This window comes from Lepisosteus platostomus, chromosome 1, assembly GCF_059453375.1.
Source record: "Lepisosteus platostomus isolate fLepPlt1 chromosome 1, fLepPlt1.hap1, whole genome shotgun sequence".
NCBI lineage: Eukaryota > Metazoa > Chordata > Actinopteri > Semionotiformes > Lepisosteidae > Lepisosteus > Lepisosteus platostomus.
The window spans coordinates 844912-1114491 of record NC_142611.1 but is presented as its reverse complement, the minus strand read 5'-3'; the positions used below and the strand labels follow the sequence as shown (position 1 = coordinate 1114491).

At 49.4% G+C, this 269580-nt stretch overlaps 9 protein-coding genes and 1 long non-coding RNA gene across 45 annotated transcripts; 7 read left to right on the top strand and 3 right to left on the bottom strand.

The window, feature by feature from the left end:
• Positions 1 to 872: 872 nt before the first annotated feature.
• On the top strand, positions 873 to 60599 carry clocka (clock circadian regulator a). 11 transcript variants are annotated; one of them, XM_088633182.1, is made up of 26 exons: positions 874 to 1042; positions 9384 to 9481; positions 9803 to 9890; positions 11007 to 11213; positions 17501 to 17608; positions 35115 to 35302; positions 35656 to 35747; positions 38508 to 38567; positions 39047 to 39195; positions 39292 to 39383; positions 39896 to 39985; positions 40465 to 40585; positions 40809 to 40922; positions 42560 to 42678; positions 43000 to 43082; positions 43446 to 43552; positions 46593 to 46740; positions 47067 to 47142; positions 47617 to 47761; positions 48664 to 48767; positions 49551 to 49646; positions 49895 to 50053; positions 51310 to 51507; positions 51682 to 51887; positions 53330 to 53579; positions 54352 to 60599. In XM_088633182.1, the coding sequence occupies exons 7-26, from the start codon at positions 35728 to 35730 to the stop codon at positions 54538 to 54540; spliced, it is 2526 nt and encodes an 841-aa protein (XP_088489308.1). In that variant the 5' UTR covers positions 874 to 1042; positions 9384 to 9481; positions 9803 to 9890; positions 11007 to 11213; positions 17501 to 17608; positions 35115 to 35302; positions 35656 to 35727; the 3' UTR covers positions 54541 to 60599. The 11 variants fall into 11 exon arrangements, with proteins under 11 accessions (XP_088489380.1, XP_088489363.1, XP_088489354.1 ...); XM_088633191.1 differs by lacking the exon at positions 9803 to 9890; XM_088633174.1 differs by lacking the exon at positions 11007 to 11213.
• Positions 60600 to 60835: 236 nt separating this feature from the next.
• tmem165 (transmembrane protein 165) lies at positions 60836 to 67328 on the bottom strand. Of its 3 annotated transcripts, none has more exons than XM_088633333.1 (6): positions 66957 to 67326; positions 66367 to 66598; positions 63836 to 64011; positions 63351 to 63533; positions 62406 to 62511; positions 60836 to 61989 (listed from the first exon to the last, which is right to left on the bottom strand). In XM_088633333.1, exons 1-6 carry the CDS (start codon positions 67095 to 67097, stop codon positions 61913 to 61915), a joined length of 915 nt encoding a protein of 304 aa, XP_088489459.1. In that variant the 5' UTR covers positions 67098 to 67326; the 3' UTR covers positions 60836 to 61912. The 3 variants fall into 3 exon arrangements, with proteins under 3 accessions (XP_088489459.1, XP_088489469.1, XP_088489478.1); XM_088633343.1 differs by having other exon boundaries at positions 66367 to 66592; XM_088633352.1 differs by lacking the exon at positions 62406 to 62511 and having other exon boundaries at positions 66957 to 67328.
• A 1631-nt stretch (positions 67329 to 68959) lies between these two features.
• Positions 68960 to 72795, bottom strand: srd5a3 (steroid 5 alpha-reductase 3). 2 transcript variants are annotated; one of them, XM_088633311.1, is made up of 5 exons: positions 72389 to 72791; positions 71734 to 71885; positions 70660 to 70851; positions 70096 to 70227; positions 68960 to 69310 (listed from the first exon to the last, which is right to left on the bottom strand). In XM_088633311.1, exons 1-5 carry the CDS (start codon positions 72586 to 72588, stop codon positions 69051 to 69053), a joined length of 936 nt encoding a protein of 311 aa, XP_088489437.1. In that variant the 5' UTR covers positions 72589 to 72791; the 3' UTR covers positions 68960 to 69050. The 2 variants fall into 2 exon arrangements, with proteins under 2 accessions (XP_088489437.1, XP_088489445.1); XM_088633319.1 differs by lacking the exon at positions 70660 to 70851 and having other exon boundaries at positions 72389 to 72795.
• An 829-nt stretch (positions 72796 to 73624) lies between these two features.
• On the top strand, positions 73625 to 89463 carry anapc4 (anaphase promoting complex subunit 4). Of its 2 annotated transcripts, none has more exons than XM_088633277.1 (29): positions 73625 to 73771; positions 74738 to 74853; positions 75506 to 75611; positions 76125 to 76257; positions 76578 to 76649; positions 76934 to 76960; positions 77041 to 77085; positions 77812 to 77896; positions 78475 to 78582; positions 78777 to 78860; positions 78966 to 79052; positions 79477 to 79541; positions 79964 to 80006; positions 80349 to 80425; positions 80693 to 80793; positions 81378 to 81429; positions 81775 to 81830; positions 82540 to 82586; positions 82772 to 82828; positions 82926 to 82982; positions 83785 to 83878; positions 84062 to 84159; positions 85749 to 85810; positions 86247 to 86285; positions 86391 to 86492; positions 86922 to 86999; positions 87313 to 87480; positions 88275 to 88398; positions 88947 to 89463. In XM_088633277.1, exons 2-29 carry the CDS (start codon positions 74746 to 74748, stop codon positions 89163 to 89165), a joined length of 2394 nt encoding a protein of 797 aa, XP_088489403.1. In that variant the 5' UTR covers positions 73625 to 73771; positions 74738 to 74745; the 3' UTR covers positions 89166 to 89463. The 2 variants fall into 2 exon arrangements, with proteins under 2 accessions (XP_088489403.1, XP_088489392.1); XM_088633266.1 differs by having other exon boundaries at positions 73639 to 73767.
• A 968-nt stretch (positions 89464 to 90431) lies between these two features.
• slain2 (SLAIN family member 2) lies at positions 90432 to 118472 on the top strand. 2 transcript variants are annotated; one of them, XM_088633291.1, is made up of 9 exons: positions 90432 to 91247; positions 96939 to 97087; positions 104082 to 104222; positions 104360 to 104521; positions 104814 to 105173; positions 107948 to 108088; positions 110730 to 110807; positions 113089 to 113338; positions 114472 to 118472. In XM_088633291.1, the coding sequence occupies exons 1-9, from the start codon at positions 90844 to 90846 to the stop codon at positions 114536 to 114538; spliced, it is 1752 nt and encodes a 583-aa protein (XP_088489417.1). In that variant the 5' UTR covers positions 90432 to 90843; the 3' UTR covers positions 114539 to 118472. The 2 variants fall into 2 exon arrangements, with proteins under 2 accessions (XP_088489417.1, XP_088489425.1); XM_088633299.1 differs by lacking the exon at positions 110730 to 110807 and having other exon boundaries at positions 90487 to 91247.
• A 3868-nt stretch (positions 118473 to 122340) lies between these two features.
• On the top strand, positions 122341 to 128498 carry slc10a4 (solute carrier family 10 member 4). Of its 3 annotated transcripts, none has more exons than XR_015937272.1 (4): positions 122341 to 123868; positions 124725 to 124935; positions 126131 to 126810; positions 128457 to 128498. XR_015937272.1 is itself a non-coding variant. In XM_088633071.1 (3 exons), the coding sequence occupies exons 1-3, from the start codon at positions 123300 to 123302 to the stop codon at positions 126659 to 126661; spliced, it is 1311 nt and encodes a 436-aa protein (XP_088489197.1). In that variant the 5' UTR covers positions 122341 to 123299; the 3' UTR covers positions 126662 to 128186. The 3 variants fall into 3 exon arrangements, 1 of the variants encoding a protein (XP_088489197.1); XR_015937219.1 differs by lacking the exon at positions 128457 to 128498 and adding an exon at positions 127993 to 128186; XM_088633071.1 differs by lacking the exon at positions 128457 to 128498 and having other exon boundaries at positions 126131 to 128186.
• zar1 (zygote arrest 1) lies at positions 128241 to 130923 on the top strand. Of its 3 annotated transcripts, XM_088633122.1 has the most exons (5): positions 128241 to 128778; positions 128848 to 129156; positions 129810 to 129902; positions 129984 to 130058; positions 130454 to 130923. In XM_088633122.1, exons 1-5 carry the CDS (start codon positions 128389 to 128391, stop codon positions 130595 to 130597), a joined length of 1011 nt encoding a protein of 336 aa, XP_088489248.1. In that variant the 5' UTR covers positions 128241 to 128388; the 3' UTR covers positions 130598 to 130923. The 3 variants fall into 3 exon arrangements, with proteins under 3 accessions (XP_088489248.1, XP_088489240.1, XP_088489255.1); XM_088633114.1 differs by having other exon boundaries at positions 128241 to 129156; XM_088633129.1 differs by lacking the exon at positions 129810 to 129902 and having other exon boundaries at positions 128241 to 129156.
• Positions 130924 to 132909: 1986 nt separating this feature from the next.
• On the bottom strand, positions 132910 to 260646 carry fryl (furry homolog, like). 17 transcript variants are annotated; one of them, XM_088632088.1, is made up of 66 exons: positions 259724 to 260466; positions 256601 to 256687; positions 244757 to 244902; positions 228342 to 229010; positions 199470 to 199669; positions 197754 to 197807; positions 192634 to 192773; positions 192111 to 192207; positions 189146 to 189225; positions 188628 to 188708; positions 187881 to 188049; positions 185393 to 185485; positions 184902 to 185000; positions 184639 to 184740; positions 183388 to 183432; positions 181230 to 181333; positions 180499 to 180607; positions 180182 to 180268; positions 179589 to 179760; positions 178684 to 178816; positions 178450 to 178557; positions 177759 to 177996; positions 176990 to 177178; positions 176424 to 176510; positions 175887 to 176155; positions 174541 to 174733; positions 173596 to 173720; positions 173052 to 173109; positions 172631 to 172722; positions 171915 to 172087; positions 170115 to 170275; positions 169391 to 169501; positions 167548 to 167702; positions 167304 to 167403; positions 166854 to 167022; positions 165633 to 165904; positions 164967 to 165107; positions 163899 to 164067; positions 163221 to 163308; positions 162609 to 162721; positions 161609 to 161759; positions 161414 to 161517; positions 160833 to 161018; positions 159915 to 160116; positions 159168 to 159289; positions 158009 to 158196; positions 157086 to 157180; positions 155980 to 156569; positions 155221 to 155318; positions 154493 to 154663; positions 153785 to 153925; positions 152027 to 152227; positions 151579 to 151740; positions 151237 to 151311; positions 150917 to 151093; positions 148985 to 149185; positions 147421 to 147594; positions 144865 to 145154; positions 143622 to 143829; positions 142940 to 143089; positions 141922 to 142020; positions 140343 to 140411; positions 138310 to 138327; positions 137370 to 137480; positions 136433 to 136617; positions 132910 to 135576 (listed from the first exon to the last, which is right to left on the bottom strand). In XM_088632088.1, the coding sequence occupies exons 4-66, from the start codon at positions 228535 to 228537 to the stop codon at positions 135339 to 135341; spliced, it is 9378 nt and encodes a 3125-aa protein (XP_088488214.1). In that variant the 5' UTR covers positions 228538 to 229010; positions 244757 to 244902; positions 256601 to 256687; positions 259724 to 260466; the 3' UTR covers positions 132910 to 135338. The 17 variants fall into 17 exon arrangements, with proteins under 17 accessions (XP_088488214.1, XP_088488450.1, XP_088488643.1 ...); XM_088632324.1 differs by lacking the exons at positions 228342 to 229010; positions 256601 to 256687 and adding exons at positions 224702 to 224818; positions 225122 to 225584; XM_088632517.1 differs by lacking the exons at positions 228342 to 229010; positions 256601 to 256687 and adding exons at positions 224702 to 224815; positions 225122 to 225584.
• Positions 232713 to 236731, top strand: LOC148677450 (uncharacterized). The gene is made up of 2 exons (XR_015937877.1): positions 232713 to 234045; positions 236255 to 236731. It is a non-coding gene; the product is annotated as an uncharacterized LOC148677450 (long non-coding RNA).
• A 25-nt stretch (positions 260647 to 260671) lies between the features above and the next one.
• On the top strand, positions 260672 to 266975 carry ociad1 (OCIA domain containing 1). Its single transcript, XM_088633141.1, has 8 exons — positions 260672 to 260924; positions 262138 to 262222; positions 263592 to 263645; positions 263742 to 263789; positions 264133 to 264262; positions 264922 to 265130; positions 265675 to 265830; positions 266575 to 266975. Exons 1-8 carry the CDS (start codon positions 260676 to 260678, stop codon positions 266610 to 266612), a joined length of 969 nt encoding a protein of 322 aa, XP_088489267.1. The 5' UTR covers positions 260672 to 260675; the 3' UTR covers positions 266613 to 266975.
• The last annotated feature ends 2605 nt before the right edge of the window (positions 266976 to 269580 follow it).

Here is a 269580-nt window from a genome sequence, read left to right as displayed (position 1 = left end):
ATAATAAGAGCTCAGACAGGTACTGAGGTGCCGAGCCATGCAGAGCCTTGTAGGTGAGCAGGAGGATTTTGACGTCGACACAGAACCTGACAGGAAGCCAGTGCAGGGACTCCAGGACAGGAGTAATGTGATCACTCGCACTAGACCTGGGCAGGATTCTGGCTGCCGAATTCTGGACATACTGGAGTTTGTTCGGTGTGGATTTAGACACCCCAGCGAGGAGAATGTTACCCCAGTCAAGACGAGAACAAAACCAGAGCTGTTGCCCAGCTTGTCATCAACAGTTAGTGATAACACAGGACGCAGCCTGGCGATATTTCTGAGGTGAACGAATGATATTTTGACAACATGTTGCACATGTGGGTCAGATGTCAAGCCTGGATTAAATATCACACCCACGTTCTTCAATTTTGATTGAAACTCAAGTACAGTACCATCCACAGATAGGGTTACAGCACTGGCTTTATGTAGCCAGACTTCAGTCGTGTCGCAGGTCAGATGAAGGAAAGTGTGAGTCATCCACGTTTTTTAATGTCAGAGATGCAATTAAGCAGAGCAGAGACTGTAGATCTGAGTATCGTCAGCATAGAAATGAAAATTTAGACCGTGCAATCTGAGGTTCAATGAGCATCGTAGTTGATTGGAATATTTTTAGCAACTACAGCATTGCACACAGCCAATAACTTTGTGGGTGTCTTGTGTCAGGGGGGTGTACCATTGTGGTGCGTATGAATCCCACATTCTTGTCTTTTACTGTACCAGAAGGCTACACAGCGACAAACCCAGAAACCCCCCCCCGCCGGCGGAACTCCTTACGCGCCCACGTGAAGGGATTGCCCGTGCACGCGCTTCGAGAGGGGCGGGCGCCTCCCAGCGCTCGCCCGCGCTGCGCGCTCCCGGCGCCGGCGCGCATGCGCTCCGCGGAGCCCCAGGCAGGCCTGCTGTTTGTGTGACTCCGGCTCAGCCCGGCGCGGCCATCTGAACCAAAACAACAAGCAGGAGGGGAGAGCCGGAGAGCCGCGGAGCCGCGGAGCGCAAGCGGGTAAGGCGGCCGGTCCGAGGCGGGGGAGCGCGGGCCGCTGCGGGGCGGGAGGGCAGGTGGTGGGGGGGGGCCGCCGGGGCTGCTCGGGCAGCGGGGGGCGCCGGGGCCTGGTGACCCACATTCGTGCTGCCGAGCGAGGGGGCTGGCTGCGCGGCGGCCCGGCGCGGAGACGAGCCGGCTGGGTTTTGGACCACATTTTGTTTGGTTGTCGTGGTGGTGTTGTCCCTCCCCCCGATTCTCCTTTTCCGTACCCCCTTTAACGCTACACTCCCCTGCCCCCCCCGCAGCCCGACCAGCCCGACCCGCCGGGAGCCGGGAGCCGGGGCTGAGTGCTGTCAGGGGCAGCTCTGCGCACACACGGCCGCCGCTCTCTCCTCCTCCGTTTTTATAACACGGGGGGGCGGCCGGCTGTGCACCTGTGACCCTCGCCTGTCCGCGTATTTATTTCTCCTCCCGGCGTGCCGGGTGTCAGGCGGGGGTGGTGTGACTGTGCCACCTGTGGCTGGGCTCGAACCCGAGTGCGCTGGGCTGGGGTGGGTGTGTGCGGCTTGTGTGCCTTCCCTGTTGGAATGCCGGACGGGCAGCGTTTCGCCCGGCCTGTCGTCGGATGGGAGCCGTGCCCCCCCCCTGGTGTCGTGAGTCCTGACCTCGTCCTGATCCCGGGGCCGGTTTGAGCTCCTGCGGAGGTCAGTCTCTTCGCACGGAAGGGGGCAGGAACTGGCCAGCGGGGAATGGGGGTCAGTAGGTCGGGTTTCACCTGCGCGGGTGGACCGCAGCCGTACTGGGCCAGAGGCGAGGTCAACGTCAGATTGGCCACAGATGGGCAGTTTTCAGCCCCCCCCAAAAGAACATCTCGTTTTTTTTTTGTTTTTCCATTCTAGTTGCATTCCTGGAGATAAAAAGGCCCCTCTTCGCTCGCCTCTTGTTTGCGTTTGCTGAACGCATCAGCATTAGCCTGTGGTGCTCCTGGCGTCAGGAGGAGGGGTGTCTTATCCAGCGGAAGGCTTTCGCTGGGTCTCGGTGGTCGACCACCTTCTGGCACGAGCATCCTAGCAGGAATTATACTTCTTTAACGGAGCATGGTAATTTAAGTCTTCGTGTGTGCACCTACTCGAGTGTTCAGAGTGCTAAGGCAAGAAATAGAGGAAAATTTGATCATTTTGCCTCCCTTAAGATGAAATAGCTGGTGATGGCTCTCATCAATGATGAGAATAATAATATTTAAGTGTGTTTTCCAGAAAAGCACTATATAAAGCACGTTACAGGTAATGGGGATCCCCTCCACCACCAGTGTGCAGCCCCACCTGGATGATGCGACAGCAGCCAGAGTGCACCAGTATGCTCACCACACATCAGCTCTCACTGGGGAGGAGAAGAGAGGGTTTGAGGCCAGTTCAGAGACAGGGATTATGAGGAGGCTGTGGGGTAAAGGCCAGAGGGAGAATTTGGCCTGGACGCCGGGGTTACACCCCTACTCTTTTCGAGAAACGCCCTGGAATTTTTAATGACCACAGAGAGTCAGAACCTCAGTTTTACGTCTCATCCGAAGGACGGCACCTCTTTACAATACAGTGTCTCCATCACTATACTGGGGCATTAGGACCCACACAGACCACAGGGTGAGCGCCCCCTGCTGGCCCCACTAACACCTGTTTCAGCAGCAACCTTAGTTTTTCCCAGGAGTCTCCCCTCCAGGTCCTGACCAGGCTCACACTGCTGGGCTCCAGTGGGCGGCCAGCTGGAAGCTTCAGGGGGATACAGCTGCTGGGGTGGTGGTGGGGTCAGGCATGGCCTCAGTTTGAGGGGTGCAGGGTGCAGCAGATGGACCAGAGATTGTCAGGTACCCCCGGGTCAAGTCCTATGACCCGCATCACGCTGAGGGTGACATTTCAAGGGCAGCTGCAGTCCTGATTTCTCAGACCGCTTATTAAGTCTCGGTTACGTCATTGAAAATACGTTCACAGTCGTTCTAGAAAAAAAATGACAACTTCCGAATTAAACACAAAATCATGGACTTTCTGAAAGTACTGTAAATCGCCATGTTGTCTCAAACTCTTGTGGCCGTTCCTGCTCGGTGCTCACTGTGATGACTGATGCACTGTGATGCACAAGCGAATAAGTACTGTTTGTGCAGCAGACACTTCACTGCAGAGATGTTCCAACGTGATCTGCATGCAGAGTTAACAAATAAGTAGTATTTGTCGGCAAAACCGTCTGGAAGTCAAGAGCAGTATTTCTGTTGGATTAAAGAGACGTATTCACAAGCCTGTTTGATTACAATGTCATAGGTCTGCTATCACCGGAAGTTTTGTTGCCTTGTTTTGAATCTCAGGACGTGGCACTGTGCCGAAATTTTGTCTAGTTTGTGATGTAAACTCGAGATTTTACAAGTTACTGTGTACATTTTAATTTCATTGCAGCTTGAAATACACTCATCAACGCAGATTCTTTCTAACCCCGAAGAATGAAAATAGCTGTTCCCCTTTAAGGCCTCTAAATGCCTTAAAACTAACTTTACAAGGTTATGTCAGTGGACACAAAAACATGTTTGTGTCACGCTGACTGAAATATTCAGAGTAGCACCAATACCGAAGTGCTCAGATCCAGTGCCGTGTCCAATGTAAATAAAGCATGAATATCCCCCGGTTTGGTGTATATTTGGGATGCCATCTGTCCTCTGTGTTGAATACACAGCCTTAGGGGACAGTTCACAGGGCCACTTGATCTGTGACCCCAGTGTGACACTCACAAGGAGATGCTGACAGCAGTTTGAGATGACAGGAGCGATCAGTGTGATAAGAAGCTGGTGCCTCCTTCTGGGCTGCTCCAGGCGTATGATTGGTGGGTGGCTCCACAGGGGGCGGGCCTGTAGGCGGGGCTCCTCAAGGCAGCCTCTGCTTTGCCCCGCCCTCCCTCGGCATCCTGGTGCAGGTGTGCAGGGTACAGCACTGGAGCAGGGTCGCCCTGTCCAGGAGCGGCACGGAACCACGGGCTTCCAGGGGTCCTGGCCAGCTGCGGAAATCCAGCCCACTGTGCTGCATCTGTGTAGCCTGAGGTCATGACGAGTGGGATTCGGACATGGAGATGGGCCCTGGGTGGGGTGTCAGGCTGTCATGCATGCTGGGACGGGTTGGATGGGGGAGCACTGCCCCAGCTGGAGGATGAGAAGAGCAAGACAGTCAGATACAGAACTGCGCTGCTGCGGCCCGGTCTTCTCTGGCACAGGTCTTAGTCTGGACAGAAACTGCAGCTGGGCGCAGGTGGGTGAGAAATTAAAAGCTTTCAACACGGACCTCAGTGTTCACCTCTGGCCTTGGACCTTACCCAGTAAAATAGTAAAATTATCCATTGTAAAAAGTTGAAAAGCATTGCCATTGGGTTAGTTATGTCATATACTCAGGCACCTCAGCTGGAATATGGGACTGCACATTGTTCGTGGATCGATTCTTTAGCATTTATCTGCAGTGTCGTGTGTTGTTTTGTGTCCCCGTCCAGCCTGGAATGGCCACCTGTAGGCCTGGCCCACTGGTAATCACCTTCACCAGTTGAGCCTCTCAGAATATTAGTTGGCTTCCGCAGAAAAATCAAATTAAATGTATATGTACAATATCTATACAATATCTATTATAATGACTTTTGAAGCATGTTTAAACTCACTTTATTTTGGTTTATTTCCTCAAACCGGGATTTTTCCGATGCCCCAGACTGGTTAGTTGTCACGTGAGTTTGCCCTATATTCCGGTCCGAAAGTGTTTCTGCTGTTCTGAGGGCAGTGGATCTCGGCACAGTCAGTCCTGAAACACGATGTTCATCTGTTGCTGTTGCGCCAGTAATCAGATCATTTTTACTGTGTTGTCCCTTTATGTTAAAACCGAGGAGGGAAATAGAAAGCAACTATCATGGTTCAGAAAGTCCAGACATTCAGGCAAAGATAAAAAAAATAAATGCATTTTTCCTGTTAGCGGGGAAAAAAAAAAACTTTTCTGGAATGTAAACCTTGCCAAATAGTGGTTGCTCAGAACATGCTTAGCTTCTCTTCGTCTGTCCTATCCCTTATCCCTTCTGTCCTCTCTTCTCGTGGAAAATAACTTTTAAGGTTGTGTAGCATCTTCCTCCCTTTTGCTTTTGGCTTCTCGTTCGTTTTTGAGCAGCTTTTCCCCTCTCGTCCTGGACTCGCCACTGGACTGGTTGTGGGTTCGAGTCCCGGGCACCGCACTGCTGTGGTGCCCCTGAGCAAAGCGCTTCACCCTTCGAAATACCTGGCTGGCCCATGGGGTGCAAACGTCAAGCCGCCCGTTAAAGAAGCATCAGTAACTCGTGGTACGCTCGCACCTGCTCCAGCGTTCCTGTGCCCAAGGTGCTTGCTTAGGAGCAAGTAAAGGTTTATTCCTGCTGAAATAGAAGAAACGCAGCGTTTCGGCTGGAGCACTTGGGGTTCAGGGCCTTGCTCAGCAGCCCAATGGAGTTGGATTGCTCTTCCGGCTGCGGGATTTGAACCGGCAGCCTTCCAGCCACAGAGCCACCGCTCCACCCCTAGTCTCCCTAGCTAGTCTCGTAGCACGCGTTCCTATATCACACAGAATGGGACTACACAGTAGCCCTTGTGTCCAGCGTTCTTCCAATCCATTTCAAACCAGTTCTGTATGGTTATAAAATACCTTATAAAATACTGCAGAAAAGTTGTGTGCAAAGTTCACAGAGACCCTCTGAGCACACACATACTCTCGGTTACTCTGGCAGCTTGGTGACTTCAGCAGATCAAAAGCTGGCTACCCCCTTGAAGAATACGGTGCAGCAGCTGGGCCGCAGGGATGGCTTCTGTCTACAGCTCTTCCTCTAGACGTGTTTGAAATCTGCAGGACTTATGACCGATGCACTTCAAGAAGTGTCTCCTCGTGTGCCTGCCCACGTGCGGGTTGAAGCTGTTGTGTCGGTGTCCTGCGTGGGTGTGCCGATTCCGAGTCCTGATCCGCTCCCGGCTCTGCCGCGGGGATTAGCGGCGGGCGGTCTGACGCGGAGTCGCGGGCGGCTGCATGAATCCGCCGTGATGTAGGTGACCCACATCACGGGGCCAGTGCGCTGGGTCGCCTCTCCCTGCCTCTCCCCCGGATTCCCGCACCTCGCTCGCCATCTGCTCCGGCTCAGCTGCTGCTCGGGGCTGCTGCTGTCAGACTTGGCTAGATAAGGACTCCGGCGTGCGCTTCTCCTTTTTTGCTGGCGCGCGCTCTTGACGAATGACGATTCTTCTGATTTTAGATCTTTGACGCTTATGCTGTTTTTTTTTTGTCACGTCCTGGGAGCCGCCAGGTGAAAGCTCTGGGTGGGCAGATAGGTCCCCTGCCCCTGGATGGGGTCAAACAGGGGGTTTAACCGCTGCAAGAGCGAGGAGCCCGGCGTGAGCTAGGACGTCCGAGCTGCCCTCCGGCGGGTCGGGGAAGGGGTCGTGACCTCGGGCGGCTGTGCGAGAGGCTGGCAGCCACGCCCCCCCCGTCAGCCTCTAAGCCTCTCTCACGCCGCCGTTGGCATGCGACCCGTCTCCTTAAATCCAGATGCTCTGCCCAAACTTGCCACTGGAACGAGCTTCGGGATTTTGAACCGGCAAACAGAGAAAACTAACCTAACGTCACACCTAGAGAATGAGGCGCAGCTGTTTTATCACTTTCAGGCATGTTGGGAAAACACGCCGGGTTTTTCTCTCCGTCTGCTCGAGTAATGTTTTATTCCCCAGTGGAGGAGGAGAAGTCCTATTGGGAATTCTGCAGAGTAGATTTTATGATGGACCCGAGCATGCATTTGGGTCTAAGATGGAGTGTTGCTCGGGTGTGTGAATCGGGCTCCTTTACCTCAGTCAGGGGTTCTCAGTCAGGCAGGACAAGAAGTGACGATCCTGTAGAACGGATGGGAAGAATCCCACCCTTCCTGAGTGGACTGTGAGGCTCAAGCCAAATTTAAAGGCATTGCAGACGAATTGGCACCTCCAGAAGAGAACCAGCAGGTCCGGTTCAGTAAAAAGTTCTCATTAACGAGTCCGCGTGCTTAGCGTTTTGGCCATGGAACGTTGTTTTGGGATCCATCACTGCCGAGCTCCAGTGTCCTGCTCGGCAGGGGAGGAATGGAGTGGGCCGGTCAGGATAAGTTCTCTAAACTTTTCCGAGAAGAGAAGTTTAATTGGCATGGAAATGCCAGCCACACACAGGCTAGCAATTAGTTATACATCTGGTGAGGCTGCTGCTGGTGCTGTAATCGGTCTGGGCTTGAACGATATAAACTCTGAGTAATTAGGTAGCAGAAACACTGCTGCCACAGGCCATCCTCAGGAGTCTCCTTGGTATTGCAGGAGACTAAAAAGTCTGGGAGAGATTGAAAACTATAATCTCTTCTTCAAGAGATGAGGGTATTTTCTGAGATTCTTACCGTCCGTGGGCAGTGATAGATGCAGTAAGCATTATGATCTGTCGTTCCTGTATTCAGAGCCACTACATGTATATCCCTGCCCTGCCCTGTGTCCGGCTGCTCTTCTCTGGCCTGATTCCTGAGCAGCAGTATCTTCTCTGCAACACCGTGGCAAACTCTGTGCACAGTGTTTTCTAGATTAGGCTTAACCAGTGCGTTATACAGCTAATTAGAAATTAATACGTAGAATTTTTACAAATATTAGTAGAAGTGATAGTAAAATTAAGGCATAGCAGATCTGCGGGCGTTTTTGTTTCCTGTAAGTGAATGTAAAAAATGTTCAATGTAGGTTATTTGGTAAATATATTAAAAATAGAGAGTTGCATTCATTTGTTTCTTTGGTTGTTTAATTCAAGTGAATTAAATGATATCTCATCAGTACAAATTCAGCTGCTGATACTTGGTTTTGTGTGAAGGTTTTTCTGGTACTTTTAATAATCCTTCATTAAAAAAAGTAACGAGAAAGAAGTTACCTTTGTATCTTTGTAGTAATCCATTGCATTTCATGAAAAGAATGAGGCATTTATAGGTTACTGACGAACGTAATCCGATTGCAGTCACTAGGTCATATAAATATTCCTGAGCACTTTTATAATAAAGGAGCAAAATCAAGGGGGAAAAATGGAAGCACTGCATGAACGTTTACAGGGGCGTTTCAGACCAGGTCAGGTCCGTCATGCCCCCTGAAAGGTAGAATACAGTAGGAGCCAGAAGTGGTTGGTTTGTTAGGAAAAACAAATGCCCACGACAGCGCAGGGGCTTATTCAGCATCGCTTAATGCTTCCTAGCAAGACTCGTCTAACCATGAAGATGCAGCCGGTGAGACAGCGGGAGAAGTTGTGGCTCCTTGCAGATGTGGAGGGGAGGAGTGAGACGCTGATTAAAAACAGGCGTGCCTGTCCTCTCCACGAGGGCGTGACGGTGGCCGGAGTGCGCTGGCCTCGGGTCTGTTCCCCCCTTGTCGCCCGATGGCAGGAGTCTGCTGCTCTCGTAGTAAAAGCAGATGGTTTGAATGTGAGATCTCTTCGTCCCAGAGGGCTGGTGGGGTGGCGCTTGAGTTTTGTGCGTTTTTTTAACGCGAGTAAGGTAACAAGAAATGCCTTTTGTTAAACGTCCCGTCCGTTCGGCTCCGAAATCGCGTTCGTGGTCCTTGGCCCATCGCTTAATAACGGCGAGTGGGCTGCAGGACCGGCCTGTGCATCGCACAGCCGGCGTGCGCGCGCGGGAGGGGAGCGTGTGAGCAGGCGGAGGGGGGGCTGTTCTCAAGCGGTCTCATGTGAAACTGGGGCACTTCATGTTGATCATGAAAGGATGATTCGATAACCTGACCTCCACATTCAGACTTCTTTCTTTCCGTGTGCTGTGAGCGGCTTTCTGCCAAAAGTTCTTCCTGTCAGATATCATTTTGGTTGGTCAGCTTTTAGATTCGTCAGCCAGTGAGCGTTCAGACCACGGTGCTGTTTCATCTTAAAACTGCCCGCAGGATCCTGGCAGGCGCTCCTCGCGGGAGGAGAGTCTGGCTGTGCATGACTGTAAAGAAATAGGTCAGCTTAACTGCTGATCAGATCTGCTGTAATTACATTCTGGAAATGAGCGTTTGAATCGAGGAACTTAATTCTTGTCTACATGCCTTTTCTGTCCTAAACCGTTTTCCCCCTCTTTGTTTTACATTCTTTGTCCTTCCATTCTTCACGTTGAGAAAGCAGAGAGCTTTCTCTCTGTATTTCCACTGGTGTGGAACCTGTCCCCTGGCGTGGGCTGCGTGTTGGTCTGAATGGAGCAGTTTTCCGTCGGCTCGCGTGGAACACGCGGAGGTTGACACGCAATAAACTTGTGCGCTTGCCTGCTCCGTCCTCCACTAAAGCGCGACTCTGGTTTACTTCTGCAGCTGAAACACATTTGTTCGCGGTGCAGGAAGAGGCAGCATCAGGGGATCTCCACAGTGCCGGGCGGAGACGAGGAAGTCCTGCCGTTCATTTTGTGCAGGTAAGGATTTTCCATTTTAGACCCCGGTGTAAGTAGTTTCGTCACTGAGTCGGCATTAAAGGAATCACAGGTTTAAGAAACACAAGGCAGTGTTACAGCTCAGGAGAACTCAGGATTGTCCCTTCAGAGCAGGCATCCACGGGCTCTATAGTCCTTATCCACACAGACGCAGCTGGAGCAGAGTGACTGATCATAGCTCAGGCCCAAAAGAAATGGACAGTAGTGCTACTTAGCTTTCCTCACCGACACGGGTGAGTGGCAAACAAATCATTTACTGCGTCATTATTACATACAAATTTTACTTATCAAATTCCTCCCCAGGTGGGGCTGCACATTGGTGCTGGTGGAGGGGATCCCCATTACCTGTAAAGCGCTTTGAGTGGAGAGTTCAGAAAAGCGCTATATAAGTGTAAGGAATTATTATTATTATTATTATTATTATTATTATTATTATTATTATTATACTTGCATCTGTCTCCTTCCACTGCTGTGGAGCATCAGTGTGATGGTAAATAGACGAACTCTTACTGTAAAACCTACTAATGCTTGTTTCTGAATCCATCTGAAGGCCACAGTTCTTCAAACCATTTCACTCACATAAAAATATTACCTGGGCTACCGAAAAAATGTCCTGGTGAGGTTCCGGTCCTCCTCCTGCCAGAACTGCTCAGGAACTGTGCACATGGCTAATCTGAATGCCAGTCCCCTGCCTTCTCTCTTATTTGCATGATGGAACTCGGCCATTTTCATTTGGCTCATGCAAAACAGCTTGGAAACTCCCTTTTTATCCCAGTTGGGAAAAATGTGTCATGCATCACAGCAAATTAGTTCTGTTTTGTTCTCCAAATTAGACAATATGTAGCAGCAGAGGTCCGGCTTTTTAAAAACACAAGCCTCGGAAAGGGTCCCTGCAGAATTGGTAATCAATGGCTAGCCTTAAAATGTTCAGGGAGCTATCCCTGTAAACGCTCAGGATGGGAAGATTATTATTAGTGATGTGTGTTTGCTTCTTGCTACGTGGTGTTACACAGTTATCCAGTTTAAGTACTGTATGTAGCACAGCTCTCTAAATGCATGACAGCGTCACGATATGCAGATTTAAGGATGTTGCAGGTAGTAAAAATTGCTACCGGATTGTTACGTTCCCCCCCCCAAACCCCAAGTACAACACATGGATACTTTTCTGTAGTGATGCACGTTTTAAACAAAGATTTATCATGTGATGTGTTCTTACACACCCTTGCTGAGGTAAAAACATGGAGGAAAAAGCTTATCTGCCCCATCTACTCCAGTGACGACGTTAAAAGCCCGCCGTGATGAGTCCCAGTTTCAGCTGGGCCGCCCGTCACTCGAGTGTTGGGGCATCATTGGGAACGCGGGCTGTGTGTCTGCCCTGCAGCCCAGTGGCACAAGGCGTCAGGCGGAGAAGTGGGACATGCCGACTCTGTCAGGAAGTGTCATGGGATCTGACCCAAGTAGTCAGGACCTCGGCCTGCCATCTCACCTGAGGGCCGCCTTCCTCCAGGTTTGGAAATGTGCTTTGGAAAACATGGAAGACGGGCGTCTGTAGTTTCTGGTTCAGAGGGAAGAGTGGCCCGTACTGGTCGCCCACACTGTCTACTGAGACTCAGCCCAGCGCTGAGCAGGCCCTGCTGTGTTGAGCTCCCGGGATCTGAGAGAGCAGGCGTGCAAGGTGGCAGCGCTGCTGTAGTGAGCGAGTAATTGGAGGAGGGTAAGTGTGACTAATCATTGATGAAGGAGGGACTGGACTGCGGTGTCTGTTCTTGTGTGCTGCTCTCCCCTCTCCCTTCGCCCCATTCCAGAGCTCTTTGATATCCGTCAGGTGCTCATTGCAAAACAGCTGGGGAGCCTCGTCTATTTTTCTTGATCCCTGTAGCAGATGGAAACAGCTTATACTTCTTCTTCTGACGGTTCACTTTTTTTTCTCCTGAAGATGATGAAACTTTCCAGGAACTTTGATGACTGTTGGAGAGTTCTTTGTGGGATTTGCGAACATCTGTTTGTGTTCAGCTGGTCTGGGAAGCTCTGTTACGCTTGAAATGATGAAGGCATGTTTGTTTTTTTGTGGAAATGGTTGAGAGGTATGCTCTGAATTAAAATGTGTGCATTACTGGACACAGATAACGTGCAGTTCAGTAAACCATGTTGTCTGGAGAGAGGTGATGGTATAGGAGTGGAAATAACACTTAACGGAATTTTCCTGCATCTGCAAGTCACGCAGGCACTGCTCTCCTTGTGCTGAGCCTTTTTGAGCATCGTGCTTGTGGAGCTCTGCACCTGGGTGAGCTTAATGTGGCCTTTCACTCCATCCATTAACATGCTGTACAGACGCAGGTGGAATTTGCAGTGAAAAACACTGTAATTCCTAGAAACCTTTTCAGTCTTGTGAGATTGAGATGCGTTACAATGTTAATCCGCTGAACACTTTGTTTTGTTTTCATTCAGCCGTGTTTTATAGTAAGTAGTTTTGAAAGCTCCTTTCTATGGGTTTTTTCTTCATACATAAAAACATTAAAACACAAACAATGATCAGCATATGATTTTATGCATGAGTGACAAGCTTAAGCAGCCATGAAAACAGTTCAGTACAGTGTTTGTGGGTCCTTTTAACATGTTTTTAAATTGTCTTATAATTCTCAGACCAAACTTTTTTTTGAACATAGTCATTATTCAGTACTGTGATATCCCGTCTGTTCTTCTCGGATACATAAGGTGCTACATCTTCCCAAAGATCTGTATTTCTCAGGACAGATAAGTTATCTCTTCATCTGCCAGTCGTCATGCCTCAGTGTGCCTGAGCGAGCCACAGCCCGCAGGAACATAGATCACCACGGTGCTGACAGCCTCTTTCTTTCTGTAACGCAGTCAATTGCATCTGTCTCCTTACAGGTGCTTCTCCGCTTGAGAGTGGGGCTAAAAGCCACCAATTTTTGTTTCACCTTCACTGTGGGAAGGCTTGTGTTTGGTTCTGGTCAATAAAAAAAAAAAACAGACTTCCCATGCAGTGTGTTCATCCCACTTCTTGTCATTCCATTGAGATGAGCTTGGCAACTGCTGACGTGATAGAGGATCGGTGATCCTGACTGCTGCAAGGACTCGTGGGAACCTGTGGTCTCGCCAGTAGCAAGCAACCAGGCGCCGTTAATGCAGAAAGGCTGCGCTGATGGAAAATGGGCACTGCCTGCACGCCTTCCGAATCTTTCTGAACAAACTGCCTTGTGAATTGTGTCTTTCATATTAAAAGCCAGTGACGTGAAACGGTATGTGCCACTTCGCTTCTGTGCTGGGTTTTAATTATGGTCCCTTTGTCTGACAGGATTTCATCATGGAGAGTTGATATTACAGTTCCACTTACCGGTGGCTTTCTTACAGAATTAATTTGACACATTCATTTAGCTTAAAACTACTGGCACAAAAAAATAATGTGCATTGTTGGCTCTAGTTGTTTCTTGAGCTCCTGTCCTGCCTTGATCGGAAAGTGACGACCGCACGTGAGCCGTCTCTGGAAAGTGCGTCAGTTGCACCAGATTGCAAGTCGGTAACAGGTTGTTTCCTGGTGTCCCTTTGCCTGCGACGGGCTTCTGCCCATTTAATATGGCTCGTTGTCTGCAGCAGTCAAGTTTGAACTCAGACCTTTGGCCTTGGGTAAAGTTTCAGAAAGGCAGAAAATGATGAGCAGTGCAACATGTCTCAAAGTCCACACCTGCCATGCTTGCTTATGCTCTGGTTGAAGACTCTTTTAGATTATTCCCTTGTGTAGAGTTTTGGTCACCGGAGATACTGCTGCTCTGGAATCAGTCCAGATACGGTCTGGGGCTTGAGGGAATGAACTACACTGACAGGCTGAAGGAGCTGGACCAGGAACCGAACAAGGTTGAGGAATGGAACAGAGCTCGTCATGGCATTGTAATGCTCTTGGAGTAGAGTGTCCCGCGTGCTGTCAGGATTCATTGAAGGTATGTGGCGATTACTGGTAACACGTCTGCCTCCGATTAAGAGACTACACAGTCAGTTTGCTTTGGAAGTCAGATGAGTCAGTAGTGCAAGTCCTTCCTGCAGTCGTCTCTTCTAGATTTATAAATGAAGAGTACCCGCCACACTCTTACATGTGTGATCGGGGCCTGGCCTCTGAGAAAAGTGGCTTGGGGAATCGGAAGTCCTGCTTCAGCAGACTGGTCCAGAGAGATTGGGGTAACCAAATCTGTGGAGGACAGGCCGTGTCCTAGAAGGCAGAAGCCCAGCATGGACCCAGCACCGTCACACCCTGCCTCATCCGTTTGTGTAATTCTTTTCAGATTGCCGGAGCTACAGCATGAGAAATTCTAGGACAAAATAAGACGATGTTATTGGCAGAATGTAGCTTTCAGTCTGCAGGAAAGCTCAGAAGCTATTCAGGGCTGACCTCTTCAGAGACAGCCCATATCTTCTTTGGACCACAAAATGCCTGAGCTTTCCAAAATGAAATTTATTTTTCACCAGGAAGTGCTGTTTTGCTTTTGACAGACCATACAGATGGCAACGTGTAGAGACGCTATAGTGAGCTTAATGCTTAAAATGTTGTTGTTGAAGCCAGCCAGTGGAGCAGTAGAAGTGTGATGATGTGAGAAGGAATCTCCTTGAGCACAAGAGCCTCACTGGTGCAGATTAAGGGCAACTGTACTGCTCACCAATGCATTGATCCTTGATCTAAGGGGACCTCCGTTCCTGCCAGCCCATCAGGAAGTGTCAGTTTCCCAGCATGACAATGCGAGGTGCCACCAAGCCAGGACTACAGCGGCACAAGTTCAGGAAATTAGTGTAGCAGATCAACAGGACACTTTTGGGATTTCTTTGTGTTTTAATTGTGATGAGGTGCAGTTCTGACCCGTGTGTGGGGATGAGCTGTCTACCCATACAGCCACTCTTTACAGCTCTGTATTGGTCCAAATCCAGATGTGTGAAAGGAGAATGTCTTCTGTACGGAGACGTACAGTTTGAGATAGAACAGCTTCAATGATCTCCCTCAGCCCTGTCTGTCTTTGGCTTAAATTCATTTTTTTGCTGGATAGAATAATTGTAAGTGTTTCAACGATTTTACTTCTGCTTTTTTCTCACTTAGAATGAGCAGTATACAAGTTAAAGATGGAATCATCTGGAAAATATCACTAATATTTGGGAGGATTTTATAGTTTTCCATCTTAGATGATCTGTATATGATTTTGCTCGGGCTCTAAAGGCATGACATAAATATTTAAATAGATTTGAACGTGTAACAAAAAAATGGTGTAAGTTGCAGTCCTTTGGTCAATGGTAGCCTTAAAGCCCATATATAAATTGTCGTTCAGATAAAATCCTCTTAGTTCACCGAGGGTTGCCTGACGTATGTTCACAGGGCGTGGCATCTTCAGGACTGAACCTCAGCTATCATGGGTCAGTCCCTGAGCCTCAGAAGCTGACCCGCAGTTGTGCTGTTTCTTTTACCCTCGGGTGTGGTTCTGTTCAGCTCTCTCGATTTCTCGGGGTCCCTAGTCAGGGGGGCTGGGAAGCCACTGGGAAGTGTCTTGAACCCGAGGTGTCCTTTAAGAGGGTTGGCTCTGGTGTCATGTGTCTGGCTGCGCCCTGCGTTGTTAAGCCGTTGTCCTGTATCGTGTGTCCTGCTTCCACAGAACTGCCCCTGTGTGCGTGATACTGAGTCGACACCCCAGCTTCTGACTTTAATTCATTCGTTTCGTCCCGCGCGTCCTGGGTTTGTCAGGTTCCACCTGTCGAGCGAGTGAAGGTCCGAATCTCTCCTGGAGCCCAGCGGCGAGGTGACTCAGGGAAAAAAACCTGACCCTGGCGTCAACAAGCACAGCACTTGTCAGAAGGAGACCCCATGTTCACAAGCACGCCGTTGTTTTTCTCTTGTTTTTAAACACAGGCAGAAGGCTTCAGAACCTAACTGTTCTTAGAGAAAATGTTTTACTGTGTTCAGAAGTAAAGATAACCCTTGAGTTTTGAGCAGAATGCAAGACCAGGCAGCTTCATATCTGAGGCTTCCTCTTTCCTAGTGATGTATTTTGCGATAAAATGCGGTGCGCCTTGTAGGGCTTCAGTTTTGAAAACTTCCCAGAGCCAAGAACTTGTTGGTATTGCACTGTGCCAGAGAACTCAAATACTTCATATTTAAAGGGAAAATTTCTGAATGTTTGAAAGCCACTGTAAGTGTGTGACTGACCTGCAATCTTTCTCAGCACCGAGGAAATGTGTTTCAGGTCTTGTCACACTAATCCAAGGAGGTGTAATTGCAGAAGTAGGTCAAGGCGTTACGAGTGTTTGGGGTGTCGAGTGGGAGCTCTGTGAGGGTTGGGAGTGAGGTTGGACTTAACATAATGAATGAGAACATGGTGCAACACAGCAATTACTGTTGCTAGCTGTTAATGATTTATTTTGTTGACACTTTTATCCCCAAAAGTGTCAGCAAACAGTTGTCCCCTTTTGCACGGCTGGGTGCAAGTGAACTACCTTGCTCAAGGGTACAACACTAGTGTCTCGTCTGGGATTCGAACCTGCAACCTCCCTGTCACGAGTCCACAGCCGTGCTGCGGTAACAGGCATGTTCCTGATGTCCACGCAGGGCTTCGCATGCCAGACCTCGAATGACGACCCACTCGCCAGAAGCCATGAGTTCTTTCTTTTATAAAACACTTTGATGTATTTTTATCAACAATGGGGAAGCCGTAACCAAAAATTAGAGCAAAACGACACCAACCCTCCTAATCCCCCGACTGTAGAAGTCGGCAGCAGCGTGTTTGTCAGACAGCTGCCGCGCAGACCGAGGCACAGCGCAGCCCCGCAGTTTCTCACTGGGTTCAGAAGTTTGGCTCGTTAGGACCACCTTTTTTCCCTAAGGGTGTGATTAAGGGAGATGAAACAGCGGATGATTGCATCTGAGATGCAGACAGATTCCAACATCTGGGTCAGGCAGGGTTGCACTGCACAGGGGCGCACTGCTTGCTCAGACTCCTGCCTCGCGTGGTATGGCTGCTGGAGCAGTTGTCCAGCGGACGGTCTGCTCTGTCCTGTGCTGGGCGTTTGCTCTGTTCATGTGCAAAAAATTAATCTATAGCCGACTTTAAACATTCGTCCTTTATTGAAAGATTCTGCAAGGAAGAAAAAAAATCATTGCTCATTTTCAGCTAAGACTGAGACTGTTCTGCATCCCCACTCCTGGGCAGCTTCCATATCCTGGCTTGCATTCCGGCTGGGCTCCGAGTGACTTATTCGGATCAATTAGGTGCTTAATTAGGAGGGATTCACATGCATGCAGGCCATATACGAACACCTTCTGGACGGTGACTCTCCGGGACTGAGGTTGGAGACCCCAGGTTTAAACACTGAGAGTGCAAACTGTAAGGGAAGTGTCTTGCACAGAGCAAAAACATCCCACACACCTGTGAAGGAATAAAGAACACACTTTCAGCCGCTGGAAGAATGCTGCTTGCTGCAGTGTAGCTGGCTTTTGATTCCGAGGAAGAACAAGCACAGCTCCTGTCTGCGGGCGAGCCTGTGCAGATGGCAGTGTGGAACCGTCTCCTGGAGTTGCTCTGCTTTGCTGTCCCCTGGGCATGTTAGCAGGTAAAATGCCCGATTAGTGACTGGGTGCTAAGGGGGACGAGATTTTAATTTCATTTAGATGAGGGAAAGAACTATGGTATTACTCAGTCCTGATTTATTTGTGCTGCTTTCCTGTAGCATTAGAAACGCTTTGAACTTCTGGCACGTTCGCTAATCCCCTGGACTCTTTGGCAAGCCAGGGCAGTCTTGGCAAGCTCAGCCTAGCTCCGTGTTGCCGCGGTCCCTATCCAGCACTCATTCATGAGCTCGTCTCGGCGCGGAGGAATGGCAGTGCTGGGCTGAGCAGAAACCTCGCTCCGGGCTTATCGGGCGCCTCGGTGTGCTGTGCCGGGGATTTTCGTGGTGGTGAAAGTCGAAAAGCTAGGGTCACGTCAGGATAATCCTCTCTTGTCCTTTTTCCAGGGAGCCACCTTCTCTATCGTGTTGTCCGCCGTCCGCCGTGGATTTGAGTCGCCCGCGACCGCTGGAGCACCGCGCGTTTGTCCCTTTGGAAAATACCTGCTCCTCGGGGTGAGTATGCCAGAGCACAAAAGGGTTTACTCATGAGAGAAGCCATTTCATGTGGATTGTCATGCCTGGTTCATGTGGGAGTTAATCGCTCATTGATCTCTTCACCAGCGCTGGCTGGGCACCTCGCTCCACACCCCCGCGGGTTAATCATGGCGTGAACGCTGCAAGTGCTCGCCGTGGCCGATTAGTTTGGGCGAAGAGGGTAGTTTTAGATTTGAAAACGTGAACGCGGGCCGTTTCAGAATTACGGTGTTTGCTGCAATTCCATTTTAGAATGGGATGTCGTTACAGTGACATGAAATGTCTTGAGTTTCCACAGTGCCAGCTGCTTTGATCCATGGTCGAACCCAGCTTAGTCTTACGCCAGCATGGCTCTGAATGTTCACTCTTAACAAAGCTTGGGCTACCGTAAAATACCCAGAGAGGACGTACTCATTTAGCAGTTCCTGCCAACAGGAAGGAGCCCGAGTGCTGCCCTGTCTTCTCGTTTGCTCGTTCCGAATGAGACATGGTACACGAGAGACACGCCCTGTGTGAGCATGGTGGAACTGTCTGCAAGCCTTTTCATCGTACAGGAATGAGATGTATTTTGCTTTCCCACTATGTTTCGTTATAAGGAGAGATGCTCCCCTCCATCCCTCTCCACAATACCAGCGCTTGTGGCGCCCAGAAGAAAAGTGAGATCAATCGGCAAACCTGTCATTGTCTGGAATCACGGCAGATTGTCTCACACACACACAAAAACTCATCACGCCTGACTCATACCCTCGTCACTTTAATTTTTCCGCCCGGCTCAGTCTTTCCTAGTGCTTCTCTCCTGGTAACAGTGCAGTAGCATCACGATGGTGGAAATGAATTCATTTATCCTTCTGAGTGTTAATATCCTCGTCGGGGACAGAAGACAGATGGCAACTGTTTGCCAGCCTTGTTTTTTTTCTGTTCAGTTGCTTGCGAGCCCTGTAACACCGCGTTCAGCAGTGGGCCTTGTGATATTGATTTTCACAGCAGGGTCTCGAAGTGCTGATTCCAGTTTTATTGTTCAGCTGGCACTGTTGTGTACCAGGGCAATGATATCCACCTGCTGCGCACGGGTCAATAATAATACTGCTTTTCTGCCAGCATTACAAACCGCGAGGCAGCCGGTGCTTCGATTAGGACCTGCTGGGGTGGTCTGGTAGTTTCCTGAACCAGGTTTCTTCTCAGGTCAGCAGCAAATCGGAACACTTTCTTCTTTCTTCATTTATGCTAAAAAAGAAACACCTCTTCAACTGCATCCAAACAACATCTCTTAGTGCACGACAGTTCTCAGTGCAGGGTGTGCAAATAGAGACTATGATGTTGTTGTCCAAAATCCAGTTTTTGAACTGGAACATTAGATTGTAGGGTTTTTCTGCGGATTATTGTTTGTGTGTTATTTAGGATGAAAGGAGAGTTGATCTTGCACATTCCTAGCCAGATCCGAGCTTTAAAGCCGTTGCTTGGAGAGGTTTTTAAAAAGCTTGTTTTTTCCTTATGAAAATGCCTCATAATCTGCTTCGGATGTACTGGATTTTGAATAGGCATTGTGAATACCATGAGTTCCGTGCTGTTCCAGGGCTAATGTAGAAAGAAGAAGAGTATTACATATTCAGAGGGCAATGACAAGTGACTGAATTTGTACTCTAAGAACCAATACTTAGTTGTGATTTTATTTACCTGGATGAAAGAGTACAGTGGAAGGACGTAGAGGGCACAGCTAGCAGAATACACAGCTGTAGCTGGACTAACGAAGTTCCTGGTCTCTGTGGACTGAATTGACATTTGTGCTTGTGAGTTGGAGATCAAGGTCGTCATGTTGCATTAGGTTGGGCCTGTTCTCAGGACAGGAGGATGTCTTTGAAACCAGCTGCTAGGAGGTTTAAGATGCTATAGAGTGGAGTGATATGATGAGATTATCTCATATAGCCACATGGTTTTTCTTGACGATATTACCATAGTGGGGATATTGCAGTATGATCAAAGTCTTTCAGTGATGCCTGATTTTTTTTTCTTGTTTAAATTGTATTAACATCAGTGCACACCTCTGGGTGACAAGTTCTGTCTGGCTTGTCTTTTCCTGTTTCACTATAACCATTGTGTTACTTGTTGAAAATCCTTCTCAATGGTCACTACCAATTTCTGAATTTTATTTAGAAAGGACAGCAATGGCCGCACTTTAGTCTTTCTAATCCTTGTATGCAAGGTCAGGGAGAAAGGAAGCATTGTGAAGCAAACTGTAGCACAACAAAGCCTGAAACGGATCAGGGGAAACCAGGATTCCCTTGCTGGCTGCGGCCGCCCTGCTGTAGTCTGACCATCTGCTGGCTTCCCTGGCTCAGCCTGGCCCCGCCGGGGGGGCTGAGAGTGGGGTTTCATGGGCACTAGCTAGCTGCAGGCCCAGAGAGTGGAGTCTCAGCCCTGAGCAGCTCACTCCCACTTCGCCAGGTGAGACGTGGGCTGAAGACTCCGTCTTGAAGGAGGCTGGGTTCAAACGAGACCAGTGACCAAGCTGTCACTTTCTGGTTTGTGCTATTATGCTCCATATTAACTTGGGGAAGAAAAGTTTCACTCCTGAGACTCATAACCTACGTGCAAGAAGAAAATGGTAAATGTTGGTGATATAAAATATTTTATGATCGAGTCAAAAGCTACTGTGATAGCAGCATTCGAACTTAGAAATGTTCCAGCATGTTTTGCATCCTAGCAGTTCCGAGAAGGCAGGCAGGAAGATGTTATTGCCTTTCCTGAATATGTATTTGCGGAGCACCGTAATGCTGGCCAGGACAGTTAGAAGGTGAAGAGTTGCCATCATGAATTCCTCAGGGAACACTTAGGAACAGTTTGATCTCAACAGCCATTGTTTCTGTTCCTAAAGTTCATGCCTTGGGCCCCGTAATTAGATTTTTTTCCCCCGTTGGGAACGTACTAGTACTTCAGGAGAAGTCAGTTGCTTTGGCCAGACTGCAGTCGTGCTTGTTAATTTCAGATGACTGAGTGCTGCGGTCTTCATTCCCTCAGATAAAATGCGGTATGAAAGCTTCGTTACGGTATAAATTTGTTCGGATGGTGCCACACTTGTCCTAAAGGTTGGCAAAGCTGGTGGGGTTCTGCAGCGAAAGAGCCCGAAGCCCGAGACTTAATCTCAACACCTGCTTAATAAAATACGTGGTATGTGTTTTAATAAATTTGAAAAACATCATCATTAAGAGTCGACTCCAGCGAGCGTAACTGATCGCATTCCGTCAGCCCTGGAACCAATCCGTTCTGTCATGAAAGGATCCCTTAAACAGTGTTCGCATTTTTAAAGGCGTGAAGCAGCAGACAGCGTGAAACGGTCTGGTTTTCAAGGCGATGGTAAGTTGTAAGTTGCCGTCTGTGCTTGACGTAAGCCTGTTTGTACTCCTGATCCCTCGTTGATAACATGCAAATACATTTGCCTGCCGGCACATGCTGGAGTCTCTTGACTTTTGATTCATGTCAGTGCTGATATGATCTTCCTGAATGTCTGCACAGTCTGCTTGATGTACCATTTTCAAGGAGTTTTGCGAGAATCACTTGTAGGCGGAGATATTCAGCTTTCTATGAACGTTTATTGTCATATATGCTTTGCCAGACGAAAAAAATGCGCTTGGTTTTTGGTTTTGAAAATAAAAGTAAAGCATGTGTGGACTGTAGATGCGTCTGATCTGTTTCCCAGGCAGGGCGGGAGCTGGTATGTAGATACTACAGCATACATCGCTGCACGAGTTCTCACTGCTGTGTTTTTCAGCAGTGCAGCTTTTGAGATCACTTGCCAGAGGCTGTTCGTTGTCTGTTACACTTCGCATTTCAGGGTTCCCAAGATGTTCAGAAATTTATTTCAAAACTTAATCAAGGCTTATAAACCGTTTTTTCCCCCTTATTAGTTTGTATTACAAATGCAAATGTTTTTTTTTTTGTTGTGCATGGATGCTGATTTTGATGCGTCTAAAGCCTTTTCTGTACATCATTTACTGTGAAGGTGTTGACGATCCAGATGTTTACTGGCAGGTTCTCCCTGGGTTATATTTAACTCACTTCTCCAGGGAACCAGTAGGGATGTCTCGGGCGGCTGAATCAGAGGCAGCAGTCGGCTTGTAGTAGAGAGAAGAGTAAAATATTTGAGTAGTTCTGGATGTGCAGCTGCAGAAATCAGCTGACTCTTGTAGCTCTTGCAGAGGGAGTAGGTACCGTCCTGAAATATCAGAGCGCTGTAGTAGGCTGGCAGATGTCTAAGAGCTGCAGCAGCAGGTCAGCTGGCCGTCCCGGATGTAGTTCACAAGCAGGAACTCCAAGGGAAAGGTTTCCAAAAGGCTGCTCCAGATCCAGGGGCTCGGCTGCTTGGACAGGAAGCACGACCTTCTAGGCGGTGGGCGGCAGGTTTTAATCCAGACTGTGCTACTTTAGGCCATTACGACGGGCGTCGCGGCGGTTTTCTGGTGCTGTGTGAGGCTGGCTGGTCTCGCTCGGCCGCAGGAGCCCTGCCCCCTGCCGTGGAGCCAGGCTGTGTCCTCCGAGAGGCGTCCTGAGCTCCTGGTTTTGTGTGCTGTTGTAGGAGAGGATGGAAATGGGGAAAGGACATGCCAGCTCTGAGAGAACGAGGGACTGTCGAAGTACGGTTTGCGGAAGAGTGGTGCTGTCAAGTAGCACGTGGTGTATATCATCGGCCCTTGTTTGCCTACAGCATGTAATGTGAGAGTTTCTTACTGGAAAGTTGCGCAGTTTTAAGTCTTCTTGTTAAGCCGCGTTACTTGCCTCGGAATCTTAGAAGCAGTGGAAACTCTTTCTGGCTCTGGCAGTGAGCGTTGCTGGCGTGTCGGGGGCAGAGCGATGGGGTCGGGTCCACTGCGTCTCAGCTCGGGGCCCCGCGGGCTGGCAGTGAGGCTCAGCAGGCTGTGGAGCAGAGGGACGGGCAGCCTGGCGCAGGGGTGGTGCAGAGCCTTTGGTATGCACAAACTAGATCTTCAGTTTTAACAAACCCGCCTGACCTACTTGGCAGGGTGCGAGGCGCTTGGCAAACTCCTGCTTCCTTTGAACTTGTGCAGCGGCTCTTTATTTAGAGCAGACACATTCTCTGGCAGCTGCTGTGCCTTTCAGGCTGCTCGCAAGTGGAAACCTCTGGTTTCACACTGAAGCGTGTTTTTTGGGAGGGTGCTGTGCCTGAACCAGAACTGTCCTGCTTGCTGGGCCTCTGTGGTTCTGTCCGTGTGCGAGCGAGGTCATGTTGCACCTGAACCAGAACTGTCCTTCCTGCTGGGCCTCTGTGGTTCTGTCCGTGTGCGAGCGAGTTCATGTTGCACCTGAACCAGAACTGTCCTTCCTGCTGGGCCTCTGTGGTTCTGTCTGTGTGCGAGCGAGTTCATGTTGCACCTGAACCAGAACTGTCCTGCTTCCGTCTGCGCGCAGTCATGCCCATGTTGCAGCTCCGGCTCGTCCTCACCTCCTGAGCCAAGGTCACACTGACCCACTGCTGACTGCTTCTTCCGCTTGGTCACCCAAGCATGTGCTAAGCATGTGCTCAGTTTAAAATGATCACTCGATGTCAGCAGGATGCCTTTTTTTTCCCTGTCCTTGAGGCTTGATGTTTGTGGAGTTGCTGAGTTGATGACCAGCCTGTCTCTCTTCTCATATGTAACAGTTTTTATATATCAATGTATTTATTATTGCATTGACACAAGTTGCTTTGATAAAATAGTGTCCAGTTACTGAAATAAAAACTTTCAAGTGCCTTTGGAAGATGTTAGGTGGTGAAATAGTCCTCTCTCTGATCTTGTCCCCCTCTCATTTTTTAGCCTTAGAAAAAACAGCCACTGTACAGTATGTATATAAAACACAAGAACGTTAAGTTTAACCAGCCCAGCACCCAGTATGACATCACTCCACACAGAATTCAGACATCGGCAATAAATCTGTTGCTTCCCATGCTCTGTGTGGGCTGGAAGCCCTGGTGCGGCTTTGAACAGCACACCCTGTCTTCTGACTTGGCTTGTCCCACGTTGGCTCTTCCATGCTGCTAGAATATGGACGTTCCCAGGCTGCTTCACGGCTCCTCGCCTGCCGGGGGTGGGCAGCCTCTGCTTCTAGCTGAGCCGCCTTCAGCTGAAGCCGCTCCTTGTACCTGAAGCAGTGCGTGCAGCTTTCAGGTGCACTGAGCAATGGCACCAGTAATACTGGTATTCTTATGTGAGTGAAGGAGAGCCACTCCTAGGGTTCAGGAGTGTGGGGATCTCGAGTGGCATCTCCGGCTCACAGCCCCCACTCCGATCACTGGTCCAGGAGGGGGCAGGTACCGTCAGGTCTCAGGTCAGTCAGGGTACGAGCCCAGCCTCCTGGCCGCGGAGGGCAGCGCGGGCAGCTCAGTGGCAACATCGCTGGGCTTCTCGCAGTAAGGGCCAGTGGGTTTCAGTTGAGCAGCTGGACACGCCACGGCTCTGTGGGAGGTGAAAAGCACAGTTGGTGCAAAAAGATGATTCCAAGTTTTTGCACGCCCAGACAGAGCTAGAACAAGCACACGGGCACCACGGACAGAGCCAGGAGCCTGCAGGAGCCTGGAAGACGAATGATGAAAGTCTTTTCCCAGCAGGCAGTGGAGGGCACAGCCTGCCGCCCGCCGTGGCCACACACCCACACAGGAGGCTGTAAGTGAATTGGAGTCGGTGCATTTCTTCCACACAGACTGTCAGAAAAGCAGTTGAGCAAAGCAGTTCCCTGGTCAATCTGACGGTTGTAGAGGGGCAGCGCTGCGCAGCCTGTTGGCAGGGAGAGTTGCCGAGGGAACTTGTGTAAGTTTTCCAGACATGACCTCTTACTCTTACTCGGAAAACAAAAACGGCAGCGTGAATGGCAAATCTCAAACCCTGGCTGGAGTGTCTGACGGGGATCGTCTGACGTGGCCGCCAGTGGGGTGACCAGAGACCACAGTCCCGGCCGGCGCGCTGCCACTTTCCGGTGGCTGGGCCCGAGCCAGCCTGGTGGCTTGATGGGGAGACGCACAGTCCAGAGACATGCCGGGAGGCTTCTGGGAAAACTGGCCCTGCTGGGAGTGCATGCGTGTTTGTGTCTGTGCGTCTGCCCTGAGATGGACTGGCGTCCCGCCCAGGGCGTACACTGCCTTGTGCCCGTTGCCTGCTGGGATAGGCTCCCGAATTGGAAAAAACAGAGGATGGATGGATGGATGGATGGATGGATGGGAAGATGCAGCATTCACGATTCCGCGTTTAGCAGAGAAATGCAAGCAAAGCAAGGAGGTGCTGATGTATCCGGAGTGCCTGGTTGTTAGGGGATCATGGCTGACACTGGTCACAGAAAGTGGCAGAGATGCTAAGGGAATGGGGGCCCCGGTTGCGCAGTGTGACAAGTCAGGGCGACCTAGCACGGTGGCGTGCTCACGGTAAAATCGTTGTTCCGTAAGTGTATCGTAGCCGTGCTGCATGACGTGGCAGGGCTGGGCTCACGCTTGTAACCTGCAGTGTGCAGAAATGGGGGTCAGGTCGAGTGCAGCGGTTCAGGGACCCTAAGATGTGCTCGGGAAGTAACAGTGCAGCTACTTCTAGAGGAAAGAAGGGTTGGTGGGGTAATATTTCAGGAGTAGGAGGGAAGAGGATATTTTTATGTAGAGCTGTGAAGTCTGTTGCTATGCCATCCTTGATTAATTCAGTTTTCATGTTGATGTTTCTGTGCATGCAGTAAACTGCATAATTAGCTCTTAGGTGGATCCAAAGAATGAGTCACATCCTTTAAAGCTAAGCTGACCTACATTTAAGGGACGAAAGTCAATAGACGCCTCTCTCCTGGGTGTTAGCTGCCACTCTTCACAGTGTGTGTCTCACGCTCTGTTGTTGCCAAAACATTCCTTTCCTGGTTTGGTTGTGCGAAGTGGCTGACACTGATTGGCCTTGCTGAGAGGTGATGTCGTTCTCGCCAGTGATTCATGCGTGCGTGCTGAAAGTCAGCCTAACAGGACTGGCTTTTTCAAGCGCGCAGCAGCTGCTGCCCTGGTGATCTCCTTTGCCAGTGTCTCCACTGTGCCCGGTGTCGACTGGTGCGTATCGTGTATGCACCAGGTCCGTATCTTGCTGTGACTGAGGTGCTGCCTGAATCACAGCAGAGAGGCACTTGTCTTCTGACCTTTGCCAGGTCTGTGGTTCGCCGGTCTGACAGGGTCTGCTCGTCCAGTTTGTGTGTGGCTGGCCTGGCCCAGCCTCCTCTGCTGTTTGTGCAGACTGTAGGTCAGTGTGTTACCTACAGAAACTGGGGCCCTCCCCCCCACACACACATGCCCGCCCCACCTCTTTCCATTCCTCCCACTGTGTGACTTTTCACTCCCGTAAGTTCCCACGGCGGTATCGGGAGCAGGGAGGGAGCGCCCCAGGCCGCTCGCAGACGCGCAGCAGGAGTCCAGGTGGAGTCCCGGGCAGGACCGGCCTGTCAGCTGGCGCGGAGAGGACCACGTGTAAGAGGTTCAGTCCTGCGTGTAAGTGGGATCACGCCTGCATTCTTGAGGTGAAGGAGAGCCAGACTGCTTGGAACAGGTGTAGACGAAGGCGCGGATTTAGCCGATCGATCAGCGACTCCATCAATACGGCATTTAGCCGGATTACAGCCCTGTGAATGATCTTAAAGGTCCCAGGTGAAACGGCTCTGTGTCTGTCCAGTCCATTTGTATATTGGGGTGTAAATAACTAGTAATCCTACAAATATGCATCTTTTGCAGTTCAGATGTCCTGATACATTCTGCTGGGGCCGTGGTTTTCAGTGGGGGGTTCACAGACAACAGGCTAGAGAGCCGTCTAAATGATCTCAAGTACTCTAATATGTTATGTATTGAACACAAAACAGCTACGATAATCTTTTAAACTCAGATATAACTCAGTTAAGTCCTTCATTGCTGAATTACATCCATTTCATGTTTCATTTTGACGTGTTTCTTTTTTAGAGAATAAAATAACAAGTACGTCAGCCTTTTAAAAAAATATAAGGAAAGCTCTGTTTTGTTGCCACGGCAACAAAAGAAGGAAAAAGAAAAAAAAATCAGTTGAAAGAAAGCTTGCATACAGAACAGGTTCCTTAAGACTAGATTTCCAGGTGCTTGTTCTTCAAAACCTAAAGGAAGTTTTGAAAAGACAACAACAAACAAGTGGATGTCATAGTACATTTGCAGCAGTTGTTGCATCTCAAAGTTTGACTAACTATTTAACATTTTCTAAGTGCAAAATTGTGTGCGAGTTGTGCATGGTCCCAACGTCTGTAAAGGTCGAAGTTTGGTGGTGTTGTGCTTGTGAGGGAAGAGGTTTTGGGACATTCTGGGACTCCTGCTGTGTTGAAAGTAAAGATTGTAGCAGCAGGTATGTGTGAGAGAGAGCAGAGCTGGGAGACTGCCCAAGCCCAAACAGCACCACCGTTGGCACAGGAAGGTTGAAACTCTTGTTTTTATCTTCACTGAAAGCTGTCGCATCTGTAGTTGTGAAGTTATGAAGCATTTATTCATACTTGGAACAGTTCCAACGTATATTTTTTCCTGGTCTGTGGCTGTTCTTGATTCACCAGCCTGCCTCACCAGAAGGGTTGAGCAAGCCTATTGTAAGTTCCACAGCGGTGCACTGGAGCGGGGCCGGTGTGTGAGGGGTCCTGGGCTGTTGCTGGGATCCAAGCTGTAAACTGAAAGGGGTCACAGTTCGGGAAACCGGGGAACAGGCACTCTGTATCGCGAATATTCACACAGAGAGGGACTTTCAGGCTCTTTATTTTCATGAGCTTTTTAGCTGTGTGTTTTATTTTTTAAAGGGGTTTCATAGCTAGGAAAAAAGACACCTGTTAAACAGCGCTGCAAGAGTTTAGCTGCGGGAAAAGTAGGTCATTGGGTCATCAGGTTACTGGGACAGGGAATGTATCTGATGACTTCATCGTTATACAACCACTGCCTGCTGCCTGGGAGCGCAGTGCTGATTCACTGTTTCCGCTCTGCGCCGTTTTAGATCGAGGAGGCTCCAGGAGGGGGAGGAGAATGGTTCCAAGGGTTTTTTTTTTTTCCCCGTCCTGATTTTTTTAAATTAGAATTGCAGTAAAAGTCCTTGCTGGAATGAAGTCAGCTGTCAAACTGCCGCCGCCGATCAGATAACTGGGTTTATGTGCTTGTAACCCATAAGAAGGAGGCCAGCGTTTTTTTTTGTGTGTGTGTGTGCGCAAGAGAATTAAAATAGGCCTGGTTGCTTTGTTTGTGGCATCATTTCCCAAATTGCTATCCTACAGCTCACACACACCACTCATATCGCAAACACCCCCTGATCGCACATGCATTCTGACCCCTGTTCTCCAAGGCACGGTCATCAGTGTCTGAATATGATGGTTTTTACTATTTCTCTCCGATTGCGTTGTGAATCTGCAAAACAAGGAGCTGTGTGATCACCAATGGCTGTAAGCACAGAACAGCACTGGATAGTTCAAACCACAGGAGAAGAGATATTGTCCGTCTGGACCTGATGCATTTTGGACCAGGGTAATGTGTATCTTAGTAGATTTCTTTAAATTTCCAGCATGAATGTATGTAGGTTTCGGGCTAACATTTGGATTTTGTTCCTGGGAATAGTGTGTCCAACTGACACACTGAAATAGTGAAAGTGTTTCAGTAACACTCAGGAAAGCCATGCGTCTGTTGCTGAAAGGTGTCATACCATTCACTGTGATGAATGTGCTTTTTCAGGAACAGATGATTCAGCCTGGGGAGGGGAAATTCGAGAAAGCAGGACAGTGCTGTGGTGCGTTTTCTTGCCAGACCTCAGCCTGTTCGTGTTGCTGAAGACTTGACAAAACAGGCCAACCCACCAGCGGAGCAGACGTCACTAGATGTTTGTGAGGCCAGACATTATTCCTGATGCCTAACTGAGTTTTGTCTTAGGAAGAGATGGCACACCTTTACCATAGTCAAGACTGCCTGGGTTCCTGTGGCGAGGGAGCGCTCCTACTGTAATGCAAAGGTCATAGAATGAGCGCCGTCACACGCAGGAGAAGCAAATAACTCCAAGTCACTGAGTCGAGATAAGGAGGGCAAGAAACAAAAGAGGGAAAAAAAGCCACCCACACATGGAAAACAATCTCAGTGGGAGATGGCTTGGATCTTATGAAACCTGGCAGCAGTTAGTGGAGAAACTTGAAAGACAAAACATTTCGGGTGACTCCTCAACCGCCAGTGGAGAATCTGGGTTTCGAAGATAAGCAGGTGGAAAAACCAGAAAGAGGTTGACTGCTTAGGAGTTTGCTGCGCACTGTTTGAGTTTCAGTGCTTGGATCTAACCTGGACTGTTGTCTGGGGCTGCATCCATATGGTGCACATTAGAACATGACTTACAGTATAAACAAAGAATTCAGAAGACTGGTGAGGCATTCGTTGTTGGCCGTGATTAATCACTGCAGCGTTAATTTGTCCATCGGACTCTCTCATGGCCTATGCTGCCTGCTGCTCTCCTCTTAGAGCAGAGTTGGGGCCTGTCAGCCCCTCAGGGATAAGCCTCCCTCGTTTCCTAACTTCTGTCTTGGCACAGTCTCTTAGTTGTGCCTGTAACACACTAGCTTTGCTGTGCTAAACTTTGCCATTAATTGTCTTGAGATCAATAAGGCAATTAAGCACTACATTATGTTAATTGAAGGGCTCTGTATGTCTGTATTAGCTTTGAATCTCGAGACTGTACCTGCGAGAGGTGTGAGCCAAGGCTGACCGGAGGTACCAGATTCAACACAGCGCAAGAAACAGAAGTGCTGAGCAGCGGCAGGAATCTGGTGACGTCTCTCAGCGCCGAAGGGAGGAACGGCAAGCAGATTTCTAGGGGCCCAATGAGCCAGTAGTGACTTGACAGAGTGAAGCAGGTTTGCCTCCAGATGAGCAATTATCCTCCTGCCCCCAGGCAATTACAGCATGTGCAAATAATTGAAAGCCTCTCATTCCTCACATGGCAGTGTGGCTCGGTGATGCGAAAATGAAAACCTTGTTTCGGCGGCTCCGAGTGTCTTGTGAGCGGAGGTTATACTAATTCCTCAGCTGTGACGGTAGCGTGCGACTGATATTTATGTGGTACGTTCAAGTCCCTTCCCCTGGGGGGTTTGAGTTCTGTCGCCAGCTGAAATTCTACACGTTCCTGCTTGTCCGTGCCGGAGTGCTGGATCTGAGTCGAACACGTGAATTGGCAGTCGTCTCCGCATTTGTGCAGCTTCCAGTTAAAGCCCTTTGTCTTCCGTTTCCTGTTTTGAAGATGCAGAGAGAGGGGCTACGGTGTGTATCGGACCCCCTGCTAACGTCCTCTGCCTGGCAGCCCGCAGTCCAGGGGCTGGGCCGTCCCGTGCTGGGGGGGGGGGGGTGCCCTGGGCTCCCCGTCCATCTTCCTTGCAAAGCTCCACTGTGTTCAGGTGCTCAGGCTGTCCAAGATACCGCTGCCCTGCCCGTCCCTGTGTGATGGCTGGGGTTGCACAATGTGCGACTGCGCTTGATAAAGCCGTTTCTCTGTGTGTTTACGTGTGTAGTGTTTTCTTTCCACGAGGCCGTTGTTCGTCCGAAGGGCTGGATCAGCACACCTGCCGCAGGTGTCCTTATACCTCCAGACGCCGGCTGCACCTGTTTTTTAAAGCTCTGAAGGCCCTGTGCGTGAAATCGTTACCAGTGGCGCTTTTGAGCCATTGTAAGCAGATGTTTCTGTGCCCACTCCCCGTCACATGTCTGAGGCTGCAGGGTTTGGTCTGTAACACCTCCTGGCAGTGAACATTGTCCAGTAATATTGCTTTTCCAAATCCTCTGGAACAGCATTGAGTAAGGAAATGTGACTTTCGCTCTTTGGTTTTGCACTCACTAGGTGGTTGAGGATCCCACTTAATAAAATGGACTGTAGCTCACCCAGCGCCGTTAGTTCATTTAGCTGCCAAATCTGCGAGGACAGATTTAATTCTAAATAAGGTATTTAAAAAATGCGAGACTGCTTTCTCACGGTTTTAAAATACTTAACATCAGATTTTGTCATGTAAAGCAGTAGCAATAATAAAAATAATTTTGCACTCAGTATAAATTGCCTTTGGGACGGCACTGCCCCGTACAGTGTAATCTGTCAGCTTGTTCCAGACTCCTACAACCCTCTGTGTGAAGCAGTGTCTCCTGTTGCCAGTTTTAAACACACTATCTTGTAGTTTACTTCATGTTTCCCTGCTGATTGTGAAGAAGCTGTTCATGCCTTTGAGGATTCTGAGTACCTGGATCAGGACCTCTGGTAATCACTCACACTTCATGGGCATCTCCTCGTGACTCGCTGTGTAGATTTGCTCTGTTTGCTCCCATCTGTCCTGGCTTGCAGGCTCCGGGGACCTCTGGTGGTGGTGTTTAACATTGGTAATCATGAAATGGGCTTCAGCTCATTTTTCAGCCTCTTTTTTCAGATTGCTGCATATTTATGGTCACTTCCTCTCCGTATTGTGAAAATAAGTTAAGCTGAAATCTGCAGCCACCTGTTGAAGCAGAGACCGTTTATGAAATGGTGAGTAGGTGTCATCAGTACGGGTTTGTATTTCAGTCTTCAACTCTGCAACCATAGCTGTGGTAAAATGGGTTTTGAAGCAGGTGGATTTAAGGGTGAGCACAAAGACCACAGACAGAATGATGTGGCTTTTTTCCAAAGACGAAGAGGGCTCAAGCAGTGCTTTCAGTACTGGTTAATTAAAGGTGCTCTTATCAATAGGTTGTATTCCTGTGTAGGGTGGGGAAAACAAGTTGTCATCAATGGTTTGTTTAAACACAGAAGATATTTTCTATACCCTCATACCAAATCGTTGTATTCTTTATCCAGGTCTAAACCATCCACGTTTTGTACTTGCTGTAGTACAATGATATTATAATCTTGTTCAGCATGAAATGTGATTCCTCTATTGTGCAGCACTGACAGTAAAGAGCCGGACAGGCTCTGGCTTGATGCCGGCGAGTCATTGTAGCTGTTCCACGAGCTGACAGCCAGAGGAGAGGGGTTGACATTTCTCTTGAAAATGGAGTAAGTTCAGAAACGTATTTTACTGGCATTGCTTTTCGGTGTGTTGGCTTATATGAAAGCACGATGATTTTTAGCATTTTCAGATTTTTTTTTTACCTTTTGAGGTCAAAAATTGTAGCTGCTTTCTAAAGCTATACCAGTATTTCATTAGGGGGAAAAAAACTTGAACTCTCCGAAAAAGGTTAAGGAGTCTGGCCTCAGCGTTATCTCTGCCAGTGTCTTGGCCCAGTACTGGCGCTGGAGTCTGGTTTTTGTGGCTCTGTGAGTTTGCTCGACTGGAGCTGCAGTGCGTGCTGTTGCTCGCGTGTGAGCGGGCTGTCAGAGCAGACGGACACAGGAGCCACACCGCGAGTGGGGGAGCCCTTGTGAGTCAGCAGGTGAAGGGCGACTACTGTATTGTATGGTGCAATACTCCAAACAAGAAAAACTCCTAGGAATTGTAACTCCAGCTTTTGATAGCAGTCGTATTTTAAAAATGCTTCTGTCTTTTCGCAGCATGTTCTGGTACTTGGGAGAACGGTTCCTGTGTAACAATCCGATCATAGAAGGTTGCAGATATTCAGAGCAGCGACAGTAAATCGTCTGCTGAGTAAAGGGCAGCGTGAGTGAGCCGTTACCTTTCCCCCGGGAAGCCCGGTGGGTTGGAGGACGGCTAGAATCCATTTTCTGGATCACTGCAGTCCCAGCTCGAATGAGCTTACCTCGTGGTGCTAGACAGATCTGGCTGACAGGAGGTACAGCACCTCCAGCAGTCTTCTTGCAGAAGGGATAGAGTTTCACAGAGTTCGGTGTTCTTGGCTGGTGTACGGGGAGTGTACTGGACACTGTGGGTGCCAGCGCATCCTCCAGGTGGGGGCCACACGTTGATGGTGGTGGAGGGGATCCCCCAATACCTGTAGAGCACTTTGAGTGGAGTATCCAAAAAGTGCTTTATTATTATTATTCTAATTATATTATCATAATTATTAATTAATTAATGACACTCCAAACCACTTCAGACGGATTGGGATGTATTTGCTCATTCCAGTTTGAAACTGGGAGTATGCCAAGATTAATTGTGTCCAAAATTGTCGTCGTCAATTGAACTGTAATAACTGTAATTATGGCTAGTCCACAGGGTTTCGTTGTTGACTGTAGTTTGTCATAGGAGTTAACTTTGGACATCCGGTGCTCCTCTGTTCCTAGTGCGTCCCTCTGTTTTGTGTTTTGATCGGTGTTGTGTGCTCCAGCACCTGTCGCGCCTGGTGCCTGGTGCACTGGGGAAGCTCTGGCTCTGCGTCTCCCTGCGCTCCGCCCCCCCGGGCACGTCCCGCGCCCCTCTGGCCCCCCCGGGGTGGCGGTGCCAGACCAGTCCCACGCCCAGTGGCATCACGAGGACTCGCCGTGGTGTGTGGGCCGTCAGCGATCTCTGTGTAACTGCAGAGCACCCCGTTCTTCAGACTCTGGGATTGCAACTGCAGAGTTTTGGCTAACTCGAGAACAAATGGATTGCATCTAAAGTATGATCAACTCTTCTGGATTCACTATATCATTTAAAACTATCTGCATGCCCCTTCTTTGTTCCTACATCTTAATTAAAATATTACCTTTTTAAAAGGAGTTCAAGTAGGTCCTCACACCCGAAGAAGGCTAAGCAGCCGAAACGTTACGTTTCTTTTCTTCTCTTTTCAGCATGCAATAAACCTTTACTTGTTCTCTGAATGTTTTAAAAAGCTTGATTACATCTAGTATTGAAGTAAAAAAAACTTCTGTGTGCTAGGGAAGATTCACCAAGAGACACCAATGCAGTTTTCAAATCCTTAGATTCACAGTTAAACTAAAGTCACCCAGTGCCCTTCTTGATTAGACTGAGATGTCTTCGGCTGTGTTCCCCTCACAGTGTGAGCCGAAAGAGTAGAGCAGAGGTGTTCTGAGTCATGGCTCTCTGATGAAATGCGATCGTGCAGTCCTGCACTCATGCACAACCACACTGTCATTTAAAAGGAAGCTTTCATAGCCAGACATTTCCCTATCATCTATTGTTCACAGAAATAAACATTTGCGTCGAGGCAATTTAGTATGTTTTCCCATATCCTTGAAAATAGACAGTCCTATATCTCAGAACTGACTGGCTGTGCTGTATGGTTTGTAGAAGGTGACCTATTTTTTCTGAAAGACAATCTAGCCTTTGGCTTCTACATTTGTCTTGCAGCTGTATTGCCTCTTTCTCCTAGAGTCTGTGAAAACTCCACAATTGAATATTGATGTGAAAAACTTCCGTGACAGTGACACATGCTTCTCCTTGTGCAGCGCAGAGCATGCTGGGAGAAGCCTTGGCACTCTAAGGAGAATCCAGACATGACTGTATCAGCACGAAGTACATCCCACTTACTGCAGTTTCTTGAGCCTGCTGTTTTTTTTTTGTTACACTTTGATTTCAGATTTTTGATTGACAAATCAGTATTAAAGACCCTTTCCTGGCTCGGCGCAGTTATTCTCTCTTGGTAAAATTGTTCTTCGCTTTGTAAACCTGGGAGGAGACCACCTGTGAGCAAAACCTCAGGTCCTGCAGAGACACAGCCCTGCAGGGGCTTATGTGGAACTCAGCCTCCTTCATAGCTGAAGACATGGAAACTTTGGTGATTAAAACTAATCAAGCCAATAATCAAGACAATTAAGTAACGAAGCTCTGGTACAGTTAAAAACCAGAAATCAGTAAGGCTCTCTAAGGCCTGAAGGTTGACTCTGAATGATTTAGAGATCTGCACATTTGCCCCCTCTGCAGCTCCACCTTTTTGGCATTGCCACAGCTGGGAGTGCTCGAACCCAAGCCCTTGGCAAAGCTGCTGTTCAGGCATAAGCACGCAGAGGACAGCAGTGAGGAAGCTGACAGATGTTGTCGTGGGAAGTTCTTCGTCAGTGGAGCAGGACCCAGTCTTGTGCAGATTCAGTTTTAATGAGCCTCAATAAGGACAGCAACGCGGACTGGGTCTGCTCTGTAGAACAGACGCACTGCAAGGGTTTCCTGACTCTTGTGTAGGCTCAGAAAGAGGTTTGTTTCACAATTTGAGTGCTTGTCCCGTTCTTTGATATGTAACAGTGGTAGTTTTGTTTGTCTTGTCGCCTGCAGCCCTTTGAGGACTTGGACCAATGTGATATGTTGGGGGTGTTTGCCCTGTCTCTTGATATGCGATACAAATTGATTTGTTTGCCCTGTTTTATGGTCTGTGTTCGGCAGTGTTACTCCTGGGAAGGAAAGCAGTTGTTGTAGCTGGTGCTTTATTACCTTCCTCTGTGTTGTTAAGTGGTAATATTGAAGAGCTGGGTATGTGCGATGACTGCATGTCGCTCGTCAGACGTGTGGTGACGGCTCAGTGTCGTGGAGTCGCAGGAAGTGTGTTCACTTTCCTTCCTGGTGTTTGGAATTCTGGGAAACGGAGCGGCGCGCACTGATGAAAGGCGTCTCTCCCGGACAGGTGGCGCGTTGTCATGCGGTGTCTGTGCGCCCGCTCGAGTCGACTCGCGCCGCTGCCTGAGGACCCCAGCTGCCCGTCGCCCTCCAGGGACCTGTGCCAGAACTGACGGGACCCGAGGCGCTCTCGGGCCGGGCCTTCGGCGCCGCTCCACCCCCTCGCGTCACAGGCGGCTCTGCACTGTATTGGAGGTGAGACCCAGATTGCTCTTGTCCCCCGGACGCAGGTTCAGCGACAGCATAGTCCCTTCCGGCCTCCTCGTCCCCGTAGCAGGGGAAAAAAAACTCTCCTTCTCTGTCTCTAAGACCAGTTCTGCTCGTGTCCAGCGGAGTGTTGAAGCCTTTCTGCTGACCTTTGTGACCTCTGCGGGGGGCAAGACCGCCCCTGTCCTGATTGGTCAGTGTCTCCACCTTTAGAGTGCCCCTCTTCGTGCTTCCCGCCCGTGTCCGGTCTCGACCTGGCTGGCCGCGCACAGACAGGCGCCCCGACAGCTTCGCTGCGGAGGTACCTCAAGCGTGTGCTCTTCTCGATTTTGTCTCCCCAGGTGCAGTCACAAATGTCTACCTCACGATTAAAGTGTGATTCCCTGCGACTGCGACCCTGAACAAGCTATAAGATGACCTCCAGCGTAGACCGGTAGGTTCCCCCTCCTGTCTTCCACCTTCACTGCACCTCTCTCCTTGTGCTTGTCAATATCAGCCGCGGCAAAGCGTGGTGGGAATTGCACCCGAGAAACGACGCACAGCTTTGCTCCTGGCTCGCAGACATCTGAGCAGTGTCCTGTCCTGTCGGCAAAGAGTGTTTTCCCATCATGACAGCTCCTGTATGCAGGGTGGTTCGGTGCGTGCTCTTCATCAGCGATACCCGACTCGTATACATGCCTCTCCAGTAAGAATGAAGCACACGTAATTCAGTAAGGCACATGTTCATGCTGGCACTCAATTAGCTGATTCATTAACAGCGTCACGCCTGGAAGTGGTTCCTATTCTGAAGTGTAACCGTTTTTTTTCTTTTCCCCACCATCAGAAGCTAGAGAAGGGTGAATCACTAGGGCGCCTTCTCTCCAGAGTTTTTAATGCTGGTTTCCTTTCCCGCCCAGTAACATCGCACGTGAGCTCTCTCGCCGGGGGGGGGGGGCGTGTCAAAGGCAGGGTGGCAGAGCCTCCTGCTCCGGCTTTAGGGGCAACAGCTCAGGAAGCGTGCAGTACGACACAGAACTGAGTACGTCTCTGGTATTTTCTGCCTTCTGACTGATTTTGCCAGCGGTCTCTGTATACCGTTATTTGGACAAGCATTCGATGAAACTGATATCGACAAGGATGATTGAACTTGTTGAATTGCCAGAGTTTTTCTTTTGGGAACCTTTACATCTTTGATAAGAGCCAGGTCACCTGGGATTTTTTATTTTGCCTGTTTGAGCTCCTACTGTAAGACAGCAGCCTTGGAAACACCGTTTTGAAGCCTAAATTATTCAGGTGCACTAGGCATTAAGTTAGCTAGCCCCTTTAACTCAGGGGTTTCCGACATCATCGCTTGTGACTCTGCGATGACATGAGTCTTACCATGAGCTCCTGAGATTCCAGGATCTTTCTGTAGTTTTCTCACATTCTGTATTAATATTGCTTTGAGCCATGTAGTAGGATTTCTGTTTCTGTTCTGCGGTAGCATTTCTGCACTGCGAAATTAAGGCCAAGAGAACGCTTAGTGCCACTTGACTGCTTGGGCTGAGTGGCCAGGAAGCGCGTGGTGGTGATCCTCCAAGGGGTTTCGTAATCTGCCTCGCCTTTGAGACGAGAGGATTGAGGGCTCTTGTGACAGACTGGCATTTCCAATGCTGCCAGTCTCCTTCGTTGTGGGCAGACAGGAGGCCCGTCCTTCCAGATGGAAAGATGGTGTCTGTGCCCCTGCTGCTCTCGTTACTGTGTGCCCTGTACGTGCCGCCACACGATCTACCAGCAGCACACATCGAAACTGCAGAGCAGAAATCGCAAAGCGTGTGCTCGTGTAGTGGAGCCTGCGGGTGTTTCTGGGGCGCATGCTTTCAGATGTTCTGGAGCTCACTCTGCCCGTCCCAGACCTGTCAGCTCCTTGACTCGTCTGTTTAGCTAGGCTTTTAATTAGTGTTTGCATTCCTTCTTTTCCCATGTGTTTCTAAGCCTCTGTTTGTTTCATTATATCTGTTCAATGTGATGTGTTTTTTTCCCCAAGCACTGCAGGCGTACATGGACTCTGAAATTAATCCTTGTAATATCTAAAAGTGTCATGATGTGCTGGGGGGAGTTTAAGTACCTTTATATTGAAGAAAATTGGCTTTGTCTCTTTTAAAGAGCTGGCAGTGATTAAAGCAGTGCGTCATGAAACTGTGGAGATGATGTGCTGAAAACGTGATCTAGGAGAGGGAGAAATTGAAATGTGCCTCAGATTTTCTGCAGTTAAACTTTTAAAACCCTGGCGCTGTTCTGTTTAGCTCCCAGAGTGGGGGATCCTCACTGACCAGTCAGAGGTTTTGTTGCTGGGGAAGCATGTTTCCTGAAGCTTTGCGCACTCTCCCAGTATCTTAGTCTTTTTTTTATTTTAATCACAAACCTGCTGCTTTGATTCCATTGCTAACTGGGGATGTTAACCTGCCTTTTCCAGTCACTGTCTTTAACGCCCACGCGCCTCTTATGGAACCACTGCCAGCATGGGGTTGGCGAGTGTGCAGGAAACCCTCTCGTGAAGCAGACTTCACTCACTGATTGTGCCCAGGGGTGACGCACTGGGCTGAGAATTCACAGGATTAAAAAAGGGGTTAAAAATAGATTTGAGTCTGACAGCCACTATCAGGGGAGTAGTACAGTTCCCACCCTCGAGCTAAAAAAAGGAGGAGACCACATCACTGGAGAGGGTGTTTAACACTTCTGTTGTCATCAGTCATTATAAGCCAGCGGGTTTCGGCTCTGTGCGTGCCGTATAGCACCTGCTCGAGGTGACTGTCGTCCGAGCTGGCGGACAGCTGGGGCGCTTGGCGGTCGGGCCCTGTTCTCCCCTAGACTGGGCCTGAAGAGCTGACCGTTCAGATACGCCAAGGTGTCGAGATGGTCAATATAGGGAGCAGTCCTCGCAGAGGTGGGAGGGAAAGTCAGAGAGGGGTCCTCAGCTCACGTGGGGAGAAGGAGAGCACAGGGGGACCCCCCTGACCGGTTCAGAGGGGCGCTACCCCCAGCGCAGCGCTCTCCAGCAGGATGGTCTTGTATCTGAGGGGCGTCAGCAGCCTTCGGAGAGACCAGTCAGTCAGGAGAAGAGCTCTGTATGTAACAGTGTTCTTAATTGGAAATGGCTATATATAGAAATGTAATATTTGATTTTGGTTTATGTATCACAGATCTGTGGCTTCATATGCTGTTTTCTTTACAGGGATGACAGTAGCATTTTTGATGGATTAATGGAAGAGGATGACAAGGATAAAGCAAAAAGGTAGATTTGCACTCCACAGAAAAATAGCCCCTTCTGTCCAAGATGGTGTATATATGTTCCAGAAGATTGTATTGTCTCTGGAATTTACATTTTCAGCTCCGAGTAAAGCTGTCCAAGCTGTGTAGGCGAAGTGTAAGTCTGTGTATCCTTGTGTTTGTCATAGACCACTCTGTTGTGTACCGAGGACTGATAAGAGTCTCTTGCGCTGGTCCCCTCATACTTGTGCCTCAGCGCATTGCACTAGTAAGGTTCTGCAGCTGCACTGTTTGAAGGACACTTTGTTACTGGAACTTCACTCAAAACCTTAATAAAGAGACAGACTGCAGTAAGATATTTGGTGTCATGCTGAGCGCTTTCTGAAAGTTGGAAGAGATATTTGCACATTTCGGTTGTAAAGTGACGAGCCTGGTGGCTGTGTTACGGCTGTGTGCCGTGTCATGTTACTGTGAAAGTGAGCACTCTCAATGTGTGGACCACAGGGTGTCCAGGAACAAGTCGGAGAAGAAACGCAGAGACCAGTTCAATGTGCTCATCAAAGAGCTGGGCTCCATGCTGCCCGGGAACAGCCGGAAGATGGACAAGTCCACCATCCTGCAGAAGAGCATCGACTTCCTGCGCAAGCACAAAGGTACACGGGCTCTCCCGCCTGACCCCTCTGCACCCTTTGTGTGTGTGTGTACAAGCTTTCAGTGTGAGGTCATTGTTTCTTCTGTGTGTGTGTTAGAAATTGCTGCACAGTCGGAGTCCAGTGAGATCCGACAAGACTGGAAGCCCCCGTTCCTCAGTAATGAAGAGTTTACACAGCTGATGCTAGAGGTGAGTGCACTGGGGCTCCTCGGCACCCCGGGACCCCTCCGCTGATATGGCACGTGCTTCCTGCTTGTCAGGAGCATTTGAAGAGAGTCTAGTTTGCAGCTGGTTGTCGGGGATGATTACAAAAACCTGTTGGAGTCAGGGAAGTGCCCTGTAATTCATTTCTCCTAATGACAGCCTCATCACTAATTATTGTAGCTCAAGTGTTTATTGATATTGCCGTCTGTTTGCTTTTAATTCTTGCTAAGCATCTGTGGCTGGATGGGGCTCTCCTGCTCTCAGCTTGTCGCACACGTCCTGCTGGGGCTGGCAGCTGGCTCTCCCAGAGAGCCTCTGCTGATAGTCACGACGGCTTTTCCAGCTGCGCTAGAAGACGGGAGAGGGATACAGCCTCAGCTCGTGTGACACACAGCATGAATCTTGCTGTTTGAAAACCCACTCGTGAAATCCCTCAGGCTGTTTGAAAATTGCCACTGCTAAAATTGATTTGTGGATCCGTGTGTTTAATTTTACAGGCGCTAGATGGCTTCTTCCTGGCAATAATGACAGATGGAAATATAATATATGTTTCAGAGAGTGTTACTTCCTTACTTGAACATTTACCTGTAAGTATCTCAAAACTAGGGCTTCCGTTCAAATTCCTTATGCCTAGGAGATGGTTATGCGATAATGTTTTTGTCCTAATGTGCAGATCAGAATTAATTCAACACTAGATTGAATTAAAACATTATGCTATACAATCTGAGTTTTTATTTACACCATGTTAAGTAAATTAGGGCATGTATGGCATTCTGAGTTGGAGTCAGGTTGTGGTGTTGGGTTTTGTCAAAAAATATAGTTCCTTATGTGATTGTCTCTTCTCTGCTTTCTTGAACTCCTGTTTTTTTTAATTAGTCAAGCAATGTCTTGCAATGGAGAAACTGGGATTCACAATATGATTTTTTTGGCCCCTTCTGTGTGATATTTTTAAGTTATGTGCTGGGTGTGTACATTGTCTGGGGCTGGTAATATAAATTGCTTTTACAGTCTGAGACCGAAACGTTCAAACATTCTCATTCAGCCTTTTGTGGGGTTTTTTTTTCAGTCCGATCTTCTGGATCAGAATCTGTTAAATTTCCTCCCATTGGGGGAGCATTCCGAGGTGTATAAAGTACTTTCTAGCCAGATGCTGGAAGGGGAGACTCTGACACCAGAGTATTTAAAGGGTGAGTGATTTCCAAAGATCAAAAGGTCACGATCATGAGCATCGCTGTTCTTTGCATTGAGCCTGTTGCACATATCGTACAGATTGTAGTTCTTTATGATTCAGTCTCCATTATAGTTAAACTACACAGCTTACTGAGTATGTCTAATGGATGGCCAGGGTTGAGGACTTTCTTACACATGTGCTCACATTGTCTAATCTTTTTCCGTTTTTTTTATTTTCAGCAAAAAACCAGTTAGAATTCTGTTGCCATATGCTACGAGGAACAATAGACCCCAAGGAACCCCCTGTGTATGAATATGTTAAATTTATAGGAAATTTCAAGTCTTTGAATAATGGTGAGTGCAGAATCTGTTCATGTTCTGCCTTGTGTGAACTCTTTGTCTGCATGTTCTTTCATGGCCACAACTGAGAAATGAAATGTACTATAACAATGCAGTTAAACATAACAAATTAATTTAATAGTAAGTAAACAGTGAAAAACAGTAAATGAACAGAACGCTGCTATGGTGCTAAAATCACTGTAATTAAGCCTGTGACTGTTACGGTAGTTAGTAAAAGAGTAAGCTTAGATGATATAATCAGAGATGGCCAAGTTAATGTGCATTTACATCAGCGCGAAGAACATGACAGTTTAAAAGTCAGGTCATTTTCTGTGAAGAGCACTAGCCAATTGCACAAAACACCACATGTTTAAGTATAACACCTCCCTTTACGTGTTCCTGGAGTTTAAGATAAGAGAGAGACGATATTAGTGATCCCGAAGGGAAACTGAGGTGTTACAGCAGCCCAGCCCAAGACAAGCAAGACAGACATCAGAATGTTAAAATTAAAATAACTACACTTAAGAGTCATTAAAAAGTATATAAAATACAAAAATAAAATAAATATATAAAATATGTGTAAAAGTGTGCATAGGTATATACAGGCTGAAAATACCACAGTATAAACAGTATAATAATGCAGTGTCCAGAAAGTACAATAGTGCAACATGCTGTCCTGAGCAGATGAAGGGCTAGCAGTCCTAGCCCAGGGCAGTGTTATACACCCTGACAGCCGCCGGGAGGAAGGACCTGCAGATACGTTATCTTGAACGCCGTGGCTGCTGCTAAAAGTGCTCCGCTGCCCAATAACAGTCCCATGTAAGGGTACAGCACAAAGCAGCACAAACCCTACTTAAAGTCTCCATTCTGGTTATTGTTCAAAAGCTCGGTAAGACACACAAAGAGGTCATGGTGTGAATTCCAAAAGAAAATATGGAGGTTCAGTCCACACTGGAAAGCAAAGTTGTTAACCTCCTCCTTGATTCACAGCAGTGAGTTTCTTTTTGCAGGCCTTTGCCACACGCCTCACACCTGCATGTGGGTCTTGCTTCTAAAACTGAGACCAGACCTGACCCTTCTAAGTTTTCTGCCAGTAAAAACAGATAAACTGGACTGTAGTTATTGTTTCTCCCATGGATGAGTGGTTTGTGGTGTTTAAATATGCAAGGCACTGTTTCAGCTACAAACACCCATGAACCAGTGTACAGCACGCTGTTATTCTGTTTCTCACTGTTGATATAGCATTATGTTTGTGTTTTATGAGCATATTATACATATTAGAGAACTAAGGTTCTGTTTTTAACCTAACCCGTCCATGTGGTGTATAGTTAATGTCTTCCTTTGCTTTCATTCTTGTGGAATGTGAAGTGATGTGCTTTTTAAAAGCATAATTCAGTTTTGAAATATCTCCCGCAAGCACGAGTTTCAAAAATGTGGTGCATTATTATTTTTTTCCCAGTGAATATAGCCATCTGATTGAAGTTAAAAAGTTTTTTTTAGATGTTTAAAACTTTCAAGACACTGTGCTGATTATAGGGCTTTAATATTCTGTTTGAGTTTTTAGTGAATCCATGAGTCGGGAAGTGTTCAGAGTATCTGTGGCAGCCTGGTGTTCTCTGCAGTGTACGACATTCTGCTGTTTCCTTTTCTAGTGCCTACTTCCACAAGAAATGGCTTTGAGGGAGTCATACAGAGGTCACTAAGGCCTTCGTACGAAGACAGAGTCTGCTTTATAGCAACTGTGAGGTTGGCTAAACCTCAGTTTATCAAGGTAAGTAATTTTTCAGGATATTAAAACCTCAAGGGATTTTAGTTTATGAAAGTATTGTGCGATCTGGTGATACGTCTGTAAATCCGTTGTTATGTGTGATTAAGGAATCAACGTTGATAGCAGGCTCCCTCGGTCCTTCGGAAACATGGACAATGTATAAAAACGTTTAATTATGAATGAGCAAGTGAAAAACCCTCTCAGAAGTGGCCTAGAGGAGTTTCTTCAAGGGCAGAATTTATTAATCAGCAGTCACCCCATTATCACTCAGCTGTGTGTATTTCCAAGACTGCAGAGCATTTCTTTTTGTCACGTTTTAAATAGGAAATGTGCACTGTGGAAGAGCCTAATGAAGAATTCACCTCAAGGCACAGCTTGGAGTGGAAGTTTCTCTTCTTGGATCACAGGCCAGTGTTTTTTTTGTGTTTTTTTTTCTTTCAGGTAGTTTTTCAAAAATGTGTTTGTATGTATCCATGAAACTGTGTCACAGGGAGGGAGTCACTCATTGAGCATGCCTGCCGTTTGAACATCTTGCCCCCTGCTCCTTCGAGCTCTGCAGCCGCTTGCTGCCTTTGTTGTGAGCGTGAAGGATTTTAGACGCGGTTGTTTTGAAAGCGTGCCTTGCGCTGAGCTGCAGCAACTGTTGCGGATGTAAAACAGCTCCAGGAGTAGTGGGATGTGGCTTCTCTAGAAATTCCTTTGTGACAAAAAACCTCTTAAATGGGGGGTGTATCTGTTTTACGCTTTTTCTCTCTGTTTTGTGGATGCAGGGCTCCTCCAATAATCGGCTACTTGCCGTTTGAGGTTCTTGGCACATCTGGCTATGATTACTACCATGTGGACGACCTGGAAACTCTGGCAAAATGCCACGAGCACTGTAAGTAGATGAGGTTGCGTGCTGCCTGCAGAGGAACACGGCAACACATAAATATTTTAAACGCTTTTCTGTTTGAAGGTAACAGGCTTTAGAACGAGGTCTGCCCCTTATAACAGTCAAATATCTGTGGCGTGTTTAATGTTTTTTTAAACATTCTGAAACGTTTTCAGCATGTTTTTGGAAGCTGCGTAGCTAGCCTGGATTTTTCCGGGCTCTCCTTTGTTTTGAGGATCAATTTTGTGTTCTGAGATTTTGAGCTTTAGCGTCCCTGAGTGAGGTGACATCTTCTCTAAGGCGCTGCTAGTTTATGCAGTAAGTATCAGCTGGACTACCGAAATGGCACACCGCGGATAATTGCAGTGCAAGCAGCTTTAATTTAATTAAAACACTTCTCCTAGTGTCTTCATTAGACAAAAGGAGGTCATGCTTTCATTTGGCCCTTAAAAGCAATCAATGAATCAAAGTTTATTTATCAAATGCGCAACAATACAGAGTGCAGCAGAAATTGCTGTCAATGAAATGTCTTTTCTACGAGCTCACCGGGCGGGTTAAAAATCACCAAATTAAAATGACAAAATAAGGTTACATAATAATAGTGCAATAGAAATTGAATAAGATAAACACAGACAGAACTCAATATAAACAGAGCTGCTATGTGCCCAGGGTGTATGCAATACGTTATTGCAGAACCAAGCACTCAAAATTCACTCTCTTTTTCATCAACAGAGGATACCACCCATGTTATTGACAGGGCCCTCATCCGAGCCAAAAACTGCCCCCAGACCATCAATTCGATCAGGAACCCCCGGCCTACCAAGCGCATTCCTTTGGTGCTTCCCTTCCAGCCTAACACACTTTCTATCCCCAGGACCATTAACGGCAACTTTTCCATCTTACAGGCTGATCCCTCCACTGGTACCTTCTTTTCTGACCGCCCCATCATCGACCACCTAATCTGTGTAACCTTCTTGTTCACAGCTCCCTTGATCACCCTCAACAATCATCCACACCAGGTACTTCCCCCTGCAACAGGGCTCGCTGTATCACCTGCAAGTACACATCTAACACCACACTCATTCAAGGCCCCTCAGGACCATTCCGGATCACCCAGGTGACCTGTTGTACCTCCAGAAACCTCATTTACTGTATCTCTTGCAGGAAATGCCCAGCTATCTACATTGGAGAAACCGGAAGGAGACTAGGAGACCGCTTCAGAGAGCATGTTAGGGCTGGGAAGATTAAAGATTTCTCCAAACCCATAGTTTCTCATTTCACCTCAGACAGCCATCACACTGATCTCTCTGTCTCTGTTCTCAAAGAAGGGGTTCTCAACTCCCACAGCAGAAAGACGTCAGGAACAACAATTATCCTGAAACTTGGTTCACGCCTTCCCCCTTCTCTCAATGACAGACTTGTTTTCGTGTGATCTCCATTCACATGCAGGTTTCGACTTCACCCCTCTCTTCACCTCTCTCCACTTCGCACCACCTGAGTGGCCTCTCTGCCTCTCCCCTGCTCCCGCCTCCTCCCCTCTCCCAGCTTTTGTTCTCTGGTGCTATTTAATCTTTGCTGTCTGCCCTGTCTTTCTCACACCCAAAGAGGCCTCCACAGTCAAAACGTTGTGTTTTCTTTCTTCTCTTTTCAGCATGGAATAAACATTTTACTTGTTCCTTTGCAATACATTATGTCCAAGTAGTGTAGTATGCTGTATACAATGAAAACTGTGTGCCTATGTAGCCATTACAGTGATTTGCTAAAGGAACTGCTGGTTGGCTGTTTAGCAGTCTTACTGCCTGGAGGTAGAAGCTGTCCCGTAATCTGCTGGACTTTGACCCAATGCTTCGGTACCGTTTACCGGACAGAGGGAAAACAGTTTGTGACTGGGATGACTGGGGTCCTTGAGAATGGACCTGGCCTTCCTTAGACATCTAGCTGAGTAGATATCCTGGATGTTTGGTAGCTCACAGCCGGTAATGAGCTGTGCTGACTTCACCACCCTCTGCAGTACTTTGCGATCCCGGGCGGAACAGCTCATAAACCAGTCAGGATACTCTCAATAGGATACTCTCACCTGTAGGCGCTGGCCTGGATATGTGACGGCATGCTGAACTTCTTTAGCCTGCGGAGAAAGAACAGGCGCTACTGTGCTGTCTTGACCACGATGTTGGTGTGCTGGGTCCAGGTTAAGTCCTCTGTGATGTTAACTCCCAGGAACTTAAAACTGCTGACCCTCTCCACTGCAGTCCCACTGATGTAGATAGGTGTGTGATCTCCTCCCCGGTGTTTCCTGTAAGCCACGATCATCTCCTTAGTCTTACTGATGTTCAGAGAGAGGTTGTTTCAACCTCCTCCCTGTACGCAGACTCTTCACCATCTGTGATCAGGCCGATGACTGTTGTATCGTCCACAAACTTAATGATGGAGTTTGAGTTATGCCTGGCGACACAATCATGGGTAAATAAGGAGAAGAGGAGAGCGGTAAGCGCACAGCTAACGGGGCTCCAGTGTTTAGAGTCAGGGTAGAGGATATGTTGGTGTCCACCCTCACCACCTGCAATCATTGGGTGAAAACGTACAGTAAGTCCTCCACACTGCCTTCAGGCCATGTGAGGTCAGATGAAGTCAACCAGGAATCCCAGCAGTCCAGAGTTAGGCTCACGAAGAGCTTCACTCAGGCTTGGTTCACCAGAAGCGTTGTGTTACTTGTGACCTTGTGGACTGAAGCAGAGCCAAGAGTTGCTGGAAAATCTGACTGACAAGGTCTTAATCAATTTTTAATCGCATTCGTTTGTGTTGTCATATCGCGTGTTATATTTTTACATGTGAATAATTAACATCGGTTAGCGGGCGGCTCTGTCATTTTGGCCCTTCCTCTTGCTGAAAGGTGTACTGGTGTTAAATAGAGCGTGTTTTTTTTCTTTTTCCCCTGAAGCTTGGTAAAGTCTGTGTCAGGTGCGTTCATGTGGAAGCGTTTGTAGATCTGGATGACAGGAGACCGGTGCTGATGTCAAGCTCAACTCGCGTACGTTCTGTCTTCTAGTGATGCAGTATGGGAAGGGAAAATCCTGCTACTACAGGTTCCTCACCAAAGGGCAGCAGTGGATTTGGCTCCAGACGCACTACTACATTACCTACCACCAGTGGAACTCCAGGCCCGAGTTCATTGTCTGTACACACACTGTCGTGAGGTAAAGACCAGGCTCTGCACAGACAGGGGGCTCCTTGTGCCCTAGGAAAGAGCCTTCTTCGTGTTGTCAAGTAAAACTAGACACGGTGAAGCTTAAGGACCGTGTTGCATTTGTATACAGAAGACAGCACTGCTCCCTAGACGGCTGCGCTGCCCGATACCCAAGCTAGAGTTTTAATATTTCATGTTCGTGTAGTAGTTGCTCGTGTTTGTGTCGCGCTTCGGGAAACGCGGTACCTGCCGTGCCTCGTGTGCGGTGCAAGCCCGGTGGGGAGACGGGTGAAACAGGACGGTGCCACAAACGCTGTCTGTCTCGGTGTCCTGCAGCTACGCCGAGGTGAGGGCCGAGCAGCGGAGGGAGCTGGGAATCGAAGAGTGCGCTCCGGAGATCGCTGCCGATAAGGTCAGCTGCTTTGCGGCGACGCCTCCTTCCGAGAGGGAGGGAGGGATGGATACGGCACCCCGGGAATAAAACGGGACTGGAGCTTGTTTTCGTCGCGGATGACATATGTATCACCGAGTCATGATTATGTTCACTACACATAGTACAGGTGTTCTTCTGAAAGTCTCGCTGAGACATGTAACACCAGACATTAGATCCATTAGATCCGTTCAGTCTGCCGATGGGAAACCTGCGTGATAAATGTAGCTCCCCTGACCTGTAGCTCTCTGCTTGCTGGCTGTTTACCCCGAGATACACCATGAGAAAAGTCAGTGTGCCTGGCTTGAAATAAACACCCACCTGTTAATAGGCATGCATTTAACGCTTTGAACCTTTACAGCCTGCTGGCAAGCACCCAGAATAAACTGGGTTTAAAAAAAAAAAACGTGTTGTTTCTTTCGTTTCCTCTAACCCAAGCTGTCTGTCCTTGCGCAGAGCCAGGACTCTGGGTCCGACTCCCAGCTGAACACAGTCAGTCTGAAAGAGGCCCTGGAGAGGTTTGACCGCAGCAGGACTCCCTCGGCCTCGTCGCGGAGCTCCAGGAAGTCCTCTTCCCACACCGCTGTGTCCGACCCCACCTGTAAGTGTCCCAGGAGCCTGAGCTCGTGTGCCGCTCCCAGGAGCGAGTCGGAATGCGGGGTCAGAGGTCACCTGACGCTCCAGCTTCTCACTGCCCAGTCTTGGCCTCTATGTGCTGGAGTCCTAGTTTGAATTGTCCAGTTCAGAAGAGGTCCTGAGAGTTTGCTATACAGTCCTCCTCACACTAGTGAAAGGCAATTGTGGCGTCCAGGCACTGAGGCGGTGAAAGTAGTCCTGCCTGTCCAGCGGTCTGTGTGGCGCGGTGGGGTCCCTGCCCTGGCGGGCGCTTCATCTGTGCGGGCATGGGATACGCATTGGTCCCTGAGCTCGTCTGAATCATCTGATCATCCAGGGATTATACAGATATGAGCACAGATTGCTCTCCGACTTCTGCATTAACCTTCGTTTTAGGTGTGCCTCATTTTAGGCGTTTTGGTGTATCCATGCTTTCACTGGCTAGAGGAGAAATATAACAATGAATATGTATATATGCACGTCCTTCATTCATCTAAGTCTGGTCTCCTGTCTGTCCCCTAAGCCCATCTACATTCTGTGGGTGACAGTGCCTTCTCCTGCTGCGCCCCAGAAACTCTGGGCTCCTGTCCCCAAGGATATCGGGAGTCACCTGCCCTGAGCACATTCCAGTCCAGACTCAGAACCTTCTTTAGAAGGGCTTTTATTTAACTGGTTCTGTATCTGCGCCTCTGCGTTCCCACTACATCCCTCAGTCTAATTGTTCAGTCCTGCTGTCTCCTCTCATTGTGTCCTTTTTTCCTTAGTGTGAAGAGCTTTGAGAAGCCCCTTGAAAGTCACTATTATTATTATTATTATTATTATTATTATTATTATTATTATTATTATTATAAACTACGCTATGTTCAGCTGCGTTCCTCTTTTCCTCAGCAACTCCCACCAAGTTACAGACGGAGACCAGCCCCCCCCCGCGGCAGCCCCTGCCCTCGGCTGTGGAGATGACCTCGCAGAGACGGTCGTCCGTAAGCAGTCAGGTGTGTACCCGTCCCCCACTCTGTCCCCTCCGTCCTGTCGCGGGGAGACACACAGTCTCCCAACAGAGTGCCTGTTGGAGGGAAGGGAGGTGGGGTCACAGTTTAACACTGAAAGGGAGTCACGAGCGGGCAGTAGGGAATGCGTCTTCGCACGCAGAGTGGTGGGGGTCTGGAGCGGGTGTTCCTAGGTGGTTGAAGCCCAAGCTCTGGGCTCCTTCAAGAGCTGACTGACCAACACTTTAGACTCACTACCAGCACTAAGCTTCCCAATGAGCAAGATGGGCCAGCCGGTCTCCTCTCTTTGCAAGCTGTCCTTTACTCTGAGGCGCTAAACATGATCACTGGCTCACATGAAGGTCTTGTGTGATTTAAAAGACCTGTGGACACAGCATCTGCTGTCCAAGAGGAGTCGTCAGCAGCCAATACAGGTAAACTGCTGCTGGCAGAAGCGAACCGTGTTTCAGAGTGTGTAGCATAGTCTTCGGAAACACAGAATTGTTAGTTTTGTGAAAAATTTTCTGAAGCTCTTTACATACGTTAAGAAAACAACTGTCAAGTACAAACTCTGTGCATATAAAAAAAAAAGGAAAAGTGTTGGCTTTAAGACATAATGCTTTTCTTGATTCTTGAAAATGCTAGCCCTTACTGTTCAGAAAATAATTTACTGAATGTTCGGTTCACATATAATTACACGATGGACAAATTGTAAGTCACATTAGGGTTGTGGTCTTACAGGCAGATGATAAAACTGCAGAATGTTTTTCCCCTGTTTGAATTTTCCAGCAGTCGATGAGTTCCCAGAACACTGGCCAGACTCTGGGCCCGTCCGTGATCGCTCCACAGCCCGCGGGCCTGCAGATCCAGCCCAGCATGTCGCAGGTGAGGACCTACTGCCCCGGCGCAGCTCTGCAGTAAACTGTGGCAGGACAGAATTGCCCCCTCGGGGCTATTGCCATTAATGTGAAAGATAATGACAGTGACTGCCAGCGTGTCGTCAACATGAGCTCTGTAATCGTTGGGTCCGTTCGTTTGTAATTCTCTTTCTGTGCTGCGGTCCACCGATTTTGATACTGATGTTCACAGCTGGCTCTGCTGTCTCACGTGACCCTGCGTTAACTTTGGCTTAGTCCATGTTGCAGTTCTCGGCCCAGCTGGGCGCCATGCAGCATCTGAAGGACCAGCTGGAGCAGAGGACGAGGATGATCGAGGCCAACATCCAGCGGCAGCAGGAGGAGCTGCGCAAGATTCAGGAGCAGCTGCAGATGGTGCAGGGCCAGGGGCTGCAGGTAACTGCACTGCGTGTGACGCGGGAGGGAGGTGCACAGCTAGGGGAACCGAACAGGGGGGTTTTGATTTTTTTTAAATGCTTTAAATGCAAGGAAACTTTCTGACTGTGTTCCTCTTGAGCTGTGATCACATTCTGCTCGTAATATGGTACTTACTGGAGGAAAGTATTCCCTGAAAGACATGAGAACAATAGAAACAGCTCTAACAACTGTGAAATATTTTTTCTAAAATCGGTGATTTGCTCATTCAGGAGGGTTTAATTTTCCTTCCTGTCTCCCCTCTTACAGTGTGTTTACTCACTCCCTCTGTCTTCCCTGGTCGTTTGAGAGCACTGTGTTATCCGCAGCGTACACTAGCACACAGTGGTAAAGCTCGGCCCGTTTTCTCGCTTGGCCCAGCCAGCGTGTTTGGCCTGGCGATGGTTGGTCACCGCTGCTCTCAGAGAGCACAGCAGGCTCCGCCTGGGTCTGCCGCGCCCGAGGGTGGGCACGAGTCGGCCCGAGAGCCCCTGCTCCAACCTGGAGCGCCTGGTACCCAGGGGGAGTGGCTGTCATTGCTGGGTCTGCCAGGGCAAGGAGGGCAGGTGTGTCGCTGCGCCGAGCAGGCCCTGCGGATGAGAAGAGGGCTGTCCGAGCCCAGGCTGTGTGTTGGGTGGGGTTAAGGACCGCTCGGGGCAGGTCGCAGGCACATGCGCGACCCTTCGAGTGGAGTGTTCCCCGTGCTCTTCAAGGGAGAGCCCTGGTGGTGTGAGCAACTCCCGCCTTCCTCTCGATGACGGTCTTAGAAAAAAACTACTTGTGAAAGAACAGTTCTTGAACGTACGAATTGCAGGAATCTCGTTAAAGCACCTTATAGTATTTGATCTGAGCAATATTCGCTTCCATAACAGTAATCTCGTTAGCCGACATAACCATCCTCCTTATTAAAGACATTAATGTGAAAAGATGCTGAATGTTTTACGAAAAGAAACATTATTTTGTCAGCTTTTGAGCTAAGTTTGCTTTGGTTTTCCTTGGGGAATCGAGACTTTCAGAATCTTCCATCCAATCAAAACGTCTGATGCTCCCCAACAGAAATAAGCTAGAATACTAAAAGATTTACACAGAATAAGAACTTGAACCAACTTGAAACTAATCGGGAAGGTACTTCAGGTGTATCCTGCTCCGGATCCCATGAGCTCCTTGGCTGTGATGTAGCTGTGCGGGAAGCTCTGGATAAAAACCCTCTTCTGCTTTTCTGTCTTGAATCTTTGAAGATGTTCCTGCAGCAGCCTGCCGGCGGTCTGAACTTCGGCTCCGTGCAGCTGGCCGCTGGGGGCTCTCCCGCCGTGCCGCAGGGCCCCGCCGGCCTGGCCCAGGGCGCGCTGGGCGCCGGCCACATGGGCACGCAGCACGCCCTGCAACCGCCGCCGCCGCCGCCGCCGCTCCGGGAGCAGAACCCCGCGCTCGCGCCGGTGAGTCCGCCGCGGGACTGCTGAGGCGTGTGCAGGCTCTGTTCCCGCCTCCCCGGCGTTCTTCTCGGGATGTGGGGATGTGTGTGAAGGAGAGCCGCGCGTGTGGGCGCCTTCCTCGGCATTTCCTCCGTTAATCCCGTTCCCTTGTTCTCTTCTTGTCCCGCGATCCTCCAGCAGCCCCAGCAGCCGCTGCGGACGGCGCACAGCCAGCAGCCCTCCCTGCCCAGCCACGCGCAGAGCGCGCTCGCCCCCTCGCTCTACAACACTATGATGATCTCCCAGCCCGGCCCCCCGAACGTGCTCCAGATCGCCTCCAGCCTACCCCAGAACACCAACCCAAGTGGGACTGTGGCCACTTTCTCTCAGGACAGGCAGATCCGGTAAGGAGCTTATCCGAACAGGCTCCGTTCAGCTCTTAACATCTTACAGAGGCTGATTTGGCAAAGCAGGCGCCCAGTAAGAAAATAACTTGTGTTGCTTTCAGTGCTTTTCAACTGTGTAAAGTCTGATCTTTAAACCTGAGATTCCCAAATTTTCCTTTTATTTCTCCTAAGGTCAGTGGAAACATTAGTTTTCCTCTGTCTTTGTTGAATCGGGGAGCTGACAGCTTTCTTCTGTGTGAACAGGTGACATCAAAACAGAGAGTGCATTCATTGTTTCTGTGCAAATGAAAGGACTAAAGATTCTCCAGCAAGAAAAGTGTTAATGCTTGTTCTGTGTAAATAAGTGTTGTTTAAAACTGCTCTCACACAGTTTGTGTGAACCATGTGATTGAAAAGGCATTCTAGCATTCAGCAAATGCAACGTTATAAGAGTTTTGTTTTATTTGAGGTGACTAATTTGGCAAGTTGTGCTTTTAGAGTCAGAAGCTGCATCAGCATGCATAGGCTGCAAAGGAACAAGTAAAGGTTTATTCCATGTTGAAAATAGGAGAAAGGAAACAGCTTTTCTGTTGCCCTGAAGAAGGCTCCACAGCCGAAACACTGTTTCTTTTCTTCTGTTTTCAGCAGGGATAAACCTTTACTTGTTCCTTCAAGTTGAGTTTTTGTTTAGTTTTCCCATTTGATGCATTCTGTGATCTTCTGTGTCCATGTTTCCATGTCTGCTTACTCCTTTAAAGATGGATCAGCCGTGACCTTTAAAGAAGATTAAATGGTATTCTGTTTCTGACCAGATGCAAATGTGGCACTCCTGATCTTTAATCTTAAGAACACTGCACTGTATCGTTTGATTAATTGTGTCAATGTACTGCGTTATTTGTCCGTTTTGGAGCAGTTGACATGTCTGTATTTGTATGATCTTTTATGTCAATGAGCTGTATTAGCAACTTATTCTCTCCCCCCTGGGGATTAATGAAATGCACTGTAGAGTAATAGGCTAGACCAGCAACAGCTCTGATTAGTCGACAGGTAAGAGTGTTAGCAGCCATTGCATAAAGACCATACATAACTCCTTTATAAGTGTTAATCTTTCCTTTTAGAAAACCTGATAACCTTGGGGATAGAGAACAGTATTTAACCATTACAGCTCAAGTTTATCGTGACGCAGTAAATAGCCAAGGTGCTGATCTGCAGAAGCGTGAAGAAACAAGCTGCTGCTCTGGCAGGTGTTGGCTGGGCTGTAGGGGGTGCTGTTCCTTTTGGAGCTGGACTCCCGAACCAGTGCCTGTGCTGTGGGAGGTGCAGTGCTGCAGGGTCATGAAAGCCTGGACGATCCTACCCTATTTTAGGCCTCCGTGTGAGCTGGCTTTGACTCAGGGTTGTTCTGAACAGGCACACAACCCCCGGCTCTGCAAACTCTCTCTCCCTCCCCCTGCTGACAGATTTCCTCAAGGGCAGCAGCTGGTGACGAAGCTGGTCACGGCGCCGATGGCGTGTGGCGCCGTCATGGTGCCCACGACGATGTTCATGGGGCAGGTGGTGACGGCGTACCCCACCTTCGCGACCCAGCCGCCGCAGACGATCTCCATGGCGCAGCAGCAGCAGCAGAGCCAGCCGGAGCAGCAGCAGCAGCAGCCGCCGAGCACGGCGGTCCAGCAGGGGGCGCCAGCTCCGCCCCAGCAGTTCCTGCAGGTACCGCTGCGGCCCAGCCTGGGCGAGAGACGGGTTACTGTGAGGATAGAGGTTTGGCCACCTTAGTGTGGGAACCTGAGCGCGAAGGAGAGGGTGCAAAACGAGAGGCCCGTGGGGGTAGTTAAGCAGCTCCTCGATCCCAGGACCTCATCCAGCTGTGCCACAGCTTCAACCGCATGGCTGGGCGGCTCGTTCGTTTCTCTTGCGAACTCTGGTTCGCGTTTCGCGTTTTATGCTACAAACAAAAAACATCCTCCCTCCGGGACATCCTTGTCTGTGGAGGTCTGGGGGTGTTGTCCTCGCGTTCTGCAGCCGCCTTGCCGATGATTTCACTGACCCGGCTCCCTCGGTTCGCTGGTTTGCTACAGGGCGGAGCTCCTGCGTGGTCCTTGTGCAGTGCTGCCCCCTAGCTGGAGCGCCAGCAGGGCAGCTACTGCACTGCTTTACGTTCAATGGCAGCTGCCAGGCGTCGGCCCAGGCTCGAGGTTTGGCTACTGCTGTCTTTTTGAATCCACCAGGTATCTTGAGTGGAGAAAAATGTGTACGGATTGAAGAATTCATTTAAAATGATGAATTTCCTCAGATTTCCGGCGTGCGTGCAGAATGTGGTGTCATTTTGTGCGCCTGTGCCGGTTGGAAACTTTTTGGTATCCAGCAAATCTCAAGTTTGTTTGTTTGTTTGTTTGTTTGTTTGTTTGTTTGTTTGTTTGTTTGTTTGTTTGTTTGTTTGTTTGTTTGTTTGTTTGTTTGTTTGTTCTGTCGTATTGATCAGGCCTCTCGCCTGCTGCATGGGAGCCAGTCCGCCCAGCTCATCCTGCAGGCTGCTTTCCCCCTGCAGCAGCAGGGCGCTTTCACTCAAGCACAGCAGCAGCACCAGCAGCACCAGCAGCAGCACCAGCAGCTCTCTGCACACAGGACAGACAGCATGTCCGACCCCTCCAGCGCGCAGCAGCCGCAGTAGCCTGGAGCAGAGCAGGACGCAGGGCCGCCGGGAGGCTTGAAGCGCAGTATTCAGAGGGTGCCTCTTCGGGTGGAGCGCGGGGGCTGCACTCGAGAAGAAATGAAGCACTACGAGAGACGGGGGGACGCCAGCCGCCCGCGCCCCCCCGCACGAGGAAGGGGCCGCGCGCTGGAGCTGCCGGGCTGGAGACCGAGGTCATCGGGAAGCAGCACTGGGCTTCCAGCGCAGTTTTCCTTTCCTCCTCTCTCCTCCTCGCAATTGCATTGTCCAGCAGTTGTTTTAATTTATGCAGAGTGTTCAAGCAGAAATGCTGCAGGCTCTTTTGGTTTTGTGGCTGACGACGATGATGATGATGATGATGATGATGCTTTAGGTAAGTCCAAAGGACACTTTTGTTCATGTCAAATAATAATGGGTCAGAAAATATTTTTCAGAATGTCATGTGGTTTCAACTTTATTGTACAGACACCTGTAAAATAATGTGTATATATCTCGATCAAAGGAAAGAGAACGAATATTTTATATGATGCATGAAAGCGTAACCTGTTATTTGTAGCTTTGACTATAATTTTTTTCTAGTATTCTGAAAGAAAAAAAGCAAAAACTCTAAAGCTAATATTTTCATCCGCTTCCTTACAGATAAGGTGAATTGCGTCTGTTTGACTGGCGTTTCTGTTTGTGTTTCATGCCCTGTGGTGTCACAGTTTGTTTAATGGGTAGATATGTATTTTAGTAGAGCTCATGTTTTGTGAATTTCAGAAAAAAATATTTTAAAGAGATTTTCTTTTAACGTTGTGTTCCAAAGACGCACAATAAGATATCTAAAATTTTAAAGAGAAATTAGCTTATGTGACAAAGTTCAATTTTAATATGTAAATACAGAAATTACAAAAAGCTTTGCATGCTGTTATAGAATTTATTATTGAGTGCCAATAAAGTCATTATACTTTTCATTAGTTTTGTAAGAAATATCCAGAAATTTATAGCAGAGTCTTAATATTTTCAGAAATTACCCTAATAAAAGATTATATATTACAAATAGTTTTAAATAGTAAAGACCTTAAATATGAAACAGTATAATCCCTTTTAGAGTTATTTTATCAGCATATAATTATGCGTTTGCACACTAAAAATATATAGAAAAATATATCTGCATTAATTGCAAATTAAAATCTAGACCACTGTGGCTTTATTCATATGTAGATTTCAGAAATCACAATGTTTTTATCCTGAGTGAAAACTGTTGAGGTGTAGTCACTATCGGCCTGTTGTGATCCAGCTTGCCAAATTCATTTTTCCACATGGAAAGAAGAAATGGTTTCCTCACCTATTAGTCTCTAAAGCGACAGAGAGCAGTCGGAAGCTGAAACGTCTCCTTTTTTTGCTTGTTCAGAACTGTTCTTCCTATGAATGTTTTTAGGACCCATATTTTGACCTGAAAGAAACAAACAGCCGTCAGCAAAATGATTTGAACCTTCAAAGAATAAACTGTAACTACTGTCACAGGTCGACTGTGAGTTAAAGGACTGGCTGGAGACTGAGGTAAAGACTGTGGATGTCGGCGGCTCTAGTGACGGCTCTTAGAGCCAAATGCAGCAGACATCCGACTGTGGATTCCCTGGACTGCCTGATGGATACTGTGGTGGCTCCTGCTCCACCAGGCAGAGGACATCTGAATGTTTTACCCAGATGTGCTGTGAGAAAAGTGGCTGCACAGTGAAAATGCAAAAGTTTTATCAGTAGGTCGTTAGACACAAAATATCACTTGCGTTTTATTTTAAATAGAGGACAAGTAAGTTTGTTGATTAACATTGTTCCTTAGGATTAGAACTGAGCTGAAGTCATGCAGTTTCATGTAAACATACGGAGCTCAAAGCGTTCTATTTGAGCTGTTAGAATTGCCCGCGTGAGAATCTGTATAAATAGCCATTCATAAAGACGAATTGGCATAAAAATCCAGATGTTAAATACTTAGTGCAAGAACAGCAAACGCCCTCCCTGCGTAATGAAGATGGTCGTGCTGCTGTCAGTGTGATTGAAGTCAGGTTGAGTGAGAGAAGGAGATTCAGTTTTCATCAGTCAGCAGGCATGTAGACACCAGGGTACAGTGAGCTACATGCAATATTCTGGAAGACAGAGGGTGAGCACATCTGTCCAGAACTGTCACATCTGTCTGATCAATCAGGGTGGTTCTTTTCCGACAGCAGTGGCTACTGCAAGACAAACAACCCAGGTATCGGCACATCTGCAGGTTACTGTCTGCATGAAACTCCTCAGAGGTCAGGGGTGACGTGTTGACCTTTCTCCTGTGGCACGCCAGGACACTGAGCTGGCAGAGTGTTGTAGAGTGCTGCCCTTTGCAGACCTGTATTGTGTGGAGCCATTGTCATGGGCATTGTGCTGGATTTTCTCTCGCACAATTAAGATTGGGCAGGTATTGAGAGGCCAGTGGAGTGTATCCTTTGATACGCTGCCGAGCGTCAGTCGTCCAGCAGGATGACACACGACTTCCAGACAGGCCGTGGAAAGCTTTTTTCCCCACACGGAGCCCAGCCTGGCAGAGTGTTGCGTCAGTGCTTGCAGGTCACATGCAAAACCGGCTTTCCCGTTTTAGTTTCGTCAGGGTGCCACTTGCGTTTGTGTAATCTGCTTATCTGCTTTTGTTCACCTTTCTTTCATTCTTTTGTTTGACATCTTTTACATTGCATGTGCATCTCTTGTGCATGAGTATATGTAACTACTATGCATCTTTTGAAAGGTTCTGTCTGTACAGAAGATAGAGGCAGTCCTGGTTCCTGAACACTATTATGTTGAAACCATGTCATTTGAACCAGATAGTAGTAAGACGGTGATTGGCTCCTGGGCTGTGGCCGTGTTTTCTGTTTTAACACATATTTCATCTTCAAATAATGAAGAATGTTGTGCTGTAATCATATAAGACGATTATAAGATTGTGTTTTCCAGGACAATTTAAGACAGAGCAGGAATTTAAAACTGTTTAAAGTGAAATATGTTTGCCTGGAATTCATAAATCGATCCTTTGCGAAACTGAAGATTAGGGGTGGGAGTCTGGACCCGAGTTTCGAGAAGAACTCTCTTCTCCAAGTCACATAATTACGTGACTGGAGTCCACCTGTGTGCAGTTGAGGTGTTTCACATGATTTCAGAATAAACACAACACCATGAAGACCAAGGAACATTCAGATCCAAGACAAGGTTCTTGAAAAATACCAGTCAGGGCAAGGATATAAGAAAATTTCCAAGGCATTGAATATATCTCGAAGCGCAGTGAAGTCCATCATTAGAAAGGTGAGAAAATATGGAACAACTGTGAATCTGCCCAGAACTGGCCATCCTCCAAAACTGAGTGTCTGAGCACGAAGAGCCGTAGTAAGGGAGGCCACCAAGAGGCCTACGGCAGCTCTGACAGAGAAACTGCATGAGACAGCAATAGCACGCACACTTTATAAACCTGGCTTGTACACAAGGGTGGCAAGAAGAAAGCCTTTGTTGAAAAAAGCTCATCACATCTGGGCTGGAGTTTGCTCTTCCGTGGGGTGCGCTGGTGTTCAGTCCAGCTGGACTTCCAGCTCTTTCGTGGCCCGAAAGTGATAACTGATGATTGAGTTTTCAAGAAGTATTTAAAATCTCTTGTCAATTCCTAGATCAGAATAGATATAAAAGCCAGAACACTATCAAATAAAAGTACTAGTAGAGGACAGAAAAGGTAACAATGCCTTTCATGCATTAGGGGTCTTTGTCAGATAAAGTATTAATATTCTGCCAAGCATGGGGTTTTATCTCAAGGGACCTGCGATGCTCGTGTGGAGCTCTCAGGCTTTATTGCATCTGCCCTTGATTTAAGAGACAGTTATTGTTCTGTAGGTCGACTGCAGGCCTGGATTGCAGAGCTCAAGAAAAGGCTGTGATGGGGATCTTGCTGCTCAGAATTGTGGAGATTTTGAATAGTTTCATCAGTCCCACATTGCTGTGGAGCTTGCTGCATTTCTGTTTTCAACCTGTTTTATTCCTCGTACTAGGTCACTTCTGAACGAGGTATTTTCTTAATTCGTCAGCTGTGGAACTTTGAATATGCAAGTTTCATAAAGAATATCGATCTCCAGATACTTTCTAGAAAGCCTAACGCCCCACTGCCAGGGCACTGAGCCAGTCTGTCTGGGATGCTTCTCTGTGCTCTTACCAGTATCAGTGGAGAAGACCAGGGACCCAGGCTGGTACTGAAAGCCAGCGGTGCACATCTGTGTGCTGCACTGGCCCAGCCTTCTCCAGGAGCACTCATGAAGTGTTGCAGAAACACCCAGCCTGATTCTCGCATCTCACGGCACTGACACCATAGAAATAAAAGGGCTGTATGATTTCTTTTTTACTAAGCCATTTGAAGAAAAAGAAAAAACGAATGTATGTTCAGCTCGGGTAACTTCTTTCTAAAGTTCACCATGTCACGGTGTGTCTTCTGTGTTTATAAAGCGACTGAGGGGCCATTCAGCCCCTCTGGCCTGTTTGATGTTCTTATTGATCCAGAAACGATGGGATGCCATTCAGCTCATCAGTGTGGATCCTTGACTGGATCAACACCCTTCTTACAGATTTCGGCTTAAGGGCCGGAGCAAAACCGCTTTACTTCTGTAAAAGAACCTTTTACAGATTGTGTGCAATACGATCACAACACTTGCTAACTTCTGGGTCATAACGCAGTTCATAACCATGTTTTGCATTCTGACTGTCAAGATACGACATGCACACATCCTGTGAAAAATCTACAGCTTAATGCTCCCAATGCAGCTTTCCTCTAGTGAAGATGCAGAAGTTAAATGACTTCTGCACCTTCAACAGAGAGGTTTACATCATCTTAATAGTGTACTTTTTATATAGCTGCAAAAAGAATACTATTTCATTTTGGTTTAAGTTTCTTCAGTAAGACACCGTAACATGTAACAAAAGCTTGAATATATTAACTACTTAAGGGTAAGAGGATATATTTCAAACCATTTTAATAAGCTTATATATAAATACATTTTATTTTTTTATGGGCAGAATTATAAGGTTAATAGATGAATGGATATATATAAAACAATCTTTAGCTGTAACTGTTCTTTCATCACTGTTCATAAAGGGAATAAATATGCCCAGCATACATACATTCAGAAAACCTACTTACGGTAATTTATTCTAAAAATTAAACAAACTGTGACATATTGTTAGAAGAGGATTGTTAAAATTGTGGGTTTCTAAAAATTTACTTTGCCTTCCCCTTCCCTCAGAATTCATTTTTCATTTTGAAGTTGCAGACTTGTGCACACTCACTGTGGTTAGAAAGTGACGGTTAGTTTTGTTCGATAACGTAATGCAACTGTTGATCACATCAGAATTCTTCTTCACTGGCCATTGAGGTTACTTTAACCACACAAGTAGGTGTTTTCTTTAGTTTTTGTGTATTTTAAATTGTTGCTGACATTGTTACGGAAAGTCCGAACGTTTTACAAAGAAAACAGATGATTGATTAAAATAAATCCAAAGAGGTGTAATTATAATGAAAACGAGTAATGTTCCTTTTTCAATACATCCAATTGGGAGAAGGGGAAGGAAGATGTTACATCATTTTATATGTTCTGTAGTTCTAATGTAAGCACTAGAAGTTCTGAATGTTTAATCAGTGTTTTTTTCTGTATCATTTAATATCTGCATAATGTTCTTTGGAGAACAGTTGTGCTTGGCTTATGAAATAACTGGTTTTGTACAAAAAAATTTAACACGTCTAGAGAACTCTCTCAATTTTCCAGAAATCTGAAAGAAAAAATAAAATGACCTAGATTTCAAAGCAGTTACTACCACCTGTCTTTCAAGACTAGCTTCAGGAGGTTTAAACGTGCATTCTACGTTTTTATGGTGCTGTAACACCCTAGCAAGCATACTGCACATTTTTCATTTCATGAGCTAAGCAGTTCTCACTAACAAAACCATAATGGAACATTTTTTTTTAGCAGATCTTGCCGAGTTTGCTCCCCTTATTCGATTTTGAAAATAAATGGATAAATTGAGATGTTTTTTTGTTCCCCGGGTGCTCTTACATGTGTAACAGGTATGCAGCACTTGTCTTCTGCTCAGAAAAAAATAGGTTAATGTCAAAAAACATTTATTAGGTAAAAGCTAACGACATTTACATTTACGGGAGAAATGAAAGGAGTTGTTTCAGCGTTCTGGAGGGGCATGCTTCAGTGTTTCAGACACTGGATGGAGGTTTTAAGGAAAAAAAAACCCTTAGAAGAACTTGAAGTGAATAGAAAAGGATCAGTTTATTTTTTTTATTGATACAAATCACAATTCTGTGTGGATTTTTAACATTTAACTGACCTCCAGTCTGACCAAAGTTCCAGGAAACGCAGGCGGGGGCAGAGGGAGCGACGCCCTCTCGCTGTGCTTTCACAATGACCAGGGAGAACCCGGCCCGACGGGGGGCAGAGGGAACAGTGCTCTTCCCACGGCCACACTCAAGGCACAACACAGCCTCCCTTGCCCAGCTGGCTCACCTCTTACTATTGATCCGGCTGGGGCCTGGCCAGTGGACCCTTCTCTTTTGTACAGGAGTAGGAACAGCTGAAAAGGGGCTTTCCTGGTAAAATGGATTTTCCCATGTCCGTCCAACTGCTCTTGAGCAGATAATTATAGCGTTTTTTTCACAATGCAATGCTTTCGGCTTTGATCAATTATATTTTATCCACTACATCATTCAATTCATTAAAGCTGGACTTCAGCAACACATAGAGGAAGGTTTTTATTATTAGCGTGATAGAATTTGAGACATATTTACATGAATCAGGGTCTACAGTTATCAATTCCTCTGCTCCAACGCGTGTGGATCAATATTTTCTCTTCAGCCTTCGAGGCCGCCGTGTCAAATATTGACAATGTAGGTACCTTGTAAGTTTTCAACCCACCAGTGTAAAAAATATCTCCCCTGACATTATACAGTACTTGATCTAAAAAAAAAAAAGAAAACTAGATTTAACTAGCAAAAATATTTTAATCTTCACACTAATTTGATTAAATACAGAACACCCACCAAGGAAAATATTTTCTTCAAGGTTTAAGACGCCGAGTTCCTGAGAACCACTCAGCCTCACATTCAAAGTCACTTCATTCCTAACAAAAGTAAAAGAATAACCTAAAGACCACACGAAGGTAGCGCCTGGGTTGCAAACTCACAACCACAGCAGAACTGGAGCCGCATTCACGCACAGCCAGGGTGTGACAGCTAGGGGGCTCCGCTGAGCAGAGTGGTCACACTAACAGAATCCAACTCCCAACGTCGTCCTCACTGAAGCTGGGCAGCGAGAACACGAGGTCCTGCGGGTCAGAACCCGGCGTCCGGTTTGATGAAGAGGGCCGAGAGGGCAAACGCCAAGAAAACAATCCCTCCTATTATGGTCACTGCAAGAAAAGAGCACAAACGAAAGGTTACAATCTCCTGTCCCTACTCCGCCATCCAGCAGTACTAACATCTCGCTGGTCAGAAAAGCCTCTTCCCCTTATTTCACCTCTGCAGAAACTCTGATTTTTGATGTTGACCTTATTTTAACTGCACCCTCAAATACTTCAGCCTCCAGACCTGTACCGGCTGCCTTCTCAGTACGCACTGTACCCTTCTTTAGTCCTTCTGTGGCAGAATACAATATTAAACACATATCTCACAAAACTCACCTACAGAAAGAAAAATGGAATAAAGATCTAGATTTAACAAGTCATGTAGAGTATTGCTGGACTACAGATTTCAATACAAATTCCTTTATAGTTCTGTAATGATGCATGGACAACTACATAAGAGGGTTTTTTTTTTAAATACCTACCCGTTCTGACCGAGATTTTCTGAGCGATCATCCTTCCACCAATAACCGCAAGTCCTGTGCACAAGCAATGCCCAAGTGTCCCTCCCACAGCCACTCCAAAAGGGTCCTGTCGAGCAGGGCAAAGTGTAGGACAGCTCAGCATTCTTGCATGCGATTCGTTGGGGACGCCGGGTTTCCTGTTGCTCGGAGTTTGCTTTATGGACAGTGATGGACAGCAGCCAAGAGGACAGGTGTGCAGACAGACCTCACTATCCACAGAAACGCACCAAGTGCTTGGCCAGGATGTTACATTCAAACATCCCCTGCCACTGTTCTGCTACTGCTTTCAGCCTGCACGCAAACTCATGGTTTGCAACTGCAGCACTGAATTATAACCACCTGCCTGTGCTTATTATAGGTCCAAACACAAGGAATAAAGGCCAGTGTAACATCAAAATGTTGCCTTTAGACTTAAGTACAATGCCCTAGTAAATAACTACCCACAGAAGGCTTCCTGCCAGGCAACCAGGCATTTATAATTCAGAGCCAGGGCTCTGGGGTGTAACCCTACGCTTCTGCACTTTCTCGACACCAACGCAGTAAGCAGTGTGGGTTTCTCTCGCTGTCTACTGGCTCCTGGCTGTGGCTGCACAGGCAGTTTAAAGGCTTTGGCCAAGTGGAAAACTCACTGATTCCAGAGAAGCAGCCAGACACATTCAAAACCCTCTAGGGCGCCGACGAGGTCAGCCCCAACGGCGGGACGCGACCCAGGCGGCACAGGAGGAGACGACCCGGAAGTGCATTTAAAACCGAGAACAGGAGGCAGTTCTTTACCCAAAGGGCTGGGAGAGTCTGGAACCAGCTGCCCAGCCATGTTGCCGAAGCCGATACCCTTGGTTCCTCTCAGGATCCCGGGATCAATGAACCATTACCGAGCAAACCGAATGGCTCTCCTCTCCCACGTACCTCTCGGGCGGCCAGGACGATGGTAGTCAGCTGCGACCGGTCGCCCCACTCGGCGAGGAACGTGAGTGTGAAGGCCTGGATGAAGATGGGGGAGATGATGCTTTGCCACCTCTTCGAGGGCATCGCCGTTCCCGGGCCGGCTTCGACGTCCGCGGCGCCGTTCAGCAGCTTGGACCGCTGGAGCTGCAAGGACACCACGTCAGACAGCGGGAAGAGACGGGGGCCGGCGGAGCTACAGCTGCAGAGGGACTCGAAGCGCCAGGTCAGTTCCTCCGCGCGCGTCGTACACTCCATCTCTCCAGAGAGCCGCTTCAGAGGCGCCACTGTCATCTCTCGGCCCCACCTCCGCTCCGACACGCAGAGACGCAGGGTCCTTGGAACAGACTTCAGTTTCTTCTACTCAAGACCTTAAATCCTTCGTGAAACGGCAGCCCAGCACCTAGAATAACCCCTGGAAATGAGAGGCGTCCATCCGGGCCACTCACCTCTTCATCCTTCTTCTTGATCTCGGCCTGAACCTCCTCCAGCTCCTCCTGGCCCTCGTCCGGGCTCATCTTCAGCCCCTCCCGCAGCATGCGCACGCCGAAGATGGCGAAGAGCGCCGTGGACACATAGTAGGTGTATATCCTAGGGATGATGGTCGTGGCGTAGCCGAAAAGCACTGGAAAGACAAATCGTGAAAGTGTTCAGCTCCCGGTCCGTACCACACCCCATCCCACAAACTGCTGTTCCACAGCCTCCTCTCCTCTGCACGTAGACAGACACTGCCGTCTCTCGTTTTTCTCCAGCACATAGTCTGCTACTCAGGAGATGAAGTACTTTCTTCATCACCATTATCAGAACCCTTCCAGTCAAAGTGTATAAAACCACACACAGCACTCTGAAAAATTGGCTTTGTGCTGCGTTTATGGACCAGGTAGGTGGCGCTATAACAACTGGGTCAGAATTCACAAACCAGGTGTGCCCCAGCATGGTGACCAGAGGCGCTGTTCTGTCCTTCGGGTGAGACATTAAACCCAAGTCCTGCTTACCATGTCATCAAAGCCCCCAGGGCACAGTTAAGAGCAGAGGTGTTTACCCCGAGATCCTGGTTCAATTTCACGCTGGACTTGGATCTTGCCTCCCTCGATTCAACTAACGAAGTAATTTCTCTCTTCCCCACCTGTTCTACTGCATATTAAGGCTGCTGGTGCAGAACTGCTGCTGTGTGTCGCCCAAGTGAAAGGCGAAGTGCTTTGGGATCCTCTGACATGAAAAGGGCTACAGCTATACCAATGCAAACATTTATCATCCAACAGCCAGAGACTTTCTGGGATCAAACAGAAGATTACACTGACGGACACAGACAGGGACTTTTCATCTCCTTGCTCTTTTGTTTGTGCTTTCCCCGAAGCTCATGTTAAAATCACAATACTGTAGACTGCGATCAAAGTCTAAAAGGAAGATGTTCAATTATTTCAATGCAGGATTTCCTTGCCCTGTAAAATACACTGATCAGATTTCCTTACGTTCTGTGTATTTTTCAGAACCAACATGACTTGCAGACATTAGCAAGACGGCTATCATTTCATACCCGCTCTTGCAGGGTGGGTAGCCACAAAGCCCCTCATCCCAGGTCTCATGCCTGGTCCTTCGAGACCAGCTCCGTGAGGCGAGAGAGCTGCAGGTGTCTGGCCCTGCTCCCCCACCAGCAACTCCCAGTCTCCTGCTTCGGCACACCGACAGCATTCTCAAGGCTCTCAGGATAAACAGCTTTCCTACGCTTTGGCTGGACGAATATGAGGACACAAACCAGAGGAGCCATTCTGCCCATCTAGCCTGTTTGGGACTTAGAAGTCCATTTGATCTCCGAATCTGATCTAGCAGTTTCTTTGAAGAAACCAGGCTACCAGCTTCATCACCTTGGCTGGGTGCCAGACTACAAACCTCTCTCCGTAAGAGCCTCCCATTCTTGGTTTAAAATGCACTTCCCTGTAGTTTCCACTTGTGTCGTCTGGCTCATGCGTCACGGTTTGCTCTGGAGAAACGTGCTGGGCTGGCTGTGGCAGCCTCGGAGGATTCTGAGTACTTTCCATCACTTGTGTCAGGTCCCCCCATAGCCTCCTCTGTTCGAGACTAAAAAGGCTCAGTTCTTTCAGTCTGAGCGTTATTTTGCCTTTCTGGAAACAGAATAAAAAAGGCTGTTCATGCCCATTTCAGAAGTAAAAGACAAAGTGGAAAAAAAGAGGACCTTGTAAAAACGGGTTTAACCAAAGCATGTACTTTGCAGCATATTCTACATAAACTGATGCAAGAGTCCAAATAAACAAGTGGCTTCTTCTTGAGCACATTATTAAATCGTTCCTCTTTTCCTCCTCACTGGCTCGCTCGAAAGCGATCTGAAACTGCATCAGGAGGAGCCCCAGGGCTCACGATCAAAGCGCTGCCTGTTCACACAGCACAGGCTCCTCTGCACAGAGGCCCTTGTGTTTCAGCAGGAGGCTTCTGCACGTGCCGAGAGCTGTGTGCAGGAGGGTTAAACTGCTCTAGACTCGCACGGACCATGGATGTCCACCTCGTCAAGTGTCCCTAAAAAACAAAACAAAAATCCAGCTGCGTCTCTGAGGCTGGCTTAGCACACGTCGGGAACCGTTTGAGAAGCACCACTATCACCACTCGATCTGACACACGCTCTCTCTGTCCGGCTGATCACGAGGGCCCTCCTCCCAGACCTCCTCAACCCTCACATCCCTCACCTGCCACCACTCTCGGCTGAACGACAACAAGCACAAGAACTGCAGAGAAACTCTCCTCTTCGTTTGAGCTCGTGCACTTCCCTTCCTCGGGCGAGCGGCGGGCTCGTCGCTGGCAGCAGGGCAGCGGGATGTCGTGCCAGGGACACCAGACACGAGAGGGGACACGGGTTTGATCAGGGGGAACGTGTACGGAACCTGCTCTCCACGCCACGGGGATTAAGGCAAGACACTGGTCTCCCCCTGCCGAAGTAGCGGGGGACCCCCACGGAGAGCCCACTCACCGGAGAGGCAGGTCATCACCCCCAGAGCCAGCATGGCGCCGGCCAGCACGGTCAGCCGGTTGTAGCGCATGGCCATGATGGCGGCGATGAAGAAGGTCTTGTCCCCCAGCTCGGACACGATGATGACGGAGATCGCCGCCACGAAGGCGTGGATGAAGCCCAGGTTCCCTCTGCTGGGATCGTCCTCGCTGATCACGGGGCCTCCGGGCTGGGCGCTGGGCAGCTTCTGCAACTTTCAAATGTTCTGCGTTATTCTCAAGATGACAATCCCACCTGTACTTGGAGGAACATCTAATACAGTCTTCCCGCTTCAGACCGTCATATAAACCCATACCACATTTTTCGGCTTTATACCGTCTGCTACAGGTCAGGCGAAAGCACACAAGCGCGAAACTGCCACCTCTGTCACTTGGCATCCCGGTTCCTCACAGAGCAGCTGGGGACACAATGAAGCGGCACGTATCGCGCCCTCAAGCCGGAAACCCGGGTTTTCGGCCGCCAGATCGTGCTGAGGGGACGGGTACGTCAGGACACACCGGCCCCGGAGGGCCCGGCCGAGGGGGCTGGTGTCGCCGCGGCTCTTTCCCTACCTCTTGCGGGGCTTGCTCCTGCGCCGGCGGCTGCTCCTCCTGGATGCCGTTCACGCCGGCTGGCAGACAGAGCCCGGCCAGCAGCAGAGCGCAGAGCAGACGGGCTCCCTGCCTGCGGGCGCTACCGGTGAGCCGATACATGACTACCAACGGAGCGGGCGGCAGACAGACGCGTTACAACAATTACTATTTTAATTTAAAAGGGGGGGGGGGAGTTAAACCAAACAACTTAAAACTTAAATTAAACTAAAAAAAGGCATATTTAATTAGATGTAACTGACGCTACTTCCACATCTCTAGTCCGAGCCGGAGCTGACGGCTGCTCGGGCTCTGCCAACCCTGCTATCTGCTGCAGTCCGACACATCGCCCTGCGCCCGGCCGGCGGGGGCGGGCTCTGCGGGCCACGTTCACGACGCTTCCCGGGATCGGCCAATGACACGCCGCGGTAAGTGATCGTCATCACAGGCGTCACGGGATCGGTCGTCATGTTAGGTAGAGAGGCGCAAAACCGGAAGGAAGAAGTACGAGAACTTCCTCCAAAGGGGGCGTTTGGCATTTTACAGGTACTACCTATAAATATACGTGTCTGTTGGTTTTCTGCCATCCCCAGTGTTGATTGATGACTTTATGTGGTAGAGCTGCCTGTGAAGATTTTTAGTTATGTTGTTTCTGCCCTAATTTCTAAATTACAAATTCTTGCTTCGAGTGTACTGCTTCTAACAGCACACGTTTACCCTTATTACTGACTAGCCAGCTCCTACCCGGAGGCCACCGACACGGGTGAGCTTCACCTAGCACCAGGCACTCCCACAATCTGTTTCTCCATCTGCAGCTGTGCTATTACATGTCAATCAGCTCAGGTTTAATTGGACCGGATAAATGCCTTCCACCAGTTCAAAGTTTATTTATCAAATGTACAACAATGCAGCGTGCAGCAGTAGTTGCTGGAAATGAAATGTCTTTTCTGCGAGCTCATCGGGGGGTAAAAAACACCAAATAAAAGTTACAAAATAGATAAAGTTACATAATGATAGATAGTGCAATAGAAATTGAATAAGAAACTCAGAGCTCAATATAAATAGAGCTGCTTTTGAAATGGTCTCCTCCAGCCTTATGAAAAACAATGCAAATTAATTCTTCACTGATATCAAAACCCCTCATGGAGATAACAGGAATCCATTTCTTTAATCATTTTGCACAGTTAAGTAGAATAAGAAACAAAACAACAAGCAGGAACTCATGGAACACAGATTTAATCTCAAGGTACTGGAAACACCTCCAGGAGTGCAATGGAATGTTTTATCTTTAAGGTCATCAGAACTAATCGGTAATCCACATAGTAAGAAAGCTGCTTGCTCCTGGTTATAGTCACAGCACCCCAGAAGCTAACCCCACTAGACATAGGGTGCAAATGAACATTTCTCCCTGGGCTAGACTCCATTCCATCAAAAGGACACAAGACAGGACACACCCTGGACAGGACACCAGTCCATCAGAGGGCACAAGGTAGGACACACCCTGGACAGGACACCAGTCCATCACAGGGCACAAGGCAGGACCATACTCTGGTCAAGACACTAGTACATTTCAGGGAACAATAAGAGACATCAGATATCCTACCCAGCTTATCTTTGCAAGGGAGGAAACCAGAGCACTCAAGAGGCAGCAGCACTAACTGCCATGCCAACGTGCTGCCCTGAATCAAAACTTGAACATGTCATAGAAATACATACAGAGAGGTGGCTCTGTGGCTCAGGATCTGGGCCTGTGGCTGGAAGGTTGCCGGTTCACATCCCGCAGCCGGCAGAGGAATCCTACTCTGTAGGGCCCCTGAGCAAGACCCTTAACCCCAACTGCTCCAGGGGCGCTGTACAATGACAGACCCTGCGCTCTGACCCCAGGCTCTCTCCCTATCTGTGTGCCTGTGTGTCTCATGGAGAGCAAGCTGGGGTCTGCGAAAAGACGAATTCCTAATGCAAGAAACTGTATAGGACTAATAAAGTTATGTTATGTTATACAAGATTTATTTACAATTTTGCACAAGCGGAATTACATTCTTTCCAAGCGGTACTTTCATACACTGCAGCTGAAATCTATAAGACCAAAGGAATGAAGGCTTTGCGGTGTTTTGGATAGGAGTCAAACTTGGCCAGATAGAACTGGTGGCACAGCACAGCCTCCAGCGCCTGGCAGCAGAACACGTACAGGACCACCAGCCACCAGGTGGGGGCGCCGCCGCCGAGGGCCACGCAGTAGGAGACGTAGATGAGCAGCTCAGCGAAGTAGTGTGGGCAGGAGACGAGCCGGAACCAGTCGCCGTGAGGGACGCAGTGAGCCAGCGTGAGCACCTCCCCTGCCGCAGCCGGAGAGAGACAGCGCGTCGGGGTTAATGATCCGCATCGGGGGTGTGAGCACAAGGCCCAGCGCGACTGACGTCAGCAAGTTTAACAACCGCCTTAAAACTTGTAGGGGAAACTCACAGCAAAACAAACAACAGACATGAACGGAGCCAAACAGAAGTTCAGAACGTACGAGGTCACTGTATTATATTTTCACTCAGCAAAATGGATGATTATTGGACAGACGCTGTATGTACACCTACCACCAAGGTGTGTTTCTGTACGGTCAAGGATGAGGGCCCGGCCATCCATTCAGCCATTTTTTTTATAACCTCTTTCTCCAATACAGGGTGATGGGTGAGCCAGACCTTCCCCAGCAAGCAATGAGCACACCCCGGCCTAAAGAAGTGCCGGTCTAGGTGCTCCTGCATCAGACAAGCACCGTTCCATTGGTTTCAGATCTTCAGTTCCCCTTTTATGAACTGATTCAGGCGCTAGGCTCTAAGCCACATTTTCTTTTGGAGCAGGAAGTAGGGAAGCTTTAAGGCTGTGAAGAACAAATTGTTCATGGGATTGCGCCGGCTTTTCATATCTGTCCTTGTCAAGCTAGGAAACAGGGAGTGTAGTCAAAACACTTGGACAACAATCTGAAAAAAAAAATGCGACTTGAAGAAGGATCAAGTGAGATCCTTGGCAGTGTGAATTACAAAGGTGCAGTTTGCCAAATAATTCCCCAGTCAAACCCGAGTGACCTGTCATGTGTGTAGCAACACCTGTGAGACCCCCGTGCAGCTCTCACCTGAGCGACCCTTCCTCAGGTTAGCGAGGATCACGTGACACCTGTGCTGGTGCACAGAGGCCCAGACAAACAAGCCCACCCCCGCAAAGTGGTTCCACCGCACCTGTGCCAGCACTCCACCTTTAACACTACCTGCCAAAACAATAAACAGCTGTTTTTAAATGCCAGAACTTTTTTCTCTTGAAATGTATAACTCTACCATGCTTTTATTTACAACTGGAAAGTTAACAAAGTATACTGCAAAGTATACATTATGTCAGATTTTGCTTTGTTTCCTTTTTGTGTCCTGATGATAGGTAACAAAATATTATTCCATCCTAGGTTGGTATTAGAAAATCCATATTATTCTCTGACATTGGAGAAACAATCATTCACTGTTGCCTGCATTCAACATGACTGAGGAAAACCATGCAGACCAGTAAAATATACTGCACTTGTGAGGAAGAGGTGTTGTACACAAGGCACAACAGAAACACACAGCTGTAGGAGTTAAATACATATTAAAGACATTCAAAATCAGCAGTAACAGTATTTAATAATTACATATTCTCAGGCCAGACTGACCTTCGTGTTCAGTGTGAATGTTGGTACAAAGCACTGTTAATCCAAGTAAAATGTAGTAACCAAGCCCAAATCCATACTGCGCTAAGTGTATGACTCCATTGGAGAACACACTGACAAACAAACACTCCAGGAGCCTTCGGAGGGAGTGAGCACACAAGAGCACCTGCACCAGGAGGAGAGAGAACTGCTCACCTGTGAATGGAGAACAAACAGGTGCACTGTAACAAAGCAGTGAGATGTTTAACGAGGTTAAATATGAGCCTTTGGCTTCAATCGGACAAACATCCATAAAAATCGCCCAGCAGACAGAAATAAGGTGTTCTCTCTGGAGTGGCTACTGTTACCCTGAGCTCTCCAGGCCTCATAATTTACCCTGTCTGCATGCAGTTGTAATCTACCTCGTGAGAAAATAAAGTGCTAAAAACTAATAAGCTTGTTCTGGCACAGCTAGGTGAACAGCAAATCAATGCAATGGACGTCAGCGCATCACGATTTCCAACTAACTGGTAGAGAGATGGACAGATCCTCACACACTGGGGGTTCCCACCCTGGATCTGGGGAACCTACCCCTGCTAGTTGTCCTTTTAGTTGAGCAGTCAGTCACATAGCCAGATTCCTAAAGGGCCTAATTACAGGCGTGCTGTGAACATTTTAACTGTAGTTCCTCAACATGTTGGTGGCTGCCTTTAAACTGTTGCATTTCTTCTGATATAAATATGAAATAAAGCTGATCGTAATTAACAGTATAATAATTATTATTGCTGTTGGTATCATAAATGTTTGGCATTATTTAATAAGTCCAACATTTGCATTAAAAAAGCTCAAATTGAAGTAATTGTTGGCTCAATTAAGCTTCTAATTGAAGTAAAGAGCTGGGCTGGGATATGTCAGTGTTGATCCTTCAATGTTCTTTAGGTTAAGTATCCAGTGCAAGGCTACTTGATCATTTAGCAGAGAACCACCTGCCACTGCCCTTGACGATTCAGGAAACGTGTGTTCTTGTCTTGTGTTACACCTCCCAGCAGAGCAGCAGTGGCCTCATTCCTGCTTTTGATACAGCATGTGGGAACTTACCTGTCCCAGGTGTGGCTGTACCTCCATTGAGGAAACTCAGGGTGCTCTCTAACCAGCCTGGAAACTGCTTACCCAGCAGGGTCTTTTGTAAGCAAATAGTGAGTAATAAGGAATTCCAAATCACAGACACAGCGTAAAAATGGAAAAACCATCTGCAAAACACCCCCCAAACAACAATATTAACAATCTGACACAGTAAATAATAGTAATAATATATACAACAGTTAATATGCAGAATTATAAAGACCGTGTCATTGTCTTAAAGATGGAAACCAAGATAGTCCTGTTCGTATCACACGTGTTCGAGTTACAATACAGTGCAGTTACTTGGTGACGAATACACGCGTTGTATGAAGTAATAAGTTACATACAGCATGACATTTATTATCCTCGAGAAAATGTAATAAAAATATTATTTTCAGAACATCGTGTTTTCCATAAGGCAATTCTAATGTCAATCAAAATTTAATATCAACATAATCCGGCCGTTTCTAATCAGCTTCCGTTTTGAACGCACAGCTGAAACTTTACACACGATGTCTTTTCATTCATCATATGAACATCTTTCTCTAAGGGGGGAACAGCAGTCCACAGCTCTGATTAAAGTTTAATATGATTTATAATTTAAGCCCCGGCAGGGTAAGATGTCTCTGACCTTTTAGGAACATCAAAGTATCGCAGTAGGTCTGACCGCTGTAGGGTGGTCTTGGTTTTTCCGTACCGAATAAAATCCTGGAATAAAACATAAACCCAGGAGCCACCGTATTTATCAGACGAGTGAGCACAAACGTGAATACAAAAAGCAAAGAAAAAACCGAGAAACAGAAGTAACCATATACAATCAATAGGATTCATCCTAAACCACTGAAACCAATGTTTCTTAGTGTCCGCGGGGGAAACAATTCCGACGTGCAATGCGTGTCTGTGCAGTAGGGGTTCCGCACCGCAAGGGTAAATACTTTTCAACACTTCTATAGCCCTCTGCTGGAGTCTCAACTCAAAGCGCTTCACGGGTAATGGGGATCCCCTCCACCACCACCGGTGTGCAGCCCCACCTGGATGATACGCCAGCAGCCAGGGTGCACCAGTAATAATAATAATAATAATTGCTTACACTTATATAGCGCTTTTCTGGACACTCCACTCAAAGCGCTTTACAGGTAATGGGGTCTCCCCTCCACCACCAATGTGCAGCCCCACCTGGATGATGCGACAGCAGCCATAGTGCGCCAGAACGCTCACCACACATCAGCTATTAGTGGGGAGGAGAGCAGAGAGTAATGAAGCCAATTCATAGATGGGGATTATTAGGAGGTCATGATTGGTTAAGGCCAATGGGAAATTTGGCCAGGACGCCGGGGTTACACCCCTACTCTTTTCGAGAAACGCCCTGGGATTTTTAACGACCACAGAGAGTCAGGACCTCGGTTTTACGTCTCATCCGAAGGACGGCACCTGTGTCCCCATCACTATACTGGGGCATTAGGACCCACATGGACCGCAGGGTGAGCGCCCCCTGCTGGCCCCACTAACACCTCTTCCAGCAGCAACCTTAGTTTTTCCCAGGAGGTCTCCCATCCAGGTACTGACCAGGCTCACACCTGCTTAGCTTCAGTGGGTTGCCAGTTGTGAGTTGCAGGGTGATATGGCTGCTGGCTATACTCTCCTCACACACCAGCTCTCAGTGGGGAGAGCAGAGTGATGGAGCCAGTGCAGAGATGGGGATAATTAGGAGGCAAGGCCCAGGGATACAACCCCTACTTCTAATGGTATTTGTTTAAATCGGTCCCGTTAAACAATAATAATAAATCTCCAAAGTTCTGCCTGCCGGCTGAATAAGGCGTTTTGTCCCTTCTCGCTTGCCGTCCGCCCTGCGCTGGTGGTGATTGGTCGAGTACTGCTCGCTGGCCCCGCCTCCACTTGGTTGCAAATGGCGCCGCGCATGAACAGGCGCCGGAGGAGGATGTAGTGGGTTTGCCTGTTTCTTGGGAACTGGGCAAACGAGCTTTGTGCTTTGCTCGGGTATAGAGAGAAGTAGGTATGTGCTGATGTTGTGTTCTATTTTGAAAGAGTTTGTCAAGTTTACTAGCAACCGCAGACTGCAATGCGTGTGCAGTGTTTTCCACAATCTCCAGTGTGCACTGCGAAGAGCGAGGTCATTTTGTGTTAAAATGAAAGCGGAAAAAAATAAAAATCCCAAATCGTATTTATTCTGAGAGATCATCATGCAGTGTTTCAGAAATGTATCGCTGTTAAATGTATCTCTCTTTTTTTTTTGTTCTAAAATTCAAGTGCTCACTACTTACAAGTCTTCTCAGGTTGGAAAATCGATGCCATAGCTGTATTTGAAGACTTACAAATACTGGAACTCCTCTGTCTAGACTAGAAATTCAGACTCATACCCCAGTATAGTGACATGGGAAACTGCTGCAGGAGGTGCTAGTCTTTGGATTAATCATAACTACCCAGTCGTTAAAGATCCCGTGACAATGTGAGAGTAGTCATGTTAACCCTGGTGCCCTAAATAAATTCCACTCCAGTCTTGAAAATTCCATGTTCCCTCAATTCCCCTTTTGATGTGATTGGTGCCGCGGTTTCTCACTCCTCCACCTGTGTGCTCCCTCGAACATGTGAAGCCCTTCAGGATGGGGAGCGCTGTGGGAGTGCAGGGAGTGACACAATAACATTATTGCTATTAAATACTTCTCAAGCTGTGGGAGCTGAGCTCTTTAACCTGCTCACAGGCCCCTGGGAGAAGCGTCTGTGTGTGTTTGTGTGACGGAATGGCGTCCCGTCCCGTGCCCATTACTGGTGGGAGCGTCTCCGGCTCCCCTGTGGCCCTGAATTGGGAGAAACGGTTGGGAAATTGATGGAAGCCGAGTCCAGTGGTCTCCTCCACTGTAAGCACACAGGAAGTGCTTCCTGCTTGTCGCTGTTTCCTGGTCCTCCTGGAAGCCCTTCTCATGTGCTGATCTTTTTCCCGGTTTGTCTGTTTTTTTGTCAGTGCCGAAGATGCCTGCGTTCCGACAAGTGGGGGAGAAGCAGCTGCCGAATGCCGTCCTTTTCATGGTCTGGTCCCCGAAGAGGGACCTGATCGCCCTCGCCAACCGAGCGGGCGAGGTAACAGCCCCAGGGCTTCGGGGCAGCTGGCCACAGCCGGAGGGGCGCCGGTTACACGCCTGGCAGTCCTTGTGCTGAACTGGCGGATCAGAAGCTGATGCTCCGTGTCTCATGCATGCCTGTGCTGAGAATAAATTCGCTGTTCTGAGTGGCGGGTTTTCCCCGAGCGCGTCTGTCTGTCCACTGGCCCTGGAGAACATTTCTGTGTTTGAAAGTTAAATCGCCCCCAATGAATTAAAAAAAAATAACACTCCTAAGAATAGTTCACGGCTCAAAAAAACAGCAGGTTTCTGCTTTTGAGATGGTCACCCAGTAAATCGTCTGATTGTCTGTGGCTTTGTCTGCCCTCTGACTGGCATCGAAGCCTCCCTTTGTGTGCGTCTTGCGTCACGGCTGGGGAAGAAGCCTGTCTCTGTCTACTGCGATAGAGGCAGTCCTGCAGCAGACTGTAACTGTTGGGTTGCTGGTTGTAAATGAAGCTGTGTGTAAATTAAGATTTGAGGGTACAGGACAGAAAACAACAACTGGGGAATTCTAATCTCATAAAAGATGACGCGAGGAGTGTAGCTCTCGCTACGTGTATCAGCGACATTTAAAAACCTCATTAATTTGTCTTAATTGGTTTCAATGTATTTTTTAATTTATTTTTAAGCTCCTATTACACCGCCTGGCGAACTTTCAGCGGGTGTGGAGTTTACCTCCCAATGAAAACACCGGCAAGAAAATCACGTCGCTCGCATGGAGACCGGATGGCAAAAGTAAGGGCGGGAGACTTTTTAACAGGAGGGGGTCTGCTGCAGTGTCTGAAGAGCCCCAGCACAGCCTGGAGCCCCAGTTACTTTCTCCTGGGGACTTTATGCCATCTAGATAACATCTACTACAGCATCTTAGAAAAGTATATTTTACATTATTTGTCATCAAGAAATCGACATGACTTGGATTTCTTTTATTCCCTTTGCCCGTGCACTTCTTCATCAGTTGAGATGAAATTATAGCTTCTGTTGAGGGCATCTGTGTGATATGCATCCAGAAGGGTGGTTGATTATTCAAATTTGCAAAAAGAGCTCTAAAAATGTAGAAAACGATATTGCAATCAGGAGTGTGAAATAGCTAAAATGCAAGAACGTGATTGTGAAATAGACTAATCCAAAACCTGTTGTGCACTTTAATACTAGGAATAATCGCCTGTACTCAGAAGGATGTGGAGTACTTTAAGTGTGGCCTATCTCTTGTAATGCAATTCATGTTCTCTGTTTTTTTTCCTTCGTTAGTTTTGGCTTTCAGTGTTGGGGATACTAAACAGGTGATTCTTTGCGATGTGGAAAAAGCAGAAATTCTGCACTCTTTCCCTGTGGAGCAGCCAGTGTCGTGTATGCACTGGATGGATGTTTCGGAGGACAACAGGTGTGTTTCCATAATTGTCACAGGTGAAAAAAAAAATCTGAATTAGAAGAAATGGTCACTATGCGAATTTGCCTAGTCCACACCATTATTTTTTTACATCAGATGCGGGCTAGACAGTGCTCACATTAAAAGATTCCTTCATGCTATTAGGCTGGTGTGCAGGTTACCCAGCTGCTTTCTTGCATTGGTAGTGACAAGTAATGTAACTTTTGTGAACATGGAGGTGGAGGTGACCCATGAACGGCCAAAAAGTTTAAATTGAAATGTACGAGCACCTGCTTTGTGGATATGGTAGAATAGCAGATCGCTTTTTATTGCAGTGTTTTCTCATCGTTTTATAATGAAGATGAATCGGATCTTTTCCTGCCAAAGTTACCAGCTCTTCCAGAGAGGTAAGGATCTCTATTTTCTGAGTGCTTTATTCTGATACTTTTAATCAGTTTCTGTATTTGACCTATGTGTTAAATGTCACTTTTTAAATTGCCGTATCAACTGAAGTTATTTAATATCACCTTTGCAACATTATTAAAAGTTAGGTTATGCCACAAATGTTGTGTTTTCAAAACATTAGTGCATAATTTCAGTAATTGTTAATCTTGATAAGTGCTATATAAGCACTATAAAAGCATAAGGAATTTTTATTAATTAATTGATTTTCTAATATTTTTATTTACAGCTACAGCACCACGTCAAAAATATTCAGGTAGTTTCGCAAACACTTTCTTTAGATTTTCATACATAAATATTATTGCACAATTAACTAATTTATTGTCTGGCTTCCAGCGAAGACAAATCTGATGAGATTATGAATCTTCTGGGTGAAGTAAGGTGAGTTTTTAAAAGTTTTTATAGCTATGCATAAGCAGTAGGGTGCAAAAAAACATCATTGAAATTGTTCATGTGAAGCATAAAAATACGAACCTCTGTTGGAACCAGTAGAATTTGTTGATTTTTTTTTTCCATGACACTTATTATAGTATGCTCTCATTAAATACAGAGGAACACGTAAAGGTTTATTCCACGCTGAAAAGAAACAACGTTTCGGCTGTAGAGCCTTCTCCGGGTGTTCTTCTGTTCTACTTTCGGGTGTTCTTCACACCTGAAGAAGACTCCACAGCCGAAACGTTGTTTTTTTTCAGTGTTGTGATTCTATCCTTCTCTTCTCAGCAGGAATAAACCTTTACTTGGTCCTTTGCAGCCTGCGCATGCTGACGCAGCTGCCTACTTGAGCTACCTCATTAAATGCGGTTGTGAACCTTTTCCGTTGTGATGTGGAGAACATTTGTTCTGTGACCAGCTGCTGTACGTTGCTGACCTGGGACAATACGGCTGCTGAGGTCACGACTGTTTTAGTTGAAGATCTGATCATCTGTGGAGCGAATCACTAGGCTGTATCTGCTGTTTACACACAGATGCTGGAAGATGAACACCTGGCTGCTCAGTTATTTGTAACTCTGATGCAGATGTGCATGAGGTCTCTTGCGGTTAAAGCTCTGCGCGTCAGGGCATGGATAAGAACAGCGCTGTTCTGTGTCCCTGTTTCTTTGTCCACAGGCTCAACATACTGGTTCTTGGCGGCGAGTCTGGATACACTGAGCTCTACGCCTACGGCATGTACAAGATCACGACTCTGACTGGGGTAGGACTCCTTTATCTTCTCGACGCACGCTCTGGTGTGGCGCTGAGCACGTCTAGAGCACGTGTTCTAACCTCGCAGTGAGCTGTCTTAGTCATTGAACAGAGAAATCTGGGGGAGGGGGCAGCTCAAATGGCCTCCTCTGGTTTGTAGCCTTCCTTCAGTTCCCATGTGACTCTGTTGAAATACCCAGTAGTAAGCAGCAAATGGCCTCAGGGCCAGAACCTTATGATTTTAACTTTATGGATTCTAGAAGTGATCTGTCTACACTATTCTGTTGTATAGTATTCATGTATGGTACAATCAGATGCACTTCAATGCAGCTTTAGGTTTGCTTTTTGTAGGCACCATAGCTTCTGGTTAGCCTGCTGCATACAGTAGATGCGGCTTTGACAGCTTCAGAGTTGTTTACATCTGCTTGTTTCATCTCTTTTCTTGCTCCGCTTCACACTGTACCTCGGTCTGCTCTAGGAGGGGAAAAAAAACATTTCCTAGAAGATGCAAAGGACGTTTTCTGGACTTCCTCAAAAAGCTGCGATATGCATTTTCTGAAAGTGTTTTATATCTTACATCTTCATCAGGTCCCAGGGACGTGCCGCAGTTTGTGTCTCTCCAGTGACCTGAAGTCCCTGTCACTCATCACGGAAGTAAAGACCACCGACTGTGACCCTGAGATCCATTATATTCAGGTAGAATCAGACGTTTTTGCTTCATGCAAGCTGTGACTTTGATTGTTTTTTATGATTCTTTGATTTGCTGCTTCAGTTGAGCTTCTGCTCCTGACAGTGTGGCTTGTACCAGAAATCTGCTCTTACAGTTTGGGTTGAGGTGTTGAGGTGTCTGAGAGCCACCCTCCAGCGTGTCTCCTTGTGTCTCCCCGCAGTTCGACACCAGCCTGCTGTCCAGCTGTCTGCCTGAGGTCACGCGAATGGCTCGCAAGTTCACGCACATCTCCACGCTGCTGCAGGTGAGGGCGGCGGGCGGCTTGCCGGGCTGTTGTAAGCGCTGCAGGCGAGAGGTGGCGCTCCGCTCTTCTCTTGCCCTGACCTCTGCTGTGGATCTCGTCATGCAGTACCAGAAGCTCTCGCTGACGTGCATGGGCGAGGCCTGGGAAGATATCCTCATGCAGATGGACCTGAGGCTCACAAAGTTTGTCCAGGTCAGGAGCTAATTGTGTTTCGGAAAATAAGTCCTGGTGTGTGTCTGTCCGTGTCTGTCCGTGTCTGTCCGTGTCTGTCCGTGTCTGTCCGTGTCTCTCCCCTACGATGGACTGGTGTTCCATTTCGGGTGTGTCCTGCCTTGCACTCACTGTTTCCTGGATAGGCCCTGGTCCCCTGCAGCCCTGAGCTGGATTAGCAGTAATTGAAAGTGATGTGATGTTTGTTGTTTTGCATTCTGGTCTTGTTGCTGCACAGCAGAGATTTTCAGTATTGTTCCCACAAGGCTTCTGTGTGCACAGGTTTTCATTCCAGCTCAGCCCTTCCCTTCATAAAGTGCTGTTGATTTAATAATTCTCATAAAGCCTGGACACCCTGGGTGTAAAACATTGCATCACATGTGCTCTTTTTTCCTCTCTGTCGTAGGAGAAGAATACTGACACGTCAGTTCAAGATGAATTCCTTGACCTTCTTTTATGGGGGAAGTCGAGGTGAATAAGATGAATCCTGCTTGCTGTATAAACCTGCTGAGATCCTTATGTATCGCATCTCTGAGCTCAAGTTGCCTTGCGCTCTGTTGGCTTTTAACTCGGAATGCAAGCTGCAGAGATTTTGTTTAAATTCTGTTGATGCAGAGTTTTTTTAAAAGCATAAATGTGTCACGCTGTGTGTGTCTGAGCTGGAGCTGGCTGAGGTGAATGTAAAAGTCTTTTGAGGCCTTGGCTAGCATATACCAGGGTGGCCTTACATCCTGTAGCCAGTAGATGGTGCTGAATACAGCTGGTTCATTTCTCCATACCTCAGTTGTCCTCACCGATTGGAAAGTAGGTAGTTGAGAATGTATTGATAAATCCAGAAATTGTGTGCGCACTGTGGAGCATTGCTAAAGCAAATATCTGTATTTGATTTTCAGCCGTGAGCTCAAGGCACTACTTATGAATCAGTTGACAGTGAAGGTAAGGCTGTTTTTCCATTTGCACGTTGGTCCAAAATACAAAATATGTCCCCTTGTGAAAGTTTTGCAATTTTTGCATTTAAAGGAAAAGTCATAATTTTATTATTACTGTGCAAGCGTTTTGATTTGTCTGCAGTTAAGGAGGTGGGTCTTTGATCCATTTAGGGGAATTCTGAATATTCCCACCTTTATAAATTTTTGTCTGGTATCGTTTAAAACAGAGTTCCTTGTTTGAAACTTAATTTTCAAAATATCTTTCCTGCTTCCTGGCAGCCACGAAATAAGAGACTGTATTCTTCACTGTCCACCTCATTCATTCACTCCTTTATTCATTCATTCTCAGGGCCTGAAAAAACTGGGACAATCTATTGAGTCTTCTTACTCCAACATCCAAAAACTGGTGATAAGTCACCTCCAAAGGTACTGTTTGCATTCTTATGGAAATATAAAATCTATTCTCACTGTGAATTGAAAGCCGCATCATTACACAGTATCGACCTCTACATTTCAGATTGTCTTGGATGAAACGGAAATGCACCTGCTGAAGCCACTGCGTGCAAATTCTGTAAATGAAAAGTGTGTGTGTGTGGAACCGCAGGCTCTTGTCTCGGGCACACAGAGGCTGGAGGGGGAGCACAGATTCGATCCGACACTCACGAGGGCTGAATCTGTGTTTGTCGTCCTCAGTGGCTCCAAGGCTTTGCTTTACCATTTGAGTGAGCTGAAGGGAATGGCTTTGTGGAAACAGAAGTACGACCCTCTTGGCCTCGATGCTTCGGGAATAGAAGGTGGGTTGTCTAAGCTGAAATATCCCTTAGCAACTTGTAAGTACGTTAGCCACTCAGAGTTTAGCCTCCCTCCTAATGGGAGATGACTTTCTGTATCGCCTTCCGAAAAGTAAATCTGGCCAGTTTCTAGTTTGGTTTATGATCTTTGGCAAAAATGTCACTTGTGTAACTTAGCCCAGCTGCAGTCAGGATCCAGCAAATTGCGCAGATCCTAAAGCCCGGATAACCGGCTGATCTCAAGAGGACAGCAGGGTGTACTGCCAGTAGACTCCAATTGCAGACGAGATGCGTATTAAAGAGGGTAGACAATTTAAAAAGCAATATAAATATGTGGGTCGGTGTGGAGGTCGCACACTTCCAGTTCTCCAGCGTATGAGAAATATGAAGAAGCTGTCGTGCGTGTACTGTTTCACTGGGACAGAATAACATCCAGGCAGGACTTCTGGGATTCATGCTAGTGCAGAGCAGTCCAGTCACCCACAACTCTCTCTTAATGTTAAGGCATTGAATGTCCTTCTTAATAACCCAATAATGGGGGACAGGGATCTGCTTCTGAATGCTGCTGTTTGATTTGTGTCCTGCAGATGCCATCACAGCTGTGGGCTCCTTCACGCTCAAGGCCAACGAGCTCTTACAGTGAGTGGGTCCCTCCGGCCTGTGCCATGTGTCGGTATGACTGTGGCTGGTCTGGAACGCTGCACAGTCAAATCTTTCTTAGCGCTCGACTGCGCTGCTTTGAGCTGGGCTTTCTTTAACCGTTTCATGATTGTCCTTGTAATGAGCACAAGTGGCTGCAAATCTTAGAAACTTTCATCAAGATTGGCAAACTCTTTCAGAGCCCGAAATAATTCCCTGTCATAGTTCACACAGAAAGTCTCGTATTGGAATTAGATTTTTTCAACCAGCAACTCTAACCTAGTGCTAGGCGTACTGTGTATATGTAATTACATTGTATTTATTTTTTTCTACTTTTTATTTCAGAGTCATAGACAAAAGCATGAAAAATTTCAAGGCATTCTTTCGATGGCTGTATGGAGGTAAGGGCGACTGACATCTTCTTTCAAGCACAGTATAAAATAAATGTAAATGAAGAATTTCCTAGTAGACAACAAAATGAAGCATGTTGCTTTGACCTCACTGTGTTCATAGTTGCAAATAGCCGTCATTCAGGTGAATCTGATCTGTTTTAAATAGTTTTAGTTGTCCGTTGACCTCCTGTAGGAGATTTACAGTATTGTGGGATAACTTTTACAGTCCTGTGCTTCTGTCCAAACACTTGCATTCGCTTGTGCTTCATGTTAAATGGATGATGATGGTGATGGTGAAGTGTTGTCATCCTGTAGTACAAGATGTCTTGTGCATCCTGTTTGTTAAGAAAGTAGTAATAGTTTTTTTTAATCAGATAAAACCCTTAAATAAGCACTCAGCCATTAGCTGAGAAACAAATGAGTCAATCCCACTTTCCAAGGCAGGTCTACCCATGCTCATTCTTTTGGGTTGTTTTTCTAAAAATATTTAAAAAAGGAGGAAGGGCTACAAAGGAGAGGAGCCTGTTCGTCCTGTCTGATCCCAGGATCTCATCAGGAGCTTCCTGGCCTTCCCTCAAACCCTGGAGTAAAGGAAATGGAAGCAGCCGGGAAATTGGCAGGAAGACTCCGGTGGATTTCTAGTCCACCGCCTTGACCGCTCAGCCATGACTGCGTTTCCCTTTGGTTCTTCGTAACCCTCAGCTCTTTTTGGTTTCAGCCATGCTGAGAATGTCCGAAGATCACGTCCTTCCCGAGCTCAGCAAGGTCAGTGAGCAAGGCCCCAGCTGGGAGTATCTCGCTTTCAAACACACCCTGCTTCTTATAGATCTCTACGTTATTAAAATTAATCATTTTGTTTTTGTTTGGTGGGGGATAAGAAGGATTTCCATTTTTCTTTGCATGTAAGTAATCTGTGTGGGTTTTAATTGTTGTTTTTTTGTTGTTTTTAGATGACGCAGAAAGATATAGCCTTTGTTGCAGATTTCCTCTCCGAGAACTTTAGTGAGGTAAGACTGCACTGATCTGTGTCACTAGTATCAGTAAAAATCGAGTTTGTTTTTTTGGTGTGGTAAAAAACTCAGAAATCTTCTTTCTGTTTTTCAGCAACCAGAACTGTACGATAGGAAGGGGAAATATTTTAATGTGGAAAGAGTTGGCCAGGTAAAGAAAATTATAATCATTCTGTGTACTTGCAGTCTTCGGTAAAAATACAGTGTACTACATTTAAAAAGGCAGTCGCCCGTGGTGTCTGTCGGACCGATCTGTGCTGCTTGCCTGTTCAGGAAGTTGGGTATCTGTACTGTACTGAGGCCCAGTGGGGTTTTTCCAGCTTGGAAGACAAGTCCAGAAAGGGCTTCCAGGTGACACTCCAGACCACGAGAAAGGTTAAAAACAAGTCATGGCCATTAGGTCCAGCCAGCCCGTTTCGCAGTTAGTAGCTAGGACTGTGACCGCTGGGGGGAGGGAGGCACAGCGCCTCCTGCAGGCTGGCAGTGGCCGTGGAGAGAAACGCGCTGCTCCTCTGCCCAGTGTCAGGGATGGCTCTGGTGGTCTGTCGGAGGGTGGACGGGCAACGCTGCTCATTCTCATCCGGTGAGAGCCTGCGGTTCCGATGTGAGTGGCTTTAAAATGAAAGGGGCCCAGAGCAGCCTGGAATCTGCATTTGCTGTTGGGTCGGTATTTTTTAGTCGTTGTCACTTGCAAAAAAAAAAAGATGTTTGAATGCACAGAGACAGATCTGTAAAGACAATCCAGAATGAGTAACTAGTGCAGTCACAAACCTACACAAACTTTGTTGTAAGTCTGTCATAAATTTAAACTTGTAAACCTCGTGTGTAAGGCATGTCTTTGTTGGCAGAAATCTCTTGCAGAAATGCTTCTCTGACTTTATTTTACCTGTTGTCCTGCAACACGTGTTGTGCCTAGGTTGTTAATTAGATCTGTGTGTTTAACTGTGTTGTAGTACTTGAAGGATGAAGATGAAGACTTGGTGTCTCCTCCTAACACTGAAGGAAATCAGTGGACCAGCTTCGTGCAGAACAGCACTCATCTTAAAGGCAAGGGAGCCGAGTTTCAGTGATTTAACTGGAGCTCACGACATAAGTACAAGGAAAGAAGAGTAATTGGGGTTATATGTGCATTAACTAAGTGTTTTCCAAATGATGCAGCAGAATGAGTAAGTCAAGCAGACTGTTCCTCCATTTGCAATAGCCCTGGATCAGTTTGTTTCTGCTTTCCAGAGAGTCCACTGCTGTTCCCCTATTACCCTGAGAAATCTCTGCACTTCGTTCGGAGGGAGATGGAAGGGGTCATCGAGCTGTGCCTGCAGAAGCCAGCGGTGAGTGATGGTCATCGCCACGGCCTGCAGTGCTGTGACGCGTCGCTGGGCCCCGGCCAGCTCGTGCAGACTGGAGGGGACAGGCACTGCAGTGTACCCCTCTGGTGACCTCACTGTGTCAGAGGCAGCTGCAGTGTACCCCTCTGGTGACCTCACTGTGTCAGAGGGAGCTGCAGTGTACCCCTCTGGTGACCTCACTGTGTCAGAGGCAGCTGCAGTGTACCCCTCTGGTGACCTCACTGTGTCAGAGGCAGCTGCAGTGTACCCCTCTGGTGACCTCACTGTGTCAGAGGCAGCTGCAGTGTACCCCTCTGGTGACCTCACTGTGCCAGAGGCAGCTGCAGTGTACCCCTCTGGTGACCTCACTGTGTCAGAGGGAGCTGCAGTGTACCCCTGCTGGTGACCTCACTGTGTCAGAGGCAGCTGCAGTGTACCCCTCTGGTGACCTCACTGTGCCAGAGGCAGCTGCAGTGTACCCCTCTGGTGACCTCACTGTGTCAGAGGGAGCTGCAGTGTACCCCTCTGGTGACCTCACTGTGTCAGAGGGAGCTGCAGTGTACCCCTCTGGTGACCTCACTGTGTCAGAGGGAGCTGCAGTGTACCCCTCTGGTGACCTCACTGTGTCAGAGGCAGCTGCAGTGTACCCCTCTGGTGAGATCACTGTGTCAGAGGCAGCTGCAGTGTACCCCTCTGGTGACCTCACTGTGTCAGAGGCAGCTGCAGTGTACCCCTCTGGTGACCTCACTGTGTCAGAGGCAGCTGCAGTGTACCCCTCTGGTGACCTCACTGTGTCAGAGGCAGCTGCAGTGTACCCCTCTGGTGAGATCACTGTGTCAGAGGCAGCTGCAGTGTACCCCTCTGGTGAGATCACTGTGTCAGAGGCAGCTGCAGTGTACCCCTCTGGTGACCTCACTGTGTCAGAGGCAGCTGCAGTGTACCCCTCTGGTGAGATCACTGTGTCAGAGGCAGCTGCAGTGTACCCCTCTGGTGACCTCACTGTCTCAGTTTTTTTTTATTCAACTGGAGTTTAAAGTAAATCACACTTACTGAGATATTTTTCAGGTTTGGCACAGAAAGTATTATCAGCACCGTGTTAGCCTTGATTAGCCAGATTAAAATGGACCGTCCTAGAGTTTCCTTTACAGATTGCATATGTAATTCCTTGCAGTAGCACATAAACTGTTCAATGTATAAATGAATAGCGAGAGGCATTAAAAACGGAACATGAATATTAGAACCACTAGCATTTTTAGTGCCTCTCTGTATATTCCAGCAGTAGAAACCAGGTGCTGTTCAGATATCTGCAGATATCGTCATTGTCTACTGGGTCCAAAGGGAACTCCTGTGGATTTTCAACTGGCAGCCTATAACATAATCTTTACATGTTCTCAAAAGAGCTGAAATAATAATGTGAATGCAAGTTATTACTCTTGTTTTATTGTAAAATAGCAAAGTATTCCTAAGAGTATTCTCAACAACCCTTGTAATATTTACCTGTCGGATACCAGTAGCCTCCTGGCGTGAAATATGTGATAATCTTAGGATAATACTGGGCAGTATTTATCACTCAGAAGTACATTTTCTTTTAGGAAATAATTGGGAAATCGGTGACTCTGGCTACCAGCATCCCCCTTTACACAGTACCAGCAAGGTAGGATCAGTGTGTGTCTGAAAGTTTGGGGGTGTATCGGTGGGGTGCATCGTTGAATCAGAAATCGACAAGCAGTAACTGAATCAGATGTTCAGAGATGAAACATTAGGAAATCTTGAATTCTTGAAATGGTTTGTATCAAAGACCTGGCCCATAAAAACCAGCTTAAATATCCATGTTAGGCCCTTATACCCATCCTGTGGAACTGTGGGGAAAACCACGGTCCTCTTGCTGTCGCAGCAGAGAGATCCGGGGATGAACTGAAACCAGCTGGGACACCACTGGAGTGAAGTCCTCCTCTCCAGAACACCTGCTTGGCTTTGGTGCTCTTAAGAATTGCTGAGTGACAAAATCGTAATTGTCTTGGAGGCGCTAAAACCCCCACTCCTCGAAGCAGCGGAGCAGTATCTGACCTCTCTGTTTTCTCCCGCTGTAGCGCGGAGGTGGTGCCCCGGCTATTCGACCTGCCGTCCCTGTGAGTAGCGGAGGTGACCGCCGCCCTCCTCCGGCCCCTCCGCGCGCCCGCCGGCTCACCGCAGCACCCGGGCGATCCCAATAAGAGGTCCGTTTTGTCCCTCAGGTGGAACGACAAGAAATCCAGCCTGCACTACGTAGTGTTCACCATGCCCGAAGTGTCCCCCTGCAAGCTGTACGTCATGAGAAGGGCGACCGACCCGTCCAGGTAGGAGCTCCTGCGAAGCCGGTCCACTCTGCCCCCGTTTCCCCACCCGCTGAGGGGCACCGGGCCCCGGGGAACCCCACCGGGCCCCAGAGGAGGCCCATCTACCCGGGGGCAGAGCCCTCGAACCCTCAGCCCCCTGGCAGACAGCCTTGCAGCTGACGGGGTCACTTCTTCAAAGGGCTTGCGGGTCGGGGGACTGTATGAAACCCCTGGTTCATCACGACAGGGCAGCGCAGTTTCACTGCACGTGTGTCACAGTGTGTGAAAGTGTAATAATACAGACAACTTGCTTCCATTTCACAGTTTTAACCTTATAGCATGCATGACAAACAGGACGTCTTACAGTGCATCCTGATTTGTTGACGTAAAATGTTAAAGTGTTTTCGTAGCAGCGCGGTCTCCGATATCACACATGTGGGTTTTTAACAGGTCTGTTCCCAACGGCTTGTTGGCCATCGATCTTGGAAATTTTCTGAACAGCAGTATTGACGAGAGCGCCGAAGCCAGGTAAGTGCTGAAAAGCTGGGAATGTGATAGATTAGTCACAGGTCACTGTGTCCTGCTTTCATGTAAAATATGTTCTGCCTGATTTTTGTGAAACTGCTTATCAACAGACTTTGTAATTACAAAAATATATGTCATTCGTCCTTCTCGGTTCCTAAAGTTCCCCAAGGCATCACATCTATAGCATGTTGCCCTTTTCTTGGGCTGGGCCAGGCGTCTTAGTTGACTACTTCCTATGTAGATGAAATAGTCAGACTACAGCTTTCTGCAGTGGGGAAATGTTTAAGGTCAGTGCCGAACTCTGTGTGTTGTGCAGCCGGTACAGCTGTCTTGACGCCCGTATGTACGATGACGAAACGCTGACCGTGGTGCTGAAAGAGGCTGTGGAGGAGGAGGAAGAGAGCAGAGGGAGGATTCTGGCACAGCTGCCCCTATCCCCAGTCTACACTGGAGAAGATGAGTTTGCGTGGGATCCCCTCCTGAGGTAGTCTGGCGAGGAGAAATCCAGGAGCTCCCCTCTCTTGATGGGTTCGCCTGCGCATGTCGATATAGTATCACCCTTTGTTTACTCTGCGGGGGCCCCTGGTGATTTCACTGCGATTTGGTAGTCGTCTGAGAGCTGGTATACTTTTTCAAATTTAAAACGTTTAAACTTGCATCTCATGAAATTTTTACGTGACACAGCAGCTCCTCCTCAAAGTCCAAACGCCAGACGTGACCTCCAGTTCAGCTGTGAAGAGAAGAGAGAAAGACACCTCTTTGTCACATCTACCCCTGTGTGCAGACTGGAGCTCTGCCACTGTCTCTCCTTCCTGCTCTTGAGCACTCTGCAGAGCTGCATCTGTTGCTTCTGTGCTTAAGGTCACGGGGTCATATTGCACGATGCAGTTTGGGTCCTTTGAGGAAGAGCAAGTGCGTTTCCTCCCTGCGATGACGAGCGAGATATGCAAACTTTTGAAAATTAATGGAATGAGATGAAATCATTTGGGGCCTCTGACAAGAAGCTGATATGTGTGAATGAAACCCGTACGTTTTACGTACAGTAATCATGTTCACTTTAGATAGATAGATAATACTTTATTAATCCCGTAGGGAAATTGATGTGTTGTAGTTGAAACACTACAGTAAACCACTGCACTTTCTAAGCTGTCAATCAAATCAGCGTTCATGGTCACTGTTAGCTGCCGATGTGGAAACGTTTGGATCTGATTCACCTGGGAGGTGTTGGAAGACCAGACTCTTCTAGGGTGACCGCCGCTGACCAGAGTGTGTTTGCAGACTGGACCAGCAGAGTGGGGGGATCCCGGCCCATAACCTGGTGCTGGAGAACCAGAGGAGGACGCTGGAGAACATGAAGGCGCAGTACGTGGCTGTAAATGGGATTCGCAAAGTCGCATGTGTGGTAAGGAGCTCCTGTACTCGTTTAGCCACAGAGAAATCTGCACACAGGCATGTCTTTGTTTTCCACAGGGAACGCCCTCGTCATGGTTTCTCCCGGAGAACATCTCACTCCCCATTCCAATGTGTTTCGACACGTCCCTCTCTCTTCCCAGTATACATCTCCTCTACCAGCCCTGTGAATTGGATTTTACATTGACATGGCTCTGTTGTCCACCCGAGCCGAGCTGAAACCTGGAGTTCTTTCTCCTTCAGGAAGCTGAATGTTTGCGACGTGTTTTCAATAAAACCCCCCCTGCTTTCCTGTCTTTGTGAGGAATTAATGGTTAATTGATTGGAGACTTTTTAATGATGCTGTTTGATTAAATCATCAGATTAAATGGGATTAATACACTGTTCTTTCATGGAAACTACAGTCCGTAGGGGAGGGAAGGGGGTGTGATCAGGGCTTGTAGCCCAGGTGAGCAGTTTATTTTTATTAGCTGACATATTACAGAATCAGAGCTCGTGCCTTTGATTCGCAGCGCGACTGATGCAGAATGTCCTTTGCAGCTCAGCCGGAGCCTCCAGCACATCCGCGTGTTTGAGATGGACGTGGAGGACGAGGAGGAGGAGGACAGGCTGGAGTCCCAGGACGCCGGCGCCGATCCCGACCGGCTGGAGGAATCGCTGGGCGGCCAGGCTGCCGGGGAAGGCCAGGACTCGTCGGAGGAGCAGCCTTCCACTTCTGAAACAGTGACTCCCCGGCTGGAGAAGGACAGTGGGATGTGATGTGATGGCTCGTGGTGGGTGGGGGGGGCCACCCTGGTCCTGGAGAGCCCCGTCAGTCACCCTTAAGTCGCCAGATGGTAAAGACTTGGATGTGATTAGTAAATCGATCAATTGTATCAAATAGCTGATGGCCAGTTGTGTTCCTCGAGAGCTACAGCGTCCTGGAAGGAAAGCATGTCACCCTGGTCTGTGACACGTGATGGGTGCGGGCTCTCCAGAGCCAAGGCGTGTTTGCACCCTGGAGATCAGGCGTGAAGCTGCAGCCTCTGATCGCACTAATAAAGTCCTTCCCTCCCTCCTCCAGTTTCTTCTCCCTGCCTGTCCAGGGCGCGGGTCTTGTCTGATTCAGGTCCCAGCTTGTGCTGACAACTGACAAAACTGAAACTGACAAACCTCTCGTGCACATGTGAGAAATCTGCTTGGGTACACAGCAGCGAGGTCCTTCCTGGCCAATCTCATCATCTCTCAATTGTGTTTTTCTTGTTCGCAAGGACATTTGCACTTTGGCCTTTTTGCAGTGGCTAAAAAAACGTGTGTTTATCTTGTAAGTGCAAACGAGTCCACAGCATCAAGCCCTAGGAAACGAGTTCTCCCCCACATGAAGGTTTCTGCTCAGGTGCCTTGATAATTTTGAAAAGGAACAGCCTGACCCTCACTACTGCTGCCTCTGGGGGTACCGGCTTCAACTGCAAGGCTGGGTGAGGCGTTCCGCACTCTCGCAGCCCTTTGCGTAAAGAGTCTGCCGTCCTGTCCACTCGACCCTGGTGAGGGGCAGACGGCAGGAGAGATAGATACTTTATTGATCCCGTGAGGGAATTCTGCTCAGGGCGTGGTCTCGCCAGCGCCCGTGTGCCACCGGCCCTGGCGCCGTGGGGGCTGTGTGTGGGACGGCCCTGCTGGACCCGTGCTGCTTTGGGGATGTCGCGGGCGTGAAACAAAAAAAAAGAAAAGCAGGCCCGGAAAGCCTTTCTGGTATTTTACTGTGAGCTATCGCCTAGTTTGCTCAAACCCCTTGAAGGTAAAGCAAGTGTTATCCAGTTGTCTGTGTCTTTCTGAATTCCTCATTGTGCGCTAACTGATAATGCAGGCAGGATCTCTACAACAGCAGTACAATCCGCACACTCTGACAGTCTTGTGCAGCAGATTGTACAAGAAATACTGCATACTTTGTCTTCAATCCAATCATCTTTTTCTTTCATAAACTACCCAATAGTATGGGTCCGGAATATGAAGGATGACAAAGAAAATTGAACGATTAAATATGCCTTTCGCCCATATCACGTTGATTATAATCAAAGTTTACCCAGGGATGTTTTATACTACTCTTAAATCATGACGACACCCGCAACGACGCCACCTCACCCCCCTAGGATGTCTGGGTGCGCGCTCACGTCCACGCGTGCGTGCTCGACCCCGGCAGGGAGCGTCGGGACGTAACCCCTGCGTCTGCCAGTGGCCTCACGGCTGGTGACGGGTCCGCAAAGATGGCGTCGGCGAGCTGGCCGGCGGTGTTGTGCCGAAGAAGATGACGACGACGACGTCTAGCTCGCCGTCTGTGTGTGACATCCAAGTGTCTGCTGGGTACACCTAGAGCAACCGAGCGGAGAAGGCCCTGGGATCTTCGAGACGCGCGGATAGAGAGACGGCGGCCGAAGAAGCAGCCGTGTGTCGCCAGTCCATGGAGGACATCAACTCCAACATCAGCGCAGACCTGGAGGTGCGGAAGCTGCAGGACCTGGTGAAGAAGCTGGAGAGGCAGAATGAGCAGCTGCGCAGCCGCTCCACGCAGCTCACCTCGGCGGCGGCGGTGTCGGGGAGCCCCCGGCCGCTCAGCGCCGGCTTCGAGTCGCCCCAGCTGCCCGCGGCGGCGGCGGCGGGGTTCGGGGGCTCGCGGGGCTTCGGGGTGCTGGAGAACGCCCGCTGCCTGAGCCCCCGCCTCGGCGCCGGGAGCGCGGCCCGCGGGGGGGCTCCCGGGGGCGGCGGGGACCCCGGCGAGGACGGGGAGTCGTCCGTGCTGGACGAGGTGGAGCTGCTGGACCCCGGGCAGCTGGAGTTCCTGGAGCAGCAGGAGGAGGACAGCTGGTGAGTCCCGGGGTGCGAGGGGGGGACCCCGGCGGGGAGGCGGCTGTCTGTGGGCTGGGTCCGGCCGAGGGTGAGCCCTGCTGCCCGCATCTCCTCTCACGGCTCTGAATCAACTGGCCCGATCGCCCCGTGGGTGTCCAGAGCCTGCTCCCAGCGCCTGCTGGACCGGGGGCTCCCCGGGACCAAGTGTGGGGAACCCCTGCTCTGGAGGGATTGTGATCATCTGTGGGGGCGCAAGCCTGTCGCTGTCCAGCAAGAATTACTCCGTTCGCTGCTCCTCTCGTGGGGGCTCTTGAATTTCATATGTACACGCGTGGTGTGTTGTGTTTACTGCCCCGCCGAGCCCCTGTGTGCTCGACTCCGGGGGTCGGTGGTTTGGGGTTTGTACCCCGGGGGCAGCAGCCGCGCAGACCCCCGTGTCCCGGGCTGGTGTGGGGGGGTCGGCACCACTATCCCGACGCCGTGCGTGGACACCTCCCGACCTGCTGGCCGCGTTATTGCCATAGATACGGCCCAGCAGCGGGCGTGGGGCGGCGTGTTTGTTGCTCCAGGCGCTACTGGCTTCTGGTGCGTCCTGACACGGACTGAGGGCAGAGGTCAGCGTGTCTGTCCTGTGCACCAGGGCAGCTGTCATCAGAGCAGCTCGGGGTGCCTCTCCAGTGAGGGAGCTGTCCGAGGCCCGGTCGGGACCCGGAGAGAGGCTACTAGCTCTCGGACGTGCTTGAGAGTGCTGGGCCAGGACGCGGCCAGGGACGGGGCACCTGTCCTGTCCTGGCAGAGGTCGCCTGTGGGCAGCCTGTCACCTGGACAGCGGGCGGGGGGGTCAGGAGGCGCTTGGCCCTCCGCCGCCGGGGGGAGAAAGAAGGCAGGGAGGGGGCTTGACGGAATTAAAAAGTCAGCGTGTCCTGCTTTCACTGGAAAAATTAAAAGGAGGAAAAGGAGATAAAGACCTTCACGTTCCGTTCATTCAGTGTTCTTTTAAAAAAACAAAGCAAGAAAAGTGGTCGTGTTAACTAGCGAGTTCAGGACTTTCAGGTCCTGTCTGTTGCTGGGTTTGTGCTGGATTTTTCTTCGTCCTCCCCGGTCGGGTTTCCCAGCGGAAAGTGGGCAGGCGCTGCAGCTCTTGTCAGATTGCTCGGCCCTTAGTTTGATTTCTTAAGACAAGGTGGCTGGTTCTTGTGCGTCCAGCATGCTGGCTGATGTCCTCTGAGGCGTGAGCAGGCCGCAGCAGGGTCTGTCGTGTGGGAGCTGCCCCCTTACTCCTGCGTCACCCTTCTGTACGGACTGGCCGGGTGCAGGGGACCCCTGCTTCAGAGGAATCATTCTTCTCTGTAAGGGGGCAGGCCCCTAAACTTTGAAATGTGTCTAACCGCTATCCAACAGGAGTCTGGGGTTTCCCTGGCTTGGGAAGTTATTCAGTTTCACTGCTTCTCTGAGATGCGAAATCTGCAGCTGTCCAGCCAGGCCTGTCCCCATGGCTTGTAAATATCCGACCAGTCCGGTTAATGGGATAAAATAGGAGACGCGGAGAGTGCTGCTTGTCCTCGCCATTGAAGAGGAAAGCTGGGGTTGAACATGAAAGGGGAGTGTGAAATGTACAGAGAATGGAAAGGCACAGATCCAGTTCCATTGAAATGCTGATGCTGGTTAATGATGGTGGAACAATCCTGGAGTACAGGACAATTGAGGAAGTCCAATGGGCTGTAAAGATCAATGCAAATGAGATACATCTGGCTGTTCCACTGATTTTCATTGGCATCCCATTCGTGAACATGTGGCATTGTGGCTCAGGTGTTTGAGCTACAAAGTACCTGTAATCGGACACAATAAAAAGCTCAGTCTGTGTCAGGCCTGTCCTGTCACCAGCAGAGTGGGCACTCTCGTTTGACAGCTTGTTTAAAGGCTTACTGGGGAGCAGTTTGCAGGGCCTGTGCAGGCAGAATTGTACAGGACGATGTATACAGACCAGCTAAACGGGCAAGTAAAAATATTCACGTACGGCACAATGTGCAAGCAGCACCTGCAGATAACGTGTGGGAGCATGTAATTGCAGTTTGTTTCTTAATTAGTAGTTAGAAAAGATGCTGAATATTATTCAGTGCGCTTCAGCAAGTTCAGGCCCTCTGACTGCTTACCATACCCTGGGCTTTGCTCTGATTTCTGGGGGCTGGTTAAGGCTCCTTCATCAGCCTGAGAGCTGAAAAATGCTTCAAAGGACGTTCGACGGGAAACAGTGTGACTTGGACTCTCTGCGTTAATGTGTGTGTTGCGCTGAAAGCATTCCATTGATTAGCACAAATCTTGTTGACATCCCTTGCAGTCTTGACTTTCCAGCTGACCTGGCTCCGACCCAGGAACAGCACTGTTCTCTTCCCTGGGCAATATGCACTGAGCATGGCCTGCACTGCTGGCTAACAGCTGGCATAATGGAGGCTATTCAGAGCTGGCAGTGTGAAAGCCTGGATTATCTTGGAAGGACTATATGCTGGTCCACAACGGAAAGATTTAGACATCTAGCTTCTTGTGTCTCTCTGAATATATTAGTGCTTGAGGGCACAGAGACTCCAGCTCTTCTGTTCATATCACTCCCTGCTGTGCTCGCACCCTGTTCTGTGCAGGGGATCGGTGGGTTTAGGAGAAGTCAGAGTGTCCCCAGTGTTTGGAGCAGGAGCTCAGATCTGCGGTGGGGGGGGTCTTCTGGCTCACGCCTCCCGAGGCTCTCTGGCTGGCTGGGCTCGTGTTGCTTGGGGTTTGGGGTGTGCTTGGGGATTGGGGTTTAGCAGACGGTAGCTCTGTGCTCTTCGTGAGGCCTGCCCGATGTGCGGTCTCCCCCCCCCACGATCACCACACCCCTCAGTCATGGCAGTGTGCACCGGTGTGCCCCCCCACATGCCTCGAGCCCCCCGCAGACAGAGAGAGCCAAAGCTCGCTGGGGAGTGGGGTTCACTCGCAACTGGCTTGTTCTGCATTTAGGGTGCCAGTGACGAAAAGCAACTGTTGAATTAAATCCTGGGCAGCTCCGCTAGCTGGACTGCATCCCAGTCTTCTGATTAAATGAGGAATTTAGGTTTAAGATGAGGAAGAGACAAAGCATTTCAAGATTAAAGATTCGGGAGAGAGGGGGCATATGCTTACTTAGACGTTTAGCTTCTAAGGATTGCACCTTACACTAAAGTGTTCACCATTTAAAGAGATGTCATGGTATTTTATTCATTTTGTTTAAACTGCAAATTAGCTTTAAATGGGATTAAAGAAGGCAAGAGTTACAGAAGGCGCACACTCTGTAGACATCTATATTATTGTCTGCCTTATAGACAGTCCAGCCTTCTGCACGCCCTGTCTTCTGTCTCGAAGGAAATGGAAGGCCTGTTTATCCTGGGCGTAGTCTGGTCTGTGCTGAAGAGAGGTGCAGTGCGCTGTAGATTCAGAAGCAGCTGGCAGAGAGCCTGGGGAGGTCATATTAACATCAGGCATGCTTGCTTACAGTCAGCTCAGCCTGGGAGTCAAGTTGGGATCTGTAGAGAAATAATAATGTGATCTTTAACTGTAAGGGCCCTTGTCTTGCTGTAGACTGTATTCAGTTTTTTGGGGCTGTTTATCCTTAAACTGGGAAACTGATACTTTTTTGTTTGCGAGAGCCTGTAATAAAAAAACATGCTTCTGCTGGATTGCCTTTGTTACAGACTGAAGTTTCTTTAGCTGTGACCATTGTGTAACAAGCTGGATACCTAAACGTTTTTAGGTAAGTGGGTAACGTGCGTGTGATAAACCCGTGTGGGTGAGGACTCGCGCTTGTCCATTCTTCTGAGGGAGTCGTGATTTAATTCAATACCTCGTGTCCCCGTGTGTCGCCTGTGATATGGGCTCGCCTCGGTGCAGAGGGGCGAGGAGTGCCCGACCCCCACGAGAGTCACTCCTAACAATACACTAACGGTTACCAGTGACAGGAGGCCTTTCTAGTTCCTTGGGTGTTGGTAGTTAATTAAACCCAGGATTTCTTCCAAGTGGATCTTGAAAATCAGATTTCTTTTGGCAATGCTTTCAACAACCTGGCTGAGCAGCTTGTTCCCCGACAGCCCTTTGGGTAAAGACATGCCTCCTGTTCTTGGCTGTTCAGTTTCCAGTTTCCACTTGTGCCCTGTGGTTCGTGTTGCGCCGAGTGGCTGGGTGTTGTGCTCCAGGCACTGTTCAGGGTACAAGATGGAGTTTAACAGCAGTGACATATTATGCTGTCTTTATTGCCTGGGGGCAGAGTTGAGCAGCTGACTGGATGCTTGTAATCACTGCGGCTCTCTTTTATCTCGTTTGCTTCTTTACTTTCAAAGATTACGTCAGAGAACAATGAAGTGAAGGATCACATCAGCTCGCTGGCATTTAGACTGGGGTCTGCCTTTTTTTTAAAAAAAGCACACCCATTCTGTTTATTATCACAAGATCTTGCTTTCGTAATTTGAGACTGTATTCCGCAGGACTGGGGTTCAGTCCACGCTGTCGTTTTCCTGGTGATTTGAGAAAGTCATGTTAAGGGTTGTCATTGTGCTTGCAGTACCCAGATTGCATTCGATCGCCCTGTTCACATGATTCAATCTGAATCTGTCAAGAGCAGATTCTTCTTGTTGGGCGTGGAAGAGAAATCTCTCATATCTCAGGAATTGTTGAGCTGAGTGACAATCTACAGATCAAGATGGGAGATTCTACTTTATTGTTGGTCATATTTCACAGTGACAATTATTGCCAAATGTACCTTTACTCAGTATTCATTTAATGCTTTCCTTCCTTTTATAAGTGGAAAATCACTGCATAACCACTAATTCTTCTGAAAGCCATTTTAACCTGTGAAGTGTTTTTTAGCTCAATTGCAGTACTTAGTTTAGTGTTTGAGAGGCAACCTGTATCTTATCTTTAACTCTTAAGAAATTCAGCCCCACCTAAAACACTCAGCTTACTGGCTCATTTTCATAAAGCCTCTGAGAGCCCCAGGTCACACAGTGCAGTGGTACTACCCTTGCTTACCCACTGAAGCCACTGGATGAGGTTGTGATGAGACTAGTCATAAGATGGGTAATGTTTAAAAAAAGAGGTGTGGCTTGTGATTTCAATTGTGCATTCAATCCAGGTTGCATGTTGCAACCTGGTGACAAGACTCGTCTTTCTTCCAGTTTGAGGCATTTAAGTGTTGATAATTGAACTCCATGGACTCCCAGTTAACAGGCTCTTATGAAAGCTTTTGCAAAGGAAGAAAACGTGGAGCGGAGATTACAGAGCTTAGAGTTGGGCGCCCAGTAGGAACCAGCCGACCTCCAGTCACAGTTCCAGAGGAGAGGGTTAGGGTGCGTCATCCGCATCCGCGTGCGTGCATGGCAAGCAGGCAGGAAAGTAAAGGCTTGTTTTCTGAATGAGTGGATGGACACTGTGGCCCTTCAGGCAGCCTGGAAGAAAACCTTCTCTGCGCCTGTTCACAGGAGGCGCGCGCGTGGCGTAGCTCCGAGCGCAGTCTGAGGCAGGAGGTAGTCTGCCTTCTGTGCACACAGGGTTCATCGCGTTCCTCTTTCTGCACGTGCAAAGTACAACCCATAGACTCCGCGCCTCCGTTTGGGCATGGGCCCTCCCGAGAGCTTCCCACCTGGTTTGGTCACCTTCAAAGTCATCATCATTGTCTCCCTTTTACACTCCTCTCCCTTTGCCTTCCAGGTTATATGAAACGACAAAGAAGAGCGACAGTCCTCTGCAGAAAGCTGTCAGCCCGATCGCCTGGTGCAGACAAGTGTTGGATCACCCAACTCCGGACATCGAGTCTGCCAAGAGGTCACTGATACACAGGCTGGATCTCACCATGTCAGGTGAATGAGCGTGTTTAAGACCTTGCACTCCAGCCTACAGCACTGACGTCACCGCAACAGGTCTGATTCTGTTCTAGACTCCTGCCTAAATAACTACAGCCTTCTGGCAATAAAAGTCAAGTTGAATGCTCACATTGACAAACTGTATCCAGGCAGTAAAAAAAAAAAAAACATATCAGGAATACACAGGAGTGAAATGTCAGCATTCACCACGGTTTCATTATAAAGCACCGTGCCTCACTTAACACGCTGTTTAATGCAGAATGGGAGAGAATTGTGCATTTTGAATATTTATCCTCTTTTAAAGAATCATGAGGCCTCAACTATTTTAGATCACTTCATGTAACAGTGAGACAGCAGGCACTGAGAGGCCTTTAGAAATTATTAAAATGCTAGGTGATGCAGAGCCCTTCTCTAGTCATATGTAGGGGTTTGCACTTAAGCATTAGTGCCATTAAAATATAAAAAATCCTTAATACAAGTCAACCAAGTTGCTACAGGTTTGCATGTTTGTATGCAAAGTAGTTTGCCTATTTATTATTCCAACAATGAAGAAATGTGAAACAGGGACCCGGAAATCGTCTTTCTTTCAGTCATTTTCAGATAAGTCCTCCGTCCTGCGTGTAGAATGTTTTGGATGTGCACCTGCATGTTGGTCTCAAGGTGAAAGCAAAGAAGAGCCTCCTGCTATCAGTTTTAAATTAATTCTCCACTTGTGTCCTCAGATTCGTGTTTCATAAATAGTTATTCTATTAAGTTTTGATAGAAATGTAGATCCGTATTTTGAACAGTGTATCTAGTTGCTCTTCTCTGAAGGTCTGATCTCACCTCAGGGCAGTAAAATCGATAGTATTACATCATTTAAAGAGGTTCAAGAGCTTTTTACACAACATGAAGTCAGCTTTGCCGGATACATTTCCGGATTACATCAATGGTCATTATTGGAGACTTGGTATCTCTACTCTACTTGGTATCCCCAAGAGTTTTAGATTCTACTCACCAGACTGCCATATGTTGTCTTTGACTGTAGTAGAAAACTTGGACAACACATTTGTCTTTTCTAGAATTGGTTGCTGTAACGCCCTACTCGCTGGGGTATCTAAATCCACACTGAACAAACCTTAGTATGTCTGGAATTCAGGAGCCAGAATCCCATCCAGGTCTAGTGCAAATGATAACATTACTCCTTTCCTGGAGTCCTTGTACTGAATTTCTGTCGGATTTTGCATCCACTTCAAAATCCTCGTGCTTGCGTTCACGGCTCGATATAGGTTGGCACGTCAGTACCTGTCTGACATATCCGTCTACTCCCCACCCCACACCCTTCATTTGTTTGCCTCCGGTCTCCTGTCTGTCCCCCAAGCTCACCTATACCCTGTAGGTGACAGGCCCTTCTCCTGCTGTGCATCAAAGCTCTGGAATTCTGTCCCCAAGGATATCGGAGAGTCGCTTACCCTGAACACATTCCGATCCAGCCTCGAAACTTTCTGTAGAACCTTCTGCTTTTATATAATCAGTGTGTTCCTGCTCCATGTTCTGATAACCATGGATCTTCTGCTGCACGTCTAACCAATTGCGTTTCTTGTATGTGCTTATTTTGTCACTTGCTGTCCTTAAAACCCAAAGAAACAGTTTTGTTTTTTTTTTTGCACCTGTTGTAAAGTGCTTTATTATTATGTTGATTTCAGCCTCAACGTGTTTGTTGGTAGGCAAAAGATGCTGATTAGTGTTATTTTTGTCTCTGCTCTTTCCCAGTGGGCACAAACCCTGTGTCCCAGATACAAAACACCATTTGTTAGTTTTTTTCCTGAAACTTTATATATATATAAACATTCATTTGTAACTTTTCAAATGTTCTTGTGCTCAAGACCCCCCAGTAGTGTTCAATAATAATCCTTACACTTATATAGTGCTTTACTGTACGGTACACTCAAAGTGCTTTACAGGTCATGGGGATCCCCTCCACCAGCACCAGTGTGCAGCCCCACCTGGATGATGCGCCAGTCTGCTCCCCACACACCAGCTCTCACTGGGGAGGAGAGCAGAGTGATGGAGCCAGTTCACAGATGGGGATTATTGGGAATTATTTGGCCAGGGCACCGGGGGGAATTTGAATATATCGGATTGTGGGCACTGAACGTTCCATTTGTACACCTCTGAGTGTTGCTCAGATCCATCAGAGGGGCGCAGTTCAGGCAGCTGTGTTCGGAGTTCTTGGAGTAAACTGCCGCGCTCCCAGGAGAAGTGCGAAGTTCCCCGGAGTGCCTGGGCAGTGGGGGAGTGTACCCGTGTGCTGGCCGGGCAGGGAACCAGGCGAATGCTCTCTGCTGACGGGCCCCGCTGCTGCGTTGGAGCAGTGCTTTGTGTGAGCATTGCGGCTAATTTTAGACGATGCCTCAGTCTGGACTGGGCTCGGATTCCACAGGCTGGAATTGGAGCCCTGCTGCCGGGTTTAATAAAGCACACTCATGTGACGGAGGGCTTGCGTAAGGTGCAGAATATTGTGGAGGCCAGTGTGTTTATAGGCCTGCAGCATGTATGATCCCAGTCCCAGAGCAGATAGTAGGTCTCAGTAGTTGTAGCTGGTGATGATCTGAAGGTGGAATGGAAGAAGTTGGTACTGCAGAGATCTTGCTTTCCAACACAACAGTGTTTTCTTAAGCTGCATCGCAAATGCACTACAAGGTCCAGATGAATTGTGAAGGTCTGCAGTTCGCTGCAGCCTGTCTGGTTTCTGTTATTTCATTTTCAGTACCGGAGGGAAAGGTTTCTGTGCTTGACAATGCAGGGGAATATTATGCGCATGTTTGCCAATATCTTGCCCATTGTTTTTCTTTTTGTATTGCAAGCAATGAATCATGAAGCAGTGAGGTCAGCAGAACATCTGGCTCTTCGGTTTATGCATTCTTGATATATTTAGGTTCTTAAGTAATGGGCCGTTGTTAGTGCAGTAGCTTTGTTTAGGAGCTGTTTTGTGCAGTTGCTGTGGGACTGGGCTTTGGATGGCAGTACTGCGTGGGGGTTTTTTTCTCAGCCCTCTGAGTCTTGATCAGTCACCCCTGTCCTGTCTTAGAGACCATGCTTCAGGTCATGTAAAGGCATTTTCACTCCGTGGAGCCCGATATTTGCTCACGCTCTTATGTAAAAAGTCTCCTTTCTCCCAGACACTGCGTGTGGTAGGGGCTAAAGAAGCACATCAATGTGAATCTGGTCCTTTCGCTGCGCTTAGCCGGTCAGACTGGGCCCCTTTCCTTGTGCAGTCAGTCAGCAGCTGTATCTACAGGTGTGAAGTCCCAGGTCCTTTCACCTTTGGGGGTGACCTTTGGAACCCTTAAGGTACAGGTTCAGCATCTTGACTTTTCAATGTGATTAACAGTTTTATCAGCGTTGTCTTTTTCAGAACATAAGGTTAGAATTCCTCTCTGAGGCTTAGGGTTGGGTAGTACAGCTCGGGTACCGCCCTCTCTTGAGCAAGTGTTGAGTAGCAACCCTCGACCCTCACTTTTAACTTGTTGCTTCTCAAGTGCTGCTGTGTACTTAAGGATTTGGGAATTTATTTTTTTCTCCTTCTTCTTCCACGTGCCCTGTGTGCTTTTCCTGTTAAGCCGAGCATTCTGTAGCCCCAGATTACTGTCAGAAGCACATCTCTTCCTCAGACAGTAGGTGGCACGGAGGAACTTGTTGAGTCTGCTCCTGCTGGGAGTTGATCTCTTTCCCTTCTGAATGAAAAGCACTGCGCGTGTGTGGACTGTGTTGATGATCGATATTCTGACTCCTTGTTCCTGATGAACACCCTTTTGGACAGCAGTGTTGGAGGTCTTCTCAGTAATGTTCAGCATTGTGTCTTTAGAAAGTCTGCGCACCCTTTCCCAAAAATACATGCCTAACAGCCTGGAATAAAGACCCTTTAGATCACTTAGTGTACAGGTAGCAGCAGAGACCTAAAGGATTCTCCAGGTTTATTCTGACATCATCATCAAGATGAGCTTGTTTGATTTGGAAGCCAGTTGGTTATGCCAGCACTCATTTACAATTGCTGTTCCTTAACAAATGTGTATACTTATGCCACCCATGTTTTTCTAGGTTTTCATTTATAATTACTTTTCAGAATGCTTCAGCATCTGTGTTGTACTTAGAGGTTGTGTGTTATTGTGTGTAAATAAAGATAAAATCTGATCTAATGTATCTTGATATCGGGCTGTTAGAGCACAAAATATTACTTTGGAAAGGGTGTGTAGACCTTCTGTAGGCACTGTATGTATACACACTATACCAGAAACGTTCCATAGGGCCTTGCTAATGTCAGTTTAAAGAGATTTCTGACCATTTCCCCCTTTAAACCATACAGAAAACTGTTAAAAACTTCATCACAAGACTTTCTGTTTAATTCTTTAAGTAGCTGCCCTCTGCTAGTAGTGGGGAAAAGCCCTGTTTTGAATATGTACCTGTCCTGTACAGCCCATCAGGGAGTGTGTTCATAGTTCCAGTCGCAGACGCAGTGGCTGTGTGGAGCCCAGAGCGCTGTGCTCAGCGCTGTCTCTGGGTCTAGGACATTAAAATCTGCAGATGGATGCAAATTGCAGTCATTCCACAGATGATATCGCGTGTCATTTCCATAGTGGACCGCAGACCTGAGATCACCTGTGGTTTACCATCTGCAGGCCAGTGTTGAAGATGAGGGATTACTCATATGATTGAAGAGGCACAGAAGCCTGGTGCAGGATTTATGAGGTTTTTTTACAAAGGATTTTGTTTCGTGTAATGCATGGCTTTTAGATTTCAGTCTGTTGGTTACTTAATGGTCTCTGCAGAGGCTGTCAGCACCGTAATTTACAACTGCTCATTTCAGAGCGGGAGTCTTTACAGGCCGGAATGGCTGTGTTGCACGTTAAACCACTCGCCCACAGCTCCAGCTCGCATCCGAACGAGCCGTCTTCCCTTCCAGAGGATCCCCTCGAGTGGAGTAAGGACCTCACCCTTGGATTTTAACAACCACTGTGTCACCATTTATTTTCACAATGCTGTAATTTTCCGCCCCGAGCACTGCAAAGACCCCAAGGCCTTCAGAGCTCTAACTGTATATCCTTTCTGCAGTGTGCAGAAGCAGCTCTTATCTCCAGAAGACTACTGAGAACGTAGGGCCTTTGCCAGTATTAATTAAGGTGTAAAATTAAGCTTAACTGCACACAAGTTATACAGTACATGGAGCTGTCTTGTGCGCACAGTTAGCCATATATTTAACAATGAGCACATGCTATCAGTGCTGCTGGAGAATGTCTGAAGCTCCCAGTGGTCACAGTCTGCCTCGCCCAGTTTCAGTGCACAGCTGTGTTCACTTCCAAACTGTGTCATGTAGGCGTGGCTGTCTTGAAGATCAGATGCATTTTAGGTGTAAAATACAGACCCACCTAGGGATGGGGGTGGGCCGTTAACTTTTTTTCTTAGCACTGTATGCCCGGTCAGCTGAAGTTGCTTTTGTTTCAGAAGTATAATTCCTCCTAGTGCTTTTCTAGTAGCAGGACCAGTTAACTTGTGGTGCAGATGGCGCTGGCTGTCAGTCTTGGATGTGTGGGCTTTGCCCTCAGCTGCCTCACCTCACCCTCCCCCAGCTTTCTCTCTCAGGCTGTTTGCTTTTTGTGATCTTGGTTTTAGCAATACAGGGGAAGTGCTGCTTAAGCTCAAATAAAAATGTGACCTTCTGTTCTAGTAAGCTGGCCTGGTGCAGACTCACTAGTCCTGTAAGTGTATGTAACATGAGGGTTGTCAGACAGTTTAAACGATCGTCTTTAATCAAGACACGTGCGCCAGTTGGGAAATGGCACATGGAAAATCAGTCCAGAACACTGCAGTCCAGCCAGCCTTAGCCATGTTATGGAAACAACAGCAGGAGCCGAATGTGCAGGTGTAAACTTGTGGTCACACCTGTAGAGGAAGGTGTAGAGCACACTCAGGTGCTCGGCAGGGCCGTGTCCAGCCACTGGCACCACCAAGCTGAGCATTGATTCCCGTCTTTGCTGTACGCGGGCAGTGTGAGCTGGTGCCACGTCTTCTGTGGACGTGCTGGAGTCTCCAGGAGCCTCTTGAGTCTGTGCTGCTGCCTAGTCTGGTGAGAGCAGCATCGTACTGCACTGACATCATTTGTGGTCAATCTTATGTGTGCTTGCCTGAGTACTCGGCAGTGTCGTTATTCTTCTGTCTTTGAGAAACCAGCCGTTTGTGAACGTTTAATTGATTAAGACACGCACTTCTCTGTCTAGTAAATTGCCTCTAATAAAATACTGCTACTGTAGGGAAATGATAGATTATTTCTCTGTAAACCCCTTGCTCTTAGACATTGTGATAATTGCCTGGTTAATGCGTTCCTTGGGTGAATAATAGCAGAGTACACTGACAGTTAATCTGTGAAGGGATCCGTTACACATTCATTTATACATACTGCAGTTCCAGGAAAATCCTCTTGAAAGTAGATTCTGACCACCATATTAAATATAAGTAATGCATACCAGCTGAATGACAAAATCGGTTGCTGCAGACATTTTCCACCCACTTAATCTTCTGTCATTCTTTCCTAAACGCCTCATTGCTCTGTTTGCTGGTGAGCACCAGTGAGACCCTTCTGGCAGAAAGCCACCTTTCTGTGTCTGGTTGTCTGACCCATTAAATACCTCTCTCTGAATAGCCCTGGGAACCCTAGCTTCTTCCTTGCAGTGAATGCATTCTGTCCAGCTTATCTAAAATCGGGAAATTCCCGAATTTTTATTTCAGTAAGAACAATTGCAGACTTATTGACATTCATAAAAATACTGTAAGCGGGCTGTTACAGTTCTGCTGTTTAGCTGCTTTTAATGGTGCTGAAATGAATATGCTGGAATGCCACGGTGCACCAGAGTCATTCGGAAGACCAAACCAGTTGGCGGCGAGCTCTCGGCTGCTGGTTCGGCTTCGGCAGGGTGCTCCGGCACCCTGTGACCCCTTTGTGTTTCTCTCCTCTCAGCAAACAAGAGGCGGAGTTTCTACGGCAGCCCGTACAGCCCCACGGCGGGAAACTCGCCGTACAGCAGCGGCTTCAACTCGCCCTCCTCCACCCCGGCGCGGGTGCCCATCGTCAAGCAGCTGGTGCTCCCGGGCAGCTCAGGTACGGGGCGCCTCGGCCCTCGGGTGGCACGCGACCGGCCTGAGGCTCCCGTGAGACGCCCGGCGGGCGAGATGCTTCCAGACATGCGTGATGCCGGTCGGATTTCACCCGGGGCCTGTCTTGGCGTTGCATTGCAGGACACTACAGGAGCCCCGCCGACAGGAACCCTCCCATCAGCCCCCAGTCCTCGGTCGACAGCGAGCTGAGCACCTCGGAGATGGACGAGGACTCCGTGGGGTCGGGATACAAGCTCAACGACGTCACAGACGTGCAGATTCTGGCGCGGATGCAGGAGGAGAGTGAGTATGGGGAAAGCGTGCGCGCGGGTAAGCGTGCTCCCTTTCCCATCGCGGTCACGGATTGCTTTCCCGACAGCCGACGGTGCGAGACGTTAGTGGAACCGGTCTGTATTCTTATCTGGTGTTGTCTCGGGAGGGGAGGGCTGTACTCCTCTGAGGTGTCCTGCAGGAGTGCGGGGTCTCGCAGCGAGGCGGCGGACGTTCGTGTCTCGCGGGGTGAGAGTGCGCAGCGCGGGGCGCGGCGGGCGCAAGGAGGCCCGTGTCCGGCTGAGCCGCTGTGCTGTGTCCGCAGGTCTGCGGCAGGAGTACGCGGCCACAGCCTCCCGGCGCAGCTCGGGCTCCTCCTGCCACTCCCTGCGCCGCGGCACCTTCAGCGACCAGGAGCTGGACGCCCACAGCCTGGAGGACGACGAGGAGGCCGCCCACCACGGCTTCCACCCCCCCGTCAGCCGCTTCTCGCCCTCGCCGCGGCCCTCGCCGCGCCCCTCGCCCCGGCCCTCCCCCCGCCACTCGCCGCGCTCCCGCTCGCCGGCCCGCTCCCTGGAGTACAACCGCACCTCCCCGCAGCCCATCATCAGCCGGCTCCAGCAGCCCCGCCTGTCCCTGCAGGGCCACGGCTCCGACCTGCAGGCCAACGCCGTCAGGAACGAAGGTGAGGAGCTGGGGGGGAGGGGGGCTCCTCACGTCAGGGCGCACCGACATCAGCTGCTGCTCATGCTGGATTGCTTTTTTACAGGCCGTTACTCTGCCCAGCTCACGTCTCGCTGTCCTACCACTGCAGTCCCAGTGCTTTTTAATACTCCTCAGAGGATAGCAGAATTTAGCTCTGAGACCGGGGTGCCTGAGCACGGGGTCCTGTAAGCCTTTGCTTTAAGATGCTTCCTCAGAAACGCCACTCGTTCCGTAAAGCAAACCTCCAGCTCTTGTCAGCTGGGTTAGTCACGGACTAAATCAGTTTGGCCACTTGTGTGCTGAGAGGGATCATTGCTCCACTTGTTGGGACAGCTGTTGCGGTGGTAGTCAGCAGTATCTGTAGTTTACCACCAGTGCATTTACATGTATTCATTTAGAAGAACAGCATGCAGTTGGACACGATGCAGAGGGTGCAGGTAGCAGTAGCATGTAGAGATCTTCAGCGTGGAGTGCTTGACGCGAAAGAACACACAGAAGAAACAAAGTGACTGCTCAACAAAAGCAAATGAAGAACCAGCTATCGGTACTTTGTGGAGAATAAAACCTTCATGAATAAAGACTTTCAGAGCCCCTTGATTTGGATAAGATCAGATCAGATGAGATCACTTTATTAGCCGCATACAATTTCTTGTATTAAGGGTTTGTCTTCGCAGACCCCAACTTGCTCTCCATGAGACGCACAGACAGGGAGAGAAGCTGGGGGTCAGAGCGCAGGGTCAGCCATTTATACGGTGCCCCTGGAGCAGTTGGGGTTAAGGGCCTTGCTCAGGGGCCCAACAGAGTAGGATTCCTCTGCCGGCCACGGGATTCAAACCAGCAACCTTCCAGCCACAGGTGCAGAATCTTAGCCACAGAGCCACCCATCGATCCAGGCTGCCTTGAAATGGCTTGTAACCATGTTTAAGAGAACAGAAAATGAGGAAGGTTGCAAATGAGTGGAGTAGAGGCCACTCTGCCCATCTACTCGCTGGAAGTTCATGTCGATAGATCTCATCCCGCTGTTTCTCCAAGTAAACCAGGGTTCGTCAGCTTCAACAGGGTGTCATTGTAACTTGTTCTGTACTCCCACAGCCCTTTTTCCTGCAGAAGTGCCTCCTGGTGTTGGTTTTATATGCGTTTCCTCTTCACTTCCACCTGGATATTAGCGTTTCAGGTGTCGTGTCTGCAAGCAGAACCGCTGATCTGATGTGATGTGGCTTCTGCTTCCAGGTTCCTGCGATCACGGAATGTGCGTAATGCGTCACAGAATTGGCAGTCAAGCTGAAGTTCTTGCAGAAGAAGACATTTTTATCCTGTTTGTCGCTGCGTTTCCATTGGATCTGTCACCAGAGCAGCTTGTGAACGGAACGTTTGTCAGAGATGCTTGGTGGGGTTGGTCCAGGGTAGATGCAGTATTCATAAATTTGCCACTTCTGGTTCACGGCAGGGCCTATGGCTGGTTGTCTTGACCTCAAATTCCCAGTTGTTCTTGTACTGGTTTAATGCAGTGGCAACATCCCAGCCTTATCACTGGTAATGATGTCACCATTTCGGAGCTACTGGCAAGTATCAGTTGAAATCTGATACTTGACTAAGTGAATTGTTGTCCATCATAACTAGGGTGTAGCAGCGGCGGCAGAGGCAGGTGAAGCTGGTGCAGAGCTAGACAAGGACCTTGTTTTCAGACAAGGTAAAAGCGCTCCTTGCTGTGTGGATGAAAGCCCCATGCAGGACATGCACTGTATGATCTCTGAAAGGCTTCTGAAACACGGGATCCTTTGCAAATATAAAAAAATGCTCAACTGATGGTGGTAGCTGTCGAATGCCGGCAGTCTTTGCAAAAATTTTTGCTGCTTCACAAACGGAAAGCAGGAGGCAGTAATAAGTTTATAAGTTATAAGTCGTGAGCTCCAGGGTATGCTGGCTCTTTCTCTGCACATTTCACAACTCATAAAATCCATCCAGTGAATTACGATGAGCAAGCCCTGCGTATCTCTAGATCTCCCCGATTCCCTGTGTGCCTCCATTTCAACACGGGGTTTGAATCGAAATTGCATCCTTGTGTTACAGTATGCCAGAGATTTTTTTAAATGGATTTTTACCTTAACATTTTCTTATTTCATGTTGCTGATTAACACTGCTGCAAAGTCTGTTGCAGAATTAGGTGCGTTTGGTGCAGAAACCACCCTTGTCCTTGTGGGAACTAGTCGAAGGGGAAAATAACCTGGCTGGGTTTAAGGTGAACCAGAGGGAACATGTGACATTTGTAAGGGCATGGGGCTCAAGGGATCCCTCAAGTAGATGGGATTTCTCTGCAGTGCTCTGGAGTTCTTGTTTCTAGTCTTTATGATGAATCAAGATTCTTCGTGACTGTAGTTTTACTCTTGGTTAAGAAGGTCGCATTAGCATTCCCGTCTCCTGCTGGCAAAAGGCTGACTAATACAGAATCCCAGGTACAGGTCTCTACTGCGGGAGGTGACCCACCTTAGATCAGAAGAGTCGGACGCTTTGGAATGGTCCACTGCGTTTCACACATCCAACAAGCACTGCTGTAGCTTTTGTCAGAAAATGTTACTGTAAAATAAGCAAACATCTTAGTGTCTTAGGCAGATTTTGATCATTCCTAATGTCATTCTTTGTGCAAGGGCCAGAATGACACTCGGAGTCTGCAGTTGATTGTGCTCATCTGTGCTTTATTGTTTTATTTTCTTTTGTCTTTTTTTCTTTGTTTCTTCTTCTTCCTCCGTGTCTCAGAGAAGCTCAGACGTAGTCTTCCAAACCTGTCTAGGACCGCGGGTGTCCAGGCAGCCGAGCCTGTCAAAAACAGCCGGAGCTGCGAATCTAACCTACAAGTGCCAAACGGAGGAGTGCCTCGGCTTCAGCAGCAATCAGCCAGTGAGTCTCTGGACAGAACCGCCTCTGTGTCTGCGGCCGGGTTCTCTGACTGCTGCCAGTGCTGGCCGTGTCAATCACAGCCCTCGTGCACAGCTGTGAAACATGAAGGCCTGGCACAGCCCCATGGCGCCGCCTTTGACACGCAGGGTGGCAGGTTCATTGTGCGCTTTGAGGAATTGTTCACTGACAGAGACCTGCGTGCGGCTGGGACAAGCCGCTTGGCGTCAAGGAAATTAAAAGGTCATCTGAGTATAACAAGACGCAGAGCTCTAAAATAAAATTTTATTTCCAATTAGCAAAGAGAATTTGAAAAAACAAAGGATGTGTTGCATGCTGGAAGAAGCAGTGTGATTAAAAAAAAAAAGTCAACACCCCATCCTCAGGCCAGAGGTGTGCAGATTGTAGGTTGTGGACAGCTGGGTTCAGCATGTGTTCAGAGCAGATGAAATTAGTCAGCCTTGCAGGTCGGCCCTTCTGGACAGTTCCTCTCTCTCCACAGACGGCGGTCAGTGGCAAACAGTATTCCTGTGTGTGTGGAGAGCAGAAAACCCCGTTCCTGGGGAATCTGGAAGAAACTATTTATGCCAAAACAGCAACCTATTAGCTGCTAAACATCTTAGTAGGCAGGTCATTTTTACACATAAAGCACAACGGCTCAGCGGGCCAGAACTTTCCTGGTTTCTGTGCCGTTTAGCAATCAGAGAGCTTGCAACTCCCTCACTAGACAACCACTGGTCCTTCACAGGGCTTACTGGTCCTGCTCATACAGCTGGGTGGACTGGAGCAGCTGGGGTCAAGAATTCAAGAATTAGAAAGTACTTGAAGTACAGGGATTAAAACCATCATCCCCAGTTCTCTGCAGAGTAACGTTATCGCGCCCCGTGATCTGATATGTGTGTATGGTCAGGGAGTTTCTGCACTCTACTGTCGTGTATTTTCTATAAAGTCCTGGCAGTTCTGTAGCATCACAGCTGGGCATCAGAAGGGAAAGCTAAGCAGCATGAATGTCAGGCCATGAGAGACCAGAGGACATCCAGCATTGACGTTAATAAACGTGGGCACCAGGAACGCATTTCTGCACTCATTTTAGACCACGGCATCCTATCAAGGAGTTTTGAAAGCAACATGCAGCTCCTCTCTGCATTCCTCTTAACCGAAAGGCTGTCTTGGGTTTAGTGCAGATTGTGTCGCTCAGACTGTGTAGCAGTTTAAGTGTCGGCCTGAAAGGCACATCTGCTTGGCTTTTAAGGTCCCACAACCATCTCAACATCCCGACCGCATCTCCCGGCTTCCATGTGTGCTCAGCCGTTACTCAGTCCCTACCCTGGACTGAACTGGGTGGTGTCGGAGAGATCGCGAACAGACTGTGTGGAAATATGACTCCTGTGTTTTCTCACAGTGTGCAAATTTATTAGAACACTCCATTTCCCGTAGCTTTGATCTGTTGTGTTGAGGAAATCAACACACTGTAGCTGCAAGTGCTGATTAAGTTTTCAGAAACAGTTGTTAATTGGCTCAGAACGGACTTGCAGATTTTTCATATTTCATATCATATCATATCAAGGAGGTCTTGAACCATGGCAAAGCTGCAGTGATCTCAGATCCAGCTTTTAGTTTTATGCAAGGTGAGTTTGAGTAATGGAAATTGTTTCTGAAGTAAAAGATTTTTTGCCTGTGTTGAAGCCCTTCAACACAGAAGTCTTGTTCTGAGTAAATTTGCTCACTGCTGTGTTTCTGTGTTAATGAATGTCTGTTCAGGTATATTTAAAGGGCTTTAATGCGGGGGATGACCTGTCTTTTGAGATGATAAAATGATGGCTGAGCACTGCACTCATAATAACCTTGCTTTGTACAGCTTCTTAATCTTGCTTATTTTCTGCTGCTGCTTGTGATTGATTGATTCTTGGCTTTTATGGCTGGAAGATCTGCCTCTGTTTTCATATCCCCTTTCTGAGCTTCAACGGTCTTTCTTTTTGCTTTCACTCCTGAAATCTTTTATAGGAAATTCAACGTATATTAATAAAAAAAACTGTCAACAGAAAGTGCAGTTTAGCAGAGGCTCCTTTTTTGTTACGTTTTTCAGAAGCAGATTTTCTCATTTTTTTTAACTCGTACATTTGGGGAAGTCGGTTCCCTGCAGCATGTGAGTGCTCTTGTCGGTTGTCACTGTTCTCTGGGCAGAAGGATGCGATTGGCTGATGCCATAGAGGATCTCGAACACGCCCAGCTCCACCAGAAACACACACGTCTGTGTTAACTGCTTCCCTCCTTTCCCGATGATCTCAGCATGTCGTGCCTTTTTCCCATTTTGTTCATCGGCTTTGCTGAAGTGTCCTTGGGTTGTTCTCACTCCAGGGTTTTTTTTTTAATTGGTGGTGGATTTGGTATTTTTGATTGGAATCGGGTGCTGAGACCTCTCTCTCTCTTGCTGGTTGGGTTTCTGTGGCTGGAGCAGTCTGTTTCTGACGAACCCCCCTTCCATCCTTGACCCCTCGCCCCCCGTCCTCCCAGCACCCCTCCTCTGTTTCCGTCATCGCTTCCTCCTCCTCCCCCACCGCCTGGCTGCTTCAGGGGCCGTTGGAGTCCTCCTCCCTCCTTGGTGACCTGTTCAAACCCGTAACGTCTCCTTGTTTCTCTACAGCTCCGCACAGGTATACAAACATGACTCGTTCTTCCCCGAAAGCCAAACAGCTCCTTCAAAGTCCAGCTTCTTTGAGAGGTAACCCACTGCCTCTGCCCCCCACCTCTCAGCGGGAGGCTTGATGTTCTGTCCCTTTCTAGTTTTACACTTCTCTGTGACCCATCAGGGACTTCTGCTGAAAACACTGGCTTGCACCTGTCTCTTCACAGTCAGGACTGCAGTGCCCATGAGGCTGTGGCTGCTGCACCTTTTCACTCTTTCTATTCCTTCTTTTTTGTTTTTCTAACAGCTCCTAAGGTGCCTTACTTTAGATTACTCTATGGATATTGGCTGATGTGTGTGTTTTAAGGCCATACGAGGACTAGAATCAGGCATGGGAGGTGCCTGAAAACCTTCCTCAACAGCCGTGCCCTTTCACTGAAGCCAGAGAGTGCAGCTCGGATCGGCCTCGCTAACAGCCTGGGAGCAAGAACGTGCTCAGCTCGCAGCTCGCAGAGATGAGACCTGCCTTGCTTTAGCCACTGCTGGTGTCTTGAGTCACAGCAGTCAGATTACAGTAGTCTGGACCACTGTGCTGTTTTGGGTTTGTTTGCCAATATGTTGGAAAAAAGCGATTGGATTGGTTAGATGAGTAGTGCTGAATGGGATATCTGAGGAATCTGCTCTGCTGTACATTATCAGTGAAATATATTACAGATCAGGTGAAGAAGTGAGAAACTGTTTTACCAGTTAAGTTCAGGGTGAACCTCAAGGAAGCCCAGAGTGGAATGTAGTCAGAGCAACTCTATTTTTCCATTTAGCATCTTTTTTTTGGGCTTAATTTTCTACTCGGAATTTAGAGTGCCTTAAACCTGCAAATCGGTTAAGGTTACATTTTTTCCCAGTTACAATTGGCAGGTAATTCTGCTCCCTTAAACTGAATTTGTGACCTGGGGGCGCTGTGGAGATCAGTCTCGGCTCTCCAGGGCAGTGGGTTCGGGTTCTTTCACCTTCTGTGCTGCTGTTTGCCGTCCACGATCTGAAACAATGGCACTGTGGCCCATTAAGACAAGTCTCACATTGCTGATGGAAACGCAGTAACTGGATAAAATGGATATGCCAGCAGTGATTTATTAGATTGGTGAACAGCCCGATCAAATTTGTGTTTATCTGACTTAATCAAGTCTGTGAAGGATTCCACAGGAATTATACGGTTGTCTAAACTGTATAATAGCATGCACCGTAAATAGAGACAAATATGCTACAGATTGCCTAAATAAAACCAAAATTAAAAGTTCAGTTTTATGTTAAAAGCTTTAGCGAAGGTCAAGTTTTAAAAATGTCAGCAGACGCTGACTTTGTAAAAGATTTGGGCAGCGAGGTGAACAGATGTGGTGCCACTGTGTGGCACAGATCCCGGATTGCAGCTGGACTCTAAACTGAGCTGCTGCTGTGGTGCCGGTCTGAGGCCTTCTTGATCACAATGGGAACGGCCGACAGAAAAAACAGCGTTCATGTGCTTGAACATGCTTCTAGACATTTATCAAAAATTATTTTGCTGATCTATTAAGGGACAAGCTTGCCCAGACTATGTGGAAGTTAATTTTAAAAAATGAGAATAGGAGACACTACTCTGCACAATGGATTGTGGGATTGTGAGGGTCTAAGCACAAGCTACCCCACCATGTTTTTGAAGGTGATACTCTGGGTTCTTTCAAGAAACAACGGAACGGGATATTGGGTTCGGTTCGCTGCTAGCAATTCTGTAACCTATGTACTTTATGGAGAAATTTCCATTTATCCGTCTTAAGAGATTAATTCCGTCTCATTCTTTTTGCTCCAGTTATTTTGGCCAGTACGACCAAGGTGGCAGCTCGCCTTGTTGCTTAACGTCCTGAAACATCAGTAGGAGGTAGGACGGGACCTACACGTCCTGCCTCGTTGGCACTGCTTTCATCCCCAGCCGGCGACTGAACTCCGCCGCCGTTTTCCTCCTGCTCTTCAGTGACCTGTCCCTGTATCGCTCCTCCTGACGTCCTGCAGGCTGCCAGCTGGTTATGGCATCGAGCCCTGTTTATTTCTGTGCCTTAACACTGAGCTGCTTTAGCCAGGAGCTCCCTCAGTGCTCATTCCCCTTCCCCTGGCTTCTGGCATGTTACTGTTTCCCGTACCACAGGGATCCAGGAAGCAGTATGAGGCACTGATATGATGAGAGGGCAGTGCGGGACCAGCTGTAGGGCTAGGCCTGGTCATGTTGTGTGATTGCGGTATTGGTGCCCGAGGCCCAGCTGCAGCAGCCTGTGGTGCTGACAGGAGAGGAAGCGCACGGAGCTGCTGCTGGGCCTGCTGACCTTGTCTCTCTCTCGCCCTGCCCTTTCAGTCCCTTCGCCCAGCAAGCTGCGGGCCCCCGCGACCCCCTCCCCGCTGGCCCTCCGGCAGCCCATCAAGGCCGTGGCGACCCCCAGCCCCACCCACTCCTCCGGCTCGCCGGGCCCCGCCCCCTCCCCCGCGGGCGGCGCCACCACCCCCACCCGCTCCCTGGGCGGGCGCAGCGGCCTCCCGCGCCCCAGCACCTCCGCGGGGGGCGGGATACCCGTGCCCCGCAGCAAGCTGGCCCAGCCGGTGCGGAGGTAAGGGCCTCGTCTCGTTCCCAGCTCCTCCCAGGCGCCGTGTGAGAAATCCTGGGAAGATCCCGGGCGTGTGCAGATTGAAGGGGACAAGTGTCCCTGTCCTTGACGTGGGGCTGCTTGGAGTACAGTAGAGTTGTTTATTGCCATATGTACACGCACATTGGAATTCTTCATCGCGCTGATCTCTTGGGACACACACAGTAAAACAGACAACACTACACAATGCGGACAACAGGAACAATAAATATATTGTGGGAAAATAAATATGTAGCAGCGAGGGGGGAAAAAAAGGGGTAGACTATGTAAAAGGGGCAGAGGGCAGATGTGTATGGAGTCTGAGGCCCTGCAGTTATCTGTCGAGGATGCGCACTGCAGTGGGATAGAAGCTGCTCTTGAGTCTAGTGGTCCGCGCTTGAACAGTGCGGTACCGCTTGCCAGAGGGCAGGGGGGAGAGCAGTTCTCGTCTCCCTGGGCCAGGGCCCAGAGCTGAAAGCTATGGAAATATTACGAGCGCCGCTGTATGGCTCTCCTCTGGAAGATGGCTCTGTGGATGTTTTTCCTTGTAAGACTGCTCTGCATCCCTGCTCCTGAAAAGCTGTCCTCCTGTACGTTCCATGTGTGACTTTGAACACGTAAACCACTCTTATTGAACAAGTAATTGTCCGGTTATCTCACTCAGGGCTTAGCAGCGGCCGGCGCTGGAAACCTCTCTGCAGTGAGACCCGGGCTCTGTGACCAGGGCTGCTGGGTGGTTTGAAGCTGCCCGTGGGTCCTGTGGGGCTGTCATGTCCCCTAACGCAGATCCAGTGATATTTAGATTACCCAGTAGCTTCCTCAGGATTCCACCAGTGGCCAGTGTTGCAACAGTACTCATGTCCTACAGCTGAAGCTGATACCACAGCTTTTCCGGAAATGTCTTGCTCAGAACGTCAGGTCTGTTAGCTACTAGCAGTCACATGAGCTTGTTGAGTGGAGTTCCCCCTTTTCATCTCAAGCTCCCTCATTCTGAGACAACAAAACTGTATCCGATAGCAAAGTCAGCAGATTATTTGTCTTTAGTTTTACGCTTCGGCTTCGAGCTAATGATATCACTACCGTCAGACTAGGTTATATTTTTTCCCCTTTCCTTCCAGATCATTGCAAGCTCCCAGGACCTACGGTGGTATAAAGGATGACAGCTGGAAAGAAGGCTGTTACTGAAGCCCCCCGGCCGCGGCAGAGCTCTGAGCACGCAGCTCCATCTCTCCGTCTCCCACAGCTTCCCACGCGAGGGAGCCTCGGCCTCCGCCGATTAATCAGCACAGAACTGGCAATGCCAATGGCAATGCAGCACTTTACTGACGCTGGCTCTTTTTTTTAAATAAAAAAAAAATCTTCATACAATCACTTTTCCGCGGAATCCTCATCGAAGCAGAGCTCCTGCAGGACCCGGTGAGGTGTCCCAGGCGCCGGGGCTCGGTCCCAGTGGATGCCAAAGAAACCAGCTGTCCGCTCGCGGCAGCGAAGGGGAGGCGCACGGACTGTTACACTCCGATCTGGCACAGCAGCGACGAGCCTCCGCGAGACCGGGAGTCGGGACGGGCTCCCTCGTGCCCCGCGCCGCGCGGACGCCTCTTGCTTGTGAAGGGCAGCAGGCGGCAGAGGAGGCACCTGACACTCGATCTGTGCTTTCACTGTTGAGCCGGCTGTTACTCCAGACATATCTGCCTGCAGAGGGTGCAGCTGAAATGACATATCTGGAGGAGGCCATGCCAAAGGGCTTAGTGTTCGTTTCTAGGATCTCTTTCTGTTCTGCACTGTATGTCTCGGCTCAGGAACCCGTCATTGGTGTGCAGCCAGCTTCTCGGTACAAGAGGGGGGCAGGTGCCCCTCGTGTCCGTCTCCCATCAGCATCTGTTCCTCTTCCCTCGCAGCGCGGAGCTGCACGTGGAGCTCTGTTCAAACTATGCACCCGTCCCACAGCGACACCAGACTGAAGCGTGTGGACTGGACACCTGCCTCCTTTCATCCTGCAGGCAGAGACGCGTTGTGTGTGAAACGCCCCTGTAACTTCAGTGTTACACATTGAGGTGCTGGGTAGGAGAAAGTTGCCTTGTATAGCCACGTCTCGCAGCGAGTAAGGCCTTGAGTCCTGGCAGTGCCCCCCATTTCATGCCTGTAAAGTGCCTGGGTTGATGAAATCAATCATCCTTCAGTTCAGTTTGGCAGTGCGCCCTGTCCGTTCAGACTGGTCTTCAGGAGGAGACCGTCGCTCCTCTGGTTTTGTGGTGGTGGGGTGGGTTTGGAGCCTCCGAGGCAACGCGCGCCGATCTCGGGCCGGCCCGCTGCCCCCAGGGCCCCGAGCGGCAGGCTCGTCCGCCCCTCCGGCCCAGGCAGTGCTTTCAAAAACACACTAGCTTTCCCATCCTCAGATACCTCGCCGTCGGGACACTCGAAACTGGCCGTCCCTGGGGCTTCGGTAAGCATATTGGTCTCCTGGCATTTTTGCTTTGCTTTCCTGAACAGCTCTGAGGTTCGAGTCTCTGCTGCCAGAGACCTGGGGACTTGCCTGCTGGCGCCGATTTCACCCGAGTCCTCTCCGGATCGGTGATGTGTTGCCAGGAGATCGTCACAAAACAGCATTTATTTCAAGGAGGGTTCTTTTAGTCAACCAACTAGAGTGCATTGATATTTAAATTTGCGAGATATATTTATTTAAAAGACTTCTTTAAAATTATATTTTTTTTTCACAAAAATAAAATTCTTTGATTTGTTTTTGTTTTTTTAGCCTCCACTGCTAAAATTGTACATTGAAGATTTTGTTTTGTTGGAAAGTTCGTTTACGTTATTTATTGCTTGAATCCTGTTGATTTGGTTTTGTTTTGAGAATACTTTAAATAATGAGTGGACAGAAAAAAGTAGAATTAGGATTTCAAAAGTGGACTTAACTGTTAGCACAGACAAGATTACTACAGACGACTTCTTTTAGGTTTCTTATTTGATGCTGTAGCTCTGCTTGAGTGTTGAGGTGTGTGACTGGCTACAGTTGAGGTAGAGGTTCTGTGAATTGATAGTGGGGGATGGTTCTTGCGTCACAGTTATTTGTATCATAATGTTTCCGACAACATCCCTCTCCGTTTTATATCCAGCAAGTTGATGGTTGTAGTTTTTCAAGAGTGCAAATAGAACAAATGTGTACAAGACAGAACTCCAACGCTAACCATTGTCTTTCGATCTTGGATCTTGGAAGTTTCTTACCTCACGGTGGTACAGTTGAAGGACACCGCCTGGTCTCCGGGCTCTCGGGCCCTGCGAGCCTCCTGACCTCCAGCAGTGCCCAGAGAGCAGCGCTTGACCTGTCCTTGTCTGTGACCGCGAGGCGTCCGGCTTGAGCTACGGACCCTGCTGCGGCTCCAGACGCCAGCCCAGATGCTCTGTGCTCCATGCAATCATCACCCAGCCGGGCTGGAAGCACAACGGCTTTCCCGTGTTCGGGAAGCGAGTGAAAAAGTGAGCTTTTCCCAAAGTCTTTTCCGTGTTTGGGAAAGTTCTGTTGTTAGGCAAGTGACTGCTGTCCTGTAAAGAACAGTTCGTTTAAATTTGGAAAGCAATAATTAAAAGGGGTGTCTCTGGAGGTTTAAGCGGCACAATATTAACTTTAGATTTAAAAGTTATTTTCCGAACAGTAGAGGTGCCAAGCTCTCGCAGTTGCAGGTCGGATAGACTTTTAAACAAAAAATAAACATTTAATTTGACTGTTATAGTATTGTGTGACGTTGTACTAACAGCTTTATTAGTTGACAGGGTTATTGTCTTAGCTTTCTGTGCCAGAATAAAATTCAGATTCGTAGACGTGCAGTTTGCCCCCGGCTTGCGAAAGTAGCCTTAAATATTTAAAGAATCATTGTAGGATGGGGAATAAAAAATCCTTTAACGTGATTTTTTTAAATTAGCCAAGTTAAAGTCTGCATTTTAATCGGGAGTAACAAAAAGTGGAGTGTTAATTCTTTTAATCCAACATCTAATTTTTTTTTGCTACTCAACATTAAAAAACCCTTCCGCTGTAACGGATCTGTGCGTCTTCAGAGTGAAACGTACCCAGCGAGGCGGGGATGGTGTTTTGCATGCGCGCAGTGCTCATATATCGACCTCTGGGGTGGCATCTGTTAGTCCGCAAGGAGCCTGCAGACTGCTGGGGGACACCCCACCTGCAGTGACCCCCCAGAAGCGGGACCCCTCTCGATTGTCACTGAAACACGTGCGACAGGCTCCCACACGTCCGCACAGCAGCTGGGACAAGGGGTCCTGCAGCAACAGCGCAGGAGGCTTTATTTTACTGCAGCTTTCTTTGTGTGAATGTATCTGGAGAAAAGTCCTTGCTCATCTCCTGCCGCTACGTTGGGAAGGTGAGAATAAAATCTGTCGTACTATTCACCTTGTTTTACACCGCACAGAAGTGACGTTTTCTAAAGGGGGGGGACATTCTGCAGACTAAGGCAGTGGAATGACAGAGCCCTTGGGAATAAGACACCACAGTATCACTTCCGGTATGTACCTGAGCTGAATACCCTTACACCCGATTTCAGAAGTGAAGCTCTGTGCGCTGTAACCTGCAGCATGTCTTCAAAACCCACTTTACAGGTGCAGCCCACTCCTCTGGGGGTAAGAGATAATGTAGGGTGTGTGTGTGTGTGTGCAGGTTACTTGATACAAACCCAGTGCCTATGATTTACATGAGTTATATCTTGACTTTTTCTGAATGTGCTTTTTTTTGTGCCAAGTCTGGATTTGTCATTTTACTTGTGTGGGCAGTAAGGATTTTCTTCTGCTTGGTTTTTTTTTTTGTTAATTCATGGTTTTCTGTAATTGCATTGATAAATTTATATTTGCTCTTGTAAAAAAAAAATAACATGCGCCTTGGTATTTAAGAATAAAAGCTTAATCTGTAAAATTATTTATATGCAGAAGCAGCACGCACTGTAATTCAAAGTTTTTCATTTTTGCAGGAGGCTTGTGCCACAAGTTGGAAAAGACAAGGACATACCACGAACTTTGTGTAATTATTTTGGTTACAAATTTTTATATAGTCACCAACATGTTTCATTTTTCCCCATGTTAAACCACATTTCAAATAAAACTAAAGAAAAACAACCTTTTTGATGTTTCAAAAACTTGCACTTTTTACGGTCTTCACTTTCAGAAAAGACTGGTGTGTGTCTGTAAAATGCATTAGCTCCTTGTGTTGAGCAGTGTGGGGGGAGACTGGAGTAGCAGCAGATTCTCTGGACTCCTGACTGCAGGGTTGCGGGTTCGAGTTTGGCATGGCAGTTGTACCAATGTCCAAGAACGTGCAAATTAGGTCTTATTGCAACATAAATGAATATTCACAAATCACGTGAAATTCACTGTACAGTGTGTCCTAGTGTGAAAAACAAATCGGAAAGACTTGGATTTAAGCTAGTAGCTAGAAAAAATGGGTAGGAGTTAAAGTGTAATCCATAATGAACAATGTATACTGTAAATTAAGATTTTTAAGTGACTTGAGTGTTATTCTATTACTTGGGAATCTTTCTTGAGGGTCTGAACTCTCCTAAAACATGCAGCCATGCTTTGATGTGCATCACACCCCTGTTGTTACTGCTGTTCGAGCCCGTGAGTTCAGTGTTGTGCTACATGTACTGATCTAGGCTCCTTGATTGGAACAGGGGCTTTGGAGTTACTGTAAGTGACTCGTGTAAATTCCCGGGTGTCACTTCAGTTAAACCACAGCACAGTCCACTGCCATGGTGCCTCCGAGTATCGCTGCCGTCTCTTCTGGAGATGTACCAGATGGTCGCCCTCTTTCACATCACCGACGGCGTTCTTTGGGAGCAGGCTGAGCGAGGTACCACGCACGAGGGCACAGCTGCGCTGGGGCTTGAACCCGCAGCCCTGTGGCCCAGCAGCAGGCGTCCATGTTGCTGCGATGCTCTTGCCCGCACCACCAGAGCTTCAAGGCAGATACATGAATTTAGATAGATGGTGTGGGGAAAAGACATTCCTTTAAACACATTATACAGTTTATACTAGTACACACTATCAAGCACTTGGTTGCTTGTGGCCTCTTCATATATTCTGATGAACCCTAGAAGCCCCTCAACAGCTGGCAGTGAAATAATGGTCTTGCTTATTATAATTCAGTGGAGTCAGTGAACCTCAGAAGACGGTATGGCCAGACTACCGTGGTGCTGTCTAGCACTCTAAAGAACTGCTCAGTTCTTTGTTAAGGATACACTTTCTCCGATATAAACAATGGATTCTAATAGATTGCATCATTGGTGCAAATAATGTGTAGTATCGATATACAGTATTTACTGTGAAAATGACAGGTTCTTGCTTATCAAATACCATTGCATTTTCTACCATTTAAATGCCACCTCTTCAGCTAATTTCCTATGAAAAATGTGAACAATAATCCATTGTGTGAGAGGCTGATGATAAACTGTGAATCCAAACCAGTGCAGGAGCCGCTGCTGTGTCTATTCCCAATGAGCCCCTGGGACGTACACAGCAGGGCCGACCTAGTTGGCAAGTGAAAAAATACTCAGAATGATTAATAATTGGAGATCTGAAGGCAGCAGTGGCTGTTGAGGTAGCTTTGGCGAGAGACAGTCCTGCACAACAGATACAAATAAATTGCAGATAAACCCATGAAAGGAATTTGAATGCCTAAAATACCCTTCACATGCGCCTGTACATGCCGTTTTCAAATGCCCTTACGGCCTTCACAAGCAGGCCACCTTCAGGCAGTACAGTGTTACTACCATTCCCTATCTTGAAAAGAGCCATGATCGGTGCATCTGTTGTAAAGGGAACTCGCCACAAGGGGGCAGTAAGAGCACACGGTAGCTCAGTGGTCGACCAACTTAATGTAGGACGGGTATTAATGGCTGGTAGTCCGCTTGTCCTGTCTAATGTTCAAGACAAGACATCAGAGAGCTGGTGAGCACTGAGGAGTGAACACATGGGCATGTTCAGCAGAGTTTCTGCCGCCTTACCCCGATACACAGTCTCGTACACAGCGACTGGATGGAGCTTGAGTGAATGTTAGGAGGAGGGAAAGCTGTTCAGAGCTCAGAAGCTTTGCTTCGCGGGCATGACAAGATCATGAAAGATCATGCTCTTGAGAGAAATACATTAGCCCTCAGAACAATAGAACCCCCCCACCGTATTTAGACCAAAGACCTGACCGCAGCTCTAACTGCAAGCGGCACTCTACCAGTGCCCGGATCTCGATGGCACTACAGTCAAGGCTTTCACCTGGGTCAGGGCAGATGGAAACACGTCTTTCTACGCGGGTATCACGCCTTTCCCCTGTCACTGCAGTTTCACTTGATGTAAATTCAGGATGTCGAAGCAGTGTGGAGCCCCTGTGACCCGGTGCAGTGCACAGGAAATAGTTTAAGAGGAAGCTGCTTCAAATTCGGTTGTGCAGAAATATTTATTTTTTTCATAACCACCACCAGAGTTCAGAGCCTTGTAATAATTATTGTCCCATTCTGCCTCTTCCAGATCTGTTTCGATATTTTTCACAAGGGGCTCGGCTGAAAAACGTTCTAATCATTTATGTAGCGACTTTCTTTGGAGCGTTTTTGTAAGAGAGAAATCCAATTCTCCTACAAATTTCATTATAATAAGCAGTTTATTGAAAGAAACTGTTCCATCCATCGCAGAATTTGAACTATGGGTGTATTTTCTAAATAACATAGATGTTTTCTGGGCCAATAGGAGTTTCAATATCTTCTTAAGGATTTGCAAAAAATTAAATTCTTGCATGCAAGTAATTCCTTGGAAACTAAGTGAAAGACCACTTAACACTGAGGAAATGTCTTTACACAAAGGGTGGTGGGAGAGTGGAACAAACTCCCAGTTGTGATCTTGACACCGAAACCCTGGCTTCTATCAAGAAACAGCTGGATGAATTTCTCCAATAGATTAGCTACAAACCCTCACACGCGCCCAGATGGACTGAATGGCCTCTCGTTTGTACCTGCTCTTATGGTCTAATTAGGTCTAATTCTTTCTCCTATCGGGAACGACTAATTAGTGTCAGTTAGCATCATATCTTGATCCAAAACTGGCTAGCGAGTTGTCTCCTGGGTACAAAGACCAGTCTCCTTGAAGTGTTGTGAAAACACAGGAGACATTTCGAGTCTGCCCACTGTGGCAAAATAATGACAGGAGCTGCTGCCATACGGCGGCAGTAAGGCTCCTCGAGAAATGAGCTGGGCCTGCCTGTGCTTCACTGTGCTGTCTTGCTGCCAGCCTGCAGGGGTCCCATGAGCGTGTCACCCCGTCACGATGCCTCCTCCAGCTTTACTGTATCTCAATTTAAAAATGAGTTTTATTGATTAGCCGAATCTTACCCCTTATTAACTCTCTTTTAGCAGATAAAACGTGTTTGAGAGGGCAGGAAAGCTGCCTGGGAGAGAGGCATGATCCTGACTCGCTCTTAACCGAAGAGACTCAAAGTCTAGCCGGCACAGATGACGTCATCGCACCCGTCTCTCAGAATGCTTTATCCCAGCGGTCAAACAACGTCACCGGTAGCTGGTCACTTTCTTCAAATTGGTTTCATTATTTATCGACCGAAATACATGTATGTGATGAAACTGGTTACTTGTTTCACTCCAGAGACTACAAAACGCAGAGAGATCTCTTGGCCGTCCAAAAGCACAGCCATTCGGTCTGCTTGGTCAGTAGACTTGAGCAGCTGTGCTCCGTGTCTTCAGTCATGGGACGGGGAAGACTTTAAAAGTCTTCAAATGCCTCCAAGAGTAAACTCAAAACCAGAGTTTCTGACCTGTAGTACACAGTAGTAGCTGGGTTCTCCTCTGCTCATGGGCTAGTGTTGCGGGTGATTTGCTAACATGTTAAAGGATGCTTTGGCATCAGTTCTTCTGTATAATGTCCGTTGCCGTACTGTATCTGAGCTGCCGCCTATCAGGAACGCTGGGGCTCAGGCGAACTGAAGTTCGTTTCACTCCGATGCGGATGCCAAGTTAGCAAAGCAGGACCGAGGCCCCTCGCCCCGAGCGCGGAGACGGGGCTGCGGTCTGCGACCGTACCGAGTGACTCTACTCGCACCTGTCCGAGGTGCTGAAACACGCCACAGCGCCGGGGGATTCACGAGCAGCGCGAGTGGACAGGGGCCTCCACTCGGCCTGGACCGCTGCGGGTGTCCCTTACTCTGGGCAACAAGGCTGAGAACAGCAACCGCACAGTCCTACAACAGTAACTCGCGTGGATGGGTGTGTTCGTTTTATCATCATTGCGAGTTCCCATGCTTACACCGGGGGTGTGATCGTATTATCTTTTTTTCCTGCCCTCATGATTGCTCTTGCGACTGGAGCAACGCCTCTCTTAGAAACCAGGACAGTTTGGGGTTTTTTTTTTTAACCCAGTCGCTCCTTATGATGCGACTTACAGCTCCGCTTCTTTCAACACGATCGTACCAATAAAAAGAAGGCTTTGCGCACAGCTGAAGACTTTACGAAGACAAACCGGAGACAGATACGGGAGTAGAAATGTTGGTGGCCAATTTGTAATGTGAAAATCTGAAAAAAAAGAAACTCTGATGTGAGGGACGCCGAGGACAAGCCCTTGCCTGAGCCGTGCGCGCTGTGAGATAAAAAGACGCCAAGAGCAAGACTGAGCGCCGGCTTCTCTGGGATGATAAGCAGAGCCCCTCGAAGCGCGTGTTATGTGCTCACTGAAGCCCCTCCACTGGATTGAACCATTCCCGCGAGTGAGCATGTCTTAAAGGACAGAGCGCTCCCTGCCCGTCAGACCACTCCGATCTCTCCCCACCCAGCGGCTGGCCACGGGTCCGGAGGATGAGGCGCTAGGGAGTCCGACAGCTCCTCACGCACCCACAGGGGATAAACAGCGGACACCCGCGGGCTGCCTGGGGGACGTGAGAGGGGGGTATTTCCCCAACTTGATGATGGAGAATTCCAGCGCTGCAGCAACCGGCCAGTTTGCGCCCGAACGCTTCGCGGAATTTTTGAACTTGAAGGAAAGCGAGATGAACACCACGCGTGTCGCGGGTGGCCCCCCAGAGGGGCTCCCCGGCGATGGAGGGATAGCCACCGGGGATCCGGTGTCCATCCTGGCCAGCACGGTGAGGACCGCCGCCCTCGGGGCGTGGGCGGCAGACGGACCGTCGGCTCCCCCGCCGCCGGGCTCGGCCGGGCTGATGGTGGCCTTCTGGGATTCGCCCCTGAGCCACGGGATCAACGTGTTCGTGGGCATCGTGCTGTGCTTCACCATGCTGGGCCTGGGGTGCACAGTGGAGGTCAGCCACCTGGGAGAGCACATCCGCAGACCCGTCGGGGTCCTGCTGGCTCTGGTGTGCCAGTTTGTCATCATGCCGCTGGTGGCCTTCCTGCTGGCCCTCGCCTTCTCCCTGGACGACGTGGCGGCCATCGCCGTCCTCCTGTGCGGCTGCTGCCCTGGCGGGAACCTGTCCAACATCATGTCCCTCCTGGTGGACGGCGAGATGAACCTCAGGTACAGTCTTCCGTCTCCTGGCGAGCTCCAGCAAGTAAGACACGTCCAACCCGGGTTTAAAAACAAGGTGCCGGGCTGCTGGCATTTTCTTTTTTTGTTGCACAACCTAATCTTTTGTAAAGTACTTTTTTTCAAGTGTAGAATCGCCGTTTCTGAGACGCACACGCGGTCTGGAGACCCGGCAGCGGCGGCACCGTTTGCGCGCTGAGAAACCGCATAAATTCAAGAATTGCGTTAGAAATTTCGAAATCGTGTAGTCGTATCCTTCTAATACCGAAACGTAACCCGCATATATTTTTAGAGGACACTCATTTTTCACAACTCAATACCTCAGGCGCTTGAAAGTTGTATAGGTTACATGCCCACATGCAGTATGTAAAATTAAATACGGCTAAGACGATGGTTTGGTGACTAAGCATTTTTACAACCTGTATTCGGCTATTTTCATAATATAATATTTCATATTAGAATATGATGTCATATTTAAGTCGTATAACACCGATAACATACGTCTAGTTTTTACCATTTCTTTGTATAAGTGCTTTGTCAGGTTCTTCCAATTACACCGCTGCTAAACTATACTGTTGAATAAACGATTAGAAAACAATAAGCCATGGTCAATGAATTGCGTAACTGCAGCTTATTTATGTTAGTTATTTTTAATTACTGGTAAATGATTAATGAACTCCCGTTTGCCCATCCGCGGCCGGACAGCGGAGCGGGGTCGCTGTCACTTTCTTCGGCCGAGCGCACTGTTGCTTGTCAGGACACCGCTGCGAGCCAAGAGCAAGGGCCGGTCTGTAGCTCGGGTCTGCACGGCTACAGCCTGTCTTCTTCCTCCTCCTCCTCTCCCCAGCATCATCATGACCATCTCCTCCACGGTGCTGGCCCTCGGGCTGATGCCTCTGTGCCTGTGGATCTACAGTCGCGCGTGGATCAACACCCCCGTGGTGAACCTGATGCCCTTCGGAGCCATCATCCTGACCCTCTGCGGCACCCTCATCCCCATCGGCCTGGGGGTCTTCCTCAGGTACCGCTGCAACAGGGCCGCTGACGTCATCTTAAAGGTGAGCGCCCTCCGTCCGGAGATCCCGCTCCGTTTCTGTTGTCAGGGCAACGCTGTGCGCCCCGGTCCAGCTGGACACTGGGCAAGACGGAGCCGTGTGGGAGATCCAGCTCAAAGAGACAACGCATCGTTACTGTTGCTCCGATATTTATTTAATTTTTTTAACCTTTTTTGAGCAGGTTTGTTTCTCACCGATCCGAAAAAACTGGCAGAACTCGGCAAAACGGAGGACAGATTTACAGCAGCTTCCAAAACTCCCAAAGAACGTTTTCTTTTTCAAAAACCTGTTTCTAACACGGATGTTGTAGTTTTAATACCCAGACGCCACAGAGACTAAAGCTGTGGAGCTGGGCGTTAAAGAATATAGTTTTTTTTTTTTACTAAAAACAGTGGAGAAATACAGTACTGATATGTCGGATCTCAGGGTTCCGTTGCTCATTTTAACAAAATAAATTATTTCTTTAGCCTGCTCATTATAAATCGAAATGGAATTGATTTCGAGTCCATTCATCGTGGGTTTTTTAATGACGCAGGAGACAATAGTTAGAAAGCTACGTACGTTGTATTTTCTATTGTATATATTCCATAATGTAGAAATCAAACACTTTATAAGGTATCTAGAAAATGTGTTGACGATGGTGAGAAACAACGAATTTAATTGATTGCACCTAATTGTGATGTAAGACATCACTGCACGACAATATGCATAAGAGTAATTATAACTGTTAATACATTAATAATTAACAATTTTACTATTCAACTGTTCTACATCAGCATGAATGAAGCCTGCAATTTTTTAACGAGACACGATGTCCCTACACACCCCTTTAAAATAGGATACATTTGTGACATCTCATTTGTGTCCAACCAAGGATATATCACATTTTTAACGAAAATGGAATCATTTTCACACACCTGTAATTTTTTTAAAAAAGGGACAGGACTGCGCGCTAGCTCGATTACAAGCTTGTTTGGCTTGTAGCGGGTGGTTGAACTCGGGCGGCCGTGTCTTGAAGAATACCATCTTCGACTTCGCGCAGAGAAACCTGCTCCAGACACCCACCGCTGCTGGGGCACAGACGCGTCCAGCTCCCAGTCCTGGTGTTATTTTCTCGTAATCCCCGCTGCTCTCCGCTGGGGTTGCCTTTCGCCTCCTGACGCTGCTTGTTTCCCGACCCCTGCGCCCCTCCCCCCAGGTATCTCTGTGGTCCTTGCTGGTGACTCTGGTGATCCTCTTCATCCTGACCGGAACCATGCTGGGACCCGAGCTGCTGGCCACCGTCCCGGCCTCCGTCTACGCGGTGGCCGTGCTGATGCCCCTGGCCGGCTACGGCGCCGGCTACGGCCTCGGGGTGCTCTTCGACCTGCCCCCCAACAGCCGGAGGACCGTGTCCCTGGAGACCGGCTGCCAGAACGTGCAGCTCTGCACGGCCATCCTCAAGCTGGCCTTCCCCCCGCAGCTCATCGGCGGCCTGTACATGTTCCCCCTGCTCTACGCCCTCTTCCAGGCGGCGGAGGCCGGCCTGTTCATTCTGGGGTACAGGGTCTACCGGCGGGACGTGCTCCGCAAGCAGGAGCCCACGGGGGATGGCGACGACGACACCGACATCACGTACAGGAAGCTGAAGGAAGAAGACGCCGGGGCAGACGCGGCGTACGGAGCGGTGACCGTACACGAAGCGGGCTCCCTGATGCTGCAGCCGCGCCACTGCGCTGCCCCGCTATAACGGGACCCGGCCGGACAGAGCTCGGCACCGCCGGGGTCTCGCCCGAGTCTCCCTCGACTCCCCCAGAGGCCTCGTATCGCCGTAAAGACATGACCGAGAAAAGACGATGTGCTGCTGACACGGTACACCCAAGACAGCATAGCTCCCAGGTGAAATGTACTTTTGGGAAATAAATCCACAGAAATCATCCATAAAAGCGTTTTGAGGCCGCTGGAGCACCACAGTGTTTCAAGAGTAGGACAAGCTTGAGGAACACAAACCGATATACTCCAAAACCACCGAACAATACAAAATAAACTATTTACGACTGTAAACTAAACTATGTAAATTGGCATCGCTGAACAACGCTATATTAAACATATACAGTATATATGCATCCGATCATCTCTATAATAACAAGTTAACCTAACGCATTTATTCACATAGTATGCTGACAGAAGTTTAAGCTATCTCTCCATATCACACATTTCTGGAATTATTTCAAAATGGGCAGAAGTGCTTTAAAAAAACGTTTTAGGAAAAGCCTCTAATTAAATGGAAAAAAAAACAAACAAATCTGATGTAGACGAGGTCGTTATAGGGGTAGCTGAAGGGCACAAACTGGCGCTTTTGTCAAGTTACCGTCTATAAATTCTCATTATTATTTTACAGGCAGTTCACTAGACTGCTGGAGCACAACAGACAATTCATTTGTCATACCTGGTCCTCAAACTAGCGTGTCGGGATTCACAAAAGGTGATTTAAATCAATGAAAAGGTGCAGGCAGAGTCTTGGGTACAAATCTGTTTCTAAAACTCTGGCTCAGATTGAAGAATAAAAGAACAGTTGCCGGCCATGCGACCCATTTAGTCTGCTCGGTAGTTATTAGGTAACTGCTCCCAGGGTCTCATCCCGTCATTACTTGAAAGAAACCGGAGTACCGGCTTCAACAACATGGCTGGGCAGCTTGTTCCACACTCCCACAACACTCCGTGTAAAGAAGTAACTCACGTTCTCGCTTTTAAATGCGCTTCCATGTTGCTTCCACGCGTGTCCTCTGGTGTGTTTCACTCTGAATCCTGGAGACATCCGCTGGGTCGGTCCTCAGTTCTTCAGCTCATCGGTGCAGGAATTCATTCATTCATTAAACAGCTGCGTCTATTCGCTAGCCTACGGAGAGGTCCTAAAGCAGCAAGATCTATTTTTGTAACGCGGTGACCAAAATAAACACGGAATTCCAAATTCGGTTTCACTAGTAAACTGTACACATTCAGTTCTGAGATCCTATATATATATATCCTAATATTTTGTTGTTTATTGTATTATTTTTTTTACTTGCCCATATTCTCTAGGAGATGTGATGAATGCACCTGTTCCCCAAACAAAAAAGAATGCTTTCCGATACCTGTGATTTCAAGTCTAAAACGTTCACGAAGCATCACAAGAGAGCACTCGGCGACAAAGTGTACAAAGATGGCGTTTAGGCCTGTTAAGAATATTGTGGGTACAAAAAAAAAAACAACTAATAAAAAGCCATTTGAAAACACTCTTCGGAACACGTTTGGAGTGTTTTTTCGCCCCTACAAGCCTGACACAGACATTCTCGCCCTCGTTAAGCTAATTGGGGTTAATGAAAGACACACGGTGCCTGACCCGCCCCGCCCCGCCCGCAGAGCCGGCCAATCGGCTCACGAACAGCGCCGCTACTAAAAGGCGCCCGGGGAGGCGGGGGGAGTTGGCTATCCATCATGGCTACGTACGGTGACGAGTATGCAGACAGCTACCTGTACTCTTCCTACAACCCTTACTCGTACAGGTACTTCAATCCCAGGCCCAGAGGGGCGGGCTGGAGGCAAAAGAGTTACCTGTCCAGCTACGGGGACACGGAGAGTTACTTTGACAACCACCAGAGGGCGCAGCTGAAGTCCATCCTGTCGCAGATCAACCCGAACCTGACGCCCCGGCTGAGGAAGGCGAACACTAAGGACGTCGGGGTGCAGGTCAACCCGAAGACGGACGCCTCCGTGCAGTGCTCTCTGGGGCCCAGGACCTTGCCGGCGCGGACCCGTCAGGCCCTCAGGCGGAGGAGGCAGGATGTGCAGGTGACCGGCAGCCCCGTCAGCAGCATCGAGAAGGAGGTGCGCTTTCCCAGGACCCTCGCCGTGTACTCGCCCATCGCTTCCAGGCGGCTGACCTCTTTCCTGCAGGAAGAGAAGGACGAGGGCGAGAGGCCGCCGCCCCCGGACCCAGAGGAGCCGGAGCAGGCCGGCGAGGAAGGCGAGGAGCAAGAGAGCCGGACGACATCCGCGGAGGGTGAGCCGGAGCCGGAGCCGGAGCCGGAGCCGGAGCCGGAGCCGGAGCCGGCAGCCGGAGAGGAAGCCGAACCGGAGAAAGACCACAACGAAGACGACGACGACGAAGACGCCGGCGGCGCTAAGGAGGCGCCGCCGAGCAGAACTGAAAGCGTCCCGAAAGACCAAGACGTGACGAACGCCAAGGCCCGAGTGAGATTTCAGGTGAGCCGTGCGATCTCGCCCTTCTCTTGCTGTTGAGTAGTTGACTTCATGTCCCGAGAAAGACGAATCGCAACATTCAGTGCGGTGTACAGTAAGTAACCTGGCAGATTTAAACTGCTGCTGGCTAGAAACTCTTACCAGTAACCAGTCTGCTGTCCCAGAACCAGAGGCTACTGGGAGGGAGTCTGAATCCCTGTTCTAGAGTGGTTTCCCAGGCCTGGCTCGGGGGTTCCACCACATCTACAGGTTTATTAAAAATCGATGAGGTTGTGATAAATCCTGGGTCTGCTGATGTTCCTGCCAACACTGGAGCAATGTGTGTAAACCAAGCTAAAGCAGTTCTGCTCTCGTTTCATTGGCATGACCTGCCGATGAGGCTTGTCAAGCTTTTGTCTAATCTGCTTGCTTTGCTTTTTTTGAAAAGCAAAGACCAGCATCCCAGAACTGGGTTACTCTTTGGATGATCTTCAGTTAAGTCTTTACAGGTCCCTTAACTGGGGGGGAATCTACAGGAGGTCATATACTTTCCTAACGGGAATGAAGACTGGTGCTTTGAAAGAGCAGGTGTAGACAGTGTTCCAGGAACAGCTAGTTGACTAATGTTCACGTTGAGTAAATCCCATCTTGCTCACTTGGTGAGGTTTTGTCTGCAGTTCCTGGAGCAGAAGTATGGCTACTATCACTGCAGAGACTGTAACCTCCGCTGGGAGAGTGCGTACGTGTGGTGTGTGCAGGGCACCAACAAGGTGAGCGATGGGACGATTCTCCTTCCTTGCTCTGGGGGGGGAGGAGGAATCTCAAACTAATTTTGTGTCTTGTTGCAATAGGTTTATTTCAAGCAGTTCTGTAGGACGTGCCAGAAGGCCTATAATCCCTACCGCGTGGAAGACATCACGTGCCAGGTAAGTGCTGATGGGGGCGATGGCTTCTAGACCGGTTTAACTCCTCACCCGAGGTCCCAGGTCCCAGACACGAGCTTCCAGCTCACATGGGCTTAATGTGGGGGGACTGACGTGAGTTGCTCACTTGCTGATTGAACCCCTGGAAGCAGCTCCTCAGTTCTATTTCGGTAACTTGTGGCCCAGAATGGCTTCGGGGGTCTCGGCTATGCTTGGCTCCTGGAGGGGCTCGGTCCTGTGGCGGCTCTGCCAGACTGGCACGTCCGGGGCGGGGTATGGGTATGGGCTGGCTTCTGTTGGAGCCCGTGTTCAGGCAGTGCTGAGCCGGCTCCGAACGAGGGAGGGGATCCTGGCGTGAGGCTGACCTGTGTGGCTTCCTCCTCCTCTTCCTCTGGCAGGCCTGCAAGCAGTCCAGGTGCACGTGCCCGACCACCATGCGGCACGTCGACCCCAAGCGGCCCCATCGCCAGGACCTGTGCGGCCGCTGCAAGGGCAAGCGCCTGTCCTGCGACAGCACCTTCAGCTTCAAGTACATCATCTGAGCCCCGCCAGCAGGAGGCGCCCTTCATCGCGCCATACTGCAGTGATGGAGACCGACCCTTGGGGTCTGGTGTTACTGTGCAGATGTAAGCTTTTTGAGTCCCAAGTTTTTTTTTTTTGATGAATGACTTTCTTTTGTTGGCAATTGCAAGAACTGTTATGGGAAAAAATAAATGGAAAGATGGCACTCCTCTCCTTGATTGTTAGTGGTTGACATGCACATGCCTACTGCTGGGGCCGAAGAGGCATGCTCTGTCCTCATGTGTTGGATCGGGGTAAAATGGAGTATTGGTCTTTCAGCTAAAAATTAAAAGACTTGTGACCTAGACTGTGGTTTTTAAAAGTTCATTGTGATGTATGGGCTTCATTCTAGGGCAGATGATCCAGTGACTGCTGCATTAGATGCTGGCCAGTTCCCATGTTCTGTCCAGCAATGCTTGTGTTTCATGGGCAGATTTTTTTTTTTTCCCTACCTGCTCTAGGCTTTTCCAAGATGCTTCAGCACAAGTATTAAAAAAAAAAAAGAGGCTTCTGAGCAAGTGCAGTTGAAGCTTTAACAGGCTTCAGCTGATGACCCTCAAGTCCAGCTTCTCCTGAGCTGGAGCAAGTGCTGTGAACTTATTCCTCACTGAGTCATGTTGATTTCAAGCCCTGTCTGGTTTGTGCTTTTTTTTTTTTTTTTTTGAGTGCTACTCGAGCAGCTGCAGTATGTACCTGCTTGAGATGGTGTTGGAAATTGAAAACCCTCCTTCAAGCTGGAGGTGTGGGGGGGAATTGTCAGTTTCTGCTAATTAAAGAGGGTTCCTATGCATGTCAAAAAGCTTCACTAGTGTATTTCCTTGTTAAACTCTGTACACAAGTTAGCCATAACTTTAGCTGAGGCTTTTCCTCAGACAAGTTGGTAACAGGGTAAGCCACTACACCAGGGGCAGAGGCCAGGTGGTGGGGGTCAATTGCTGTAGAAAATGCCTAAATCGCCTCCTTACGGGTTTTGTGGGACCAATGTCAGGGCTCTTCGACCAGTCAGACTTGAGTCTTAATTTAGTAGAAATTGGTGTTGCTGCCCCAGCACTTGGGTGGGTGGACTGTTCTCTGAACCCCTATCAGCAGGCGCAGGCCTGGGTGGGGTGTGATTAATCAGTGCAGCAGGCTTGCCCGTTGGAACTACTATCTCTGTGTGCATGAAGACTCCCGTTATTGCAGCATGGTTGCGTGTGCTAATGTATCTTTCACTTCACTCCGCTGAAGGGCATGACTAAAATGAGGTTATGTAAGTATGTGATACTAAAAAAAAAAGCTGAGATGCTGCTGCAGAGGACAGTGATGGGAAAGGATGCAGTGTTTGACTTCTCTGGAAGGGAGAGGATAGCCCTATGCCTACAGTGAGACTTGTGGAGGGGATTTGAGGTAAAGGTCCTGTACAACAGCTCCTGAATTTTTTTTTAGGGTGAAATGGCAAACAATGATATTCAGCCATTTTCAGTGTCCTGGGGTGGTAATTTGAGCTGAACTTATGAAATTGGAGCTTTAGATGGTCAGAGCTGTAGCTGTATTTTAATCCCTTTTCAAAAGGGCTCAATTTCTTAGGATGTTTTCAGCTCGTGTTCCCTCCTATCATTGTCAGCTCCATCAAGGAAGCAGAGTAGGACTGGGTCTGGCAAGAGGGGCATGGACTGATGTCTAAAGAAAATTGTGCTGCTGCTGGACCAGTTTCCACCACCCTCCATCCCGACTTAGGATACTGATAGGGTAGATATGTTAAGGTACCAGGGTGCCGTTTGGAAAGAAAGGGGGCTTCAACACTATGAAGTTCCCTCTTTATTCCACTTGTGATCTGATTCCTCAATTCTTCTCCTTTGTGGGGTGGTGCCTGGTTCCAGACTTTACAGGGAGGGGAGGTGGGTCTTTACTAACTCCCTGTGCCTTAGGGGCCATAGGGCCAAACTCGGAGCCCTTAGAGTAGGCCTTCCACAGCAGTTCTCCACTGGAACAAAACCAGCTCCACCCAACGAAGCAAAGCCACATCTGCAGGGAGTACACATCTCCAACTTTTTGCTGTAGCTGCTCCAACTGCAGCTTGCCCATAGTTCAAACAGTGCTTGTCCTGTCATCAACAGCTTTAGGAAGTTAAAGAACAGCAAATAAAGCAGATTTTTTTAGAACAGGCTTGAAAAGTGAAGCAGGAGGCAGTGAGGAGCTCAGGTCTAGTGGGCAGGACAAAGCTCGGGGGAAGCTGCCCAGCTCCTCCACCCGGAAAGCACAGAGGAGGAAATGCACCGAACATCCACGCACCAGGGAACCAAACAAAAGAGGCTCAGATTATAAAGATTTCTTTTATTTACATTTTCACTATCAAATAAACATGTTTAGCCAGAACGAAGTCAATTGTTGTGATTTAATACCCTAAATCTTGATGGCTGTTCTACAATAAACCAGAAACCCACAATGGGTTCTGATCCCAGGTTATTGTGAAACTTGTGCAATGGAGGGATCCCCAACAGAAGTCAAATAAAGGCTTTGAGCCACAGGGGCTGTCATTCTGCTCAGAGCACATAACCACCACGGAGAAAGCAAGATGCTTGGACCACCTCTCTCACTGGCCTGTTGGCAACGAGTCCAAAGGAAGGACGCCTCAGTAGGGGTCAAGGAGAGGGAGGAATGTGGGCATGTGGCCGAGTGCTCCTCACAGAGTCCCAGTCGCGCTCAGAGCAGCGAGGTCTCTTCAGCTTGGAGAAGCGGCGGAAAAGGCATGACGATGGACCCAGGCTCTTCCCGAGAGGGAGGAAAGGCCATGCTCCAAATGAATCACAATTAACCACAGTGGTAACTAAAACGGCGCTCCTTTACTTCGGTGAATCGTCCCGACGCTGCCAGCTTCTTTGGCAAGCAGGGCCGCAGGCAGCTTTGGTCACTGAAGCCGGCCTCCCCCCCCAGTCTGGGTTGTGAATTGTGACCCAATGCTACAGTATCCTTTGCTTTAAAGTGCTGCATGAACCTCTTAGCAAAATAAAATACCTTGGTTGAGTCTAAGCAAAGACAGTTGACGGGGAGCTGCTTTCGCACATGAGTATTTCTGACTTGTGTACAGACATCCTCAGATTTGACACGATCAGCTGACGTGGCAGCAAGGCCCACTGAAGAAACAGCAGCACAAGGCAAAGTTTAGCTTTGTAAATGGAGGCGACACCCCAGCCATTACTCAAGAGCAGCTGGCACCAAATCAGACTTTCGTCTGCCCCGTTACACCTTGTGAACATTTTAATGCTTTAAGAGGTTAAACACATTGGCTGTAGAACTCAGTCTGACTGAGATTTTAATTTAAAGGAGGAGGCTTGTATCTGAGCTGAAAAAAAAAAGTGTAATGCACCTCTAAATAAAACTATATTTTCCCAGTAAATATATATGCGTTAAATAATTAAAACAGCATTCAAAAGTACCAAACAGCCAACAGAAGAGTTTAAATATCAGATCAGTGGAATGGATACAGTGATTGCTAATGTGCCAAGACAAGTTCCTATAGTCTGAAGTTTCAGTACATGTTCTGCAGTCTGCCAGCGTGCACAGTGCATTAAATAAAAATCTATAGTTATTTTCATAATTAGCACTTACAGGGGGCTCTGTCCCCAGACGACTGCAAAGCTAAAAAAAACACGTTTAGTACATTGTCCGCCCTGGAGCGCGGAGCCCAGGGTCACAGTGGAAGGGAGACGGGACAGAGCTGAGCTGCGGGGAAGAGAGCCCACAGCGCCATCGTCCGCGCCGCGCCGCTCACACCTTTGGCACAACGAGTCTCGGCAGCGCGGGCCACCCCACCCCTGCACGCCTCTCGCTTCGTACCCCTGCCAGCTGCTCAGGTCAAACCCAACACCCGGGCAGCCTGGCTTCATCCTGATGTTAAGTCGGGACCAAGTAATAAGATAAGTTTCCTGTTATTTTTTTTTTGCATCAGCTTTATACACCTATTCTGCATTAACAGTGCATTGCACAAATGTACAAGAAAAAAATACTGGTTTTACACTATACATTTCTAAAATATTTACAGAGTAAAATAAGTTATTGACATTTTCATAATGGATGTTGCCATTGTTCAGCAAATATGTGTAAGAATATATGTATATATATCTTTACACATATACAGGTTCTCTACACGCAGCTACTTTTTGGTTAGCTATCATCAGTATTTGTAACAGAACTGCTGTCCAGGGAAACGCTCCAGTCCCCTGGAGAGCAATTCAATAACGTTAACAGATATATTAATTCTTTTACAGCCCTGGGAGATCCCAGTTTAAAATTACACGTTAAATACCCTAACACTTACACACGAGAAGGATGTTAGCTCTAATAAAAAATAAATTTATCCCCCCCAAAAAAAACATTCTTGCGGTGCTTTCTAACCAAGCAAGCTCTCGGCCTTTACAGGAACCCCAGACATCGCAGCACAAACCCAGCTCGCACCCGCGTCACAGGGACACGCGCAGCGGCCACGCGCTGAGGGCTGTGCCGTTACCCGTGCCGCGGTTTACAGCGGCAGGCTGGGAAGCCCCGACCGGCGTCATTCCGCCTGCTTCCTCTCCGCGCGGCGGCTGCTCAGTCCTCCAGATTATTGCGGTTGAATTTGCGGTTGGCTTATTCTGAGGAAACACAAACAATCCACGGAGAAATTCCCAAAGATCCTTTAGCCCTTGTTGAAGCCCGGTGAAGCCCGCCAGGCAGTCCCGCGGGTCCTGGACGAGTGGGTCCGGCTCACAGCCCAGTGCTGAGGAGGGCTGCGGGGCGCTGGGCCTGCGCCAGGCGCAGGGACTCTCTGATCTCCAGGTTGAGCTCCATGAGCTGCGCGCCGGCCCGCGACAGGTCCTGGCTGGGCCCCACCAGCGCGAAGCTGCCCGTCTGCCCCAGCGTCTGATGGCGGAAGTGGATGTGCAGCAGCGTCTGGACGGCGTCGTCGCTGGCACTCCCGAAGATGTCACTGGGCCAGAGAGACCTGCGGGGGCCGGGGACACGGGCACCAGTCAGCCGCCACGCCCCCATGAGCCTTCATGAGAACGCTCCCCTCACACGGCTCTTATTACCCTTTAAAGGGGGACTGCAACACTATTTTCTCATTTCGGGGTCAGAAAGAATCGGCACTGATGAGTGCATTTCAAACCAGAGTGAAAGTTAAATGGACACAGTGTCTTGTAAAACCTCCATCACAAAATAGACAAAATCTCCAGGTGTCACAGAGCCCTGTTCTGTGATTCAGAATGAGGGAACAGAACTCCCAGTGAGGTGAAGTGGCCCTGTGACACTGTGAACAAGCCGGCTTGTGGACATCTCTTTAATCCAACTGAAAAATTGATCTCGACTTCCAGACGGTTTTGCCGACAAATACTACTTACTAGTTAACCCTGCATGCAGATCACATTAGAAACTTTCTGCAGTGAAATGTCTGCTGCACAACCGGTACTTATCCACTCAAACATCACAGTACATCAGTCATCACAGTGACTAGTGAGCAGGAAGGGCAGCTTCATGTCAATGCCTGTGGCGAGACCAGAGGTTTGCGACAACTTGGCGACTCACAGTACTTCACAGTTCACAATTTTGTGCTTGCTTTGAAATGTGTATTTCTTTTCTATCCTATCAACTATGTTGTAACTGAAATGTAATAACTAGTCTGAGAACTTGGGACCGCGGGTCCCCTTTAAATAGACCCCCTTTTATTTTATGGCTTGTGGTTATTAGAATCAATCCATTGAGGAGAAAAGCTAGTGTCCTACACCGAAGAAATTATAATAAAATCCAGGTCGTTTCCTAAATCACTGATGGTGCCACGAGACGTGCAGATCTGGACTCACCTGAAGGCCTTGACTTGTGCCAGCGCAGTGCCGAAGTCCTCCTTCCTCAGGCTCTCCAGGAGGGAGTGGACGGCGCTCTCGGGGCTGGCCTGGGCAGCGTCGGGGACAGCGGGCTCCTCTCCGCCCGCCTCGGCCTCCTTCAGACAGCTCTCCAGGCGAGCCAGCTCCTCCGACATGTTGATGACCTGGAGACACGACACGCATCAGAGGCGCCTCACTGGGAGCCGGGGTCACTCGAGGGGACAGGTATTGGGAACCCCCACCGAATAAGTCGCCCAGCCTCAGTGACAGGTTAAAGCAATCAGTGCACTCCTGTCACGTCCAATCTTTGCGAGCCTGAGCGCCCTGAGCTGGGGTGGTGATTGGGACAGAGAAGGGCATGTGCCTCTGGCCTTCAGGACTGAAATTCGAGGAGAGCTGCTCCTGCTTCACCTGCCCCAACTCTCCGGTCACTCGTCCAGCGAAAGTACTACTATTACAAAGAAAACAACTTTCTGTTCCTTTCGATTAAAAGGAACTCTTACTTCACGGCTCGTGAAGCTTCCAGAGACAGGCGCAAACTCATAGGAGGGGGCGCCTTAAGGATCCGTTAGAATCGGTCTGAGCTGACAGTAAAACTAAACCGTTGCTCAAACAGGAAAGAACTGCAGCTCATTCGGCGTGCTTGTCAGCACAGATTTCTCTGTGCTCTGACAAGGTGATTAATCTGGGTGCCGATTGTCACTGCGGGTTTGCAGCCTCACTGCGAAGACCAGTTAAAGCTACGCAAGCTGGGGAGAAACGCATCCTTTTGGTTCCCTGACGATAATTCACAGAGCTGTGCAACTCTGTCCTTAAACGCCTGAAAACCCCCCTGGCCTGCAGCCTTCATAACCTGCGACTGTGCTCTGTGAGCGGCCGCTGGCAGCTGAAGAGATGTGCACCAGGCCAGCCCTACCTCCGCCTCTCTCTTGATGGCGTCCACGCGGCTGATGAGTTTGCAGTAGGCCTGGAACAGCAGCAGCAACTGGAAGTGCAGCTTGTAGAGCCTCCGGCACAGTTCCAGCTCCTGGGAGCGAGAGAAGTCAATGAACGGCGTCCCGCGTTTTCTAGACATCATTCACAAAACAAGTAACTGCCGACCTGCTTTTTCAAATCAAATCAGCGCAGTTAGAAATGGTCACTTGTTAGATGCGGGGAAAAGAATGGCAGAGTTAACATGTTTGATGGGCGACCGACAACAATTAAAGCCATCAGCTGCAGCAGCGACTAACTCGACTAAATGTCATCTTTGGAAAAATGGAAATGACAGTTGAGGTTGAACATTAGCTATTGATCACCAGGGACTGGACAGACAGGACGAATGAAAGGAAACACACAAGGATGAAGTCACGGGCATGCACACACACAATGCACAAGGCCATGTAAATAAGCTTTCAGTTCTACGGGTTCGTAATAGCTCAAACTGTAATACACACCTCTTCAAACAAATTGGTCAATAGTATATTTTTTGCAGTTGTCCAGACAACTGTGACCTATAATTTGTCTTGGGTGTTTTATATTATTTTATTTTTTGGTCGGGGGATTTTTAAGACGCACCAGAAAAGGTGCATGAGGAGTCAAGTTAAGCCATTCCAGAAGGGACTCCGAGTTGCTACATTACTAAAGGGAGCTGCCCGTTTCACGACAGCGATTATTTACTGTGATTGCCGGAGAGACGGGTAACGGTGTTAAAGAGGTCGGAGTCGAGACAGCGCAGGGGGCTGAGGAAGGGCAGCACCGAGCAAACGCCAGGCATCGGGGGGCATGGCCGCACCACAGAGACGAACGCCACATGGATGAGGATCGGCTGGCCAGCTGACACGATTAGAAAGGTCTAAAATTCAAGAACCACTTACTGCTAGAACTTCCATTTGCTAAGCAAGAGGTTGAGCAGGTCACAAAAACACAAAGAAAGAAGAATCAAGAATTAGTGAGCTCACAACTTAAAAACCAGAACAGAGAGGAGGAAACAATACCAAAATACAATACGTGTAGCCTGAAAAAGAGTAAGTTGGGCTGGAAGCCATTTCTGCTGTGAAACCCTTTCTCCTCTCACTTTGGGGTAGCTTTCAGTACAGGGTTCTGTTCGACTGGGTTTGGAGTCTTGTTGGTGAAAAAAGTAATTGTCAGATCTTTACTGGGAAAAACTGTGCTGCGCGACAGCTGTAAAAATCCAAACCTGACACACACGGCAGATATTCCGTGAGATAACCCACCTGTACACATAACAAATTCAACACGTAGGTGTGGATATACATGGCAACACAGACGTCAGCCACAGAAACATGCTCAGATGCTCCACCAGTATCCTACTGAATGCTTTTGAAATGCAGTAAAAGCTTGTGGTGGAATTAAAGAGAGCTTTGGCGCTTGTGATTCTCCCTGCCGTCTGAAGCCTGAATCCTCCACAGTCTGAGCGGTGGGAGCAGACGCTCAGAGCAGCTCCCAGCCCTGGCGTCTATAACACATGCAACAGCGAAGCGAGCCGGCACCCCAAACACATCACCCAAGGCTCGTATTTGCTCTCTAAATTATTGATCATTTCCTTTGCTGAGGCACTTTTTTAAACAGCTTTTGATTTCTTCCTTTTTTTTTGAATTAAAATGCAGGATCACGAGTTCTCACACAGATTTCTTAAAGTTGCCAGGGTGCAAATGACATCTGAGGCAGCAGTGCTGATGAAAACAGGGGCCAGCGGGTTGGACACCTCGACTGCTACAGCAGACATCATATGACTGTGGTGTCCAGATGAAACGACCCAACTATCAGCATCACAGGAGGATTTTATTTGAACAGGGGAAATAAGGAACAGGCCTGGGTCTACGGGTAAAACTGAGCATAAGAAGGGAGGGGGAGGTGTTTTTTTAAAAAAGGCCATCAGGAAATTGGAGCACAGAGAGCAAGGTACAGCCGAATTAGATTTTCAAATCGGACAGCGGACGTCACTGGAGGCTGGCCATTCATCGCTCCACCGTGCCAAACCTGGCCACGCTCCAGGTGTTCGGAATACTATATTCCTGCCAACACATCCGCTGTGCCCTCTAACAATTTTCTCAGAACTTCACGGCATCACAATAAACTTCACTCTGCACCTTCGACCACTTATTTATATAAACGCAGCGACAGAGCAGCACAACGCAAAACGTGTTCCAGTAACGCGTGGTGAAAAACAAATTCGACTGCTAACAGGAGGCTCACTGCAGCGTCTCAGGGGTGTGTGTGCAGTGACCTGATCAATAAAGATTCACAGAAGAGAATGTGACAGAGGCTGCAGGTAGCCTGAAAACCTTTGACAGCAGGGTGGTGGGACCAGTGAGAAGAGGAACCCACACAGCCCTGTCAGGGTGACGGACTGAAGGGCTCACTGTCAACTCTCCACAGAGAAGGATACACATCAGAGAGTTTCTGATGGGCACACAAAGCATCTCGACAGAAGCCTTCTGCTGTCATTTACAACGAGGAGGTTCCGTCTTCACTATTTCTCAGCAACAAGTCCATCTCCTGATTCGGGATTCAATATATTTAATATAGTTTGGCACTTTTCCTGAACATTCTGGAAAACCTTCTCCAGTAATGTTTGAGATTAAATGATAGCCTAATCCTTCATCATCATGCCGATACGTGGGTCATAAGTCTAGCAATGAAGCAGGCCTAAAAAAAGGAGAACTTAAGCATGGAGATACTAAACAATGCTCTCGGTTTTATCTTAATATTTGATTTTACCAGCCAGTTGAGGAGAAAATGTGCTGTATTGGCTGAAGACCATTTTAGATCAGCTCAAATGGAGAGACTTTACCAACGGTTGTAAAAAAAATCTAAGAGCAGCACCAACAGTCCCGTTTCCAGTGTCCTCTGTAATTCAGAAGGCTGTGCCTGGCACTCTGCTTACCTGGGCCTCAGTGTTTGGCCTCTGGGAGCCCTCCTTCTCTCCAAAGGTCCTTTTACAGTTGTCCAACCACTGCAAGGACACGAAACAGCCATGAGAATCACACGGGGAAAGCACCTGCTTCAGAATAACTCCACCAGGGTCGTGCCTCTCCATTACACCGACACACGGAGCGGCATGTGGAAGTACAGTCTTGTCCCTATCCCTTACGGAGACGGGTTTGTACCCTGGTCCTGCGACCACTCTCTAACGGCCGTCTCGCTTACAGTGACTGCTATTCCAGAGAGACAGAGGTTTCTGGGACTGTCAACGCCTGTTCCCTGAGTCTAGGAGAGTGTCTGGTCCTTCAGCACCGAGAGGGTAAAAAGAACAAGTAGACGAGCCCGGTTCTGCATGAATGGAGTCTCGCACCTAAGGAACTAGCCCAGAGAGGGAAGGAGGAGACCTGACAGGCCACTGAGCGGCCCATGCCAGTGTACTAACTCAAGCCTGTGAGTTTCCGACCATTTAATCACAATGCAGATATTTAAAACCCACACATGTGCGTCTGTTTGATCCAGATGGTCCTGGGTGGAGCTGTTACCGCCCCCTGCAGGGTGGGGCTCGCGCCGGCGCTGTCGCCGTGGCTGGTGGTGGAAACCCATCCTCCTGCTCGGGGCTGGCCTGTCCGCAGCCGCGCTCTGCAGGAGGGGAGGGGAGGGGGGAGCAGTGTGCATCTCCTCCTGCAGTAAATCTAATAAGAGCAGCGTACTTAGGGAATTAAACGAGCCTGCTTGCGCACGTGGGGCGGAGAGCTGCATCCCCCAGAGACAGGGCTGTCTCATCCAATTAGTGCCCTGAAGCCCAGGGTCCCCTTCAAACCTCGTTTGTCTTCTTTATCTGACAACTTCCGCTTTGGCTGCAGCCCATTTATTTGACAAATCTCGGGTAACCAGATCTCATTCCTGTCACCGGCAGAAGAGATGGGAAGTTCTTCCAGCCCCGCGCACTGGTAATGTCAGAGCAGTTTTTAAAGACAAGACAACGGTCTTGGTCCCAAAGCTCCAGTGGCCAAAACAACCTTCCAGGCACTTATTTAAAGGCTGTGGACCAAGCAATCAAACTCGCAGGAAAAACACCCTGCCCCCTGCAGCAGTTTAACTGAAACAACCCTTATTTAGTACAACAAAGTAACAAAAGCCAGAGGTGGCGAGCTGCTAATGGAAATCAGAACGTATCACCGATGCCTTCGCTTTCCTGCTGAAGCATCTACAAAGAGAACATTACATAGCCAGATCTCTAAAGACTCTAACAATTTGTGTACTTTGGTTCAAGTACATTAGGACACACATTTATTTCTGCCTTCACCTTTTAAGTTTCCCTAATCTTGCCACCCTTTCCTGTCAAAAAAGAAACAAACAAGCACTTAGAAAACTGCTCCGGCTACCAAGACCTCTGGAGGGTTTTAGGAACATGTCTTTTCTTTCTTCCCGGGATCATTCTTAAAAAAGAAAAGGGTGGGACTGCTCAACATGACGAGGCTGCACGCAACGTCTTCAGCGAACCGACCTGGGAGGCCGAAGACAGGAGTTTCTGGGCTCACCTGCTGGGCCGCCTCTCTCTTGGCGTTGTAGGTGTCGAGATGCTCCTGCAGCTCCAACACGCTGAACTTGAGCGTCTCCAGCAAACCGCAGGACACCAGCTGCAGGGGAAGAGACCCGACACTCAGCCTCCTATCCCAACAGCACAGGCCGCTGGGCCAGGCTTCTAACACAGCTGAGACTCGCAGACAAATACCTCGCCTTCTCAATCCTGAAACCATCCAATAGTCAACACCTCGCCCTTCACCGGCGTTCTCGCACTGGAGTGCAATCACTGCATCTCCGCCTTAGTCAAGAGGGTCTCATCTTACAGCTCATTGGAAAGTGGACAAAACAGCTCTGAAACATTCCTGAGGGATGCCAGGTGCATGTTATGAATTAACATTGCACACGAGTTGTAAATTACTGTCCACCCACACATGCACCAGGTCTTCAGAAAACAAGATAAACCACTACAAAATAAACAGAAGCACAGACGTCACAGCTGATCTCCCATCGTGCCTGTTGCTGAAGCCAATTTCCTGACTTCTTCAGGAAATGACTGCAGAAGATTCTGGGATCAATTAATTATTAATTACGGAACAGGCTGCATGGGCTCCTCTTGCTTGTAACTTTTCTTGTTTCCTTATGTATTTTTGTTTCTTGTGTGTTCCTATGTACATATGCGTTTCTCTCTGTAAAACCTGGGGATTGTTAGAATCAGTCAAAGAGCATAATGGTGCATGCGACGGTTTTTGCAATATGCCAATCCTTGCAGAAAATAACATGTACAGAGATTCAGACTCTGTAGATAAGGGATGAACTTTAGACTTTTATGAGGGAACAAACTGACTTTGTTAGGCTTTTTTTTAACCGCTCCTTGATGATCGAAGTACAGGGTCTGCTGTCTCAAGCGCTCAAACAAAGTCACAGGTGTCATGCCACTGTCAAACACTGGGTCGCACGACCGGAACATCTATTGTAAATCATGTTGCGGGTGAAGAAAAAAGGAAAGAAAGTGGCCGAGCCAGAGTGACTCACAGTTTCGGCGTCAATGAAAACGGTGGGGCACTCCGAGCAGGTCAGCATCACCGACAGGGAGCTGTGGAACTTGGCTCCGATCCTCTGAAGGCTGTCTCCCAGGAAGCTCACAGAGTCGTTGGTCAGGCCTCTGAATTTTCTCTGGATGTTCTGTCGTTGCAAAGAAAGACGCACTCCATTTTCTGGGTTTGAGCCTCATTGTTACAGACAGCGGTACTTAAGTGGTTTGTGAACTAAGCCCGGGGCAGGAGTATGCCCCCCCCTTCCAGAGCTGGGTTCTACGGGGGGGGGGGGGAGGGGGATATCTCCTGCAGGTCAGACGGAGATGGAGAGGCTGCAGCTACATCGCTTCAGCACACTAGAACACTTGTATGAACCAGTTATGCACTCAGAGAAAGGAAGAATACATATTTCATATACATTAAGGACTACGACTACTCCTGTATTTAAAGGCATGTAAGGTCCCCCTGTAGCTGAACCTACAGGTGAAGCCATCGTGCCTTCTCTTGCGATACTATCCTGACACTGCTAGATACAGGATGCCTCACGTGGCAGGGAATCATTCAAAACTAATGACTCCTGAAAACAACCCCTCTGGGGAGTACCACAGAATCTGTGGTTTGGTATTTGGCTACAAAAATAACCAGATAAAAAGCAGCAGCACAGCGCAGCGTGGGCGGACCTGAAACAGCTGAGAGAACACGTGAAATGTGTAGACGGCGCAGGACCCATCGGTGTCCGACAGCATCTGGTTGACGTGGCAACGCCAGGCGTCCTCTTCGTCGTCGCAGGACACGGGCTGGAAGGCCGCCAAGATGGCCGACAGAAACGGGGACGGGGGAGGAGACACCTGGATTTCAGGAAACCCCTCCTGGTCTCCTTCATCTTGACTGCAAATGAAACACAGCCTCATTAGAACTGCGGAAGTCATCAGCCCTTCACCATCTGACACGCAGATGACTTCTCTGTTCCCATTAAAACGGGCAAAAGCATGCACAAATGGACCAAACACAGTACATACTGTACAGGACACTTACAAGTCCTTGACAGCGCAGTACTAGAGGCAGCTTCTGACTGCAGTCGGCCCCTTTCAGTTTAAATAGACTTTGGGGGAAAAAAAACAAAAGAGCAGAAAGCCAGGTACTTACAGGTCATAATTACCAAACAGCCTCACAAGGCAGACAGAGTAAACGTATCTGAAGGACATCATCCCCCCGCCTGGGCCAGGGCGCGGGCTCCGCGCGCAGTAGTCACGGCACGCGGAGAGCCGCCAGCGCTGGCCTCGGCCATCAGGAGCGCTGAGCTAGGGGAACGGGCCCTGAAGGACTCGGCTGCAGTGGGCAGCTTTATTCCAGTCTTTCAGATCAAAAAAACCCCAGAATGACTTTGGATCATTTCTGTCTTGAGGGAGAAGACGAGTTGGAGGATTGCCACGGACACGAGCGATCAATTTAACGAGCGCTGGTGTCTGCCGCAGATGTCGGGGATGCACTCCTTATCGTATATCAAGGCCTGTGGCAGTCACTTAGCCGGCGGCATTAATCACTGCTTCTCCTGGGACCGCAGTGCTGATTCATTAGGGCCGTGGCTGCACTCTGGAGACTCGTGTCCTTCCCTGCTCCTCCACGCCCCCTCGACAGCGCCCTGCAGCTGGGGGGCCCGGCCGCTGGCTCGATAAGCAAAGAAGGCTCCGCTGCTTTTTTGGGGTTGCCATGGAGAGCAGGAGTGGAGACAGGACGCCGAGCACAGCGGCCACATACAGATGAGGGAGGCTGCTGCTGCATGTGCAGAAGGAGGCGCCCGAGAGGAGAGCTCTGCGAGGCTGCTGAGCATGCCCGTCCAGCGTGGACCGGGCCAGCTGTCCACTCTGGAGCCCAGTCCAGCGCCGCTGTGTGGGCCTGGCGCGGCGCCGAGCGGCTGCTCACCTCGACAGGCCCGAGAAGTCGGCCTCCTCCTCCTCCTGACACCGCTCGTCCAGCTCCTTGAGGGCCAGCGTCACGTCCTCCTCGCACACGGACCCCGGCGGGCTCTCCTGCGGCGGCGGGGCGGGCTCCAGGGCGTCCCGGGGGTCCTGCGCGTCCGGGAGGCCGAGGAGCTCCGGGGGGTCGGGGGTTGGCGGCGGCGGCGGGGCACCACAGGACCCCGCGGCCTCGCCGACGCGGCTGCTCAGCTCTTCCCCCGCGGCGGAGGCGGCGGCGGCGGCAGCGCTCCCATCCTGCGGGGAGAGCAACCCAAACCGCGCTCAGGACCCGAGCCTGCGGGCCCTCTGCAGCGCCACTCCGCGCTCCGTCAGCTCAGGGCGACTCGTACCGCACATTCCCCTGCTTCACATCAACACACAAGGAGCCCGAGAGGGGACTTTCTGATTTAACGCACGGAGATCCGCCTCCTTTAACAAACTCATGCAGGGGAATCCTCTGCCATTAAAACACTCATTAACTCATTAACTATGTCCAGCGCTGCAGAGAAACAATTCTGGAGAATAGCAGCCACTGAAACTGCAGGGGAAAAGTTGGCTTTTGTGAGGTCCCTCCAGTTCTGAGCGAGTACCAGGTCATAAACAGCACTGTAAATCGGACTGGAAGTGTGGCCGTGTTTCTATGTACCTCTGCGTCTTTCCTCTCTCCTTCCACACCTCCAAAGGGCACCAGCACCAGGTTCAACAGAGAGGAAAGACTTCCGCCTGAAAGCTCTCATTCTGGATGTATTAAAAGGGGAGACTGGACGACTGCCAAGGCTCTTAAAACGAATGGCGTTATCGAAAGCTTTTACGGTCACATGCCACCAGCGCAAGACGATGACTAACAGCATTGACTGTTCTATCTCAGCCCTTCTGGAAGTCATTACATTACTGCCTGCCAATGCTTATAATGAGCACTACCCTTGAGCTCACATTCATACCTGCAGCGGCGCAGTATGAGCGAGACGCGTTTCCTTGCAACGCTATTTGTCCAGTAAGACAACAAGTGCTTGACAAATCCCCAATTGTCCACACGTAGCTGTGAACCGAGAATCTTAACTTCCCACCACAGAGAAGATATGTCCAGTCAGGAAAAGCTGCCATAAACTTAGTCAAAGGGTAAGCGGGGGCACTCAGCACTTGCCTAATGACTGACGCAGGAAAGAAGACATACTGTATGAATCAGGAATATAACTGGCCAACCAATTCAGGGAACAGCCAGAGCTGTGGGAATCAGACGTCTAAGCAGATAGTTCCCCGTTTCACCTCTCCTGTCCACGACGTCCTGTCTGCGTCCTTTCACAGGGACTCCAGGACGCTCGCTGCAGAGGGACACGGCAACCACGCTTGTCCTTAAAGGAGGACCCCCCTCGCCCCGGCTCTCCAACATCATTATTTATTCTTCTCAGGACCTCTCCGCGCATTCACAGACTGCAGCCCCCCGCCCCCCTGGCCCAGGGCCGCTCTTCCTCTCCCGCCCTGCTCGTGCGCTCCGGGCCCCCGCCCCCCTTCTCCCTCTCCCTCGGGCCTCAAGCCGGCTCAAGAGCGCCTCCCGCACCGCCCTGCAGGAAGCCTGTCCCGGTCGCCCTCACATCTGGCTCCCCGCGGGCCGGGGGCACGTGCAGCTCTCTTCTCTACCTGCCGTTCGCGCGGCTGCAAGGCCTTCGACAGACCCGGGGCGGAAACGCAAACTGCGCGAAACCCCACCCTGACGTTTCCGCCCTTGTCAACAACAGGCCCGCATCCGACAAAGGCCGAACGAGAAAAGGGCGTGACGGAAGAGCCCCCGCGCTGCAAAGAGAAAGCAGACCCCACTCGGAGCTGTGTTAGTAGATGTTAGCAGACCACGTATGAGCATGTTAGGATGGAAATTCACACAGTCTAACCACAATCAGGCCATGGGCCACATGACAGTCACAACCTGGTATTAATATACTTACAGACTACAGAGACAGCCGGGATGTAAGGTTTCTGGTTAGGTCCACAGGCCTTTCAGGTCAGAATAAGGTGAAATTTGGAGGGGATTTTTCAGGTCCGGGTTTTTAGATTTGAAGGCCATGAATGTAATTCATGCTAGCACAGCAGGCCTGAGGTGCGCTCCCTCATCTCAACCCCAATCACACAGCGGACAGACAGAGCCTCCACCCCAAACACAGAGCACCCCGACACCCCAAGCAGCAGGAGCAGGCAAGACGACAGCCCCCCGAGCTGTCGAGAGCAGGCAGGAAGACCCCTCCCCCCCCGAGCAAGAGTAGCAACAAATAAATCAGAGCCAACAAGCAGCAGCACAGCGGGCACTTAGCATGAGAGAGCACCTGGCATCCCCACCCACAGGCAAGGAGAAGCAATCACCGCCCCAGCGGAAAGGTCAAGCGCGCGGTAGCCAGGACACCCCGCGAAGCTTGCGAAGAGAGGCGCAGGGGGGCGCACTGACGCCTCCCGGAGAGGAGGGAGGCAGAGACGCGGAAGGCTAGGGGGACCCCACGTGCCAGCCCCGATTGCGGCTCCCGATTGGTCCCACCTCAGGCAGCTGGCTGTTAGCGCTATCGGGGGGCGCGGGCTCCGGAGAGGGGCTGTGGGCCCGCGCGGGCGGGGCGCTCTCCTCGGCCACTGCGCTGCCGGAGGACTCCTGGGACTGCTGGAGAGAGTCCACGTGGCTGGACGCGGCGTCGTCCGTGGCCGAGTCGCTGTTCAGCTGCAGGGGACCAACACAGAGCACTGTTCCAGCCAGGGCACACGGACGTCCCTCAGCAGGACAGACAGGCCAAGCATTCACATGACCGACATAAGCAGTTCGTTGCACTTGTGCGTATCACAAATAAACTGAATTCTGAACTCTAAACATTACGCAACACACTCAGTCGCTCAGGCACGTCTTTAAATGCGCTCAATTATTTCCTTAAAGGGGTAAATAATTCTAACTTTCTAAATTAGAAAGCAGAGATGGAACAAAATTCTTATTTTCTCAAAACTGCATCAGATATAGTCAAGCTTGAAAACAGATTAAACAATTCAAACATAACTGAAAAGTAATATAACTGCATTGTTTGAACAATTTCTATTACACAACACAGGCGACTGGGCTGCAGTATAATCAAACAACCAAAAATTGTTTCAACTGTTTTATGGCTTTTTGTTCCAATAAGAGGTCATTTGACCTAAACTGAGCGGGGTCACACTCTCTGTGTTACACTGAGCAAGAGAAGAGCTCAGGATCTCGCTGAACCCCTTCGCTGTTCATTGCTCACTGACGTCATCAAGCTGCGTGCTTGTTCAGCACTGAGAGGCCTGCTGCAGTAACAGGCTTCCCACTGGCCTACAGCAGGGATAACCCGCTGGCCTCCATCCGAGCCACTGTCACAGCCAACACACGTCGCAGATTTGTTAAAGCATTCCACTGCTGCCAAAAAGCATTAGGAAGCAAGGTGGGCAAATTGAAAAACCAGCAACCAACGCCAGGAGAAAAGGGCTTTGCTATACTGTCTTCCCGCCTCGCGGATCCTCACTAGGTGTTGGTGAAGCTCCAGATATGGAGGCGAGAGATTGAAAGAATAAACAGACAAAAAAAAAAGTGAAACAGGATGTAAAGCTTTGGGTTTTTACGGCCAGTTACTGAGTTGGGAGTCTGTTGCTCCCTGGGGCTTTTTACTGGGCGGGCTACTGGGCCCTGACGATGAGCACGTCCCGGCGCGCTGGGCAGCCAGTCCGCTCTGGACGATCAGGGCTGCCGGACTGGACTCACGCAGCAGCCCGTAAAAGAACAGGCTGTCGAAAGGTGACTTTCTGAGCCACAGCCCCCTCGCCGGGGCCTGCAGCTCACCTGCAGCCGACTGGCACTGTGGGCGCCCCTGCCCCTTGCAGCCAAGTAAGCATCGGGGATCCTGCAACACTATTTTTTTTCCCCCCATGAAACACAAAGCAACTTACCCTGAACTGTTACTTAATAAAAAACGGAAAAAAAAAGTCTGGATGCTCAAAGGTCCAGTAGAGGCAGAAGCAAGCAGCTCGGCCCGACAGCCTGGGGCCGCTACACACACCATGCAGGCAGAGGGGCGCGGGGCCCCAGCGAGAGAGGAGTGACTTACGACAGGTGAGCAGGACAGTATCTGGTTAGCAGTCAGTACCTCCTCCTCCGACGACTCATCCGTGTCCTCCTGGTTGGTGAGGTTGAGGCTGGGCGAGCTGCCCGAGTACTGGCACTCCTGCAGAGAGGGGGTGTCCCCTTTGTCGATGCTGTCCAGAGAGCGCCGGCGCACGCCCCAGTTGAAGTTGTCCATGCTCTCCCCCTAGGGCCACCAAGAGCGCTGCGGTTAATCTCCAGGACACGTGACCCCGCGTTCCAGTAACACAGGAAGGTGCTGTCAAGCGATCTTCCCAGGGGTGTCTAATCTCCCTAGACCTTTTCAAGCACAGGAACCTCGGAAACGCCTGGGTGAATGTAAATCTGACTGATCACAGACGGGATGCTGGGTTTGGACAACAGAATTATAAGCAGTGATACTGGGCTGGTTAAAACTGTCTCTGTTGACGCTGCAGCACGGAACCAGAGTGATCAAACCTAACTGTTTTAAATCAACAAACAGCCTGGCTGTTTTGCAATAAAGCAACAGAACAACACAAACGTGCAAGAGAAAAAAAACCCTGCAGGAATGAATGTTCTGCTGCTCAGCACAGCAAGCAAACTTTCACTCAGTCCAGCAACTGTCCTGTAGTATTAAACAAGGAACACTGACGCAGAAAACAAAAATCTACAGTGCACATTGATTCCCCTTTGCTTTCTGAAGGGCTGGGCCGAGTGGTAACTCTCCTGGGCGCAGGTCTAGTCACACACAACGGACACAGGACTGACAAAGCAGAAATAATAAGTGAACAGCGCACTGCACCAGGCTGCAACTTACCTGCAGCTCCTGGTTGGCAAAAAAAAAAGGAAAAAGACAAGTGAATTAGAAAGAACAGGAACAGTGAACACAGAACAAGGAAGACACTTGTAGACTTCATCCAAACTTGGGCTGACGGTGAACACACACATAGCTAGATCTCGTTCACCTCATGGCAGGATCCAAAGAGCAGCTCTGGCACTAAACACAAGCTGTTTTCTTGTACACTGTCATCAGTGTCTCTCTGACATTTTCATGCACAATTATGATTTCATAACCAATGCAATCGTAGAGTTTTAACGTTTTCGATGTGTTAACCCAAACAAGGGCAAAGGGCAAAATGCCTCACTGAAGAAAACGAAAATGACTCAGTTTGCTTCTGAACCTTACAGCCCACATTAAAGCCGACCATCTGGGTAACACCTTATATAGAGCTTTATGAAAGGGCGCCTTGAACTCCAGCTCCTGCATACAGCTCGAACAGAAAGCTCTGTTCAGGCAGCACAAAGCAGGCAGGGACACAAGGCACAGGCCTCAGGGATATTAACATATCTGAACAAATCAGAAAACTCCCCAGTTCTCTTATCATGCTCATATAGCTCGTTTCTTCAGGTACACAGACAGCTGGCTCTCAAGAGCAGCAACAGAAGGGGGTGGAGAGCAGATTCCCAGATTGCCATCCCTTCACCGGGGCGCAGTGGGACTGAAGTGGCGCTACCCAATGGGATGCAGACTGCTGCAGGACGTGCACGCTCTCAGGGAGCCCAGAAATCATTACGCCTCAGCGATTCATCCCACTTACCCATCCCAGCTTGTGCAATGAAACGAAAACATGGAAACAAAAAGGGGTCTTTTGTTCACGTACAACTTACAGCCACTTATACAGTTCATGACGATTGCACATGCAATTGCACATACTTGTGTGCATATATATAAAAACCCAGGCCCGTTTCTCTAAACAAATTCACATATTTTCAAGAAAAAGTTACAGACCCTGTTTTCAAAATGGCAGCGGAACTGCTGTTTGTAAAGACCCACGCAAACCTGCGTCTTCCCCACAGAGGAGGCCCTGCTAGGACTGCACACGCAGAGCCCAGAGACCGCTGCAGCTTCTGCACCCTGGGCAATGGCAGGTCTCACCTCGGCATCCTCCAGCTCCACATCCAGGAAGTCAAAGTCCTTGAAGACCCCGAACTGCTGCTCGCTGCTGGCGTCCTCCACCGCGGCCTCCTCCTCGCGGATGGCCTCCTCCGTGGTGGAGATCAGGCTGGCCTGCTGGTCTCCGGCGTCCAGGTCCTCGTTCGAGGAGAACACGACCTGAGCCCCCCGGAACGGCCGGGTAGAGGAGAGGAAGAGGGTTACACACAGAGACACAGGACGAGACAGAGAAGTGGGCCATGGGCCTGCAGCCCTTCGGCCAAACATCGAGACGGGTTTTAAAAAAAACCATGAAAGCTTACAGAAGGGTTTTTGGGAAGACCAGACTCCGGGCCACACAGGGAAAGGACGTTCATCAGCTTCTCCCTGGTTCTCCTCTGAAATACAGGAAGCAGGAGGTGGAGGTGAAAACTATGTATCTGGGCCATCACAGGGAAGGTGTTTTCCTTTTGCTCCTGCTGCCCGCTGTCCACTGCCCACTGGCCACTGTCCACAGACTAATCCCCACTGGCCACTGTCCACAGACTAATCCCCACTGCCCACTGCCCACTGCCTACTGCCCACTGCCTACCGTCCACTGGCCACTGTCCACAGACTACTGCCCACTGCCCACTGTCCACTGCCCACTGACGCTTGGGACGTACCTGAGAGAGCTGAGGTCTCTTCCAGCTGACCGGCACCAGGGCGTTGGAGTTGGACCCAGAGGACGTGGACGAGGTGCTCCTCGTCACGGCGATGACCTTCGGCTTGCCGTTCCGACCCGCAGCGCTGTGCTGGTCCCCGTACTTGTGCCCTATGATGGGCGTCTGGGGGGAGACACGTGAGACAGAAAAGCTGGGAACAGCCCTTTGCTTCATGATGAACTTTGTTCCCCCCAGTCCCGCCCCCACAGTATTAGTGCCCGTGCCAGAAGAGACGGGAGTCCCAGTGTCCAACAGAGATCCCCTGGTAGCTCAGCAGCCCTGCACACGGGACCTTAGCACCCAGGATAATGCCCAGGCCGCCCACGGGACCCAAACTCCACTGGCACACGTGTAGTGAGCTACGTCAGCGGCTGGCCCAGCTGGGATCCGGCGAGTGGTGCCGCCGTACCTCCGAGATGTCGAAGTGGAAGTCGAGCGTCTTGCCGGGCAGCTCCTTGGAGGAGCTGTTGAAGATGCGGGTGAAGGCGATCTCGGGGGAGCCGGCGGACTCGGAGCTATAGGAGCGGTGCACCTCCTCGGGCACGGCCAGGCTGGCCGACCGCGACACCACCAGCTTCAGGATATTCTGAGCCTCCTTCCAGTAGGGACTCTGCGCACAAGAACACAGCCATGAGCGCCCTGCCGTTACAGACAGAGCCTTCCAGGGAGACTGGCCGTCAACCGCGTCCGCCAGCGAGTTCAAGGGCTCCCACACCGCTGCTCGACTTCGTAGCGCTCGGCTTAATGACCGCAGGGCTCCTGACCTCGGTTATTTCAAACCGAAACGCTTCCTGCGTCGTTACAAATGAGTATCAAGCGTGGAGAGAAGACAATTAGAAGGAAAGATTCTGAGGGATGAACAGTAAAACTGATCACCTTTCTACCAGCCTTTTTGCAAACTACTAAATTAGTAAATTAAAATATTAAATTTGTTGAAGTAGTTCAAGTAGGCATCTGCGTCAGCATGCATAGGCTGCAAAGGAAGAAGTAAAGATTTATTGCTGCTGAAAAGAGAAGAGCAGAAATACAACGTTTCTGCTGTGGAGCCTTCTTACACACATGAAGAAGGCTCCACAGCAGAAACATTGTCTTTCTTTTCCTCTCTTTTCAGCAGGAATAAACCTTTACTTATTAAATTTGTTAGCTAGTAAATAAGTAAATATTAAGGGCAGAGTGAGAAGGTACTTCTCAATTTTAAATTTTTCACTTTAAATTTACAAACTGAAGAAAAACAGGAGAAACAGGAATGCCAAAAAATGGCGAGTATTTTATTGAACATACACCCTCGGGCTGAGTGGAAAAGAAAAAAAAAGCCTTCAAAAGCAATTCAGGTATCTGAACACATCACTCTTACAAGAATGGAAACTAAGGCCTCTTCCTGTCCCGAGGCAGGCTCTTCCAAATGGCTCTCACAAAAGGCAGAGGAGTCATTTTTTTATTTCTATTTTTTACCCTGGATGATGTGCAGAGGATTAGGGTTATCTTATTTAAAATGTGGTCCTTCAAAAGCCAAAGGCGGCCAGCAGACCGCTGTCGCTGTCCTGCAACACTGCTCAGTGACAGAGAATGGAATTACAAGTGTGACCCTTCAGACACGGGTACAAACACGGCAAGGCAGCGGGACAGGGGAAGTGCTTCAATATGGATTCTAGACTTTCTTACTTTTCTTTACTTTACTCTTTATGTTTTACAGTTTTGCAGAAAAGGAAGACATAATAGTTGCATGACCTTTCAGAGCTAAGAGAACTTGTACATTAAGAGCAGAAAAAACAACTGTTAGACATTTCCTGAAACGGTTATAATTAACTGAATTCCACAAAATCTTACAATCCATGGGAAGAACGCATGATGTGTCCTCATTTATCTAAGTGCACATGTGAGTTCTGTGCTATGTGAAAGAGCACTTAAAACTGAAAACAGTAGCCCTGAGTCTGGAACCAGCTGCCCAGCCATTTTGCTAGGCTGATAACCTTAGCTTATTCCTGATTACAGGAAGATGTGATTCTGGGAGGTAGATGGTCAAAATGTTCTGATTCTGCTTGCAAAGGTTCATATCAAGAATTAAAAACATATTGTTAAAAAAACGGGGAAAAAAACACATGAAGGTGGCCTAAAAAGCATTTAGACGACCCACCTCTTTTGCGGCTTTGTCGGAGAGGTGACTCACCTGCACATACTTCCCAATGACCTTCATGATCTCCAGGTTGAACTGCTTCACCGGAGCAGCTGAGAGGTCGATGTGGCTCAGGAGGCTGTGGATGATCTGCAGGAGGGACTGCTGCATGCTGGCCAAGCCCTTCTCCAGCAGCTGGGAGGAAGCCAGAGAGCGGGTCACAGATACAGACACAGGCATGACGCACAAGCAGAGCTCCTGACAAAATAATCTCCCAACAACTGCGGTTCAGGGAATGCAGCTCACAGGAAATGACCGCAGTTTGGGGTTTCTCAGGACTCTATGTATGCTCCACCTCCCAGAGTGGTTTTACAGGAGCCCCAAAGCAGCGGGAACTAGACAGACCCACATACTTAAAGAGGAGATTGGTCTCCAGGTGTTCAAACAGTGAATTGAAGTAAAGGGATGTTCAAAAAGGAGACCTGCACGAACACATGGCTCTTGGCTGTAAACCTACGCTGATGACTTGAGAGAAAACTGACAAAGTGAAGCAGGGACTCCAGTGACGTCTCCAGTGTACTGGGTGGCAATTTCAAGCACACAGCCTGCCCCTGGCACGCAGGAGGTTGGGGGTTGACAGCGATGCCCCTGAAGGCAGCTCAAGAGCAAACCCTGCTCTGATCATCGCTCTCCCCTTAAGACATGACTTTGCATGGGTTCCCAGCAAGCAGCAGCTAGCACCCCATGGAGCAAACAACTTACCTCAGCGAGATAAGTGACCAGGCTGAACGTGATATCCGAGAACGAATCGTGCAGGTATCTGCACACCACATTGATCCAGTTGGAGCAGTCGCGGGAGTAGCTGTGAGTGCTGTACAAGCTCATCATGTGGGCCAAGTTGGAGAGAGTGGCCGACTTCTCCTCGGCACAGACCTGGAAGGGACAAACAGTGCTTTACTCGCGGCTCGGACCGGCGCCCCGCCAGTCCGGACCTCATTCGGACCGGCGCCCCGCCAGTCCGGAGCTCATTCGGACCGGCGCCCCGCCAGTCCGGAGCTCATTCGGACCGGCGCCCTGCCAGGAACACATGCCTGAGGTTTTTACAACACGATGCAGCATCGGAAATGATACTGGATACAGAAACAGGTGCCCAAAGTGTAGTACTGATCAGCAAACAAACATGCTTGAAAGAAGCTCAATGCCCCGTTCGATTATGATAAAAGTCTTAACACCACTTACACTCAAAAACCTGACCACATCAATAGTGGATGCATTGAACGCAGGTTGGGTTTGCTCACCAATAAAGTCTGAGCTATTAAAACTGCCAACGATAACAAATGGGACAAAGTGTTCAACTTTGACAAGAGTTTAAAAAAAAGGCAGAGAAAACCATTAATGAAAAGGCAGAAGACGACCTGCATATTAAACCCCCACAAGGGCAGAAGGATATTACCCTCCCTACTCTTACTGGCTGGCTCGGCGGCGCTCACCTTGGCAATCTTATCAGCCGCCTCCTTGCAGAATGGGGTGGGGTTATCAAAATGTTGTATGAGATGAGGCAAGAGGCAAAGGATATTTAATGGGAAACCTGGCAGATAAGAAAAGTAATTTTCAGAGAGCTTATTGATAGAAACATGACAACAGAAATATGCACAGAAATGGAATCCAAGGAATACTGAACAGCACTGCCTTGATCTTACATGTTTTTTCAAAAAAACCAACAAAGTAAAACTCATTGCAAAAACAGCATGCATTACTTCATACGTATCGTATCGGCTCTTTAAAGCATGTTTCAAATAAGTCAAATGTGACATGATGGCAAACAATTTTCCTTTGCTTACACAAAGCTCCCATCAGTTTTCGTGTCAAAGAAAGCAAGGACTTTTCCTGAGCACCGTCAGCTCGTCAAGGCTCAGAAGCCGGCTGCATTGACCAGACGCCCCCATGAGGAAGACAGCGTGGCATCCAATGGCACCAGCACTCACTCGAGCGCCGTCAGCTCAGCCTGGCCAAGCACCAGGGCTTGAAGACAGCAGGACTGGCAGATCGCGCTACCGGAGGAAACCCGGACGCTTGGCAGACCCAAGAACGAGATTCCGGAGAGGCCGGTGTGATCCGGGACCACAGCGCCAGGCTCCTTCTCCCGCCCACAGCCGAACGGCAGGAGTTCTCTTCCCCATCACCCTCGTTGGCAAAATCCGACACAGTAAGAAAGCCAGCTCCAGCAACGCGGCCACTGGGGTGCTCACCTGCCACCTGGGAGGGGTCCACCAGCGCGTGGCGCGAGACGGTGATCAGCTTGCCGAGCAGGTGGACGGTCAGCTCCTGCGTGGAGGCCGACGTGAAGCCCTTGAGGAAGAGCTGCTGCAGGCCGGGGAAGTGGTACCACTTGAGCTTGCCCTGCACTCGCTCGATCTTCTCCCGGCTCTCCGCCTTGTCCAGGGGCAGCTGGCCCAGCAGCTTGTTGAGGAGCCGCAGGGCCAGCAGGTACTCGAACTCGTAGTCCGACTCCAGCAGGGAGGTGGCGATCCAGAAGATGGTGGCCATCAGGTTGCAGGGGTCCACGGGCGGCGGCACGTCGCCGCCGCCCCCCTCTCTCAGGGAGGAGAGGCTGCGAGTCCTGGCCAGGCTGCCGAAGTTGGCGCGGCCGTCCGCGATGTCCAGCGTGTTGCTGCGGCGCCGGTCGCCCTTACGCTCGCCCGCCAGGCTGGCCCGCAGGGAGTGGCTGCGCGCGTGACCGTAGTGGCTGTGGAAGTGCCCGCTGCTCAGGTTTAGCTGCCCGGTGCTCTTCCGGTTGGCCGCAAACTTGGTCCCCAGCAGGGGGTCGTGGTACGAACCTCTGCGTTTCAACACACACGGCACAGAAGAGGCGCTGAGAAACAAACAAGCAGGCTCGGGAGCGAGCCTGGCTCACACCACTCCGCAATTCAGCTCCGCACGCAGCGCAGCGCCCTGCCCATCTCCGTCTACCTGCGTCAGCAATACCCCTGTAACACACCGCGCTGCTAGAGGGAAGCTCATTCTAACAGAAACAACCTTAAACCAATTCGTCTGTGTCAACCTTTTTTTAGGTTCTGCAAACCTAATATTTTAATGGTTTGACAGAATAAAGAGAATGAGAACGTAAGAAGGGTTACAAACAAGAGGAGACACCTGGCCTGCAAGGTCACTGGTAGTTAATTGAACCCAGGACCCCATCCAGCTCTTGAAGGAAGCCGGGGTAGCCTGTACTCCTAATACCCCGTGTGTGAAGAAGTGCCTCCTGTTCTGGGCTTTAAAAGCTCTTTCACCTTGTTTCGACGTGTGCCCCCCTGGTTTGAGAGAGAGAAAACACGACCCCGGCCAGCGCTCTTACTGAGAAAGTGCGGAGAGCAGGTCGTAGCTCTTCATGGTGTCGGCGAGGGTGTCAATGCCAGACTCCAGGGTGAGCAGCAGTTCAATCACAAAGCCCTGTAGAAACAGCCACCCAGGCGATGATCATTAGAAACGCCACGGGCCTGCGCTCAGCCAATTACAATTACAGAGACAAAGATGTTGCGGTACACAATATGCCACAGTAAACTCAACTCCGCTCATGATTATGCTAAAAATAAATGAGCGAGCGGATAATTGACATTGACGTGGGTAACATTTCATCTAAGATCTGCTTCCAAAGCAGTGCTCGCTGATGGTATACTGGGGCTGGGCTGGAATTCCTGGTCCCTGAGGGAAGAGAGCCACCCGCTGGCCAGCCAACGCCACTTCCTGCGGATATCAGAATCCTTCTTAAAGCGTCTTCCATCCCAGCACAGGCCAGGCCCAGCCTACATTTCAGCCCGACCTCAACAACTAAGGGTGATGTGATTTCCTTGAAGGAGTCCAAACGTCAAAATAACATCCTGCTGTAAGTGAGCATGAGTGGCTTGCAAACAATCAGTTGCACATTAAAATTACATCTAGAACTCTCCTGCCAAAGATACAGTAAATTGCAGTGAAACAGTATGTAAGTGCAGGTCTAACACAAGCACAAGCACGAGTTAAACCCGGTTTCTGGAATTAGGACGGGTGCAAGTAGATTCCAGGGTGTTGAGGAGTCATTACTCGCTCCACAAAACACAGCTGGGAGGCCAGACTGGAGTTTAGCCAGGATGCCAGCGTTAACACAGACCCTAACTTATCACCAACTCCGTCACAGTGTCCCCCGTTGTCCCTGCTGGGGCTGGAGGGAAGATCACCCCCTACAGGTCCACCAAGATCATTCACACCAGCCACCTGGCTCCCCCCCGAGCGAAGACTCACCTGAGCTTCTTCCCCAGGGTCCCCCACGGTCTCCACCAGCCGGGACAGGAGGTCGGAGAGGGTGCCGGCGGTGAGGGGCTGCTTCAGCGCCCGGAAGATCTGGAAGGAGCGGCCGGCGTAGTGGCGCGAGGAGCAGGAGAGCGCCGTCTGCAGGGCCGCCTCGCTGAGGAGCTGCTCCAGCTGGTTCCCTGCGGGCAGACGGGGGTCTTACCACGTGCTGCAGGGCGCGTGCTCACTGCCTCGGCAGGGCCTCCCATCTCCCTGCAGCTCTGCGCTTCCTGCAGGCACCACCATGCCTCTTTTCTTTTCCCCCTCTACCTCTTATTTACTGTTCTCTACAACGCGTTCATCGCTCTGGTTGCTCTTACTTGCTGTGCTGTACATATAATGTATAAGAACCCCAATGTACACGTGCACAGTTGATGGCCATGAGCTCCTTTCCACTACTCTACACTCAAGCACTACCGGTCCCCAGGGGCCCCTGGGACAGGGTCCTGGCTGTGCAGCAGGCCAGCTCGCTCCTGCAGCCTTGAACACTGAAGGATCCTCACCGAACAGGCACTGCAGCTCGGGAGGAAACCCCAGCCACCTCGTTGGCAAAGACAATACCCCACAGAAGCCCGGTAAGAGAGGGCTTGAACTACTCCTTTTTTATTTCAGTATTAGCACACGGCTGGGTTTTCGGTTCACGACACCAAATTGGTCAAAACATGGGCTATCTTTTGTTGCACAGAAAATTGATATCGGGTCAAGGGCATTAATTTCAGATTCACTGAGCATCGGACAGTTAATTTGCTGGCCCAGAGGTAAAAGCATTTATGTGAAATATGGCACAGGTCCTACAGTTACGTTTAATTTCAATGCAGCGATTCTTCTTACAAAACACATTTAAAGGAACGCGTAGGCGTTTCCTACTACCTGAAATAATTCAGCTAAATTGGGCGGGGAGCAAAATAGAAAAATACCAGTGCAGGTTTTTATTCATAACAGAACAGCTGTTTAAAAATATAAAGAAGGAAAACGTTTACACTAAAGGAAACCTAGTTTAACCTCGTTTAGGCGGAACTGAAACAAGGGGAGGTCAATGACATTGAGATCAGATCAATTAAACACTCAAAATAAAAAGCGCTCATTCCCCAGGAGGGACGAGGGACACTACCTGGCTGGGACTGTTTGAACACTGCCACCACGTGCCGGAGGAACACCGTCAGCTGATCAGCACTCTTGATGTTCGGGTTCTTGGGAGAAACATCCTCGTGGTTCCACAGGGGCCCACGTTTCCTACAGGACAGGGGGAGAGAGAAGGGATCCCACACCAGTCTCAGCACAGTGCAGCCTACAGATTTGCAGTGTTTCAGCAGATTACAGCTATTTTATCACAGCATAAAGGCTTTGTGCTCATCTAACTACATACATAAGAGCTTCAGCCTCCTAGTTCTCTTTTATGTTTTCATTCTTACTTAAAATTCAGCAGTACAGCATAAAGTTACAGTTCTCTGCGGCAGAAGCAGAAACATTCCTGAAAAAACTTGAAATTCCTGCTAGACCACTTTGCACTAAATTAAAATATCTGTGATGCCAGGCAGGGGCGCTAGATGTCCTATTTCAATGACAGAATATGATTACCTTATTTGAGCACCCTGATAAATCTAATTTCCAACCCAGAGATGAAAATGGAGCTGACTAAGGTTTCATGGCTGGGTGTTAGCAATTTGTACGTGTCCTACGGCTGATGTTTCATCGTTCATCTCTTAAAGAAATATTAAGCAAACGAACAGCTGCGGCTACAGCGCCTTGAGATGTCGTCTTTCAGAAGGAAGGCTCTTGCAGGACGGGGCCGAGAGGCGCGCTCAGTGCAGGGTGCTACAGTAGGAGAGCCAGCGGCGGCCCCTCGGCGCACACGCACCTGGAGGTGATGAAGTCGATGAGCGCCTTGATCTTCTCGTCCTGCTCGGCCGACAGGTCTGCCTCGTGGAGGAGGGCGGCGGGGAGCTGCGGGAGGGCAGAGCTGGTGGCTCCCAGGCTGATGCTGGAGGAAGTGGAGCTGGAGCTCAGGCCCGAGTCGGTCATCGGGGAGGGCTGGTATTCAGGCAGGAAGTCGTGCACACCTGCGGGAGAACAAGGGTGTCTGAGCTGGTATTCGGGCAGGAAGTCGTGCACACCTGCGAGAGAACAAGGGTGTCTGAGCTGGTATTCGGGCAGAGAGTCCTGCACACCTGCGGGAGAACAAGGGTGTCTGAGCTGGTATTCAGGCAGGAAGTCGTGCACACCTGCGAGAGAACAAGGGTGTCTGAGCTGGTATTCAGGCAGGAAGTCGTGCACACCTGCGGGAGAACAAGGGTGTCTGAGCTGGTATTCGGGCAGGAAGTCGTGCACACCTGCGGAAGAACAAGTGTGTCTGAGTGCCAACTCCGCTGGTACACTTGACGCTGTCCTTGACGGTTTTGTTTGCTTGTCAGTGACCCATTTCAGAGCGCTCCCGCAGAAGGTAACCACAGGTAGCTGCAGCACGGTATTTGGGAAGTGTGTTAAATTACCATACTTACATAATGCACACACGTACTCCCTGCCTGCTTAGGGTGTTTATAGAGATCTTGTTCTCAACACTAACGAGGTTCAGGGCTGCTGAAGGCGGCTTTGTCTCCACCTGCTGGCTATCTCTGGAATTACAGGCCGCTTTATCCCAGCAGGGGGTCCAGCTCACCTGCTGGCTTCCATTCCAGCCGAGATCTTCATGCAACTTGAACTAACAAGTTGCTTGACCAGACCCTCGACCAGCCGGGCGGCCCGTTGTGCGGCGGTTATCCGTGGGTGCCACACTCACCGGTGAAGTTGTACTCCACGTGCGGGGTGTGCTTCACGGTGAGCACGCGCAGGTCGTTGAACTCCCTGTTGCGCAGGAGCACAGACGCCAAGGACTGGACGCCACCGTTGGCCCCCTGCACAACCAGCAGGTGCAGGAGCAGCCTCCTGCAGTGCTCGTACACCTCCGGGTGCTGGTGGTCGAACCCTAAGGAGCAGAAGAGGAGAAACTGTACCAACGCGTCTGCCCTGGGAAGCAGCCCGCTCTCAGTGTGGTAACGCTCTGCTGGCAAAGGGACACAGACACTTGTCTAGGGGAGCGCTCGTAGAAAAGGCATTTCAGAGCAAACGTTAAGGGTTAAGTGTCTCTCTCTTTCAAACTTGCCGCTTATGGTAACATGAGAGACACAAGAGACTGACTGGGATTATAATACCCCTCTGAGAAAGACTGTACGCAGACCACAAACTGAAAATGCACTTTTGTGTGTCCCTGTTGGCTCTCTTCAAGCCTTCGCCAAGGTGTTCGCTGCAGGCCGGGGGCCGGGGGCCGCGTGCACGCTGCAGGCCGGGGGCCGGGGACGGGGGGCGAGGTGGGCTGCTTACCGATGAAGATGGCGTGCAGGAGCAGGTGCAGGTAGCTGCTCCACTCCACCTTCACGCCGTGGTCCACGATCAGGTCGGTCAGCAGGATGACGGCAATGTTGCACCTGGAACACAGCGCGCGGACAAGGTGACGCCCAGCCCAGGAGCGCCGGGGACTGTGGAGGAGCAGCGGGCGCTGGCTGCAGCCCTGCTCACCTGTGCAGGGGGACCCCCAGGTTGTTGGTCTCCGGCAGGTAGTCCACCAGGGGCGACCAGCAGCCTCCCGTGGGCGGGAAGGGAAGGGGCTCGGGGCGGTTGTGCTCCATCACCTTCAGCCGCCAGTTGGCGTACAGGGGCATGGAGTCGCCTGGAAAACACCGATTCCCACAGCGTCAGCGACCACGGCCCGCCCTGCAGAGCTCGCCTCGCATCCCGGCCCTCGTCTCTCAGTTCGCCCTCCACACTGCGCCGCAAGACCTTCCCCGCCGCGTCAGCTGCATCTCCAGTGAACCGCACCCAGGCGCCCCCGAAAGTGAACATGAGCATGCGAACGGTTACTAAGGAGAGGAGGCTCTTCGGCTCATCTATCCTGCTTTTTATCCGGCCTGTTAATATCCTATTGCTCCTGGTATCTCTGTCGGCTGATTCCCGAGGGAGGCCAGGCTGTCTGCTTCAACACCAATGCTGGGTAGCTTGTTCAAAATCCCCACCGCCCTTTCACATAAAAAGAGGAGCTTCCTGTTCTCAGTTTTGAAAGCACTTCCCCTAACTTCCATGGGTGTCTTCTAGTCAGCACTGAAGCAAAGACCACCTCATCAAAACTCTACCTTTTTATCCAGCGCAAAGCAGACACCGAGGCTGACAGCTGTCCTCGGAAGAAGAGAAGAATAGGTCTCCCCTACACACTGAAAGTGACATCACAAGGCAGCTGCCATTTTCATTATTATTGCTCTTAGTCTTTTTCAAGAGAGCCAGGCTACCGGGGTGAGCCAAGTCCCCATTCAGACAAGGATTACCGGGAGACAGCCTTAAAACTGTAAAACCAAGTTTGAACACTTTACATTGACATAATTAGTTTACAACTGAATACCATTAGGCTACAGAAAACGCCCCTTCCTAGCCCTATGGGCACCAGGGATTCGCAGAGAAGCGACCCCTCAGCCCGGCGGCTGTGTCTGCTCTCGGCAGCGGACAGTGCGACCCGCGCTCTGCTTACTCTTCTCCTCCTCGTAGGAGCCCCCCGAGCTGCTGCTGTAGCGGGACTCCAGGCGGTGATGCTGCCTGCTCAGGTTGCCGTTCAGCCCGCTGTAGACGTCCAGGTGGGCGTAGCTGCGACACACCAAGCAGGAGAGGGGAGGTCAGGCCGCACGCCAGTCCCGCAGCGTGGACTTGCACACGCGCGCTCTTGTCTGTGGAACGCTGCTCAAAGAGAGCCTACAACGGAGCATGTCAGTGACAGAGACACACCGGAGGACACCCAAACCTGTACAGATGGCTTCAAGCCTGCGTGTCAGGAAACTCACATGCCCTAGTCAAAGACTGCAAACCCTTTCCATCTACCAGGAAATCAGTCAGTGCAATCTTATTTCTCAAAAAACACACCTTTTTAGATCTGCCCTTAACTGTTTTTCTGTTCCTCTGAACCTGCACATGCTGTACACTAAGTTCGTGCGATTATTTGTTCATAGTAGCTCTATTCCTGAGTCGAAGAAGCCGTATATGAAGATTATTCCGACTGTAGTAAGAGTAACAATACTGTTCTCGTTACTGTGAGTCATTTAATGCAGGAGCTGAAGTACAGATGGCACTGCACTGTGATCGGCCGTACCCCTCTTCCATGTTGCTGTCCTTCATCATCTTGGCGTCGTGATGCCCGTCAGTGCCAGCCACCATCGTGTTGCTGCTGGACGTTGTTCCTGCAGGGAGACGGGCGCAAGGGGAGTTTTAAAAGAAAAACGAATCACTAGCTGCAGATGTAGAGTAACAGGAAAAAAATCCAAGCACACTCTTCTATAAAGCGCTTTGAGAAGCCACCCTTAAAAGGTGGCTATTTAAAAAAAAGTTCATTTTTATTATTCAATAACCAAACAGCACTACACTGATTAAAGCCTCGCCCTGGTCTCAAAGGAGCTCTTGGTTGAAATATCTCCACGGCCGGTCTGGAGGACAGGTGCCGAAGCCTTGAGCAGGGTGGGTGGGTCTACAAGGGTTCGCACGAGATGATCATGAACCACAACAGTTCAAGTAGGCCGCTGCGTCAAAGGAACAAGTACAGGTTTATTCCTGCCGAGAAGAAAAGACCCAGAGACGTCTCCACAGCCGAAACGTCGGGCTTCTTTTCGTCTCTTTTTCAGCAGGAATAAACCTTTACTTGTCCTCGTGATCCTCCATCTTCAGGGAGGAAGCAGGAGCCCGCGTTGTGAAGGCCCTTCTACAGTGCCGTGAGCCGGGCAGTCAAATGGCCCGCAGGGGTCACCTCCAGGACCGGGCGCCTTGACGGCCGTACCTGAGGTCACGGAGGGGATCCTGTAGCTGGAGGTGATGCGGTAATAGGGGGGGTTGTCCATGTGGGTGACCGCGGAGCACACGGGGTCGGTGAGCTCCAGCTCACACACCAGCTCCTCCAGCAGCTGCATGGTCTTGTCTCTGCCCAGGTACACCACCACCTTCTTCACCTGCAACACCCGCAGACACGCCGTGAGCCCCCCGGCCCAGGCCGCAGGACAGCGGCTGCACTCCTGCCGCGCTAGAGACACTCCTTCCTAAAGCACAGCGGGCCCTCGCCCTCGCTTTCCTTTACACCACATGCACAGCAGCAACTCCCACCCTCTCCCTCTCACAAGCAGACTCTCACTCTCTACTTTTTTAGAATAAAGCGCACATAGTACAGGAAAGCACCAATTGCTTATGCATCTGCTAATAATGAACCAGGAACGTTATTAATTTCATACTGACTTAAGTTGAGGTTTGGGTGTTGAGGTGTCATTACTAAGTTTTGGAACCGTTCTGAAATTACAACACTGGAAGGAATGGGAATTTAATTTCAGTTACCTGGGTTTCACTTTATTAGCAGTATTTGAGGAATGAATTAAGCTCGTATAATGAGGTATTACTGTATTGACTACAGAGTATTGATACAAAAGGACCAGCTGCTTCTGCGGATTGAGGATGCTGCTTTCTCAGGCAGTCTCTCAATCCTGACCGTCTACGAAGATCTCTCAAGAGCGCCAGACAAGCAGCCCACAAAAAGCCAGGTGTTACAGCCAGCACCTCTGCTCTCAGGCTGGCCGACCCCAGCAAGCCCCTAGCATGTGTGACGCAAAACCCCCTGCTTCAAGAGCACGATTGAGGGCTCGAATCTGGAGCAATGCAATGTGGTTTCTACCTTTCAGGAGCAGAGACAGAACCGCCAGCCTACAGGGTACAGCTGTGGATGGTGCACAGCAGACACACTGTTTCTTCGAGACTCTTTGTGACTCTTTCCCTTTGCTTTATGATTAATAATAACTACAACAACACGCTTCACATTGCAACAGTGTTCTCAAAGGAGCACAGAGATGGCGCTGTTACTTACGTATGGCAGGAGGCTGGGATCGCTGTTCACCCCACACATACTGATCAGGAAGTGCAGGATGATTTTCAGATTCTTCGGCCAGCTGTCCGCCAGTGTCGTCCACACATTCTCAATCTCCGACCAAGCAAACTCGTCCCCGTACTGCGGAAACAAGACAGTCGCGCGTGATGCCGGTCACAACTCGCCCAGCTTCGCACTTCTAGAGACGACACACTTCCGCAGGGCGCCGACGGGAATTACGTCTGCGCAGGCCTCGGCCTCTTGTGGAGGCCAGAGCTCAAAATAATTTATTTAACGACGGAACCAAGGACCCCTGAGCTTGATGTCTTTTCTTTATCTTTAACCACTGGTCCTTCAGTTCAAAACAGTTACCCCAAGCTGGCCTCTGAAACACAGATGAGAAACCGTCCCCACATCTTCCCAGAGACAAAGGACAGGGAGAGGAGCAGGGGACAGGGAGAGGAACGGGAGCAGGGAGTTGGGACGGTGAGAAGGAGAGGGAGAGGGAGAGGGACAGGGGCAAGAACAGGAGCAGAGAGAGGGAGAGGAAGAGAGAGAGGGGCAGGGGACAAGGGGAGGAATGGGAGCAGGGAGTGGAGCGGGGACAGGGAGAGAGAACAGGGACAGGGACAGGAGCAGAGAGAGGGGCAGGGGCAGGCGGCTCACCTTGGCCGTCATGAACATGAGGTTGTTGAGCACCATGGTGGTGGCGTGCGGGGAGCCCCAGCCCTCGCCCCGCAGCCAGCGCCGGCTGGTCACCATCATCATCTCCCGGTCCTTCAGGTCCTCCTCCGCCTCCCCCTCCGGCGGGGGCTCCTCCTGCCGCCGGGCTGACGGCTTGAAGTCCACCAGCTCCATGTTGTTCATCCAGGGCAGCAGGTAGTGCAGCATCACCTGCCGCCCACCGGGGTGCGCTGTCTGGATCCTCTGGCTGACCTCTGCGGGAACCCGCACACGGCAGAGAGGTCACGCCCGTGCGGGGACAGAGACACGCCCCCGAGCCCCCCGGGGCCTTATTTCCTCACGCGCGCTCTCAAGGATCAGGAACACAGGCAGCCGGATTCCTGGCCGCAAACATGGACACGAGCAGCACCTCACACCCACGCCACTGCCAGTGTGCACCCGTACCACCTGCACGAGGTGTCGGAGCACCCAGGGGACAACACACACTCATTCCAAGTGCCGTTCCTCTTGTCATTCACGGCATCGCTGCGCCAGCACATATACGCATGCAGCTCACACTCAAATCTGATCGTATGTGGCAGCGTTATTTATATTTGATTGGATATGTCTGTAAAATGCACTGAATGTCCTGTGTAGTCCGTATACACACTGTTATTACTGTTGTTTGAGGCTGAAGGAAACCTACGTGGACAGTACAGCACATTCCGACGTTTGACATTTGACAGTCCTTCCAAGCATGACGCTCAGAAAGACTAGAACATGAGAATTTCTCATCCAGCTTTCGCAGTGAGATAGGCTGGACGAGGGTGGGACCACAATCAGAAATGAGTAACCAGCGTTGATGAAGAGCGCAGCCGGGACAGGCTGCTCATCCTGGATGCACTGCTCTCTTATTCACTCACCAGGTCTTTCAAAATCAAAACTTGGTCCAATAAGCCAGGGGCTCCCAGTGCCGGTCAGGGTTGACACCGCAGCTGAGCTCTCTATCTGAACGAACCCGTCCCTCAACCCGCCAACAAGCTGCTTGGCTGCAACCTTTGCAAGACTTCGTTTTCAACACAGATGATCGGGGGTTGTAAGTTAATTAAGAATCGCTACAGTTTAAGAGGCGACTTTCCCACGTGTCCAGGAGATTCCAGCGGTTAGCGGGTCTGTTAGGGGTTCGGTTTTTAACTGCGTGCTCCGATGCTGGCGGGGCTCTACCTGAGAAGATGGGCATGGTGAGCTCGGGGTAGGTCCTGGCCAGCTCCTCGGACAGCTGGTAGTAGGAGACGGAGTAGAGGTGTGGCAGAGGGGAGGGAGGACTCAGGATCCCTTCGTGCCTCTGGATCTCCAGCTTGTGCGCGTAGCGGAACAGCTTGGGCTCCAGGATCTGGGACGGGCAGGACACACAGGGTGCTCGTTACACACGCTGGGGCCGAGCGCTCGGAGCAGGTATCAGCAAGTCTCCATGAAGAGGCACAGCCATTCTGAACAGTTAGAAATGGCCTTTATCCAAACATTCACATTAAACCTTCGAGACGGCACACCGCGACACTGCGATTAGAGAGACCGCGCATTGCGTTTTCAGCAGACCGCAGGAAACCCTCATGGGTTTCATCTGTGCACGAAGGTAAATCGAAGACACACAGCTTTGGGTAACGACAGACACACCTGCAGCAGCTGCATGGCAACTTCGTAGACGTCCCTGGAAGAGTCGGCTGCTTTAAAGAGGATCAGGTTGAGGAGGACCACCGTGTCGAACTGGTAGTCCCTGCGGGGGGACAAGTTCAAGCTGTGAGCCCCAGTGAAAAGGAACATTAAAGCACAATTGGACATGCACAGGTTATCAGACGCTGAATTTTACGACCCTTCGGCCTGCTGGTGAGACACGCCTGGCGCTGGAGGAGGACGGTACCTGTTGTGGAAGACGTTCGCGATGGCTTTGAAGCAGCCGGCTGCCACCCGCCGCGAGCCGGTGTAGCAGCGGTCCACCGCCCAGAACATGAGGTTGCTCTGGTCCGGGTTCAGCTCCAGCAGCAGCGTGACGGCCTCGCAGCCCAGCTGGTGCACCTGGACAGGGAGAGCAGGCCGGCTCAGAAGCGGAACAGGCCAGGGGCGTCGGACCGCCGCCCTCGGGTCAACGGGACAGCGGAGGACACTCGGCCCATCCGGACCGCTTGGCTTCAGTAGCCGACTGATCCAGACGTTCTGTTCCACACCTCTACAACTCTTAGGGTAAAGAAGTGCCTCCGGTCCTTGGGACTTCAATGCACTCCCACTGCTCTCTGGCTCCAGTTTCTCAAAATGAGGTTTCTGCCTACTTGTATCAGCAGCCCTTGCAGTCTGCACTGGACTAAAGAAGTTGGGCTCTTTGAGCCCGTCACTTCAGCACATTCCTTCCAACCCGGCTGCTCCTCTCTGGACCGATTCCAGGGCAACAATACCCTTGGTACTGCAGTGACCAGAACTGACCGCTATTTTAAATGAGGTCTCATTAGGGCACTGTACAAATTTTAACACAACATCCATTGATTTCAATTCTCCACTTTTAACTACATATGCTAACACTGTTTGCTTTGAAGATGAAAATAATGTGCCAACAAATACCTAAGTCTTTTCCTTTAGTAAGGAAATCCAGGTGGGGCTGCACACTGGTGGTGATGGAGGGGATCCCCATTACCTGTAAAGCGCTTTGAATGGAGTGTCCAGAAAAGCGCTATATAAGTGTCGGGAATTATTATTATAATTATAGTAGCTTCTTAAAAGTTCAGTGATTTCCTGTACTTTTGTGGTTCCTGGTTTTGCTGCCTACATATAACACTCTGGTCTTTTCTACATTAAAATGTTTTGAATTTGCTTAGAAAACACTAAATAAGTAAAAAATACAGCAGACATGACATTAAGAGCAGCGTACACACAAGCAGTAACAGTTTCTCTTCAGGTGCTTCAGGACAATGAGATGTTAGAAGGGCAAAATATCCTTGTGTTGGATTACAACAATAAAACACCTCGCTCTTCAGCATCAAAATGTCTAACATATAACGTATATGTGGTGGTATTTTAGCATAGAATAAAAAGCGATGCATTTTACCAGATTAGTCAATATGATTTCTTCACATACTAATTCCAAAAAGATCCTGTCTATGCTGAGAAAAACCAATAAGCAGTGATACTCTGAGTGAACTGTAGGAGTTCACAACGGGTCAACCAGTTACATATCATCCCAACATACTGCAGGCCGATTTCAGATTCCTTTAAAAAAGCTTTCAAGACCTTACAGAACACTACTGACTGACTGCCAGTAGATGGCACCGTTGTAAAGCAAATGTAAGAAACTGCTTGCCGAGACTTCATGGAACATTTCAACATTGACTTTGAAACACAGTTCCTTTTCCTCGGAAACCTAAGGCAGTACTCCATTCTGGAGCTATAATAAACCCCAATTCATCATGCCAGCACGAGCTCATTATGTGTGGAATAATCTACCACAGCACAGCTGGAAAGCAGAGTGACTTGGATTGATCAAAGGAATTCAAGGGTCCGAAAGATACTGGAAACCCAGCAGACGGGGTTTTGCTGAACAACATCCTTGAATCCACCCCATTACTGCTCTTTTATAACCACCTACAAGGAACACTGATTTAGTAAACATCCTTGGACCGATCGTCCATAGTTTGGTAATGGAGAAAGCTTTCATTGTGTCTGGTGCTTGTTAAACCCCTGCTACAGTAAGAGAAGACAGAGAAGAGCTCTCTTACCTTTCTGTCTTGGGAATCCAATATATTATCGAGCCACTTGTACAGATACCCATCTGACGACAAGCCGACATTATCAGCCACAGGCCCGCAGCACAGTACAGCAGACATAGCCTGAACAAGGGGAAAGGGATTGAATTGAGTTAGAGGTGAAGTTTCAGTGATGGCCTGACAGGACATCCTCTTCTAAGAGGAATACATGATGAAGGCCCAGATACAACAGGAATTTTAAACTGCGGTCTTTGTCCTTACAGGAAATCAACTGTGAAAAAAGCCATAACATTTATCAGGATTTTTGTACAAAACGCATTCAATCATGTGAAAGCATTTAAAATACCCTGAAAATGAGGTCCAATATTGAAACGAAGTGATGAAATAAACTGGACCGACTGAGTGTCCAGCAGATCATCTCAATAGTCAGGGTGACAGCGCAGTACGGAGAGCTGATCGATCCGCAGGCCTCTGACTGCTGCTTGAAGGCACGTCGGGGCATCGGCTTCTGCAACAGGGATGGCCTGCCTGGTCCAGACTTCCTCCACCCTCAACTCTGAAACCGTGAGCCTGCTATCGCAACTCCTGCCACTGAACGGTCAGACTCAAACTGTCAGATCTGGATACCCCGGAGACTGGGGTGCCCTCTCCAGATCTCAGAGCCTGGAGATTGGGGTGCCCTCTCCAGATCTCAGAGCCTGGAGATTGGGGTGCCCTCTCCAGATCTCAGACCTACCTTCAGCGCGCAGTACTGGTGCCGGTTGATCTGCATGTTCCTGTCGCTGTAGCGGTCCAGGGGCGTGAACATGATGCTGAAGGGCCCGGCCCAGTGACTGAACAGCATGAAGAGGCTGTGGCGCAGGCTCTGCTGGGGGAAGATGGTCCTTCTCTGGTGCACTGCAACACACACATAACACACACCAGCTCCCTCAGTGCACTATAGCGCCACATTCAGAACACAGGAACACGGAAGTTCAAAGGCAGTTCATAATGAAAAGGACGCTTGGGATATCCTAACAGAAGACCACTGACAGTCACTACATGCCTTTGCTGCAGGAAGAACTGGAGACTGTATTGACCACTTTCTTGTTATTCCAGTTTTACTTTTGATTGCCAGATCGACTTATTTATACCTCGTCAAAAGAAATGTGTAGGAGGCTTTAAATTATATGCCACAAGCTTGTAGAAAAAAATAATGACTGAGAATAAATGTATTATCAGTAAGATTGTAATGCAGAACACATGAAGGAAGGGGAGTCAGGCCAGCAGCGGGGTTAATTCATTAATTAGCAATGTTTTACATCTTAGCTCACTAATTACAAAGCACTGTCCATCATTAGCTGGCACATACTGTATACCCATATAATGTTTTTTATGTTTGTATACTTGCATTTAATGCTCTAAGGTCTGACAGTTATTGGCATCCTAAAATATGTTCCAAGCCCTGTTAAGACCAATGAACATAAATGCAATGATTCTCTAGAGGCCATCATTTGCTCTCGAGGTGAAAAGCTCGTGAAGGTGAGCTACAGTTGCACGTGTCTCTTGCCCGGTGGAGCTGCATTATTTTCGTGATTCAGAAATCTCATCACGCAGCAGCCCTGGCAGCTCACTGAGGCCGGAGCAAAGGGAGCAGGGCACCCAGGCCTGGGTCACTCTGACAGGGGAGTGATGGCTGTACACCTGTGGAGGCCAGCTGGGAGCTCAGGGCCTCACAGAGGCTGCAATTTCAATCACGGTGCACAACTAATGAAAAGGTCCTTTGTTTCCACAACAGCATGATGTAGGGAGAAACTTTCAAAAGGTACAGCAGGTCCTGAGGCAAACCTACAGTTACTGCGCGTGCTTTCTCTCGGAGAGACAGGCTACTTTAATCCGTAACTTATATTCCTACAGAGACGACCTAACAGCTTGCACAGCTGCTTGTCTCAAAACAAAAACGATCACTAGGAAACTAACTACATCATTGTGCAAACTATGTTAACAGCATAACAGCAGTTAAATACAGAACAGCAGGTTAAAAAGGACAAGTTCGGCCAAGCACAGGACAAGGGTGGCCGGCCCTGCTGGACTGTGGCTCTCCTCACTCTCTACACCAGGCCCAGCTACCTCTGGGATAGAGCCGCATGCATTAATCACAGCTTTCTGACTTTTTAATCCATAATCATCTCCTCCTCCCACACTATGACAGTGGATTTCTAAATCCAGATGGTAACATTTCAGAATGAGAGACATCCACAGGTATGGTATAATTAAGCTACTACTGACACAGCTTGCTGAGTGCTTGTAAATAGTAACTATACTGTCCATCTTATTGGAGAACCCTGAAAGGTATTTATTCATTTTATATTATTGAAAGGTAATAAGTACCTTGTTAGCTTTTTCAAAGGACCTGCACAACACCCATTAAGTGAAAGCCTTTCATTCATTCATAACCACATGGCTGACAGGGGTCTCCCGTTCTGTCCTGTCATTCTGTCAGGCTCTACAGAAGCCCCCTGTGCACGGCCACAGGCGAGTCAGGCGTTTGCCTCACCTGGGACATTCTGAATAATGTTCGCCACCAAGGCACTGAAGTGGCATCGGATGTCCTTCAGGGTGTCGGAGTCCTTGTCGTTCTCGGCCTCCAGCAGCTGCCGGGTGAGATCGACGTACTCCAGCAGGGTGTTGTTGAGGGAGTGCGTTTCGCCGTCGAGGCCCCCGCTAGCCCTGGGCAGGGAGAGCGGCCGAGGAGGAGGACGGTTAAGGCGCTGCGGGGGTCCGCCCCAGAGACCCGCCATAACTGCAACCCCCTATCTTCCCCCAGGCTGCGACATTTAAAGATGCTCCCCAACTGGGTGAAGCACTGTTAAAAAAGTGAGCTCCACCGTTCCTGGTGTGCTTCCCAGTGTCTTGATGGGAGAACGACTTCACCCCCCTGCCCACCCCCAGGACTGACCAAGCTTGCATTCAGCCCTGAACGGCCCCGCATGGGCAAGGAGCCACGGCTGCAGCTAAACACGCCGCTTCAAAGCGAATTCTGGACGCTAGGTGTTTTTTTTACCCCTTTCCGCAGAATATATTTTAACCACGGCATTTTCTTTTTAATTAAAAAGACACCGGGGAATGGGCTCCACCTTAGCGATCATGCTCAGGAGAGCCGAAGTGCCAAGAACACGGCCCTGCCGAGCCAGGACAGTCCTGCATAACCCGTAACAATCCGACGCATAAAGAGAGATGGACCGAGGACGGTCCTGCCAGCCGAGCACTTACGTCTGACTGATGACCCCAGCATCTGCCAGCAATTCAAAGATCCTCACAAGCTGAACGCGCAGAATATCTCGACGCCTGCGTCTCTTCATATTCTGCACAAAAAGACAGACTCAGACTTTCACATCCCAGACAGGTAAGAGGCCTTTAAATGTGCAGTTTGAAGGAGAGAAATTTGAAAGTCACGCAGGAACTACATTGTATCTTTTTATGTACATTATCCCATACAGTATATACCATGAGACAAACAAAAATACACTGGAAATGGATTTTATTTTCTAATAAGACTATCAATTGAACTAAAAGGTTAAAAAAACTTCACCCATACAGAATGCTGTACATGTACGGGACTCATCAACCTGTATTTTAATTTTAATGGGTTTATTTTTACAAGACAAGCGATGTGATCAGGAATTGTACCTACTTCTGGTCTCCTTTCAAGTGCTTCCTTGATAATAGGATTCAACTCTTCTAAGAGTTCTCTGTGGAAAAAGGGTAGGAGAACATCAGTGAGCTCCTGGGCTTCTTAAAAAACACAACAGAAGCGCATCAGTTTGACCACAAGCTGCTCCGAGTTCCGTGGGCCACAAGCCTCCAGAACAGCCGCCTGGAGATTCAGGCACACTCTCCAGCTCCAGGAGCCTGAGCTATAAGCCGTGACAAGGAGGTTACAAAAGGAAGAGGGGAGAGATCTGATAGAGCACTATTCAGGAGCGCTCGTGTGCGTTTCGCAGACACTGGAACAAGCCTGCGCAGCGCTGTGAGACAGAGAGCCAGTGAACGGTGTCCCAACCCTGGGAATCCAGTAGTCGAAAGCAGCACGTTATCCAGGCCCGGAGCGGAGGAGATCAGCCCGAGTGGCTCCCTCCTGTTCCATCCTCTGACCATGCCAAAGCCATGGCCTGTGTCTGACGACCTTCGACCTCTCCTCCCTGAGGGAACGCCGGAGTCGGGGCTAGGAGACCTACCGGAAGGCCACGGGGTTGGTCCGGCCAAGCCCCAGGACGAGGGATTCGGTGATGTCCATGCTCTCGGAGCGCATCATCGGGACTACGTGCTTAAACAGGGATGAGGGGGAGGGAATGCCGATGATCTGAAACGGGAAGACGAGGCAGGCGAGAGACTTCTTTACTGAGTTATTCACAACGTTTTCACAAATATGTCCATATTCCAGTAGGCTTCATAACACATAGGCAAAAGACATTTAAGACAAGACAAAGGCTGCAAACCACAGCTGCTCTTCTAAAGACCTCAACATGAAGGGAGCATCGAGTGCAGGACAGCTTGTGTCCAGGGTGAGCAGTGTGTAGGATAGTGTGTCCAGGGTACAGGACAGCATGTGTCCAGGGTGCAGAAGACTGTGTGCCCAGGGTGCAGGACAGCTTGTGTCCAGGGTGAGCAGTGTGTAGGACAGCGTGTCCAGGGTACAGGACAGCATGTGTCCAGGGTGCAGAAGACTGTGTGCCCAGGGTGCAGGACAGCTTGTGTCCAGGGTGAGCAGTGTGTAGGACAGCGTGTCCAGGGTACAGGACAGCATGTGTCCAGGGTGCAGAAGACTGTGTGCCCAGGGTGCAGGACAGCTTGTGTCCAGGGTGAGCAGTGTGTAGGACAGCGTGTCCAGGGTACAGGACAGCATGTGTCCAGGGTGCAGAAGACTGTGTGCCCAGGGTGCAGGACAGCTTGTGTCCAGGGTGAGCAGTGTGTAGGACAGCGTGTCCAGGGTACAGGACAGCATGTGTCCAGGGTGCAGAAGACTGTGTGCCCAGGGTGCAGGACAGCTTGTGTCCAGGGTGAGCAGTGTGTAGGACAGCGTGTCCAGGGTACAGGACAGCATGTGTCCAGGGTGCAGAAGACTGTGTGTCCAGGGTGCGGGGTGTGAGGAAGTGTGTCAGCCTGCTGGTGCTGAGCATCACCTTGGAGTCGTAGCTGTACCCGCTGTCAGGGGTGGAGGCCAGGGTCTCCGGCGGGGAGCAGCGCACGGAGCCGGAGGAGGAGGAGGGGGTGCAGGTGGCTGCACTGCAGCACAGGATCAGGTAGTTCCTCCAGAGGCCGATGTAGGAGTCGCTGCTGCTCGTGGCGTTCACCTTCTTGGCGTTGATGGGGCTGCTGGGGAGAGAGCCGGCACAGCACTGCTCAGATTGCTGCATCAGGCGCACAGCTCCTGCAATAACACTTCACCTCCTGTCCTCAGACAGGCACCAGTCTGATGTCTTATCAAACCTTCCTTTACAGGAGTAAAGTTCATAACTTAATAACCACCTCGGAAGAGGGAAACACAGCAGCTCATGTGTGTTCCCCAGTGGCACTTCTCGCCGACATTGAGGAGGAGAGGAGAAGCCGAGTTTACTCCACACTGGGGGTGCAGAACCAGCACAGGGTGCCATTCAACTGCTTCTTTCAGCGGAGCTCGTGCAAGCTGCAGTGCCATCAGCACTCCAAGTTATTTAAAGAACTTTTTATAGGTCGACTCTGCTGGTGCCACCTGAACACCCAGCTGGCTCAAGACTCTTTAAAAAAAAAGACTGTTATTTAATCACGCATTTAATTTAATTGTCATTTAAGATTGCCATTTGATTGACTTGAAAATTTATCGGGAGATGAATTTGTGGAAGATGACAAGAAGACTGTAATGACCAGACGTGGCCAATGATAGCCAGCTACTGCCAGTAAGAACAGTTAACAAAGGAGGGGAGGCCGCATGTCCCTTCTAGCCCGCTTGGCAGTAAGTAGATCACTGATCTGAGGCCTTCATGGGCCACATGTTGCTGACTCCCATAAGCCATAAGTATTCCAGAACTTTAGCACATGTTTCCCCATCCGCTGGGGGAGGCAGCACTTACACTTTCTCTCCTGTCTAGAGGTCAAACATGAGCATGCAGCATTAGGACTTGCATGCATTATTAGGCAAGATCAATTTACTGGCCATATACAATTTCTTGTATGAGGAATTCGTCTTTCCGCATACCCCAGCTTGCTCACCATATGAACGAATGGTTATAATGGTTATGAATGGTAATGAATGTGTGTATTCCTTTATGAGAAGAAATTACTTTTTTGGCAGAGTAAAATGGGATGAAACAGATCGTGAACCATCGCTCCTTTAGTTTCATGTCTGCAAACCAGCACCATGAGCTGTCTGAAGGGGTCGCGCACATGGGCGAAACGTCACGCCGACGTGCCCAGGTCACCGCTCTGCTGTGACGGCTGTCATGGCGGCGCTGCCCTCGACCACAAAGCGCCAGAGAGCGGGAGGACTTACTTGATGTCCACCTGTGGGGAGAGCAGCTGCAGGCGGGTGTAGGCGAACATCCAGGCGTAGCTGAGGGCGGTGGGGCAGTGCTTGGGCAGGTGCTCCTGCTTCAGGTAGCTGGACAGGCTGATGACCCAGGGGTCCTGGCCCTGGGTCACGTGCGCAAAGATCCAGATGTGCGAGGGGCTGACCACGTCGAACTGGTGGCTGATGGGAGAGGAGCTCCACTCGGCCAGCGCCTGCAGGTCGATGCCGCTGGGGCAGTACAGCAGGTTGGTCTGTGGGGAGACGGGTCACAGAACCACAGCGCTCGGTGAAGATGCAAACAGCAATGGGGCAGCAGTCTCCCCCACCACATGTCCCCCAAGGCGAGCAGGAGCCCCAGAGCCAGGAAAAGCCAGGTGCAACGGAGTAATCCTACGAAATGCTATGAGGGGAAGTGTGAGACTCAGGCTGCAGAAGCAAGCCCGGGAACTGGACACTGTTTCCTTCGGTACGTATTCAACAGTGTTCTTGCTGCAACACGGGTTCCGCGGGTTCACTCACCTGATCGGCCCCGGTGAGGTGGATGAAGCTCTCCAGCACAGACGCGCTCAGCCTGTCCATCACGTCGATGGCCAGCTCCTCGTCACCCTGCGCTCAGCCACACGGATATCAGAGACCGAGATTCAGCTCGTTGCTAAGAACTGCCGGGGCACTTTCTTTAAAGCGAAGCCTAGCGGACTTTTCCACAAGGAAGTGCAAAGCCACCCACCAACAGTTTCGGCCAGACAGATATACTACAGCATGGAGCCTCCTCTTTCAGAAACAGATTTAAAGTGACATGTAATATTCAAAGGGAACCTTAGGCCTCTACAGTATTTATATATTAAGACTTCAATGGGCCACTAGGTTGTAAAGATTCATGTGCTTTATAATTCCAAACCCACTGTAAAGCTCTCCCCAGTAAACTCTCCCTTACATCATGCAGTTTCAGACAGCTCTTCCACCACGTGAGCACAGAAAAATGGCTTTAGAACAAAGCAAGTCCTCTAGGGCCGAGAGCTGAAGGACATCATCACACCCAGCCCAAACCCCTTATTCAAATGGAGCGGGGCGAGGCTGGCCCGTACCTTCGACATCCCCAGGGCGGCGTGCAGGGCTCGGACCTCACGCAGGACGTTGACGGCCAGCCGGCGCGTGGCCGGCCGGCAGCTGCAGAGGACCACCAGGGCGAAGCCCTCCACCACGTGGGACACGCTGGAGAAGGGCGCCCTCTCCAGGGGCAGGGAGTGAGAGCTGCCGTTGGGAACGCCGGACTGCTGCGGGGGCGACAGGGCAGGAACCGGGTGAGAAACAGCCCGAGCGCAGGCCAAGGGACAGATGCGTTCTGGCAAAATCTTTCAGAAACCGCCCCCCGGACAGCCACGTTTGCAGGAGCGAAAGAAACACAAGCAAAGAATGCCCTTTCTTTAAGGCTTCTTACATTTAACCCCCTAATTCTAAAGAACTAGTCAGGGAAACGTGATGGGAATAAAAGGCCAATATCTAAAAACTGACACCTGGAAATCTGGTTAGTGAGGTAAACGAGAAGCATCTTGTCAGGGACATGCAAACCAAAATGATGGTCGTAAGAGCCGATGGTGATGTGTGAAACAGAATCTTCACGAATCCCGAGACAGTAACGCCTTGAAAACGAACGCGTCTGTATTACTGGAAGAAAGGAACCACAGAAGGACTGCTACCGACGTGCAGAGAAGCCGACAAAACTGGGCGGGGTCGTTTCCTGAAACGATCCGCGATCCGCGACCCCCCACCCCAGCGGACGCCTCACGAAGACTCCGACGCCCGAAACGCGTGACCCAAACGCCCCCCCACCCCTTCCCCGAAGTCCCAGGGTACCGGGGAGTCCTGCGTCCTGCTGGACGACTGCACGGCCTGCCTCCACTGGCTGATGAGCTGCACCAGCATCTTCACCGCGTTGTCCAGCAGGGTGGGGTGCACGTCCGTGACCTCGCGCACGATGAAGTAGACGAAGCCAGAGAGCACATCCTCGCGCCAGTCGGGGAAGTCCACCATGAGAGCCTGCAGAGTGGTGAAGGCCAGGCCCCGCAGCTCCTCGTCCATGTGGATGGTCAGCCTGCAGCATTCACACGACAAGCAGTCTGAGTTTGCTTCAGTCCTGTAGTCTGTGTGGGTCCTAATGCCCCAGGACAGTGACAGGGACACTATACTCTAAAAAGGGTGCCGTCCTTTGGATGAGACGTAAACCCAGGTCCTAACTCTCTATGGTCTCTTTCTCGTAAATAGTAGGGGTGTTACCCCGGTGTCCTGGCCAAATTTAGTATAGTACTTTAGCACTAATGGACCACACACTTTAGTACTAATGTTTGAAACTTGATTGAGAAACATGTTGTGCCTGTTAAAATCCTTATGATTAGGTGCCTTTTCAGCAGCAGCACAGGTCAGATTACTTGATTATTTTTGCAGGGTCGGGTCTGACTCACTGCAGGCAGAACACAGAGAGCTGGGAGAGAGGGCACAGGTCTGTCCCACTGCACACAGCACAGAGAGAGAGAGCACAGGGTCTTACTTGGCCAGCAGTTCAATGAGGTCAGAGCGGCTCATGCCATCTGGGATTAGCCTGGGAATAGCAGCAACACAGGTCCGGAACAGGTCGATCTTCGGCTTCCTCTCTCCTCTGCACACAGCAAACACAGAAAGCAGGAATAACTCCGCTGTTACTTCTCACCCAAGCTCTCAGCACATTCCTTATGTTGCACTTGAAGCTTATTTGACTTTAATGTTAATTTAAAACAAAACTCACGTGATCATATCCTCAGGTTCCTTGTTGGACATCTGCACGTTTGTCATGCTCATCGACCTGCCGACTTCCTTGTCAAGGTGCCGCAGGATGTTATCCAAGGCCTTCCTGACTTGGGGATAGTAGAGTGACATGCCTGCAACGAGAGATCACTCCTCTGATCACTCCTGTGCCTGGAACTGCAACCCCAGGGTTTCCTACTGCCTCGTATCGCACCCCAACATCCCGGTCAGCAGCGACGCTTCCTTCAGGATGCTTCGGAGTTCTCCGTAAGAGGCCATGTGTGTGAGCGCACGGTGGGGGAGCCACCAGGGGGCGTAAGCTGGAACAGTGAGGGTTCTGAGGTTTGAGGTGGTGAGGAGGCTCAGTCACGAGCAAAGCCCATGGACGAGTTCAATGGGGAAGCAGAGCTTTGCTAAAACATGAAACCACAGCCAATCAGAAATCTACTGTAAGTACATACTGCATGTTTATACAGTAGTAAAGACAAACATGCTTTATCTAATGGGATGCACATAAAAGTCCCTTTCAATGGCTTTTTTCTATATATTCCTATACCGACCTCCACTCGCCCACGAAGTCTGAAGCATTCTCAGATGGCTATCTGTATGAAATAGTCAAAGCGGCTCACCAGTGACTGACAGTAGCTAGAACCCGCCAGGGAAAGGACTGGGCTTTTGTCTCCAAATCAAGCACGATATTACTGAAGAGGCTTTTTAGACAACACTTTAAATCGCACTAGTGGACTACAAGCTTGTCAGGAGCCTCTTCGCTTTGACGCCCTGAAACAGGGGCAGAGATAAAAGCGGTACAGTTGAGCAACAGAGCCCGACACCCAGCACGCGCCGGCTCTACGTGCTGAGGACACAGGGAGCCGCCTTGCTTCCACGCGCCTGCCAGCAACCCACCTATGACTTTGGCCTCCTCGTCCGTCAGCGTGGTGTTGAGGAAGATCTTCTTCACGCGCAGCGTGTTCCCCGAGGGGAGCGTCACGCCTGTGGTTGGCATGGGGGGCTCCCCGTCCTTCTGCTGGAGGCTGTCGGCGATGACCAGGAAGGCCCGCAGGCCGATGTTCATCCTCTGGAAGACAGCACAGACGGCACGGAGCTGGAGACGGCCTGGCTCCACCGGGACCAGGCGGACTGAGCCCAAGGCCCCGAGAGACGTGCGGATACTGAGCGAGGTCTTGAGGAGGCAGACCCTCCAGAGCGAAAACCGACCAGCGAGGGATCGCAGACATGAAGGAGGAGGCCTGAGTCTGCAAGCCCAGCCATCTGAGCTGGTCGTGAAACCTTTCCTTAAACCTGGACTACACTCTCCCTTATTTTTTCTGTTGGACACAACGAGGAATCCGAATGTCTTATTACTGAGGATAAAGCGTTTTTTCCTCATCTTCACATATCATAGAAAGCAATCAAATGAAGAGACTCGCCATTGAAAGGGCAGCACTGCCTCCCTGTATCGAGCTTTCACTTCTGTCCGCCGTGGGAAAGGCACTCACCTCGGGGTTGATCGTGAACGTCTTGTGTGATTTCCCTACGCAGAGCAGGTCGTAGATGATTTCTTTCATAGCGAAATCAAGTCTTTCCTGCCACGGGAGAGAAACAAATCCATCAATAGGTCAAAAACAGACATTTTTCTCCTGCCGGATCTCAAACATACTGATGCTCAGACTGCTCTTGACCAGAGGTGCAGAGATGGGGTTTTTAAATCACATTGAAACGGCAAACCTATCAATTAAATTGCAAGGTTGAGGGCAGGACGATAAAACATTGTGCAGGAAAGGAAGACGTGCCGCGCGTGATGACGCCGGCTCACCTGAGCGATGAACTGGATGATCTTGACGAAGATGTTGAGGGGCGTGTCGCGGGGCACCACGCTGCGGGAGCCCTTGGGGAAGAGCGCCGAGACGATGCTGAGGAGGCGGCTGTGAGGAGAGACGCCAAGACACGGGGTGAGCGAGTGACAGGGGTGCGCTCGGACGCTGGTCAGGATCGACAAGGCAGAACAGAACCGGGGGGGGTCAACAGAGCTTTTACTCCATTAAACCTCTGGAATCTATCAGCATCACCTATCAGACACCTAACGCAAGCAGTCTGTGACAGTGAAGTCCAGCCATGAGCTCCTGCTGGATTAGCATGCTGTACACTCCCCCAATTCCTCCGATACCCTGTGGTACCTCAGATAGCCTTGGTGGCCCATAGTCAGATTCCTGTAAACCTCAATGTAAGAGCATTTGGATGTGCAATTATTTATTTGGTGATGCCTGTCGGTACCAGGTGCAGGTCTGCACAAAATAATCTAACCTGTGACATGTTTAGTTCATTTTGGTAATTAGCAGGCAGAACAGAAACCTTCTTAGATCTAGGATGCAAGAGCATGCCGCAGAGCTATTACTGACCACTGGCCTCACGCCTTTTTTGTGACAGGCCTCCGTGCACAAAATATTTTGACCACAAGCTTTGCTCAACTTCTTTCCAAAGTATGCTGCATGCTCTCCAGAGACGTTCAGATCTTTTTTTTTAATTAAACACGAGTTGTATACTGACCTTTGCGTGACATTGTTGCTTTCACATTTTATTCTGATTACATAAACCCACAGCAGTCTGTACAGTGACTCCAGTGCAACTCTTGACATTTTGGGATCCTTGTTCTGACAGAAAACCAAAAAAGGTTATTTTAAGATGACTTCAAAGATCATCTTCTGCATGAATAAAGACTTCACAGACAGCTCTGATAATGTCTTTCCAGATGCAACATGGCAATTTATGGTAAACTTTACAAATCGCCTCTAATAAACGATTTAACGCTTCTTTCTTGCTGCTCAACTCAGAATGGAGGACAGTGCACTGTGGAGCAGCTGTGCCGTAGACTACCCAGAGAGAGACAGCCCTTCTGCGGGCAAACTGCAACACAAAGAACCCCAGAGCATGAACAGGGAATCACACAGCCTGAATCTGAAGTCCTGCAGGCGTCTTCTGTGAAGAAGTTATTTCAGTCAAAGCCTTACAGTGCCTGAGGCTGGGCTCTCCACTTTAAAAGGCAGGCAGTCACAAAGAGTCTCCTTTCTCTGTGCCGACATGCAGAGTGGCGAGGAAATGGACCAGGCGAGATCTCCCAGGGGTGGTCTTGTGGGGCTGCGGACACGTGGAGGTGCCGTACAGGCCCTGTGCATCTCAAAGAGATTCACCTCAGTCACCTGCAGGCTTTCGTTACTTAAATACGAAGAGTCCTGTCACTGGCAGGAAACGTGGTGTACCTCATTCAAAAAAAACTCTGTAACATTTATGCTGATGGACTTCTGTGATGATTGTGAAATACAGATGATTTAGTCCTCAGGTCACAAGGAGTCTGAAACCAAGAAGTTCAAAACGCAGCTCAACTGCAACACTGGAAGAGTTTAACTGAAATGCAAAATATTAGAATATATTCTTTTAGGAATGAGCAGTGCTAAAACCAACAACCCCATAACTGGTTAACGCTGCAAAAGAAGGACTGGGAGGGGAATTCTCTCCACTAGTGGTCGATACGTGCTTGTGTTTTGTCTGCTGGCACTCCAGCTGGCACCAGCAGGAGAGCATTGTGCCCAGATTAAAAAGCACAGCTTTACAAACTCCCTGCTGCTACGTCACCGTTTTGCCCAGGCGGAGCAGCAGATGCAAACTACGAAAGGAGAGCAAACAAATTAAACATGCATAGAGCTTGGGGTAATGGGTGAGCACCACACTGAACATGCCACAGAACCCTGGGAGTGCTACAGGAAAGCTCAGACCAGCTGAAACAATGTTTTCTCCAAGATAAAACAGGCACTGCCGCAGTGAACTAGACAAGAGGGTAACGTCTCACCTTCTGATGAAAAGCATTCATGCAGTTGAAAAAAAAGAAGACCTCGGGATTCAGTTATGGTTTTCCCTGCCACTGAAACCCCTAACCCTTGTGCACTGGAAGTCCTCGTGCCACACACACGCTTGCAGACCGGACGCAGCACTGAGCGGTTGCCCCTCCCCCACACAAGCGCGGCCCCTGCACTGACACGGCCTGTCCAGGACCCAGAACCCCCCCACACCACAGCAGCGCTGTCAAAACGAACTACAGACCAGAAAGACGAAACCACACCGCTCTGGATTTCTGAACTTTACAGAAAGGGAGCTTTTGGCATCAGCGGCAAGAAATGACGGACAGTTTCTACGAACCGCTCTAAGTTGGCTATTAAGCCACTTGCCACCAGTAACTACTGAACTTTTGTCAACAAGTGCTGGTTGATTCCAGAGATATTTCAGATAATGCCTGACACCTTATTGAAAGGAGAAACTTCTGTCACGAATAAAAGTTTCTCCTTTCTTTTGAGTTGTGACCACTTCCCCCACGCACTGTAAAGAAAGCCAAAGCTTGCAGAAGCCTTGACCTTGAGTACGTCCCCTGGGCACACAGAAATAAAACCATGATTCTGTTATCGTTTCGAATTCTGCTCATGGCTGCTGAAGTTCGCAGCAGAATAACCCATAACCATTTTTACGGAGACCAATTCCTGCACGTTGCAGTGCACAGCTAAAATTACCTGTGGTGAATAGCACAGTACTTCTAAACTACAGTTTAAAATAGCTCCACAGTAGAGTAGAGTCAGAGGAAGTTCAGGTGACAGCATCCTGCTGTTGTCTGAGCTTTAGAGAGCACTGTGAATGCACATCAGAAGGCCACGCAACTCACCTGCAGGGTTTCTATTTGTTTTCTGATACTGTTGTTAGATGGCATCTAGACAAGGCAAACGTGAGACAGCAGAAAACAAAAACAGAAACATGAAAAGCAAATGAGAATGGGGCTCACATGCATGTTAGCACACAGCGCAACAATGACGTCGCCCCACAGCAAGGACTCCGAGGCAGACGAATGCACTAACCTGCTGAAAATTAGCTGAACAAAGCGGCAACGAAACTATAACAAGACTCCTGGTGTGCCAATGAAGTGCTTTTAATGGCATTTATTTAAAAAAAATGGCCTTCCAGGCAAAAATAAAAGGGGAAGGAGAAAGCGGATTGCTCTAAAGTGAAAGAAATACAAGCAAAGCAAGCAAGGGGCATACAGGAGGCAGCCGCCATGCAGGACTCGGGTCAGAGGAGCTCAGGCGATCGTCACAGGAAACCCACTCTGGAGCAAATCACACTCCCTGTACTGCAGCACCCAAGACCCACGCCCACCCCTGATTAGAGGCATTTCAGTGCAGCTGTCCCCTGCTACAGCACGGCTCTTCTCACAGAGAGCGCGCGCAGGATACCTACCGCAGCTTTCACAAAGACATAGAACCTTACAGGCTATTTCACGCACTGGGGAGAGCACTTTCCGAGATGACTGCTTTCAGAGGCGCTACACAAAATGAGGTTTATTGTTATGATAGTGCTTTCTAGCAACACTGCGACCTTTTCAGGAGAAAAAGGAAAAAGAACGACTGGAGCACTGACATGGTTCATTCGATCGGTCAGTTACAATCACCCCGGCAATCAGGCGCCTGCAGAGAAACAGGAAGAGAACGAAGGCATCCCAGAACACAAGGAAGTGGATTTGTTGCTGTTCTGGAATTGGTGTGTTTTAAGCGCACATGAAAGAAGGAGAGAGAAAGAGGACTGGAACCTGGAAGACATACCTCCTGGACGTCCGCCATTAACGCACCACAAACACACCCCACACCACCCCCCGCTCCCCGCCCCTCAGGCCTGCTCTGCTCCGGGAATGCTCAGCTGTAGTCATGACAATGACTGGGCTTGAAGCTGACAGCCCTAAACTCTTTATCCATCTCATCTGATCCGACCTTGACATCTAGGCTCCCAGAATCCAGCCTGTAAGTTACCCCCCACCACAACCATAAGGCATCTGCATAAAAAAAGCCTGCTTCTTTTTCATTAACATACATTATAAACCTTTAATTCGTTTAATCTTTTCCAAGAAGACCTTCTTAAGACGTACCTTTAAATGTGACAGACAGTTCTGTAGAAATATATGCCAGTAGTTCAGAAAGAACGGTTTCTGGCTGACACACAGCAGGCACGTGACCAGGGGATACAGGGCCTGTTGGGAAGGAAACAAAACGAGCTAGACTGAACCCAGCACGAGGGAGAACACGTCTAGCGCTGCTCTCCGGGCTGAGGCAGACTGAAAGGACAGGGCGGGAGCCTGAGGTCCAGTCTGCGGACTTATTTAAGGCCGGTTGAGCTCTGGGTACCACTTACCAGAGAGTGTTTTTTTCTTGAGCTGAGGTCAAAGGTGGTCTGATAGAGCATCTCCACAAAATTCTTCAAACATGGCACATTTACTTCGTTCTTCACAGCCTGCGGGGACAGAAAAGTCACCTTAGATTTTACGGTCCTGAACAAGAAATGCGTTGGATTTACTAGCAGTTTCATTACTCGTAGCTTGGGATTCTTTCCCTGAGCCACGCGGGATGTCAGTTGCTGGCGTGTGCATTGTGCCAAGGCAAGGTGATTAAACCCATGAAGAATCTCTCCTGCAGGAAAGCCATTACTGAACCAAAGGAACAAGCCTTCCGTGTTGTTAATTATATTGCAATATGAATGATGTGTGTTTATTCTAATGGCATTAATTACCACAAGCGGTGGCTATAATTTACTGCTGAAGATGAGCAATTACACGCAGAACGCAACCGCATGGGGAACTGGGGCGACCCCTGCTTCCCACTGCGCCGGTCTCCAGGCATACTCACAGCAGCGACGGGAATCAGGATCTCCACGAACAGGCCAGCCAGGGCGTGCTTGATGTCCTTGTCCTTGACTTCCAGGAAATACTGGGCACACTCCTGGGAAAACCAACACAGGGCGAACGCGTAAGACAGGGACATCTTTCACAAAAGGAGAAGCGCAGAGCATCTTGGCGCGCTCGGAGAAATCGCAGGGAGACACGAGGGTATGAGCCAGCAGTCTGTTTGTTGGCTTCTCATCCTCTACACAGCAGCAGTGAGTCTGAAGGATGTCACGGGCACTGCTGGCTCCCAGCCTGAAGCACAAGCTGACCGAGGCCGCCGAGCAAAGCGCTACAGGGGAGCGTGCCCATCGGCCCTCTTCAGGAAACTCGCTGAAGAGGAGCACGAGCTTCAAAGGCCTTTAGTGGCCGTATCCCCGTGCACCTCCCAGCTGGCCGCCCACTGGAGCCCAGCAGTGTGAGCCTGGTCAGGACCTGGAGGGGAGACTCCTGGGAGAGCTGAGGTTGCTGCTGGAAAAGGTTAGAGGGGCCAGTAGGGGGCGCTTACCCTGTGGTCTGTGTGGGTCCTAATGCCCCAGTATAGTGACGGGGACACTATACGGTAAAGAGGTGCCGTCCTTCGGATGAGACGTAATACTAAGGTCCTTTAAGGTCATTAAAAATCCCAGAGAGTTTCTCGAAAAGAGTAGGAGTGTTACCCCGGTGTCCTGGCTAAATTTCCCCCAGGCCTAAAACTGATCATCATTTTATAGTTTCAGGTTTGTAATCAAAAGGGAAAACTCCCCCTGGGGGTCACAGTCATAGGGTTTTAAATGCTGTGTTCTGAAACAAGTAGACCGGAACTAGCTCCTTGCAGAGAGCATTGGTTTTACAGACTACTGGCATGAAACTCAGGCTTGACTCCTTTCAGACCCTTCGTGTTCTGGCAACAACACTGCCTGCTGAGCTCACGTCAAGGATGTCGGTATATACGATTGGAATGAGCGAACAATTTAGCAGACAAGTTAGTTCCAATCACGTTAGTTCCAATTACATAGTCTAGCCTAACGTCAATCGGTCAAGTGAAATTAATAGGTGCCCTGGTGACCTCAGTAACTTGCTTCCCTCGAGTCCTTGCCTTGTGAAGGAGCATACTGACTAACTCTGTACGCCATCTAATGAATTTAATTATTTTTCATTTTGTGACCTGACTGCAGCAGCACTTCAGGCCACGTCTCCCTTCTCCGAGGGACACCTCAGGCTGACGGAGCAATCGCAGGTCACCACAAACCGGCCGCAGAAACCAGCACTGAACTGCGGTGCGGGGCCGTTCCCTCCTGCGCCACAGTTCGCACAGATAAACAGCCTCCCGGAAGCTCTTCTCCTGAACGCTACAAAAGCATTGCGCAAATTCTAAATCGCGTTTGTTTAAAAATTAACAGAATGGCAAACACCTTTTTTGTTCTCAGGGTGACACTAAACTGCTTTGATGTCTTTTGTGTTCCTGCCCGACCACAAACCTCACAAGAGTCTTTGTGAAGCTCTTTAATGCCATCCGAGAACAGCTCCACCCTCTGCTGTGTGGTGTCTTAAGACTTTAAAAGCAATACTGAACATGCACAAAATTATTTCCAAATTAAGCGAAAAGCACAGATGCTATGTTTCCTTTTTGGCTATATTCATATGCTAAAATTGAAACAAATCTTACACAGTACACTGAAGTGTACAGGACCTTAAAATCTACAAGTAAATTATAACTATAGTCATAATTTCATGCGGTGAGTGGTTTTATCTCTATGAAGCAGCATTTTAATTTATTGCTTTTATAGATGTCCTACATGTGACTGGACAACATACAATTACAAACGTGCTCCCAACGCGTGAACGTCCAGCGTTAAGAGCAATAGCAATAGAGGAATGGATGCAACTATGCCCTTCTTCAATGCTGTGAAGAACAGATGAAAAGTAATTAAATTATATGGGTGGATTTCATATGGCAAAAAAGAGCCAAGCCCATACCATGGGAGCTGACAGAGAATGAAATTTGCAGAGCCTCTACTGGAAGCCGAGAGCCCTGAAGAAACTAACAGCAAGGTGTATCTGCTAGTATGAACGTAACTGTGTGTGATCTGGTTCGTAACTGCTCCTGAGAGAAGTGGTTAGGGGGTGACTTCGGTAAGGGGCGTGCCTTTCCTCTGGTCGGCACAGACCCTCCAGGAGTGGCGTATGATCTGTTAAAACACACATCCACCTCCACACATCTGAAGGGGATGGAACAAAATCCGAAGAGACTGTCTCTCCGCTGTTCTCAGATAAGCACTCATCTTTGTGAAAGCGCCACAGCCAGTCATGAACTGGACAAATGAAAGTTGCCCATCATGAAAAAACTGGCTAACCAAGGTGCAACAAAAAGTACTTTTTTTTTTTTAAGAAACATCTGGACATGCTTGTAGAAAAAGAATGCCAGTCTGGGTGTCCAGGAAGATACTTGGGGGGGGGGCACTCGTTCTTACCTGCATGAACTGAAATGAAGCCTCAAAATCCTCTACTGGGTACATTTTGACCCGGAAGAATTTCATTCCCATGATCAAGCTGATAATGCTCTGGACCACGTGGGGGCTCGGCTCCTTCTGTCGGAGCTCCTTCAGCTCCGTCATGAACTTCTTCCTGACGGCCTGAAATCTGCAAACAGAACATGCGACACGTGACAATCCGGCCAGAGCAATCTGTACCAACTACAACAAACTGAAAGGCCTGTCTGAAGGGTAGGTGTGCTACCCACAGTCTTTCTCCCACCAGACTGCAAACAGGAGTAACAGATGTTTCACATCAGCACCTGTCTGGGCTCTTCTGAGATCAGGGCTAACGTGCTCATGCATGTACTAAAGCCTGGCAGCACTGGAAGCATTTAACTCTGCCCGACATCCACTGGAAGGACAGATTGCTCAGGGCTTAAAAAACCTGAAAGTGCCCGAGCTGGAATTCAAAGACAACTTGTAGGCTTAATAATTTATATAGAAGAAACACTTCAGTCCAGTGCATTCTATCTCCTGAAGTGTCAAAGGAGGACAAGTGCTTGTAAAAGCAATCTACAATCATCAAGGAATCATGGAAAAGACAGCACAGCCGTACTAAAAGAAAACTAAAGCATGTTCTCCCACACGCAGCATCACCCTCGTCTGAACTCAGTTCACAGCTGATGCCACTTTACATGTTTTAAGATGTTGCAGGGTTTGAAAAAAAAGGATGCGTTGCGTTACTTGGATTGCGTGAGAACCCCTATGACTTCTGCGTACAGGTCTGCGATAATGTGCACGTTTCCAGTGTTGGGGCCGGAGTACCTGCGAAAGAAACCCACCAACAGACAGGATCAGCTCAAGAACTGAATTAATGGTTAGCAGTCTGAGACATTTTGAGAGCAGCAGCCATTCATTTTGTCACGTATGAAAAATGTGCCCATCCAATACTCTCTGAAAACAATTTTCTAATTATAACATAATGACTACTACAATTACTAATAATATTAATCATCATCTTTAGCATAAAATGTATATTTGTTCATTGTAAAATAGGGATATTCCTTCTATCTCGTTTAATTCAACACACATTTGCCATAAAACACTGGAACTACAAGCACAGAACAGGACAGCTCTCAAGAGAAGGAGAAGCAGAGTCATGGAGAGCTGTTAGATTAACAAGGTGAAATGAATCACCAGGTGAGACTGGAGCTCTGAGGGACAGGGTGAGCCCCAGAAGGCGGCTGACGTGTCTGACTTACCCCTCCTTGTGTTTAAAGTGCTTAAAAGCCAAGTTCAGAACTTCATGTATTAAAGCATCTGGCACTGGATGAACAGGAATCTGCAGAACAAACATTTCATCATGTCACTGCTGGTCCCCTCAGCTCTCATGTGACTCATAAACACCAGTGATGCTGCAGGCAGCAGACCCTGAAAATGACTCCTACTGCCAGTGGGCAAAACTCTGAAAAGAGTCTGGATGGCTTTCAGAGAAGCCCTGCACAGATGGCACGGTCCAACTGCAGCGAAAGGTATTTTTACCGAGCCAATACAGCGTCCTTTTTGTGGATTTGTTAACCTCCAGCTGACCTATGTGCAGATGAACTACTGAAAACAAATGCAAGGCTCTGATACAGAGCTCCCTTGTGGCTCTACGTATCTAGAGGGGAATCTATATCTATTGAACTACACAGCACAATTCTCCAAACATATTTCCTGAATCCATAAAAGTCCTAACTCTTCAATAAATTATGCCAGTTCGACAGGAGTTGTGAAAAATCTGCTCTGAGGACAAAATGTCAGGAAAGGGTGCTGTGTACTTGCCATATGGAGGCCATGAAAAGACAGCATCAGGCTTAATTAAGACTACCTGCATCCCACGCTAGGAACACAAAGGCTAGGCAGCCGGCTCAGTTATGTTTATAGCATGTCTTCACCTGTCTGTGCTCAAAACACAGCCATACAGACACGCTTTAGGAATGCACAGAGGGAGCATTTTTCACCGCCCAGACACTGAACTTCTGAAGCAGTGCCAAAGCTAATATTTTACAGATGAGGTTCTGTCGCAGAAAGAGCCCCACATGGTGTCGTTCTTGCAAGACGACACCCAGGAGAAGCTGAAACAAGACGGCTCATGCACTCACACACGACGGTCGTTAGTGACCAGGAGAATTAGTTCACTGTGGCCAAGCACAGAATGAAATCTGCAGGAAACTGCAGAGGCTAAGGTCTACAGAGCCTTGTCGAGATTTTCACCAAAAGCAACCAGAAAAAATACAGAAAGGGGTGAAACGAGCTGCACATTTGGAAAAGTAAACTTAACATCCTGTCGTTAAAGCTGGGAAAAGGGGGGTTTAATGGGGAACTGCAGTTCCAATTTCTCAGACTTGTTATTAAATCTCATTAATGAAATAAATTAATTGACGGTACAGAAAAGAATTACAAATTTCGAATTAAGCACAAAATTGTGCAATTTGTGAAAGTACTGTAAGTCGCCCTGTTGTTGCAAACCCCTGGTCTTGCCAAGTTCTGACCTGAGTTCTCACGAATTACGGCATGAAGCTGCCCTTCCTGCTCACTAGTCACTGTAATGACTGATGTACTGTGATGTACAAGTGCAAGTACAATGTGTGCAGCAGACTGTGCATGCAGAATTAACGAGCTGTATTTTTCTACAAAGCCATTTCAAAGTCGAGAGCAATATTTCTAAACGATTAAAAGAGATGTATTCACAAGTCTGCTTGTTTACGAGGTCTTACGGCGGCAACACATCACGGGACGTTTTGAATCACAGAACATGGCGCTGTGCAGACCTGGAAATTTAATCTATCTTGTGATGTAAATTGGAGGTTTTCAAGTTACTGTGTACATTTTACTTTCATTGCAGTTTGAAATGCACTCATTAATGCTAATTCTCTCTAACCCCGAAATATAAAAATAGCCATGCAGTTCCCCTTAAAATAAATCTGGCTTCATTCGAACGAGGGAAGAGAAGTCATGCAAATGCTCTCTCTGAGCTACTGGTCCATCGTGTTCCCTTATAACGTGCTGAGCGCTCATCAAAGAATGAAGGCTGAACCGACAAGAGCCCACATGACTCCGCTCAGCTTCCAGGACACATGGAAATTCAGAGCTGCTGCACGCTCCGCACGAAACCTTTTCACTTTGCATTGGCGATACTGAAGCCGCATCTTTTTAACAAAGCAAAACAGCTCCAGTAACTCCTGACGCAGGCGACCAATTAACGAGACTCACTTTGTGAGTTACCTGAAGCAAGGGAAGGGCGAGTCACTGCCATGCCAGCAGGATGCCCACCCGATTAAACACCAGACAGCCTCAAGACAGGTTCTGGGCTGCTGACTTGTTAGTACTAATGTGCCAGACATTCTGAATTGCAAGGCCAGGATAAAATCGAAAACTTGAATGCACGCAGGTCACAGGCCCCGTTCGTGAATCCGGGTTTTGGCAGGTATAGGTGCTGGGGAACAGTGACAGTGAGCTCTGTCACCTGACACAAATGAGGTCACGCCAAGGTCACATTCTGCCTTAGGATGCGGGAATACGGTGGGGGAAATGACAGCATAAATCATAAAGAAATAAAAATAAACTTTTTGTGGGCTTTTATGGCCAAGGCCTGGAAGCACAGTAGGATATTCCTAAAGACACCCAAGGAAATTGTGTTTTTTTTTCTGAGTCTCAGTTGATCATTAACTCAAGTTGCGGCTCACTGCTTTGCCTCTCTTGCAAAATTCACACTGAAGGTTTATTTCACCTGAAGAAGCAGAAGCATTACAGCCTTAGTTTTCTGTGACACAAACTAATATTACATTGATACGCAAAGGGTGACAATAGACATAAGAATCCTAAAAGGAAAAAAAAGCCAATTATCTTATTCTTTCTCCCAACTCCGAATTTGTTCTAGTTGAAGCTCTACTGCTGCATGCCTGTGCTGGAGGAAGTGCAGTATGTACAGTCTTGGCACTAAATTACTCACAAATGGAGAATTCACCCCATCCGAGTCAACGTGTGTATATAATAAATAATCCAGCTAGTAAAGACATGCATAATTTATGTCTTCTTATTGAAAAGGCTACTAATTTCACTAACTTGGTACTTTCAGCTGCATGTGAAATGAATATGCAATTGTACGTGAATTATTTATGACTTTACACAGCAGGTGAAGAACGTTGCTGGATGTAGATGGCTTTCAGCTGGAGAGAAGCTTACCTGTTTCAAAACCTCTACTAAAACCAGGCAAAAAATGAAATCGATAGCGAGATCCCGCCTCTCCAGCAGGTAATCTTTATCGCGATGCTGCTCGTCTCTGAAACACAAAGGAAAGAAAGAACAATCAGCTCTTCTCTCCCCTCTTGGGGTTTGTTTGGACATTTTAACACACTGTTACGGCAGCCCATTTTGTCAGGACACCCGTCAACAAGCCCTGGAAAAGTCTGGCTGCAGTTCCGAGGGAGGCGGAAACCGGCAGCCGAAGGAGTCGGCCGCGTGGATGAAAGCCCCAGCCACCCCACAGCCCTGCCGTCGAAGCCATGCGTCTAAACCACATCACGCAAATGCGCTGCTCCGGCCGCTGTGGCACAGTGTGTAGGCAACAGAAAGATGAAGAGGAAATGTGCTTTGAGAAGATGCTCGGCAGGACAGAAACACAGGGCCTCTCTCGGAGCCTTCAGGGGCTGCCGTGAGGACAGGAGGGGGGGGGGGGCGGCGGCGGCGGAGGAGGATCTCGGCCCACCCTTTGGATTTGGTGCTGGAGCGCGGCCGGTATTCGTACGACTCGTCCTCCGTGCCGCTCTGCCGCCGGTACCAGTCGAACAGGGTGCGCAGCAGGGAGGGCAGACAGTGTTCCGCTATGGAGTTCATCGAGCTTATCAACTGCAAGACAACAAGACACACGCAAGGCCGGTCAGCAGCACTCCTGGACTGCAGCGGTGAACACATCTCAACTTACCCCCGTCCCTCGGCTATACCCTCAAAACCCCCTTGAATAAAAAAACCCTGACCAAGCTTTTCGGCAAAGAAACAGGCGTTTTATAAAAAAAGAGCACTTCATTAAACTTACGAGAGGATAAAAGCTGGGAAAGACAAAAGGCACATAATACCAGACAGGTTTTCCTGTCAAGTTTTCTAAGTACAGACCCTGAAAAGAGAAATTGCTACAACCCACAACTCAAAATTGCAAAATTATCTAAATTAAGAAACGAAGATGTTCACAGAACCAACACCATCTCACTTGCACGTACTACTGTTCGTTTTTCACAGACAGCTTCATGCAGAAGACGGAAGCACAGACGGAAGCACAACCAGCGCAGTGACGTGCCAACAAAGAAGCGTGTTGGACCAGTCAGCTTGAACGGCTGGAAATCGGAGTCTTTATTACGTTATTAAGTGAAGGTTTAAAACAATAATGCGTTTCTATTTTTGCTCCCTGAACACAAGCAGCTGATGGCTTCAATACCTACTGTGCCATGCTGCTCATCCTTTCTGAAAAGCGCGCAGGGCCAGTCCCCTGCAAGCACATCCCAGCAGCAGAGCAGGAACACTCTGTTCCAACCGCTAGTGCAGGGCTACATGCAGCACGGGCCCCTCCGCTTCAGAGGAGCTCGGTTTGAGTGGGAACAGTGTATCGGGGTCAAGGAGAGTGGGCTTGGAAACCAAAACGCTGAGTCCTTTCAGGCGCCGCCAGCACCTCTCGTGATTCTACCGCCACAACAGAAGAGAAACGGGGCGCCCTGGGGCCGAGCAGCGCGGAGGGGGTGCGGGACGGAGCAGGAGCGCCGGCGCTGGGGGACACGAGTCAGGCAGCGTGGCAGGAGGCGGATCTGCCGAGTCTACATGCGCACCGATCCTGCGGGCACTGGAGACCCACTCTTCCGGCGGTAATTTCTAAGGTTGCCGGCTCGGCGCAGCAGCGCTAATGTGCGTCAGCGAGTGACGTCGAGGCTGGCTTGCCGCCGCAAGCTTGCCCCCCCCGGGGCAGCCTCGCGCGCCAGAGCCTGAGCACACACACACCGCTGCAGCCGGGGGCAGCGCTGCACGGAGGGCTTGGCGGCCTGTTCGCCAGGCGACACCAATACGCCTGCCGGGCAGCGGGGATCCCGCCGGCGCGCCTGCCTGCCAGAGGGGCTTCCTTCTCTCCGGGCAGCCTGGGGAACTGCTGCCGGACAGTCAGGTAGGGAAACAACTGGAGTCCCAATCGGATGGGTATGAAATGAAAATTACTGGTGACTCCAAGATTTAGCAAAAAAAATTAATCGCCAAACCACCAGCTATAAAAATCTCCCTTCATACTGGGGAATGGAAAGCAATGAAACATCTTGCGCATTGAAAGGTAAAGGTCTGAGACCCTGCACTGGGGTCGGGCAAAATGGCTCAGGGGAGCAGCTAACACCCAGAGTGCCTAGTGAGCACCCACACCCTGGAGCGCACTACACTTGAAACACCTTCTGTGTTTTACAAGGGCTGGCAAGTTAAACACCTACATAAGATCATAAAATCATGACAGCAGATGCGGTTTATCTGCAATTAAGACTACTTGGCTGTTTACCGAGAACTGCAAAATGCGTAAATGCAGTTCAGCTGGATTTTAATAGTGTCAGTGAGTTCACACCCAACATGGCAAGATACAAGATCTGGGCTTACAATGACATCGTAACATACTTTCAGGCCAATTCACTACACCTGCCATCCCTTTCAAGTAACACCTGAACAATAACATGTCGAATACTGACAAGCATTTTGAAGCAATAAAATTATATTGTCCATTACTGCACTTCATGTATATGATCGTACTAAATGAACACACTGCTTAGTGCAGTTATTAACGTTAGTCAAGACTTCTATACAAATGATTTGAAAAGCAAATCTTTTCTGTTCTGACTGCATTTATCCAAGTGTAGTCAACTATGATTCATACAATCTGAAGTATGAATAACTTTAAAAATGCTACATTTTAAATAACTTAAATCTGACTAAATGTCTACAGAAAGATTATCAAATGGGGGAAGAAAGCAACTTTTAAACACCTACAATATTGCTATAAATTATGTTATACTTTGAACTAGCAAAAAACACCCTTCTGTTATAAGGAGATATACGGTTTCCTTTCCTGCGAAGTTGAGGAAGCTACACCGATGGGCTCTACGCACTGGGGCAGCACAGGAATCGTTCTGATCACAGGGCTGGACTTTTGAAAAATAGAAAAAACCCACGATAGTTTCATTTCAAAACTCCAAAGGGGAATTCCCATCTTGTAAAATACAATATTATCCTTACATTAAAATCAGGCCTGTGGTGAAAATCCCTACTAAAATCAGAAAATCAAAGCTGTTGAAAAATAAATGCATTCAATGTCTCCTCAGGGCAGGTTGTGTGATTTAAGACATTAAAGCACAGAAGCAGGGGACCTCTGTAAGGTGTGCATGAGGAAACCTCAGGCTTGAGTCCTTCGGAAAGGGCTGCTTCGTCCTCAGCCTCTGTCCGGCCCGGAAAGAAAGGGAGCAGGACAGACCCTTCGCTGCTGGACAGCAACGTGATCAGACAGCAGCAGGGGAATGAGCTGAAGAAAACGCCACTGAGAACTAACCGATATGATAATGCAAGACAACAGATTTGTTCAGCCAGCATTAAAAGTCCTTTCATTGAAGTGCTGTGAGGGGTTGTACACTGTTTGTCTGAAGCAGAGGTCTGGCTGTGCTCTTTTCTTTGATCCAACTATAATATTGAAGTCTGTTCTCATCTGAGGAATTCCCGCACTGAAAGGGACACTAAATCTTTTTTTTTTGTAACCTGCTGCAATGTGACGCATAGTAGGGGGACAAACCACTCTGCTAAGCAAAGGATGGAAGATCAAGTATCACTGCTTCCACCCTCAAATGCCTTCGACCTCCTCATGTATCCTGTCCGGACTGGATGGCAAGCTCTTCCCAGCCACAGAACGAGGTTATCTTTTACTCCCACGGCTCTCGTAACCTGCTTCATTTGGATAAGTAAATTATTACTATATTTTATTTTCATGATGCATTATCTGTATTTGTCTCATTCACTGAGGACCCAACTTCTTTATCTTCCTATATCTGCATGGTGAGGATTATTTAAAACTTCTGACTTGATTTTTGATCTTATTCATGCATGTCTTTTATTTGTTAATGGACTCATATGCAGTTTAATGTACTACGTATCGCATTACATCTTATACCTGCCTGAAAAAGCAATTTTCCATCTAGGCCAGTAAAGTAAGCAGGTAAGCAAGTCTTGCACACACTGCAGTGTCTGCTCTCTGTGTATTGAGGGGGAGAATGGCCGTGCTATCAGTGCTCTCAATAGTGCACATTCCCCAGGCTGTAAGGGCAGACTGATGAAATGGGCTCACAAGGATACATTTGCTAGCATCTGTCAGCTTTATATTTTAGATCTTCACCATCTTTTGTAAATGAATCCCTGGATGGTGCAGGTACATTAAAATTGCATGAGGTGCTGTAAAGGCACTGAAAATAAATGAACAAACAGGCAACACTGCAGCTTCACACACAGTTTAAGACTCGTCTGTAAAAACTCTTCTCCATCTGTAGCCACAACAATAAATAACACAACTACACTCTGGATTCAGAGTCTGCTACTTCGTTCCCATTAGCTGTGGCAGCCTTTTTAATAAGAATAAACAGCTCCCCTCTACATGTTGAATCAGCATCAGATGGGCAGGTGCCGATCTGCATGCAGTCTTAGGCGAGAAGGTTTCAAATCCCATGTCAATTTTCCACATAAGAGTCTCATGAACGGTTCTAAGAATCTTGCCAAATTAAGCAGCAGAAAATCTGGTTCATGAATAATGTTTTAATGAGCTGCTTCTTTTTTTTCCCCCTAACTTTTCCTCACAAAAAAAGCACCTTGCGACGGCCAGAATCACCTATATCTGGACCACATCTGGTGACCTTTAGCCCTCTTGGTGTCCTGTGAAGTGTTTTGGGCAAATAAGAAGCCTGTGTGTCAGGAGCACAATGCTGGTGTTTTTACTTAGGTGGGCATGGTCATTTGCAAGAGTCTCCTCCGACACATGGCTTCCTCCCACACCTGGGAAGAGTACTCGGTGCCCTGGAGGAGCATGACGTGAATCCCAATCTGGGCCTCTGCGGACAGGCTGCTCCAGCTCTGCAGCTTTTTCCCAGGTGACAACTGGCCATTATTTCCACAATTCCGTGTGGACTTTCAAATCCTCATGCTCACCTAAAAGGCTCTCCATGGCTTGGCACCTCAGTACCTGTCTGAGCTATTACCTCGCCCTACTCCCCACCGGGCAGCCTTCACTCCTCTTCTTCTGCTCTCCTCACTGCCCCCCAAGCCCGTCTACACTCTGTGGGTGACAGGGCCTTCTCCTGTTATGCCCCCAAGCTCTGGAACTCTCTGCCCAAGAATATCAGAGAGTCACCTTCTCTAAACTCCTTCAAATCCAGACTTAAAGCCTTCTTGTTAAGAAGAGCCTTTACTGAACTGGTCCCATTCTTCACCCCTCTGCTTTTCTTAGTACCACCCATCCACGGTCTCCGCTGTGTATTGTAATTGTGTTTTATCTTGTACATTCTTTTTATTCATTGTTGTTGTCATTCTGTAAAGCGCTTTGAGAAGCGCTATATAAAATAAAGTTTATTATTATTTAACCAAGCTGACGTGTTGAACCAAGGACACTTGGATTTGCACCCACTTATAGAGGACGGCGCTCCACTGGAAGAGTCTGAGTGGCGCACCAGCAGGGCCCCAGCAGGGATATGAACCCCCAGCCCTCGCAGTGACGAGCCCAGGCCCGGAGGCCCTGCTCCAGTCTGCTGTGTGGAACCTGAATTCTGAGCAAGGAGCACTGACCTGATCAAACTGAGGATCTTCTCCTCTTTGAAGAGATCTCGACAACAGCTTCTCCTGAAAATGAGAGAAAATAAATTTTAAAATGCAGGCCCGTACACCGTCTTTTAAGGGCAAACCCACTGAGCAGTTGTTTTTTTTTTCAAATGAAAAAACAGACATTTCCACACGTTAAAATTCCTTTCGGGAGAAGTAGCCATGTTCAAGTCACAACTACAGTGTCACAGCTGGGAACCCACAACCCTCTGGTCTGGAGTCCCAAGCACTAAGCCCCCCTGCTGTCCAAAAGGTAGAAAACAGGACAAGAAGCAGCACAGAACCAAACTGGCCATTTAATAAGGGTTTTGTAATTAGACTTAAGTTGCATGAAATACTGTAATTCACGGCCACAATGAGAAGAAGTTCTTCAAGAAATAATAAGCCAGAGACTGGCTACGTTTGGACCAACACTCCCATCTAATTCAGGGCTAAATGATGCTTCCATAAAATCGCCAAATTTCAGGAAAAGAGGACAAGGAGGCCAAAACTTGCCGCTCTATAATTAAAAATAATTAATAAAAAAAAATGAATAAGTGAGAGTGCTTGCTGGGATAGACTCTGGCTTCCCCACAACCACACACTGGAGCAAGTGGTGGGAACACACTGGATGGATGGGCTGATAAATTCAGGAGTGCAAGCAAATCACTTGCGATTCCCAGCGGAAGGGAACCGCATTCAGCGCCGATATGATGGCTACTGTGGGTCGCGGAGCCCGGCGGGACGAGTCAGCGGAGCGGGCATCGCGGGTCCTTAACCTCCTCCCTCTCAGCTGCCGGGCCTGCCCAAGTCCAGCAGCGAGAAACGCCGGAGCGTCCCCAGGAGCTGCTGCTCCTTGTGCATCGCCGCGGCCCGAACAATGAAGCCTTATGCCTCTCGCGGTGGCCCCGCGAGCCGCACGCCAGCCGCCCAGCCAGAGCTCCCTGCCAGGCATTCCAGGGAAAACACGAGATCGCCTCTGGGAAAGGAACGGCACAAGCGGGCTCTCCCAGAATGCACAGCTTTCAATTCCTCCCCTTCACCCACGAGTCCCTGAAGGTGGCTCGTGCCTCTCGGAAATGTATTTCCATTGGCTCTCTGTGATCTCTCTCATGTGGGTCGTTTCGCCGCTGATGTCCAAAGAAGTCCAAAGCCACGATCCAGCGGGCTGCTCTCGCTCATCCGCACCGCCTGAACAGCCCTGCTGTGATGCACACAGGAAGCCCTGGCCCCACAGCTGACGAACTCACAGCCCTGATGGGCACCGACACAGTCCGCCTATTAACGCTTAAATAAAAAGCTTTTCTATACTGAGGCTCTAATCCCTTTTAACCTCAAGACTTCTGGGTTCTGTTCTTTTCACTTCCCTTCTCGGGGACGTCAGACGCTTGTGTCCGCTCTCATCATTTAAACCACCCGGAGACGGGGAGGATGCGAGCCTGCTTAACCTGTGAAGAAGTGTCGTGGTGCAGTTCATTTCAATGAGGCTCGAAATCTCCCGTTCTAATCAGCGATACCTGACCAAATGCTCACAATAAACACGGGCCATGTTTTAGTTCGGGGGGGGTCACAAGTTCCATTTATCAATCACAAAATTCTAAAATAACCAAGTCTGCACAACAATAAGACATTCTCAAACTACAAATGAGCTGAACCATGTTTATACTTTTGAAGATAAATATCAGCACACTGAGCTGAACTCACCAGTGGTTCGGCCATCACCACTTCGATCTTCTTCTCCGCCTGGACCGCGAACTCGGCGAAGAGGCTCTTGATGACGTACTCTCCAGGCTTGAGCTCGGGGTCGATGGTGATGCAGGACATGATGGCGCCCCTCTTCGCCCACAGGGGGGTGTATCCTGGAGGAACTCGGCGTCTACTCACACTGCTCACTGGGGCCGAGGCTGCAACAGAGGCACAAGAGGGGCACAGCGTCAGAGCCAGGCGCAGGAAAAGATCAACGAGCATTGTCCACGGCAGAAGCAGCAAAAACTACTGGGTAGCAATGCAAATTCAAGATGAACACGTTCTAGAAGGGAGTTCAGCCCATCCTGTTCCAGTTAATTGATCCCAGATCCCATTCAACTGGTTCCTGAAAGAAAACAGGGTATCAGCTTCAAGGACATGGCTAGGTAGCCTGTTCCAGACTCCCATCACTATCCGAGTACAGAAGCGTCTCCTGTTCTCCCATCACTATCCGAGTACAGAAGTGTCTCCGGTTCTCCCTTCTCTGTCTGGGTATATAAGTGTCTCCTGTTTTCAGTTTTGAATTGCACTTCCCAGAAGTTTCCATTACAACAATTACCAGTCTCCCAAGTTCAGAATTTGCTCCACTTTAACTCAAAAGCAACAGAAAATCATTGCCTCTTGCTACTGTGCTTCTTTAAACTGACACAACCGGTTTCAGAAAATGGGGTGCTATTTCCCCTGGCCGCCATAAACCTTATACAGTAATTAATAGCAGGATTCTGCAGCTGGGCAATAACCACCGTTAAGCTGTGACCGCCAATAGAAGAGCACACTTCTCTCATAGCATCCAACCCTGCCGGACTGCCTTCACTTTGGCGCAGTGAAAGCACGCAGCCAGGAACACCAGACAACCAGGGGAACCTGAAACACAATCAGAACCTTCTCTCGCAAACTGTACCTCCTGTATTTCAGTCCTCTGGTCTGAGGCTACAGTACTTCACATCAAAATCATTGTGGCTCCTGCAGTGTAGACTGAAACTTTCCTGCTGGCATTTCCTAAAGCTGAGTTTGTGCCATGAACTCGGAGGAAGAGAGAAGCCAACGGCCAGGACCAGACGCCGAAATGCCCCAGAGCTTCCCAGTGGCAGGCAGGAGCTGCCACGGCAGTCACTGACCCCGACAAGGGGGGCTCTGCAGACAGGTGGGGGCAGGGCTACTCGTCCCCGGCCTGAGCCTTGAACACCACCCCTCGCCATGCTGCAGGCCCGAGGGGCAGGCAAGCTCTCTTCTAGTAGAGGACCAGTACAGTAGGTTATTGCCACGTGTACACGTACGCTGGAATTCTTCATCGCACCGGGACACAAACAGTACTACAGACAACACTGAAAAAATATTTATTATATATTCATACAATAATATAATAATATATATGTGGTAGTGAGATCAAAAGAAAAAAATGGTTGACTATGTAAAAAGTTCATAGTGCAGATGAGTATTAAGGCACTGTAGTTAGCTGTTGAGGATGCACACCGCAGTGGGATAGACGCTGCCCTTAAGTCCAGTGGTCTGTGCTTTAACAGTGGGATACCGCTTGCCAGAGGGCAGGGGGAGAGCAGTTTGTGGCCAGGATCGTTGGGATCTGGAATAATGGATCCCAACCATCCCAGTTCTCTAGTTTCAGCCCCAGACCTCAGTCCGGACGAACAGCACAGCAGTGGCTGGTGCTCAGAAGTACATCAGCCCCAGAAACACGAAAAAAATCAGAAGCCGATTGCCAAAAAGCTCGCCCGAAAAAACACGTGTGATTATTCGATTTAGAGCAGCTTCTGCTCTGCACTTAAAAGAGTGAAGTGTTTGATTAAGTGTGAGAATCTGAGAAACCAGCCTGAACAAAGGTCAGGACCACCTGCTTGAATGAGAAAAAGAGTACGAGGAAGTGTGAGCAACAGGTGAGACTGCATCAATTTACAGCACGTCGCCCAGAAAGACACCTCTAAGAGCACAGCATCCCTGTACTGTCCTACTTCACAGATGAACACGGCATCATTTACAGCTAGACAGTAATATTTGACGAATTTGTAGTTACATCATTTACCAGCCCTAATCCATTATTATTTCCAAAAGTCTGAAACAAATGTACTGAGCCCATTTTTAGTGGTTTGTGAAATCCGTTCTCAGTGAATATACAGTAGGCTCCATATATGGTCAATGGGATTGTTTCTGTACTGGTTCACTAAAATCAAGAAACACATTTTAACTAGTAGCTTGAACAGTCTGGTGCAGAATGGCCCCTGTGTGTCGCCCAGGTGGGGCTGCTGGTGCAGAATGGCCCCTGTGTGTCGCCCAGGTGGGGCTGCTGGTGCAGAATGGCCCCTGTGTGTCGCCCAGGTGGGGCTGCTGGTGCAGAATGGCCCCTGTGTGTCGCCCAGGTGGGGCTGCTGGTGCAGAATGGCCCCTGTGTGTCGCCCAGGTGGGGCTGCTGGTGCAGAATGGCCCCTGTGTGTCGCCCAGGTGGGGCTGCACTTCAGGGTGGATAAAGCAAGTCCTGTCCAATAGGTTAAGCTTTGGGACCCTCTGGGAAGAAGCAGCCAAAATAAATGCAAATTTCTTCTTCATACTGCTACTACTAAACAAGCAGCTGAGCCCGGGAGAGTACAAACCTGGCAGATTACAGATTTTCTCAATGAGTTGTCTGAAGATTACGCATTCCAAACTGCTTTGCAAGTTCAGTAAAAATAAAGTACTTGGAAAACAAACTGAAACCAGTTCAGGGGAAGTGTGTGAAGCCATTTTAATTATCCTCCGGAGCAAGCCAAACCTCCACGAGGCTGGTTCACAACTTAAGAAAAATCCAGTGCAAAGGCGAAGGTTTTGGGTGTGGGTTTTGAACAAACACAACATACACAAGAAAAAATAAACCAATGAATCATTTGCCGATTAGCAGCCTCCAGATTAGTTCAGTTTATGGCAGTTACAGTCTGCCAGATACACAGCCTCAATTGACTCCTACATTAAAACTGGTGTTACCGAGGAGTTTATTAGTGCACTTGCCACACTTGTGACAGAACTTTTACTGCCCTCATTACTGTCTGCAATACGTTATCTGCCAAAAAAAGGCTTCTAGTGACATGAGAACAAAGGTTCCAGATACGAAGTAAAAGACGAACTGAGGATGTTCCTTCATACAAGAACTGAGAGCGGAAAAAGCTTTGCTTCACGGTGGGGTGTGGCGCAGTGCTCGACTGGACAGACACCCCTCTCCGCGTCATTCTCACAGTTGTCCACATCTGCTCCGGGGAACTACGCCACACTTATCTGGGACCTCTTCTGTCACATACAGAACGGAGACCGGGCGCAGATCTTGGAATGACAGAGCGGGCCTTTTGCTCTGTGGCAACGGCGATATTTCAAAGCAATGTTTGTTTTTTTTCAAAGATTGCTTGTGATCCCGTACAACATGTTTTCTTATCTGTAAATGGCTTCTCACTGTGTGATACACTGTGGAGGTGGCGTCCCTGCTCCCGAGTATAGGAAACGTCTGGGAAAGTGTTTTTTCTGGTTACCAGGGACACAGCAATCAAACAGAGAAAAACACACACTGGCAGCCCGCTGGCCTGCAGGCTGACTGGACAGGCACTCTTAGGAAGGGACTGAAAGATCGCACCCAGCTGTTCGTATTTTCTCTGCTGAGTCCAGGAGTCCATATCCGCAGCCCAGGGTATTCTGTGTGAGCAGCAATACCCCAAAAGGAGAAGAGGGCTCTGAAACCCATAATAGAGCCACATAGGCTTCACAGAACTTTAACCAAAGCTCAATTTTGACACAAAAGTCATTTTAGTTAATCTTTGATTGGCTCGTTGACCTATTCGTCAATACAGCACGACTGTCTACCAGCCTGCAAGCCGTGCAGGAAGAAGAGCTCTCTTTCGCATAGCAGCTCTTCGTGACACCCCGTGGGAAGGGTGGGGGGGTCCCCCACGCAACGTCGTAAACTAGAGCCTGCATGAGCCAAGAAGAAGAAGAATTACGAGCCTCCCCTCACTGAAACACTAACAAACCAGGGAAAGACCCTTCAGCTGCAGGTCAGAAAAGATACACTGCTGTAATAATGATCATGCAAGAACTACTTCAGCGCTCCCTCTGAACTTCTGATCAAGCACCTGAAGTAACAGATTCGGCCCGTCCAGCTCGGCCACTAAACCCCTGCAGGACAGGAGCTTGGTTTCCGTCAGGGAGACAGCAGCAGCAGCAGATGGAGTGAAGGAGCTGTGTTTCAAGCACAGTGGTGCTGGAGACAGAGTGGGGGGGTCGCTGTGACTGGCCAGTCGCCCCCCCCGGAGGCCCAGCGCTTCTGGGACAGAAAGACCGCGACGCCTGAACTTTTCCCCTCGACTACAGGAAAAGTGCAAAGCATCCCGTCCCCGAGCTGGAGCACGGCAGGCGGGCCGCAGGCGGGGGTCCGCGCCTGCATCTCCTGAGCTCACCCGGGCCCCTCCCGCCGGCGGCGAGGAAGGGACAGGGGCGGAGACCTCGGGGTTCGGTGTGAGAGTCGCACACTCCAGAGCGTGGTCGTGAACGGTAAAGGCTGCAGACTGACTACACCCGAGACCCCGGGGCAGAAAATCAAGGCCACAGACGCAGACAGACACCGTATGCAAAGAGATTCAAATCCCATCCTGACACGTACCGCAGGTGGCAGTTCAAGCGTCGCTGCTCTGAAAGCCAACATCGCAACAACACAGCACTTCTCTCAGTGCTATATTAACTATCACTCGCACTCGCTCAGGTTAGAATTTACTACTGTGCGTATCAATACAGAAAAGATTCTCGCTGCTGACAGACTAAGGAGAACTCTTACAAATCTCCTGAAGAAGGAATATTTTCAAATAAAAAAATTCTTCCCCAAATGAGCAGTTTTTTATGTATTTTTTGCGTGACATCGCATCACGTTTTTTCATTGATTTTCCATTTCGATGTTTTTTGTCCATGCGTGCAATTCTGGTAAAACCTTTGGCATCAAAAGAAAGTGATGAGCAAGCGCGTTAGTGCTGCTCTGGTTAACAACAGTAATCCTCTCTGTGAGACGCCACTCACCGGCGCTGACTCTGTCACCTTCCTGACTACCGGTCAGGGTTCTCTCAACATATTTTTGTCGTAGCAGATATTTAGACTAAATTAACTAAAACAATCTAATGAGAAATAAGATTTATAAAAAAAATAAGATGAAGGAACAAAACAAAACATCTAAAAAAAATGATCGAATCACAAAAAGAGATGGGAGATGACAGAATTTTTAAACTAGTCAGTCTCTACAGAAAAACACTAAATTAGCGCACTACTGGTGCAAGAGACTCCTGCAGTCACTTGTGTTGTTGGACCAGTAGGGGGCGTACTTCCCTCTGGACACGAACCAGGAAAGCCGTGCTGCAGGAGGGGGTCGTCCTTCAGATGGGCCATTCAAGTGAGTTCCAGGTGTGGGACTAATGCCAACAGCCTTTAATACGTCTACCTTCGGGGCAGCAGTTCCTCCACACCTGGAGCCCTATCTGAAGCACCAGCATAGGGACGTGGCATGACTCGCCTTGAACAGACGCTCCGAGGCGCTGGGCTCAAACCCAACTCTTTCAAGTTAAACAAAACACTGAGCGGGACGTTCCTCCAGAGCCGTGAACTCGTCTTTCCCTGCCACCCGCCCCTCGCTGCTGTACGCCGAGTAACTCTTCTACAGACGGCCCGCTCTCGGCGCCCGACGGCGGCGCTGTGGGCCGACTCCCCTCTGATGCAGGGCCCACGCGGGGCCCGTTGCCATGACGCGGAGACAACAGGGCGTTCTGGAGCCCCCTGGGAGCGTCTCTGCGCGGGAGGACGAGCAGAAGCAAGACCCCTCGAGGGCGAGCTGGAAACCCGCGCACAGCTCCACCACTACCGCTGCACTCCACGGACTTGAAAGAGCCCCAGAAGCGCACGTTGCCCAGGGCTCTGCGCGTTTTCACGGCCCTTGTTTTCGGCCGGCAGGCCAGTGAGCAGGACACCACGCCAACCCCGAGGCCCCGAGACGTCGAACCCCCCGGCACAACAGGCACAGACGGATAATGATCTTCAGGCGTGACTGAGCTTATAAACTGGCTCGAGATGCTGTGCTTCATCGCCCCCCCAGGACCCCCCCGATCTGCTGAAGAAGGGCCTCGAGCACCGTCCCCATGTGTGTCAGCTTTACTGCGCAGAGACAACACAGGGCAGGGCCAGCGCCGGGCTTCTGGCAGCAGGAGGCCTGAACGATCCCGGGAAGAACCGGACAAGATGAACCATTCAGCTGGAAAGGCGGTGTGTCCGACGGAGGGATGAGTGTGTCTGCAGCAGGTGGGGAGGCATGTGCCCTGTGAGAGGCCAGACCTTCAGAAAGCTGCCGAAACGGACGTGACGGTCAACAGGGGAGATTAAGCTGACTGGCATTTAAGTTGCGTGTTATTTAACTTTGTCGTTGTTGCTGCTGCTGTGTTTATGTTTTGGTGTTTCCTTAATGTCTTCGTACTGGAGCACACATGCAAATAAGTATTTCATTGCACTCGTGCATCTGACAAACAAACTGAACTGAACTAAGCTGCGTCTTTTCAGCCTGAGCATAGCGGCCACTGCAGTGAGTCTGAAAGCCAGGACAAACTCAGCGCGTCACGTGTGTAAACGGGTCTCTAACGCAAATGGTTTACAATTGTGGAAACTATTCACAATTCCATAAACTATTTAGCTTTAATCAGAAAAATAATTTAAGTTTTATTAATTGTTAGTTTATCATCATCTTGCATTTGAATATTATCATGTCCAAAACCAAATCGTGGATTAACTGCAGTACCAAGCACACGGCGCTGCACATCAGCACGTCGGCATTTATCTCGTGCAATGCAGCCCTCCGCGCTGGTGAAAGGGCAGAAAAGACAGTCGTACTAAAAGATTCTCCGATTCCTTCCTCCCCTGACTGCATCCTCTGCAGCTCTGTAGGCTACCAGACACCACATAATGAAGCACAGAGAAAACTCCCTGCTCCCAACGGGGAACTTACACGTGCAGGAGAATAGGAATTCCGAAACGACCGGCGAAAAGACGGCTGGCAGCCCGTCGACACCGTCCTTCACGGGGAGCTGGGCTGGAGGAGCTCCCAGCAGCGCTCGCTCTGCGAGACACTCAGCCTGCCAGCAAGCAGCTAAAGGAGGATGGATGACTGTCGAAGCTGCGCCATTGTTTACGAGGGAGGTCAACGAGTGCTGCAACACATGAGGAGCAGGTGCAGGGGGAGAACGGAGCTCTCCGGGACGCCAGTTTATTACAGGGGTCTGAGACCAGCAGGGTTCAGTGATCCATGGAGACAGCCTGGTCACAGGGCACAGAACTGGCACCGCGCCTGACTAAAGAGAAGAAGCAAGATTTAAAGGTTCTGCAAGACATACCCTGCTTACTGAACTGCAAATATTTGAACCATACAGACGGTCAATTTATTACCTTCACAGGAACAATGTGTGAAAGCGAGGAGGTAGAGTTTATGGGTAAAATATGGAACCAGTTTAAGCTACTGAGAAAATGCCGTGTGCACGATCTATAGCAACAACCCCATACATTTTGATTGAATGGATTTTATTTCTATGGCTTTAGAAACAAAATAAGACATTTTGTAACTGGTAATATCTAATGAGTAGAGTGTTACGTACTGTTCAGCTATCAAGCTGAATTCCCGCCATGATTCAGAATGAGACAGTGAAATGTACACGCAGGAATGCAGTATCACAAGAGATACTGTGCATGCACTCTTCTGTACTGGGCTCACGGGCAAAATGTATTGGTGCTGTATCGCCTACTTGCACAGCTTCTGTCCTACCCTAGCTCCTCTGCGTTTTCAAAACTAAAAAAAATACCACCTGCTCCAACATCTGGACGACTTAATCCAGACACTGACCAGAACCTCTTGCTAAAAGACTGTCGTGACAAAGAGGAGCAAAGTGCTCGTTTTCAGAGCAGAAGGGAGTGCCAGCAGGGAACGCAGCTATGTTAATGACGGCCATTAGAGCTGTTGCGCTTGCCGAGACAGATCAGCGCTGACCCCTGCCCCTGTGCACTGGCTTAATCCTGCGGGATCGGAAGCACTGTGTCACCGGGCATCGCCTTGTCACAGGAACACATCTACCCCAGTCGCAAACGCTCTGCCACTACACCAGGCTTGCAAGCACACGATCAGCACGGTCAGACCCCGCAAAGCTAGACTCACTCCGGACGCCCGGGTCAGCCAACCCCTCTCCTGTCCTCACAGCGCGGCAGCAGCGCTCTGGGCCAGCCCTGGCGACATCGCTAACAGCGCTACAGCTGCTAGCACCTCAAGGCAAGCTGAATGCGTGTCGTGAATGAGATGCGTGTGGCACAAGGTCCTGCGTCGCTCGCTTCATCAGACTGCAGAGCAGCTCTGCCAGGCGTGAGGCCGGGACCACTGCAAGCTCCCCTCTCACCTCCGCCGTGGCGGCAGAGGCGCACACTGGCACTGAGCAGGCATCACGGAGCAGAGCTCCAACACAGGTCCCCCACATGGGTGCTGGACACACCGGGAACGCTCCGACATGAAGGAAACTCCCAATCTTGCGTAATTTGAAGCTGCAAGAAACTCTTCAAGGGCGAATGCTAATGAAGGATATATGCAAAATAAAAGTCACTTTTTGAACAATCCGCCAAGGCAGAAAGATATGAGGTGGTGTTTTAGTCCAAGTACAAAGCTATCCTGGCTTCTCATTGAGCCCAACTTTGACTAACAAATCAGGTTTCCTTCTGCTGTCGTTTTCCTCAAATACCTCGCAGCTTTCAGCTTGTGACAGCAATGTGCTCCAATGTTTCAATGTGGAAAAAAGGCTGTGGTGGAATATACTATTGCAACACAGTCTGAGGCTACTGACACGGAGCAACTTTTCCAGAGCACAGGACTCAGAAAACTGGTCACGCTACAGGATGTCCAGACAGCACTTTTAATGAAGCTGTTTAAATAGGAAAAAAAAACTTCTGTTAAAAATAAATGTGTGCCAACACCCAGCAGCCTTTTCATATCACTTCCTTCTCTAATCTCAGGACACTATTATTTGAAAGAGGAGCTTTGCGCTGATCTGCCAGCGTGCTTTCCTCCTGCTCGGAGATCCATGGGAAGAGCAGAGAACACTGTACCACAGAGCAGCAGCTTCCCAGGAATGGCTGGGAAAGCAGGAGAAAGGAAATGCACCACCTAATGCAGCTGATCTCGCCATTTCTAGCCCACACGCTTTGTGAAACCGGGCTCTGCAGCAGCAGAAGGTGGTGAACGTGGCCTGTGGGGGGGAATCCCAAATTCACTTAGACATGGACAACAAAGAGAAAAGGCTGAAACACAGGCTGAAAAACAGCCGCAAGTGGCAGTGGAGCTGCCCACCCTCAGGTTATGGGACACTATTTCCTACATGACTGTAAAGCCTGCAATTGAAGCTCAGGCCAAGAGAATTGCGCAACTTTACTGTTCAAGGCTCCACCTTGAGCAGTAAAAGTAGATCACGCCCCCCCCGTGCTCGGTCATGCCGCGTGCCCTTCGCAGAGATCCGTGGTCTTCGGGTTCACGCCAACGCTGTCAATACAGGCCGCACACTCTCGGGGGGCGGCACGCATGGCTGCAGATTCAAAGCACACTGGAAGTCTCCGGGTCCTTCAGCACCAAACACGCGAGGACCCGAGCTGGAAGAAACGCCAACAGGACCGGGAACCGGTCCGGAAGGAATTCCATGTTGGAAATGTTTTGAAAACCTCTGCACCCCTGATCCCAGCCTGGTACATGTACCTCCCTCTTCATCGTATCACTGTTTTTAAAACAAGCTGTTTTTATAATGCAGGAAATGGAGAAGAAACCACCTGCCAAATCTTTCTTTTCAACTGTGCACTACTTTCACAGCCTTCAACAGCGGTAGCACTGAGTTGGCACGTCTCGCAGTTTGCCTCTCGCCCTCTCCGATGATGACTCATGAACACCCCGGCCTGCTCCAGGACAGGCCGTAAAAGGCGACACCCCCACAAGACTGGCCAGCGGCATCAAGGCAGACCAACGGCTAGCACCCATCTGCTAAACCTCAATCCTGCCCTGCCAATCTCTTACAATTAACAAATCGTTCATTTAATCTGAAAGGTGTGATGCTCACTCCAGTTTTTTTGTTTCATATTGTTAGTTTAAAGGATTTCGTCCACACTTTTTTCGGTCTAAAATGGAAAAACTGGGAAATTTGGGAGGCATGACGCTTGCGTGCGACTCTTTAAAAAGCACCACGGTGTCCGAAGCCGAGCCGGTGTTCAGCAAGCAGCCAGGTTGAGTAAAACCTGTCTTCGGTTCCCAGACATTGCAGCCTTCTGGCCTCCTCGATGCGCAGCTGTGTGACGTTGAGGATGATCCTCTGTGAGGACGGGGGGGGGGGGGTTGGGAAGCATCAGGCAGAGACGCGCTGGGCTGCTCCTTCAGGAAGTCATCGAAGAACTGGACCACGGCGGTGCTGGGCCTGGCTACAGCTTCAAGAGCGTCGCTGGCAGGGCAGAGAGTGCTCGTAAGAACGACTGAACGCGCTCTGCAGAATCTGGGTTGCAGAGCTCCAGTGGTCTTTCACTCACTGACAATTTCTTCAAGTGCCACAAGTGCAGATTGCTGGACACCATTTAAGACGAGCAATTCAAAACCCCAGCAAGACCTTCTGACAGACAGAATGGCCCTAGCCATGCAAAAACGTGCAATTTGGGTGAATGTTAAAGGTTCCAGCTTAATTAATGAGCACGTACAAACACATAAAAACACAAGCAAGGCTACAAATACATGCCTGCTCGGTCGCTAGCACAGAACCGAGGGTCTTCAGTAGTTTGGAAGAAGCCAAAAGTACCAGCTTCAAAACTTGTTCCACACTCCCACAAAGCTTTGTGTAAAGAAGTGCCACCTGTTTTTGGTTTTAAATATTCTTCCATGTAGTTTGAATTTTTGTCCACTGGGCTGTCTCATTGTGGATTCTGAAAATGAGGACTTACTTTTGTGTGCTTTATACAATGGTAACATAACACCCCTTGATTTAGTGATATGTCTTATCAAAAGGCAAACAATGTCATGTTTCCCTGCAGTAATTGAAAGATGTAAATGTGTCAACACAAACACCTGTGAACATGTAGGCATTACGAGTAGTAGTTTCTGCAAACTCACTTTCCCATTTTGTTTTTGCTACCTGCATGTAACACTCGTCACTTGCTCACTTAACCACGAGCACCAAAATCACTGACGCATATTAAGAAGTGGTACTTTTAATACAGAACCCAGCAGAACTCCACAAAATACCTTCATCTAATCTGAGCCCCCTTCATCCCTTATCTGAACTGCGTTTTCAATCCACTAATCCAAAGATACACATGACCTTGAATGTTTACCAAGGTCCATTTTCTAATTAATATTTTATGAGAATGAATCTTATAAAAATGTTAATAAATCTAGTTATACTGAATGGTTTGTATTGATTCATTTTCCTGCTTATTCGAAGAACTGTAACAAGAAGAGGCCTCTCTCCATTCAAAATTAGACTGTGAAGCAAGAACCCTACTACCACAGAGATGATGCTGTAATTCATTTCTAATTCTTTCCATAACCTTCCACAGAACAGGAGCAAGAACTATTATAGACAGGCACTGCATTAGAAGGAAGAGTTTTGTTAATGGGAGATGTTATCTATAGGGTGGTTCCTTAAGTGCTTCTTAGTGCTACACGTAAATGAATTTCAGATTCTCTATACTCTATTCTCTATGCTTAAAAAAACAAGTTAAAAGCTCAGGTGATAAATAGATGTATATGATACTCTCCTGCCCAGTATTACTCGGGCAAGAAACCAAAAAATGATTTTCAAGATTAGTGTGGGTATCCGATGTTTCCCACTTCTCTGGAAAAAATCCTTCTGCTTCCCCGTAATTCTGACAGCAGAGGATAATAATAATAATAATAATAATAATAATAATAGCTTACATTTATATAGCGCTTTTCTGGACACTCCACTCAAAGCGCTTTACAGGTAATGGGGATCCCCTCCACCACCACCAATGTCCAGCCCCACCTGGATGATGCGACGGCAGCCATAGTGCGCCAGTCCGCTCCCCACACACCAGCTCTCAGTGGGGAGGAGAGCAGAGTAATGTAGCCAATTTATAGAGGGGGATTGTTAGGAGGGCATGATTGATAAAGGCCAAAGGGAAATTTGGCCAGGACGCCGGGGTACACCCCTACTCTTTTCAAGAAACACCCTGGGATTTTTAACGACCACAGAGAGTCAGGACCTCGGTTTTACGTCTCATCTGAAGGACGGCGCCTGTTTACAGTATAGTGTACCCGTCACTACACTGGGTCATTAGGACCCACATGAGCCGCAGGGTTAGCGCCCCCTGCTGGCCCCACTAACGCCTCTTCCAGCAGCAACCTTATGGATAGGAATGTACCCAAGGGAAATGGGGTTCAAGCTACATTCTCCGCGTGTTTTACCAACTTCCACCAAAAACCGATCCGCTCCATCCTGCGTCCGAATGAAAGACAGATCCTTAAAACCGTGTCAAAACCTTCCACATTTTAGCTGACCTGACTCCCAGTTCTTCCCGTCTTCCCTGGACAATGGCCTGTGAAAGAGGGCGCACTCTGCCCTGGGCTCGGCGCCACCCCAGGCCCTGCCGCCCCCCCGCTGCCACACTGCTTCACGGGGCCAGAGCGCGCGCAGGTGGGGGCTGGGTGCGCCCCGGGATCACATACAGGCCCGGCTGCCTCGCTCACACCACCCACGGCGTCTCGCTTGATCTGAACACGCACTGCCGGCCTCCTTATTTTAATAGATCAAGAGTAATTTGAAACTTTTCCATCTCATGCTACCTGACCTACCTAAAAAGCAGAGGAGCACACGCAAGTACACCTACTGTAGCAAGAGACAGGGTTCACCAACAGGAACAAAACGCCTCTTTAATTTAACCAGCTCTGGAAAATCTGCTAGATGTTTATTTGCAGCTGGAAAAGGGAAAGTTTTTTTTTTTCAGGCTGGTCAGTCACTTCAAAGCTGCCCCTTCCCCACAGAAAAATGCCAGACTGAGGCTTTGGGTGAAGCAGCCCGGTTTTGGACTTTTTAAGAGCAGCAACCGATCCGAACGGCCGGTGTGCCAGAATGTTCCCGACGAAGGAGAAAGGGCCAGCGTCTCCCAAGTGTTGGCAGGGAAGTGGCGGAGCATGCGGAAACTAGGCCATATTACTGTCACTCCATTGTTGTTGCTAAAAAGCTCAACTAAAATTAAACCCCACAGCCAAGTGCCGCAAGAGCAGCGCGTCCGCTAGCCAGGCATTCGAAAACCCAGCCACAGGGCTGCACCGCAAGTGCAGCATTCACAGCGCACAGGCCTCGCGGCAGGCTGAGCGCTCCGAGCATGCCGAAAGAGCTCTACGAGCAAGCGTGGCGATTTGGAGGTCACCGCGGATTTGAGGGCACTTGCTGTGGGCTGTCATGACCGTCCTGCTCTCCCTCAGGAGGACATCAGCCACCACAGAGGTCGCGGCACTTACGCATTTCAAATGACCTGTTGCTGTGCCTGCCAGAGGGGGCCAGCGAGCCATCAAACCCAGTGTTCCCACACACTCCTCTTAAAGGGCGCCTGAGGCCACGCTGCCACCCCAGTGCAGTGCAGCCGACGGAGACTACGACGCACTCCTGCAAGCCAGCCTACCCTACAGACTGAAATCACAGAAGTCCTCTGCTGCACTCCAGCAGTGCTCTGCAGTTATTTAAAAACAAGCCCACACAACACACATTCCTCCTATTTTTTTCTTCTTCCGAGAGACTCGTGATCCAGAAGGCCTTTTACAAACACTGCTCGCACGCTCAGGACAGCAGGATTCCCGGAAACAGAGGTGCCGTTTAAACTTGCAGACTCGCTGCGTGGGATGGGTCTTTAAGGACGGCTGTTAGCCGCTCGGGTCAATACGAGGAGGATCGATGGGGAGGAAGTGCTAGCGGTCCCGGGGGAACCCATTAGGGAGATCGGATCCGTGCGCACCCGCCCCCCCCCGCAGACACTCCATCCGGACTCCCGACCCGCAGGCTCCACAGAACCGATCCCGCTACCCAGCACCGCATCGGGAAGTGATGCTGCACCAACCCCCTGTGAAGATCAAACAGCGGCAGCTGCAGCTGCAGAGGGTAAAAACCGATGGGTATCAGCAAGAAAAAGGTATTTTCAGCTCGGTCAGCTCTTGGATGAAGCTGTAGCCATCCTTCACTATTACAAGGAAGCGTTACACCTCTCCTCATTATCTGGGACTTTTAGAACAACCCATCACAATCCCTTTTTTAGCAGCCACAGAAATTAACCCAAAGGGGCAAAAAGCAGGTTCTTGAATTTCGCAGCTCTTTTTAACGATGAAACCCGTCAATCTGTTTTCCCCACATACTTACAGCTGCTGCTCCAAGACTTCAGAAGAGACTTGATGCTGATCTCGAAGAACACTGAATCCTGAAGGCTCAACATGACAGCGCCTGCCGGCTGCAAAGGCACCCAGTGCAGCACAGTCCTGCAGTCCTCGCTCTCTTCAGACCTTAAAAAACGTTTTCACAGAATGCAGCGCTCTTCTCTCCTCAGAGGCAGGAAAGTTTTGGCCTCCAGCGTCGCTGCCTTATTCCCACAGTGCCTGAGTGACACATGCTTTCAGCACACACACACACGCAGAGCTGAATGCAGATGAACTACGGCAGCAAGGAAGGCCCATGAATCGAGTGCAAAAAGGTTGAAAAGCTACAAGCCAGGAAAACAAAAAGGCAGCAGGCGCTCAGATATACGAGTGGCCTGAAAGCCGGGCTCTTCCGGGGGGCACAGAGGCCGGCATTGTGACCGAGCAGCAGAGAAAAACAGAGACGTTCTCCACAGAGAGCAGCCGTCAGCGGCTGCCAGCACCCAGGCGCTGAGTTGTTGGTAAACAGGAGGGTGGGACTCAAACTTTCTTTCCGGGAGACTCGGACACAGACGGCAGCCGAGGGAGGGCTCTGACAGCGGCGCAGGAGATTCCCTCTCTTCCGAGTGCTGGCGCTCGGCTGCTGGAGAGCCCGTTTCCAGTCACAGCTCCTCTCTCCCTCTCCCTCTCAGTGGCGAGAGAGGGCTGGCACGGGCGCCTGCTCTCTTCCAGAACCCACACACGCACTCTCACACACACACACACACCCCCGCTCGCTCGCTCGCTCAGGCACACACCCAGTCAATAATGGCAGCGACTTCTCGCAGGGCTCGGAGCAGCGCAGCGCACAGCAGGGGGGTGATGTCACGGACACAGCGGCTGCCAGCTCCTCGCTTGAAGTCCGCTCGCTGCAAAGTTACTTCTGCGCTTTGCTGTTTATCGCAGTTATGTTCGCTCCTGCATATGGCTCAATATTTGATGTGTCACTTCCTGATTGCAGCACTCCGAGGGGAGAGGATGTTACGCTTGTGATACGAGGATCAGTGTGAAGAGCCGTTCCAGACAGCTCTGGACTACTTAAAGACAGACTCGTCAAACCACCAGCAGCATCAAAAAGCTTTTACCGGGGCTCTGAAAACAGCAGAGATGCCTGGAATGAACAAAGAGGCCACACAGACAGAAAAGGTCCCAAACATACTGCACCTTTCCACATCACTTTCACATCAACAGTTCTAGGCTCTGCTCCATGGACAGCCAGCGTTCGCTCTTTACTGCTCTCCCAGAGAAATGCCAGTTTGTTAACGTCGCAGGACCAAAGCAATCTCGATTGTATTGACCACTGCTGTTATCTAGCTAAAAACTTACCTACTACTGCACTTGTCGAAATATGGTTGCTTATTAAATCAATGCATACCAATACACTAACATTTAAAATTCTATTACTACAGCCACTTTTCTACCTTAAACAACAGTTCAGAGACAGCAGGCTCAGTCGGGTCATGCTTTCCACAGGGCAACACGCAGACACAGCAGACACAAGAGGGTCAGCCCTGCTCACAGCTGATCTGACAGCAGCTGCTGAGCAGCCCAGGCATCTTCAAAAACGCTGTGACCAGAGCTCACAGGTCATACCAGACATTTACCTTCCCATTTCACACTGGAGCAGAACCAGCACTGGACATGAAAAGCTTCCCGTGAGATGTGCCCAGTGGGCAGAGGGGCGTGGGTCAAACTGGCCTAATTCAAACAGACATGACGTTCAGGCTCATTTTCGGTTGATTACTTCACCTGGGCTCCATTAACAGGTCCAGTAACGGTGCTTACATCACGTCACGGGCACAGAAACGGCACAGAGTACTAATTGTTCAGTCCAAACTAATAACGGTTTGCATCGCGAGACTCATTCAAAGTGCACAAAGACAGCCTTGAGCCTCGAGAACAAGCGACACCTTTATTGTACAAACACTAGTTTTCTTTGGAAACTCTGGGACGTCTGACTCATTTCACACCTGTGACAGCAGCGCACGAACTACTTGCCTAAAGAGTGCCTGCTGCTTCTTTCAGGAGGCCATTAAAACAAAAGCCAACAGAGCCTACAGCTGCCAAAATGAATAACTCCCCAGTGGGACACCCCCTCCTCACCGAGGAGCCTTCGTTTTGTTATTTTTAACAGAAGCAGGAAATTGCATTCCAGAAATACACGTTTCGGTCACGAAAATCAGTTTTAAAACCAGGCAACGCTAAAGAGAACTCGTGCAGGATTAGGCACAGGAGAGCAGGACAGGGCCTTGAGGTGGGAGACTGCGGTTTCATCGCCTCGACTATTGACAAATATTCCTGTTGTTTTCAAAGTGTGGGGTATGTCACGTCTGACTGACTCAATGAGGCAGAATTCCCTGCGAAATCTATTTCCAAGATTATTCATCACACCACACGCCTAATCTAAAGAAAGAACATACACTAGCGTATTTGAAATCAGAAAATTCTGTTGTTGGGCATGAATTCAAACCATCAGCCAAAAAACAATTTGCCCACAGTGCTTGAGATGAGGGCAATTAAGAAAACCAAGCTTCAGCAATCACACTGCCATGAATTCAAGGTCTGTAGACTGCTGGGCTGGTACCCTCTACACAGAGAGGTGTTAAAAACGATCTTCCAGGGATCATGTGACAGTTTCATAGCGGGTCTCTGGTTTCACCATAATTATCAAGCACTTCATCTAACCCTCATAAACTCAGGAAAAGGACTGTAAGTGGCAAGATCACGATTTCAGAGCACTTACAGTGCTACTCAAAAAGCCGTGCAACTGTTGAAAGAGTACTGCTCCTGCCGAGCTCTGGCAACACATACTGTGCGCACAAGTTCAGTGAATGTTTGTCCTGACTACAGACAGATTATGCCAGCAGGCTATTTCACCGGTGTGGCAGAGGAGAGCTGGCACCTTCTGCCTTGCCAGAGCAGAGACGGGCCTGGTCCAGGGCAAGACCCTGCCTCAACTCTGACCTCGTCCCCCCCGCCGCGGTGCAGAAAGACACGACGGACCAGGGGGCCTGTGACCCCCCACTGGACCACGGCCCGGGGACCGGCTTGTGCGTGAAACTGCGGCAACAGCTCCCGAGCAGCCGCAGGAGGAAGGGCTGGCCGGCGGGAGAGGGGTGTGAGCTGGCCTCGGATGGCCTGCTGCCCGTCACACAGAGCTCCTCTGTGCACAGGGCCCTCAGCTGCTCTTGGCACAGGCTGGCTGAGGCGTCTGCTGTGCCGGCGCGAGTCACATGGCCGACAACACAACACAAGCTATGCAAAACCAGGACTTCAGAGGAGTCAACAACTGCTTTTACAATACCTCACATTGTCTGCGCCTCCGGTCGGCTCTCTCAGCCTGAGCGAGCCAAACCTCAGCAGTGTGCAGTATCTACCCCAGGGACAGCCTTGGGCCACATTTATGTCAAACAAGACAGCGTGGCGATGGCAACTCCGGCACCTGGCTGTCGTCCCGAGCTCACGAACCGCAGCCTGCTGGGTTGGGCACCTGGGCCTACAGGAAACATCCCTGCCTGTGAGCTCCCTCTCCGCACGGAGAGCACCCTTCGGATACAAAGCCACCGTCGGGGTAAATACAGGAACGAGGCTGAGGACTAACGCGCGCACAGTAATCCTGACCTCGGTCTGACTGACGGGGAGATCACCCTGCACCCCAAGACTACTCCTCGCGCCACTCCCAAGGGTGGGGGGGAGGGTTCCCAGGCACTGTAGAGCAACAGCAAATATCAATCGATTCCAGCAATCTCCTGCCTGTATCCAAGGACGGCACTCGTTATTTTTAGCGTTCTTCATCTTCGCTTTCACATGACCAGTGTCTGTGAAAGTGCTCTCACGGCCCCTCCAAAGAGGGCCTTTCCAGCCCGACCGAGCGCCGAGCGGGCTTCAGGTGAACATGAATTATTCAGCTAATAAAACAACAGAGTCGTCTGGTAAAATGCAGGAGCTGCTTAAGTGATTCTACCACTAGGCAGGTATGAACTACTTAACACTCAAAAAGCCAGTTTTTAATCAGTTAAAAAACAGCTTCTATAAATGTAGTGTGATGGTAAGATGTATATTTCTCTACAGATCTATTTCGAGCAAACCCAACTACAATGGGTCATGAAACACTCATGCAATACAGTCTACCACCTTAAAAACTCCTCACTGTGGAGTTAAGGTTGTCTAGAAGACTATGGCTGTTGACAGGGGTAAACAGCAAGGACTGTGAAGCAGGAGAAGTGAACACAAGACCCTGCAACTTGAAACACGCTTTACCAGGACAAGATTCCCATCAAAACACTCAGATAACGCTGATGACCTGCAGGTAATCCAGCCTGGAATTTAAACGAGAGGAAGTGAAGTACAGGGGTGACAAGAATTCTGTTTTTTTAATTAATTTCATACAAGGCTTTCCTGGCAATAGGCCGGTATGAAGATTTATAACCGAGCACAGAAATGTAGCAGCAGATGAGAAGTTTGATGGGGTACAGTTGCGAAAAGTCTCTTTGTTCCAACACTAATCCCTTTAAAGAGAGAGACATCCTTTTTAGTTGCAAACTTCAAGTAGAAACTTGCTGTCTTTGAAGAAAGCAATTTCCTGGCTCGATGCCAGAGGCAGCACCTTCCGAGAGAGACCCAGATTTCTCCCTTTCCTTTCCTTGATCATTCCTGGACCAAAGTTTCTTTTTTTTTATTAAAAGCAGCTTGTAGCCTGCTTCAGGTTAGGACTTTAGTTAGCCGCACGATGCAAAGAGTAAGAAGGTATTAACTGGGCAAAGAGATGAGAAGCCATTCAAAGGCGTGGCTCCTTCAACCTCAGTCATAAAACAAAACACCACAGCTCAGAAAAAAACCATGCCAAAAAGTTACTGTTCGACAACAAAGACCATAAACCACAACACAGTCGCCGAAGGACTGGAACCAGTGAAGCAGATTAGTGGCAGACACAAACACCAGCCGTTTCAAAGAGAAGGGCTTCATTTCAAAGAGCTACTTCATTTTAACCACAAATGTAGGCTGAAACCCTCGACCACTGCACCCCAGCAGCCTGCCAAGCCTGACAAGGACACATGGGGAAGAGGCAGCAATTCTCAGCTCTTGAAAATCTATTTCTAATCGGAATTTCCTCAAGGGCCTGTCCGATTAAGAGAGCTCAGATCCTCGTGGCCTGAGGCTTTCATTTTTGGCCAGAACGATCTCTAAATTACTGCAGAAAATCACTTGTTGGAACCAAGCACAGCTAAAACATCCCAGTTCTTTGAAAGTCGGTGATTCAACTGTACCCCAGACACCCAGCTGGAGAGGGGCTCTCTGGGACCCAGGTCTAGAAACCCTGTGATGAGATGGAGAGTGACAGTGGTGATGCACAATGACAGCAGCGTTGAGCAGCCTCTGGATTCAAACAGTCACTTCTCAAGCAGGTGCTGAACACGTCCAGGAGCACAAGCAGGAAATCTGGGACACTGACCATCATTTTGTGGGTTGCGTGCCAGATCAGTCCAAGTGTTACTGCACCTCATAAAACAATTAGAGATATTCTGCACCTGAAGATTACTGTGTCGGTAAATACAGCAGCAGTCACCTCTTAAAAACTTATTATGATAACTTATAATAACTAAAAATAATAATAATCCCTTCACTTCTATAGCGCTCTACTGGACACTCCACTCAAAGAGTTTTACAGGTAATGGGGATCCCCTCCACTAACACCAGTGTGCAGCCCGGCCTGGGTGATGCTCCAGTACTCTCCCCACACATCAGCTCTCAGTGGGGAGGAGAGCAGAGTGATGAAGCCAGTTCAGAGATGGGGGTTATTAGGAGGCCATGACTGGTAAAGGCCAGAGGGAGAATTTGGCCAGGACACCGGGGCGACACTCTTTTTGAGAAATGCCCTGGGGTTTTTAATGACCACAGAGAGTCAGGACCTCAGTTTTACCTCTCATCCAAAGGATGGCACCTTTTTAATTGACATTGCTGCTGGCTTCAAGTCCCAGAATCTTTTCACTCAGTCACTCGCACACAGCCCCTTCCCAACAGTTTCTCAAGCTGTCGGGTATAAAAGATGCACAAAACGTTCGTTTTTTTCTATTCCAAGTTGTCACATTCCAGGCCTGCTGCGTGAGCTGCACCCTAGTGTGGCGGCAGTCAGGAACATGCCAGCTGGACGGAGGAGAAGTGTTCTGCTGGAGCTGCTGCGTGGGGGGGCCACCGCACTTCACTCAGGTGGAGCAGAGGTTTGACGTGGGTCCCTTCCTATGCGCAGAGGGCTATGGGATCCTTCGGGATGAGCAGTGCTATATAAATGCTTTTAGTTATGCCTTCATAACTGCGCACTGATCCCAGCGAGTACTGCTCCTCGCTAATACAGACAAGCAAACTGCAGTAAAAGCATGTTGATCAGGGACACAACAGCAGTGTCTGCAATGATGACCTGGACTCATCACCCTCTCTGGCAAACAGCCCTTAACAGCACTCCGCTCTGACTTAAACCACGACGACAATAATGATCCTTTACACAGAAGCCACAAGCCAAGCAACTGGCCAAACACACCCAACCACACAAAACCTCCACCTTCACCTCCTTTGGAAAGATGCGAAATGCCCCTGTCTGTGAAAGCCACAGTTAAAGATGGGGATAGGGATAGGAATGAAGACTTCCCGCCCCCTGCTGCGCGTCAGAGGGGCATGTGGGTGTCTGATCAAAGTCACATTCGCAGGTGACGTCTGCAGAACTCGGGCCCACACGCAGGGCCTACCCCGAGGGCTGGAGCCTTGCCCAGGGCCCCTCCAGTGTGGACCTGGCAGCAGCCCGTGGCGTCGCAGGGTCCCAGGGGCGCGGGTGAGGGGTCCGGTCGCCGGCGGCGCGGGTGCTGCTCGGGCTCGGCTCTCTCCTGCGCCGCAGGAGCCGGTCCGTTTGAGCCCGAGCCGCTCTCGCCAGCGACCGGACCCCTGTGGAAACCGGCCTGGCCGCCAGAGGGGAGCGCCCGCAGGAACAGGAACGGAAGCCTGGATGGGCACAGGAAGCCGCCGCCGTGCACAGCGGCTCTCTGCAGGCCGGCCACCAGCCCCGCGGCCCAGCGCAGGCTCTTCTCCTGCCCAAACTCGTTCCACGAAATGATTCTTCAACAAACTCTCCAAGCCCTTCGGAGCTCCGCGCTGCCCGACCCTCACTAAACCCCGGCTAATTTGTTAATTAAAAGCAAATCTTTTAATTCCTCCCTGCATCTTCCTAGATTACGCCATTCATGCTCCACAGTGACTTGGGGGGGGAAGAAAGCAAAGCGATTTCTGCTCTGACTTAGAACCGAGCTGGAACTCCTCCTGAAAACCTGTGCTGTGCCAAGAAGTGCAGCATGTACACCTCTGATCTGCAAATACAGCATGTAGAGGTGTACAATTCTAATCAAACGAGGTTATGTTAAAGGAGTTCAAGTAGGCAGCTGCATCAGCATGTGCAGGCTGAAAATGAACGAGTAAAGGTTTATTCCTGCTGAAAAGAGAAGAAACAACGTTTTTGCTGCGGAGATTTCTTCAAGTGCCACACGTGAAGAAGGCTCCACAGCTGAAACATTGCGTTTCTTTTCAGCATGGAATAAACCTTTACTTGCTCATTTGATGTTAGGTCAACAATGCATAATGTGCTAGACCTTGTTTAGAATCACATGTAAAATTTCTTCACCACATTGCAAGGGAAGATATCACCGCTTTGGAACTGGCCCAGAGAAGAGAAACCGGATATATTCTTGGGCTTAAAAGAATGTGCTCACTGAGACTGTGATACAACTGAACCTTTCTATTCTCGAACAGACTCTGCAGCACTCAAAAACCTCAAAAGCCCTGACAGGCCAGCCCAATGAACTTCCACAGAACAGCGAGACACGAACCAGAGGACACGACTGGAAACAAGCTGGAAGAGCTTTAAAAACCGAGAACGAGGCCTTTCCTTACACACAGGGCTGCAGGGACCGGGAACAAGCTGAGCAGCTAAAACGATACCCTGGTTTCCTTTAGGAGATCCGCAGATCAGTCAGATACTCGCAACCTAACCAGCTGGCAGGGTTGAACATCCACTTCTCATTTAAAATCTCTCGTGTGCGTAAGCTACCAAGTCCCTTTCCTCCCTTTTCCACTGGAAACCCCCTGCTCACTGCACTGCCAACGGGATAAAGAGGAGCCCGGGACCTTTCCCTTCCAACTTCCAGCAGCAGGAGGAGTTAAACCTTCACCCAGCCTACCCTGCTGCCTTCCTGATCCAGGGTCACACAGACCACGGACAGTAACTGCCCAGCTGTGTCTGCCAAGATTATCTGAAGATATTTTCCAGTACAGGGATGAAGCCGGTGACCACTGGTTCATCTTCACAGCTCCCGTCACGCTGCCTGGGCGTCAGCACAACGCGCTTCAGAGACGCTAAACAAAGCTGCGCAGTGTGCACACAAACACACGAGCTCTCGCCGCCCCCAGTGACAGGAACTGGAAGGCCCGCCTTCCCCTTTCAGAAAACAAAACAGTAAACATCTCCTACTGTTATTATTATTATTTCCACGTCGTGAGGAAGCCTCTTTAGTGCTTAAGTCCCGTGGCCTGGCTGCCTGTGAGTTTTCGTGGGGACCGTCAAGAAAGCACCAGCCTTCCTGCCGGAGCCACTTCCGGCACACGTGGCACACGGACTCGCTGGCGGCACCGGGCACAGGGCTGTCAGCTGCTGGACCCCCGACCCGGAGGATCGGACAGACTGAAAATCAGAGCGCAAACCCAGCCTTCTGGGCGTTCAGAACTGTAGCTGGGTTTGTTGAGGCACGTTCTTCTTGAGTTTGAACCTGGAGATATCGAGACATTAAGGGCGCTATATACTGTATTTCTACTGCTGCAACGTCTAAGGCAATGCTTTTTGTGTACCGTCAAAATGACTGCACCAGTCAATCAGGGATAAACGTGAAAGGATAAGTAGAAAGCGCATTAATCCCTGTGGAGCTGTTCATTAGTGCGCACTGTTACCCGTACATGACTGAAATAATTAAGCAGACTAACCTGCATCTGCCCAAGAACTAGATTCAGTCTCCAGTAAACACAAACGAGGAGTCTTGAAGGCAGCATGGAAGCTGTGCTCAAGGAATTTCCTTTTTCATGGAAAAGGGCAAAGGAATGAGGCACAGATCGGATGACCGACAGGGATCGATAACGTCGGCACAACCCAAGCGAAAACAGCCGGGGCTCCAGCGACTGCAGCCCAGCGCGCCGTTCCACTGCGGACATGCCTGAGGGAAGCAGGACACCTGTCTAGGAACACGCGGGAGGCAGCGGGAAGCAGTGAGCAAATCCTGCATGACAGCACAAGACCTGCAAAGCACCAGCATAACAACACCTGCTTGCCGTCCCAGATAAGGGCGGGCAGAAGATGTGCAGCCCTTCCAACACCAGAACACACTGACCCCTGTCCCACAGCCGCCAGTGCAGCACGTCGGACCTGGAACAGCAGGGACAGCAGGGACAGCAGGGACAGCAGGGACAGCCGGCCAGCGGGCAAAGCGTCAGCAGGTGGGCTGTCCTCCACCTTTCACCGCAGGAAGTGACATCCGAGTAAACAAAGCCGACCCGGGCAACCTGGCCTGGAGCTGCCGAGGCGGTCCAGAGGCATCCCCACTGCTGTCCCCGGACACGCCGCGGCAGGCGCCTCGTGCCAGGAGCACAGGCCAGAAATAGACATAAGCAGATCACTGCAAAGAGGATTCGGCCGGAGCTGCAGCCCGGGCTCAGGCCGCGCATCTGGATCATCCGTCCCGCGACTCTGCTCCTCGTTTTTAACCCTGTCCTCACAAGTGCGCTCCAGGGCCGTCCAGGCCCACCACACCGGTCACCAGAGGCGGCGCACACCTTTACAGGGAGCAAGGGACAGGGCAGAGCACAGCTCTCTGCCACGCGCGTCACTGTGCCTGTGCGTGCACGAGCGAGCAAGCTCCCTTCTGGGAAAACTCATTTCCAGCCATCTCGAGCAGAGGCCACCATCTGACTTTTCACCCTGAACATGTGGGGAGAAAAAAATCTCTTGGAAAAGTCCCCTCTGCGCCCCCGAGTTCCTGTGCTCTAAGCAAGGCTCTATGGTTTTCAAACAGACTGAGAATGGATCCTCCTGAAGTAGCAGTCAACACTGCTCAAAAATGAGTAGTAAATGTAAAAGATACCTGGCTTGGCCTAGCAGCACATGCTGATGAAGAAAGTCAACAGTGGGGTTTGATACCACAGCAGGCAGGGCGTATTCTCAAGTGGATTCTTTGCTAAGAAAAGCTTTAATCACAATAGAGAACTATAAGCCTTTTCGTTTTTGTTTTGAGGGGGGAGAGATAGCCTCGTCGATGAAGGGGAAACCAGGGATCCTTGATTAACACCAGACCCATAAGCGGGCAAGCCCGACATTATCTTTAGACTGTTACCTGCAAAGACATCGCAAAATACTGCTGCTTCAAAATATACAGCAGAGCAGCCTCTACAACTGCTGTATCGGCCCTTATCCAATTCTCTTTATGACCCACATTTGGGAGAATGCGGCTCACTTGACACATCTAGTAAAGGGACAGTGCTGAGTTAGGCGCTGCACACTAGAACAAGTAACTGCGTTTTCTGCTCCAAATGCCTAATTTAGGTGGTACTCCGCAGAGGGCTTCCCAAGCAGTACAACGTGTATTACAAGCAGTGAGTATCAGTTTACCTGGAATCGCTCACGTACAGGGATTAGCAAGGATTACTGAGGTACCTGACAGGCTGGACTCCGGGACTGAGCTCCCCCTCTGCAGCGAGGGGTCCTGCAGCAGATGTTCTCCCTCTGTGCCTCCCGGCGGTCTGCCCTGCAGGTAGCAGGCCTCTAAACCTGCTGGAGTCAGCAGGACGCAGTTTACTTTGAGCCTGTTGTTTTCCGTCACAAGGATTACAAGTAAAGCACACAACTCGCACAGCACGGACGACGCCTGTGGTGAGGGTTTCAATCGACAAGGGATACCTGTAGAGCCTCCTTGTGAATTTCACGGCAACCTACATTTTCAATAATCAAGACCCGAGCGACAGCAAGGGTTGAATGACTACCTTAAAACTCAACTATGTCAGCCTTAAACACACAATGCTTTAGGATGTTCTCAAGAAAGATGCAGTTTCTAAAATGCAATGGACTTCACCTTACCCTCAATCATACGAGCTGGAGGGGGCAGAGGTCGCGACATGACCGCTGAAAGCTGATCTCTCAGACAACCACCACGTACGGACACTGGAAGCGTGTAATGCTCTTAACACGCTGAGAAGGGAGCAGCTTTATAATCCTGGTTAGGCTGAAATGCAGCCTGGAAGGAACAAGGGGCTCGTCACTGTGCGACATCACAGGCCGAACACTCCTGCACCGGCTCTGCTGAACTCGACTGTGGAGGGGAATCCGCCTCTGCACACTCTGTCCTGCATACTCCTGTCCAGCTCGCTCAGTCCTGCAGTGTCTTCCTGCACGTTCTGTCCTGCATACTCCTGTCCAGCAGTGTCTTCCTGCACAGCACGCTCTGTCCTGCACGTCTTCCTGCACACTCAGTCCTGCACGCTCCTGTCCTGCTGGCGCCACTCTGCCCGAGCACCATCGCTCTCAGATGGGCAGCGAGCTCCTAACGGACAGGAAGGCACAAGAAGAAAATGCCGCTGCACGTCCGCCCTTGCTCCAGCCCCTGGACTCACTGACACTCTCTGCCACCTGCCCAGGTGCAGTTATTAATTGGTCGTTTTGGCACTTTTGCCAGTTTGCTCATTTTCTATATTGAAAAAAAGATTCTGAAAAGTATATATTTTACATAAACGTCATGTTGGAAAAATTACACCCATTAAATAAGGTGATCTCTTTGTTCTCAATGAATGAGTCATCCGCTGTCCTCATTCAGAAAGAATGCAGTGGAAACACTGAACCATCATTCTCCCATGTCTTTTTAAATGTTCAGTGTTAAAGGCATGTCTATCCTGATTGCCACAGTTGACAACCAGAAGAGTCCATCGTAAAACATAACACTGTGGCAAAAAAAATGTTAACTACAAGCAACTCTGCATGGATGTCTAATGGACTAACGGTTTACCAGAAAACATTCACCAGCGATCGGGAGTAGTGCTGGATTGCCAGTAACAAAGGTGAAGAAAAAGAACTAAAAACTGTATTTTTTTCAGATCTTGGTATCCAGTGATGAGTCCTGCAACCACACAGGGGGGAGAATGAGGAAGTGGAGACAGAATCCTCCCCCAAATCCACCTTCAAACCAATCGTCTTTTAACACATCACAAGGAACACAGGACTGATTGGAGGAGATGCGCGTCCCTCACTGACGGCATCACAGGCCTGCAAGCACCCAGGAGACCACAGAGATCACCCTTCTGCTGGGAGCTGAAAAATCACACCCACACCCTTCGGTGGCGCTGTGCTGCCATGTGCAGAGTCCCGATCACGGCCCTGAGTGACAAATATTTCCACCAGTGCCCGTTTGAAATTCCACGGGAGTTATTTCACCACAGCAAATTATAAACTTACAGGCACGTTAAAAAAAGGAATGTAGCATTTGCAATTGTTACAAAGCAAGAAAAGGCAAACACATTTCAGATATCCACTCCTACACTTCAGTCAGTCTGCCAGTTCATATCAGATCCACAGCTTTCTGACCCATCAGAGCATGTGGACTCCACACAGACAGACACTTGCAGCTGGACTGGAACCCAGGACCCTGGAACTGTGTGACAGCAGTATGAAACACCACATCCCAGAGACGCCTGCATCATTGCCAGCTGGTCACTGCCAGCAAAAGCCAGTGCATCCTGTCCGAATGGATCACTATTTGCAGATGGAGGTGAGACATCGCTCACTGCAATAGTTTATCGACAGCTACCGCTCGAAGTGCAGCCGTCTGCAAAACTACTCTCGCTTGCAGGTAGTTCACTGTTGGGACAGAATGCACAGCAGTCAGGTGGAATAAAAAATTCACAATTCTAAATTGGAGATAAAATGAAGACTTTTTCTGTGGCGATTCTCATTTTAATTTTGCTGGCAAACTCGACTTCTAGTTCAAGGTCATAAACAACGACAAAAACGGAGGCTGGTTCTGCCGTGTTCCTACACGACACTTGCAGGAGCCACACAGACGCATGTTCGAATGCACACAGCACCTACAGCCCTGGCCGTCTGCAACAATGCCTGTATCCACGTCCTTACTAGGACTTCCTTGTGCACCCTGAAAACTCCGGTTCGCACCGACATCACGTGTTTAATGACACAACAAGAAGTGCACAGTACTTAGCCTCTCACCCTGTCGCTCGGGAACAGGGCTGATTTCAGATGGAAGTGGTGCTATATTTGCATGAAGGGTTAGGGATGTAGACTGCCCTGCCCTTGAGTACACAAAGTCACATTTTGCTGAACAAAGATGCTCAGAGCTCTGTAAATACACTGCCACCCTCCCAATGATACAGTCATCCGCACTGCTAACAAATGAGTTTTTAAAGTACACCAAGTCAAAGAGCACGCAGATTACTACTGAAATATTCAATCTCTTCAGTACAAAATATTAACCCCGCTCCAAATCTACAAGTCCGACACAGAAGACGCATGAAGACCGAGTTTCTCTTGAACACGCAGGTAGGGACAATGGGGAATTTCTATCCCCCTCTCCAGGGTCTCTGGATTACGCTGAGCCTCAGATGCTATCGAAGGACCCACAGCCGGGGAGCGGATTATTCTATTCCAGACGCTGGCGCCCCCTGTGAGTTGCTACACCTGCACAGAAAAACTCTCCCGAGTGTCGAGCTGAACCGCAGAGCGAACGGATCCTCATCCTTTGCAATTTGGAGCAGCTCGTATCAATGGTGCTGAGCGGCTCTAAACTGGTTCCACAGTCCAGGTGTGCGAAAAGAAACAGGAAAGCAGCCCGAAGCTATAAAAACAGGTTGGAACATCACAGCCCAAAACTGGTGTACACACACATTTTCAAGAGTTAAGAGAGAAACTCTGCTTATTCCCGAGCTTCTCTCATTCCCTCTTTGTGTTTCTCCATCGTATGTGACGGACTTCTCCAAACAGTGGGGAAAAGACAAAGCACTATCAAAGAGCCCACAAATCTTCCCGTCTGACAACAACGTGCCTGCTCCCAGGCACACTGGAAACCTTGCCTTCCGACCCGGAGCGTCTGCAGTGCTGAAGAAGAGCTGCTGATAAGAGCTGCGGGATCGCGATAATTAGGAATTTGAGCCCCCCCCTCGTTCCGAAATCTAATTAAACCTCTTCTTCTTGAGCCAGTCCCTCGAGGAGACAAGGTCAAGCCCTAGAAAGTTTAAAGTGGCACTTCAAACTCCTGCATCTCACAGAGCCAGCGCTGCAGGCTGGGACCCGGTACCTTTCAGCCGGGCCCTGCTGGGCCGGTGCAGCCCGGGCGCCGCCCCCTCGTCCTCGTCGATCGTCTGGCCCATGGACAGCAGGCCGAGGCGCCTGATTCGGAGCAGCCGGGGGGCGCCGTCCCGTGAAGGGGCCCCGGCCTCCAGCCCTGCGTCCCCGGACATCACCGCCGGCACCACTCTCTTCAGGAAATCCATTCTCAGGGCCCGGCCCTACGCATGCGGCGCTGCCCCGCGCTGGCCCGCTCTCCCTGCTCCGCGCGCTGCAGGCACCAGCGCACCTGCCCGCGATGCTCCGGAGAAACACAGAAAAAGAAACAGCAGCAGCAGCGGAGCGGCGGCTCAGCTTTCCAAGGTGATGTAATTGTGCGTATGGGTGGTGCCACGAAAGAGCAGGTCAAGAGCCAAGCGCTATCAGGGCAGGATTAGAACATGCTCCACTGGCAGGCTGGTGATAAACACCTGGGAAGGGAGCCAATCCAAACGGAGATGACAATGAGCTCCAGGAGCGCGGAGCGTCACGGCTGCGTCTGCGGATCTGCTGCCCGCGAAGGGGGAGTGAAGAAGAAGCGGGCGTTGGCGGTCCCAGCTGCTTTCGCTCGCTGAAAGGGGGAAGAGGCCGCGCCGGCTCCACAGGCAGAGGAGAAGGGTGTGGTGCTCCAGCCCTGCTGCTGCTGCGGCAGATAACAGTTATCATGGAGACAGGCGGCCGTGCTCGCCGCCTTCTCCCAGCGCGCCAGCTCCCACGTGCCCCGGGGACGAGCCTCCGCCTCCAGCTTCATTAACACGGAAACCTCCTTCTCTTCCCCCAGAAGGAGAAGCGCATTAAGAGTCTCTAATAACGAGCCTTCCCAGGGCGCAGCTCAAGCACGAGGGACCTGTGCTCTGGGCTCTGCCAGGCTGGGCTGCTCACGGGCGCCTGACAGCCTTCCTTGCACAGAGGGGCGGGAGCGGCCGAGGACCCGGGAAAGGGGGAAGCAGGACAGAGTGGGGACTGCAGGGATCCCGACTGCTTCCCAGCAAGAAAGCTGCTTCTGGGCCCCAGACTCGCCGAAACTGGGCCCGAGCATGGCTCCGGGCCTCCAGACCTATCGTGTAAATACCATCGGTTCCAGCAGCAGGGCCTTCGCCAAGGGGGGCAGCATCACCGGTTTCAATAGGAAGGAGCAGGCCTTCCCATTACCTGGATCAGAAACTAATCTTGTGGCTCTCAAGGCCAAGCATGACCTGCCTCTGCTGTGCTGTACACACTAAACAGGCTGGCCTTTCTCCAAAAGCGCTTAGTGTCTGGGCATGTTATTTACAGAGATGTAGAAAAAAAGAAAACGTCTCTTTCTGAAACAGATTTAGAAGTTTAGCTCAAGAAATGTGAACCACAACCAGCATTTGCCTGAATACAGGGGTAAACAAAATTATCTTGCAATAATAGAACATTGTACCTTAACTGCTTGCATTTATACAGCACTTTTCATCTTCTCAACGAATTATAAAATGCTGTTTACATCTTGGGTGGAACACCCGCAGCCCCAGATGAGCAGATCAGGTTGAAAAGTGAGATGCTGAATTGCTGGAAAGTGCCTCTGCAAACTCCAGAGCGATGTTAACATCAGCATTTTTAACCACAAATGAAAACTAATTACATAAATCGATCACCTTCTCGGAGCTCCGACAAGTCTAATTTTCACAGTTCATGCCTTTTTCCCTGTGATCACAAAGTGACTTTTAAAGGCCAGAGGAGAAGTCCAGCACTATTTGGCTGACACAACAGTACGCTGTATTCGGAGAACGGGCTGGTGACGCACGGCGATGGGCTGGCTGGGCTTCCGGTGACCCCAGCACACTGCAGAGAAGAAGGGAAGACCCAGTGTCAAGAACACACCCCTGGGCCCGGCCGGGAGTCTGACCAGCAAGCACAGTCAACACGAGCAGCACCGTGCTCTCCGTTAAAATGCAGCACCATCATCGTGACGTGTTCAGCTCAACAGCGTTCAGAGAAACGTAGGGATAAGCACTTCTGTGCACGTTTCAAACCGTTTTTTTTAACAACGGCGCTGAGCCAGTTAAATGTAACAGCAGCGATTTTTGAGCCAAAATCACAGACTCCTTTTTCCACAGTGCTGATTTCAGCATCAGTGCCGAATAGAGATGGCTTCATGTCATCCCCGGCTCTGCACTCCTCAGCCTCACCTGTAAATCACAGCACTGTTTGACATGCGATCGCTCCTCCACAGTCCCTCCACGCCCCTGCGCGGGCCAGGAAAATCACAAACTGCCTCGATGCAAATAAATAAAGGGCTTTATGAATGGGCGTTTTCACATTACTGACGATGCTTCTTGGGAAATGACCCACTTCCTTATTACTTTATATGTTGGCCTCATGTTCCCTGGGAAAATTTAAATCTAATAATTGTCTGTTCCCTAAAGGAACATTAACCATAACATATTTGAGGAAGAGAAAAAAAATGAAACTGGCACGGCTTGAATTACCTCTTTGAGCCGCAGACAGATATCGGCAGGGCAGACTCTACCCCAGTGCCGTCGCTGCAGCTCATCTCATCGGAAGAGCGTCACTCCTGCCCGACATTTCCCGGCAAAATAACCACCAGCCGATCATTGACGGCCCGAGGGACGAGACGAGGCCCGCTGGCCTTCTGCGTCACCGGGGGCCACAGGAGACGGCCCCCCGGGCCCCGGTCTCGCACAGGCGCGGCAGCGCGGTGGGCCAGCAGCATGGCGCTCAGCAGGACACGAGAGGGGAGACCGCTGCCGAGGAGGAGATCGCAGCTACAGAGCTCGGCAGGCTTTCAACAGAGACTCAGTACTTCTGAAAGGAGGGGTCAGGATGTACTTAAGAGGGTTGTCGATACCTTCAATGTTTTCACACTCGCTCAGCGGGGAGGAACGGAAACCTGACCCCGACAGTTTCGCGGCTCCGTTTCAGCAGAAGGGCTCCCGCGGGCCGCACCTCTGCCTCAAGCGGAGCTCCGCGAGGCCCGTTAGTGAAGCCGGTCCAGAGTTCTTCTACACATCAGGAACTGGCTTTCACTCGCCAGCAAACACCCCCTGTCCTCTGGTTCGACAAGCAAGGGGGGAAAACCAAACAAACGGTGCATGTCATGCAGGAACCAATACGTCAATATTGCAGTCAAAGTACTGTAATTCCGAGTGAAAGCTCATTTGGGCCACTTAGCCAGGAGCGCTAGGGTAAGAAAGCAACCAAGCAAGCATGGCCTCCCATAGAATTCGAAGAAGTGATTCTCTGTGTGTTATCATTTTCATGATCCTGGAGCCGACGGGAACAGAGTCTAGTCTTTGGAGCAAAAAAGTATTTTCACTTACAAAACTGGGTCATTAAGCACATGCTGCAGCTCTCCTCCCCTGTTCAAACAACACCAAACAATCATCACGCATTACCGTTGAGTCACCTTAGATGTACCCTGGGTTAAACCCGCTCCTCAGACCTGTTTCAACCCGTTGTCTAAACCTTCCTGTAACAAAGCATTCCAGCACTGCTCATCTCACGCGATTACAGAACCATTCGAAACCGAAATGAAATCCATGTCAGGTTGATGAGCCCTTATGATCTGCATACATAGGCAGATCATGGACTCCCCAGCTGAGCAGGTCGATCACAGTTTTAGGACTGTGGACTGGGCCCACAGCTGGCGAGGGGTCCGTCGCTATGCCCGTGGCTGGGCCCACAGCTGGAAATCTTCAGATAGTACACATAATCCCATTTTCAAGCCTGTCAAACCCATTTACACTTTAAAACTGCCGTTTCACTGGGAATGGTGCGGAGAAGAACGTCTTCTGGATTTCTTACAGCAAGATGTCAGATGCCATGTGCACACATCAAACACCAAGAACCAGTTTTAACCAGAGGATTAAAAATAGCAGGAGGTTTATCGAGGGCGTACGCTTCTGATCAGGAGGCAGCGGTTGTTTAAACCAGTCACGTAGGTGCCATTCAGCTCAGGTCTGCAGGCCCCATGGCTGTTGAAACCTTGCAAAGCATTTACAGCACATAAAAACGTTAGAACCGGACCACGTGAAAAGCACTTTAAATGCAAACAGTAGGTACAAAGGAATTACAAGGTCTAATAGATTACTTCAGGTATAAGAAGTCTTGCTACTTGCCTAACACTTTTAAAAAAAACTCTTTTGTTCTGAGATCACACTCCTAATTAATTCAAGTGGCTCAAAGATACATAACAGGGTGAGGGACTGCGATGTGTTCAATCTCTGTGCATCTCTGGCCAACTCACTTACTCACTGCCATTACATCCGCAGCTCTGCAGACCAAGAAACACACACACACAGACACAGCCACTGGAAGCAGAGTGGATGCTTCATCTACAAGGAAACGCCAAACCTTCAACAAGTCAGGTCTTTCAAATCAAGAGGCATTTTTTGCCTTGTTTCAACTGTCAATAAACACGGAAAAAATAACATAGGTAAAAAAACAGAACACCAGCAGTGAGAAGTGTCAGGAATGCAAAAATGCTTTCACTGAAATTACCCAGTTGTTAAAAGTTACCACTGAGCCTTTACATTATTTAATCAATCTGCTGCACAGTACTGGATCTCTAAAACCTCTGTACATTCTGTCTGCCGAGTGTTTCATACAACTAAAAGCAATATTTGATTTAGTATCATTAACGTAATTTCAGTGCTCATGATGTATTTTCAGTGCTACAGTTGACAGAAAAATATGTTTTGATTTAAACTTATTTGAAGTCAAAGTATGTTGTATTACTGAACCCTCTTTCACGGCTCAGAATGCAGACACCTCTCTTCGGTCAGATGAGCTGCTCTGAATGAAATACTAAATCAATCCATACCTACAGAACCCAAACCATTTTTGCTGAGGCTGCAATGTTCTCTGTGAGGAGACGGATTTATTCAGAAAGTGCTGATGATATCCGAGCAGAGAGCAGCCGGGAGAGCGCAGTCGTATCCAGGAGGAACCAGACACGTTCCAGGGATCAGTCAAGAAAACAGCCCAAGGCAAGAAAGCGCCAGGGTCAAGCTCAAGTTTGTTTATTCACAGCGCAATGAAATGCTTACTTGCATGTTTTCCTCACTTGACAAATAACACAACGATGACGTAGAAATGACACCACAAGGTGCTGGAGATCATTAAGCAGCGTTCAGATGGCAGCAGTGTGCAAAATGCAAGTAATGGCACTATTCTGAGTTCAGTGAAAAGAGCAGGGGAGAGTTAGTTGCCGTAGGAGGACTTAAGAGGTGGAGTCTAACGGCTGTGGGAAAGAGGCTTGCTTTTAAATCGAGAGGCCCGGACGTTTCCACCCCTTCCTTCTGGCAGACGATTCAGAAGAGAGACAACTGCGGGCGAGGTGAAGATGGAGTGGACAGAGGGGGTTCTGTACCAGTGAAGGACTGGGCCTCTGACGGCTCCCTGCGGGCCACAGTCCCCTACTCACTACCAGCGGCCCCAAGAGGCGACAACGAAAGACGCCGCGATGCTGAAGCCCTCTGCTCCGCTTTCAGAGAAGATCCTTCTAGGACCGGGGAAGACAAAAATAACGCCTGCCGTGACACACTCCAACGCCGGAGCTTTCCGAGAGGCAGGCCGCGCTCAGGCCGCTGTGCCGGGACACCTGTCTCCGCGATTTCCCCGCAGCGCAGGGCCACCGGGGCGCCTCTCGCTGCGCAGGGGACGGCGGGGGCCAGGCGGAGCAGCAGGTCGGTCAGCCTCTCCTCACCGGGTCCAGCCCGTGAGCCAGAGCCGCCTGCAGGCCCGCGGGGGGGGAGGTCTGGGGGGCCTGCAGGCCCGCGGGGGGTGAGGTTTGGGGGGCCTGCAGGCCCGCGGGGGGTGAGGTTTGGGGGGCCTGCAGGCCCGCGGGGGGTGAGGTTTGGGGTCCTGCAGGCCCGCGGGGGGTGAGGTTTGGGGGGCCTGCAGGCCCGCGGGGGGTGAGGTTTGGGGTCCTGCAGGCCCGCGGGGGGTGAGGTTTGGGGGGCCTGCAGGCCCGCGGGGGGTGAGGTTTGGGGGGCCTGCAGGCCCGCGGGGGGTGAGGTTTGGGGTCCTGCAGGCCCGCGGGGGGTGAGGTTTGGGGGCCCTGCAGGCCCGCGGGGGGTGAGGTTTGGGGGCCCTGCAGGCCCGCGGGGGGTGAGGTTTGGGGGGCCTGCAGGCCCGCGGGGGGTGAGGTTTGGGGTCCTGCAGGCCCGCGGGGGGTGAGGTTTGGGGTCCTGCAGGCCCGCGGGGGGTGAGGTTTGGGGTCCTGCAGGCCCGCGGGGGGTGAGGTTTGGGGTCCTGCAGGCCCGCGGGGGGTGAGGTTTGGGGGGCCTGCAGGCCCGCGGGGGGTGAGGTTTGGGGGGCCTGCAGGCCCGCGGGGGGTGAGGTCTGGGGGTCCTGCAGGCCCGCGGGGGGTGAGGTTTGGGGGGCCTGCAGGCCCGCGGGGGGTGAGGTCTGGGGGCCCTGCAGGCCCGCGGGGGGTGAGGTCTGGGGGCCCTGCAGGCCCGCGGGGGGTGAGGTTTGGGGGTCCTGCAGGCCCGCGGGGGGTGAGGTTTGGGGTCCTGCAGGCCCGCGGGGGGGGAGGTCTGGGGGGCCTGCAGGCCCGCGGGGGGGGAGGTCTGGGGGCCCTGCAGGCCCGCGGGGGGTGAGGTTTGGGGTCCTGCAGGCCCGCGGGGGGTGAGGTTTGGGGGGCCTGCAGGCCCGCGGGGGGTGAGGTTTGGGGGCCCTGCAGGCCCGCGGGGGGTGAGGTTTGGGGTCCTGCAGGCCCGCGGGGGGGGAGGTCTGGGGGGCCTGCAGGCCCGCGGGGGGGGAGGTTTGGGGTCCTGCAGGCCCGCGGGGGGGGAGGTCTGGGGGGCCTGCAGGCCCGCGGGGGGGGAGGTCTGGGGGGCCTGCAGGCCCGCGGGGGGGGAGGTTTGGGGTCCTGCAGGCCCGCGGGGGGGGAGGTTTGGGGTCCTGCAGGCCCGCGGGGGGTGAGGTTTGGGGGGCCTGCAGGCCCGCGGGGGTTGAGGTTTGGGGGGCCTGCAGGCCCGCGGGGGGGGAGGTCTGGGGGCCCTGCAGGCCCGCGGGGGGGGAGGTCTGGGGGCCCTGCAGGCCCGCGGGGGGTGAGGTTTGGGGTCCTGCAGGCCCGCGGGGGGTGAGGTTTGGGGGCCCTGCAGGCCCGCGGGGGGTGAGGTTTGGGGGGCCTGCAGGCCCGCGGGGGGGGAGGTCTGGGGGGCCTGCAGGCCCGCGGGGGGTGAGGTCTGGGGGCCCTGCAGGCCCGCGGGGGGTGAGGTTTGGGGGGCCTGCAGGCCCGCGGGGGGTGGAGGGGGGGGGTACAGTGGCAGAGAAGCGAGAGACCAACAGCTGCTGGAGCTCACGCTGCTCGATTCACGTGGGACATGTTTCACCTTCACAAAGCTGGAGCGTTCTCGTGATCTGGACATTAGCCACTGTCCCTTATTTTTATTTTTGGGTTAAAAGAGGCCCCCCGTCTGGGCGAACAGCAGGAAACATGCCTCGTATCAGGACGATTTGGTCATCTGCGCTTGCACAGGAAGTGCTGGCTTCCCCGAGCCGGAGGCCCTGGGACACCGCAGCGGAGGGCGCTGAGAGGGCTGAGGCTGCCCTCTAGGGGCAGGAAACTGCGCTGCACGAGTGGAGAGAAGTGCTCAGCGAGGGAGCAGGTCGCAGAGCACTGCCCCTGCTGGTTAACTTCCACATGCACTTGATGAAAACCTGCGCAAGGATGTCGAAAGCCTCTTACTTGAATGCCTCTGTATTTATAATGTATCTGTCTGTACAAGAACATCGCTGTGTAAATGTATTTTCAATCCATGCCCACTGTTATGTTTCACCATCAGCTTTTAAACATACAGACTGTCAGTCTGTGAGAACAGTGGATAACAGTGGCAGCCGGCACCAGGAACACCACTGACGTGCGGCATGCTTGTCCCTGACCAGGTCCGCCAGCCCAGGAGAGGTCCAGCGGGCTCCCTGCTCGCCGCCGGCTCGGCAGATCGCCGCGCGCCCCAGTGTCCTGACCAGTCCAGAAGCCCTGCGGCGGAAACCGTCTCCTCCTGCTCCCGGACCGAAGCTCGAGCTCCGCAGGAGGGCCCAGGGCAGCACAGGCCCGTTCTGAGCAACCTCTCATTCCAGATGCCCCGCTCCCCTCCCCACAGTCCTGCCGTAGGCTGGGCCAGGTTTCCGAGGAGCGAAGCCGACCTCGTTAAGCATCGCGCGGATGAAACCGCAGCCGACCCGAGCCCGACACCTGCCCGGCCCTCCGCCGTCCGACGCGTGGCGGGGCCTCCAGGAGACATCCTGACGCGCCTTTCGCTCGATTTTCAATCACGATTCCCCTCTTTCTGAATTGTTGGCCAGCAGGATACTGCACGATGATCCGAGTGGGGATTTGTGAAATTAAAGTTACGCAAAGGATGTTCACAGCGTTTGTTGTGCTTAAATAAATGTTCTGAAACGGAACACAGCAGGCACTGGCACTGGCACCGATACCAGAAGGGAGAATAATTAAAAGGCCAATCACAGACGCATTAAATCTCTTCTACACGCTTCTCTATTTAAAAGATTTCTGAGCATTACGGTTTGCTCTAATGGAAAGGAAAACGTTTAAAAGAGGTGCATTTATACCATTTTATATTGACTTGCTTAGAAACAAAATTAGAAAGTTTAAGAGGGCAAAAAACGCATTTATTTTACAGAAACACACACAGTGCAGGGTGTATATCTGAAAATGTATCTTTGAGCGCTGTGAACTACAAGAGAACTAAAACAGCTTCCTGAGAGAAGGAAAAGTGAAACTCTTTGGATTTAACAGAAATGAGCAGAGACTTAAAAACCTCATCTGATTCAACCGAGACCGCTGGTTTGAGGTCTGACACTACCGATGGCCAGCAGGCCCCACAGCACAGTTGCACGAAAGGCAGAGTTTTTGTAAACAGCAGGCAGGGTGACAACCCCGCCGAACAAGCAGGAACAATGCTCTCGGCGAGTCCAGCCAGATCCCAATCTACAAGAATGTGGAAGAGGAAATGGTCCAAACAATGCTGGATTTCTACCCCACTGCTATCAAGAGGAGCACCGCGCACACAGGCGTGAGAAAGCAGGAAGAAAAAAGGTGGCTTCTACTCACCACAGACAGCTTCAGCACTAAGCGACGTCTAATTATGTAAGTGACAGCCGACTTCAGCAGCCTGGGCTGTCAAACCATCATTTCCTCCTAATTTTCTCACAGACGAGTGATAACTTCACTTAAAAAACGCATCTCGTAAGCACCTCCCATAGGAGTCTGCAGTTTCTGGTGAGCAGACGTGTAGGCCTGGACAACACAGGCCCACACTGAACGTTCTGGTTTGTGCCCCAAGCTCTGTCCACGACACGGCGCTGCTCCAGGCTCAAGAGGTCCGGCTCCTCCAGCCCCTCGCTGAAGGACGTTCCTGAATCCAGCTTCAAGAATTCTCTTCCGAGAGATGCAATCTGGTCGGTCAAAACAAAAATCGCCTGGCATCTGAACAGCTGCAAACTAACTATTCCTAGACTCTTGATAATTGATATAAACCTGGATGCAGTGGCCTCAGTACAGATCCCTGAGGCCTAATTACATCACCACAAATCCTGCCTTCACCACTGATCTGTACCCTTTTATTACATTAACAAATTCTCCACCCAAATACACACATCTAACTCCGCTTTATCAAAGGCTTACTGTAGATGTGCTCCGTCTGCATCCAGTGCAGTCCACTGTCACGTCACTCGCCTTGTGTGCGCTGGACAACATTCTACACATGAAAGTCAAGTCTTGCAAATGAGCTTCCTGCTCAGAAGCCTCAGGGCTGACGCATCAAGGGCAATCTGGTGCTTTGAGCCTCACAAATATCAGGTAGTAGCATTACTGCACAGACAAACAGGGGAACGGACAGCAAGTATGACTTACAGAGGCTGCAGTATTTGCCTATTCAGTGGTGAACGCCTAACTCACTAAGACGTTTAGCTGTGCCATGAGATAGTTGTGAAATATGTTTGTGCAAGTATTTCTGAAAGCAGCTCAGAACCTGGCAGCGTGTTTGGTAAGAGGCGTGCTGATAGTTGCACTGTGATTGATGATCTTTGCCCCTGTGATGTCCCTTCAGCTCCCAAGGCTCAGCACAGCAAAGTTAACAATGATCTTCTGTGCTCAGAAACAAAGGGCTCAGAGCCACAGCCTCCCTATTCATCTCAACTTTTCAACTTTCTGCAAGGTTTCCTTCATCACTAGCTACAGCCAAGTAGGAACAGACAAAACATCCACTTCAAAAACTTCATTTCACTTATTTTCAAAAATATTCCAAAAACATGCCCTTAGCACTCCATTAAATAAGTTATTTTTGCACAAAAATGGGGCCTCACTGTCTCATGTGACATCTTTAAATTTAAATCAAAAGAAGTTATGTTAATATTGTATAAACACTATTAAGGCCTCATTAAGAACAGTGTGCCCAATTTTGGTCACCACAAATAATATTGCTGTTCTGGAATCCATTCATCCAACAATCTGAGAATTAAAGGAATGTCTTGCACTGACAGAGTGTTCAGGACTAACACGGCTCAGCTCCTACAGACAGAAGTGTTCAGAACCCCCAGAGGCACCGACAAAGCCAACCCAGAGGACTTCAGAATAAAAACTGAGCGCACAGCTCATTAAGGCACTTGAACTGAAAGGTCATGTAGACAAAATAAGTGGCAAAGTTAGTTTTTACTTTACTAGTTATGGAGAAAGTTAATCCTTTTCATGACAAAGAAAGAAAAAGAAATACTTGTCATTTTCACAGCTTTGCACTTTGAATTAATTTTCTAATTTTAACCCATCCTGTTAATATACAGCAAGCAAGACAGGAGAAGGGGTTCTTCCCCACCCCTGTGTTATGTCCATTTTTGTAACAGTGCAGAAGTGACCTGCGCAATCTACAGCACGAACAAATTAGAACGAGCAGAGAACCCTGATTGACCCTGCAATGAAACTGACCTAAAGAAAACCCTAATCATTTAACACACGATAATTATACAGTATCCTCTTCTAACAAGCAAGATACATGGCCATTTGATGATTGATGCATTGAAGAGAAAGCTGGACCACTGACTGACATGAAATAAGACCAAAGCCCAGCGCTGCGATCTCTGCGGATAGCAACAAAAGAAATGAGGGGAAATAAAGCAGCCTGTTTCTGCAACACCCTGAAACAGACCAGGCAAGCCCAAGTTGCAGGAATTTCCCCCAAAACCGGGCAGAGAATTTCCCGGAAAATCAAAGAGCAGAGCTCGGAAACTCTTTCAGCTCGGCTGAAGGGGGATTTTAATGCCAGCGGGTTCATGTTCAACGCCCTGTGGCCATATCAATAGGTCTGCCAATTCTTCAAAAGGATTGAAGAAGTCAGTTGCTCTTGGAAGCCAGAAAAAAAAATATTATCAAATGCAAATTGGCTGCAATGGGCTTTAACCCACTACTTTCCCAGACACTCTTACTGGTATGAAAGAAACGGGAACCTGCATCTTCAAACCACTCTGTCCAATTCAGGGACATAGCAGAGCCTGGCCTATCCCTGCAAGCAGCAGGCGCAAGCAGGGTCCACCCTGGATGCAACGCCAGTCAAACACTACAAATAGGAACAGAATAAGAAATTAAAGATTTACAGAACTTTGAAGAAATTCTAAAATTAATTAAATCCATGAACGCACAACTAAATGACTTCTGCGAGAGATGCGAAGAACTTCAGATCGGAATATAAAACACCACATTACAGAAAATAAACTATTTAACACCGGCCCACCTCCGACGCAATATCTATAAAGCTCCTTAAATGAAGAAACACAGCACTGCTAGGTTCCATGCATAATGTCATTCATTTTAATCCACACAAATTCCTGTAAAACTCAGTGATCCTCAAACAACTTCATTTACCAGAGTTCCACTTGCTAAGCTTAATTTTCAGCTCTATAATGTCTAATAAAAAGTCCTTGCAGACTGTGCACACCCACATTTCTCTTTCATCATCAAGGGCGGCTACAGTCAGCATTACTCCCCCACCACTCCGCCGGCTGAGAACAATAATCATGTCCAAGCAAAAACTACGTTCCTTCAAAATAAGCAACTTCTGCCTGGCTGAGTTCAGTTCTCAGGTCCGCGTGACTCTCTGGAGAACTTGCGGACACTGTCTGAAAACCGAACGACTCTGTGATGCCCCCTGGACGTCGAGCGTGAAGGCAGACAGCTCAGGTCGTGCTGATCAGCGAGTGCAGCCCAATGCAATCAGTCTCCACCTCCCAAGTCCATCCCAAACCTGAAATCATCCCCCAGGGCGTGACCTCCTCTGAGCTCCACTGATGCCCAGTGAGCCAAAGTCTGCTGAGCATAGACTACTGCTAAAAAGGGTGACAAAACGCAGTCAAGCAATTATAGACCAACAGCTCCATGCCAGGGAAGTTAACAAAAACAATAATTAGAATTACAGCAGAGCGTCATCTGTATGGCAACAGGGTTCGAGGTGGAATTAGAAAAGTCAGATTTTGTTTAAAGAACATTTAGAGTTCAAAGAACTTTCTAACAAGGAGCAACAGTGACAGAAAAAGAATTATTAAAGCATTTGGATGGCTCTTGATAAAGTACATCATTAAAATATTAGTTCTTAAACTGCGGGCATTAGGCATAAAAGAGCTCATGCTTTAAAATGAGAAATCAAATCATAAATAGGTTTAAAAAAAAGATGCAGATCTGTTTACAGATAAGCTGTAAATGTTCAAACTGGGAAGTACCAAAGGGGTCTATATTAAGAACACAGATCTTTGTAATTTCTATCAGTGATCTAGATTCTGGTGTAGTTAGTAAACTAGTCAAGATTCAGATGACCACAACAGGAGTATTAGCAAACACTACAAAAGATGCAAATGAAATCCAAAAAGATAAAATTCACAACTGGACCGGCACCTGGCAGATAATGATTTATACAGTAGAGATAAATTCAAGTAGCAAAAACAAACTATATATATTTATATTAAGATGGAAAACACCAAGCCTGAAATAGCCATGTATGAGAACAAAGCTCAGGTGATAATGCTGACACATCATTTCATCTTCCCGACCAGGGGTGGGCAGTCCTGATCCCAGAGGGTCACTGCGACTGCTGAAGGTCTCTTCAAGAAGTAACACCTGAAGAACTCAAAGAAGCTGGTCAATCAGTCCCATTAAGCCAGTAATGAGCTGATTTAGCTCATTAAGAGGTAAGCTGGAAAGAAAATCTGGAAACACACCAGCCCTTAAAGACCAGGACTGCCCACTGTTCCCAACACCTGGGAAGGCAGTAAAAAAGGCAAAGCATTAAAACACAATGTAAAACATCACAACTTAAACCAAGGCCTGCTATGCTAACATTGTACAGATGCACAGGCAAGCCATCTGCATCTTGACTAGAATATTGTGTAAATGTTGGTCACAAGGTTAATACAAAAGATGCTGCTGTGCTGTAGACATGCTAGAAAAAAATTAACCTTTTTATTTTTGACCAGAGAAGACAAGTGTCCAAGTATTCAGAATCCTCAAGAACATTAACACACAAACTCACTGGCCAGGATCGGCACTGACACATGAACCTGGAGGACACACGTGTAAACTACAAGAAAGTGCGTTGAAAACTGACAAAACGAGGCACTTTACACTAAGGGTGGCGGGAGTCTGGAGCAAGAGCTGGGAACATGGAGCGGAGGAGGAAGGTAAGTTTGGCTAAATGTCACAGACTCATCCAGAAGTAAACAACGTCACTTCTGCCCAGTGTACAGTACAAGGCTTCAGCTCTGGGTAAACACCATTGTTGATATGGGCTCGTGTGCAGTTACTGGTGTTAGCAGTATTTCTGCTAACACACCATAGATTCTCTGAACAAACATTCTGATTAGCAACCTGCGTCTTTTATACTCAAAGTTTTAATATTCCCTTTATACTAAATTACACCCAACTGAATGACTGATTAAATTATAACTGCTTTAGCTGAACTTACAAAATTCAGAATTTGGCAAATTAAAAGCAGGCCTGTATCTCATGATTATGTGATTAACACAGATGCCTCTTTTTAAATTGAAGCTCCTGTGTTCCTAGGGAGCTTTGGTAAGTAATGTGCATCTGTGCAAAAGTCAGTAAGCTGAGGGGAAAGAGCACAAATGACAGATTCCGAGAACAAAACAAAAACACCATTAGCAGCTGATTCCAAACAAAACAGCCTTAATGAAAACATAAGTGTTTTGCGATGATCCATTCAAGCAACCGAATATAATTTTGACAGATCCAGCAAAAAGGAGAACAAAAGCGTTGCGTTGGCGAACAGCTATTTTTCTCAACTAAAACTTAAACCTTGGGCATCTAAAAAGAAAAGAGCCACACAGCAAGTTACTGTATAAAGCCTACAGACGTACAGAGCAGCAAACACTTTCTACTATGTGTCCCATCTACAATATTTTATATAACAAGGCTCTTATAGCGCACAGCCCACATGGCCATTGCTTGAATGCTCACTCAGGAATTACGTTTTTAACCTTGAAGCTGGTTTAAAAGATTACAGATCCAGATTCACTGACATATGCATCATCAGACCCCAAAACATTCATCAAGCCACATGCATCGTGACCAGAAAGGTGAAACAGGCTTACAAGCATCTGCAAAATGTGTCCCCCGCGCCAGCCAACTCTAAGGCTAACTTAGGCCCCACCTGACAAGAGAAACTCGTTTCGCACTTACAGTACAACGTCTTCCAAACCAGCTCGTGAGGACTACACACGAACATCTCCCGATGACAAAACACGAACAACATGCAAAGGCTAGCTTTCCCTTTATTTCAGCAGCCTCGCGCCGCCACAAGAAGTCACTTGTTTCCTCTTCCAGCTGAACAATGGGAAAACCAGTAAGTCAAGGGAAACACACTCCTCCCTTGCAAAACCTGCAATTCTTTTTTAACACAATCGGAACACAGCTTCCTAATCATGGCATAACACCAAACCAGCATCGAGCGAGAGGCGAATATGACTATAAAAGGCAACAGTGTCCCGGGAGCTTATAAATGTCTCAAGCAGTGCTAGAACATGTCACAACCCTCAGCCCTTCTCTGCGTCCTCTCTCCAGAGTCAAACACACACACAAGTGAGCTGGTTTCAACCAGCATTACTGTGGTCTGCATGGGAGTCTTTTGAAAGCCACAAGGCAAAGAAAGAGAATCTATGAACCTCTCCTAACAATGGGAGAAAGGCTGTCCTTCATGCTCAGCTGTGGCTGATGTCAGTGTGCCCCTGCCTGTGCCCAGACCTGCCGCCAGAGACCGCCCCTGCCAGGAACACCAGTCTCTTAGCACTGGCCAGAAGCAGCACCTTCTCGCCTCTGAGCTCATGAGAGGGCCCATGCGGCGCAGGCACAGTTTTTCGCCTTCGCTTTCCGCTATTATTCTGAGACAGCTACTGCAGATACTTATTAGTTTGCTTCACATCAATCAACTGGGCAATCAGATTTGAACCCTCGTGGGGCTCTTTTCTGTTTAAATATCGGTGTTTCCACATACACCCCTCTGTCTTTTGCATCTTGACACTAACCCAGCATCTGCTGTGGTAGATCTCTCGCACTCACGCCAGGGCAGTACGTTCTCGTCAAGACGTTCCCGACCTCTACCGGAGGGAGGAGCAGGCCCGCGGGCCCGGAGAGCTGCAGTCGAGCACGTCTTACAAGCCTCCCCTAGGACCATGGTTTGTAAAGACTGAAGCGGAAAGTCCCACGTGCTCCAATTCAGGAAGCCCAGCGCTTCAGTTAAGGCAGGCATGGACTGCGATGGTCACCGAGAGCCACATGCTGTCGATGTGTTAACTTGAAGTGATCTCCAGACTACCTCACTGCAGCTCATACAAAGGCACAAAAGAGAGGAGCCAGTCAGCCCATTGAGTCCAAGTGGCTCATTGATGCAAGAACCTCATACAGGAAAGTAACCAGGGTATCAGCTGCAACAACATGGCTGGGAGACTTGTTCCACCCACCCGCTGTCCTTTAGGGAAAGAAGTGCTTCCTGTTTTAAATGCTCTATCACACACAGTTTCCAGAAAAAAACTGGAGTCAAAACCACCAATGCAGCCTTAGCAGAGAGCATTTCGCCCTCAGGCACACAGACAAGGACCTGATTTGCAAACTACATGTCACGCAAGAAAAGGTGAAGTTCCCACTTCATCATGGCACAATTAAAAGGCCACACTACTTCTGCTTAGCCTTAGATCATGGAGAAACAGGCAACACCGACGCATTTTATGGGGGTGAAGAGGAACTACAATCCCATTCAACTCCAAGACGAATCCCTGACAGGATACGCGTACTATCACAACTCAACCTGACCGAGCTGCCAATGTAACAGCATGGCTACCCCGCCCCAAAAACGCCAGGTCCCATTTCATCACCTCAGGCCCTCTGGAAGTGAACTGCGTTCGGAGGAGTCGGCGTGCAGGGTAACGGCCTCGTTTCGGATCCTTTCCCACGCCTGAGTTCCATAGAGAGAGGCCACAGGAAGGCAAGCCCAGCACTCCAGAGAGGCACCTCCAAGAATCTACACGGGGAGACAAAGACGAAACACAAAATCACCTCGTGAACAATCGCGCACCTGTCAGGGTGGGCCATAGCTGCTTGGCTCAGGCTTACAGACAAGACCATGTTACCGTGCTTAGTTATGGGTCTTCAGTTTCATTAGCATGATTAATAATATGAAGTATGAAGATCATAATATGCAGATCAGCACAATGTGAATGTGATAAACTTAGAGACTAATTCAAGGGTCTCCAATTGTGCTTACTGGTAGACTACAATCCCAAGCACTTATTATAATGTATTGCAGTCGCAATTCAGTAAAAAAAGTTTACAGTATAACTTTGCCAGTAACAGTATTGTGGCTGAGGAAGTACATTTATTTACCACCTGCTTATAGTGACATTAATGATGGAACACTGCTGATATTACAATAATGAAATACTCAAACCTGCACTGCGGGACAGCTATCCCCACTGCAATCAAGACACTTGCATTAATATGTGTGAATGTGAAGAACCAGGCTCTCCACCTACAAGTGAAACAACCCCAATTCTAGGACCAATGAAATCGGCTGCTTCACATCAGACTCTCAACGCTACGTTGTTCGGCCTCTTTAAAAACAAGAGTTCCTGCAGAGTAATGCAGACACAATGACAAGGGCAATTAATGCTGACAGGAGCACAATGATCCACTGCACGAATCGGAGACAATATCGCAAAGTCAGGCTGCGCGATCTCCTCTCTAGAATGCAGTGAGTGACGTCTTCATTACGCGGATGCTTGCTCGTCTTTAAAAGCCAGTAATTAAACCCTTAGGATGATCACATGGCTTTATATTCACAGACACTTCAAGACAGGGTGCAATGTTACCAATACTAATAACTGTCAATTTCTCTCTTTAATTAAGCATTAAATCATTGCTAAATACTGTTGCTTAATTAGTTGTGAAGAGTTTTTTTGTAAATACAGTGCCTTAAGTAATTTTTCTACAGTTCTTAATATGAAAATGAAGTGACACCTTTTAAATAGCCACATATAAAACCTAATTTGCAAGGAGTCTCCCTAACAAATCAGTAACATCGATCTGTTAGCACTGAACTGTTCACTCGGTCAGATCAATGGCAGGGCTAATGATCCGCTCATCAGTATTAAAATTGTGCGCCGGTCAATAAGAACATTAAAATTGCAATGCTTAATTTTAGAATTAATTTATTTCACTTTAAGATCAATTTTAAAACCCTGTCCTATGTCAAAGTGTCCCAGTGAACGTAGTCTCTAGCTCACCCTATAAATATCTGTGTGGGTTAGTGTGCACCCGAGAAAAACATTTTACAACAATCACTAGCATAGCAGCATTTACATGTAAACCAACATATTGGGAATACACATTTATTGGTTAAAACCATTCTACAATATTCAGCAAACGCACACACAAGCTCAATTTAACTTTTAAAAAGGAAATCATTGAAGTACTGAAACATGCTTCAATTGTCCCCTGGGGGTGAGAAGGAGAAACTGCTGGTGTTCTAAAACAAGCAGATTCATTCCTCTCCCCTGTGTGATTCCTGTACTGCAGTGTCACTCATAGTGCTGAAGCATGTCTGAGAGAAACACCTCCTTGACAATTACATTACAATAACAAACCTGTCCATTCAGCACAGAAGCCGATTTCCTAACGGTTTATTTAATAACACTTAATATGCACCATTACTAAGCTCACAACAAACAGTTGTGTTCCGAGTAATTTACAGTTACCGCTGTAATTTCATGAGGCAAAAATAGGAAATGGAAACATTACACTACTAAAAACTTCTAAGAGCCTGAACATGGTGAAACAGAACTTCGCAACCTGTTCCTTCAAAAGATTCAAGAAGTACTTCAGCTTTTAAAATGTCAGCTTTCCTAGACCACACTGTGCCGTAGCTGCAACTTCTTCTTTATTCACTCAGGGAAGAACCTTTTCACAACCAGCCCTGCGATCTCCTACAGAGCGATAGGCCTACTCCACGAGGCGCAAAGCACAGAGCCCTTTCAGTCTTCATCAGAGAAGAGCACTCCCCGTTTTCAAAATTAACTCAGTACACTTCTGCCGTACCAAGAGTGCAACACAAGCTACAGGACACCAGTGGAAATTCCATGGAAGTACATTTACAACCGTGAACAAGAGCAACACCTTTTCACAAAGCATTGTGGGAGTCTGGAACAAGCGACCTCACCAACTTGAATCCAATATCCAGACTGGACGCCATTCTTGGGTCAATCAGCTACTAGCAACCTAACAGCTCACATGGCTATTGTTTGTGACCTGTCAGAACTCAAACTCACCTGTTCGACATCTCTTTTACACTGCCGTCCACCAAAAAAAAATCATAAATCTGCCTTTTCAGTTTTTATCTTACATTTTAACTTAAATGACAAAAATGCTGAGAAGCTTCCTATTGACAAAGCTGTTACCTAGAAGTATTTTGATACTCTAAAGTAGAAAATAAAATATTTTCCTTCTGCTTGTGTCCAATGTAATGGAATCTGCCACAGTCCCTTGAAGGTGAATGGAGGTGGCAACAATACCAGGGGAGCCCGTACAGCACTTTCCGTTTACAAAGTGATTTAAATTGCAGGACACAAAAGGCTTCTTTAATTAATAGCACACTACAGCGATAACCATTCGTCATGCCAGGAAAACCAGGCGGCATTGAAGAACAAGGAACTGAGAAGTGAATGGCACATTACGACAAAGCCACGCGCTTCAAAAGCGCAGCACTGCGAGACGCTACCACAAAGTGCGACAACGGAATTTATTATTGATTATCTGAAGCTAAACTTTGCGGCAATTATTCCACGTCAAAGCTCCTGAGGAAAATTCAGACATCTCTGCTGCCAATGAATTCAGAAACTCTGAGGCATGAGTAAAACAAACCCGCCTGTTACATACGTCTTTGTATAACACACGCCCCTACCCAGGATGTCTTGCAGAGCGTGAAGATGTACTGTACCGTACGTAAGGCGATGGCCTGAAAAGTACTATCCCCTGAGCACTGGAAGGGGCTTCATTTCAAGAGAATTAATCAGTGCTCCAGTGTGGTTAAACATTGTTTGTGGTGACTGTACTTTGCTCGGTTTGCATGATTTTGGTGCCTTATGGGGAAAACGGTCACTTGTTTCCTGCTTGACAACGTCATCCACCCCTGCGCTCCTATCCTCAAGCAGCGCCTGTTTAAAAAACACATCACCATCAGCTTGGTGCCCCACCCGCTGAGCCCCACTCACAGAAAAATAGTTCTGCGTGCCACGCACCGCCTGTGAATTTCATTAGGGCTTTTCAGACGGGGCATCCATCTGGATTTTTACCTTGTGTAAAATTCCTGCATCCTTCGCTTTCAGAAGATGCTTCCTGGTGGCAACAGTGTGACATTTGCATGTGAATCCCTGCGGCAGAAGAGGGATCAATGCTCAGGCAGCTCAGTTTCATTCCGGACAGCCATTCCCGCTCTGGAAGAACCTGAGCCCTGCTGGATTTCCAGATTCCTCTAGATCGGTCAGACACACCGACCCCCAGCTAATGGGCTTAATGGGTCAAGAGTAAGTAACCGTATGGAGGCCTTATATTCAGTCAGAACCAAAACAGCCTACAGCCTTGCAGGCCTGGGGCTGGTGAGCCTCACAATAGGCCTGGCCTGCAGAAAACACCTTCATTTACGAGATGACAGAGATTGTTCCTGTTCATTCATTAGCTCCTTCAAAAACAAACCTACAGCCTTAATCTGTTACCAGGCCTGGTGTAGCACAGCACACAGCCATGATGTAAAATGTTCACGCAATTTTAAATATGTAATCAATTACAATGAATTATGAAATCCAACAAACAGAACGGATTTCATGGCGAGTTCACACTGAATGTGGCGTACATTGGCCTGGAAAGAAAAAGAGGCAGATAGACATCCAAGTCCAACACACACACAGAATGTAACAGTCCATATCAGCCTGTCCTTTCACTCTGATTTAATGCACTCAAAAGCAATTGATAAAATAAAATCAAAGATCATTTTTAATCAGATCCTTAAATCTAAGAACTACATAGATCAGTCGACAGTGTCACCAGAAATGAATCAAGTCAGTTCACAAGTGAGCTACAATTAAAGAACATTCTGCCGGAGACCTTGTTCCGTGTAAAAATCACAAACTGTAAGGAAACTGCCAACTGAAATTACACAAAAATGTCAAACTATGGACAGCCTGCCCAGTTACAGCACAGCCACTCTCTGCTGTGCAAAGCAGACAGCAGAACAAGATTACTTAAGTTAGAAACCAGAAGGGCAATAGGGCAATCCTGCCTATTTAATTGATCCCAGGATCTCATCCAGCTGTTTCCTGAAAGAAGCCAAGGTATCGGCTTCAAAAGCATTGTTGGGTGGCTTGCTCCAGACTCCCACAACCCTTTACGTAAAGTTGCAATCTCTGTTTTTAATACATTTCCACGTAGTTTCCGCTGGTGTCCTCCAGTCTGTGTTCCACTGATAATTTGAAAGAAGCCCACTGGCTTGACTTTGTCGACACACTTGTATCAGGTCCCCAGGTAGACTGAAGCTCTTTCCATCAGGTCTTCAAGCCTGCCCACATGGGATATTCCCTGATGCCCTGGAATGTAGCTGCTCTTCTCTGGATGGACTCCAGAGCAGCGATAGCTTTTTTTTTTGTAACGCAGTGACCAACACAGTACTCAATAACCTGAGCCCGACCCTGTACCCCTGCGTGTGCGACAGCAGAGACGAGGACAGGAGGCCACACGACCCCACATGCAGCGCACCGGCCGAGCGGAGTCACGGCAGGCCAGCGAGGATACGAGCCCGACGCGCGGCGAGACAGGCCAGACAATGAAGGGATATTTCAAAGTTCCTCTGGCTTCCACAGCAAAACGCAGATCTGAAAGACTCATTACCAGTAATAACAAAAACCATTTCCCTGCTGGGTCCCTTATTGGTCCCCACTGTCTCACTCTGGGTTCATAACCCAATGCCTCGCTCGACCGACAGAAACCTCTATATCTGCAGACAATCAGTCCGCTGCTCGAACTACAATGTGGGAGAACAAAGTGAACAGCCTCCTTGTTCTTTGGGGGTGCAGGGCTGAGGGGTGGTGGGACGAACTCGCCCGTCCAGCGGGCTCAGAAGGTGACCCGTTAAGAGGCTGAGCAGGAAACAATTTGAAGTCCAGCGACAAATAAACACTGATGGAAGCAGGAAGCTTATCAAAGACAGAGGTAGAGCTCTTTTTGAAAGAAAGATAAGATAAATAACAGCAAACAGAAACAGACTCAGTGACCACAGCCTGGCCAGAGAAACTGGACACAGGCAGACCTGACTTTCCAGAGAAGACAGGCTCAGTGACCACAGCCTGGCCATAGTAACTGGGCAACACAGGCAGACCTGGCTGTCCAGAGAAGACAGGCTGTGCTCCCACTGCCAGCGGGGAGAAACACAGACAGGTGCACTATGACACATATTCTAGGATTTGAGAAACATTCTTCCCTAAATTCAGAAATCTAATCCCAGAGTTCCCACACCTGCCAGAATCACAACGGGTCCCAATCCTACTGGGAGAGGGAGGAGAGAACTCAGCTGTACTGGCAGCCCAGTATGTGATCTCCTGTCACAGCCTGTGGAACAGTGAGCCTGTCTCCCAATAATGCTCCATATGTTTACAGTATATGTCAATATTTTATGATACGCCTTTGTTGGAAATGTCTGTAGATTTTTTTTCCGTTTTATGTTAATTTTATTTTTTATTTGCTTTGGCAACACTGATTGTACTCATCGGACACACCGATAAAGCACCTTGAACTGAACTGATGAGAGAATAATGGGTGCACAGGAGCTCTGAAGGGCGAGCCACACGAGGACCAGAGGGGAGACCAGTGTTAGACGAGCGCTTCCTGTTACAGCCCTGGCGAGGCTGGGAAAGAGAAGCCCACCGAAACCCACTGCAACCTCCTCTCAGGCTGCTCTGGCAAAGGAGGCCTGAGCCCCGCGGCTGCCTTTCACTTCTGAAGGAAACGGCTCAGCCCCTGATAGGTCCGTTTAGAAAAGCACCTTGTAAGCTGCCCAGACAGCACATTCAAACTTCCTCTGGCACGATCACCGCTGAGGCTGACTCATTATGGTTTCGGAAGCGAACCTGTCAAAAGGTTTCTTCTAGTACAAGTGATTAGAATCTAAATGATTTTCGAGTTTGTTTGTTTTTAAAAAAAAAAGGAAACAAGCTCAGCAAATAATAGCATCAACCTACTGTCAGGACTCACAACGTACCTTAGAGAACTTGCAGCTGGTTAGCAGTTTGCTTGCAGAAATCTCGGCACACAAAACCCTCTGTTCTGAAGATGTATTCTGACAAAGATGAAGCAACTTCCACCATCAGGCACAACTTGCATTAACACATTGAACAGATGTATTCAATGCCTGATAAAAACTCCTGGGCGGCGCCATGTAACCTTCTGTGTCTGTCCCAGATGTTTCACTGACACTGCTTTCTTACTGATGCTCAAACTGCCAGTATCACCGCACTGCCACTCTGCACAGGGATACCCTGGTTTGCGCCACTAACTGGGCTCAGGGATTAAAAACGTCCTGAACTTCACCCAGAACACCAAACCCAGCTACCACAGGTTCCCACAGGTCCACACCAGAAGGATGGGAGCACATACAGCTCCAGCTTCCTGGAGCTCCAGCCAGCTCAATATCTTCACAGCAGACAACAAACAATGTATGGTGAACCAAATGAACATCAACCAAATCTGTCCCCTGTCCGGTTCACAGGGATTGGGACAGCACAAACTGCACTCCTTGGTGGGTGCAGACATGCCCCCTATTCCCCCTTATCCCGCGGCCGGCAGAGGAATCCTACTCCGTTGGGCTCCTGAGCAAGGCCCTTCACCCCAACTGCTCCAGGGGCGCCGTACAATGGCAGACCCTGCGCTCTGACCCCAAGCTCTCTCCCCGTCTGTGTGTCTGTGTGTCTCATGGAGAGCAAGATGGGGTATGCAAAAAGATCACTCCTAATGAAAGAAACTGTAAAGGGTTAACAAAGTGATGTTATTCGCTTGCAGCACACAAAACATCCCAGCTCAACATACAACCAGAATGAGCAAAGAGGACCTGCAGATAGGAAGTTCAGAAGTCAGTGAATAAGCAGGGACTGCCAAAACACACTCACCAAAAGATCAACGATTAACTAAAAAAGCAGGCCAGGAATATGAAGAGCACACACACTGTCCCGGCCACGTCTGCGAGTGGTACTTTCTAACCTACGGGGAGGGTTACTCTCAGAAAGTATTGCAGAATATTGCTTACTGTTTCTACATAAGGTGCAATCCAATACATTACTCCAATCACCAAACTTAAGATCACTTTCTTTGTAATATTAACACTTAAAAACAGTCCTTCCAGTCTGTATTTTTAAATTTAGGATATAGAAACACTTAATTACTTATTTTGGACTGCTTAAAAATAAAAGGAGCACACTTACTGCTCATTTTATACAAGCATAATTATACAATGTTTAAATGTAAAACCAAGTTTGTATAGAAACCTTTATTTTTGCATTAACTCATTAACTTCAGACAGCAAGGATAATTTATTACAAGCACCACCTATTAACCCTCACAGTCTTATTTAGTTACTGCAAACAGCTGGTTATTACTATATTATTTTTCACTCACATGCCAAGTATAAATTGGAACAGCAGCCTATGCTTAAAAGCACTCACTGTGCTGCCCCATGTGCTTCTGAACATTGAAACTGGAGCATTCAGAGGCTAAACACATTTTCTCCTGTGCAAGATGTGCTTTTACATTTTCCCTGTAACTTCCTTTAAAATAATTAATCCCCTGCTCTTCCATGAGATAAAAGCGGATTTTGCGGTTACAGACTGGGCATCTGTTCCTGACCCAGTCTACACAGACCACCACGCGCAGCTCGCTTAAAATCATTCTCTCCGCTATTTTGACAGGACATGCAGATCAATGTCTTGTCAGATGTGAACAAAAACAGAGTAGTATTTAATTGATCCTAAATTATCTAAAAAAAAACTAAAAACATCATGCCATTATCACCCAGTAACATTTGTAACTGGATCACCTGAACGTTTTCTGTAAACCATCTGTAAACAGATTGCTGGTCCTACACTTTACAGTCAGTTATGTTTATGATCTCACTAGACCAGGTGAAACAAGAACTGTTAGATTATAGACCTAGGAAACTACTACAAAAACATGCAATTATCTTCCCAAATGATATTATACAAGCATGTAACAGAATCCATTCTCAAGAACTGCCTTTTGTTTGCAATGCAATGCTGCTCATGATGTAATATCTCCATAGTTAAGAATATTCTTAATCCTTTAATCGGATACAGAGATGTCAGGTGAACAACTCTAAACATTAAAGGTCTTGGTGAAAATGATGTATATTTAGCAGTTTTCAAACTTCAATTAAAATAATGTCAACAAAATCCTCTCAGACTACTTCAGCAAACAGGCTTTCCTCCCAGGAAAGGAGACAGCTTCAGCCCAAAAAGCAAAGGGTGTTTTCTCTTACAGACTGAACTCAGCCTTAAACACTAATTATCCTGTGTTCGTTCAAGCCAAGAATAATCTGTCTCCACAAGGCACAATTATAGACTATTTCCATCCAACGTACATTGACATTTCCGCACGTAACACAAATACTGCTTTTAAATGGCAACAGACTGAAAATCAAAACAGTACAAGAACGCACATCGCACATGAAAACTGTCTGTCCAGCAGGGGTATCACACAATTGAACTCTCATGCCAAACAGCGAGAACACCACCATATCTACCAGATGCATAACGTAGCTGCTTGCTTTTTTAATACACAGCTGTGGCCACATCTTCAAACTAAACAATTTAAAATAACAGCATGCAGTGCAGCCCTGTGCCTAGATATCATTCCAGCTTTGGGCACAGTCAGCTGAACAGGCCTTGCGCTCCGACTGGTACACATCGTACCTTTACAGAGTACGTCACTTATGACACCACACTCTAGAGCTCCGAGATGAATACTTGGACCAGAACAACAGGCTGCTGCTGTAGGCTATTTTCACCTGCAGATCTGCAATGTGATGGCTTCTAGGAGTCAGTGCATTACATTACACCATCCTGTCCAGCTTAACAAAATATAATGTGGAAATCAAAACTTGTACCGATTACAACTTACCGTGGAAAAATAAATTCCCCATACCAACCAGACACAGTCAATAAAAGAAACCATTCCATTTCTCATCTTATATTGGCTGTGGCTCTCATATGTATATGCCATTCATTTTACCACCAGATACCAATTAAACATTCATCTGTTGTGCACTAAAGACATCACGAATCATGACTGCAAGCTGTCCCAAATATGTTTCTTTTAAAAATGCAACACTGACAAAGGAACAGCAGAGCATCTACGTGAATAACCTCAAAATAACCTATTATCAGAGATCACTTTCATGGCTGTAGCAACACAGATCTACTCCAAACAGGATCTTACTCCCCCACTTAAAAACTGCAAAGATTGCTTTTTTAAATTGACCCCCTCAACGCAGATGATCAGAAACCTAATAAAGTCCTCAAACAGCACTGTGAGACGACGCAGCTACACAGGATTCCTGACAACATCCTGCATCAAGAAGTACTTCTCCTCACAGGAGGAGAGCAGACAGATGTGGTCCTCTCGTCTCACTGAAGGGGCGGTTAGGAGCCTCACATCCACGACAAAAACCAGGGGTGAGCCAGCAGCAGGAGAAACCGATCAGAACCCCGCTGTTTTAGCTGGATCAGTAAATGTGTGAGCGCAGCGCCGAGGACGAAACTAGCTGAGGTACAGACACTGTTTCAGCACGACGCCGCAAGTTCTAGCTGCGCGCTCGACAGTTCCACTCTCTGTATTTTAGTTTTCGACATGAAAGGGTTTACTTTGCAAAGAACACCCCACACCCCATCACTGGCATTTCTAACACATATCCGTCATGCTGAAAGGGGGCAGGTGACTGGAGCGGTTCTTTAAACAAATTATGCTGGCTACTTTCAGAAGACCATCCAGGAACCAAAGGCAACGGGCCATTAGTGAACCCGCATCAGTGGAGAATAAGAGACATAACCAATAGCTCTGGGACAGTCTCATAGGAAGGTTATAATACTATCTCCCTTGAACTGAATAGAAACCATATATCTGGACAATCTATTCTAACTGGAAGCACTGGTGTGTGTGTGTGTGGGGGGGGGGGGGGGGGGGCAGTTTCATCTGGAATAAAACCACAAAGACTCTGGGATCAGCTGCAATGTGATGTGTTCGGAGCTTGAATAAAGCTAACATTTCAGAGCAATGCTGAACACACAAAAGAGCTGTGTATAAGTAAAGACACCAGGCAGCAAAGGACTTGTTTAGACTTGCCTTTGGGGGAGCTGGTTTTTACAGACAAGCACAAAAAAGATGGAGCAAGCTTACGGAAAACACTACCGTAGAATTCAATGACAAACTTCAAAATATTGCTCCACCTGTGCATGACTCCAGATTATATGGCTGAACTCAAAAAGGACCGTACAATGCTTTATCACGTGCAGTCCATAGGCCACAAATCAGAGCTGAATTATAAGTCTTCATAAAAGTAAATAATTTCACAGATCAAACTGCTGAGAAAAGGAAATGTTTTGATATCGGAGGTTATGGTGATATTTAAATTTCCATGATTTTTGTCAACTACAAGGAAAGACGTCTTTGCGGTTTGAGGTTTGTCACTAAGGGAATTTATCTTTTTTGGTTTTCATATCAGCTGATGCAAAGCAAATGTGGGAGAAGTGAGTCTTGCTAAAAATGCTCAAAATCTCCGTTTTCTATGTGTGTGTGCCCAGGGAACAATCCGTGTGCACTCGCAACTACCTACTGTACACTGATCGCACACACAGTGTCATTTGTTAAGGAGAAACCAGGAAATTTTGGCAAAATGCTATTGAATCAGGAGGCAAGATATGTTAATGACGTGCAAATTTATTAACCTTCTCCAAAACAAAATGCAACAGTGGTTTTGCCGACATATTACCATAAACTCTGCGCAGCAAAACATTCCTGCTGTTACCACGAACTGTCTGTGCTGTTGCACTTCACCAATGTAGCCGATTTTGACTCCAAGAACACTTCTGCTATGACAGCAATCTTTCTGCCCCTGAAGTCGAGCTCAACCAATCACATTTCAAGAGGTTTAAGCTCAGGTGTACTTGGGAGATCAATAACTAATGGGATACCTATGCGTCTGAATCTCTCCAGAACTTTTTATTAAAAACCCAAGTTTCCATCTACAAGCGTGAATTTTACTTCCTAAATAACAGGGATGAGCAACAGGCCTTGTAGGTTTGCCGTGGCTGTGTGTTTGGGATCATCATTTGCAGAAAAAGAAATCATTCACTCCGATGGGTCTTACGAACGATTGTGCACAGCACTGAGGAATGCACGATACACAAAAGGAGTGCTGGTTAAAACACCATTATCCCAGGGCTTTGTAAAGCTCCAAGTGTCTTCAGACACTTCTTTCTTACATCAGCAGCCTTTGTTCACGCAAAGTCACTTTTCCGAATCTCCCGACAGTGAACCAGCATCAAAGGGACACTGGTGTGGATTCTCCTGGCTTGCCTGGTCGATTCAGGGCTGACTGCGGTCCTCAGCTCTACCTTCAAACAGCTGGCTCGTGCCCGGCTTCCACACCCCTCCGGTCTCAGCGAGGCCAGGTGCTCTCCGAGTGGTCTCCTGTCACCTGCCTGAGGAGCAGCCATGCGACCCCAGGTCAGTGAGGTAAAGGGTAGAAATCGCTACCATTATGTTCAATTTCAAATGGATAATTAATAAATTCATTACTTTGGAAGCTGCATTAATCCTATATTCCCTTCTTATTTTTAATAGCCAGTGCATGCAGCTCGTGGTTGTAAGACTGCATTCCTGCCTTTCAAAGGAAAAATAATCTTCGTTCATTACAGATCAACATTTTATGATGGGAAACGCAAAAGGTCTAATTATTAAAATCCCCCTTTCGCTGCATTTAATCATTTGCTTTCAAAATTAGAAAGAAATAATTGAATTCACTCTTCTCCTAATCCATGGAGGTTTAACAACAACTGGATTTTATTAGAACATTCAACAATACCACAGAATCCCACTGGATTAAACCCAGCATGTATTTTGAGAGGTTATCCCAGGATAATCCCAGCGAGATGCCCAAGGCAGTCCAGAAGGATTCCCTGGAGCTCCAATAGGCTTGTGTGCAAGCCAGCGCTGGACAGCATCCCAGCTGGACATAAGGTGCTCATCGCACGGCCACTCCTGACTCACCCCTGAGACAATCCGAGCCTGGCAAACCGACAGCAGCACCCCTCTTTAACACAAAGAATCATCCCCGTCTTTCACAAGAGCATCACAAGCAATCCAACAGCACTGAACATTGCCGTGTTCGCATGGGTTTCCTCCTGGCACTCCCGTTTACTCCCACAGTCCCAAGACAAGCTGGTGGGCCCTGTGAGGGACTGTCCTGTCCTGCCCAGGGTGTACCCTGCCTTGTGCCCTGTGAGGGACTGTCCTGTCCTGCCCAGGGTGTACCCTGCCTTGTGCCCCGAGAGGGACTGGCTTCCTGCCCAGGGTGTACCCTGCCTTGTGCCCCGAGAGGGACTGGCCTCCTGCCAGGGTGTACCCTGCCTTGTGCCCTGAGAGAGACTGGCCTCCTGCCCAGGGTGTACCCTGCCTTGTGCCCTAAGAGAGACTGGCCTCCTGCCCAGGCTGTACCCTGCCTAGAGCCCCGAGGGGGACTGGCCTCCTGCCCAGGGTGTACCCTTCCTTGTGCCCTGAGAGAGACTGGCCTCCTGCCCAGGGTGTACCCTGCCTAGAGCCCCGAGGGGGACTGGCTTCCCGCCCAGGGTGTACCCTGCCTAGAGCCCCGAGGGGGACTGACCTCCTGCCCAGGGTGTACCCTGCCTTGGAGCCTATCTTGGGAAGCAGTGGGCACAAGTCCCCGGCGACTCTGAGCTGGGTGAAGCGGTTAGACAATGGAAGGGCGGCACATCTGGAGAATAAACACAGCAGGCCTACATGTAGTGTTTCGGTAACCACCCTGCAGCTCGAAAAGTGGAAAAAAAACATATGAAGGTGAAGCTTTTATATATATTATATATATTTCTTTGTGTGACCTTCATTTTCCTTCTTCAAAAACCCCACAGGAAGGAAAAAGCCTTCGAAACGGGAAAGAAGGCAGGCTTGGCTAGGGGAACGCTCTTTAGCGTCAGACACAGCACTTTTACTTCTCTGGAGCAGCCAGGCCGAGCTGTGGCCCGCTCTCGTCCTCCCCACCTCTGTGAAAGCGAGCCCTGACTGAAGAGGGGAGGGCTCACCGCGCACTCAGCAGGAAGATGCTGAAACCACACAAAAACTGTCGGGTCGTCATGTCAGATCACTGCCGCTCAGACTACATTAACTCTGCCTAAAGCACCTTGTTTCATTGGTTTAAAGATCTCCTTTGCTATGTCTGCGCTTCGTCAAGGAGAACACAAGAAAAAGGACAGGAGACGCTGAATCCTGACAGTTTAATCGGAACACCTGCGCTTGGACAGATATTAAGGACCAAACGCAGGAAGGCGTGGGCTATTTCTTCCCGGTAGCTCGGGTAAATGATGAGAGCCACGGCCCCGGCGCACGGAACCCCCCATCCACAGAGCTCAGGCTCGACCCGAACCAAAACACGCCTGTACGCGCCCCGCTTCCCGCACTGCTGAAAGGGGACAAGACGCCACACTTCTTTCCTATCATTATTATTATTATTAACAATATTTCCTGTGCAACTGCAGGACGACAACGAACATGACCACACAAAGTAACTGCAAACAAGTTCCGAACACCAACAACAATACTGTAAGTCCGTTCAGGCGCGGGAGGACCCTGAAGGCAGTCAGAGAGCAGGACTACCTGATTTGCGAGTAGTTGTTGTTCGAGTTCAGCGTGCCGGTGATCCAACAGACACTCTCTACCGCCTTCACCATCGCCAGTGCCACCCACTCGGCGCGGCTCTCCACAGACCCGGCTCGCATTCTGCCACCAGACACCGCGGCCAGCGCGCTGCAGGTTCGGCAACAGCCCACAGCCGGACTCGAGGAGTCGGGGCTGAATCATTAAGATAACTCGCTGCGCTAAAATGTGGAGGGTGTGCGCACAGGATCGGTCCGGAGCCCGAGAAGCGGCCGGCTTGTCAGAGCTGCCCGCTGAGCTGGCGGGGTCGCACGCCGCCGGGTATTTACAAACACAGGCAGGGAGACCCCCGTCAGCTCCGCTAGGACCGTGGCTCTCCTCCCCCCCGGAGCCCGTCAGTCACGGACCGAGACTGGGCCAGAAAGGGGCGCACGGCGTGAGCCCACAGCCCTGTCACACCGGTGCAGACCCACGGGTTGGCCGGGCCCCCGGGCGATGTGCACCACGCGTGGACACGACAAGACGCGACAGGACACAAAACGCACTACTCCGACTGTGCGACCCCCACCGCCCCTCTCCTCTCCGCTGCGTTTGAGAAGTGGAGCCCCCCAAACAAACAAAAAAGGCTACATATTTGACATAACGGAAAGGGAACAAAAAAAACATCCTTTCGCATCCTTCCTGCCCGTTTACAAGCAGCAACACGCACGGGGGAGAGCGCGCTTCACCGACGAGGAAAGGCAAAAACGGCACACGCGTGGAGAGGAGCGCATCACAGACGTCGAGTCACAAACACGGGGGATCGGTGCGAGAAAGCAGTGCCGCACACAGCGCCGCTCGCCCCTTACCCTCCGGCTGAAGTGCTCTCCAAGTCCTCCGCCACACTCGGCGCCCCCGAACAGGCAGATCCGCTCCGACCGAAAACCGGGTAAACCTCGCAGGCTGAACAATAGCGTCGCTTTTACCCTCTCGTCACTGTTTCGGAATAATGTTCTTTCTCTTTCTTTTTTTTTTCTCTCCCAACACCTAAAAAAAAACTCGACGGCTTCCAGAGGTGCCTCCTCCGCGACGAGCGGATTGGAGGGCGCCGCTGAGGCCGCACCGCCGCCCGGCGGCGCTGATAGGAGCGCCGCCCTGTCAGTGCGGCCGAGGCCCGGTGCCGCCGAGGCGCTGCGCCCATTGGCGCAGAACGGAGGCGCCCAGGAAGGCCCCGGTCTTGCCATTAGCTGCAGCCGCCTTCAATCGTGCGGGGAGCTGGCGAGGACGGTGCCGGTGATTGGCTGAGCGGCGCTCGGCGCTCGGTGGACTCGGGTGGGCGTGGAGGGTCCTGTGACCCGGGTGCTCTTGCCGTCGCGTCCAGAGGGCGGTCCGGCACCGACACCAGCCCTGGCCCCTGTCCGGCACGGGCGTTATGCTGGCTCGCAGCTGATTTAGCACCTTCTCCCTCGAAATAAAAGCCCCGCTTCCCAGATCCTGCAGAATACGAATACACATGACATCGGAGGGGCTGGCTGGGGTTTTCATGTTTGTGGCCGGATGAAGTTTACTCTGGCTCCACTCTCTCATAATGCGTGTGCCTAAATATCCTTAACAATTATGTTTGTTTGTTTGTTTGTTTGTTTTTTAAAAAGGCCTAATAAAGATAGATAACTGTGACTTACACGTGTTGTCGTCTGATGTCATAAAAACACCGAGGTAAATAAATAAACACAAGCCCGGCCGAGAGTCTGCCGGGCAGCAGTCTGGAGATCGCTCGACAGGAACTCGCGACCTGGGGACGCTCGCGAGTTCCTGTTTGTGATGAGAAGTGTTTCCGGGTCAGCGGTGTCGCCGTGCTCCTGCTGCTGCTGCTCGCCGTGGAGGTCGTTCGCAGACACAAGGCGCTGCTCCTGTTTCTCCCTGTGCTGGCTGACCGGCCTAGCAGGGTCTCGGTCACAGGTTGCTGCTGCTGCTGCTGCTGCAGGGGTCGTGCCTGGCTGGTTGAAAATGTCTCCGGTCTCCTCCGCAGGGCTGACGAGCGCTCAGCAGGAACGCGGGGGAACCCCTCAGGTAGTGCCCGAGATCATTTCTAACCTGTCGGACCTGGATCCCGGTTTCCGAGGTCTTTGGAGAAGAAGGTCTCATGCTGTCGTAGTGTTTCTACTTTCGGTGCAGTTGTTACATGCAACGACGCTTCGCCACATCGTCCATTTGAACTTTGTGGTATTTACAGCCTGCAGCGTGTATTTATCCTTGATTATACAAAGTTTTGCCTATGTTTTAGAACCGCTGCAGAATCTGACCTGGACTGTCTCCCGGGCTTTGCTTGTTATTGTATCTCGCTTTCAAATCAAGGATCTCAAGTTACTGCAGTTTTTCTCCGAAAAACCAAATCCAGTCTAATGGCTTTTTGTCTCGTGCGACCCTCCTATTTTTACGCTCAACTTGTTTACCTGAAGGGGATCGTAAATGTTTGATCCCCAGAAGTCAACGCTAACACGTCATTTAAACTTAACAGTTTAAAAGTTTAAAAGTTACACGTTGCTCGTGTCTCGGATTGTTTTATTGTGTACAATGTGTTTTGACTCATGACAGCTGAGAGCAAGCGAGGATGTGTGTGGATAGACTTATCGTGGACAAAACGTAACAGCAAAGCTTGTTCTAAGTTAGATCAGTGGAATGCTGAAGTGGGTTGGAAGGCAGTGACTGTCATGCTGCTAAACTGTTTGGTGATGCGACAGATGAGGGGGTGTTGTTGAGGCTGAGGTGATACATCACTATAAGCCTCTGGAGCTGTGCCTGTGAAGCCTCGTCTGGCACCCCTGTGTAGCACGCTCCTGTGCAGCTCTACAGGCGCTCATGACACACCCCGCTCCCGGAGAGCGACCCTCGGCTGCACCAGTGCTTCTGTGACGCTGATGGACATCCCCGGGTGAGCCCAGACCTGCCTCCTGCGCTGGTGTGAGCTCGGGGGCTGGCTCGCCCTGCAGGCAGCATGGGCAGCAGCGACGCTCTGTGCCCGCGGGCTGTGGGCGGGGGCCGGGTCGGTTTCCTCCGGCCGTGGGCACACTGAGCCTGTCTGCGCTGCTGTCGTGACCCATGAGAGGAGGAACAGGCGCCCATCCTGCCCATCTGATTTTGGGCCTAAAGGGTGTCGCCCGGCTGTTTCCCGAAGGAAGCCAGCCATGGAGACAGCGAGACCCGAGGGGTGTGGCTGTGGGTACGAGGTCTGCAGGAATAGAGAGGTATGGTGGACCTGTAAAGCATGTGATGTCTTTGGCAGAATCCGCTGGGCGTGTCCTATATTCCCACAGAGGAGGAGAGGAGGGTCTTCAGAGAGTGCAATGAAGAGAGCTTCTGGTATCGCTGTGAGTCCCTGCTTTTACAGTCTTCCTTCCACTGTTCTGCCTGTGGGCGGTACCGTGGTGCGCTAGATATGACCTGTGGCACCGTACCGCTACGTCCTGGGTTTGATTCCGTCCTGGGGTCATTCTGTTGGGAGCCTGCATGGTCTCCCCCTTGGCCACATGAGTTTTCTCTCTGGTGTCCTCTCACAATGCATGCTGTCTGGGCTCACAGACTTTCTGCTTCATCCCCCTTGTGTGTATTGGGGTGTCCTGCATTGATCCAGCAGTGTCCTGTTGAGCGTGGGGCCGGGCTCGTCTCCAGACCCCTACAGCTTGATAGAAGAGATTCCAAGCGAAACGAATCAACAGACAATACCTGGCGCGCATTCTAACATCACTCAGGGCAGGTGCAGCCCAGGAGCAAAGTGCCGTGGCTGTAGAGAGAGATCGGGCTGCTTGAGAGTGTGGGGTGTGTAGGAGCAGAGGCAGAGTGGAGAAGGAGAACGGGTCCGATCTGCACAGAGCCACCTTCCGGCCCGGCAGCTGTGGGCAGCAGGCGGGCTCACTGTCTCCTGCCGCCACGGCTGCCTGGATCAGCGAAGGGATGGTTCTGAGGTCAATCCGTTTGGTCAGTCTCCAGCTCCTTCATTTGCCTGCAGGATTCAGGGTCATTTCATGCACTTTCAGGGACAATAGGAATGTTTTTTGAGAAGCTTGAATGTGCTGGAAGGAGCCCAGGGAGCTGGGAAATAGAGCAGTCAGTGGCTCTGTAGTGATCTCAGTCTGAGTTGTTGCTTCATTTTCTATGCTGTCCCATAGAAACTGGGTAGAGCAATGGATTTGTCTGGTTTCTGTGCACTATTTTCTCTACAAAAAAGCTTACTGGCTTACTGAGGCGCTGAATAGTATCATTTCCAGACTGTAATGCGAAGGTGTATCATTGCATCACAGGAGCAAAACGGACGCTTTATTTCAGGGCTCCCAGTCCAGGATCTCAGAACTCCAGTGCTGGGTTTTGTTCCAGCTGAGCTCTTCCCTTTTTGAACTGTTATTGGTTTGAGGGAGTGAGGGAGATTTTAATGGAAACTGAATTTAAAATTCAATGGGAAAGCCGAACGTTGGATTATTGAGCTCTTTACTTCAGTCAGGAGCTCAGACAAGGTCCCCGAAGTCACCAGGCCCTGATTTATATATACTGTACAGAGAGAGAGGGGAGGGGCAGCACCAGTCCTCAAGGAAAGACGCCTTGATATTCATAAGAACATGGCTAGACATCAAGTGAAGGTGTTCCTTGAGCTTTCCCGTGAGAGTGGGAGAGAGGGGCGCCTGTGGGTCGTGTGCAGGAGGCAGGTGCTCCCGGGACACTCACACGCTCCTCTTTCCCCCACAGCGCTGCCCTTCTCTGCCGGGGGCATGATGTTGACGCAGGCGCTGATCTCCAGAGGTGAGCCCAAACCCGCCCGGGGAGGCTGCTATGTCCTGCTTGGCCGATTTCAGGATAAAAACAAAGTTTTTCAACTTCTTTCTTTCTTCCTTTAAGGAGTCCTCAGTTCCTCAGCAAGGTTCGGCTCTCTTCCCAAAGTGGCATGTGAGTAACAGCATCAGCTTGCCAGGCCTGAGCCCCTCTCAATGGTTTTCCGGTCCTGCTGAGAGCCCTGTGTTCCAGCTGACGAACCGGATGCTGAGCCGTGCAGCGCTAGCAGCTCCTCCAGCCTGGCGCCAGGCATCTCGGGGAACAGGCTGAGCCACCAGCCAGACGGGTGTTAAAAGCGGACAAGTTTTAAGAGCAGCAGCGCGCAAGGGGAGGTGGGGAAGTAGTGGATCATCGCTGGCCGCCAGGGCGCAGTGATGGGGTGTGAAATCCTCCTCCATGTCTGGCCTGGCGGACATGTGGGGTACGTGAGCTGACTAGTCTGCCGGTGTCCCCGCAGTTGCCGGAGTTTGTGGGTACCTGGCAGGAAAGATGTCCTACATGAAGACATGTCAGGAGAAGTTTAAGAACATGGAGAACTCTCCGCTGGGGGAAGCTCTTCGTCAGGGACGCAGCCCAGGGGCAGGCCGGTCAGTGGTCCGGGGGTCCCGCTGCTCAACACCTTGTGCTTCCTTGTGCGGAGTCGGTGCTGCAGTTGTTTTTGCGAGTGTTACTCTGCTCCACCGCACGCTGTCTGTACATGTGGGGTCCTGTACGCATGAAGTCGCATCCTCAGAGACAGTCGGTCAGGTTCCATTGGCCAGAAGCTGGAAGTATTAGCAAAATCCACCAGATACCAGGAGTGTTATCTGTGACAGGTTCGATTTAGTCTACGCTTAGATACAGAAAGACGAAGTATCCATTTGTTAAGATTTGTATATATGGGGGAAAAAACCCTATTAATTTCATTTTCTTCATTAGCTTTCCATGTAAATCTTAGTTATTAAACTATTTTACCGATGTGGAACATGGAGCACATGGGTTTCTTTGTTGTGGAAGCACTCACTGACAGTGCAGATGCTTTGCATAGCGCAGTACCTCGGCGTGTCACGTCTTGGCCCAGAGCACGGACGCCCCTGTCTGTTGTGGGTCTGTGGACAGCGCCTGTCTTCATGTGTGGTAGAAGGAACAGGTCTGTGCTGATCTGCCATCCGCAAACCGGGATGGCTCGTAGCTCGAGGATGTGGTGCCGACTGGCCTCCAGTGTCCTTTACTGATCATCTTCCCTGGTCTGGCTTGCTCATGTCAGGTCCCGCCCCCAGAAGTCGGAGCTGGGAGACCCGGAATCTCCTTTGTTTGACCCGGTGCTCCATGCGCCCCAGAGCGAGCAGAGCCCGGCGGACTCCTTCAGCTACCCCGGCGACCAGGAGCCCTCCCCTTCCGCCTACCATCCCGCCCCCTTCAGCTCGGTGATGAGCGAGTCGGCGCCCTCTGGAGCCGAGGACCTCGGCCCTCAAGGTACCCCGGCCTCCGCGCGGTGCCACGGAGCGAGGGCCGCGCTCCGAGCCCAGGAGCAAGCTCGGTCGTCCGTATCTCATTGTCTGGGTGGTTGCCCAGTGAGGGCACCTGCTCAGTGCTGCAGTCCTGACATCGTTCCAGGCTGGATCCTGGCGGGGTAACCTGCTGTGACTGTCAGGGCCAAGCTGTGCTCCCAGAGGGACCTCTGGGGGACGTGACATCGGGTCGAGGGGAGGCGCAATTGGGGTGTAGGAAGTGGAAAATTGTCGATTTTATATTTTTATTTTAAGGAGAACCTTTGCACTTTTGTAATACTTTTGTTCTCTGCTTCTCTGTACCTCATGCCCCGCTGTAAGTCCTCTGTAGGACAGTGATCTTGTTTCTCTTGGGACTATATTATGGTCTGATGAGCAGTTCCAGCGGAGGTTTCTGTGTCGGTTGTCGGTTCCTCCTCTGCCGTGTGGTCCGGGACCTGCGGTACAGCCTGTCCAGCTGCAGGGCCTCTCGCTGGCCTGACCTGACCTGACCGGGCTTCCCTCCTCAGCCCCGCTGCCGTACCCTGACGACGAGAAGCCCAAGAGGAAGACCATCATGTACGAGGAGCTACGCAACAAGAACAGGGGGAGCTACGAGGTGGCAATGACCCAGAAATCCGAGTCACCCCTGAAGCCAGCCTCCGAAAGGGCTTCCAAGCCAGAAGGTACTGAGGCAGCCAGGCTGGGGCCCAGCTGGCTCGGGGGGGGGGGATGATGCTCTTTTGTGATCACCAGGCTGCCTCACGGCATGATGGAGCCAGGCCTGTGTCCACTAGCCTGTTTAACCCCAGCAGCAGCACAGGCTGTGTGAGGGGACCCGGTTCACAGAGGCACTGTTAAAGATCTGTGTAAAGTTCCCGCATATATCGGATCTTTTTAAACTGCTCCCTAGCAAATCGTTTTCCTCATTCTCGGGTGGGGGGTGATTAGAACGCACCAGCAGCCCGGGCTAGGAGCTGCACTGCGTTGTGCAGAATTTGCCAGTGGGGTGGCAGTGGTTTACTGCCGCTGCTGAACTGCAGACTGTCAGAGGTATTCAACACGAGGTGAGTCGTTTCCCCGAGAGACCCTCTCTCCCGCTGATCTCAGCCTGGACGCAGAGCCTGTGTGACGTGGGAGCAAAGGACAATGTCTTAAGGGGGTAGCGGGTGTGTCCTCTTGCACCTTAGTCCCTGTGAGAGTTTATGTTCCTTTTTTAAATGCATTTGCAGTTGTTCTTGCTGTTGGCCGAGAATTTCCCTGCCAGTGAGAGACTCTAGCGATGTTTCCAGGGGTGATGGCTCCTGCTTCCGAGCTGAGATGCTGTGGGCCTGATCTCTTCGGGGGGTTTGGAAAATGGTGTGACGACTGTGGTGCTTTAGGAAGTGCGGTTCCTGGAACTAATTCCTGTCCTTCTCCCGATTTTACAGTGAAAACTAACAAATATGGAGATGCTTGGGAAGAATGAGCTCATCTGCAGACGAAGAGAAGTAATATTCACACAAGTCCTACCAGTTTTACACAGAAGTAGCTTGAATTGATGTTCTGGGCCCAGGCTGTGATTAGTCAGATATATGTGTGGCCCAGCACATTTTACTGAATGTGTCGTATATTTAATTTGGTCACTTTTGCATTTACCTGGACAAACGAAGAAGCTTTGTTCTTAAATGCTGACATTGAAACCTCTATGCTTTGAACTTCTGTAAAAAAAATCATTTGTAACTAGCATTTAAAACTGAATCGGTATCTCTTGGGTCTGAAGTGCTTACTGAACGCTGGAGGTGTGTTTAGAGATGTTCTGTGGAGCACAATAAAACCCTATTCAACAAAATGTGTTTTTTTATCTTTTTGGATTACATTTTAGACAATAGAAATGTGCTTTTTATACCCCATAAAATGTGGTGAGAGTAGTTAAGCTGCTGTGGCATCTCAGGTGTAGAAGAAACTCCTGGCTGCCGCTGTCTTGCTGTCGAGGGGCTGTTTGTGTCGGGCTCTGGGAGCAGGTTTCCCAGCAGCCCTGTGCGTTGCAGCTGTTTGTTTCAGGTCTGCTCCTGGGCTGGGTGTTCAGTGGAGCTGGACTCCTTATTGGACAGAAGGGTCTTTTTTAAAGGGTGTCACAAGTGTGTTGCGACTTATTTTAGGGTGTCGTCGGATTTCAGGTTTTGTGATGGCGTCGCATCTCCTGACCCCAGGACTGGTGCACTAAGGGGGCTGGAATACTGGATACTGCCGGACTGAATCCGGAATCATAAGTGGATTCTGACAGGCTCCTCGTGCAATGTGCTGAAGTCCAGAGCCTTTCTTCTCTTACAGATATGCCATGCAGCACTAGAGGCAATTCAAAAAGAGATTTCTAAATGAATGATTATAATTTCAATGAAATGATAATTGAAAAACCTAACCTCTTTAAACTAAAAAAAAAAAACGGCACTTGCTTCCCAGTTTTAAGAAAAAGGAGGGCAGTGTCCCCAGTGGCTTCCCAGACTGGCGAGGGAGAGCAGTCGGAATAGCTGAGGCTGGGAGCTCGGGGGTATCGCGCAACGTGGCTCGTTAAGTTGTGGTTTTTCCTTCCAGTCTTTCCTGGTTCCCATCTTCCCTGCCCTACAGAGCTCACGGAAGAAGCGCTGCGCAGGAATTCAATCTGTGCGCCGTGAACGAGGCACGCTCTGAAGTTCACCCACGGCACTCGCGGGAGAGCATGATGGCATGTAGCCTTCTAGTTGGCCATCTCGTTTGGTCTTCCCAGGGTCTCCTCTTCAAGCCATTGCTTTAAAAGACCAGGGCTGGGCGGATTGCTCCAGACTCCTACTGCCCTTGGTGTAAAGAAGTGCCTCCTGCGCTCAGTTTTATTGCACATCTCGGTTTTAATTGTAGCTTCCACTGCTGTCCTTTCATGTTTCACTGTTGACTCTGAAGAATTCTGCAGCATTCACCATCTCCTCGTACTCTTCTCTGTTCAAGACTAGCAGGGTTCAGCTCCTTCACCCCCTCAAGCCCCAGACTGTGTCCGGCTGCTCTTCTCTGGTCTGATTCCTGAGCAGCAGTATCTTCTCTACAACACCATGACAAACTCTGTGCATAATGTTTTCTAGATTAGGCTTAACCAGTGTGTTTAACAGTTTTAACATTACAGTCCTGGATTGAAATGATATTTTTCAACTATAAATCCCCTTTTGAATTGCTCCCCCATGTTGTCCTCATTTTCCTGACACCGGACTCTCAAGCCTCCAGAGAAGGAGCCCCAGACTCGTCCAGCCCGTTAACCGGTAGAATAATGAGCAAGTAGACCGTGCTTGCCCACGGTGATTCCCAGGGGACTGGAGGCGCGGAGACCGGCTCCCGGACTGCAGCTGAGCACGGCTGCCTGGAGAATCCTGGCTCCTTCAGGAGAGTCGCTTCCAACAGTTCGGGAACTGGCGTTTTCGAGGCTGGTGGGCCGCTAATTGAGCACAGCGGTCTTTCTAGCATTTTCCTCTGAAAGAATGAGTACAATGTGCTTCAACAACCAAGTAGAGCTCCGTGTTTTGGAAATACTACAGATTATAGCAGGGGCACGTTCCGACGCCACGCTCTCTCTTTTTACTCAAGAACTGCTAGTTCGAAGTGAATTTCCTTGAAATTCCTTGTGAAATATGTGTGATTTCTAAGCGCGAAACAGCTGTTTGCCAGCTCTTCCAGAAACCCCATCACTGAAGATGGATCTGAGGGAGAGCAGTGGCTCTTGTGGTCCTCCACTAATCACAGCAATTAATCACAGCAGTTTTGAAGTCCTAACCCTTGTCTGTACTGTTTCCTCTTAACCGATTCTCAGTCCAAATGCAAACAGTTCCTCATCATTAACACTTGTGTCCTCCAGATTATTTTGCTGCTCTTTCTCAGTTGACTGTAACACATAACGGCCGCTGTCATATTTGAATTCTTTATTGGACATTGTGGGTTATTGTTATCCTCAGTAGCTATATCATCCTGCAATTTACAACTGGCCTCACAACTGTGAGCCTGGCCAGTACCTGGATGTGGTCAGAGTCTGTGTGGGTCCTAATGCCCCAGTATAGTGACGGGGACACTGTACTGTAACCAGGCGCCGTCCTTCGGATGAGACGTGAAACCGAGGTCCTCTGTGGTCTCTGTGCTCTGAAACTCTGTGGTCATTACTTTTCTTGAAAAGAGTAGGGGTGTTACCCCGGTGTCCTGGCCAAATTTCCTAGTGGTCCTTACCAATCATGGCCTCCTAATAATCCCCATCTCTGAACTGGCTTCATCACTCTGCTCTCCTCCCCACTGAGAGCTGGTGTGTGGGGAGCAGACTGGCGCATCATCCAGGTGGGGCTGCACACTGGTGCTGGTGGAGGGGATCCCCATTACCTCTAAAGACTTCGACTATATATGTATAAGGAATTATTAGTAGTAGTTTTTTGCATTGAACATTATGGATT

Excerpts from the sequence above, each read along its gene's own strand:
- slc10a4 (XM_088633071.1), top strand. The coding sequence starts at position 123,300 with ATGATGGAGAATTCCAGCGCTGCAGCAACCGGCCAGTTTGCGCCCGAA. Across the intron at positions 123,869-124,724 it reads GACGGCGAGATGAACCTCAG|CATCATCATGACCATCTCCT; the intron begins GTACAGTCTTCC and ends TCCTCTCCCCAG. Across the intron at positions 124,936-126,130 it reads CCGCTGACGTCATCTTAAAG|GTATCTCTGTGGTCCTTGCT; the intron begins GTGAGCGCCCTC and ends CCCTCCCCCCAG.
- anapc4 (XM_088633266.1), top strand. Across the intron at positions 77,897-78,474 it reads AGATCACGACTCTGACTGGG|GTCCCAGGGACGTGCCGCAG; the intron begins GTAGGACTCCTT and ends CATCTTCATCAG. Across the intron at positions 82,983-83,784 it reads ATGTGGAAAGAGTTGGCCAG|TACTTGAAGGATGAAGATGA; the intron begins GTAAAGAAAATT and ends ACTGTGTTGTAG.
- zar1 (XM_088633114.1), top strand. The coding sequence starts at position 128,389 with ATGGCTACGTACGGTGACGAGTATGCAGACAGCTACCTGTACTCTTCC. Across the intron at positions 129,157-129,809 it reads AGGCCCGAGTGAGATTTCAG|TTCCTGGAGCAGAAGTATGG; the intron begins GTGAGCCGTGCG and ends TTTTGTCTGCAG. Across the intron at positions 130,059-130,453 it reads TGGAAGACATCACGTGCCAG|GCCTGCAAGCAGTCCAGGTG; the intron begins GTAAGTGCTGAT and ends TTCCTCTGGCAG.
- slain2 (XM_088633291.1), top strand. The coding sequence starts at position 90,844 with ATGGAGGACATCAACTCCAACATCAGCGCAGACCTGGAGGTGCGGAAG. Across the intron at positions 97,088-104,081 it reads GCTGGATCTCACCATGTCAG|CAAACAAGAGGCGGAGTTTC; the intron begins GTGAATGAGCGT and ends CTCTCCTCTCAG. Across the intron at positions 104,522-104,813 it reads GGCGCGGATGCAGGAGGAGA|GTCTGCGGCAGGAGTACGCG; the intron begins GTGAGTATGGGG and ends CTGTGTCCGCAG.
- clocka (XM_088633201.1), top strand. The coding sequence starts at position 35,728 with ATGACCTCCAGCGTAGACCG. Across the intron at positions 38,568-39,046 it reads GACAAGGATAAAGCAAAAAG|GGTGTCCAGGAACAAGTCGG; the intron begins GTAGATTTGCAC and ends TGTGGACCACAG. Across the intron at positions 48,768-49,550 it reads GGTCGTCCGTAAGCAGTCAG|CAGTCGATGAGTTCCCAGAA; the intron begins GTGTGTACCCGT and ends TGAATTTTCCAG.
- ociad1 (XM_088633141.1), top strand. The coding sequence starts at position 260,676 with ATGAGAAGTGTTTCCGGGTCAGCGGTGTCGCCGTGCTCCTGCTGCTGC. Across the intron at positions 263,790-264,132 it reads CTCTCTTCCCAAAGTGGCAT|TTGCCGGAGTTTGTGGGTAC; the intron begins GTGAGTAACAGC and ends GTGTCCCCGCAG. Across the intron at positions 265,831-266,574 it reads AAGGGCTTCCAAGCCAGAAG|TGAAAACTAACAAATATGGA; the intron begins GTACTGAGGCAG and ends CCGATTTTACAG.
- srd5a3 (XM_088633311.1), bottom strand. The coding sequence starts at position 72,588 with ATGAATCCTATTGATTGTATATGGTTACTTCTGTTTCTCGGTTTTTTC. Across the intron at positions 70,852-71,733 it reads TACAGCCACACCTGGGACAG|GTGAGCAGTTCTCTCTCCTC; the intron begins GTAAGTTCCCAC and ends CTCCATTCACAG. Across the intron at positions 70,228-70,659 it reads CATTCACACTGAACACGAAG|GTAGTGTTAAAGGTGGAGTG; the intron begins GTCAGTCTGGCC and ends TTGTTTTGGCAG.
- fryl (XM_088632147.1), bottom strand. The coding sequence starts at position 228,537 with ATGGATTTCCTGAAGAGAGTGGTGCCGGCGGTGATGTCCGGGGACGCA. Across the intron at positions 192,208-192,633 it reads TCCAGCACCAAATCCAAAGG|AGACGAGCAGCATCGCGATA; the intron begins GTGGGCCGAGAT and ends TTTGTGTTTCAG. Across the intron at positions 178,817-179,588 it reads CGAGGAGGCCAAAGTCATAG|GCATGTCACTCTACTATCCC; the intron begins GTGGGTTGCTGG and ends CTCTCGTTGCAG.
- tmem165 (XM_088633333.1), bottom strand. The coding sequence starts at position 67,097 with ATGTATCGGCTCACCGGTAGCGCCCGCAGGCAGGGAGCCCGTCTGCTC. Across the intron at positions 63,534-63,835 it reads TCAAGAAGAAGGATGAAGAG|CTCCAGCGGTCCAAGCTGCT; the intron begins GTGAGTGGCCCG and ends GTGTCCTTGCAG. Across the intron at positions 61,990-62,405 it reads GAAAATCTCGGTCAGAACGG|TGACCATAATAGGAGGGATT; the intron begins GTAGGTATTTAA and ends CTTTTCTTGCAG.